We start from the raw sequence: 236,496 nt of genomic DNA, 5'->3' as shown, positions 1-236,496 counted from the left end.
ATATATGTAAGTATTGTAATCACGAAAACCAATAATATAATTATAATATGCTTATTATTATGAAGTACTCCTTAGTATTAATTTTACTCCCGATTTTGTGTTAAACGATACCGTTTTTACTTCTTAATTTAAACAGTAGTACGGTTACTAGTAATTAGTATAAGTATTAGTATCTATACTACTATAACAGTAATAGTATTAATAGCAATGGCGAATCTTAGAGGATATTTTTAATTCGTATACTGTTAAATAGCATATAAAAATTTATCGCTTTAATAATTACTTAAAATAAACAACATAAATGTTAACTATATAAAAATGTAACAAAAAAGCAATTAGAAAAATATTATTTTAAAGAAATGAAGCTTAAGGAGAGCGATTGCTCCTATCATCCTCCGTATCCGTCTCTTAATAGTAGTTAGTTAAACATATTCAGACTTAAATTTTCCCCCATATTTTTTAGACGATTTATTATATTTCAATGAAGTGCAGTAATTTCTCGCAGTAGAATAACCAATTAGCTATTTTTATTTCAAAATTCATATCATAAATTAAAAAATAAATAAATGTAGGTTAATTGTCTGTTAGAGATGCTTCCAAAACTAATAAAACGTGTTATTGATTTTTTCCGTGACAAATAATTCAAATAAATTAAGACCTTTTTCATCGCAGCAATAAATACCTTTTTGCGTCATTATTGATTTCGAAGTCAAGATTAAATTATTTTTAATTCTGAAACGACTTCATTCTTTTCCAAATAACCGAAGAAAGTCAAAATCCTAAGTAATAAAAAAGAACTTTTAAAAGATGAAATGAAACACATCGAACGATTATTCCGTACAAATGAATTTGATTATCACTGAGGAAATATATTTACAGTACTCGGTATATTCAGTAGAACTTCGTTATACCGAACGCGATGAGTTAATTCTAGGCCATACACGTCCAGTATGGGGATTTACATGTTAATTCGAATTCGTTAAGACGAAACCTCTACGTTATATATACAGTTTTCTTTTTTAATTTAACAGATCCTTTATACGAAAATGTCAAACAAAAAAAATCAGATAATCTATTAAAAAACAGCTTTTTATTATAACATTATAATGACCTGCATATCATTTTATTTACATACTGTATGTACAATATTTCAATTATCCGAAACAAAATTAATACAACAAAAAGGACAGCTATTAAAAATGCAATGGATATATTTTCAAATACAATCATATCACTAATTAACAGTATAATTAATAAACTGTGTTGATCACACATATTGTTCACAAAACAACGAGCTTTTGATTTACACATTTGAAAAACTGAAAGAAACTGTTTGAGTGAAAAATGAAATGCATAAAATTTATAAAATTTACATTAAACGTTAGCAATACAATTTCTTTAAATTCATTTGAAGATTAAAATTTATTTAATTTCTTTTTTTTCTATCCAGTTTCTTCTTTAGGGTTTCTGTGTCTACATGAAAGAAATCTTGAAGATATTTAATGGCTTTCCAAGATCCGACTGCCGATACAACTAAACAATTTCTTTCTCCATTTCTAACAGTTACATTCTTTAAATCAACTAGTGACCATAAAATATTCCCTAAAACTTCAGATTTTTTGTTTCTTGGGCCAGGAATTATTTTAGCCAAGATCTTAACAGGTTCTAATTCTATTAATTCATCAGGTTCATTACATTCTTTAGACTGACAGAGTACTGATGAATTACCAGTTGCAGCCAAAATATCGTAAGTATCTTTAGCGTAGGAAATGATCCAAGTTAAATTTTTGGGTAGAGAATAATTATTTCTAACAGATTTTAAAAAATCCAAGCATAAATTAACGATATTGCTCTTTTTTACATTTGAACCTGCATTATTTGCTTTTCTTAAATTATAATTATTCTGTAAGATAAGTGGAAAATATTCTGAAAGCCAAATTTCATTTTCTGGTTTGAATTCTTTCTTTTTGCTCATCCACTGACCAATTAATCTGTAAGCTGATGTTATTACATTTGGAGAAATTGAATAGTTAGACAGATCAAGTTTATCTTCGGTAGTAAATTTTGGAAATGTACTTATTGTGGATTGTAAATGATTATCTAAAATTGTAATTATCGAAGTATGAAATGTTGTTTCTTTAACTTGTTTTGCTTTTAAATTGATCAGATATTTTCCAACTATCCACGGAAAGCTGAGATATCGAGTAGAATTGCTATTATAAGTAGTAATATACCATGCAGAAGCCTTCTTCAATACATCTTCGAATATCGTTGGATCTATCTCATCTGCATATTCTGAAATTCCAAATTCATGATGAAATTCTTTTCTAAAACGTCTCTGTAACGTTTCCACAGAGAGAACAATAAGCTTCTCAACATCGGAAGCATCATTCCTCTCGGCGTGTAGTTCGTGAAGTTTTCTAAAAGCACCAGAAATGATTTCAGTTTCTGTTTGAATTCCATATTTCTGCATCAAAATTTGAAGAAAATGATTGTAGTTTCGTCGAGAGATTTTTGCAGATTCTTCATACTTTTCCCATCCAGGATAAATTAAATCAGGGTCAATCTAAAATATAGAATTTTATTGTTAGAATTTATCATATGATTATATTAGTTCCAAGAAATATTTTAAAAAGATTTTTAGATATATTTTGATGTAATAAATCTCATATAATTTAAACAGTTAAATACTTTTGTTTCAAGCATTTAATACATGAATAACTTAAATTAGTCACCTGCAATTTAATTATTTCCTGTTTAATAGATGTAGTTTTCTGTACATATGTTCTACAATATCTATATAAATCTCCTAGAGCACGTTCCGAACGGTAAGTGTATTTTTCTGTTCCTCTTTCCATAAAATCTGGATATCTATAAGGCTTCTCATCGCATGTTAGAGGTTCCAGATGGCCAGTCTTCACATAATCTAATGCCAGAGAGAATTTTCGAGCAATCTGTTTGCATATTGGAAAATTTATGCCACATCGATCTGAAATTGCCAAGTGAGCATTTCCAATTGTACCAATTTCATCATTTTTAATATATTCTTTCAAAATTTCGGCTGCTTTACGTACCTATGAAATAAGGAATTTTAATTTTGTCTAACTAATTAAATCGATTTAATTAAAAATTTTTTTTTCTATAACTTACATTGAATAAAGCATGTGATTGCTTATCTTCATCAGGAGAAGGAAAGTTTTCTGGTTCTCTGTTATGTGAAAAAAACAATTCTTTCTTCCAAATAACAGCATATTCATCTCCATCCAGATCAGAACCTGTTATAAAAGACAATATTGAAAAATATTGATCGATTATTAATAATTTATTATATAATAATAATAAATACTGTCTAAAGCTAAGAATTAAATACTGTGAAGTCTCATTGCTTCAAATTCCAAGAAACCCCAAAAAATTATCAGTGTCTAACAACGTAAAAAATTAAGAAGCAATGCAATTTATTGACTCTTAAAATTTAAACACAAACATTGTAAAATTTCACGTTTTTCACGAATTTCATATAATAGGTTTATTAAAACAGGTTGAAAGTATTATAAAAAATATTAGAATTCTGTGCAGTGACAGTTGGTATTTCATAAAAATTCTATTACCGATTAAAAAACAGGTAAATACACAATAACATAGTTAATACACCAAGACAGACTAGTTAATGTGTTTGAAGCCAGCTTTCTTATATTAATACAGTATAACAGGGATCTTAATCTGAAATCTTATTCGATTTATATGATTTTAGGAAAAACTGTCTAGCGACCCTGGAATAATTCTCACAATAAAAACGTTCGCTGTATCATATGCTGAATTCCTAATAGGGTTTCTCACATTTCCCGGTCTTTTGCTTGTCCCGGAATTCCGGGATAAAAGTGAACTGTTTCCCGGGATCCCGGGACAAAATTGATTATTTTTAAGATATACAAAATATCATGAAATCAAATGATATAATTATTTTTCGTTTTTTAAAGTAATTTAATACGTTCTGCAACCTCCAAAATCATATTAATAATGCTGTGTAATATATATATTAAAAATTACCTTTGAATTACGTAGAAATTTTCACAAATAGAAAAAATTTATTAAAGTTTGCTGGAAACTGCATACAACAACAAAAAATGACTTTGAATTGAGTTGAAAATTTAAAGAAAAATGAATTTAGATCAAACTTCTAACTTAGAAGGTAATTTTTAATTTTTTAAATAAAATATAATACAAAATATTGTAAATTTTTATAAGATCAAACTTCTAACTTAGAAGGTAATTTTTGATTTTTTAAATAAAATATAATACAAAATATTGTAAATGTTTATAAGATTTTAAAAAGCAAAGATGGTCGATACTCCGATCACTCAATCTAATTCTTATTTTAGTAATGAAAAGTCTTGCTACCGAGAATGCCTTTTCCGATTCATTTTGATGTGATTGGAATCGTGTTTAATGCATTTAAGAGAAGACAAATATTATGTGTTTTTCATCTGTATCCTGAAAGATTTCTAGTTCGTTTTTGAGATTGTAGTACTTCTTTTGTTCCCTAGTATTCTTGATTTGTCTACCTCGACTACTTTAATAGAAACATCATAGCCCAATAATTCGGCAGTTCGTTTGTCTTTAATAATCAGATTATGAAGAAAAACTTCATACTCGCTGACTTCGTACTCGTTTGATCCTTGCCCAATTCGCACAACTTGGCGTTACGCAGTCATTGAAGCTACTGGGCATGGTTAAAAATTAAGACAGCATAAGCACAATTATTCCAGATATTACTGGTAAAGAATTTTGAGAGTCCTGCCACAAATAAGCTACGTATTGATTATTGACCATTTGTGACTGCCATAACGAGCAAAAATTAAAAAAAAAAAAAAAACTAATAAGTAGGTTTAAAATTAATAAATACAAATGTATTCTGACAGTTTATGAGTTAATTATACTTTCTATTTGCAAAATTTCCTCAACCTTAACGTAAAATAAGAAAAAAGTGAATTTTTAAGAAATTTGCGGGATTTCCCGGGTTAAAAAAACAACCGGGATCCCGGAATCCCGTTTGAGAAACCCTAATTCCTAATAAGGTTGCACGATATCTAAAATTTTGACATTGATGGCAAACATCGCAAACAAGACATTATTAGTAGTAAATACAGTAGCTCCCAATAACGATAAAAAAGTCAGCTATTCTTTATAAAAATCCAGCAACGAGTTGCTTAACTTTCCCGGCAACATTTAAAACTGCTGTGTGGGTGCCATATGTTATGATATTTTATTATTAAAAACTTTTTATATTTTTAATTATTATAAAATGATAAAAAGCTTAATTTTGATGATCGAGATCCTACTCGAGATATGAAACACGACTCCCCTTTATCTTTCTACCCCTCGACCTTTAACCACCAAAATTTAATAGAATCAATCCCTCTAATACACAAACATACCTGCAAAATTTCGGAAATTTTCGTCAAACAGCACGGGAGTTATTAAGCATCAAAGAGGATGAACAAAATCGTACCACACACTAACATCCATACACAAAAGAATCTAGGAATTTTTTTGCATTTCGAGGTTTCAATGTCCAAAAATGTAAAAGTCTTGGGGGGGTCATTTTTTGACCGAACACTACACTTTCCTTCTGTTATATCTGTTACGGACAAAGTGATTAATCGGGCATTATGAATAATGACCAAAAAGGGCGCGCAGTGTGATAAATATTGATTCATTTATCAAATTGACCGGTCATTATGAATATTGACCGGTCACTTTGCCCGACTACCACCTAGTCGGGCAAAGTGATAATAATACGTTGAGGAGTGATCATCCGACATATGCTAGCCAATCGGCACTCAGTCGCGTGTGTGTATCGTGTTTAATACCGAATTTTAAATTTGATTAAAAAAACTCCACTTATTTCATTTAGAAATATTTATTTTTTGTGAATTAGTTTAAAGTACTATTAACTGACATTCTTCCGGTAAGTTAGAAGTAACTTCCATTTTTGACTCTCACTTTTTCTATCATTAACAAATATGCTGATTTTGTAAAAATTTAATTGTTTTCACCTTTTTCTGCTATTAACTCGTTTAATTGGTTGTTCATGTCACTTAATGATTCCTCCATAATCGTTACTTTTGTCAAAGAAAAAAGATTAACTACTGGTCACATAAATTTAAAATTCGGTACTAAATGCAATACGCATGCGCAACTAACATGTAAGTTCTGATTGGCTAGCGTATGTCGGATGATCACTTCTCAACTTGTGTTATCATCACTTTGCCCGACTAGGTGGTAGCAGTATTCATAATGACCGGTCAATTTGATAAACTATTGAAATTTATTACAATGCCCGATTTTGTTGGTCATTATTCATAATGCCCGTATTAATCACTTTGTCCATAACATATCAATATAAAACAGCCGGGAAAATAAAAATAAACATTATTTCAAACCGTAACAATGTTCGTTTACAAAATCTATAAAACAGTTAATGCGCGACATGGAATCCTAGAATTCAGAGCGCTAAAGGGGTCATTTTAATATTACATAAGGAGTATTTATAATTGTAAAAACATAATTTTTAGACACTTTTCATAAGGACGCTTTGCATGGGGAACCAAAAGGATAGCGTGTTTAAAACTATTACGAAAAATTGATATTTCTCGATGTTTCAAAAAAACTTGAAGTTAATAAATTAATATATTTACAAATCTATCTTATTTCACGCATCTGAAATCTATAGCTTGAAGTAAATATAAAAATGTGCATTAATTTTGTTTTGTCTCATAACATATTCAAAAAACATAATTTAACAACTAATTAATATATATGTGGTACGATCCAAAAGTTCTGGGAATGCAGTAATCTACGACAACAAAAGCATGTATTTGAAGTTACAGCGTATGAAATGGATTCTACCAAACCACCTCTACGTGTTCACCTATGTCATGTGATTAAACCGCGAGCGCTGCTGTTTTTTTCCGGAGATAGTTACCTTTGTCCTGCGACGTAATCAAAGTGGAGTTTTAAGAACAACCTCCAACATTAAATTTTGTCAGCGTTCAGATAAAACACCTACGGAGATTTTAAAATTGCTAAGAAAGGTGTACGGTGATTCTACGGTGAAAGGTCACGGTGAAGTCGAAATGTTGGAGGTTGTTCTTGAAACTCCACTTTGATTACGTCGCAGGACAAAGGTAACTATCTCCGGAAAAAAACAGCAGCGCTGGCGGTTTAATCACATGACATGGGTGAAATTAACCTGAACACGTAGAGGTGGTTTGGTAGAATCCATTTCATACGCTGTAACTTCAAATACATGCTTTTGTTGTCGTAGATTACTGCATTCCCCGAACTTTTGGATCGTACCACGTATATGTATTATACACACGAAGATCATGCAAAGCTTGTGTGATTTTCGTATGATCAGTTCCTTAAGATAATTGTTGAAATTTTCTTCATATAAGCCTACGGTATGTTTTATAATTGATAGATTATATATAAAAAGTATAAGCTGTAATAAATAATCATATATAGAATAAGCTCGTGGATTTAACTAATTTAACTATATACTTATTAAAAATCCATACAAATTTCAAATAAAAATACAAGTCTTTTATTATGATTCTCTAATTGCTCCGATTATAGATTTGGAAATTTAATAGCATGTTTTGATATACGAAACGAACATATTTATCTTAGATATTTGTTACCACGAAGATAAAAAATTATTTAATTAATAAATATGATTATCTATTATTTTTTAGTTTTTGTCTGATGTGTAAAATTTACTTTCAAAAAACTGAATATTTTGATCTATTCTTTTGTACTCTATTTTAGTACATAATTACCTTGAGTATTAGATTATTGTTACAGTAATTTAAAAATATTAAATATTAAAAATCATTATAAGCAATACGAATAATTATACCAGCCATCTCATCTGGATGAGGTCGGCTCCCTTTCTGTGGAAATACTATACAGTCTACAATGTGATGTAAAGAAGGAACATCAACAGCTTCTAACAACCGAATATCTCCAGGTTGAATGCAAGGATTTTTTGTAACTAATACTTGACCTGAAATATTATACATTAATTAAAATAACAAGTAACTTACTTTTAATTATATTTCAGTTTGTAAAGATACTCTACCAGTTTTAATTATGGTTTCTGTACTACTTTCTTGATCTAAAATATCTTTCGTATATTGTATGAATACTTGGCCATATTCAAGAGTGGCTGTTTCGTCTAGAACTCCAAACATAGTCCGTCCTTCATTGGGATTTATGGATAATCTAGCTTTCATCTTAATATCCTCTGAAATAATTAGTGATTGCTTACAGTATAATAAACAATATGCTAAAGAATATACATAAAATAAAGTGAATACTCACGAATCGCTTTTTCTCGAAAACATAGTAATAGTCCACGAAAGAATGGATCTCCTGTCAAACCAATTCCTACATTTACCATTTCTTTAAATTCTGTCATAGTTTTTAGAGTCAATTTAAAAGTAAGATATTCTGCAGCTTTTTCATCATCCGTTAAAATATCTGTTATCGTTGAAAGCATTTCTTCTTGTAATCTCATAAATACTTCATTAGGAACGCCTGCTTGATTCAGGATGTTAATCATTGGACGATTTAATTGAACAGGTACTAAATAAAATAAAATATAAATTTATTCAATTTAGTAAAGCAGTTGTTCGCTACTGTCATTAAATATTTTATATTAAAAATAACTATATAAGAATTTATTTAGGAATTGGAGCTATAATTTTCAAACTTTTCTAGTAATTAGCGCAATAAAAATTCACTAATCTGACAGTAGATAACCCGAAATTGTCCGATCCTGCTTGCCAGTATTTTGTGAATCGAAATTTGTTTAGGGCACTCAGTGCGCTAAAGATCCAGGGCGGAAATCGAGATGGGGTGATCCGCGCAAGTTGCTATATATCGAGAGGTCGAGAGCGATGTGATCAACAAATATTAAGAGAAAAAACGAACTTCGTCAAGACCGTCGTATGGAGCAGAAACACTGGCGATCCGATCCCGACAGATGAAACAGTCGTCGCAAGGATAACTACGACTCAGATGCCTAAGGAATGTAATTTGGTAAACTATACATAGTTTACATTGTATATATCACCCGGAATATACATTCATAAGCATTAATTTGGCCCATATCTCAGGAAGTAATTGTATTAAGTTTTACGCTGTTCTGATCAGCATGAAACTTAATACAAATGCAACAACAACTGAAAAGCAAATATTTTATTTAAATTACGTCAAACAAAAACACAAGAAAAGTATTGTGCATTGTCATAAATTTGGTTGCATAAAAAAATGATTAATATGGCTCATGGTTGTCATATGTACACGCTGCACAATGAATAATATGAAAAACCCGGTACAATAACTGGTCAAATGACAAAATTTAAAAAATGTGCTTTTTACAGTTTTTGTATCTTTTGATCTTGAAGTGACCATAAATCGCTTAATGCAATTACAGTCATAATACAGAGGAAATGTGCTAATGTTGCTAGAGAAAGATAATTCTTGTATTTTTCTTTAAAGTCTTGTATAAGAAGAGCAATGTTTGTTGCTAGGACATGCAAGACAACATCGTATAATTTTCAGTTTTATAAAAATCTGAAGATTGTAAATGTGAAATGAGTCAAAGTGAATAAAACACTTTTTAGCTGGTTTAAAATGCATTATATAATGCAAATTTTATTATTCCTATGCAACAGTATAAAGTTTTAAATACAGGGTGATCTAACTAAAGTTTACATTTCAAAAAGATATAACTTGGAAACAAATCAGCAGAATGACTGTAATTTAAAGAAGATTTCTGTAGTGATGGAATTTTATTTGAAAAAAAGCTAGTTACAAAAAAGTCCACTAGGGCGGTAAATGGCGCTGCAACACCATAGTGAATAACTCAAAATGTCTGAAAACATACGATACATACCGCATGCTGTGTTGTTACGCAACAGCATGCTCGATATGCTGGCCGCCAAAACTGAGTGCATTTAACGTGAGATTTGGCAATTTTAGCTGTTACCGATAATGGAAGCCAGTATATCGATCAAGTGGTTGCATGATCACACAGTGTCTCAGAATTTACGATACCGTGTGTATCGCAAGTTTTGACACATTTTGAGTTATTCGTTAGGTATACTAGCACCACTTACTGCCCTACAGGACATTTTTGTGACTAACTTTGTTTTGAAATAAAATTCCATCACCACAGAAGTCTTCGTGTAAAATATAGTCATTCTACTGATTAATTCCCGGGTTACATCTCTGAAATGTAACCTTTAATTATGAACACTCTGGATTTATTTTCAAAATAGATAAAAACTAAAAATTTTAAAAACATTTGATATTTTTGAGATTTCAGATTTTTCTAGAAACTTGCCCACTGACACTTTCGAATGCAGTGTCATTTTTCTGTGAGAAGTCTGATTCTACTCAAACATTTCATCTCAGTAGACTGGTTAGTAAGGCTTTATCATAACATAGCATTATCATACAGATATTCAGTTAACATTGTTTGTCCAAATTTATTTTAATCACTTACCAGCTTGGCTTTTCTTTATTATTTCAAGCTGATTAGATGGACTGTCAAATTTTTTCATACTTTTTCTAAACACAATCTTCAAACCTACGTCTCCCAACGTCGGATCCGTAACCAGCATTCCTTTATAACCTGCATATCTGATTTGAAAAGCAGACGGAACTTTTTTCAATTCCAACTTCTCACTAACCTACAAAAATATGATAAATGAAATTTTAAATGTATTACTTTATAACATTTGAATATGCAATAATATACTATATATAGTCTTTCAAAAGCAACTGGTGTTTTGAAACATCTATAATTTTCTTATATATATACTGTATATATAAAGAAATAATTGTCAAAACGCTTCTTGACAAATGTAACAATTACTCGGTTATTACTTTGTCAAGAAACAACTGACAATCATATTTCCGCTCAAGAGGGATTTTTGAATTGAAATTTGTATTTCAATTCAAAAATCAAAAAAATCAAGACTTTCGATGCAAACCGGAAGTCGTGTTATTTCAATTCAAAAATTTTCCCCTGAAAGGTGTTAGATAGATGACCGGAACGACTCTATTGTAAAAGGAAAAGTATAATGTACAGAGGCAAGTCGCTACTAATTTGAGGTAGAGAGCATATATTTTAAATTAAATTAATTAAAAATATGATTAAAGATTGCAGCTCGGCATTGTGACGATGTCACAATAAATAATTACTATTACATTTTTGTATGAATAACGAGAAAAGGTAGAGCCGAAGTGTTTTAATTAATATCTCGAACTGACGACTTGTAGTTTCCTGGCTGTTTTTCCTTCTTTGGCAGGCCTAGGAGTGCTATTTCCCCTTTGAAAAAGTGAGAAAAGTGAGTTGAAATACAGAAAAAAAGTGAATAAAAAGTGAGTGCAATAGTGACAAAACAAAGTGAAAACACAGAAGGAAAACTCAGCAAAATAGCGGTAAAAATTGTTATTTTCTTTTTATTCTGTTACGGTTAAACACATTTTAAAAATTTCTGTATATACTGTAATATAGTAGCCACTCGTTATATCGCGTTTTTTTGGTCCCCCAAATTTTAAAAGCATTTGAGTCAATTAATTTTAAATTACCAATTGCCACTGAATTTCTATTTGCAACGAAATACGAGAAAGAGCTAAATATGCAGAACAGGTGGATAGATCGATTGTCATTTGTTTCCTTTTGATATAAAAGTTGTTTATTTATTAGTTTTAAGTACAGTCTCCTCGTTTACAAGTTTCTGTGAATTCGAAATTTCATACCTTTATGTGAATTAACGGTATTGCGTCAATTCACATAAAGGTGTGAAATTTCGAATTCACCGCATAATGTGTAAGGAAAAGATCTCTTTAATTCTGAACGAAAACTTTAAAATTTTTATACAGTAGTAACTTTATTTTGCTTTTTAGAGAATTTTTACTCTAATTTTATAAGTTTTGATGTTCTATTATATATTCAATATTTATTTTTTTAAATTTTCAATTACAGTATTTATAATTTTTATTGAAAAATATAAACTACACGAATTTCTAATAAGCGATTTATATAGTACTGTATAATAAAATCGCAATTGATGTTTTGTTTTTATATCGACAGTATTTGTCTTTCAATGTCATTCTTAAAGAAACAATAATGCTAAATGGGCGTTCATGGTTTCGTATGGGCGTTCGATGTTTACGTAAACGTCAATTAATTCGATATAACCTACGAATAAAATTCAGGATTGAAAAACTAAGCTTATTTTATATCAGAAACACTTGCTGATGAAAGAATAGCGATTCCATAGCATGTATAATCTGTTCAGTAAAAGCCCAGAATTTTTATTACTCGGTTATATCGCGTTTTTTTTTCTGTCTCCCGATAACCAGTGGCTTCTGTATTTCAAGTAAACCATGAATACTTGAAAAGTCTTTGGCTTCTGTAAATAATCAGTCATGAAAGATGATGTTCTTTTATTAAGATTATTCTGCATGTTATCAGCTTCCTTCTTTTTCGCTTCCTCTTGCTTTTGAACACTTAACACTAATAAGCATCACAAGTGCTGCTTGTACTTCATTCATGTTCTTGCTGTTAATAGCCTTCTCCAGTTTTTTTGTTTGCTGCTTCTAACAAAACTTGGACTGTCGCATGTATTTCATTTTCTTCTACATTTTTCTGGTTTAAACTCAGTTGCAGTTCCATAATCTTCATGTTACGAACAGCTTTCTTTTGTTGTTCTTCAAAACATTTCTGTGCTCTTTTTTCCGTTTCTCTTATTCTTTTAACTTCTTTTCATTTTCCAATCGTTCTTGATAATTTCTATGCACCGAGGAAGCTAATTTCAGTCGTCCTTTGTAATAGGTACAAGGTGTGGGCTTTGGTCATACATGTTTAGTCTCTCCTTAACAATCAAAAGTGAATTAAGCATTCTTTCTAACACTGATGCTCTATCAGGAGAAAGTGCCCGGCATAAAATTGATCCTCTCTTTCATGGGAACGGGATTTTCGATGCTGATTTCACTAATTTGGCTATTCTCAGATATTTATCATTATCAGAAACTGTTTATTTTTTAATGCTTCGAGATGTGTAAATATTGATTTCCAAATAAAATAATAAATCTGAAATAAATATACTCCAAATAATATAAGTAAAATATTATTTTATTAATGATTTGGGAAGCGTGTGAAAATCTTTCTCACAAGCAATTACGTGTTGTACTTTTTACAACACTTCGAATATTTTAATTTATTTGGTAAATTTTATAAGTAAATATGAATTTACATTTTCGTTTACTTTTTTAGTCTCTCAATTAATGCACAATTATAATCGGCATAAGAGAAGATTAAAAAATGGATATTTCACAAGCAAAGTAATCACACATTTTATGAAAATAACACTTACTATATGGAATAATTATACTTGTAGTCAATTTAAACATACATTTATGGAAAGATGTAGATGTGATTTAACGTTAACAATATGCTATGAAATCATTAAAGTAATTTTATTAAACTCAAGTTTATGAATTATTTAAAGATAAATCAAGTAAAAAAATATTTTTGTAAACGAGAACTCCATAACCCGATTGTTAATTAAAACCAAATAATCTGCCAAATTATTGGGCTATAACCAGGATAACTAAATGGTCAGAAACGAAATCTTTTTTAGTGGTAGGAGGTTACGCTATCATCTCGTGTTAATTTTAATAATTATATATTTTGAATTTAAAAGCGGCAGCAGTGTTGTCAGCTTGAGAGATTAATCCCCCTGCGTAATGTGTTTTCCCCTGCAAAAAGACTTTAGTGATTTTCTTAGAAAACAGCCAAAACCGCGGGATGTTTAGAATACTTATTTTTAAACTCTGTAGAAGGAAATGCAATTCGGATAAGGTAGATTTTGGCAAATAATGAAAATATGGCATGAGTACATAACTTTACTCAACACTGGCTTCTGAATTTGTAATGAGAGGGATTTTTTAAGTGCATAAAAGATTTTTTTAAATACGTTAAATAAATTTTTGTTTCCTATAACCTAACGACACTGAGCCGGCAGTTGCAATTTTGAGTCTGCTCAGGGCTGCGTATTTTCTTCTAAAAAATTCTATTCCGATAGACCGATAATTCGGCAATTCGTTTGGCTTTAAAATTATTTTTGGTTTGTCCCACATCTTAATTAAGCACGTGAAAATGACCAAAAAAGTGAGAAAAGTGAGAAAATGACCTGAAAAGTGAGAAAAGTGAGTACAAGTGAGAAAAGTGAGCGACTCCGAAGCCTGTCTTTGGTGACATATTATCACAAATTTGGCTAACGCTGGTACACGACAATACCAGAAACTCGTGTTTCGCTTGGAAAACGGCAGGTTGAAGTCACGTCACAAAAAGACAAGGTTAACAAAACTGTGGTTGGTTAAAGCGTAACAGCTATCGATAGCATGGAACTCAGACGCATCTCAACCGATTAACCGTAGCGAAACCTACTTAACGTGGAGTAGAGAATAGCGATTTGTCTAAGGTTCGTTAACTGTCTTTCGCTAAAGAGACATCGAATGTCCGTGTATCGCTTTCGTTGAGTTATCGAAAGAGCTCAGAATAGGTCCCCAGGACTCGAACCATGGGTCCCCAGCACCAGGTTGTACCCCTCAGGAGAAGCAAGTTTATGTTTTTACCGTCTTGACACTACTAACCGTCATGAAAACGTTTATTGATAACACTGTTAACAAAACTTTTTAAAACTATTTAGAAAAATCCATAAAAAGACATGTTAATTAACATGGTCGAGTGGATAAAACCATACAATCCTTGAAAAATTTATAATACATGAACAGCCGACAGCTTTATTTTACTTTTTGAATATTAAAGTGAAGTTCAGAATTCTGAGACAACAGATATTTTTACAGAAGTGTAGAAGTCGAGATACTAATTTTTATTTTCGCAAATGAACCAAAAATTTATATGAAGACCTAATAGCATTTTTGAATTATAGTCATATTAAATAAACTTAAAACTGTTCAAAATAGATACAGATTTAGATATATTATTTATAATTATAATTATAATTATATACTCACGTTTTCTGCTAATTGTCTAGACATTTTGCCAACGCCATCTGAAAAGCAATAAGGTTTCCCTGTAACAGGATTGTTTCCGCCTTCAATATCGTCCTCTGTGATGACGTAACGGTCTTCTAAGGGAATCTTGACTGTGTCTTCTGTGTGAGAAAAACATTGTCCCAAACGAGCCATGTACTTGGAAATGCTCTTGGTTATCGAGAAATCTCCCATCCATGCTCGAATAGTATCTGTATTATTTCCTTTATCGTCTTCTGCATACATCCATATACCGTGATCTCTTATTTGAGAATTTGACCACGCCAAAAATTTGTAATGTCTTGTGCCTATTCTTATTCCCTCAATCACTGGAATAGTAACTGCAAAATCCAACAATCCATCTTCGCTATATTTTGCTGGTCCACTCAACTTTTTATTATCATCATCTCGAAAAGATACTCGGAGTACATAATCTGCGTTAAAATTTCTCAGAATTCTGTTACTGAACTGAAATTTAGGAGGATAAAACAAAGTTTTTGTTGGAGTCAAAACTACTCGTCGAATTGGTTTGGTATTGGGAGGAATTGTATATTCATTATCGTTTACATAAACCTGATCTCTCTTACAATACCAATGATACATTAATCTGATAGCATTTGGATAGTGACAAAGTATACCACGATCTGCAAATCTAATACATACTCCAGAGCTTTTGCCAAACAAATTGAATTTTCTTCGCATTGTTGTTCCAGCTGTTCGATGAAAGTTTTCCAACCTTCCCTGGTTTGTTCTAATAAGACAAAACTTCTAGTAAGTATAGCAAATAAATTATACGTGCAATCAAAATTACTCAGTTCAAAACTGGGCACATGCAAAACTTCTCTAGTAATTAATTCTATCGAACCATAGTGGATAGGCATTGCATTATTACATGAATGAAATCTACTAACTATTTCTTTCGCAAATTCTACATCTCGAATACGTAACGCCAAAACAGTTGATTTACCATGAATTTCTCTGTCCACAGAATAAAAAGTTAAAACTCTTTTTCCATTAGAATGAGCAACAGGCGGATATTTGATATCTAAGAAAAGTGAAGCAGAGTTTCTTTTTATACTTAAAATAATTCTTCGTATAGAACTATATTTTATTGCCAATAAAGTATTGTTCTTATCCAAAATGTTTACGCGGTATTTTATCTCCAATATTCGTATGTCATGATAGAAATTTGCTGAGAGCAATCCTTTTACATTTCTGTGAAATCTGTGAATTACATACTGTGTTTGAGAGATGAGAGTTCCATAATAAAAATTACTTAAGTCGACAGTTTTCGTGGTAAGCTACCTTAGTTTGATGAAAATATTCAGGTGTCACGAACGTTAACCAACAATTTGTGTTTACTCTACACCAATATGTTGTCAGCATATCAATTTCAGCAAACAGATCAGTAAATAAACGATCGCTAACGCATTCCACCTGGATAATATGCTCGTCAAATGAAGGTTTATCATCTTGCGTATCTGTCTTTTCCATTTCAACCCACTCCAGCACAGAGAATCCCCATTCCTGAAGACGATTCTCTAATGTCTGTCTAGAGATGACGGTAGTGGAATAACCTGATAATCTCGTAATTAGAAATTTCAGTCTCATATCTGGTTATCTGAAATATTAATAATAACAATATACAAAATATGTCTAAAACATACTGAAATAAACAGGCTACTTCAAGAAATGTTGTTATATTCACATTATTAAAGCAATATTAATTTAAATGAAACAGTAAATATTTGAGATAGTTAATTCACAACTTATTAGATACAGTGGAACCTCGCTTAACGAGCATAATTCGTTCCAGAGTCTTACTCGTAATGCGAAATACTCATTAAGCGAAACAATTTTCCAATAAAAATTAATGTAAAATACGATAATGCGTTCCACGCCGAAAAAATACTCAAATAATTTATGTATAACGTTTATTCAAAGAAAATTATACAATAAACATTGTTAAGGAGCGTGAATAATCTTTTCTTCTAGCGCCGAATGAACCAACCTGAAATGAGAATTCGATTCGCAGAAAACAAAAAATATCAGATAATAAACACACCAAACGATATGCCAAATTCTTGGATTACGTAAAGGCTATAATTAGAATATTAGAAATTAATTAATTTGACTAGAGGTAGGCAGTTATGCTTCCATCTCGTATTAAATTTAATAATTATAAATAATTAATTTTTAATTTAGACATTTCTGGAATTTAATTTGGAATCGGTCATTAAATTTAGTACGAGATGGAAGCATAACTGCCTACCTCTAGTCAAATTAATTAATTTCTAATATTTAATTATAGCCTTTACGTAGCTCAAGAATTTGGCATATCGTTTGGCATGTTTATTATATAACGGGCTATGGTTGTTGATGTTTATACGTAATACGTGTGATCACGAGTTTGGAAAAATGTGTGATCACAAGCGACACTAAGATGCTAGCTGAACGAGTGCTAAACACGGACTGATGGAGCATGCGCTCAATCCGGGACTTCCTTCTCCTGGCCACTCGTTATGCGAAATACTCGTTGTGCGAAGTTCCACTGTATAATTATTGTTACATCACATTATTTAATTACTAAGTAAACAATATTACACTACAATAATTTGTTAAATTAACTATCATATAATTATTAACTATATTCATTTATTACAAGTTTGTTATGAATTTATTACTACCTTTTCCCTCTGTATCTCGTAATGTCAACAATGAAATTCTTCCTTTTTCTTAGTTTAAAATTTTTAAAATAAATCTTTCGTTTACATAATCGTTTACAATGAATCTTTTAGCGAATAGAAAAAATCCAGCAACGAGTTGCTTAACATTCCCGACAACGTTTAAAACCATGTGGCGGCATCTGTTATGATATTTTATTTTAAAATACTTTCCATATTTTTAATTATTATAAAATAGCAAAAGGCTTAATTTTGAGAATAGGGATGGGTTTTAATAAAAAAAAAAAACAAAAAATGTAAATGCTAATAACGAGTAAAATCGTCATTAAGTCCGACTCTATCCGAGATAAGACACACGATCCCTCTCTATCTCCCCATCCCGTCGACCAAAACCATCAAAATTTAGTAACATCAATTCCCCTAATACACAAACCTCCCTGCAAAATTTCAGAAATTTTCGACAAAAAGCACAGTAGTTATTAAGCTTCAGAGAGTATGAACAAAATCGTGTTCATTTGTTGTGAAACTGTGTTGTACTAGATTTTCTTTAGAAGTGTTGAACACGAGATCGTGTTATTAATCAATCACAAATAAAGGTGGAAAAGAAGCCATGTGATTGGTTAATAACACGATCTCGTGTTCAACACTTCTAAAGAAAATCGTGTTTCCCACGCACACTGACATCCATACATACAGGGATGAATGTACGGATACATAAAAACACCGAGAAATGAAAAAAATCTGGGGTTTTTTCCCGATTTTTTTTTTTCATTTCTCGGTGTTTCAAGGTGCCCTGAGTCCAAAAACGTAAAAATCTTGGGAGGTCATTTTTGACTGATCGTCATACTTGCCCTTTGTTATATATAACAGAGCCGGGTAAGTAAAAATTATTAGAATAAAACTAAAACCAATAGAAAACTTACCAATTGTAAAAAAATATAAAATAATAAGAGTCAACTTACTGTATTCCTAATAAATCAATGTTATTTCAATGAACACGATTTTCATTTAACTGTCTTAGTTAAGTAAATAAAATTATTAAGGATGAGATGATTGCGAAGTTAGCCGATTAACGATAAACGAATAATTAAGATTATATAATGGTCTAATGCTCTAATCGTATAATTAATCGCTATATAATCGTTGTCGGGTTTTTTTAAATATCTTATAAAATTTCAATTTATTTTTACTTTTACCTTTTATACGGTAATAGGGAAAGTGCGGGTAGCCCAGCACATACTTATTAACAATGGCCTAAGCGTTTTTAGCCTTGCAAATGTCACAATAATAATTATTATTTGATGGATCAATGTCAACGTAAGCTTCGTGAGCCCAATTGAATCCAGTTTTTTTTCGAAAGCTTTTCTTGCAAATGATGCATTCTGTTTCTTGATTTTCGTGGAAAAGACTTTGAGCATTTAATTTTATTTTTTGTTTTGAAGCTTTCTTTTTCATTTTTATATGGAGATGATGTCAAAATCTCGCATTTCTATGTGTGTGTTTGGGTTTTTTTTTTTTTTTTTGCGAGAGCGTCACAAGTGTGAGATAAGCCGCTGGTAGGGGGGTCGGGTTGGTAAAACCCGCTCTCTTTGTCACTGGATGGCTTTAAATAGGAGGGCTAGTTGTCGAGTGGGAAATGCGGTGGTAAGTCGATAAGGTGTCGGCGATACATTTCATGTAAGCTGTAAATAAGATTGCTAGTTATCAATAAATAATTAGATAAACTTTTGCATGAGTTTCATAAAGTGTGTTCAAGCCGGTTACATAAATCCTTTTGTTAATACCCACAAAATAAAGTTAAATAATTTTAACAACCGAAGATTTTAGTTTGAATAGATAATAATTGTGTACTAACTTTATTTTTCACCTTTCAGTTTGTTTTCATAGTGTCTGCCTATAATAGATATGCAGTAGAGTTAATATTAAAGTGTTAAGCAAAGATAATAGCTTAGCAGATGAAGAATTAGAAAATGAATTTTGAACTAACTGTCCTTCCAGTATAATTTACATAAATAAAAGTGGGTATATTTTTAACGATATAAACCAATACTTTCGACTGATCACTTACAAATAGTTAAGTTAGGTTATTTTGGTAAGCAACATTAACATTTCTTTAAGATGCTATTTTTTACATTAGTAATAAATAATCAGTAACCTTCAACTTTGTTTCTGACAAATTCTTATTTATTATTTCCATATAATATACCATAATGATAAGTTCTTTTTGATATTAATAATTTTATATGTATTAATAACAATTATTTAATATTAAATTGCCATAATAATATATCATTAAAAAAGTGTTTTTACCGCAAAAGAAAACCTTCCTCATTGTATGAGTCATCACCAGACTGGGTGCCAACATTATACATTGAGTATGAGAGTAGCCACAACCCAACTGCATATAAGGAGCGTTATGAAAGAGCACGTAATCAGGAGAAATCCAACCACTTATAAGATAGTTATGAGCCTCTAAAGATTTGTAAGCTTTCATTTGTGAAAAAATGTAGTCATCAAAACCAAATAGTTTATGATGTCGCTAAATTCTACTTTAGGCTACAACTCTTTACCCACAACGAAGTTGCTAGCTTCGTATGGATCAACACTTTGACATAATGAAACTTTCTCTTCATATAAAACACCATCTCGTCCTGTCAGACTGCAAAAACAGCCCGCAAGAATAGCATCTTTTTTAACTTTGTTTAAATAAAAATATTGCAGTTCTATTAAGTTTAAATGGAGAAAAAGCACTGCCAACCTGTCAAATAATCTGCAGGCTAAGCAAGCGGAAGCTAGACCATAAACATGGCGAAAGGGCGGAGCAAACGTGCGTTTTATCACGTGACATGCGACCTTAAAACCTCTCTTGGTTTATTCAGTATATTAGCAGTTGCATGGCACGATCTCGCCCATACACAGCGGTTCGGGAATATAAAAAACGAGCAAAAGTATAAAACACGTCATTGGTCAATTTTTAATTAAATAAACGTTAAATTTAGTAGGCTATTAAACTCAAGTCTTTATAAATATATTTCACAATCTTTACATAAATAAGTCGTTGTGAGAAGAAAATAAAGGTGATGAAAAGTTAAAAAAACTAAAATTCTAATGAAAAAGAAGCAATTTTCAAAAACTGCCACTTTTACTCAATAAGATAAATAATTTTTAAGTTTCGCACTCTCCAATTTTTCACTTTCATTTGAAAATTTTGTTGATTTTTGTTGCAGAAGCGACATCATTTCCGAATATACGACATCCTCCTTCCCAATAAAAATATGCAAGCTTGTGATATATGGATTTGAAGTCACAAAGTCTGTGAAGATCTCTCTACGTTTTAAATCGAGATATTTCCTTAGTAAAATTTTAGAAAAATCTCGCGATATTTCTCAAATCTTTAGTTCTTGCTTCTTGGTTTGTTTGAAACTTAACCGATAGCAACCAACGTGTGATTCATAAATTTTCTTTGTCATATTTTTTTCAAAATCTTGAAATACTAGTACTTGACTATAAACAGCCTTAATAATTTTAGTTTGGTCTGATAACCAAATTTCAAAAATATCTTTGAAAGTTATTACAAGAACGGTTGCTTCTAAAAGCAAGACATGAAGAATGACAATAATAAACATAAAATGTTGAAAACAAAACGTTTGAATGAAATAATATGCAACAGAGGCATCGAAACGTTTTACTTAAGTTCAGATGATAAAAAAATTAATCAAGAATTGATTCATAAAACTTTTCAAAAATGCGCAAATTTGCGTAGCGTCTTCAATGTCTTAAAGTATACATACACATTTAGGGATAATCCTGAATAAAAATTACAGCAAACAAAACTGGACGATTTATTATGGTTCTACCTAAACTGCAAAGTCAACTTCTAATACTGCAAATTGTTATTCACTGCCTGTGGCATCTCTGTTTCCGAAAGAAAGTCTTTGAAGACTTTCTTTCGAAAAATCGATCCTGAAATGATATTGAGAGCATCTTCGTTCATGTAGAATTCCCAGGTTTACCTTTTTTAATAGCCGTGATATCGAAGACCGATTAGCCTAAATTCAACTGTGTGAAAAGCGGGCAAAGGCATCCAGTCTGTAGTTTATCAGTGGCAGAGAGACCCTGGATCACTAGAGATGCTTTTACTTCCCAATCGAAGTAAAGGCACCCCTAGTGGTTGAAAAACGACGTGTTAATCGATTTGCCAAGTGAGCGGCTCAATTATTAGGTACTAATACAGACAATCGTTTTCGTAAAAAAATATAGTTCTATTTTTATAAATAATATAATTTCATTTAACTGTTTTACTGGTACCTGATACTTGTTGAAAAAAAGCATTATATTTTTTATTGTCAAATAAATTTCTTTGAATTTTTCGCGACCCCTGCAGTGGTGACCATGGTTGGCGCACCACTGCTATAGAGGTTCCATGTCATTATACTCTATACTAATTTGTCTAGAGTATCCATATATACTAATATACTAGAGTATCCATGTCAGTCTATACTCTATACTAATTTATTTCTTACAATTAAAAATAATTTCAATTTCAATTGCCACTTACATTAGACGCTACGTAATCTTCCAGATCAAAATTGAAAATTAATACGTTAAATCTTGTATAAATCTCGTTTGCAAATATATCTGTAAAAATCAATGAATTATATAGGCTATATATATATATATTAATTCTACGTACAGTTGTAAAATGAAAATATTTAATTAATTTTATTGTTTGCTTGGGGTAACTACTCGGCAATTTTCTTTCTTAATCAGCGCAACTTTAAAATTCAGTACATACTTGAAATCGGAACACAATCTCTAAAATCGGTATTTCTGATCACTTTAGCAATTACTTTAGCCTTGAAGAAAGTCTAACATAAAAGCTAAAAACTTATATGCACATAAATTTTGGTAGTTTTTATGGAATATGAAATTTCTGAACGTTTATTATTTTCTAGACAATTTACAACATACTACATAATTGCAGTATAATTCCTTATATGCAGTATTTTTCAACATTAAATAGTAACGTATTTAACACTCTTCCATTCCATTAGAGCATATGACCGAATCTCAAGACGTAATTTTTATAATAAATAAAATGTCAGGTGGCTTGGACATTATCCCTATTGTTCCTATCCAGATCTGTCCCCGACAGAACAACATACTAATATTAGGAACGTCAATGTTGAAAAACTGGTACGATACTATATTACAACGCTATAGAGCGGTCAAACTCATCTAAACAACGGGCCATTTAATGCCACTGGCGAGCCACATCACATTTACAATTTTTCTTAAAATTATAATTTGAAGTGAGAATGCAGGAATATAGATAGGGCAATTAAAATACATCAGGTAGTTCAGTGAATTCAATTTAACATTATATAATTACTATAGTATTGATTTATTTAAACGTTTATTTTACTGGGTTGTTCGGAAAGTAATTTCGTTTTTTCCATAGAAAAATAAACGCAATATTCTTATGTGAGATAAGCAAAGGGTCAGGGGTTTATCCTCGCTGACCACTTACGGGTTGACTGCACGGGTTGGCAAAACCCGATCTCGTTGTCGTTTCGGATGGCTAGGAGGGCAAAAAAGTGAGTGGGGAGGTGCGTCGGTAAGTTGACAGGCGTCTTGGATTGACAGGAGACAGGTTAACAAATAAAACATTTATTGAATAACTAGAATAACATACAAGGCGATTACAAACTATTCTACGGTACTATGCGGTTATATGCAAGTATAACCGCATAGTACCATATAAAGCTCAACAAGTTCTAAACAAACAGGTGGCTATGAGCTAAGGCTATTGCTGTTGCGGGAGAGAGAGTTTACAAAGATACTAACAAAATACCTCTTGGTGTGAGATTGGACGATATAATTCGATGTATGGCGGTCGCCGACGATGTGGAAGAGTTGCTGTAGGTCTTCTCCGACGGGACTTCGTTCCTGGGCATGGAGACGGACACAAGTACAGTACAATAACAACTTCCTATGCGAGCGCGCTAAGTTTCCGGTGGCGCGAGCTTTTATAGTCTTAGTGTGGGAAGCGGCAAGGCCGTCTAGATGATACCTATCATCTAGACCAGTGATTCTCAAAGTGGGGGTAGCGACCCCCAAGGGGGTCGTGAAAAATATTTGGGAGGTCGCTGAAAAATTGATGCCAGATCAATTTTTTTCAAATATTTTATAAATTTACTATGGATTCATGTTTAGAAATAATAGAAATAAAAAATATATAAAATAATTTTTACTTAAATAAATTGCACATATAAACAATAAAAATAATATAAATATTTAAATACGAGCCTAACCCCCTCCCTCCAGGATGCTTTTTGACACATACTTATTCTTCGGGGGTCCTTTGAAATTTTTAAGTGCAGAAGGGGGGTCGCGGTCCAAAAAGTTTGAGAAACACTGATCTAGACGGCCTTGGAAGCGGTCGATTGTTGACGATGACTTGCGAATTCTTGACACCTAAGTGTCAACTTTCCCACCTAACTGTTGATAGTTACTGCAGACCTCTGCTCCGTTTCTCCGCCAAAAGTTTTTTTCTATCGGTGATTGTTTACAAAAGTCTTGAACAAAAAAATGGAAGTTTTCTTTCATTTACACAAATTTTCCCGCTAAAATCCGCGGTCTCACACCTATAATAAATAAATATTTTATTGAATTATATATTGACCATTTTGGTCAAATACCTGTCGTCATTGTTTCTGGTAGTAGCATGATTTCATATTCATAAAAATTTTCATCGTTGTTTACAAAAAACTGATCCAAGTGATTTTTGACATTGTCATTTCAAGTAAATGTCTTACAGTTAAAAAAAAAAATTGTATAGACCGGAACAAGTAATAATCTGAGTGTGCCCGATCTGGCGAATATGGTTGGTGTGATAACACATCCCATCTAAGCTATAACAGTTTCTGACGAGTTACCTAACTTGTGTGAAATTTGGCATTATCATGGTAAAACACTACACTTTGTTTGTTGATCAATTCTGGCCTTTTCTGTTTGATGATATTACTCAATTTGTTTACTCGATGGCAGTACACTTTCGAATCAATTGTTAAATTGTCTGGTAAAAGCTCAAAAACAAATTTCTTTGAAATCCCACCATAGAGACCATCTCTCTTTAATAACATGTGGAACCCATATATCGAGCTTTGAAACGAAACCAATTCGTTTTAAGTAATAATAAACGGTTCAATTTAACAGATTTGATCTATTAGTGATTTCACGTGTTGTTATACAGCAGATTGCTTCAATCAGTACCTTTATTTTGTTTTCATTGGCTTCAAATGGCCATCCAGAATGTGGTGTATCTTCGATATTAAAATTACCAAAACGCAATTTTGTAAACCAGTTTTGGCACTGTCTTTCTCTCACATCTTCTCTAAACATGTACAAACAATTTTTTTCTTGTTTGAACAGCATTTTGATTTTTTAGTTATAAAAAAGCAAAATATGCCGAAAATGATGCTTTCGATTTTCCAAATTTGATGGGACACCGAAAAAAACAATTATACAGAATCAAACAAAATTTTTTACAAATAATCCTTAAAATGTCAGCTGTCGAAGTATATAATGAAAATGTGGTTTAAAATAAAATTGGCTGGTAAAAATACATCTAATTTCTCTAGTAATAAAAAAACGAAATTACTTTCCGAACAACCCAATATTTAATGTACTGTACGTATTTATAAAACTAAAATTAATTGTTTTTGCCGGAAACTTGCCAGCGCTTTCTTCCTCCTCCTAGTTTTTTAGTATCTGGATTCAAAAACCGAGAACATACAATCTTCATTGTGGCAGATAGATGTGTATCAGTTAATCTTGATCTGTAAACCGTTTTATTTAATTTCGTGCATGAAAATAATTGCTCACATAAGTACAAACTTCCAAAGCATAAAATTTGTGCAGCAAACTTTTTAATTTCCTGGTATTTTTCACCTAAATAGGAATATATTTTGGGAGTTCCTACTTCTCAATCTGTCTTTTTAACTTGAACTTTGATACAACTGAAATTAACTAATTCCAGTTGTATCAAAGTCGGAGCCTTTTCAATTTCAGAGGAAAAAGGTCCGTTGAAAAAAGAAAAAACGGTTACTTGCTATTTTCTTCGTAACATATTATTCTGTATTTCATTTTGTTGAAGAGCAACACAATCGTGGGCCACAAAAAATCACATCGGGGGCCGCCAGTTTGACACCCCTGCTAAAGAAGTTCGATGTCATTTAGCCTCTATAATCACGATTTCATTTGCATTAATTTCCATCTAAGTAATATTTGAGATGGAAAATAAAATAATGTTAGCAGAAAACAAATTACTACAAAAAAATCTAATTAAATATACAAGAAAATACCAAATCGAATAATAAGTACAAATAATTAAATTTTAATACCATAAAATTCCAAGTATATAAATTAAAGAAGTTAACAATTCAAATATAACATCTCATTATTCATTAGCTTTCCAGGAAAAGTTTTTATATAAATATGTAACATCATGTATCTCGCCGAAGTGTGACAATATTTCTTTTTTTTTATGATATTTGCCCCAACCGAAACTACATTTAACTAATTTTATATCATTATCATTCCCGTTACACTCCTTTATTCGCTTGGCTTTAATATGTCTTTGCAATGCCGTAACTAGGATTTTGGACGCCTATGGCCAAGAATAAAAATGGCGCCTTTTTAATTTTTGTTATTAAATAAAAATAAAAATGGTGGTTTATTTCTGAAATATATGCTCGTAGAAATTACAGATAATAAATACTATATAAATATAATTATAGAAGATTTTTTTGTGTTATTAATTTCGAATTCATATTATTCCGAAACATTCTCCTTGGCGCCTTTATTAAATCGGCGCCTATGGCGGGAGCCACGTTGGCCATACCCTAGTTACGGCTTTGTGTCTTTGCTTATGATTATATTTCAAATTACACTCACCGCACTCCATTTTATACGACGGTCAATCCACCGTATATTAGCAATGTACTTCGTGACCGTCAACCCCAACACGAAAACGACAGAAATCCAGTTCCCGCCATTGGCTTCAATGGCGGGAACTGGATTTGGCAAACGGCCGAAGCGGGATGATTTAGAACTAATGCTGGCTCAGGGACTTAATTCCACACTATTATCCGAATTTATATTTTTAGACCCTTTCAATATCTTTATAAATTAAAAAATATAACAATATATTGCTTCTATTCATTCTAATTTCTGCGTTTATATTACTAATTTGTATCCATTATTTAAACTGTGAAGATTTCTTGGAAGAAAAGATCCGATTACATATTTATATCTTCATGCATCCATTAATTATTTCAATAACCTTGTATATTAAATGTGTTTAAACAGGATAATGATCAATTTATTTCTTACGATTAAAAATAATTTGAATTTTAATTGCTACTTACATTAGACGCTACGGAACCTTCCGGATCAAATTTGAAAATTGATACGTTAAATCTCGTATAAATCTCGTTTGAAAAATATATCTGTAAAAATTAATGAATTACATACCCTTATACATATATTAATTCTACATCTGTAAAATCAAATATTTAATTAATTTATACGGGTACGATTTTTGTATGTTAAAAAATTTGTAGAAAATATAACTTTAAATTTACTCACTAGAGGTAAATTTTACGCAACGGCCTCTATACTTCAAAATGCTGTACATATTTTATTAATGCAATCGATGAATTAAAAAGAGTTATATTAACTTTTTTTTATCTTCTGCTAACAATTATATTCGTATTAATTCTGTAAAAGATTAATTTAAAAATAACCGAAAATTTAAATTTACAATATGCAACAAATTATTTTCTCGTCATTATATGGGATTCGGGTTCGTATCCTGTATAATGATAGATAATTTGTATTATAATGTAGCCATGATAATCAATATCTGTAATCCGTGATAGTCAATATCTGATAATCCGTGATAGTCAATATCTGTGATACTTATCCATCTTCATCATCGTTTATTTGCAGTTATTATTTTATTTATTATTATTTTTGGAAATAAGAAAACAGTATGTGCGGATATATATACAGTCGACTCCGCATAAGTCGTCACCCGGATAACTCGACACCATCGGTTATGTAGTCAGTTTTCTGTGGTCCCGGCCAGCGTTGCCACAATGAAATTTCAAAACGTACTGTAGCTCCTTCAAAAAATGTACTATTTCTATGGTTGGTTGCTTTTGATATTAATATACCATCATACTCAATTTTTGTGCTTCAAATTCGTATTCATGAATACTTGTTAAAGCGAATACTGTACTTTAAAATTAAATATTTCATAAAAAGATTTTATGAAAATAGTTTGTATGGTTTTTTGTTAAAGTTGATTATTAGTTACAGCATTAAAAATTGATTTTTTAAAAATATAAGTGATAAATTTTAAAAAAATTATAAATAAAATATGTGTGGTCAGATTCAAATTAACAAAAGTTATTTCTTTTACCAAGATTACTAAAATTGTAGTTCATAATTTAAGAATTAAATTATAGTGGTAGAAAATAATATAAACGTATTTATATTATTTATACTCGTACAATTTCAAAACTATTTTCTGTAATAATTCGACTCTGACTTAAAGGATATTTTGATATTATTGACAACAATAGTTTAAAGTCATTGATTTCCTTACCTATCCATTATTTTTGTTTGACAGAGTTGAATTGTTTGGACCATGTGGCATGAAAAATTTTGTCAAGGTCATGAAAATGTGCAGACGACTGAAACGTTTGACATACGTGTGAAAGAGGACCACAGAGTCAAGACATTTGCACGTGCAACTATCTGTATGTTGTTGACGTCGACCGACATACACCATGTGTATGTTGTGATTGGGTAAATCAAATTAGCAAGCAGTAACACTAGTGAGACTTTATTAAACTAACTTTTTTCACATTTTCTCGTTAAGGCATAAAATATTATTTTGTACCATAAATGATACTAAAATATTAATTCAATAAATCTTTATTCACAAAAAGGGGATTATCCCTGTTGCAGGGAGTTGTACAAAATTGATTTATAAATTTTCGTATTATTAAAACATTAACTAGGTTATTAATATCTAACCGTTTTTATACATTGGTTTTATATTGTTACGTTATTAACATAAATAAAAACAATTATTTCAATAATAACAGTAATATAATTATACAATAATGGTCAAGTTATACAATGTTGATATATTTAGACATACTGACATAGATTTACAACATTTTTGTAATCTTAATGAAATAATTATACAGAGAATAGAGATCATTTTTAAGAAAAAATATAATTTCTTACAAGACTATACATTTACACGAGTCTTTATCCTTCCAGTCCCTTCACACGCTTTTCAGAGGCAATAACAAATTTAAAAAATGATCTCTTTAATGTAATTAAAGAGATCATTTTTATTTAGGTTTAGAGAATTTCTATAATCTTGGGATGAATCACTTTGGAGTATTCGAGGAATGTTGAAAGTCACGTACGTACATTAGAGAGATTTTGACATTTCTGAAGTAAGTGTTCAATTGAGAAGTTATCGAATTTGCACCATGGGTAATGATTGTTTGACAGGTCAATATAGATATTATTGATATAAAGGGAGTATTTATTTAGACGTAATTATAAAATTAGCCTTTTCACGTTAAAGTTAGTTGATTTTATCATATAAAGTTGTACAGAAGGTATTTGTAAAATATTTAAGTACCAGGGATGATAGGTATTATGATTTAGGCTATTTTGATCCATATTTATAGAATGAGCGATAGCTGATTCCATTAACACAGTATATCCAGTAAATTTCCAGTCTTGAATATTATCTTTGAATAAAAAGTCTGATACTCCAAAAGAATTTAGTATATTATTTAGTTTAGTTTGCCAGAGTTGTATTGCAGTTGATTTTTTACTGCCTTTGATTATTTCGTGGTGCAGAAAAATAATATTACTGTCAGATTTGAATTTTAAACGGTAGTAGAATTTAATAATACGTTTTAAGAACAATGGATAAGAGCAGATACGGTTAGTTTCGTGGCGAATTGCGTAGCCTGGGACAGTTCTTTCTAAGTGAAGAAGTTTGCGGAGAAAGTAGATGTGAAATTTTTCTAATTTATATATATAATCGAGACCCCATATTGGGGATGCGTAATATATGATTGGGTTAATGATTGAGTTATACAATTTCATATGAATAGATAAATCGGAGGTTTTTAAGTTAGAATATAGTTTATCAGGTTATCTATAGCAAGTTTTACTTTATTGTTTAAATACGAAATATGTGCTTTGAATGTATGATTCCAATCAAATATAACATCTAGGAAATTGACTTCATTTACCATTTGCAGAGGTTGCTTGTCTAGATATATCGTTGTTTCTTTTTTGGAGATTTTACTATTCTTACGGAATATAACGACTTTCGTTTTGGTAGGATTGATTGTTAGTTGGATTGAGTTGAGGTAAGAATTTAGGTGATTAATTTTTCTTTGTAGTGATATTTTTGTCGGAGCGAAGATTGCAAGGTCATCAGCAAATAACACATAATGAAAGATCCTGTCACCAAGTTCTATTCCATCTGAGCAATTCTGAAATATGTGATCAATTTCGAGTAAATAAAAATTGAATAAGTATGGCGAAAGAGGGTCACCTTGGAGTATTCCACGTGTTAATGTTAGCGATGGTGAGACGGCTTTGCCCTGTTTAATTTTTGCGTTATAAGTTGAGAATAGCTTAGATATAGTGTTTGCAAATTGATTACCTGCTCCGTTAATTTTTAATTTATATACCAGTAGCGGAACAAAAACAGAGTCGAATGCTTTTTGGATATCAATGAATGCAACATATATTTTTCTTTGTTTTTTTCTCAGATGAAGTTGTATTATGGATGATAGTAGGAAAATAGCAGATTCTGTTCCTTTATTTTTGAGGAAGGCGTATTGAAATTTTGCTTCGAGGTCAGTTATTTTAATCCAGTATTGGAATTCTGTAGCTAATAAAGATGTAAAACATTTTCTTAATGTTAACAGTAATGCTATTGGTCTATAATTAGTTGGAGAAATTTTATCACCTTTTTTATGTATCATTGATAAAATTACTGAATTCCAGGAGTCCGGGAAATTAGTTGTTTTGTACATAGAATTGAGGAGTTGTAGCAGTTTCACTCTTGCTTGATTTGACAATGTTTTTAAGAACTTAGTTGGAATGTGATCATTTCCTGGTGATGTATTAATGCGAGTTTTATTTATGATATCATCGAGTTCCTTGATTGTAAATTTAGAATTAAGACATTCGTTGTTGGAGTTGTAGTTAGACATTAAATTAGGTATAGTTTGGGTAACAGGAAAGCGTTGATAAAATTTTTTCCAGGCTTCAAAACTTATTATTGAGTTATAGTCATATAAGTCAAATTTAAGTCGAAATTTTTGTATTAGTGTTCAGAAAGTTTTGCTATCATTGCTGTTTTTTAGTAGTGTTGTTTCAAGTTTAGAAAGATAATTTTTCTTTTTTGCTTTAATTAGGTTGTTGTAGGTTTGCTTGAGCTTTCTGTAGTTATTGAAATTTAAATTATTTGAGTTTTCACGGAATATTTTTAAACTTGTTTGCTTCATCTTTTTCATCTTGTAGCAATCTTTGTCAAACCATGGTTTTTTAAATTTGTTCTGAATGGTTCTTTTATCGTTTTTAATTTGAATATAATCGTTCATTATCTGAATTATTTGGTTATATACTACAGTGGTACCTTGGTATTCGAACATAATCCGTTCCAGAAAGAGGTTCGAGTACCAATATGTTCGAACTCCAAATCATTTTTTCCCATTACAAATAATGTAAAATAGATTAATGCGTTCCAATCCCCAGTTGATTCGCTAGTATGTTTTTTATTGTTTCTTTATTCTTTAAAATAGTCGATATCGTCGACTTAGCCATAGAATATTTGACAGCGAGATCCGAAACACGCACTCCATTTTCGTGTTTAGCAATGATTTCTTTTTTCAGTTCGATTGTTGTTCTCACTGTTTTCCTTTTCACTTGACCACTTTCACTTTTATTCTTCTTGGGACCCATGTTTAAGGGCTAATAAATCAAAAGAAAAGGATGCTAATTCAAAAAATATAGCACAGCGTAAGTTAATGTGCATGCCAAACAATGACTGTCTCGTAAAGACCAACAACTGCCGTATTATCGGGCTAGCAAATGGCTATAGTAATATTAATAATTTAAGATAATTTGGTACTAGAGTAAGGCGTTAAGCGCCATCTCTTGCTAAATTTAATAAATGGAATTTTAATTAAATAATTTAAATAAATTTAGGCCTAACTGGACTGTCTCGTAACTGACGCCGACGCCACGGCGGCGGCGTCGGCGTCGACTTGGCGGGCTTTCCCGTTCGAGTACCAAAATTTTGTTCGGGAACAGGGGCATTTTTTTTTCGAAATTTTTGGTCGAGTACCGATTTGTTCGGGCTCCGAAACGTTCGAGTACCGAGGTATGACTGTATATCAGAATTTAAATCGGTTATTTCTGGAATATTGTTGAATCTATTTTCGATTTCATTGGAATATTTCGACATTTTGTAGCAGATTCTCGTTTATTTATTGCACTCCTTAGTTGATGAATTTTCTGAGAATAATAGGAATTTTGATATGGTTGGAAAATGGTCCGATGTGTAGTTATGGCGAAATCTAGACAACAATCTAACATGTATTCAGAACATATTGTTAAGTCTATGGTGGATTTGCCATTATATTCAATACAAGTAAATTCGGCTGGATAATCAGGTTTGAGACATCCGTTTAAAATGTCCAGTTTATGGTCTTTTATTATTTTTATTAGGTTTATTCCTAGTTTATTAGTAGTATTATCTTTGGATCGTCTGATATTTTGTATTTGATAATTAGGACCATTATAATATGAATCTGTCATTTCAGCGATTCTTGCATTAAAATCTCCCAGTAGAAGGATATATGGAGTTAAATGTTGCCAATGTTCAATTATTTTAAATATTTCATTGAGTTTTGTCAGACAGTTGGGTGGAATATAGGTGATCATTACTATTATTTGTTGATAATCTTTGTTGCCTAATATCGGTTTATTCATTGAAAGTAGGAGTAATATATAGTTGTCAGATTTTTTGGTTTGTTGTATTTTACAGAGGTGTTTTTTTAATAAGATACACAATCCACCACTTGGACGACCAGGGCCAGAAGGTTTATGTGCTGGGACTGTAATTGTTATATAGTTATTGAAGAAAGTTGAATTATAGAACATGAGTCCAGTATAATCCATGTTTCAGTTATTCCAATTATATCAGGGTCATATTTTGATTGGAGAAGATTTAGTGTTGTTATTTTATTCTTTAAGCCTTGACTATTCCAATTGACGACAGTAGTTGGGTGTATATTTTTGATAACTTTTTCCTGATGAGATTTATTTTGTAATGTATATCAACTTGCTGATTCTGGTAAGGTAGAAAAAGGTAAAAAAAGTATCCACATAAACCAGTTTTCCCGTATCGATATTAAAAATTATTCTATTTCGGTCTAATTCGGTAGAATATCGTTGCGTAGTTTAACTGAAAGATTTTGTTTTCTTAATTCGAAATATATCGGTAATAAGTTTTTTCTTCTTTTACGTGATTCCTTAGTGAGGTCTGATGCGATCTGGATGTTTCCCCAGTTTTCCAATAATTTTTGTTGTTTCTTTGATATGAAGGAATTAAAAATCTGATCACGGGTCTGTTTATTACTAAGTGATAATCTGATAACAGGATTCGTTGATTTGGTTATTTGAGTTATATCAAGGATATCTTCCTGGAGTACATTGTGCAGGTTTAATGAAGAGTTAATAAATTTAAGAATTTCTGATTTGGAGATACTATTTGACGTGGGATAATTGTATATTATTATAGTGATGGTCGTTGATCAGGGTATCCATTTTATACTGTATCAGTTCCTTTCCTGATTTTAGGTTGTCTATTTGTAGTTTTAGATTTTCAATTTGACTGTCCATTCTTTGGAATTGTATTTTATTCTCACGTATAGTTTCATGGATTAGATTCAGATCTTCTTTTATAGATTCCATTTGGGTAGATAGTTTATTATTAGAAGTATTAATAAGTTCCGAAATTTTGTACCACAGGTCTGTTGTTAGAGTGTCATTCGAATTTGTCGAAGATGATGGATAGACTACATTGGACTCACCTGGTGAATTCTGTAAACTTTGTGAAGTTGTATCCATATGTTGGTTGTTGATTTCTAAGGATGGTGCTTGTGATTCTTTATCCATTAATAGATTAAAATCCGTTATAAGTTTAGAGTTAGATGCACCTGGTTGAGACTTTTTACTTTCCGGTTTGGTTCTGTTAAGCGGAGGTCTACCTCGTTTAGCTGGTGAACGATGCATATTCATTAATTGTTAATATTTCTTCGAGAATGATGATTTCTATACAGTTTTAGTAATTTTGGGTTAATAAAATTAGAGAAATGCAGTATTTTCTTATTTCTTGTTGAAGCACAAAGCAAAAGTCATCAACAGCACCCACTGTCGAGCCACGCCCCCAATGGTACTAAAATATTATAATGTACTAAAAATCTAAGTGTACTTTCAATTTACTCGAAAAAGCAAAATGTACCCGAAAAGTACAAATGTACTAGAAACGGCAACACTGGTCCCGGCCCACTTACATAGGCATTAATGTGAAAAAACTCCGGTTTACTCGACACCGTTTAACTCGTCACTACTGGATAAGTCGACATACTTTTGCCGTCCCACACTCCGATAAGTCGTCACCCCTCCTGAAAAAATGAATTCACTCCGCACGTGTGTGCGAACTCATTTTTTTTCAGGAGGGGGAGTCTATTTATTTATTAATAATATAATTAATATATTAATATATATATATTAATATATATATATAAATAAAAATGCCTTAACATTTTATGTATTTTTATGTATAAAATAATAACAGATAAACAAAAAGAAAATATACAATCTACATCAGCGGTTCCCAACCTTTTTTTTTGACCAGGGACCACTTTGATTTCATTGTTGTTAGCAGGGACCACAAGGTTTAAGAAAAATAAACTGTCAATCTAAAAATAAACTTTAATCAAAACTTTTAACATAAGTAATCGTTAAACTCAAGAGTAACATGCTTTAACAGTACTATTATAATAGAAAACATAACATTTTTAGTAAAAACTAAATTCAGTTTGTATCAATGTGGGAATAATAATTTAAAATGAATAAAAGTTTTAAATCTTTCGCGGACCATATTTTAGCTCTTGCGGACCACTGGTTGGAAACCACTGATCGGAAACCACTGATCTACATCAACGTCACACCAGAAACCAGTTTTGCATTTTCTCACGCTAGAGGCATTAAGAATCCTTAGACGTTAATTGCCAACAATTGACAATTGCGAAGATGATGTTTTCTAGGCGTTCGTGATCGTTGAAAAGAAAGCCGAGACAGTTAAATGCTTAAAACAAACAACACTAAACGAATTTTTCAGTTTTTCATCTACAGAGTAATTGTAAATGGAGGACACAATGTATTGTAAGCCTATACTACTGTATAATGCACTACTGTATTTTCCTAATTGTAGTTTTGTGGTTTTTTTCCAACTTCGCTTTAGTCGTCACATCGACACATAGTCGCCTAACTCGACACATTTCCACTTCCCCTTGGGATGTCGACTTATGCAGAGTCGACTGTAATTCAATATTTAAGGCCTTCTAGGCAGGGGCGGATCCGGACTATAATTCTAGGGAAATACCAACTTAAAACAAATTGAAAAACAATTGAATAAAATGAAGTTTCTTATTGTATCTAAATGTTAAAAAAAAAAAAAAAAAAAACTTAAAAGTAGTAGTAATAGCCGTCATGTCCATGCAGTGGCGTAGATGACTTCTCTAAGTCTATATGAATAAATGCAAATACTATAACGCTAAATCCAAAAGAAATATCTTTTTTTTTTTTTATTTTTGTACTGTGTAAAAGTTCAAATGTCAAAACAAAATATGTCGGAAATGCATAAACGATCAGGATAAATATACAACTTATATAGCAGCTAAATTAATACTTATTTAGTCATTTTTATGTTAATTGTAATATTTAATTGATATACCAATACGATAGAGATCAAGGCAAGAATTCAAGCTGTATATAGGGTTAAAAACATTGCCTTTTACCAATACTGTAAAATAAAAAATTTGAATTTACCAACACTAATCATACCGAGAATGACGTATCGCTATCAAACCTGGACAATGACTTAAAAGAAAAAAAAAAGGTTGCAATAACAGAATGGAACATATTTGAACGCATAGTAAGACTTATCTATCAATAAGACACGAATATAAGATCCTTGAAGAACAAGAAAAACCTTCAAAGTTTACACTGTGTATATAAATCTGAAATAATTGGCTACGTTAAATCATTGAGAGTGAGACTTGGTCGTGTCATGAGAACGGCTGATGAAAGAGAAATAAAGCCTATTTTTAGCAGAATTAACCATAAGACAACAGAGAGTACCAAAGATGAACTTTAAAAGAAAAAAAAACAGAAGAGACTCGGATAGCATCAATGAATTAGATGGTTGGGAACAAAGTACTCAAGACAACAAAAAAAAAAAAAAAGAAAAGAAAAGAAAAGAAAAGAAAATAGCGCAAAGAACCTTTATCGTTCATAAAAACTAATAATATTACCTGTTATTATTTCATATTTTTAGATATTCCACTGTTTTATTATTTACATAACTTAATTAGTATTTATGTATCCTGCTATATTTACATTTGTTGATTATTTGTTACGAATATAAATATTCTTGGTTATTTTACCTTTTGACTTGGAGCAACACGACTCTCATGTGCCAAAAAACCATACCAACCAACCGATTGAGGTTCGAAATCAGAAGGAAACTTTCTGTCATCCGTTGTCTGTCCTTCCTTCCTTAATCTCGAGAATGGAGTTAGATGGATGAAAGCCGAAATCAGATATGGAAATATCAGGGGCAAGAGGCACCGATTAACTATATACGAACTTCCGATTTAAATTGGAAGTCATGTTATTTCAATTCAAACTTCCCCTGAAAGGAGTTAATAGATTACCTGCACGACTCCATTGCTAACAGGAAAAGTATGATGTACAGGGGCAAGCCACTTTAATTTGAGGTGGAGAGCATATATTTTAAATTAAAAAAATTTTTAAAAATATGATTTAAAATTGCAGCTGACATTGTGAAGATGTCATAATAAATAATTACAAGTTAAATGTAAGTTACTCTTACCTAGTAGGTGGCACTACAAACATTGAGACTTTAGTTTAGTTTTATTTGAATTTTTGTTTAAGGCAATGCGACACTTGGGCGATCTGCCGAGGAGGGCGCCTCCCGGGAGGAATTTCTATGGGGAAACTGGCCACTATTTAGTAATTACTAACGTGAAGAGAACACGGAAAACTCTACGTGGTCAGCCCGTTGACGAGGCCCGAACCCACGAGTAGTGTTCCGGTTTTATCCGCTCGACCACTTGTGGGCTACAAATATTAAATGTATAAAATTATGCATAGGTATATTTTGCATTATGCAATAAAATTGACATCTTTACATGCATACAAATACAAACAAGAATGAAAAAAGAAGGTTTGATACTGAACACGTACAATTTTACAGTGGCCAAGCGGTCTTCGTACCCTGAACACTGGGAGTGCTGTCGTGGGTTTACGCCTCGCTCGGACAGGCTGGCCACGTGGAGTTTTCCGGGTTTTCTCCATGAGTAAATAGGGCCAGTTTCCTTAAAAGACCTTCCAGAAGGCATCCTCCCTAGGCAGATCGCCCAAGTGTTGCGTTGCCATAACTTAACAAATATCAGCAGCATCGTCAAATATTAACATGTAAAAACGCCAACAACACAAATGTTTTTATAAAATTCAATATGACCTTAATTTAACATTCCTACTATTATTAAAACTTCCTATTATAAAACGCATCTATTTTTATAACTGTTAAATTTATCACTGTTGCAAGTTATGTGTTCGCAGATAGTGAGCAGGATACCTTACAAATAAGTTTAAAAAATCGTACACGACTACGTTGGTCCGTTGCAAAGTTATACCAAACCGAACAGTGGCGGGCTCCATAGAGGCGCCACATCATGGCCGTTTATTTATATAAGAAAAAATAATACAAAGGTTACATAATACAAATCATTGCTACACGCACAGGTAATGACAGGAAAGAAATTTAACACTCCCCCTCAATGATTTGTCCCATTTTGCTTACAGTCATCGAGTCCAAGTTGTCTAGCACATTTAACGTGTTTTCCAGTACACACTGGTTTTGTTAAAATGTCTGCTACCATTTCCTTGGTAGGGCAGTACATAATACATACATTCCCATTCTTCACTTCATTTCTTACAAAATGATATTTGACATCAATATGCTTCGTACGTTGACTCACACGATCATTCTCTGCCACTTTCATACAACTTTGGTTATCCTCGTACATAGTTACTTTCTTATCGACGGCTTCCCCAAGGTCCAGAAACACTCGCTTCAGCCAAGTAGCCTCCTGAGCGGCTTCACAAAGTGCAACATACTCAGCTTCAGTCGAGGACAGTGTCACATTACTTTGCTTTTTACTGTACCAGGATACAGGACTGTCTTGATATTTAAAGACATACCCTGTATGCGACTTTCGATCTGTGTTATCACCTGCCCAGTCTGAGTCGACGAAACATTCTAGTGTGGTTCTAGTGTTGCTCTTCTCACCCAATTTCAGTTTCCAATCAGCTGTTCCCTTCAAATATCGAAACACCCTCTTCACCTCATTCCAGTCAGCTGCTCTTGGTACCTTAGTACACTGGGCGAGGATGGAAACTGCTTCCAATATATCTGGGCGTGTGTTAGTTGCAAGGTACAGTAAACTACCTATACCCTTGAGGTACAGTTTGTTACTTTCCATCCTTGGTCACCTCTCTTTAATTTTGAAATATTCAGGATCAAGGGGAATCTTGCTGGTTTTTGCATCTTGGAGCCCAAATTCTACTAGTTTGTCAGTTATAAAATGTTTTTGATTTAGATGGAATATTCCATCACCATCTCGATCAAATTTGATTCCGAGGTAATGATCGACATTTCCGAGGTTTTTCATGTGGAAATATTTGTTAGTTTCCACTTCAAGCCAATCTAACGCTTCTTTGGAGGTTGATGCTGCAATTACATCATCAACATGTACAATGATGTACAGTACATTGTTGCATAGCATCTTTTTCCGGTGTACAGACAGGGGTCATTTATGCTCTGCGCAAAACCGCATTCAGTCAGTACTTCATGCAATTTTCTGTTCCACTCAGTAGCTCCCTGTTTCAATCCATAAAGGTTTTTCACAAGCTTGCAAACTTTGCTCGGTTCCTCTGTGTCATAGCCTTTAGGTTGCTGCATGTATACTGTATGGTGTAGGTCGCCATTCAAGAAAGCTGTCTCAATGTCATAGTGATTCACATGCATTTTACGTTTAGCTGCTAAAGTGAGCAAGATCCTAAGGGTTGTTGGCTTTGCCACTGGAGCAAATACCTGGTCATAATATAAGTACACGTACGCTAAATAAACCCGTTACGTAAAATAAAACTCTGTCTCACTATTCACTCATTAAATACCTGTGTCTGGGCCCATAACCTGTTAAATTTATCACTGTTGTAAGTTATGTGTTCGCAGATAGTGAGCAGGATACCTTACGAATAAGTTTAAAAAATCGTACACGACTACGTTGGTCCGTTGCAAAGTTATACCAAACCGAACAGTGGCGGGCTCCATAGAGGCGCCACATCATGGCCGTTTATTTATATAAGAAAAAATAATACAAAGGTTACATAATACAAATCATTGCTACACGCACAGGTAATGACAGGAAAGAAATTTAACAATAACAAAACAAAAATTGATCACCTATATGATTCCTGAGTTATACTTAATTACAATATCAATCAATATCTTGGTTCTAATATGTGACGACCACGGCTGCAGTTATTCACGAGTTTTTCTAAAATCTAAAACGATTTATTTTCGTTATAGAATATTGTAAAATGGTCTATTGCTTCATCATCAATACTTTTTAAATAGGCGGGAGGAATCAAAGGCCAAGTTATACAGAAAACAAATGAATACCTGCTATTCTGCATTTTTACCAAAATTAGGATATGTGGTAAACTTACCATGTTACATAAACTAACCAAACTTACCATCGCGCCGCGCTCGGACGAGCTTGCCACGTGTAGTTTTCTGGGTTTTCTCCACGTCTGTAACGCCTGAATAGAGGCCAGTTTCCCTTAAAATACCTCCCGGAAGGCATTATTTCCCTCAGGTAACACCACTATCCGGAACAGGCAACGGGGACCACTCTGGTACTAACTTCCCAAGACTCACCTTGGCGCAACACTAATCACTAATTAACCTGCCCCTGATGCTCGCCGACGTCAGGATGACCTGATATGGCATGAAGAAGAATATTAATTTAAAGCAACATGAAAGGAATTGTGATCTGTAATAAATGCACCGCCAACAGTGTATTTGAAAACCGAAATATTGTTTTATTAAAAATTATATTGGCACCGATGCCAAAACTGTATACAATGAAAATTCTTGATACCACTATTACAGCTTTTGACGTCTCACGACTTTCCACAGCCAAATAATTATGAATATTTGGCTGTGGAACATTAAAATGTAGTCGTTGAATGACGGTTTCATACTTTATTGTTTCTTTACATATAAGATAAAACGGTAATTTGAAAACGTATACTTAAATTCTGTGCCTGTAAGGTTTACGGGTATGTTTTGGAATTATTTATAAGGCAATATTATTAATGAAAACAAACGCTTTTATCGTTACTGTTAACGTCTCTTTCTGCCCTGTGGCACTAAGAGCCCATCTTTTAGCAAGCCCATTATGGGTTCCACCGGGACCAACATATCCGGACAGGACGAAAAATTCTTGGGGATTTTTCGACCCGTACGGATTCAATCCCGGGTCCCTTAGAGCAGTAGGCTGCCACCTTGACCGCTCGGCCATCCGGCCAATAGACGAAGGCTCGAAATTTTATCATCTTATTATTCAAGTAACAAAAATTCGAACTCATTTACGTATATCATTTCCAAACTTTTCCGCTATTTAAACCAGATTAAAACATGAAAATTGTGAAACTTTAAAAGTAGCCTTCGCTAATTATTAAACATTGTCCGCTAGAGGGCTATTATATTTAGTTTTCAAATGGTCTCGTAAGTTTCGCCAGATTTGCTATTTTACGTGCTTTAAATTAAAACGTAATATGTAAATGTAGAAGGTAATAATTATATTGTGTACAATTAATTATATTTTTCTAGATCATGAGTAAGTTGAGAAGGATAATATCGGAAGGCTTGCCCGTATTCGTTATGGTTCCTAGTATAATTCTCATACATTATTTATGGTGGAAACTTCAGCATGTCGAAACGTTTGTGCCGAAAGAGCAAAGAAAAGAATTTCCTTTGGTGAGAATATATCATGTACTCAGCGGAAAAACTGACGAAAAGAAGAGTGAAGACACTTGAATAGTTATTTACAAGATAGGAACATTTCAATAAAATTTCCTGGAGAAAAATTACTTCGATTTAAGACTGTTTCGGTATAGTCCTTATAATGAAATGTAAAATCGTAAATTAGACATTGTTTTGTTTTGAAAATCTTTATAATGGTTTCCCTATGCTAAATTTTCTAACAAATTGAAAATATGCTTTGGTTTTGATTGTTTAAAATAGTTTTAACACTATTTAGAGAAATAAAACACACTGAGGAGTGTATTAGTACATAAACCAGTATAAATAAGCAGTGTATTTATATATTGAATAATTATATGTAATAAACTAAGTTTTTGGATTTCATATGAAACCAAACAAAATATGCTAGCGTTAACACTGTCCTGATATTAAGGATAGCCTACACTGATTTTTTTAACTGCAAAATTTATTACAAAAAAATTGGGATTGTTTAAAAGTAGCCAGTAGATAGTGTAAGTAATAATATGGACTGGTGAAAATGACTAGATCCTAAAAAGATCAGGATTACAATAATCAGATTTAATTTTCAAATTAATTTCTTAATATATTCACAACTTGCTTAATTCACATGTATATTTTGAAGATATTGTGATATAAAATAGCAAAAACTAATCGACCTGATCATAATATTTTAGGATCTGTGTATGACATTCGTAAAGAACTTAATGTGGACATACTATTGTAAGTCAACCACCATATATTTTAAAGATCATAGAATGGCATATTATAGTTTATAAAATTTATCATGAAACTGTATAATAATTTACCATTACATAAAGTTTAAACAGTTTTTATTGTCTGATTATTAGTTTTACACAAATAACCCATTTTTCAGCAATGGAATAGAAGTTTTATTATATAGTACAGTGACCTCTCACTTATGCAACTTTGTCAGTTGTTTTTCACAGGTCCTGGCTAAAGCTTATGGGAGATAATGTCTAAAATCTCACTTGAACGACTCCTGGTTCTACACCCCCAACAAATGTTTTGGACTAATGTATTTTTCCCTTGCTTTACCATCGTGATTGTCAATCATGAGAACAGAGTGGGGTCACTTTGCCATAGGTCAAAAAGGTACCCAGGAAGATAAGAAAGCAGAGAGAATTATCATACTGGACATATCTGTTTTTAGGAAGAGAATGGCTGCTGGCTAAATGTTTAAATTTATATTTTTAATATTTTTCATTCAAGTTTGTCAATCTCTCTTTTGTACAACTCTCTCACTTATATGACTTTTATCATTGGTTCCTTTGGCCGTATAACTGAGAGGTCACTGTATACATAGTCAAATTAGCTGCGTGACGTCATTGTTCACATCAATGACGTCACGCAGCTAATTTGACCTGGAGATGCGTTTGATTAATGGAACATTTTAAAAAATTTAATATTTATGTTCAACCTGAAGAAGATCCAACCAAGGATCAAAAGTCATTATCAAAATAATAAGTTACTGGAGAATTGTTTAGAAGGTACTGTACTTCAAAGGTTTGGTGTTATAAACAAAGGATGGATCAAGGTTTGTATATTGTAAAGTACACTCAAACTGAAGGATATGCTAAAAATGTATCTCATTAAACTTTAAATTTCAGCAGACATAGAATACGTTAAATCAAATGTTTTTGACCTTTACAAGATCATCATCAGGTACTGTACTTTAATGAAACAGAACAATGCTTGTAATTTTTGAAAGGTCATTCCCTGTTTGGTACAAAAAGTTCAACTGAGTGTGTACTGAACTTTTTTGTTCTGGAATATTAATATTTGAATATATGTGTCAGAAATACATTTGCTGTTTGGAATGCCAGTTTCAAACATTGTAAAACAAAAATTTCAAGCATTGTTCTGTTTTATGAAAGATCAGGGCTGGTGCTACTGCCCTGGTCTTTGTACTGTATTTCTTTCAAAAGCAAAAAAATAAACATCAGAATTTTCAGTTATAACTGCTGAATTAAAAATATAACCAAAGATTGTTATTACTACTGTTTATTATTTATTAAAATATATAAATTCATTGTAGACTATTATAAAAAAAATAGTACGACTTATTTTCTATTTACATTTTATTTAAACATTGTAAATAGATTACATATTTAAATTATGCTGAAAATGATGCATATACATGTATAAAGAAGTTATACATAAAAAATGTGCATTATTGTAAACAAATACAACTGAGACTACAGTGTAAATTTTAAGTTTTAAATTCAAAATTCAATTACTAGAATTAAATCTAAAATTTACTACAGTAACTATTCTTATTTAATAATTAGATATACATTTTTCCTAACAATTATTAACGAATAATTACAGTATATAAGTTATAATTTATTACAAAAATTCATACATTCATACTATGGATAGTTTTTAAATATTAAATTATTTAAAAAATATTTTTTGATAAAAACAATTAACAAATGAGTTTTAATGACAAATTGTAGACCTCCTATTTATGTATGTATTCTTCCAAAAAATTTATCAATGTATTGACTCTAGATTTGTAAATCTGAAAATCACTTTTTCAAATAGAAATTCATAAAAATTATATTTAGAGACTAACCATATATTAATCTTTAAATATTAAAAAAAAAAATATATCAAAATCAATTTGTATAAAATGTTAAATTGAATTCTTAAGAGTAATATTATACAGCTAAAGTTTTGCAAATATAAATTAAAACATATTTATTCACAGCTATCTCATTCAATATCCATATCTATGGATAGAATTGTGTTTTATAACAAACATAACAACATCAACAGCATGTCATCTGTAGCAAAATATCAATACATACTTCATTGATAAAATTAATTCATCTGAAAAATTTATATATTTTACAACATCAGAAGAACATATCAAACATATAGTTGAATTAAGAATAATGCTGATTAATTCCATCTCTATTTACCTTACACAAAACTTTCTTTTTTCATCAGAATTAGATTACTACTAATACACCAACATACCTGTAAAACACACAATAAAGTTTTCATATATATTCCAATTATGATTGATAAAGCATATTTTATGATAATAAACTAATTAAAGTAGAATAAATAAGACGACAAAATACAGTCAAACCTGTTTTTATGCGGTCTTTTTTTGTGCGATTTTTTAATTTGTGCGGTTTTTTTTGTGCAATTTTTTATTTGTGCGGTATAGTTGGCGACTAGTCTCATGCGATTCGTCATGTCTCACGTTGACTTATTATAGCTAAATAAACTTATTATAGTAATATTATTGCATGAATATGTGAAAAATGAATTTATTTATTTTTTAAGTCAAAAAAACACCACCTGGACAAAAATATGTAAAACAGACGATAGACGAGATGATGCAGTCAAGTGCTGACATCTGTTGTCAATAAATTCTATTTCGTACGGTTTTGAGTTATTTTCTATGTGAGACTTTTTTTATGCGGTCCCTATTGACTGCATAAAAAAAAATTTTTTTTAATTGTGTTGCGAAAACTATTTTTTACAGCCATTCGTGAAGTTTCGTGCTATTTTTTTTAATGCGTCTTTTTTAATGCGGTCCCTATCCCCCGCATAAAAACAGGTTTGACTGTATTTAATTCATTATTTATTTTTATTTTCATTTAAAAGTATCAATACATTCACAAGTATAGGGCACATTATTAAAATTCTACATAATGTTTAATATCAACTAAACTTTTCCATACAACAGTTAAAAACATACTACTTTAGATTTAAATGTAAAATATTAATCATTAAAAAATATGTGTGGTATAATTTATAAATTTAACACTGTTAGAAATTTAATTACTTATTTCAAAAAAAATTACAAATTATAAAAACAATTTTACAGAAATTTACCTTTTGTACTTTTATTTAGCCTTTCTCATTCAAACTGCATTTTTGAATAAAATTTTCTTTTAAATAATTAAATTTGAATATTATTCCATGATATATCACAAATAAGATTACATAGTTCTGTGAATCCTAAATTTTCCAAAATATGCATTGATCGCTTTTTAATTGATTCAAACTGTTCAGATAGGCATTTCAAATTTGCATCAACTAATTCTTTAGCTTCTAAGTCTGAATCTGTTTTTTTTGTAACATCCTTTACTTCAGAACTACTTCCAGCTTGTTCAGGATTCTTTTTTGAATCCAATTCAGCTTCACCTAAAGCATTATCTTTATCTGGCAGAAGTAATTCATCATTTTGTTTGCTTTCATTTTTCTTTTTTGTTGCAATAGATGCTTTATTTAATTCTAAAATATCTTTTTCTAATCCAACAAGTTCTTTTGTGATGTGATTTATTTCTTGTGCATCAATTAAACTATTTTGAAATAAGTACTCTCTTAATGCTCTATATAAAAGATAAGAAATTATATAAATATAAGAAAATAAATTATATTAAAAATATCAAAAAATATTAACAACAGAAATATAAAATTTATAATAAAATTCTATTAAAAAATTTCAATATGTTCAATTTTATTTTAATATATAATATAAAATTAAATCTCAGAATTTTAAAATTGAACTCATTAAAAACTATTGACATTTCAAATTTGAATAAATTAACTTAATCATATAATATTTTATTTTCATTCTAATTAATATTTATTTAGAATATTTCAATAATATAACTTTATAAATGAAAAGATTTTTCCATAGTTAAAAATTCAATTTTATATGAATTATCAATGTACATTCATAATTTTCCAAAATAAATTTTTCATATTTTATATATCAATGACAGTCTTATATACCATATTTACTCGCATGTAACACAACCTCGCATATAGGACAAGGTGTGACTTTAAAGATCAAAATAAAAAAAATTAGATTTATTAATACGATTCTAATTTTATTTTGTTTAATCACAAGTAAAATATCAAATGAACATAAATGCACGCATTGTCCCGCAAAAATTACTGGCATTTTAAACTTTAAGGAAAAATCTTGTAAAATCGACAATATAATTTGTTCGTGTAAAGCTGGACAATCGGGAATCTTTTTTTTTGCCAATTCTTAACAGTGGAATCCACTCTCCGTCGATTACACTTATGAGTTTCTCCGAATTCTGATTTCCAAATAATCATCTGTTTTCACGTGGGAATGGATTAAAACTTATATCGGGCTCCTGTGTGATTTTGGAATTTCAATCTGAAATTCAATTCAAAAACTTTGCTTTTCCTATTGCTATTTATCTTTACTCCAGACAATATACAAGAATGATTCAAATGACCCAGATAAAATATTCATGCTTTTAAATACAAGAGGGTAAGCATCTGGTAAAAAATGTGAATACACAAAAATTATTTGCAAAAACACAAAGAATCTTTCGCTTGCACGTATAGCACAACCTAGGAGTTTGAAGCTGTGATAAATGAATAAAAACCTTGTCTTATATGCGAGTAAATACAGTATCTAGAGATGGTTGTATGCCAAGTGGTTAAGGTGCCAGCCAATCACTCTGGGAGATCCAGTTGGGTTCAAAACCTCAGTAATTTTTCTGTCCTGGACATATCCACCTACTCGTTGAAAAATCATAATGGGACTGAAAAAAAACCCTGTTAGTGTCCACAGGGCAGAAAGAAGGAATTATGAATTAAATTTTATAAAAATATTTACATTGTTTAAAAAAATAAAAATAAAAACACCAGAAAAATCTGAAATGGCCATACTACTGTACTATTATGTTATTGAAGTTTTCATACAAATTCAAAGTAATCTAGAACAATTGCAAACCTTTTTACAAAAGTGAGTCAAAATTGGATTTGAAACTTATTTACTCCAAATTGTAGACCAAATATTTAATTTGAATACAGTGGATGATCGGTTAACAAACAAATCGGATAACGAACACTTTCGCAGAAGATTTTTATGATTTGACAATGAACACCTCACATAACAAACATAAGAAGCGACGTAAAATAATGAATACCGATTGATCTTCCCTCATCTTCAGGCAAAAATTCGAAACTTTTCGGAGTGCGGGAGACGTCGACATAGACGCTCAACCCGGTATATACTCATCGGATAATATTCCTCCGAACTTTGAAACTCTCCCTTGTAATTCCAGCCTTTTATTTTTCTGACAGAAACAATTCTTTTATAGTATTCAGAGACTGTCAGGCAGGCACTTGTTAAGTTTTGCATCGGTTTTTATTTTCAAAAGGTGAGAGTATAATAGCAAAGGTAGAGAGTGGGCAGATGTTTGATGTTTCTGGGCAGTATGGCTCAAACAGGTCTACAGTAGGCTGCAGTTCAATCTTATTTAAGAAAAATACAGTATAATCAAGAAGACTCAATCAGCTAAACAAGTAACAAAAATCACATCTGAGAAATAAAGAACATTGAAGAGCTTATAATGGAATCTGAAACAAATCTGACGACAGAAGAACGCCAAGAACTCTTAAATGAAGAACACCAAGAAACTCGGTGAGATATGTTTTCTTTTGAAAAAAAGGATTAATGCCAATATTTGCTCTTAAACATCATTTGAAGTTGGAGGATGTCAGAACGATGGTCGTAGAATGGCATCCAAACCAGGTTGAGATTAATAGGCTGAGGGATCTCTACAATTATAATGCTATTAATTACTTCCGAAAAATCCTGAAGAAGAAAGAAAAGCAATCGACATTAGACAGATTCTTTAACCCCTACAAATGGAAAAAAACATGATTAATAAAAATGCAAGACTGTGTATATATGTACAGGTATTCCTCACTTTATGACCGAGTTCCGTTCCAACGACTACGTCGTTAAGCGAATTGGTCGATAAGTGAGGAGCATGCGCCGGGAATATAGGATCGTTATAAAATTATACAAATTATGCAATAAACTTCAAATTTATTCATAAAAAGACATACATATGTACATATTATCATTTGTCAGAATAAAACTGACTGAAAACGTGGATAGCAAGCTTATTATAGTACGCTTAGTGTGCATGTCACCATTTGCCACTGACCGACACTCAAGCTGAGAAAGGGGATTCCCCGAATTGCAGGTCGAAACTCGATTGGTCGTAAGTGCGAGTGGTCGTTAAGCAGATAGGTCGTAAAATGAGGAGTACCTGTATTTTGAAATTTTACATATAAATAAACGTAGTAAGAAACTATATATTTTTTTATTTCTTGAGGTCTCTGGAACGAATTAATCAAATTCTCATAAAAACCTATGGTAAACCGATAATCAGTTAACGAACAATTCGGATAGCGAACAAAGTGTTGGAACGAATTATGTTCGTTAACTGATCACCCACTGTACAGTACTTAAAAAATAAAATTGGAAGCACATTTTGTTAACTTTTAATTTGACATTTAGGACTTCATGACAGCTTTAAGATCCTGCTTTCACACTGCATGTGCAAAGTTTTTGAATTTATGAAATATTTTTGTTTTATAATTTATAAAAACCTAATTCCTTCTAAACATCCAATATGTAGGCCTATACCTTGAAATCATCATGTAAGTCACAGATTCGCCATCACTAATCAAGAATAACTGTTTAAAATAATTTCAACATTTAGGATAATTTCAGGAATGATTAAAGTAGGAAATATGAAATGTGATATTTATAACTGTTAAAATGCTAGATATTTGTCAGTTTTATTTTTCAAAGTTTAAAAAAAAAAAAGCAATCATTATACAAATGCAAAATATTTTATTATTCATGTTGTTTTGATATGTGTATTCTTAGTATTTTTACTATAAGAAAGATCTTCAATATTTTTTTATAAGATTTATATTCTACTATTACAGCGATCCAAGATTTATATTCCAATTAATTTTCTCTGAGGAGAATATTGTAAATATTACATACCTCATAACTCCTCTAATCATCGCAATAGGAAAACTTTGTTGATAACCTTTAGCATAACCCATATTAAAACCATTCTGCTGTTTTTCTTCTTGACCTTCTACAATACCATCTCTAAAGCCATCCTGAAAAAGTTTTAAGTTTTTAGTAAAAACAAAAATACAATTTAAAAAAAAAATATATATATATATATATATTTATTTATTTATTTATATATTTATTTATTTAAAATTGTATTAATATATAAATTGAATTGATTAATATGTATATATGTTACCAGCAAAACCCGATTTTACGCCAAACTAGTTTGGCATAAGCGTGTCAGGCCAAATTAGTTTAGAATTCAAGTATATTAATGGTTAAAATAAAATTAAAAGGCAATCAATTAGATGAACAATATTTATTTAAACATAGTCTACTTAATTATAAAAAATGGGGTTAATATTACCCTAGATATCGAAGGTGGCGGCTCGTCTCCGATTCCAGCAACGAGAAGACGAAACAGTGGGGACGCGCGTTCTAACCTAACCTAACCTAACCTATTCTAATAAATTACCATAATTATTAGCAACCAAATTATTAGAATAGGTTAGGTTAGGTTAGAACATGCGTCCCCACTGTTCCGTCTTCTGATCGCTGGAATCGGAGACGAGCCACCATCTTCGATACCTAGGGTAACATTAACCAAAAACGATATTGATTAGAAGTGACACAACACTTGTACAAAACTATAAAATAAAAATAAGCTAATCACTACTTATCAGTTTGTATTTTTTTTTTTTTTTATTAAGCCATGCACTTTTAAAGGTAATTAACTTTCAAAAATATTTTCAAAAATTCAAACAATATAATAAAAATAACTTTTAAAATCAAACTAAAATTAAAAATGAACTTATCTGTGTTTTATGATGAACTTAAATTAAACATTAATATACTTGAATAATAATTCTAAACTAGTTTTGCCTGACACGCTTATGCCAAACTAGTCTGGCATAAAATCGGGTTTTGCCGGTAACATATACATACAGTAATTAGTAATCCCTCCATTTATCATTTATGGAAGTAATTGGTTCCACGAAAACTGCATAAATGGAGCCATGGAATAATGTTGCAAATCCACACATAAAAGCAGGATATCTGAGCAATGCTGATTCGTATGTGGGAATGTTAGACACAGAGACAATTCTCCAGTTACAAACAATTAATCCAGTTTATTGCAACTAAAAAATAAGCTTACAGCTACAACAGTCAACAAACTATATTCCTATTTGCTTCTTCTCTCAAAGGATGAATGTCCTATGGTAACTATTCTGTCATGTTCTGTTTGGGAAGTCGAAGGCCCCGGGGAATTGGAGGGAGAAAGTCCATCACGAAGTTAAGGTGTAATCCTGATCAATGTCTGAATGCGGAGGCAATTTCCTTTTCAACGTATGGTGCTGCACAATAAGATGGGGAAAAGCTTTCCAAGTCCTTGGAATTGTCATTTTTATAATTTTTTCAAGCCCCAGATTGACCACTTCAACTGGTTGTTTTTACTCATCTCTGCCTTCTAATTGGTCATTGCTCGTTACTAAGTATAACGAGATCAGAATCTCGATGAGTCAAAACTGTCAGCCAATTCGATCCCAATCAAAAATGGTTGATCTTAGGACTGGACTACTACTATTGCACAGTAACAAGTATTTGACAACTAGCCAACTCAAAATAAATTCTTCCATCTGTAGAAAAAATAACACACTGTGTGGTAACCACACATCCACCATACCACAAAAATTCTGCTCATCTGAACTAGGCCATAGATATATAGATATTGTGTACAACATTCTTCTATTGTTTTAACACGAGAAGTACTATTTTTTCTTATAATTCCTTTTAAACATGTCCTTTTGTGGACATGAAATTTCTCCCTTTTTATTTGAACAATTTTATTTTTTAAAATCTTTCTTTTCTTTTTCTTTTACAAGAAAACAAAATTTTGTTTCATGTAATTCCAATCCACTTCCGGAGCCTCACATTTTATTCCTATTGATATAGATGTAAAAATATTTTGATCATAATAAAGGTTTGTATGCATTTTGACACAACAGAGATGTTAAACTGCTTACCTATAACAAACCACAAGAAGTGAAATTTCTGTAGAATGGCAGACACAGTTATCATATAGCAGTTACACAACTTGCTATGGTATATTAATTTAAATGTAATAATTCACACTTGACAAAGTTTATGGCTGTGGAATGTTGCCACTTGCCAGCTGCATTGCTCATAGTGTAATGTACACCATATGGTGGCCACAGATTAGCTATGGACTATTACAATGTACCAAATAGTTCACAAGTGGAAGCAGTAGTTGTGCAGTGTGTGTAGTTGTCATATCTGCGTAATGGTGAATTTGGAAATACTAGAAAAATTCTCAATCTGACATGGATAAAATTCATCAAAGTTCAAAAATGAGAGGATAAATCAAAATTTTTAAATTACTTCTTAAATAATTAAAAACTTTTATATGTTGTTTAACCACCTCTCAAAGGTGGTTAAACAACATACAAAAGTTTCTTGTAATATATGACTGTTCATTACTGGATGTACCCAATACCTCCTGTTTTAAGAATTGAAGTCCCAAGAACACTACTATTGCACAGTAACAAGTATTTATGATGACTAGCCAACTCAAAATAAATTCTTCCATCTGTAGAAAAAATAACACACTGTGTGGTAACCACACAGCCACCATACCATAAAAATTCTGCTCATCTGAACTAGGCCATAGATATATAGATATTTTGTACAAGATACTGTATCACATGATACATATGGTATAAAAGGAATATAATACATTGAAAAAATATAAGCTTCATAATCTATAAAAACACTTTATAGTCAATTCAAGCTAAACGTACAAATCTACAGTGGAACCTCGCTTAACGAGCACCCTGCATGAGTATTTTGCATAACGAGCAAAACAAATTGTAAAAATTTGCCTCGCTTAACGAGTGGCAAGGAGAGAGGAAGTCCCTAATTGTGCGCATGCGGCATGCTCCATCAGTCTGTGTTTAGCACTCGTTCTGCTAGCATCTTAGTATCGCTTGTGATCACATATTTTTCCAAACTTGTGTTCACACATGTTACTTATAAACATCAACAACCATAGCCCATTATATAATAAACACGCCAAACAATATGCCAAATTCTTGGGTCATTAAATTTAATGACCGATTCCAAATTAAATTTTAGAAATGTCTGAATTAAAAATTAACTATTTATAATTATTAAATTTAATATGAGATGAAAACATAACTATCTACCTCTAGTCAAATTAATTAATTTCTAACATTTAATTATAGATTTTACATAACCCAAGAATTTGGCATATCGTTTGGAGTGTTTATCAAACATATTAGCTGTGATTTTTTTTTTGTTTCTGCAAATCAAATTCTCATTCAATGAACAGGATGGCTCATTCCGTGCTAGAAGGAAAGATGATGATGATTCATACTCCTTAACAGTGTATATTGTACAATTTTTTTGGTGTAGAATGCATTATCGTATTTTACATTAATTTCTATGGAAAAAATTGTTTCGCTTAACGAGTGTTTCGCATTATGAGTAAGACTCTGGTACAAATTATGCTCGTTAAGCGAGGTTCCACTGTATTTATGTCAATGTTAATGTCTCAGAACTGTGGTTTCACTATTGTTTTACTATTTCAACTGTAGATAAAATCATGGAATAAATTAAACTGGGGAACTTCTAAATTAGTATAATTACAATATGTATACAATATGTGTATACTAGTATACATACAATATATAGTATATAAAGTTAATTTACTTTAATACATTTAGCCCTTAAAAATTTTAAATTAATGCATTGTGGTGACATAGTGTCTAGTGTGATGTTCATTGCGAAAGGGAGCACACAAAGATACATATATGTCACATGTGAGTGTCGGTTGGACAGGTGGCCTGACCACCAATAGATGGCATTGAGCCTGGTCTACTGCACGTGGAAGATATCCTTTGTCTACGTCCCCAATTTTGTGCAAGACCTCATGCTAGAGACTAGTGTAGTTATTTGGCTCTTTGTTACTGGCAATAAAGTTTACCCAGTCACTGTAGGTTTATTCTACTTATTTTTAAACTGTTCAATGTAACCAAACATTACAATATACAAAGAAAAATCTCTATTTTCTTGATGAACGAGGTTCTTTGGATTCCAACTCTTTTCAGTCTACAGATTTATGGAATTTGTACAGATTTTTGCTAACAAAACTTGATTAAACGAAATGAAAGAACCACAACCAATACTAGGTTTGTGAGAATTATTATCTATTGATGTCTTCAGGGCAGCAAAATAAAAAGGATTAGGCCTACTTCTAAGACCTTAATACTAATTAAATAAGAAGGAAATACTAAGACCTTAATACTAATTAAATAAGAAGGAAGGAAGAACCTCCCTAAATAAGAAAGGAAAAGACAAACATAGAAAGGATTAAGAGACGTTTATAGGAAAGTGGGTACCTGTTCTTCTACAAAGTCCTAGGTGTGGTGACACTATTGATCCAAGTTTCTTACACAAAAAACGATCTCTATCTTGTCTTTTCTGCAAGAATCTCTTTGTATTCTCTATTAGTCTCTATTTTCTCTCTTCGCCAGACCTGAACTCAGACTTGTGAGAGCTTCTCCTTGCTAGGGTTGCCACCTCATAACTTAGTCTTGCCCGGAGACGATTTAAGAAACCAAAAAAACCTGGGGACATTTCCACATAAGTCTCAGGAGGTGAAGGGTCTAAAGTAGGGTGAATACTAGCTGGCTGTATATTTCTAAATATTTTTCAAAAATTACATTTTTTATTGCGATTTCCAACCCCCCAACTTAATTAAACGTATATATAATAAAATCTATTAATTAAAAAAATTAAAAAACTATTGGATGTCATTTTTGACATCAGAAAGTAGCTTTAAATAACTTTACCAAAGTAAAATCCGTGCACTAGAACTTTAGAACGATGAATGATATTTGATTAAAAAATCCCATAAAAAAACAATTAAGTGTTAATTGTGCATCATTAAAGATTGATTAAAATCGCAATAAAATTTTTTCGCACGGGTAAAAAATTTGGAGACAAAAAACATCCGAGAATCAAAATATATATATATATATATATATACATATACATATATAAATATATTTTTTTTGAGGGTCAACAGAACCATTTGTTATGTAATGCTATTTAGCCTGCTCAAGACTGACTAGAGCGTGGGACAATAGGAGTAACTATATTCTATAATTTACCATTAATCATCAACCAACATGAACACTAATTATCAAACTGTCCCCTATGTAGGCTATGTCATGTCACTCTCAATAGACATCTCTTGACAGAACAGTCACAAGAGAGAGTACAACTACATAGCATGCAGCAGCATTGTGCCTATGCCAGTTATAGACGTTATGTATTTAAGCCAACGACCACCACACTAGTAATTCGGTACACGGGGGAAGAAATATACACCACAGTTTGTATATAATTTTGTACATATTCATTTCAACTTGCACAACCCGGAGAAATATTAATTAATCCCAGAGCCCAGAGATAACTCACTGAATCCTGGAGTCTCCAGGTCAAACCCGGATAGGTGGCAACCCTACTCCTTGCTTCCAGTTGCTGCAATTCACGACCTGGAGAGTGACCCATTCACATCCTCTTGCTTGGATGTCCAGCCAAAAAGTGTCTGTTGTTCTACAGCTTCACCCTCAGGGCTTCTTTTCTTTTGTTCTATGTATGAGTCACCAGCACCCAAGAAGAAAGAGTTAAGATAAAACATTCTAGAAAGGATAGACAGTGGAACAAAGACAGGAAACTATACTATATTAAAAATGAAAATATACAAAACATGGCATACTGCCACACTAGTTAATTATTTAAAATTAAAAAGTTTTTCAACTGTGTTAATGTGAATTCATTTAAATGGATGCATTACTGTATTAGGTATTTACAGGATATTACAAAGTGCAAAATGTTTTAATCAGAAATTTTCCCGTGTACATTCCTGATTAGGAAATTTTTTTAAAAAAAATAACTATTTCGTAATGAGTTTATAGATATAGAACAATGACAGCTGGTCGGCCGAGCAGTCAAAGTGGTAGCCTACAGCTCTGGGGACCTGAGTTTGAATCTAGACGGGTCAAAAAATCCCCAGGAATTTTTTGGGAGGTCCAACTGAATATGTCAAGCCCCCGTTTCTCACCATCCGGCTGCCCCATTGTGGGCCCAGCTGAACCCCATAATCAGCTTGCTAAATGAGGCCCTCTTGATGCCCACAGGGCAGAAAGAGTAAAAAAAAAAAAAAAAGCAGACAATGATGATAAAAATAGGCAAATGAATTTTAATTTTAAAAACTTGCTAATCAGAGCACTTTATTCCCTGTTAAGAAAATTATTAATCATCTGTTAGTGCAAAGACAACCAATTTTCTTGAAACTTACTTTTTAATAAATTCACTGATCAAAATCTCATACATTATTTCTGCTTTGATATTTCCTAGGCATATCAAAGATAATCTGCTTTAAAAGTTATTTCAGGTTATTATATATGTCCTTTTTGCTATTAACTCTATTTTATTGCATCAGTAATGATAATACAGTTTATATTATCATCATATGGGCTTATTTTAACAATAACTATGCTAAGTTCCACAGGAACAATATAAACAAATAAATAGCAGCTCACTGTATGTTTAATAACCTGGGCTTAATTAACATTAAGAAAATTGATTATTTATTACAAATAACTAATTAATGTTCATCAGTCTCTAAGTAATTTCTCAATAGTGTATGTTAAAGAAAGAGTCATTTATATTACTCGTATAATTAATTAATAAATACTCTATTGTTGATATCTTAAATTTTTCAATTAATTTTTTACAAAAATGCTTGAAAGTTTTGTGAAATTAGCTAAAAAAACAAAAAATATAACTTAACTGAAAAGTCACTAATCACAAAAAAGTTACTAAAAAAACAATATTTTAAAATTACACTAAATTTATTCTACAATGAGAAAGACTAAAGAAAATAGATCATAACCCATTTGAATTTTATCACTAAATAAAAACTGCTTAGTTGATCCTTTCAACTTATTAGCAATAGAAAAATGTTCAGTTTCAGTAATATTAATAAATTAACAATAATTCAATGTGATCAAAAAGATTTTTCAAGTTTCAAAATATTTAATTTTATATTCTCAATTAAGCACTTTTAATTAATGATTCTGCAGCAATGATCAATACTAATAATGTATCTACATAACTGAAAATAGTTACATGCAGTCAAAACTACAAAATCAATATTTTTGAAAGGTCTAATACTTTTGGCAGGGGGTTGTACAGAAACTTTTAGAGCATAAAATATTTAAAGAATGAAATTTTTACAAAAAATGTTTCAACAAATGTCCTGAGCAGACACCTAGCAGTTTAAATATAAAACTGTAGTTTGAATGTTCTATGTAATTCAAAAACAATTTATTTTCAGTATTATACTCAAATGACAAGTGATAAACTCAAAAGTGCCAAGTTAAATTTGAATCTGATTAAAAGGACTCAATTATGAGAGTTAGCTTATTTTAACAAAGAGCATTAGAGTTAATGGTTAATGTTACCTATTACTGTAGCGAACATGGCGGCTCGTCTCTGAAACAGTGGGGATGCACGTTCTAGCCTAACCTTAACCTATTCTAATAAATTACCCCTATTCTAATAATTTGGTTGGCAATAATTATAATTTATTAGAATAGGTTAGAACGTGCGTCCCCACTGTTTCAGAGATGAGCTGCCGTGTTCGCTACCATAGGTAACATTAACTGAGTTAATTTTGAATCTCATAAATTCATGTGTTGATCAAAGTATATTGAAAAAAATCAAATTTTAGAAAATCCGATCAGATTGAATTTGTGTACATGGGAAGTTTGATGATGCACTTATTACATTTGGGATATGTACAATTGAAGAACTGTATGAGAGTCAGTCAGCTGATACTATTCAGGATGAGCCACCTAGTGAACACACTGTTGCTGGTCCAAGCATAGTGCTGAAATTTAGCAAGATCATCGAGTATTTCCAAGTCATGAAGACTTTCCTGATGAGTTTCAGCATAAACAAACAGGCTGTACTGTACATGACATTTCTAATATCAAGCAGTTGTATTTAATAGATAGAAAAATGGCATCAAAAGAAATCAAAATAGACAAGTCTTTTTCACAAATCTTGAAGTCAAGCAAAGTACTGCTAATGAACATATGTAATTTGCCTCTTTTTTGTGCTTACAGTATTACAGTTTTTGTCAGCTTTGTTGTATACATGTAAGGCCTAACATACAATCATATATGGCATAATATACACATTGCTATTTTGGAAGAACACCAGCACAACTCAAAAAAGTGCGATTTTTTGATTATGTCATAATCAAAATGAAAATATAGTAAATTTTGATGTGTAAAAGTGTCATAAAAGTAACTTGCATATTTGGCCACTAGGAAGCAGTTATGTGAGTATTGAATAAGTGATAAGTGATATTCAGTTAAATCTTTGAATGGGATTTTCTCAAAACTAGTTGAGTTGTGCCAGTTTTCTTCCAAAGTAGTATATATAGTAGACATATGTTTGTAACATACATGTTTCTATAGGATAAAGAATAGAGATCTCAAGAGACTAAATAATTTCAAGTACTGGTTTTTCTTATATATATATATTAAAAATTTGTTTTTTAACCCCTATATATATATATATATAGGGGTTAAAAAAACAAATTTTTCCAAAAAAACCTAGGTATGCATGAAATCTGTTGTTGCAATATAACAGATTCTCAGAGCAATGGATGATTTTTTGGTGGCCTGAAGAATCCATTAAAACTAGATTCTTCTATATAATAAAAAACTTATGCTTCTCACGCTTTTTAATCATACAGTTTCTAAGAGAGGTTGAGTGCAACCAAATATCTATGTTCTTTTACATGAAGTGGTCAAAAATGTTAGTTTTCTCTTAGAAACTACCTGATGGAAAAGAGTGAGAACCATAAGTTATTTTATTTACCATTTCTTTTTCGTATCTACAATATAGCTTGTTTTAAACTCTGATTATGAATTATAACTTGAATCACTGAAAATTATAAATGCTCTTTTAGTTTTGTTAAGATTGTATAAAAACAGTACACATCTGAACCTTAAAAGAAATTTCAGGATATTTTTATGCAAACACGAACATTTTCAATCTGCTCAGGAGATCATCTTCAGGTTAAAAAGTTTTCAAATGAAATGCGGAACATTTTTAAGATCATTCGAAATGTATAAATAAGAATATTTTAAATTTTTAAAAATAATTTTAAATCAGCTGTTCTTGTTGGTATAAAGATTGCCAAGCATAAGATAATTGTCCTTCTTCCTTGAAATTAATGCAATGGCTCCTCTTTTCTGATTTGAATGTCTCGAGAGCTTCCAGTGTCCCGATTTGGTTGTTATGCTTAGATTGATGCATAACAGAAACTTTGGCTTGATAGGCTTGAACGTCGTCGTCTGTGGCACACCATCCTAGCCAGGTATGCCATGGACAACAACGTTCTCAAGATATTCAAATTGGAAAAGAGGGGCCGTTGCATTAATTTCAAGGAAGGAGGACAATTATCTCATGTCTGGCAATTTTTATACCAACAAGAACAGCATATTTAAAAAAATTTTTTTTTTTAATTTAAAATATTCTTATTTATACATTTTGTTTTTTAATGATCTTAAGAATGTTCCATTTCCGCATTCCATTTAAAAACTTTTTAACCCGAAGATAATCTCTCGTGCAGATCGAAAACATTTGTGTTTGCATAAAAATATCCTGGAATTTCTTTTAAGGTTCAGGTGTGCACTGTTTTTATGTTAATATATTCCAGGCTTATAGTATTGGAGCTATTCTTAAGATTGCTTTATTTAAATTGAAATTTTGTAAATTTTCAGATAGGTTTAATTAAAATCTTTTTCTGCTTCAGTATCTTTAATTATTAAATTTGTTGTTTACATGAAGTTTGATAGTTACACATTTAAAATTACCATTGTTTGCATAAGTAAAAAATATATATTTATGGTGCAGTTTTTTTACTTTTTTTAAAACACAATTTTTTAAAAAACTTCTTAAAAAATTAAAACTTTAAAGGTTAAGAAAACAACAGTTATCTAATTTGTCTTAACCTTTAAAGTTTTAATTTTGTAAGAAGTTTTTTTAACATTATTTCTTGAAATCATTTTCTGAAGATATAATTATTGGCTGAAAAATTTTGATACTGAAACAAATTTCAGTAAAATTATTATAATAAATGAATTAATGAAGAAATCTATCATTCAATCTTTGACCTTTCAATCAACCAGTAAGATAACAGTCTCGGTTAATTGAAAAATTATATATAAATTTCTTATTAATTTAATTTTCATTCGATTACCATTACAATAGTTACGACATCACCTGCCGAAAACATTAGCGGCACACCACAAGACTCCAAGTTATTTACAGTAAAACATAATTATTCCAACACAAAATCTTCAAGACAAGTTCAAATTTTTCTGCTTTAATGACATAACTAAACATAAAAAAATTACAAACTAATTTGAAAAGACAGGAAAAACTTTCCCACTAAAACACCTAGAAAGAAAAATTTCAATAATTAGATAACTCGGGTAAAACTGCAGTTCTGAATGACCCAAATTTTAGACCCTCCCTAGAGTCACATGTCAAAGGTCACGTGACCTTTGACTATTTTTACTCATAAGGCAGCTCTGATAAGGTCGCAACCGCCTCATTTATAGCTGTATTTGTACAAATAGTTGAGTAGGAATGAAAGATAAAAGTTTCCACAGAAATTATGAAATTATTGCGGAATTATGACACTGATGTTCTCAGCAGGCGACGAAGTTGTAGTTCTCCATACGAATTCCACGAATTCCGAAAGTACGATTATAGCAGCGATACCTTCATGCATGCGTCTGTTATCTTTCTCCAAGATACTTCATCAACTATTTTCATGTCTCCAAATTCGTCAAAAACATCATCTATATCGTTACTCATTTTATTGACGAGCGTACAATTTAATCCTTTTCAAATTTATCAGAGTAAATTGTCTACCAAATTCCGCACAAAAATTTTCCAAATATAGCCAAATTGCGCCGTAAAGAGAAAAATATGCTTGCTTAAGTTGTAAAAAATTACTTGTGATTCTGATTTATTTAAAAAATTAGATAATTTTTCCGATTCAACTATAAAATTTATATATAATTGAGTTCGTTTATGAATATATATAATTACTATTCAGAAATGTTTGTTTGTTTGTTTAGTTAAGTTGCGGCAACGCAACATTTGGGTAATGCCTTCCGGGAGGTCTTTTTAAGGATAACTGGCCCCTATTCTGGAGTTCAGGCTTTCAGGGAATGAAACCACTTGGCCACTGGTGGGTCTCGAGTTGTTCGATTTGGAAAACCAAATACTGTACTTATATAGCAGGCATGGGCAAATGCGGCTCCGAGAGCCGCATGCGGCCTTTTTGGGTTACATGCGGCTTTTGCTGAAAGTGCTATACTTCCCAGCCTTACCATACTATCCGCCACGAAAGTATAGAACTGCGGCTCCCATGCATTTTGCAAAACCTACATTTCGGCTCCCACTGAACTCTCGCTTGCCCACCTCTGTTATATAGTTTTCACAGTTTAAAGCGATATATACGAGAAGTAGGTGCGATCGGAGTAGCATTGAGAGGGATAACGACTTTGGAGAGATTATGGTAGCACCAACAGCAACAGAGAGAGTGGAATCAGGGCTGAGAAGTAAAAAGATTGTGGACTTTGGTTCTTGTTCACAGTTAACCATTAGAGAAAGAAAGGAATTAAAAAGCGTCTTAAAGGATTATAGATTATCTGAGGTTGTTCTGTTCATCACAGGGTACTGTATATTCACATATGGATATCATGAGGAAGGGTGGCTCCCGAAACGCCATATGCCGTATAGGATACTCCTACCCCTAAAGTCGAAGGTAGACGAAATACACCTTAGTCCATTCAATAAAATATTATACAGTATTTCTTTACCGAAAAAGTGAATTTCGTGGTATCGCGTCGGTCTCGTAAACCGAAAATTCGAGATTCGAATCCTTGCTCAGCCTTTTAAGTAATCCGTTTTTTTATTATTCGAAAGTTTTGATTATAATCAGTGTTTCGTAGAAATTGAGTCCTCGTCTTTCGTTGGAGTTTTTGTTTTTAACTCTTTCCGCCCTATGGGCACTAAGAGGACCTCTTTTTAGCAACCCCATTATGGGTTCGGCCAAGCCAGAATAGGGCGGTCGGGGCCACCATATCCGGTCGGACTACCCCCGAAAAATTCCTGGAAATTTTTAGACCCGTCCGAGTTCCCCAGAGCGATAGGCAGAGAGAATTCAACCTTGACCGTTCGGCCATCAAAATTTCGTTGGAGTTGAGTTACTTCAAAGTGCGATTAATTTAGACCATAATTTTGTTAATATAAATCCATTTTAAAACGAATTATTTAATATATTTTTAGTCTTTTTTTTACTTACTATAATTTTATTACAGAATTACTGTATATCCACATTTTGTTAAGTATCGCGATTTAGGTGCAAATTTGCACCTAAAATTTGAGAGGACTAATTTTTAATTCCTTAGTAAAATAAACTAAAAATAAACAATGTATAAAATCTTGATCGCTATGCGATTTTCTACCGTTTGATTTTCAATTTCTGTAAGAAATTGGCCCGTTTAGATGTTTAACAGGTGAGAAAACCCGTAAAACTTCACGGGGCAAGCCCATTCAATCAGTAAGATAACAGTCTCGGTTAATTGAAAAATTATATATAAATTTCTTATTAATTTAATTTTCATTCGATTACCATTACAATAGTTACGACATCACCTGCCGAAAACATTAGCGGCACACCACAAGACTCCAAGTTATTTACAGTAAAACATAATTATTCCAACACAAAATCAAGCAAATCTTATTAAATCAATTAAGAAAAATTCACGGTAAAGTTATTTGATCGTGTTTTATTGGTGAACCAATCGTAAAACAAAATCACCTGTATGCTATTTTTCTTCGTTGTTGCTTTTATTTGAACGATTATTTGTTTTCGATTATTCCAAAAAGTTTCGTCTAAAAATTTAGAAAGATTGATACATTTCGGATGACTGAGCAGATTAAGGAATGTGCCTGTCACTCTAAAGAGAGTATCATTCAAATCCGATCGGATCCTGGAAAATTCATAAGCGTAATCCGTTCAGTACGTTCAGTGTTAAAAGAATACACAAAAAGGTAATAAATAAAATGTGCTTGGCAACAACAGTTTTTAATTACAGTATTTCTCAATTAATTTTTAGGAATAATATTTTCTTTTATTTTTGATTCTTTCCCACGGTAATTAAGGCCTTTTTATTCATACCTTCATGGGTTCGACTGTGATCACAATAGGAGCGGCTAGGTAGTGAAGGACGAGGTCTGTCATATCCGGAACAGACCACCCTTGAAAAATTCCTGGGATTGGTCGCTCGAATTCGATCTCGGATCTCCGAGAGCGATAAGCTATGTAAACCGCCTCGGCCATTCGGCAGTCATGACTACTTCGGTTAAACAAAACCTAAAAAAATGCTTAGTGTTTAAATCATAACTTATTTATTTTACTATATAAATTAAAATTTCATTCGGTGGGTGGTTTGCTTGAAAATTTTGCATATAGAAGTTTATAAACTGAAATAGTTTAATTTATAGGCACCAGAAACCGGCACTTTGAATCTATAATAATGGTATTTCATAATTGAACCACTCGGGAATATAAAATGGTATGTTCTCAATACAATTTTAGGGCTTATTTATAGTTCAAAAATCGAGCAAGCGATTTACTCAATGCTTAATCAATGTAGTCGTTTAATGTACTGTACCTGTAGCGAAGAGTGTGCGACTAATTAATATTCACAAAGTCTATGCTTGATCACCGAATTCAAACCATCAATTCAGAGAATTCGGGGTATGTGTATGTCCATTTACTGCAATATACTGTATAACTGCATAATGATACATGATTACATGATCTCTTCATTCGCTTGCCTAAACACATTGAGCGATGTTTTGACACTGGCTTGCCAGTTTCATATTCGTTCGTTTGCTAGACATTGGAAGTATAAATAAGTCCTCTTCTATTTTTCTAATATTTAATAAAGATAACGCGTTGGGTTTTTTTTTTTTTTTTTTTTTTTTGCTTTAATTTTGTCCAGTATGGTTCCAAGTAATGTTTCAATACACTGAATACAAATTACATTTAAAATAAAATTAATCAGATTTATAGCTCAATTGTAATTTTATTTACTTTAAATCATAAATTTGGTGCTTACTATTTTGTTTCCAGAGAGGTTCAATTTAAAATGGAGTGTAAAGTGTCTTTCAATCAACGAAAAAGCTCTCTTGCAAAAGTTTATTTATTTATTAATAATCAACAGTTAAAATTAATATTTTAATTAGGTGAAAATAAAACTTGAATATTGAATATGTATAAAAAAAGTAACCAAAAAAATCGCTGCTCTATTGATATCACAATACAGCAGCATTTTTTTTTTTTTTGTTACTTTTTTTATTCACATACCAGTTACCAGAGGGTACTCTAATACTGTTTTCAAGATTTCTATTTCTGCTACAGAAGTACTGTCAGGAAATTATCTACTAAAAGTAGTTAATTTCCTACTTTCCTAATTGTTTTTACACAATACATTACAATAATGTGCTTCTTATATCACTAAAAATTAATTTTAAAAAACACATTATCATTAAACTGATACAAATTTTAAATTAGTATCATTTTTCCTTTATAAGCTTATAGTTTAACAAATAAGAAAAAATGATGAAAGTAATCAACAAATTTGTTTTTTTTAACGTTTATAGTGTTTATATTTTAAACTCTGTAACATATACACTAAGATATTTCTTTGTTTAATTATTTATGATAAATAAATAAATTAAAAGGCTTTATATATTTAAAATGACACAAAAATAGATATAAATTTAACAAAATTTTTATCTATTGAAAAAACAACAATACTTAAAATATTTAACTGTCAAATTCATATTTAAATAACTATAAAATTTTATCTCAGAATTTAATAATGTATTATTAATAAATTTTATATATGTAAATTAGTTCTTACATCTGTGGTTCATGTCTTGTTTGTAATAAAGAAATTCAAGAACTTTTTCTGATTAAAAGTAGCAAGAATAGAATCACCAAACGTTCAATATTTACCAATCAATATAAATAATATGGATATTTCTCTCCTTCCTTTTAGTAGAAAATTACTTCAATACAGTTAAAAAAAAAAACTATGAAAGCAAATACAAAATATTTAGCCTAAGAATTTTTCTACACTTATTCATACTTATTGTGTAATTTAAAATACATGAAATTTTAAAAATAATTATAAATTAATTTTTATTAACTTTAAAAGCGTGTACTAGATTTTTAAAAAAATAATGATAATCCTTCAAATATTATCAGTTAATTTGCGATACTTTTAAAATCTATTCAAATAAGACTGACAGAAGTGACTTATTTTGAAATTTAAAACATTTTAAACAAAAAAACAAGTTATACAGGATAACTGCAAACATTTTTGATCTTAAAATATATATTCCGTCATTTGGCTTTCGACGAAGATGACTATAATAAACATTTATAACGAAACAGAAACTTACATATAGACAAGAATTAATGCAACGCTGGAAATTTTACTGACTGTAAGATCTAATATTTAATCAAAGTAATTTAATAATTGCATATAACTTCATTATTTATGCGATTATATACAAATTACATCTATAACATATTATTAGATTTCAGAATCTTAATTAGTTTATGTTTTATTATATATCTTAAACATAATTCATCCTTAAAAATCTCATTAAACGTTTTCCTTATATATATCATGAATTAAATATAATGCATCTAAAGTAGGTCTAATTTTAAAGTGAGGAAGATTAAGAGGGAACAAAGGTTTTTATATAACAGAACAATGAATCTTACAAGTTAATCTAGCTACCAAATAGTTAGTTATTGTGTACAGTACATGGATTAAACGGGACAGTAATGACCTAGAGAATTTCTGTTATTAAAATTCTAATGGAAAATGGCATAACCTAAATTTTATTTTTAAATAAAAACAGTTTTATTTATAAAATAATATCCTATTTTAACAAAAGTTTATGTATGTATGTATATCACTGAATACCATCTAGTAACTTTTAATATACAACGGGGTGAAAAAGTGGGTATACAGTTGTTATTATGGGGGAAAAACATACAGGGAGAAAATAGGAAGAAAAAACATTTATTTTTATGTACAAATTAAATCACATATAAGGAATACGAACTAAAAAGATATAATAAAAATAAAAATAATATGAAACCAAACATTTGTATTTCTCAGATTCTCAACTGTATACCTATTTTTGCACCCCCGTATTCATTTTATTCACTTTTATATTTTCTGAATTTATTAACATACTGTACATAATTCAAGAAATTATAATACATTAAAATATTATTTATTTCAATAATTTTTAAAATTTTATCTAATTTTTTCCAAGAATTTTTCAAAGTATCTCATATTGCTATAGAAGATTAGTGTTAAAATAAGTGCACGAGTATATTTATCGAATTCCTTTAATTTATTTCAAGGATATTCTCTCCAGGATTAAATATATAAATAAAAATATTATTATATATTATATATAATAATATTTTTATTTTAACCAAGTTTTTTGTGTGATTCAAATAAAATTATTTATAATTATGTTTGCAAGAGGGGATAATTTTTATGATTTCCACATGCCAGTTTTTACTATTAAATACACGTTTGTGATACAACTACCCTGAAACGTGTTACACATATTAATAATACATTTCATAGATTATAATTTCTTTCCCCGATTTACAGGTAAAACTAACTTTGAACTTTAAAATATATATTTTTTTTATTTACGTTAAACGTTATAAGTTAAATAATTAAGCATAAAAAACATTTACAGAGAAAATTAAAACGTACGATAACCGTGAAATTAACGATTTATTTTTTATATAAAAAAAAAGATCGAGCAATTTCACTCTTCTTCCTCTAGATAATTCCTGTTAGTGAAAATTAAGTATAAAGAAATAAAATTCTTATCTCAAATTTTCGAGGGATTTCATTTTTGAGGGATAAAAAGATTATTTAATTTTGCTTAAATATAAATTATTATTCTAATTTAAAAAAAATAGTAAATGCTCATAGCTTTAAAAATATTACTATAAATATTCACTGTACTTTGTTACGTTTCAGAAAAAAACCAAAAATTATACATAGGAAGAAACATTTTAATAAATAAACAATATTCAAGAATGAATCCTAAATTTTAGGAATCAAAAATTTTGGGCCATCAGTATGTTCTCTTTTGTCTTTTTAAAAAAGTAATTCAACCAAGAATTACATGAACGAAACTTTTTTATGTAGTAAAAATGGATTTCTTTATAGTTTATTAATTAAAAGATGAAAGAATTATCTATCTAGTTTTATTATTTCATTTAGCTTAGATTTGATTTCAACTTTCGTCTAAACGTCCATTTAATTAATTTTTACTGTAACTGCATTAATCCCATTACAGAGTATTACCTTCACATAAAGTACAGCCAAATCTTTCTAACTTAATTCGTTCCTAAAAGTTGTTCGAAAACCGAAACAAATTTTCCCATAAGAAACAATATAAAGTGGATAAGTAGGTAGAGATATAACGAGTGATCGAACTTATCACAAAATAAACAACGTTTCAATTTCACTTTTAAAACATAAGATCCCATTTTGGCGAATTTTCCTAATTAATATCTGTAAGGACGAGTTGCTACTCCATTTTTTATATTTTTTTATTTTGCTGCTATTGCTGTAATATTTTTCGGTAGAAAAACTTCTACCAAAAATTTCTCCGTGACTGCTTTAATTTCCCTTAAACCTCGCTCTTACAATCAGACATATTCTGCACCCTGTATTAAAATACTTCCAATTGCAACTATTAATGATAAAATTTTATAAATACAGTAGAGTCCAATCAATTTTTTATCCAAATCAATTGGGGACTGAGGTTGTTCGGATAACTGCTTTTTCGGATAACCGATTATGTACGAAAAAATATAACCTGTCCGATGTTGAAATTTTTCTCCGTTGCGTGTCGCTTCGTGTTGAATTTTCGTCGATTTTAAGCCTAACGAAAATCTTTATAATAATAATCGAGGCTATTGTATCGTTAAAAATTATTTCTTTATTTTGTACAAAAATAAATATATTGAAAAATATAAAAACATAAAAATTATACTTTAGAAGTAAATCTAGTATCAAAAAAGTTCCATTCAGCACGACAGAGTCCGACTGAAAAGCGTTCGGATAACCGGTGTTCGGATAAACGACTCACTACTGTATATCAATATTAATCATAAAATTAATTTATAATTGTTTTTTATGGATCCACATGCACAAACAATTTTTGAAATTTGATATTTTAAAACGTTAATGAGCATACTTTATGTTTTAAATAATGATTTCATACTACATTGACTAATCAATTTTTCATTATAGAAATTTCTTAATAATATAAATTGTGTTGATTTGATAAGTTAAATTTGTAATAGTTTAACAATAGAATTCAATAATAAAACGGATCTCAATAATAAAAAAGAATTATATTATTCCCATTTGAAGAAAATTATATACAACTGAATTATCTAAGAAATAGCACAATAGAAAACTTATCGAATATGTCAAAAAATAAAAATAAACCTGAATCTCAAGAAGTATCAGAAAAAAGTGAAAAAGAGTCTGATTCACAAAATGTGAACAAGCTTTCTTCAGCTGAATCCGAAAAATGTTGTACAGTCTGTAAATCTGTAATAATAGGAAAAATGGTGTCAGCCTTAGGAAAATTGTATCACCCCCAGCATTTTGTCTGTTGTTACTGTAAAATGGAACTGTCAGATAAATTCATGGAAAAGGAAGGTAAAATATATTGTGAAAAAGATTATCACAATCTTTACACGCCTAGATGTGCCAGATGTGAAAATCCAATTCTTGAGAAATGTGTTACAGCTTTGGATAAATTATGGCATCCTGAACACTTCCAATGCGAAGAATGTGGACAACAGTTTGGTGAAAATACCGGATTTCATGAAAGAGAAGGTAAAGCATATTGCCGTAAAGATTATTTGAATATATTTTCAAAAAAATGCTTTGAATGTCACAAAGATATTGAAGAAATATATGTAACAGCTCTTAATCAAATTTGGCATCCTGCTTGTTTTCGATGCCAGAAATGTAAAGAAATTTTAGCTGATAAGTCTGGATTTCTTGAGAAAAAGGGGAAACCGTATTGTCGAAAAGATTATTTAAATTTATTTGCACCCAAATGTCATGCTTGTAAAAATCCAATTACTGAAAAGTTTGTACTTTCTGAAGAACGTCAATGGCATCTTGAATGTTATGAGAAACATTGAAAATTCCAATAAAAAATCATTCCATTTGCACATTCTTTCACTTATTCAAAATATTAATAAATGTACCAAATTTGTAATTCAATTTAATAATCGTCAAACTGTTTTTTTTTTTCTTTCTTTTTAGTTTTAATTGTTTCTGTTCTCTGTGCATTAAGAGGACTTAGTGGTAGACCTTCGGTGGTAACGACCGGTTGTGACTGAAGAAGTTCGACATATTCTGTACAACCTACCCATAAATTCTTTTAACCGATCCGGATTCGTGACTTGGTCATCAGAATAGCAGACAGGAGCTTTTACTATCTTAGCCATTTGACTAGTCATTGGCTAGAATTTTAATTTTTAATCAACAATTTGCATTCTAACTAATAAATTGAATATTTGCAATTACAATGTGGAAATATATTTAGATTGATTAATGGAATAAGACAATGTTACATGATAAGCCATCGGCCAAAGGAGGATGCCTTCCGGAAGGACATGTATGAGAAACTGGCCCTTATTTAGGTGTTGCACACGAAGAATACCCGAAAAATTCCAGTGACCAACCCGTTGATCAGGCATTAAACCGCGACACTGGTCGAGAAAAACCGAACTAATCTGTTTAAATTTGAAAATCGAATATGTTCTAACGTATTACTCTTTTTCTCTTTTTTTTTTCCAGCGCCCGTAAATCTTGCACGTCGCTTTCTCTTGTTTTCCATTGTTACTTAACACTTTGGTACTTAAATTTGGTACCCTAACTGTGTACCAAATTTCAACTTTCAACTCCTAACCGTTTTAGCGAGCGGCCGGATGGCCGAGCGGTCAAGGTTAGCAGCCTACCGCCCTGGGGGACCCGGGATCGAATCCGGTCGGGTCGAGAAATCCCCAGGAATTTTTCGGGGGGTGGTTCGTCCGGATATGTCGGTCCCTCACCACCCGGCCGCCCCATTGTGGGCCTGGCCGAACCCATAATGGGCTTGCTATAAGAGGCCCTCTTAGTGCCCACTGGGCGGAAAGAGTTACAAAAAAAAAACCGTTTTAGCGAAAATTAAGATTATTACGTTACAGTCAACCTTACCCGTTTTCACAGAATGCAAGAATTGGGTCCACCCTGTTTCCAGACTAATTACAGAATTTTTAGATGGGTCTAAAAATATGTTCGATTTCTCGCGAAAACGAAAGAAACTGCAACTTGCACGTCGCTTTCTCTTAACACTTCCATTGTTGATGGAAGTGTTAAGCCTTAATCCTGTCCCTCTCCCCCGTGGGGAGGAATTTCGAAAAATTCCTTTTTAGTGTGCGTTCTCGTGTACGTACCCTAACTGTGTACCAAATTTCAACTTTCAACTCCTAACCGTTTGGGCTCTGCGCTGATTATTATTATTATTATCAACTCATCTCGATTATATATACGGATTTCTAACTCTTTCCGTCATGTGGGCGCTAAGAGGGCATTTTTAACAAGCCCGTTATGGCTTTGGCCATACCCAAAAATGAGATCGGCCAGATGGTGAAAGACAGGACTTGACATATCCAGGATGTCAAGTTCCTCCGAAAATTTCTGGGATTTTCATTCAAAGGTAGTTTACCTCTAGTGCAGTAGGCTATCCTAACAGCTCGGCCATCCAGCCATCCGTTTGCAGTGGTGCTGAAGCAGAAAAGCATGGACTGTTATGGACTAGCAGCGTATCGTCTTTAGCGACGAATGATTGGGAATGGACGACCACCGTATTAAAGTGTAGAAGACTACTGAAGACTACTTTAATTCCGCTTTTACTTCTGAGCGGTACTGCTGGCGTGCTGGTCTGGGGAGCCATTTCGTACGAAATCGATGATCCTTAGTGATAAGAGATACATTGACAGCACAACGGTATGTTCAAAATATTCTGCACCCTCATATGCTTCTCACGAAAATACTTCAAGTAGCTAATTTTCCAGCAAGATAATGCTCTGTCTGTCGCACACAGCTGGGGTTTGCCAGAAGTGTCTCCATCACATAGTCACACTTCCATACTTCGGTGGCCTGTCCGGTTTCCAGATATATCGACTATCGAGCATTTATGTGACCAGAAAAGATGCCAGCTATAGCCATCTATGAGTACGAGGGATGTGGAGTGACAGTTGCAACATCTGTGGACAAATCTGTCGCAAGACCTATATGCTTCCATGTCCGACTGTATTGACATATGTACTGTACCTAGGAAAGAGGAAGATACTAAAGGTGTTTTTACATTGTACCGTTGTTCCACAAGAAAATGTCCCTTTGCTGTGATATCGCAATTACTTATTATCATTGTCATTAAGTTCTCACTAATAAAGCTTTATTTGATTCTAACGCCTCGTTTTTGATGCACAAATTTTTGTCATGAGTGTATATATAACATTCGACTTATAACTAAAATAAGGGAAATTAACAACTTTATGAATTAATGATTAACGATTTCAATAAAGAAAAAGTGATTCATTTAATATCGTATAACATTACTAAAAAACTCCAAGAAAGTGTTGCGTAACTTTCCCGGCCAAACTTTAAAATTATATGTAGCGCCATCTGTTATGATATTTTATTTAAAAACGTTTTTTTTAATAAGACGGATGGTTGGCCGAGCGGTCAAGATGGCAGCCTACCGCTCTGGGGAACCCGGGATCGAATCCGAACGGGTCGAATAATCCCCAGGAATTTTTCGGGGGTGGTCCGTTCGGATATGTCGGGCCTCGTCCCTCACCACCCGGTCGCCCCATTGTGGGCCTGGCCTAACCCATAATGGGCCTACTAAAAGAGGCCCTCTTAGTGCCCACAGGGCGGAAAGAGCTAAAAAAAACTTTTTATATTATTAATTCACACAAAATTGCAAAAAGATTAATTTTGAGGGTGAAGATGAGTTTTATTTATTTATTTTTTTAATTGTAAATGCTAATAACGAGTAAAATCATTAAGTCCGATCCCACTCCAGATACGGTAAATGACCCCTTTATATTCCCACTCCCTCCACCTTCAACCACCAAAATTTAATAGCATCAATCCCTTAAATACGCAAATCTCCCTGTAAAATTTCAAAAGTTTTCGACTAAAGGCACAGGAGTTATTAAGCTTTAAATTGAGTGAAAAAAACGTACCCCCTCCCCTACCCACTCACTATACGTACAGAAAAAAAACCCGAACTTTTTTGCATTTCTCGACGTTTCAAAGTCCCCTGAGTCCAAAAATGTAAAAATCTTGGTGGGGAGCATTTTTAACCGATTGCCATGTTTCCCCTCTGTTATATATAACAGCTGGAAAAGTAATAAATAAAGCTATATGATAATATATTAGCTCTAAGTCCAGGTCTTAGATAATCATATAATTTAACAAGGGTCATTTTAAATTTATTTTTAAGGATAAACTATATTTCCTGTAACCATTTCTGAATTTTTAAATAACTAAATAAGTGCGGTATATAAGAGAAGATCATTATCTAAGTTTTAAAAAATCTTGAACAATTTCTTTATATATACTGTAATTACAAATTATGTACTGTACAGTATATAAATAAAGAAATTATTCTTTTTAACACAGAACGAGAAACCTACTTCTCGAGATAAATAATCTCATTCTTTTCATAGTTTTATAAAATATAAAGTGAGTAATAATACACTTTTAACAATGCTATTATTATACTGTTTGCAATATATTATTTTATGCAATATTCATAACAATATAATATTATATTATTACAAAAAAATTATTTAAATAAAAATAAAATTCAATTTCGAAATATATAACTTAAATTTTTTTAACACTAAATTAAATACAATAAAAGAATATTGTATATTTATTTATTTATAATACTAATTCAAAGGAATTTTACAGAAAATTCATTTTTTAAAGTTCCGATTTTCTTGTTAAATAGGTTTTATTCGAGCAGAGGAATATGCAAATTATGCGGAATATTTTTAATAATTCAAATGATTTACAATTCAAAATATAAAATTTAATTAAATTTTAGAAATTTGTTGAAGCGAAAAATACAATTTGTTTAACGATTATCCTTTTATAAATTTATAAAAATAAAATAAATTATAATAAAGTTTACATTCAGAAAAGTTAGAAATTATAAATATTCATTTTCATGTTAACAATGATGCATTAATGCTAATTATTTAAGAAATGTTACTCATTTGAGAAACACGTGATTAGGAAATCCGCATCCTGATGACGTTAAACTTGATCAAGATGGATGACACGAATATAATTGCGCTTTCAAATTTAAAACAGTTTCTACTCAACAAAATTAATTATTTAACTAGAATAATTGAAAATGATGAATATTCAAACGAATTATTTTACGTAAGTTAAACGTTTATATATATATATATATACTAATTTGGAGAATTTTGCTAAACACGTGTTAAATGACACATTTAAACATTCACTTCCGTGCTTTAGTAATTAGTTAAATTATTGGAATGGTTGGAAGAGTACTGATGTTAAATATACAGTATATATACGTTACTGTAAATCTTTAAATAAATATTTTAAATAATATGATTCTAATATGAAGATTTAAATATTAAACACGTAGCAACACTTAGAATCGTAATAAATTAAATATTTCTGGTTATTATAGCAATATATATAAATTTCTTAAACCCTTGTTTATATTTAAGAATTTAATATTAAAATATAGGCTAATAGTTTAAACAAAGTTGGTTCATGGTCATTATTAAAGTGAAAGAACTAAAAGTCATAAATTCTATTATGTTTAGTTGTTAGCTGTATGAGTAAGACTCCTACTCATTATATTTAAGAGATTCTTGTAAACAAATATGGTTGAAATATTAATAATTGTATTATTTTGCCGAACAAAGAGCAGTTTTTGTAAAATCTAAACCAATAAGGAAGTAGCCTGGTTTAAATATTAATAATAGGATAGTTGTTTTGTTAACTAAGATCAGCTGACAGAAAACATCTTAAGTGGTTCGTTAATATTTTTAGATATCCGTTTATTAAGTATTATAACGATAGTACTTGATACTAATTTAAAGAATTATAGACAATGTAAATTAAATTTTAGTTTACTTTTAGGGGAAGATGCTTTTGATAAAACTATTTGGAGGAATTAATTAATTAATTCCTCCAAATAGGGGAAGATAAGAATGAGGGGAGGAGAATAGAAAGAAATTAATTAATTTCTTTTTATTATTAAATTATTTTTATATAACAAAAGTAAATTTTATATATATTAATATTAAGTTTTTATATTTATATAGTAATTAATAAGGAAAACATACTAAAGTCGAGATATTTATTTGAAATTTAAAATTATTGCTTAATTTATTAATAATATTACATTTCTTTAAACTAATTTTCAATTACTGTAAAGATAATTTTTTTATTGGAATGTCTGATACTAGTAACATGTCTGTGTTCAGCGGATAAAACCCCTGAACACTGACAATTGATAGGTGGTTTACGCTGTTCAGCAAGCTGGCTACGTGAAATTTTCCCGATTTTCTTCGTAAATAGGGGCCAGTTTTCCATAAAAGCCCTTCCAAGAGACATATTTACCAAATGTTGCTTTGCCTATTCCCAGGGATGGCGAACCTATGGCACGCGTGCCCAAAGTGGCACGTAAGAGAAATCATCTGGCACGTAATGTATCATATGATTTCTGTCTTTTTCAATCATCCTTTCTGTTTATCACCTGACCATCCTTTTTTCAATCAGATTTTTTACATTTATTCGAATTAAAGCGTATTCGTTTAATTTCTTTAAATATCATTATTCGAAGTCTAAGACTTTGGCACGCATTAACATCTTTAAAGCTAAGTATGCTTACAATATGGCACGCGGACTCAAAAAGGTTCGCCATCCCTGCCTTATCCCATCCAACTCAAGTCCGACACTTAAGTTTTTAACAATCCTTCCAGATGTGCTAATTTTATCGAGTTTATTTTTATTGTTTCTGTTCTATCAATAATTATTTGGATAAAATACAATAGTTAATAATAACAAGACGAATTTAGCATCAGGTCTATTTCAAATAATAATCATTTTATTTGTAGAGTCGATATATATAGATACTGAACATAACTCTACAATCTACTCTTAACAAGAACGTAAATTTAAATTATCACACATCCGGAATAAATGTTAAATGACGTAACTTGAAAAAACAAAATTAAATGACTCAGTGGTTGTTTAAACTGATTTGTTTTTAATTGAAATGTTCCTATTTGTATAGAAGCGTATAAAAATTATTTTAAATGAGCATTGCTAATATTAAAGTTATTTTACCAATGACTGAGCGTTAAAATAGAAAACATTTATCAGATAGAGAATCACAAAAGCCCATTCACTGACAGTTTATATGCAGTATGTTTGGTGCATTTATCTACAGTATTATTTGTAGGAGGGTTCATAATAAAGGAATTTCGTTGTTAATTTGCCTAAAGTAAGTACAATTGTTTATTTTTGAAATGCAATTTTATTTATATCTTATTTCATCGAGCGAATTTTCTAATATATTTTTCTGATGATAATTTTTTTATTAATAGATTTTATTTGATAATTAGTGGGTTTCGCCCCGCTCGCTTCGCTCACTCGTTGAAAGTTTTCATGACCATTCATCAATTTCTGATGCCGCCGTTTCTATTTATAATTTTCGTGACGGAAAAGAATTTCGTGACTATTTTAAGCAAAGTATTTTATATATATGTAAAAAAAGAACAATCGTTTTATAGTCTATTTCAAAGACGGCAGCCAAATTATTCTAGATTGCAAGGAATGCTTTTTGTTTTAGTAAGAGATCGCATCTAGAGGCACGCATTTACCATATTGTAAACCTACTTAAAATAATAATAATTTAAATATAAAGAGCTCATACCAAACTTTATTTCAATATCAGAATTCTAAAACAGAATTAGTGATGAGTAACGCTGCGGTAGGTTATTTTTATCCCTTCGAAAAACGTTTATGGAAACATCAGTGACAGAAAAAAAAAGAAATAATCTAATGTTTTTATTAAAAGTAGGTCTTGTCTTCAAATTGTCAATTTGGACATTACGATAATATTTAAAAAAAAAAATAAAATAATAATAATGCATTTAGAATTCTAAACAATCGTAATGCATCGACAAGTCATAGATTATTATTGTTTTTTTCGTACTTTGAGAATAAAGCAAACTGTATTTGTAAACTAGAAATACGATATAATTTAAATCAAAAATATTTATGAAACTATTGTAAAAGACATTATTTCTAAAACTTTATCACGAAAACATTGCTCTATTTTATAATATATTCTAGAAATGTTTCCTAATGTAAAGGTACTTAACCTCACTTTATAGTTATATTGTTGTATATCTCGAATCTTATCGCTGCAGACATGTAAAACAATATGCGATTCTCAACTTTAAACTCTTCGTGAAAAACAAAACATGTTTTATTATTTTAGTCTGTATTTATATTTAAAGAATAATACAAAAATATCCTGTTTTTAAATTATTTTGATTCGGTTACGGAGGAACCATTTTGTCTTTACAAAAAATAATAAATTATTCAACTAGACTGTAAAAAAAATATCTTTGATATACTTTAAGTTACAATGCATAAATTTTCATATTTAAAAATCTAGTTTATCCCCATTAGCACAGATAGAAAGAAGAATTTCATGTTAAAATTCTAAAAGAATTATGTGAACGCGAATCCATAGAGTACACATTTTTTTTAATGTATTTTTTTATTTACGTTAAACAAAAACACATTGTAGATCTGTATCAGTTGATATCAATTTGCAAAAATACTGATATAGATCTGAAAACTGTTACATTTATAAAAGGAAAAAAAAATTATGGGATAAATCTAGAAAAAGTTATTTTTTTATTTTCATTTTTTTGTTTGAATTGTTATTTTTTAGTTCGTGAAGGCAAATGTTTCAGCTTGCTTGTACCTTTTTTTTTCGTTTTTTTTTTCTGCATAAGACAGAGCAGAAGAGTCTACCAGTTGAAGTTTTGTTTTGAAGGTCAACAGTCTTCCCTTCATTAAGCCGCACGTGTGTATGAAAAGAAGAAAAGCTGCTTAAATTCTCTTTGGGAAACAGTAGGAATTTCAATACGAATAAATCTTCAATAGTCTCTAAGAAAATTTCAATTTTATTAATGAGATTTATGTGTTTTAAGATTGACTTTTGAGTATAGGATCGGTAATAGGTTGCAATTAATTGTCTTACTAATGCCATGGTTCTATATAAAGATTTTAACGGTCTAATAGCATTGTTCCGGTCACACTTCATGTATTATAACGATGATTTGTCCGTTTTCCGTCTGTTTGGATCGTTGCTAAAGACGTTACATTCGTCTTGATTTTGTAAAGGAAAATGATGGACCAACAAAATATCAAAAATCGAAATTTACCGTATTTACATTAAGTAAATACTGTATAAACATGCAAAATGTTAATTTCTTTAAATATCTTTCGAAATAATTTGTTAAAGTTTAATCTTGCATTTTGATATTTTTCAGTTAATCAAGGAATTTTTAAATCGACAAACTTCATGATTAATTCAGTTTAACATTATCCTGTTTTTGTTCTTTTTTTAATAGAAAATGTAAGGATAAACTGTATGCAAGCGCTTAGAATCATTAAGCTGTTGTAACGAATTTTATTAATGAAAAAGTGTGACAAATTTATTAATTTTGCTGACTTGTAAGTTGTTGATTTAAAAGGCTATCGGTTTTTTTTTCAATATAATGACACTGACATATTTGAATGAATTGTTGTTTTTATTATTATTATTTTCATTTACGTAGTTAAAATATACATATTTGGTAATTTAAATAGTAATAGAGTTAAAAATATAATTACCTGTAATAACATACAAATAAGTTATTGAGAAATTTAATATTTTACATAAGTTTTGTCTTAATTAACCGATAAAGGAAACATTTCTTTAAACAAAAGAAATCGGGTGCATATTTAGTTCACATTCACATTGTTACGAGTTGGAAATTTCTGTAAGTTGTCACTTTGTGCCATTATATAATCAATGAAGCTTCTGTTTCTTATGTAGATTTTTCTATGAATTACTTCATTTATTTTTAGTCCTATTGGACTTCATTTAACCTTATTTCAGATAAATTATTATTATTATTGAGTAGATCTTTTCATAACCAGAACAACTGTTTCGATTAAAGTGTTGATTACTTTTTAAGTTAAATCAATAGATTGTGTACAGGGACAATTCACACCACATCAGAAAAGCATTGTAATGCTGGCTGTATCTAGCTCATAATCATAAATCTATGCATAAGGGCGGGATACGATTTATTGTATCTAGAACCCTATTTTTTTTATATCTTGATTGAGGCCTCTATTGGTTCGGCCCAACCCTTCTTGATTTAATGTCATTCACCTTTAGAAATTTCCTGTTGATGAAAATCGTATCTTCATTGCTGATTATAGAATTCCAGTAGATCTTATAAAGTGAAATCTTTCAAAAATTTAATAGAAAATGAATTTATCATAGCAAAATAACGTGTTTTTTACGTTTAAGGACGTGGGAAAAATTTTGAAACCGATCGGAATTAACACTAAAAATATCAATAAATTTCAGGAAAAACGAAATTTTATATGTAAATATATTTCTGACCTAAATTTTTACATTTTTATCTGAAAGTATTCGATATATATACACTGTTAGTTCTATTTTTATGGGCGATATCGCATAATTAGAAGGCATTACTCCATTGTAAAGTGTTCTTTTATACACGCCACATTTCATTTCGATATTGGCATTTCTATAAAATAAAACATCAATGATGTCAAATCTTTTTAATAAATCCGATTTTGTATATTTTGCCTTCAAAAATGCCCAAGTTTGAATTAAAATATTTCTGTTAACGTATACCAGATGGCGATACTTTCAACGGCTTTTACAATGGGAATGAATGAATCAGGAGCGCCATTTATTTATGTGATAGCAGATACTGCCGGGTAGTAATCATGTTTCTTTGAAATTGATCAACGAAATCTCGTAAAATTCGGTAAGTTTATTGTTAAATAGATCAATTATATATCCGTCCGTTGATCTCTGCGGCAGAATTCGGTAAATTTAGGTCGGTAACGTATAAACTTTGAAGAGAAAATTTGAATGTATGAACAAGCTCTGCCTATTGAGTAAGAGACTGCGATGGTTGTTGAGTAATGTTGGGGAATTATTAATCGAACTAGTAACCTCCTAGCCTTATTATCGGTCTAGATGATAAATATATGAAGATTAATCTGAAAAATTGGGTGAAATGATTTTAGAACTGGTCCGTAAACCTTCAATTTATTAATCTATAATTCGAATTTAGATTAGAGGTCGCAGAAACCCATATATTTTTGAATAGAAGGGATGGGTTTTAGGGCAGTTCTAACACGAATAAACCACTTCCTGTCAATGTTTAATTATGTGGAGGGTGGATGATCATCATCTGGTCGTGAGATGTCCGTTGATTTTTGCTGTGAATTGGGTTGATCTGGATGACTATACGTCATTTTCTTATTTTTTCTTCAAAATCTAAAAAGTTTTATTGTGATTTTAAGCATTAGTTTGAAAAAAAACCCAAAAATTCAAGGTTTACGATTAATGATTTGTGAAAATATCAGTAATTTCGTATTACTGTACTAATTTCAGAAATATATAACCATAATCTAAACAATGTTATCATTAAGACTGTAAATCAATTGACACATCTTGTATATCTTTAATCTAGTGATATTTATTTATTATATCAATATAACAAAAAAGCAACAAGCTTAAAAAATTTTCATTTGACAACTATCTTAAGCCTGTATTTAATGTAAGTTTTACCATTAAAAATTTTTGGTAATGTTTTTTTTCTTTTCTTTTTAGAGCAACATCGTATTAAATCTAATTTTAATCAATTATTATAACTTCATACTTAAGTATCATTGAATGTATTTAGATATCTGTTCAATATCATTCTTATTTTGAAATTGTTGGGATGTAAACAGAAATCTTTTTATATAATGTATATAAAACAATTTTTTGAATATTTTACGTAGACTTCAGCCTGTGTGTTTAAACTTGAAATACTTGCATATATTTTTTAGAAGTAAAATGGTAATGGTAAATTATTTAATAAAAAAAACTTGGCAGTCTGTTATTATAGTGCTATAAACATTTGTGTGATTAATGAGAGAACTTTTATGCCAAGTTGTTAATAACTTTGTTCCTAGAATTTGCAAGTTCATTGTTTATAGATAAATTCCAATTTTTTGAATTTTTTTTTCCTCCTAGCTCCCTTATTTGGCATAGTAACCTGTTGAGATTTATTTACTTCCTAGAGCAGTCTGCCAAAAATTTACCATAATAATTTATCAAATTTTAAAATGGAGATGAATACATTCATTAATAAATATGATGATGATTTATGTCAATGCATTTATTTAGGTGATATTAAAATTACAAGGAAGTCCAACAAATAATATATATAAATACCTATAATTAACTAGACTTAAATATTTATTTTTTTTTATCAATATCAATACTTTTAAGGTAAGATCGATTATTTAAGCATTTATTGAATGGTAAAATTTTTTATATTTTGATGTCCTGCCCTCGACAAATTCAGGTGATAAGAAGATGGCTTTTGAATTAAGTACGGTAGTTTTGGAAAAATAAAAATAACTCATTCGGTTTTTTAAAATGTGAACTGATAAAAGACCATTGTTTTGGTATGTTCTCCAAACCATTGTTAAATAGGTAATGTTGTTAACTAAAAAGATTGAAAAAGCAAGCAAGCTTCCTGCTTAATGCTTGTTTTAAGTTTCTGAAATAGCACAAAAAATTGTTGACGGATATTTTTTCCCAAAGTGTTAAAATGAATACGAAAATGAAATCTAATTATGTCCAAGGATGAAAGGTTATTTAAGATCAACGAGGTACGAAAAACTTATGTTGTAAGGAGGTGAATGAACGTTATCATGCAACAAAAGCAGCTTTGGGTGAAAGTCAACACAGCACAGACATAGTCCAATATAGAATATGGATGAAGTTTTCATCATATGTATTTAAACGTTGCATTTGTTTATATTACGTGTATGCTCTCGCATTAATAAGTGTATAAACGGCGTCGAATTTTCAGCGGATCATAACTAAATTTTAGCTCAGCAATATAAATAAATTAAATCTAATTACATTTATATGAACGCTGGTCAAATATCCTTGCATTATTCAGCATTTTATTGAATTGTTCGTCAGTTTAAAGTCTCTTGGTCTGTTTTTCTCCCTTCCATCGCTAAAATAAATTAATTATAACAATTTTACGTAGTAATAAACAATTGTAATTAGGGATACGACGAAAATCAATTTTACAATAATTTGATTTTAGCAATAACCTACAAAATATGCCTGGGTTGATGCATTTTCGTCATTTTTGAACTTTTCTTTTTCTTTTCAAAATTTAAATATTGTTTTATGAAAATCTTTGATTATTAAATTCTTGAAATCATTGTTAATAATTTATCACTTTTCCGTGAATATTGTTAGCCTGCCTAATTTTAAAAAACCTGTTTTCATAAATTTTTGGCTTTCAAGGATGCACTACGTCACATTGTTTTGACTTTCGTATTCAAAATATTAAAAGATTCTACAGAAGAGAAAATATACGTCCTTGATTGTTGTGGCGCACCTCATCTTGTTTTACATACATAATAGTTTTGAATTTTTCGAGTTGATGGGTATTTTAACGAAAGCATAATTACAGTTTAGATATAATTTAAAGCGAAATAGACCGTTTATACATTACAAAGATTGATCGTGTTTAAAATTTCCACGATTTGTCCTTGTTTATTATGGCACACCTTATGTCATCCATCCCAACTGCAGATGTAACAAGGACATAACGGAAGGTCATACGTTGGAAAGTATTTGTTGATTGTAATTGTTTACGAAAGTTAAATAATAAAAATTATATATATATATATAAGCAATAAAAAATAGTTTTTACTTTGTTTTGCAATCAGTGAAACATTTTCTGCCTAGAATGTTACCAGAACGAAACTCGGATACCGAATCAAATTATGGCTATCAAGCATGGCAGGAAGTTTTTTTTTCTTATTCGTGAATGCTAGTAGTTTATCTGTGAACTTTGTTGTCATCTGTTCAACATTAGATAATTCTCAGCTGCATTATTTAAGTGCCATACAGCTTTATTAAAACATTAATATTTCTCATTTGTTCATGGTTTGTTGAAAGGTCATTTCACTTTTTTGGTAGAGCTTATTATAGTAAGCATATCGACTGCGTGTGGTCTATCCCCACGAGTCTGACTCATATCTCTGGTTTGTTTTGAAAGCTTTTTGTTACAATTTTTATTTTTTTTATTGATTTTTTTTTTTTAAGTTTCTTCACTTGTATTTGTTTTTGATACTGAAAATAACATTAATTTTCCTAATTAAATTAGTTGACGATGGTCAATAAAAGAAACTATTTATTTCCTGGTTTTTAGAGTAAAATTTTAGAATACTGAATTGAAAAAATTAGATTTTAACATATTGATTTTAACGAAGATTTAATACTTAAAAATTTGAAATCCGCTTTGTATTAATATATTTAAGTATTCAAAGTTTGTTATATAGTATTATAAAATTTGTATTCCAAATGGCGAAAATATATATCCTTCTAAAGTCGGTTATTTCCCTTGTCAGGCCCCTGATAATACAGAGTGACATCTATTAGTAGATGATGCTGAATCACGCTTGATGAAATTAGATACTCGCTCTTTCTCCCCCACATGGTTTCATGGCCATGGACCTATGATCCGAAGGTCAGTGGACTGTATGTGGGAGGAGTTTGAGGATACACGAAAAAGAAGACATACTTTCGATCGTTCCATTGCGTGGTTTTTGCAATGGGTGCTAGTTTTTACGACCTTACCCAAGCGGTCGATTTGACTGGTGAGTCAATGGTCAGAATATTTTAATAGGAGTATTTATTAATCCATTCACCCTTTCATTAAAGTTGTTGTATGCACCATATCATTATCATGATAGTCAACTCGTCTTTTATAAAAGCATCATGTGTTGCTCGATTAAAATTTTGATTACATTTTAGAGTTTTGCTTTGTAATAACAAAGAAAAAAGAACTAACGCATAAAATGCACAAAAAATATTTTCGTGCAGTTTTTATAAACATCGCACATTCAAAAATTATAGAAATAAAGATAACTGGATGGCATGCAGTGAGGAATTTTCCTGCAGCTCTGAAGGATTCGAATCTGATGTGGACTGATGATTTCAATTGGTAATTCAAGTTAACGGTTCTTTATTCTTCGTCCGTACTGACTAACTCATTGCGAATCAGTCCTATGAGGTAATGAGGAAAATTAAGATTAGTCATATATCTCATTGTAAACTAGTACCTTGCGTAACAAATCTGTATTCTAAAATAAAATAAATTTAATATATTTAAATGATTTTGGATTTTATGCATATTATTAATAGCTTATATAGATTCCACCCATCTGTCATCGTTGTTTCTTTAGATGGTACCAGTTTAAATTCTATTATAATAAAATGCCTCATTATTTCAGTGTGCTTTTTCAGGTTTTCCTTTTTAAACTGTGAAACTGATTTTGAGATCGCTCTGCAGGTGTTACACACCACCTGTTAAATATCTTTTTATTTCTGATAGATTTCTTGCAGCTGTTCTTTAAATCAAGATGATAAATTTAGTACTTAATTAATTTTTGAAAGTAAATTTTTTTTATTTCCTACCCAAAGCCATGATTCTAGTGCTCGCAAACACCAGTTCTCTCTATAGTAATGAAATTTTGATTCGACACATTTAATCGGAATAGGTAATATTAAATCTGAATATTCATTAGGACCAACCCAAAAGAAAGTAATACAACCTTGACCTGTAGTTACGACCTTGTGTTTAGAACCACCATTCGAAAAAGGCAGTCACATGACTGTTTCCGAGTAGGTCACCATCCGGTTTCCAGGTGATGGCTTGATTCGGGATGTAACTTCCCAGATGAGAAATGAAAGCGGGAACATGAAGATTCTAATGATAGAAGTTGAGTTTCAGGTAAGTAAACTATCGCGATCCAGATTAGTGCGCGCAGACATGTTTAAATTTAGTTCTTAATATTTGATCTAAAACATATTCCCTGTATATTCAGTTTAATTACTCGAGCAAAACTATTTAATATAATATAAGGAATTAGGTCAGTTGTTTTCGATCAAGGACGAAATAGAAGTGCTGCAGAATCGCATTTTGTCAAGGTTTCATCGATCCATTCGTGACTCATTTGTCTAGGGGAGAGAGCTCCAAAATAGATAACAGCTGGGTAGCATTCATTTTCCAGGGGCCAATGTTCTTTGATAAATAAGTACGTAAAAGTTTTACAATTTTATCAGGTAAAATGCATAATTCTTGTAACGTACAGCGAAAGTTTGCATGCGTTATTTATTAGTCATTGTTAGATCTCGTCGGAGAAATATAATTTATAGAAGTCACAGAAAGTAATGGTAAATTCTTGATCTTTCGGGGGGGAAACGTTTTAAATGACTGTTATTTTTTTCAGTAAATTGTAGAATTTTACGCTGAAAGATATCAAAAGTGATGATAGTTGTTAATAATAATCTATGTAACACGTATACGCTGAATGATCCTACTTTTACTATGCCGGATAAAAATTAATAATTTAAGGTAATGATGCGTTTGGATAAAATATAAGTGAATTAATGCGTGAAGAACATTTAATTTAGTGAATGAAGATGGATACAAAGAATCATTTTAATAATTTTTCAAAATGAATTAATATATAACAGCTGCAAATAACATGAAAGCATTTCAGTTTTGAAACAATAAGTAGGGGGTACTTAAAAAAAGCATCGTTGATATATTCATCTTCCCCTTTCAACAATTCCCTATTGTTATTACTCCAGTTGTTGTAATTGCATTAAAATGCCTTCCTGTTTATAGATACAGCCGGTAAAAATATATACTATCAAACTAGAATCTTTATATAGCTTCTTAGTTATTTTTATTAATATTGAGAATAGCGAACTTGTTTTCGGGTAACTGATCTGCTTTTTATTACATACGGTTACACATGAATAATCGCACTTTAAATATTTAATATTTTCTTTCTTTTTTTTATTATCAAATTAAATGATATAATAAAACTCATCATATAGTTTTTTTAATGTTCTAAATTTTAATGCGAATAATTTTTAATTTATATACATAAAATCAAAAAGAGAGTAATTTAATACAGTACTATCAATGGTTTAATTTCTTTGAGAAAAATTAAAGCGATGATTTGCTTGATTTCAAAAGGGAATATTTCCGGTTTTTCCTTGATTATTTCAGGTTTATTAATCAGATTGTACAATCTTGTTCTCTTAATAAAATTTTTAAAACAAACGGTCATGTTGGTAACCCTTTTTTTTAAACACGATAATTTAAAAGTACTGTACAGTACGTAGACTATTATTGTCCACCTTCATAATGCGGTTTAATCTTGTTTCGAAATTTTTAAATTTAGGTAAAAATAAAATAGAGATAAAGAAAAATAACTCGAAGAAGAAAGTATATCTTGGCCGAAAAGAGAAAAATGTCGCTTTTTTCAAGAAGACGCCCATAATGACACGTTGTGGTCAGAGGTCGAAACTGTCGTCACGCGTCATTCACTTTCTTCCAGTTGTTTTCCACGGGCCTCTTACTGTTATAAATGTTAAGTTATTAGTTTGGCCCAAACCAATCAAACCTTTCGTCTTATTCAATGTAGTCTTAAATCTCACGGAGTCTGGTAGACAGGATAACATTTAATAACATTATCTAAATTATTTATAGGGCATTAACCTAACTTGGATTTATTATCGGTTCCTTTGAGAAATTAATCACATATATATTTCCTTATTAATATGATCATTATTTTTGCTAACAACTTATTTTAAATGAAATTATATATTATCGTAATAAATATTACGTTTATAAATTTATCTATTTACAGTATATGATTCTTATCATAAATACGTAGTATATTTCTGAACTTTGTTAAAAGTTTTAGGTGATAACGTCACTTCTGATGTTGAAATTAAATTATATTAAAACGCTAAATCAGATTGTTATAAATTATTATTTTAAAAATATATTATATATTTGTTTCTTGAAAAGTTTTATTATTTTAATGTTATAAAAAGAAATTTTGATGAGGGACTGGAATATTTTCAGGCAGTTATTTAGAATTTTCTTATCTTCACTGCTGCCCACATATGGTCCTTGCCTCCGGTCTTAAATCTGGGAAAGAATTGTTAAATTGATGTTCAAGAATGTGTGGTAGTTCTTCAGAAAGACAATGCTTTCTTAAATCATTCTGAAATATATAATAGTTTCAGGAAGAAAGAGTTTGAATGCTTATAGGCTAAACTATTTTTAGTATTTCAAGTTTTATCATTTTTTCTTTCTTTCTTTTGAACGATCAGATTTAAGCTAAAATTTTATTCTTAGGAATTTATGTCATAGTAACTGTTTTTTAAGTTATGGAATTTTTTTATGGATATTGCTTATTCATAAAAAAGTAAAAAGCATATATACATAAAGAAGTAACGGATGGACGCATTGTATATTTATTCCGTCTTGACCCATTTTACTAAAACTCAAACAGGACAGTTAACCATGTCTGGGATAGCTTGACCCGACTTAAAAAGTAACTGCTGTCAGCAGGAAGGGGTTAGTCCGTGTGACGTCAAGTACAGACGTTTTCCTAATGTCTTCAGCCGAGCATAACCATTACTTTCATTTCGAATTTGGATGATAAAAGGTCATTAACATCTATTAGCAACAATTTATATCGGTTCGCCTAATATATCTTCGTAATAATTATTTTTATATGAAAAATCTGTTAATACAATCGTTACGTCAAAGTTTATAGGTCATAAAGTGACACCATAGCCTTCATGACATTATGTAAATCGGTGATAACTTATATATAATACGAAATTTGAATCAAGGATATTACCAAATTTGGATTTTGAATGAGGTAAAAAGTATTGAGGCTGAATTACACGAAACAAATCAAATCAATAGCACTAAGGATTTTGATGAACAAATGTTTATGATTCTAACTGCTATTACTAAATTAATCTTTTGTTTCTCAGATATTAATTTTGAAATCTTTTAAAAAGAATGAAATATAACATGAAACTTAACATTTACATAAACAGGAAGCAATGTCTTCACTAATCTTTAATTCATTAGTATACTATTTTTACATTTTTTAAGCAGAGTTTAGGTTTTTTTTCTCAATTTCTGAGTAGAAATTTTTCGAAATTGTTTTCCATAATGATGATGATTTTTTTATCTGAACTTTTGTTTCAATACATAGCTATTTTTTCTTCTTCTTTGCTTCGATTGATTTAAAGAATTCGTCTCGGTAATTGAATACTGTTACTTCTCTAAACAAATACGTACAGGAAAATTGGCGCTTATCGCCATTTTAAGTTATGCGAATTCAATTAAATACATTGATAAAGCATGTGGTTTAATGCGTAAGAAAAGATAGCAGTTCAAATGAATTACTGAACTGTGCTCGAGTTGAGTGAACGCTTCCCACGCCTACAATTAGGATGATACGAAACATTTATTATCTTCGTTATAACTATTTAAGAAACTAGACGATGGTTGAATAACCGACCTTGGCCTATTTCCAAAAATAAGGTGGTGTCTCAACAGTTTTAAATATTTACTGTGGAAAAGTAGTGTCAACTATCATTAGCGTGACAATCTACTCTGAAGATAACGAAAGCAATTTGAATAAAGCAAGAAAGATATATCTACGATTACATGACTTACAAACTGTTTTTCTAGTCCTGTTTTGAATATAATAGTCTACTTTTTTTTGAAAACTTTTAATGATATAGACAATTAGAATAAGGGAAAATAATTTCCTACATTTATACGTTTCTTGCGCTTATTGTACCGGAAGTGATAGCATGGGAAAACCATAGACGTTTAATTCGTCTTATCCTGTGTTAGATTAGAACCAGTTTTATATATTTCTTCCAGTCATTTACTTAAGGTCTTTCTATTGTATGCTTAAAGTAATTAAATTATTATTATTTTCAGTTATAAAATTTCTGATAAACAATTGCCAATGATTCTGATGATTGGTTATTGTCAATGATGTCATATTTATCATCATCAAATTGATTATTCGTTATAAAAAATATATGATAAAAAAAAGGAAAGTGTTAACGTGAAAAATGTACTATAGATTAATTAATGTTTGTTTTTTAAATAAATATTACAAAATTAAAAATAAATCGAATTTGTAAAAGTATTTTATGTGAAGGGATAAGTTTTAAAAATGCAAGTGGTTTATTCCAAGGTCAACTGTAATATGATACAGCATTGAAAGATAAAATTTACATTTTATTAGTGGTGCCAATCATATTCAGTAGTTGCTCTTTAACCAGTAACATGCTTATATTTAAAGAACTGATGTAAACTACAGATAAAATTACAAACTGCTAACGGAATTTTGTTGCTAGATAGTACCATACTGTACATGTAAGTTTGTTACATATTAATTCAAATTAATTTTATAAAAATTAAAAAATTCAAGTAACATTTTGAAATAAAACTGTCTAATTTTTAGATTCTAATGATTAAGTGAAATTAATAGTCTACTAATCTGGTATTATTTTTAAAAAAAATTAAAATACATTGGATTTCTTGCATAGCCTACTTGTTTATTGAATTATTGTATATTGATTAGTTTAATTTTTTTCAGTATAATATAAAAATAATCAATTTTACAGCATAGTTTGGGCAATAAAATCTTTCTTATAAAATTTGTGGCATTTTATTTTTGTAGTAAATAATTATTTAAAATTTTTCAAATAAAAAATTTTTCCTAAAAATGTTACCTTTCTATCTAATAATAGTTCAGTATTTGTTACGGTAGATGGTTTTAATTCAAATTATTTTTTTTAAAGCATAACATTATATATGTTCAGAACAACAAAATTAAGCATTGTTGTACAGTTGGAAGTTTAATCTGAAATCCAAAGGAATGTGATAAATTTAAAATTAAAAAGACTTATGCTATTAAATTATAAAACCGTTATAGGATTTTTAACAGCTTTTTAGATTGCTTCTGAAATTGAAATTATAAAAAATCTTTTATAGGTATAATAAATTTAAAAATTTTAAGAAATGTTTAATGGGTTTTAATAATTATCTTTTTTGTAGGAAATTCAATTTAAATGTTGACAAACTACTCATATACATATTATTAAAATACTTAGATAAAAGAATTATATTCAAATTTATATTTAAATAAATTAATTAATTATATGAAAATGTGTTTTCAATCAGGGAAAAAAAATGAAATTTTAATAATAGGAATTTAAATGTAGTATAAAATGAGAAATGAAGTTCATATTTTAATAGTGAAACCTAAAAGTAGTAATTAAAACATTGTTGGTATTTAAAATATAATTCAATCTTTAAAATATAGAATAATTTTTCAAAAATTATTTTAAAAACTACATTTTAAAAATGTCAGTACATTTTATACAATTTTTAATTCCAGAAAAAAAGACTTAAAGAGAGTGTTGAGTTAATCCTGTTTTGCAGCACTTTAAATTTACATTACATATTTAAAAATATGTCATTGGGATTTTTTTGTTTTTGTTTTGTTTGTTTGATATTAAAAATATAGACAGTATCAAGGAAGTAACCTTAATTAATATAAAATTTTAAATCAAACTCTTAATTCTGTTTTATTACTGTATTCATGCATTAGAAAGATATCTAAAATATAATGGAACACTAAATTTATAACTTAAAATAAGAACATGTTTTGAATAAGATCAAAATCCAGTTTAAAAAAAAAAAAAAGATTTTACATAAAATAGACTGACATGAAATTTTTCCATTTTAGCATTTATTTTACACAATTAATTTTCTGCTTATAATCAGCAACAATTAAGTACATATTATTTAGTTCATAATTAATAAGAAAAGCTTTTGAAGTTTAACCTGAAGTTAAAGAATGGACAAATGATATTTTTAGTTTGTGGGCAGAAAAATATTTAGGTATTAGAAGTAGTTATGAATTTGACAAATTTAAATGTTTCTAATGCACTTTATATGTTAATATTTAATTTGAATTGATTTTTTTTTTTTCAATTAATACTAATTTTGATCAAAGAGTAGGTTTTCATATTATGGTACTACAGAAGTTATTTTTATTGGTCTAAAGGTAATATTAGTTTTCCTTAATTACTAAGATTTAATTATATATAAAATAATAATCTTATATATGCTTATATTATTGTTGTTTTTATTGTTGAAGTCAAACATGAGTTATTCCAGCTATTAAAGTTGACATTCCACTTTCTAATTGAATCAAAAATATTTATACTGTTTATATTTGTATTTGCATTCCATCACATGAAATGCCAGAATTACTTAAAGAATAGAATTAATATAGAATAACCAAGAAGTGAATGGCTTTCAAAAAGATGTACAAATAACTATATAAATTATTAATTTTTTTTAAAGAAACATAATTAAAAGTAAACTATTCATATTAGAATGAAACTGATATTTTCATTAAAGACTTTTATTATGATAAATAGTAAATAAATAAAAAAGTAAAATAGAATAAGCAAAAAAATTTTAAAATTGACAAAATTCAGTTTTTTCTAAGTAATATACATTTTCAGCAAGTCAGATATCTAAATATTTTTAATATTTAATTTAGGAACTTTTAAAGATACACATTTTTGTTTTCACCTAAAAAAGTTTTTAGTTCAATTTATTAATGCTTAATTCTATTAGAATATTTAGATTAAAAATAAATAAGTGAATGTTCAGTATTAATTTTGTAATTTTTATTTGCTTTTAAAATTATTTACACTGAATTATTTTGATAACTTCATAAGAATTAGATTTGAAACATTTATTTTTAATTTACATTTAAACAGAAGATGAAAAAATAAGTGCATATTTTAACAAACACTTTTAATATCTTTTATTGTGCTCCATTTAGTCTTAATTATTACTGTACTAAAAAGCTAATACTTCGGATAATTTGAGATTTTTACAAATATTCCTGAATTTTAAAAAATCATTCAAAAACTTTCTAGTTTTTAAAAGACTTACAGATGACAAATAGTGTTAAGGGATTGGATTTAAGGGAAATTGAAATTCTTTAAATTACATTGTCATCACAGATTTAGCTCTACATGTTATAAGTCCAGCATTTGGAACATTTTATGACAAAAATGAGCCTGTGAAATGTTAATATCTGTTAGGGTTATTAATGATTTTTTTATAGCTTGATATAGGCATATAAAAGATTCACAATATGACTGAAAAAATAATTTTTAAACATTATTAAAAATATGTATATGTTCTAATGATTTTTATCCAATTTTAACTTATTCATAGAGTATTAAAGAAAATTTGTCTTTTCTTAATATTTTTTAAACTATTAAAAGTATAGACTTTAGTCATTTTTACTATAAACAGACCAAAAAAAATTCTTGATGCATCATTAACACTTTTTAATGAATAAATATAAAATCTATGCTGAACAGACTTATTTGTGTTGATAATTTATTAACATTAACTGTGTGACTAAGCTTCAGCATTCTAAGTTTACAACAATGGAAAACAAGTTTGTTAAAGATTCAAAGAAAATTATACATATACTAGCAGGTAGGCCCGGCATTGCTCGGGCAAAAGTAACGATAGCGAAGATTAAGATTATTACATTATAGTCACAAAAGAAAAAGAGTAATTTCATCAACAAACTAAGTATTTCTAAAGAAAGGTCGAATTTGAAAATTGAATGTTCTAATATTGTTCGATTTTCACGATGTGTTCTGATTATATTGTTCGATTTTCATCGAATGTTCTAAAGAAGAAAGGTCGAGAAAAATCGAACTAATCTGTTTAAATTTGAAAATCGAATATGTTCTAACATATTACTCTTTTTTTTCTTTCTTTCTTTCTTTTTTTTTCCCCCCCCTCCTCTCTCCAGCGCCCATAAATTTTGCACGTTGCTTTCTCTTGTTTTCTATTGTTACTTAACACTCTGGTACTTAAATTTGGTACCCTGTGTACCAAATTTCAACTTTCAACTCCTAACCGTTTTAGCGAAAATTAAGATTATTACGTTATAGTCAACCTTACCCATTTTCACAGAATGCAAGAATTGGGTCCCCCGTTTCCAGACTAATTGCAGAATTTTTAGATGGGTCTAAAAATATGTTTGATTTCCCACAAAAACGAAAAATGCTGCATTTGCCTCTTGCACGTCGCTTTCTCTTAACACTTCCATTGTTGATGGAAATGTTAAGCCTTAATCCTGTCCCTCTCCCCCATGGGGAGGAATTTTGAGAAATCCCTTCTTAGTGTGCATTTTCGTGACGTAATCTGTGTACCAAATTTCAACTTTCAACTCTTAATCGTTTGGGCTTTGCACTGATTTATTATTATCATCATCATCAACTCGTCTCGATTTATATATATATATCATCATACTCGTCTCGATTATATATATATCATATGGAATAAAATTCAAATAGAAGTTATATAATACGAAAATGAAAATGAGATTGCTATATAGCAAAAATATTTTCTTTTGTGTTTATAATGTTTTTTTAATACTAATATAAATACAAAAAGTGCTATTTAACATTGTAAAGCTAGTTCATTTGGTGCAAAAAACCACAATAACTCAATTTTTTGGCAGAACAATTAGGTCAGGATTTTAGTATCAAATCAGTAACTGCATTAAACAAAACTGCAATAACCAGTGTTTTTCTGTAATTGAAAGGCATCTTAAAGCAAGATATATTTAATTGAAAATTAGTAAAAATTTGAAATATCTCATTATAGGTAACCCTTGATGATATATGTGGGTAATTGGATTGATACATATATTGCATATATCAAAACCACACATCAAAGTTAACAGTCAATGGAAAATTAATTAATTTGCAAATCAGATCAGTAAGAAGTTGTCTGAAGTCATAATTTTTACATTTATATTCACTTGGGCAGAGCAAAGACATGGAAAATGACATAATTAACATTTCTCTAGATTTGATTATTAAAAATTCTATATAACAAAAATACAATATTAAACACAAAAATCAAAACAACAAAACAAATTGGAAAATAAAATTTAAAGATCAATTATAGAGAGTTTAGACTAACTACTAAAGCAGTCCAAAAAAAAAAAGAAACACATGAAGTAAAAGATTTTAAAAGTCAAGCAAAATGTTTATCAAGCATTACCAATATACTTACTGCCTTCTTTTTTCTTCTTCGTAGAAGTTTTGTAAAAGCTGAAGAATTAAAACTGAAACGTTTGCAGAAATTGCACTAGACTACATGTGAAAATAGAAATTAAATGATCTAAATAAGAGTACTATACTAGGAAAACTAAGGTTCACTTTTTTTCTGCTTACTAATGGTGAGCAGGAATAGGGAGAAGGAATTGGTTTAGCATTGCTGGCTCTGAGCTTTGTCAAGTTGGCAATATAAACTTTTCTCAGAAGTCAGAACAGACCCATATTAACTGAAATCCACATTGATCAAAAGTGCATGTATTGAGATTCTGTATTTATTTTTATTCTTTGACTAAATATGAATTAATAAATATTTCTGATTATTCTTCTTATCTTCAAGGTTTTAATGATGTTATCATAGATATATCAAAAAAATAACAATGATAATATTTCTATCAGGTAATCAATATCAATGAGATTTATCAGAATATTTTTATGATACTGTTACATTTTAAAACTTTTGAGAATGGATGAATAGTCAAACAATACTTAATTTGAATGAATGCTAAGCTTATAAAAGTGCAAAAAGATAAGTGCAAAGTTTGTAAGAGTAAATAAAAATTTTTGTCACTGACATTTTAATATTTAGATACTGCTGGAGTTTTCTCTTTGAGGAATATTAAGAATATAGTAATGAATAAAAGATGTACAGTATGTGAACTAATAGAAAAGTTTGAATTTTTATATTTTCTATTAAATGAGATGATATCACTCAAGTTTGTGTCTACTAAAGCAACTGTAAAATACAAATACAAAAAATTGTAATGTTCTTTATCATTTCTCATTACATAATACTTTGATGAATAAACTATAGTAATGATTATGACAATACAACATACTAGTAATATTGAATAATTAATTTTTAATGGATAAATCAATGATTAATAATAATAATAATAATTATCTCAGCTTTTTAAATAATTTTAGGCTAATGTAACAATTATCATCATATCATATATAAAATAATTTATTGTATCTGGATATTGTGACTTGAATTGTTAGTGAATTTAAAGAATTTCTTTTATCATCATTCTGAGTATTATTATAAAAAAGTGGGCTATTCTAATATGCTTGTTATAATGTAGCTATAAATTTGGCAGTTATTTCAAAATCAAATCAATATCATAGTACCATTATATTTCTTGTTTTGTAAATTGTGAAATGTTCTTAAGACTATATAGGCATATCCCACTTCAAGGTGCCTTCCTTTATTGTGCTTCACTAATATGGTACTTTTCAATTCTATTCATGTTTATTATTTTTGATTCTTACCTTTCTCTTAAGAGAGTTTTCAGGGTTCTTTCTTTTTTATTACTTTAGCATCTTTCTTTAAGCCTACTGCTTAATAAATTATACTATTAGTATGTTTTTTAGGCTTTTATATGCACTGGCAGGTGGAAAAGATTGTTTTGCTTTAAGGCAATATTTACTTTAAGATAATGGACTGAATCTAACTCATCATATTATAGTTAATAATGAAAAAAGTTAAATTTTATAATCATATCTGTCTAAATAATGTGAAATAACTAAATATTTTGTCATTGTTCAAAATTAATGATCAATTCTGCTAATATAAAATAATTTATCATTAAATTTCAAGAATCTCAGTAAAAGCTAAAATTATGATATCTAGGAATAATGCAAAAATATCAGAAAGGGAGATGATGATTTATTTGGTTGTCAACCTTTGATAGCGGTAAATGAAATTAATTACTTAAAGTAACATTTTCTTGAAATGGAAATTTTCATCATGTAAATAAACTAAGTGCTAAAGTTAAACTGTTTAATAAATAAATTAATATATTTATTTTTTATTGAAAATTTTTAATTTAAACTTATACTTGAAGTTATATAATTCCTTAATAAATTCATTAAAATATTGTGCCAAACCAAAACGGAGCCTAGATTTTTTTTTTTTTGTACAATTTAGAACAATTTCATATAATTTTTCTTTTGTAGATTGTTTATTGTCAAAAGAACAGGCTGAGAGACAAATAAAGGGTGTCCAAAAATTAATGCAGGATTTAAATTTCATGTCATTTTTCTCCCATTGGATTGGTAATGCCATATGAAGTGGCATCTTGTGGTAAACACATTGCAGTTAGTTAATATGGAGTGATGCATGATGGAGGAGCACGTAATGATTATCAAACCTTATTACAAGTACGAGGAAAGTTTTGCTGTGACTGCACAAATTACATGGCATTTTCAGTTGGAGAATATGCCAAATGGAATGACTGTGCAAAGAACAACTGATACATTCCCAATGAATGAGTTTGCTATGGATTTTGGACTGGTGGAGTGATTGGAAAATTTTTCAGGCATATTTTTTTTGAAAATGCAGTTACTGTGAATGCTGAGTATTACTGCAAGATGATATTGGAAATTTCATGGCCTCATGTGAACAGCATGGATTTTTGAGAGACATAGTTATAGCAGGATGGTGCCACCAGTCATATGGCACATGAAACATCTGAGTTGTTGCCACAGAAGTTTCTTGGGCAACTCATCTCACACAACAGTGATCAGAATTTGTTACCGAGATCATGCAATCTGACACCATTCAACTTTTTTCTCTGAAATTTGTAAAGTCCAAAGTTTATGTCACTAAAATAAGAACAATTCTTGAATTGAAAGCAGAAATTTGAAAAGTTATCAACAAAATTGAGCCACAAAATTGCTAAAATGTAATTGAAAATTGTATCAAAAGAATATGAGTCATGAGGGCATTTGTCAGATATTTTATTCCACTTTATTTTTTTTTACATAAAGTAATAGCTTTAATAAGAGTCATGATGGCATATGTTGTTAAATCCTAAAACTATACAATGGTGTTTGTATTCAATTATAAAAAAAGGAGACAAGTCTCTCCTGTAACAAGGTTTGCCTCTATTACAATAAACATTTATATAGGGTGGGGCAAAGAATGCCCTTTTGAAATTTAAAAAATTTTAAATTTTATTGAACAAAAATTACATAAATACAACAACAAAATTACAATGATTTTAATATTAACCCATAATGGTGCCCCATTCTGTTGAAAGTAAACATTTGCAGTAGAAACTAATAGAAATTAATCATTGTTTTCTTCATGAAAATTCATTCGTTAAAAATTATTGTGTAAAATAAATAGAACCTCTGGGTTCATAGTTTTTTCATCCTATGGCTTTTATTGTAGTTAAATATTTGAAGACAAAGTCTGCCCAAATAGGGACCACCACTTATTAATTTTGTGTTCCAGACTGTACGATCTTGGTGACAACCTTCCTTTTTAGGCTACTGGCCGCCAAAATGCTAAAAAGTCGTTTAAAAATAAAACCTGTTATAAAATTTTATATCTTAAACATTTCAAAGCAAGCTTAGTCAATTTAAATAAACAAGTAATCATAATTTTAAAGAATTAAAAGCTTACTTGGCCCTTTTTTTTTTTTTTAGTAACACATCACACAAGGAATATTTGTTGATATAGGTTTTATCGGAGGAATGCATTTTTGATCTTAATGACCCCTTTTCAGTCTTCCAGTCCTCCAATAAAAGCCAATAGTTATTAATTCTTTAAAATCCACAACAAAACCAGTAACAGAAAATTTAAAGTAATCATAATGTATTATAAACATTTCTTTAAATATTTTCTGGGTAATATATAATAGGATGTTGAAAATAATCAGTACTTATTTAATTAAATTATTATTTAATAGGATTTTTGTTTGCTACAGAAATATCACTACTAACTGTGATTGCTTCTGAAATGCTTTTAGAAAATAATTCTATTAGATATTTCATATTTGGAAAAATTATTACATTTAAAGTAATAATTCTTCCAAGACTGCATATAACTTAATAGATAAACACTCGAAAACCTTTAAATGTGCAGCCAAATTTATTAACTTCAAACGTTTTCGGTCTTGTTAAAAGACCTTTCTCAAGAAGAAAAATACATTGTAAAATACTTTAAACCAGTGGTTCTTAACCTTTTAGTGATGAGGGACCATTTATCAAAATTTTTCTCTTGCCATGGACCACGAGCTGTTTGGCAGTAATATAAGTTCTTATAAGGTTGTTCTATAAATTAAACATGTATAAAATTATTCAAAACCAAGAGTATTATATTATTTGCGAAAATGTTACATTAATTATATTATTTTAGCGCAATTTTTGTAACTGCATAGTGTTTACCAACTGCTGGATTCTTTGTTCAGTGCTACTCAAAGCCAAACGCATGTCGGCACTGGCATCCAACCGATTTCGATGTTTATTTTTAATTATCAAAAACACTGAGAATCCTTGCTTGCATAAATATGTGGTTGAAAATAAAATTAGGTACCGTAAAGCAATTTCTCGAATTTTAGAGAAAGCAATAGCTTTATGGCTCCAAAAATCTTCAAGTTTAATTCCTGTCTCGAAAGTATCCTTGCAGTTACTATCATGTTACATTTCAATTAACTCTTCTTGTATTTTATTCGGCACCTCAGAAATGTTGACTATGAAAGGATTGTGAATCAGTTTCCGAATAATGCCTTCCAGGAGGTCTTTTAAAGGAAACTGGCCTCTATTCAGGTGTTACAAACGTGGAGAAAACCCAGAAAACTCCACGTGGCCAGCCCGTCCAAACGCAGTGGGAACCCGCGACCAAACTCTGTGTTTAGCGACAGAACCGCTCGGCCACTGGTGGGCATCTCAGCACACTGTCTGTCAATAATTGGGTTCAATGTATCAAACGCAGAAAAATTCTCTTTCAACTTTGCTGATCAATAGGTCGATTTTAGCTGATAAACGTACTGATTTTATCTTCAAATGCAAATATATTGCTAGTGCCTTCCAATTTCATATTTCCTGACCGTTGCAGTTGAAGGTTCAATTTATTTAGTTTGTGCAAAAAAATCCACTAAATAAGCAAAATGTATTTGAAATTTGAACTGACAAAACTCGTCGTCATTTATTTAATAATTTTAGGATGACTTCACAGACCACTTCGGGTGCTTTCAGGGACCACCAGTGGTCCACGGACCACCGGTTAAGAACCACTGCTTTAAACTCTTCTATGACTGTGTTATTTACAACACAAACTCTTGGATACCTTTTCGACTGTAACGGTTCTTGAAAAAGGTTATTAAAAATAACTGAAAATGTTTGAATTATATCAAAAAACGGCTGTTACATTGTAAAATTCGAAGACTTACGAATACAAAAACGAAACGTAACAAGACTGAAAACGTTTGAAGTTAATAATTTTGGCTGCACGTTTAAAGGTTTTCGAGTAAGTGTTTATCCATTTAAAGTAATGAAATAATGTGTTGTTGCATATTTTGTTCACCTCAAGGAATTTAAATATATATCACTTAATCCTCTTGCAAACCTTGTATCCGGTGCCGTCAAAGTTTGTACGCAAACGTTTTCGGCCCATCACTAGGTCCTTCTTCAAGCTATACTCTCTTTTTTTTTTCGACTGTTATATCGAAGAATATCCACTTTCCGGATAAAAATTCGAATCATCGAATTCCAAATCTATCGAAACCGCGTGCCATCAACATTCAAAATTTTTTACGTAACACGATCACGTGCCTATCTTCGTGATGTATACTATCTAATCTCAATCTGATCGCATCTTTTATCCATGCAACTTCCCTGTAAGGGTCTCTTTAATCGTTTTGCCTCCATTACTTCGTATCGCTCTTTTGTATTAGGGCCTGCCGTGCTAATGATAACTTTATCTCATCCTTCGAATTGATTGGTTGGGTGTACTTGAAGGCTTTACAAATCTCTACTTGCTCTAACCATCTAAGGTGGTCCGTGTGCTGTGTGGTGATGAGGAGTTTAGTGCTCGTGAAGTCCGCTGTGATTTCCGGATCTGAGGCGTATACTGCCAGTGCAGTACTGCTCCTGTTATTTCTAATGTCTTGCTGATGTTCCTTCCACCTAACTTCTACCGATCGCTTCGTGGCGCCAATGTACATTAAATCTCTGTTAAATCTATGGTCCTTTAAAGGAACTGCGTACACCCCTGGAAGCTTTTTCCTGTCCGGCCTATCCTTATCATTACGCAGGATTTGAAATATCGACGGGCATCGTCTGTATGCGATACGTATTCCTTGTTTCTTCACAATTCTTTTATATAACGATGCCAACAGGGGGTTGTATGATACAGGTATTATTCGTTGTGTCGATTGTCCAATGGAGTCATTAGGGAGTGGTGCCTGATGGGTACAGTCTTCATGTTGCCTCTCTAGCTTCTGTATTAATCCATTTTATCCATGCCCCTTTGCTGCTACTCGCAGGTACTTCATTTCTTGTTCTAGCGCTTCCTGTGTCGAGCAGTGCGTGTGTGCCCTTTTGACTAGAGTCCTGAACGCCACCAGTTTTTATTGGTAAGGGTCACAAGAATCTGCTGGTATGTACGTCGAGAAATTAGAAGTCTTGCGGTATACGGAGGTATTCGTGCTGTTTTCTCCTAATTCAATGCTCAGGTCCAGGAAATGTACCGCGATCTCGCTATGTTGCTCAAGCTGGACATTGAGGCCATACGGGTTGTCGTTAAACTGCTCTAAGAATACCTTGAGGTCTATGTCTGTTCTCCATAGTACCATAATGTCATCCATGTATCTTGTATATAAGCCTATGTTATTGCCGTAAGGTGGAATTATCCTCTCTTCCAGTTGCCTGATTACAAGCCCGCAGATGTCGTGGATGACATCATGGTACTATGGAGAACAGACATAGACATCAAGGTATTCTTAGAGCAGTTTAACGACAACCCGTATGGCCTCAATGTCGAGCTTGAGCAACATAGCAAGACCACGGTACATTTCCTGGACCTGAGCATTGAATTAGGAGAAAACAGCACAAGTTGGCATCGTTATATAAAAGAATTGTGAAGAAACAAGGAATACGTATCGCATACAGACGATGCCCGTCGATATTTCAAATCCTGCGTAATGATAAGGATAGGCCGGACAGGAAAAAGCTTCCAGGGGTGTACGCAGTTCCTTTAAAGGACCATAGATTTAACAGAGATTTAATGTACATTGGCGCCACGAAGCGATCGGTAGAAGTTAGGTGGAAGGAACATCAGCAAGACATTAGAAATAACAGGAGCAGTACTGCACTGGCAGTATACGCCTCAGATCCGGAAATCACAGCGGACTTCACGAGCACTAAACTCCTCATCACCACACAGCACACGGACCACCTTAGATGGTTAGAGCAAGTAGAGATTTGTAAAGCCTTCAAGTACACCCAACCAATCAATTCGAAGGATGAGATAAAGTTATCATTAGCACGGCAGGCCCTAATACAAAAGAGCGATACGAAGTAATGGAGGCAAAACGATTAAAGAGACCCTTACAGGGAAGTTGCATGGATAAAAGATGCGATCAGATTGAGATTAGATAGTATACATCACGAAGATAGGCACGTGATCGTGTTACGTAAAAAATTTTGAATGTTGATGGCACGCGGTTTCGATAGATTTGGAATTCGATGATTCGAATTTTTATCCGGAAAGTGGATATTCTTCGATATAACAGTCGAAAAAAAAAAGAGAGTATAGCTTGAAGAAGGACCTAGTGATGGGCCGAAAACGTTTGCGTACAAACTTTGACGGCACCGGATACAAGGTTTGCAAGAGGATTAAGTGGTTTCACCCCGGTGTGTATAGGTGAATTGTTTTTAAATATATAGCACAATTATTATGAATTAGCATGGTCTGTACTTTAACTTAATAGTTAAGTTTTATTACTCTTATAATTGTAATCCATATAAGAAATAAGACATACACTCTCTCTCTCTGCATATCATATCTGAAATCCTGACGTCAGCAAACACCTAGCACAGGTTAATAAGTGGTTAGGAACAGGGCCGGATTTACATAAGGGCATTTGGGGCCTGTGCCCAGGGCCCCCACAAAACTAAAAAAATTATGTTTAAACATAATTTTTTTCTATTACCGCGACAGCCTAGTGTGGCCTAATCATGAGGGCAACAGGCAGAGAAAACCAAACCCGGGAAAAAACCGATGAAACATCGGAAAATTTCGGGAAAAAATTTCACATAGGTATTTTTCAGTTAAATTAAAATAATTAGTTTTACACAATAAAATATATGTATGTTTACAATAACCTTATTTTTAAATGAAATTTACAACTTCCTAGTTCAAATCTAATTGAAAGTACAGTATTTTGTGTAAATTTTCTAAATCATCAAATTTGTTTACTCTTAAAGGGGGGACCCCCACCGAATTTGTGCCCAGGGCCCCTGGATTGGTAAATCCGGCCCTTTTTAGGAAGGAGCCAAGGTGTATCCTGGGGGAAGTTACAGCCAGAGTGGTTCCCCATTAGCTTCTCTACTAAGACATACTATTAATCTATAATTATCTTAAACACATAGGCCTATATAAGTCATAAAATTTTTTTATTATTAGAAGCTTTATAATATGAATAGCAATATAAATTAGATTTGATCTAAAATATGGTTGAGTATAAATTTTTTCTCAACAAAAAATAGAAATATTAAAATAAATAAAATAATAAGGAAATTAATTTTTTTCAGAAATGTTTATAAGATTGATTATCTATTTTTAATGTTTATCAAACAGTTTTTTGAAGATTGTTAACAAGTTTATACTTTGTAATAAGTTATAATAAGGCTTTCTTTTTTTACATACAAAAGTTTTTATTTTATTTTAAAATAGTTTTGTAATTATCTTGCTCCACTTTTTTCTTTTTTTGTAAGTGTTGATAAGTGCTGTACATTCCAAATAATCTAAAATGCATTTTATGGAATCAAAGTAAAATCTAACTTAATGAATATAAAGATTTTTAATTTCCAAAGTAGCTCTGTACTGATTTTGGGAATCTAGTACAGAAAATTATTTTTTCACTGCTGTAATCTAATGAAAAAAATATAAATTAGCTTATATACATATTTTATTGTGACACTCATTTTATTACATTAAAGCTGTTAAAAAGTTCACTGAAACAAAATTATTATGTATTTCAGCTTGTGGTTGTTAATATTTTTGTTGTTGTCTTGTTATCACATTCTTCATTCTTGTTTTTGTTGTCGTCATTTTTTTTCTAAATTTTTGTATAAAAATAATAATTTACTGTGTTGTTTTTAAACTCTCATTTCACTTTCTTAGTTTGGGCACCATTGATGTAGGAAACTGTCCTATGTCCTTGATTGTGAACATATTTGACACATCACTTGTAAATGACAGAAATAGGCCTAATTTTGGTGTATATGGAATATACAAAATATTTGTTGTATGCTGATCTACAACTTAGGTCAATTTGGCATGCCAGTTGTAAAGTTTGGGCATCACTGTCCTAGATCATGAACTTTATGATTTCATTGGTCATGAGCTTAAGATCACAATGTTTGTTGTTAATTTATTTGAAATATCTTTATAGATAATCCAAAATTAAACTTTTTCTTTTAAACTATAGATTTATTATATGGCAAGATTTTCTCCTAGAAGTCAACATCCTGCAAAGATTGTAAACTAATCTATACAAGCATACACTCAAAAACTCAAGCTAGGAATCAAAAGTGTATGTGTGTATTGTTAAAAGTTTATCCTGGATTAGATAAATCTAAAAGGAAATAATGATTATGTTAAAGGTTTTTGTCATCTGTTCTTTACAAGGAACATTTCTATCTGTATATATTATGTATTTAGTATTTCATTCATGGACAATTTTTGGTTTTTTGGACAATGTGTCAACTGGTAGACATTGAACACTGGCAATATAGATCTACAGGTATTTCTTTTTCCTGAATAACAAATGAAAGCAAATTTACTTATTGAAGAAAGTTAAAGGACAAAACAGAGTGACTAGAAAGATGTTATAAAAATTTTAATTGATAATATGCTGATACTTAGGCCAAACATAAAGGTTTCAAACAAACCATACTTCAAACATGTATCAACAACCACCAATAATTTAATATCCAAACTTATAGGATTTATAAGTAATGTACTGAATAAATTTGCATTTTTTACTCGGTATATGCTTTATTCCAGTATAGATGCCTCAAAGAGCAGACCACAAAAATCTTGGAGTCCAGTTTGAACCCTTTGTGAACTCAAACCATCTTCTGCAGTAAACAACCACTCACCACACCGGGATATAGTTAATCACGTATTCTGAACCAATTACGGTGTGTAGATGAAGAAAGCAAATGTTTTTGAACTCCTTCTGATGGATCTCTGTTTTCGAATTTTATTTCAAAATAAAGATTCATCGAGAAAATGTTAAAAAACCTGATGGACTCAGAAGGAGTTCAAAAATGTTTGTTTGTTTTTGTTTGTTTTCATCATCTACACACTGTAATTGGTTCAGAATACATGATTATCTTCCTCAGGTTGTCAATTGTAGGGCATTATTTATTTGGGAAGCTCTCCTCACTTCCATTTTGTGCCTGTGTAATACATTCATGCTTTAGCTTCCTAACTTGTGGATCACTTTGAATTTTTCAACCATGATGCCACACTACCCTAGTCATCCCATATAACACGTCATAAACTCATGCCATAAAAATTGAGACTTTTGTTTTTGTTTGCATTATATTTCAAATTCTGTTCTTTCTTTTACTCATGAGCCTCAAATCCTGTTGTGAAGTTTAAATGTTTCTCAAAATTTTAAATATTCTAATGTCATGGGCCTACTTCACATAGTGACATTTCATTCTTCATTTGTTAGCCTGATGACAACAATTATGTAACATTGAAAGTACTTGGTGTTTAAAATCTTTTTTATAGTGCATTTGACAATGTATACTTCTAGTATTATACTTTATTCCTGTAGTCCCCAAGAATAAATCATTGAGGACTACAGGTTCATGCTGAAAAAATTCTAATTGGTATTGTTCTCTTTTCCAGACATCATTAATTAGGTCTATTGGCTATAGTTAAAGTGTAAAGAAACATAACAGTATAGCGTAAGTTTATGATTAAAAGCAAAAACACTGCATATGTATACTGCTGACTAAACTGAAGGAGTTTAGCCACCTCATAGACACTGTAGCTGTGGCTCTGAATTTATTACTTGATAAAAATTTTTTGAGATTATTCTATATCCTTGTATGATTCAAAACATTCCAAACATTGACCATTGGGTTTGAATTATTTTCACAATTAGAATGTTTATGAATTATTTTAAATTTCTAGTAGGTGTTCTGTTTTTACATTTTATTTTAAAGTTTAGAATTCATTATCAGATTTATTATCTTGGAAAAATAAAAATAAAAATTTTGTCAAGTAATAAACTGACTCCTTAAAAATTTCTAGCATTTTGTCTTATGGATGATATAAATAGCAAATGATATACATAGAAACTGAATGAGAATCACAGAAATAATGGAAATGCACCTCATTTGTATCCAGAAAATTGAATTTAATGGATTAAAGATGTTTTCAGTCTCTGTTTATAGTACCTCATTTACTGCCTAGTAGACATCAATTTTAATGATCTGAATGAGGTGGCAGCAGTTACATGCTGCCACCTCCTTGTTCTGTAGTGTTTGACAAGCTTTTTCTTTGATTTTTACCCAGTCATTCACTATTAAAGTTCCAACATTAAGTTCATCTGCTATCTTCTACATTAATTCACCCTTTTCTACTCTCTCAATCACCTTAATTTTTTTCCATTGATAATGATTACCATATGCTTCCTTTTTGCCAATATTCTAATGTGTAAAACACATCCAGTCTGAACTAGGAAGCAACAAACACTGAAAAAGCACCACAAGTCAGGAATGACGTATGTGCATGAGTGATAAGTGCTGGAATAAAGGAAAATGTATACATTTTGTGGGGATAAATGCAGGAGATTCTTTGTAAACTCATCAGATAGGTAGGTGGAGTTCCAAGAGCATGGCTCAGAAAATTTGGAGTAGTGTACAATATTTTCAAAAATTTTTGGTTGCCTTTGATCAGACTGTACAAGGGAGAATCTACCGTATATTACTTAAGAAGAACTTTTCAGAAGATCAGTAGAGGAATAAGATAGTCAAAGGGAGTTCCAATAGGTATTTGTTAGATTAAAGTCACCACACAATATGATGGTGAGTCTTTGGAATGCAAAGGGACAGGAGAAAACATTCAAAATGTGCAAAGCTATTAGGGCAGAGTGCATATATGGTAACAACAGTACAGCTAAACTTATTTATTCATATGGCAAGAATTGAATCTTGGTATTCATGTAGTATTATGATGCTAAGCTGATTGGGAAACATACTGTATATGATGCTACCTTTGGGAAGCTCAGTTGAGTTTATGATTTGAGTGATGTTGGATGAAATGAGTTTCTCAAGTTTCAGTAAAAATGCTTATTAATGTGGCACAATAAAGGCATGTGCAATCATTGTGAAATGAATGAATTTCTTGCTGAATGAATTATGAATGAATGAATGAATTATTGAATTTATATATTTCTTGCTATTGTTTTATGGAATACAATTAATGTCATACATCATATCTGAAGTTTCTTGCTAATGGAAATTTGTGTGTAGGTAATTCTAAATTGAGAACTTTTTATATTTTTGTTAAAATATGTTTTTTTCAATATTTGTTTATAATAATAATTGTTTAATAATTTTTATTTCAATATTTGTTTAATAATTTGTTTATCTTATCTTTCAGGAACTTGAAAAAGAGGAGTATTTATTAACAGAGATTTTTAAAAATATTGATGATAGAAGCTTATTATATGAATCAGTAAAATTATTATTTGAATGTCTTAAAACAAAAATAATTACTGCACAATGTTTATCAGAAAAATTAAGTGACAAAGGAAAAGATCTTAATGCTCAGACAGTAGATACGAAGAATTCTAAATATTTATGCCAAATAAAGTAAGTTTTTAATTTTTTTAAGAATTAATTATGATTGATTATAATGAGGGCAAATTTTAAAAATGAAATTATGGACAATGACAATGGCTGATATGTTATTTTTAAAAATGTTTTTAATTATATTATAATATTTAGGTTATGTTGTTATCCAGTCAAGCATTTAATTACAATATTTTTCTATGCAAATTAATTTTTGTTGTTAATTAATGAACGGGTTAATGTCATTTGTTTGTTTTCATTACATATTAGTTAAATGTTATATTTGAACTTTTAAAGATTTAGGCAGAACTAACATTTTAAATTGCAGAAGTAATTTAAGAAATGTTTGTAACAATGTTTATTTTACTTTTAGAATTAAAAACAATATTCTTTTTAGTTGTAATAATTTGTTTTCAATAGTTTATAAAATTAATTTATCATATTTTGTGTTTTTTTTTATGTATCTTACTTTTTTATTTTTATTTTAGGCTCAGAATAAACAGGAAAATTTCTCGATGTTCCCTTTTGTCTGAAAAAGGGCGTCACAGAATACCAAATCTAAGTATTCCATACAGAGCTTTCATTAAAACTAGATACAAACAATTTCCGCAAAGATTTTCAAATATTTTAGATTATTTTAAAGAAAAAAATTTTATCAATTGTAAAAACGATGATAAATTAGATTTTATTATTTATCAAAGACGTTCACTCATGCCAGTTTTACAATTAGGAGTTTTTAATAATGAAAATCAGTTGGATATAAATCTTAAAAAAGGAAAAGTTCCCATTTGTTACATGGATGATGTTGAGATGGATGTAACCAAAAATACATTCCACTTGTCACCATCTTTTCAAGGTATTAAAATAAGTAGGATTTAAAAATATTTTTTCACAAATAAAATATTACAATAGAATAAGATTATATTAAAAATTCTCATGATTTATCTTTTGTTTTAATTTAAAAATTCCTTAATGGCCTATATTTTAATTTTTTTTTTTTTTTTTTTTTTTTTTTTTTTTTTTAATATTGATGTGTACAAAATTTGAAATTAAATATATGAAACCTGACAATATTTATAATTTGAATATTTTTAGTATCATTATAAGTAAACTTATTTATTATTCTTTTTTTTTTTTTATTAAAAATGATTAAACTCTAATATTTTATACAAAAATGTGATATTTTGTTAAAAAGTTCTTAGATTAATGTATGCAATTAGCTCTACTTTAGTCAAAAAAGATCATTTTAGTTTAAAAAAATAATAAAAACATTGAGGACATTACATAATTACTAAACTGGTTCTAGGTAACTAAACTAAAATAACCTGGTACTAGATAGATCAGCCAATTAAATATAAATCTAACCATTGAAAATTGTTTTCTAATAGCAGTTACTTTTTATTTATGAATTAGGTAATGTTAACAGCAATTTAAAGAATTTTAGTGGTACATGGCCACGAAGCAAAGTAAAGGGAAACCTTTCTCTGCCCTCTCTTTGGGTGTCCGAAAACTCAAATCGAGAGAGGGAAATCAAATCAGAAGAAAGGTGCATTCCAAGGAGTCCAAAAACAATTGGAGCAGGATTGGGTACAGTACTTGAAATGCAGAAAGAACATGATAAAATGTCTCGGCATAGTCCAACTCAGAAGGACGAGTTTTGGGAAGCATTATGGTCACATTATGATTGTCTGATGGATGATGGTCTCATTGCATCATGTCGTGTATGTATATTATTTACCTGTTCTGATCATAAAGTTTTAAATCAAATTTTTAACTATTGTACTCTTAAATTTAAAATGTCTTCATTGGTAATTCTAGCATTTTTTTTTCATTTTAAAATGTTACGTCTACCATTTAAAGTTAAGTTTTACTTGAAGTGTAAATGTAAATATACTTCACTTTAATTTACAACTTATATTTGTTAATTACTATCTTATTATTATGTATTGAGTTTTTTAATAATCAAGTTGTTATTTAATTAATTGAAATAATAATAATTTTTTTTTCTTTTGGCAAATTGTTTAATCAACTTTTCTTCTTATAATAAATAATTTATTAAGGGAATCAGTATAATGCTTGTTCTTAATAAATTATTAATGCATATAATTTACATAATAAATATGAGATTAAATTTTTTTTAAATTGATCAACTAAGTAGAATGAACTTTTTCTTTTACTGTATTAATATTTTAATTTTATAGTTTAATTAATATATTTTTTGTCAAATTTTAAAACAATTGTGTTTTAATATCAATGTAAATTCAAATTTATGAACTCTCATAACTTGAAAAGTTCTGAAGATGAAGTGCTCGAAAACATGAGTTTTAACAAATTCAGTTATTTATTTTTTTTAAATGATAGTCATATGTCTTTTATTATTTGTTTTTGAGGAATATTAAAGGATGATTGTTTAGTTTTACATTACATAAAATGTTTGAAAAATATTTTTTACAAAAGTAATTAATTGCATGATTTGTATCATTGCATTTTTAACATCAGGGCTTGAAATGAAGCTATTTTTACTAAAATAGTTGTTTAAAAAATTTTTTATACTAAATTTTATTTGTTTATTTGAATTTTATTAAGCTGAAAAGGATTTGCTTTAGGACTAAATATGTATAATTATATGACAGTTTTATATTTTTTTAAATATTTCTTTCTATAAGGATTGGAATATCATCTAAAGATCAATCTTATGTGCAGCTAGTAATCTAGATTGGAAATATGACTTAAAGAAAAGTTTACTCATACATGGACTTTTTTTTTAATTTTCTATAAGGTAGCATAATTGTTCATTAATTTTGATGTATATTATGATTGTTCATTTCAGAATTTTGGAAAGATAATATGTGCTTTTTCTTCAAGAACCTTCAAATCTTTTTAGAATCTAATTGTTATGTTGTTATTTTTAATTTTTGTTTAGAAACATTTTTGTTTTTCAAATAATTTTGTTAGAAGTATGCAAAACTGCTGAAACCAGATATACTTTTGTTCCTGGTTTCTGATTATTAGATACATAAAAAAGAGCTATTTTTTGGTATCATTTTTAGAAATTTCTTACCTAGTATCCTTATTTGTTGTTTGATACAACAGATATAGAAAGTATAGTATTCACAAAAAATTTATTCATATTATAAAAGTTTTTTATTAACATTACTTTGACTTGTGGATTTTTAAAAGGAAAGACATTCCCATAGCCAGGAATAAACAATTGGAGGGCAAGATCAATAAATGAGGTACAAGCTGAAAATGTTTGTATAGGCCTTTAAATAGGCTTAATATTAACTGGTAGGACTGCCTACATGAACACTTTTACCATATTAATTTTTCCTCTTTTCTAAGATTGGTATGAGTAATTTATTATTAACTTAATTTGTTAAAAATAGTTTACATTATCTGATAATGCAAGATATAAGGATTGGACACAATACAAAATTAAGACATAACACAACACAAAGAGAACAAGAGTTTGATGGATGACTGGTAGCTTTTTCTTTTCCAGCCAGCACTATTAGCTACAGTCCACATCTAAAAAAATAACATGGACCTAAGTTAAAGCAATGAAAACAAAAGCATATTATATATTACATGTAGGCACTGGAGGCTAACATATTTTTGAGAGCCCCTCATAGCTCTCCATAGCTACAACACTGATTAAAGATAATTCAAGATCTTATATTGTGTATTCAAATAATTTGTAAGTTAAGTGTATATGCTAAAACTCTCTGCAGAAATTTCAATAGCACTTTGATAATTTTGAATAATTGCACACAGGCATGAGACAGCAACATATTCTTTCTAGAATGGTTTTGATTGCATTTATCAAAAAAGTGTACATAAATAATGTTCCATTATAAAAATGGAAGGATTAAATGAATTCAAAGAAATGTAATTGGCTGGTTTTATACTGAAAAATGAGAAATCTTATACAGTTAAACATTTCTATGCAAAGAGAATTCCATGGCATACAGTGTACAGCAACATTTCAAAGGTAGTTCAAGGGAAACAGAAGAAAGAAGAATAGGAAATGGTCAAAAGAGGAGGAAAATGACTGAAAGAACTGAAAGGAAGAACAATAAATTGGAGAGGAAGCCTTGGGAAAAGTTGGATAAACACTTAAAGATGGGAAGAAAGTTCAAATTTCACATGGACATATTCACTGGATTCAGAAGGAATGGCAAGTAATTCTCAAGAAGCAAAAGTCTGCTCCATAATACACAGCAAAGCAACTTGTCAAAAAAACCTTTCTGTAGAAGCTGCATTATGGAGTCTCAAAACTGTCAATCTTGATGTAGTTATGGATGACAAGTCATATTTCACATCTGATGGAAATGAATGGACTGATGATCACTTTTTCAACAAAGAAGGGCTAGATGTGGATCCTGAAGTCAACTGCAAATGACACTTTAAGTGTTCACTAAAGATTCTGGTTTGGCTGGCAGTCAGTCCAAGAGGATGTTCATAGCCCTTCATTGCCCCTTCACAGTTCTCTATCACCAAAGAAGTGTATAGCAATGAATGCATTCAGAAAAGACCAGTACCCTTTCTAAAGAAATACAGGATATGTCTTCTAGCAAACGGCCACTGCACATTGTGCTCAAGACATATTTGCCAAAATGGACCATTATGGAATTTGTACATCGTCTGTGAAGCCAATATTTCAAACATTTCACAACAGACTGACTGAGATTTTAGTATCAACTGAAGAAAAAAGTTTGTGAAAAGGGTTGGTTGGGAAGCAGGATCAAGACCAAACTTTGCCACTTTAAAACTGACCACTTTCAAAGGTTAATGGAATGGGTTAAGACTAAAGTTCAAATTGCAGCTGATTGTGGTTCTGATCATGTCATCTGAATGTTAAGCAACCTATTTGTACCCAAAAAAAACCTTATATTAAAATAAATTTAATTTTAAACAACTTTGAAATTTGTGCAGGTTTTAGGATAAGCACCCTTAGTAATAGTCATAATTCATTATGTACTTATTTCGTTACTGTTTATCTGTAAGTTTCAATTGCACTTTTAACTTTTTAACAAAATTTTAATGTTTACTTTTTATTCCATCCTTAGATGCTATATTATATGAATTGTCATTGTTTATACAATGACAATTCATATAATATAGCATCTCTAACATAACTGTATGAATGACAGTGTGAATAAACTTGTAAATGTGAGCAATTAAATTAGGTTGTTAGGAACAAGATTCTGTGACATTTATATGTGCTTTTTTACATGCATTAGTTAAATTATGTCCCAAGAACTAAGTTCATATTATAAGTATAATTGTTAAACTATTTAAACTTTCTTTATATTAGTTTATTTGAATTAATAAACAGCATTTCAAATCTTTTTATTTGAATTATTTAAAATTCTCCTTTTTATTAAGTATTTTTTTCTTTTTTGAGGATGCTAGAAATAGCCATAAATATTAGTTTCTCTGTGGATATTATTATTATTTAAAGAGAGCAGTTATATTGATGGCTTATTCACTGTTAAATCTTATTGTTTCCACTCTGATTAAACTGTAAAACATTTGGAAATAAGATTGTCTAATTTTTATTATTTTACAGCTAGCTATATATCTTTTTAGCAATCCAGTGATTTAATATCTAATTTTTTTTCATAGACACCAATGAGTTTAAAATTTGTAAGAAATACAAGATGTTTCAAAAATGACTACAGATTTTGCAAAACAATAATAAGAATTTTTATTAAAAAATATTTCAAAGATGGAAAAAATATATTTAAATAAAATAATATAGAATATGAGCCTGATTTAATTAGTTTCTACATGATCATCACAAATATTTTTATAGATTTCATAGCAACCTTTGAGCTCTGCAGAGCTAAAAACAAGCTTTGAGCAAACCAGTAATCTCTGCAGAGCTCAAAGCAAGAGCTGTGCAGAGATTAGTGTGTTTTTTATGGAACACACATTCTAGCATTTTAGATGTTATTTTAGTCATACAATTTTGAAGATCTATAGAAAAATTAAGAGATCTAGCTGAATTCCTCAGAATAGTAATGACTTTCCAGGCAAAATAAATCCAAAAGTGCTAAATTAGATAAATGTGCTGCCTTTGATTGAGGTCCTCCATGCTCATTCCAATCATTGGGAAAGCAGGTATTGTGATAATTTTGAAGTGTTGTTGCATAATGGGATGGTCGTGTTGAAGATTATCATGTTAAGAATACTGTCCTAAAGAAGCTGAGGTTTGAGGAATTGTTTGAGCATGTCATTGTGCACAGTTTCTTTAATTGTAGCCTCCAAAAAATATCCATAAACCTTTTTACTGGTACTTAGTCAAAACCATGATGCCAATCATAAACATTTTAAAAAGTTTTTATTTATCTAATTTCAACATAATAGTCACTTTTGAAACATCTTGTACAGCAAATTTAGAAAGTTCTTTTATGCTCTCTGATTTGAATATTTATTATTATTTTTTAATTGGATAATTAGATAGAAATAATTTTATAAAAATATATATTAAGTAATAATTTAAATTTAGTTTTATAAACATTTTTATTAAATTTTGATTTTTAGGAAGCTAGTGGTGAATTGTCTTTAGATGGTGAAGTTGTGTCACCAGATTATACATGGTCTTTTACTGAATTTATACAACAATTTAATCAGTTGCATGACTGGCTTCATAAACTTCAATCTACTGTAGTAGTTAATACCGAAGAAGATGATAAGACTGTAGTAAAAGTAAATATTTCAAATTATACTATATTTTTTATTTTAAGTGTTTTTTATTATAAGGGTGAATAAAAAATTATATGCAATGCAGTACAAGTTTTTTTTTCTACAGACTGTGCCATTATTAGTCATGCATAGGTGCAATGGCGGCCTTAACCATTGTGAGGCCCTTGTCCTCTGAGCAAAGTATGTATTTTTGACGATTGATGAGAAATGCAAAAGTTATAAATAAATAAATTTAGAGTTTTAAAATATTATATTAGAAGATTTATAAAAGTTAACAAACAGAAAGATGACAAATTATTAATTATGATAAACTAAGGTACATAAATGCCTTAAAGACACGCAGGGATTTAAAAATGATGTTTGCGGCTTTTCCTAAGACTAAAATCTTTAATTAAAGCACAATAATCTAACGAATGAGCTACGTCATTTTCAATTGAAAGAATAGCAAGAGCTGAAAGCCAATCTCGTGTCATCAAATTCCTCAAATATGTTTTAATAATTTTTAACCTCAAACCTCCTTTCTGCAGATGTAACTGTCACAGGTGTGGTGGCAATAATTCTCAGGACTACTTCGATAGTGGAGTACACTTTAGTTAAATTTTTTCTATTATATATTTCAGCACAGAGATAATGTCGTAGTTTCCTTCATATACACAGATAAACATATTCAGTTCTTCATATAATTCATGTCCATCAATATCAGATGTTTCTCCTACTGTTAGAGATATTTGCAAGTCATTGCATTGCTTCAAAAGTTCACAATCATTAATTTCCTTTAATCTTTTTGTTATACATGAAACCATATATGCTCTCGTGATGTTTAAGTGCCTCAAATCTAGGTTGGCAGCTTGCTCACACGTTGTCGACAATGACATAAAAATAGTTTATTTTGAAAATCGCTTCCACAGGCAATTCAAGAGCTTCATTTTCCCCGTCATAATCAAAATTTGTTCTTTTACATCTTCTTCTCATGACTTTGAACTTTTTGTCAATATCATTTTCCTCAGCTATTTCTCTCGCTGTTACCAAGGATGATTGGAAATCATTTTTCCGATAATTATCAAGCCAACGTGTAAGTGCATCTAGGTGTTGTATAGCCGCATCTAGGTACATTTTTTCACTCTGCCACATTTTACTTATAACATTTATGTTTGTAAGAATGTCATACCATATGACAAGAGCAACTACAAATTCTTAGGTAGTTATTTCCTTTTCTATAGAATGGCATTCATTAACCAACTGACAATCTGTTGTATTTTTTGCTAAATCCTTCAAAGCATCACATATATTGCTTAGTTGGTATTTACAGCCTTCACCAATTCTACCCTGCATTCCCATCTAGTTTCGGAAAGTGGTTTTAATGATAAGGATTTTACATGTGTTTTAAAAATAGCCCACCTCTGACTCAAGCCAGCAAACAGAGTGTACAGCCTTTGTAGCAAACCAAAAAAATATTTTACTTGAACACAAGATGATGCTGCATCTCCTAGGATGAGATTCCAGCTGTTACTCCCATAAGGTAAAAAATAAGCAAGTGAATTAATTTCAAGTATACTTGTTTTAGGTGAAGTTGCAACATTGGATCAAATTGGGCTATTAACTTTACTAAATCTGTAATGTTGCCACTAGTCTCACTTGAATCTGAGTCAGATATTAATTTCTCTTTACAACTTCTAAAGGCCAAATTGTGAGATGCTAAAAAATTTACAATTGCAAGTAGTCTTTCTAAAATCTAAAATATCTCTCCAACACTACACTGCCTTTCTTGTTCAATTTGAGTCTGGGCTAAAGAGTCAATAATGGTACAGCTTTTTAACCCGTTCTTTAAATTTAACCATTTCAACATACAATCTTTGTGCAGTTGGCTAGATTCATGAGACTAGATAATCACCCAAGTGTTTCCAATCACACACTCCTTCACTGGATCCAATTCTTGTATTTTCTAGTCCAAACATTTGACACAGAAAGCAGTAAACGGCATCCTTTGTTTGCAAATAAATCATCCAGCGCCTATCAAGTTTTTCACCATTAGCTAATACAGTAGAGCATCGATAAGTGGAACGTCGGTAAGTGGAATGGCCAGAAAGTGGAACGATTTTCAGTCGGACTGTGTCGTGCTGAATCGAATGTTTTTGATACTAAATTTACTTCTAAAGTATAATTTTCATGTTTTTTATATTCTTTAATATATTTATTTTGTTTGTACAAAATGCAGAAATAATTTTTAACGATACGATAGCCTCGATGATTATTATAAAAATTTTCGTTAGGCTTATAATCGACGAAAATTCAACACAAAGCGACACGCAACGGAGAAAAACTTGAACATCGGACAGGTTAATGTATTTTTTCGTACAAAGTCGGAAACTGGAACAAATCATTAACTGGAAGGACCCCAGTCCCCAATTGGTTCCACTTATCGACACTCTACTGTATTTTACTGTAATGATATTCGCTAAATTGCCGTCCATTATTATTTACGGGGAAAAAAATAAAATTTAATTCAGATTGGACCTTTTCCTTTTAATACAATCTCAGTTCAGTCTACATCATAATTGTTAATGGCCACAAACCTGGATCATTTTGAGGATTCAGATTTTCAATTCTGCTAGTCATGGATGTAGACACAGACTCAGGTATGTATTCTTGGCTGGATAATGTTGACGGTGGCAGCAGCGGTGTAAGAGACAATGATGGTGTTAACTCATTATCCTTTGCTATTGTTACTAGGTGGCAGCGGCACCCATGACGACATTGAAGGAATAATTTCAGCTGGGTTAGGGTTACAGTGCAAATAATGTGTCACTTTCAGTTAATGAAGGGTTTTTAGAGGTTTCTTGACCATCACTTTTTATATATTTATATAAAGAGCCACGTAGATTTTCTTCTACCCACTTTCTTTTGATAGCTCGTTTTCCTTTTTAACTACCTGACTCAAATTTTCTGCTGGCATCACGATCACGCAAACTCATTTCATAAATCTTGTTTTCACATAAAACTAATTCAGAAATAATTTACAAGCAGTTTTACAGTTTTTTAACAATTCACTCTTTATAATAAGTACTGTTAATAATGTAAAATTCACTAAAACTTAATATCATTTAATGTTTGTTTACCAGCTATCTAGAACAGCCTGATGATGGCTATTATAATTTTAAAAAACATTCAATCCTTGAATGTTTTTTAAAATTATAACAGAATGTATAGAAGTGAACAAATTTAAAAACCAAGCAATGCATTATGATAGGCTATATTAGTAATATAAGAACTTACAAATTAAATAGGATGCATGGGATGTGTTCTTATACTACTAATAAGAACAATCATAATCCATGTTTTGTTTTTAAATTTGTTTGCTTCCTATACATTTGATGTTCGAATTCCATTATAATCTTTAAAAAACATTTGATTTTCTAGAACAGTCTAATGGCCATTGAAGGCTGCTTAAAGTGTTAGCTGGTTTATTAAAATGTTGCTTTGCTGATTTAAGTAAGGTTGTATTTGTTTTGTATTTAAGGATTGAATCTGTTTAGATATATATTGTATCAAAAAAAGAGCAGTGGGTGTAATTTAGTCTTTCTGAGAGTATATGAGGAGTCAAATTCATTTGAAAAGGCTTTTAATGCAATATGAAGATATTTTGTCTCAGTAGTGTGTCTACTTGTGGACTGTTATAGAAAAAGGCAAAGATAAATAGAAGTGTTAACAATGATTTTCCATAGACTAAAAACTGAAGAAAACAATAAATGTGTGGCTTTTCTCTTGACTAAAAAACATTTTTCTAAGGAATAAGATTGCTGGGGCAAGAATGGTGCAACTGCTATGAAAAGTAGAGGTAGTAATGTAAAATAAATTCTTATAAGATTATTCTTGTTGAATAAATTTTATAATTATTGCATATAATTATTGATTCACTCTTTGAATTAATTTATATGATTAATGACTGAAATATATTTCATATATTAGTGTGACTATTACAAAATCATTATTGTTCTGAGATTAAATTTATAAATAAAATTCCAAACCACATATAATAAATTGATCGATTTGATTATTCTTTTTATGAATAGAAATTGAAAAATTCCTATTTTTAAAAAATTTAAAAAGTTTCAGATAAAATTAGGATCTTAATGAAAATTACAAGAAACAATAAAACTTAAAATTTCATTCCGTAAATTATTTATAATAAGTTAATGAACGAAACTTACAATAAAAATTTTTTTGGGCATAACTTTAAATCTTAAGATCCCACAAACATTTTTTAATGAAAGTTTTTAACTGCTGTCAATGATTTTTAGAATTCATGAACAATTTTATATACTAGCAGTGATACCTGGCATTATTTATAGAAATTTAATATTGCACTCTTGACAGTGTAGAAAACTTTAAAAAGAGAATTCTTATTTCTAAAGGTAAAAATATTATTATTGAGTAGATTGATATACAATGTTTTTTGTTTTTGTCTAAGGCAATAATATAATTTCATCAAACGTTGCTTGTTATTCCAAAGGGAATAATGACTGATGAATTTAGAACTACTTGAAAACTTTATATCTGTGGAGATATGTGCTCAAGCTGGAGCTAAAATCAACATGTGAATCATTTACAGACAGGATGGGCAACCCGTGGCCCACATTAATATTTTTTGCGGCCCGCATTTCATAAAATATGTATAAATATATCAATTTCCCAACTTAAGGAAGTATGCAGCAAACATTCAAATGTTATTTTCTACAACTTATGTATGTGAATAGTTTTTCCTGCAATGAATTTAGTAAAAATTAAAACAAGAAACTGGCTAACAGACTCACATCAAAACTAATTTAAAACTAGCAGTGACTAATATTTAACCAAATATTTCCAATATATTACATGTATACATCAGTTTCAGAAGCTAAATTAAGTATACCTATTCTAATTTATAATTATATATGAATAAATAAATGTGATTTACTGGCATTTTTTTCCCCTCTTTTATCTTGTATGCAGCCTGCATCAGTTCAAAAGTTTTGAAATGCAGCCCTTACATAAAAAAAAGGTTGCCCATCCCTGATTTACAGAATTATTTATCTACAGGCCATTTAACCATTTACATGCAAGATGTGTTTTGAGCTCTTTTGCTCCCCTTCAGTTGCCTTTAAATTACAAATTGATTTGACACTGTTTTACAAAAAAAATTTGTCATAAAAATTGCAAAACACATTTACCTTGTTAAACTCCAATAGATATTTCTTAAAATTATTTCTAGTTTAACTTTTAGTATTTAATGTAACAAAAGGATTTTGAATTTGTTTTCCTGTTATACTCTCATATCAAACTGAGGTTTACTACATGGGATATAAATCAAATTACTAAAGTATCTTTGAAAATATTTGTTTAATAACTCATCAAAAAAAGGTTTTTCATTTTGCAAAAAAATAGTTAAGAAATAAATTTTAAAATTTATAAAATGTTGCTTAACATAGTCTATCAAGATTTACTACATGAAATATATCAAAATATTAAAATATCTTATAAGAATTTCCAGAAAACATGATTTAATTAACTCACCAAAGGATTTTCCTTTTTGTAAAAATAAAAAATTTAGAAGATGTAATGTTACCTATTTCATCTTTAACAACAGCTTTTTGTCATAATATGATTGCATGACTTGTTCAATCTTTTATTGGCATTCTAGTTCCACAGCAAATCTTTTTAGAATTTTTACAGATATTACATAGTTTAAGACTAATTATCTTTTTCTATAATAACTGTACTTATTTAAGATGATGTCTTTAATGATTCTTTCCAGTTTTCATCTATATTTACACTATTATTTTATTGGGATTAGAGTTATAAACATATTCTATCACTTTCTTCTTAATTTGTAAACCAAGTGATTTTGGTACAGATCTATTCCAAATGTCAACTGTCCAGAACTGCAGCAAACCAAGTAACCTCTGTAGTATTGACACATTTTTTATTATTTTCTCTCTAATATAAATACATTTTGAATTACTTTGACTCAGTTGTTCCTCTTCAGTATTACATAAGAATGTGTTTGTTATGAGTAATTAAGTAATGTTTGAATGAGTTCACATTAACCTGTTAGTGAGATACATCTGATGACTACAGTATAGTTATACATGTAACTGACTTATCTAACAATATAAATTTAGATAAAGGAATGCAAATAGATTTATGCTGGTATGTCATACATAGTACACCACAGAGTTTATCAATGAACTAGTGATAATTTTTCATTTGACTTGATAGTGTTTTACTAGAAAGTTTTTCATACTGAAAGTCATTTATAAGAACAATAGGACATATATTAACATGTATATAGTAATGCAGCCATCACCAGCAGTTAAATGTTAACATTGTTGAAAATGTGGATACAATAGATAGATGTTTGATTATATAAGCACTGTAGTCATTGAAGTATTTCACCAGTAGTTAATTATCAAGGCATTCAAATATCACTTGATAGATGTCAGTTGGAAGTACAGTGGGTGATTGGTTAACAAACATAATCTGTTCAAAGACTTTGTTCGCTATCCCAATTGCTCATTAACTGATTATCAATTTACCATAGGTTTGTATAGGAATTTGATTAATTCATTCTGGAGACCCCAAAAAATAAAAAAATATATACTTTCTTACTATGTTTATTTATATGTAATAATAAAAATACATACATACACAGTCTTGCATTTTTATTAGTTATGTTTTTTTCCGTTTGTGGGGGTTAAAGAATCTATCCAATGTCAATTGCTTTTCTCTCTTCTTCAGGATTTTTCAGAAGCAATTAATAGCATTGTCATTGTAGAGATTCCCAAGCCTATTAACCTCAATCTGGTTTGTATGCCATTCTAAGACTGTTGATCTGACCTCCCCCACTTCTTTAAAAGATCTTTAATTAATAGCAGATATTGGCATTAATCCTCTTTTTTAGAAGAAAACATATCTTGCCGAGTTTCTTGGTGTTCTTCATTCAAGAGTTCTTGGCGTTCTTCTGTCGTCAGATCTGTTTCAGATTCCATCATGAGCTCTTCAATGTTCTTTATTTCTTAGATGTGATTTTTGTTACTCATTTAGCTGATTGAGTCTTCTTGATTATACTGTATCTTTCTTAAATAAGATTGAACTGCAGCCTACTGTAGACCTGTTTGAGCCATACTGCCCAGGAACATCAAACATCTTCTGCCCACTCTCTACCTTTGCTATTATACTCTCACCTTTTCGAAAATAAAAACTGATGCAAAACTTAACAAGTGCCCACCTGACAGTCTTGCAAATAATATAAAAGAATTGTTTCTGTGAGAAAAATAAAAGGTTAGAATTACAAGGGCGTATTTCAAACTTCAAGGAATACTATCTGATCAGTATATATCGGGTTGAGCATCGATGACGTCTCCTGCACTCTGAAAAGTTTTGAATTGTTACCTGAAGACAAGGGAAAATCAATCGGTATTTGCTATTTTCATCACTTCTTTTTATGTTTGTTCAGTAAAATGTTTGTTGTCCAATTGTAAAAATCTTTTGCAAAAGTGTTTGTTATTTGGTTAATGTGTTAACCGATCACCCACTGTATAACTATACTGTAGTCATCAGATTTATCCCACTAATAGATGAATGTGAATTCATTTGAACATTACTTGAGAATGCCATTTTGTTATGATATTTTATTTTAAAAACTTTTCATATTTTTAATTATTATAAAAAGCAAAAAGCTTAATTTCAAGTATAGGAATGAATTTATAAAAAATTGTAAATGCTAATAATGAGTAAAATCATCATTAAGTCCAACCCTACTAGAGATATGACACATGATTTCCCTCTATCTCCCCACTCCTTGACCTTCAACCACCAAAATTTAATAGCATCAAGCTTCCTAATAAACAAACCTCCTTGCAAAATTTCAGAAATTTTTGACAAAAAGTACAGGAGTTAAGCTTTAAAGAGGGTGAACAAAATCATGCCTCCATATACATACACACTCACACTAACATCTATATATACAGAAAAAAAACCCCAAACTTTTTCGCATTTTTGACATTTTAAGGTTCCCTGAGTCCAAAAACATAAAAATCTTGGAGTCATTTTTTGATTGATTGCCATACTTTCCCTCTGTTATATATAACAGAGCCAGGAAAGTAAATAGGGTAATTGGAGTTATATTTAATTTAATATAATATTTAATATGGATTGATAGGCAAATAGGTTTTTTGTAGTGATTTGATTTAATTTGGGGAAATTGGTTGGAATTGTTTGGATGGACTAGGAGAAAGTTAGACTTTTTTCCTATAAAAAATGATGGGGAAAAAATTTCCAATATCTCAATTGTTTCCAGGAACAGAGATGTTTGAATAATGAAATACAGCTATATTTAATTCCTTAATCAGGAAAAGCTATTTGTTGTTTAATCCCACACTAACTCTATCCTAGAAAAGAAGCAATAAATATTTAGCTAAAATTGTGTTCAAAATCTTTATGTAAGTAATATATATTTAATAAAAATTTTTTTTAAATGTTTAACCCTTTCCATTCTCAAGAATTTTTTTAATATAAGTGTCTCTCAACTCAAGAAATATTTTGAATTCAAGCACCCAAATTTGGATTCAGCATGTTTTTGATTGTTATTTGGACTCAATACTATATTTAAAATTACACTTCAGGGAAATTTTTTTTTTTTTATTAGTGACTGGCAACTATTAATATTTTGTGTCATCACCATGCCATTTATCTTATACAGAAGTGCTTCCGTTATCATCAATATTGTTCTCAATAGCTTGTATTTGTCATTTTTCTTGTACTATTACATTATCATTACTATTACTTTCAGTATCATATTTATTTTCATTTTTCTCTACTGAAGTATCACTCAAGTTGTCCCTCATACTATCGCTGTACTCCTCAGACTTAACACCTTGTGATTATTATCTTTTTTCCCCTTCCCATGTTTGAAGAGAATTCTGAAAGGAAAATGTTTTTGCATCTGACAAGAAAGATTGCATTGCCATGATGATGACACTTTGCATGCTATCAAAAGGAGGCTTTTGAGATGCTTTTAATGCATGGGTACAATGCTTACAAAAATGTGTGAGGTTCAAGAAAAAGTATTTTGAGAAGGACAAATGGCCAAAAGATTCCAAAGGTAAAATTTATGGTAAATTTTAACTCCTGTCCACAAATTAAATTAATACTTCTTGTACATGCACTTAAGCTGTACACTGTAGCGTCTACTGTAAACAATGTAATTGATTAGTTTTTATCCACTAAATCTGCTGAACTTTTCTGTGGCAACAATATACAATTGCACAATGAGATATTTTGAAATTATTAATGGCTGAATAATAATTTATTGAAATTATTGTACCAACCATTGCTACTTTCAAATTCAAAAGCACAGTCAACTTTGTTTTTCTTTAGACACAATAGATGACAAGAAATGTAATTCAATAATTTACACTATTACAATTTTGAACAGACAATTTACAGTAATCAGTAATTTAAAAAATTGTGATTCAACACATTCAACATGTGGATTTATTCAAGTACTACAGGTTTATTTTTTCAAATATGATTGCAGTGTGGGTTTATTCAGGCCTGTGGGTCTAATGGAGTGTTATAGTATTATTGATGTTACTATAGCAGTGCCTGTGGAGTTGTGATATACACTATGCTGTTTCAGTAGCAAAAATGAACTCATGACACACGTTCTTGTCTTAGTAGCAGCACCATTGGAATAGAAAAGGTTAGCATTCTCTTCTACAAAGTATGATTGCATGGGATTTGTTGCTTGTAATCATTTAATATTGTTTCCTATCCAATTTACATCAGTTCATATTATTTGAAATCATTTATTATTAACAAATCATTTCAAATAATACTTTTACTAGAAAAATTTCATAATGATTTATATAATCAATAACAGAAATCAATTGCATCAGTTCATAAACAAAATTTACAGAATTTTAGAATTTAAATAAAGACTATTTCAACCACATGACCTAGTGAGCCTACTAACACTAAGTCTGAAAGGTTAGCAATTGGATAGTTTTTAAAATTATGTATTATGAGATTTTTTATGATATATTTTGAGGGCTTTTTATGACTCATTTCATTTCATATTTTATATAGTGAAACATGGATTAGCAGAAACATTAATAATTGAAAAAAAATCAAACATTGGTCTTTTCTTTTATAAACAGGGGATTAATTAGATAACTTATCAGGAATGACAGACCTTTTTGAGTCTGTGTTCATGCATGTCAAAGTTTTAGACTTTGAATAATAATTTTTAAAGAAATGAAATAAATATGCTTTAATTAGAATAAATTAAAATAAACTACTTTGAAAAGATGATGACAATATACTGAACTGATTATAAAATCAAAATAAAAATAATTAAGATAAGCTAAAATTTCACAGTAAAAAATGAACGAAATCTTATGCCAGATAGTTTCTCCCATTATATCACTTTGGACATGGCATGTTTGGGCCTGGTTTGCCTTCTCTGACCTATATCATTCATTTTTGAATTTTAGTTATAATAAGTAACTGAACATATCATCTTTGTTATCTAATTGTAATTTAAAGCATATTTGATTTTTTGAAGAAGTCAGCAATGACTGAACTTTAAGTAATCATTATACAATAAAAATAACGTAATTATTGACTTACTCCTTTTTAGGAACATAACTAAAATTTTGACAAATGAACACTGTTTGTTACAGAATTGAACTTTCTCTTTATCTCTAACAAAAATGACCCTCCATTGCAAATGGCAGGCTGTTATTAACTTGAATTTCTAATGATAGATTTTTCAAATTTGAAATTATTGACAAAAATTATCACTACATTCTAAACATGAGTTTGTGTATATTTGGATAGATGTGTTCCCCATTTTCTACATGTAGTATTTGGATAATAAATTATAATTTATCAATTCTTTATTATCTTTAATCTTTTCTGAAAAATTTTTTTCTAGATCTTACATAGATGGAAAATTTTGTGAAATGATATTAAGCATCACTTCTGACTTTGGTGACAGAAGATATACTAATACAGTAGACCCCCCAATGCCATACAACACGGATTCATATAACATGGAACGTGTCTACTGTGTTATATAAATCCGTGTTGTAAGAGTCACTTAAATACATGAGCCAATTACAGCCCGGCACATGTGTAGTTTAGGGGCTATGGCTGTTTGAAAGGTTTTATTCCATAAAATTAATCGATTCTAGACTAATTTGACTCAACATTTCCAAATCACATATAATTTTTTGGGAATAATCCGTGTAAACTATGCTATAAACAAAAAATTGTAGGATTACTTACTGAGTGTGCACCATTCGATGACACCATTGCTTAAGCTTGTTCTCGTCGCAGAGCGACTCATTGAACAACGGACACGTGTTTCCTGATCAATGAATTTTTTGCAGAAAAACAACTTAACTTTGGAAACATCATTAATAAAAATATAATTTTTATAGCTGTTGAATAATAAATGTTTTTTAGCAGGTCCAGTGCTCGTTTAAACTCAACAGTTTGTACAATATCCACTATTGGTCCAGATTCGACCAATCCTGTCGTGACACGAGTTGGCAATGATGTTTTACCGTGTTATACAAATACAGTCGCAATTTTTTCACCATGTTATACGAATCCATGTTATATGAAGTTAACCCATCCATGTTAACCATGTTACAGGGCTCTACTGTATATTTTTTAATAGCCTAGTTCATAAGTTACACTGTTATCATAATTATTATCTTATATACCTTCTAACAAAATAGCTAATTCATCATCATTTTTATATATTACAAGCTCATTTTGATATGATATTATGAAGTCTGTATTTCAAATTGTATAGAACCTGAACTACAATGTTATAATGATGTATTTTAGCTGTGATGATACCACTTTCATCAAGACACTAACCTTTCAATATACGATATGTATATTTTATAGCTCATATGAATAGAGATGTAAATAAATAAGATCTATATATCAGGACACCAAGCAGTCACTAAAATTTTCCAGTAATTAAAAACACACAAATTTTCTTAGTACATCAGGTACCAGTACTTCTGTCAGTAAACACATCCAAGCCAAATCAATATATCCAATAAAATATTTAGTAATTTACACATCATAATATTTACTACGAGCAGTATATGACCCATACAGAATTAAACTGTTTTCTGTATTACGTTATGACATTCCTTATCACTATACAAATGCACCTGACAAAATATTATGTAAGTTCACCAACACAAGATTAATTTGAAAAATTTGTGGCAGTCTTTGGAGTTAAGCTAAGTGGTGTATAGCAATTATTAGGAGTACTATTCTTTTTGTTTGTTGCTTTGTGGTAAAGTCCATGTTTTTTAGCTGCTGTATAAGTCAATCCCTAGCCCAGCACTCATTATAATTGCATGTATTAAACAAAATTGAACAATATAATTTATGTAAAGTGAAAAATCATAATATTTATTTTTTATAAATTATTATTCAATTGTGTATAAATTGTTATTCAGTCTTATGATAAGATTAAATTAATGATGAAATATTGATATTTGATTGTATATCCTTGATAGATTAGGAATTCATGTTGTTGAAGATTTTTGAAACAGTTGATCAAAAATGAGAACAATTTGCTTTCTTACTTCTGATAAATTATATCTTAATTCTTAGATTGTTTCAATAAAAATTTTAAGATATTAAACAAATGAATTTATGAGGTTATTTTCTGGTTTTTTAAAATAATAATCTATATTAAAATTTATTTCTTTAGTATTAAACTTATTTAAATTAATCTTTATTATAAATTTTAAAACATTGTAAATATATATAAATTATGAAAGGTAAATTTTTATTATATTTATATAACCCCATATTTACCCCATTAATTTTAATGTTTTAAATCTTTTTTTCGTGAAATATATTAATTAAACACTTTTAATTTCGAAGGTTCTATATAGTAAAAATTTAATTGAAACGATAATAACCTTTATATTAAACTGAAGTATTATTGATGATCTTAAAATATTTAGGAAATTAACAAAAAGATTAAATAGTTTTAAGCAATGAATTTTTTGTTTTTAATATCTATATTTATCATTATTTTACATTTTATTGAAATTATTATTATACTATTATTTTTAGTCAACTGTTGAAGAACTTCAGAAAGTAGCCTTCCGATGCAAATTATTTAATGAACAAGCTCAGCATCTTGATAAGCGTTATCCTGATATGAAAGATGAAATTAATCGTAGATTGAATTTATTAAATAATAAATGGGAAGCAGTAGAACAAGCTGTTAATCCCCATAAACCCCAGCAAAATGAAGATGGCATTTCTCAAGGTTAGAAAAATTTATTTCTAGTGTAAAAGAAGTAAGAAAAAATAAAAACATGTTTTCTTTTAAATGAAAAAAATGAAGGATTGTTTTTAAATTCATAGATTTTCAATAAATTTTCAATGCAAGTAATACAATGACTAATTTCCTTTTGCAGATAAAAATCAATCAAATCTTAAATTTATGTTCTTCTTTAAGTAGCTAAATGTTGAATAAAACAGCACGACACAATCACAAACCATTTTTGTTAAAATTTTTCTGTAAACCATTTAAGAAGTTTAATAGAAACATAACTTGTGTTCTGTGTGAAATTGCCCTGATCCAAATCATACTTTTTTACAAAAAAAATTTCAAAATTCAAAAATAAAAAAATTTATTGAATGAACAAGGAAACAAAATAAAATGGATGCCTTTTTTTATTGCAGATATCATCATCATAGAGGGAAAAGAATAAACTACAAAATAAAGATTAGCTTAACAATTAGTTGAAACAATTACAGTAAGAGATAAAATTCTTAAATTTCTGTTTTAAAAAATAACAATAATAATTTTATTATGCACAAGAGTAAATTCAATATATAAATAGAAAAAAGAAATTCAAAGGAATTGTAATTTAATTATCAATTAGACTTCTAATTATAACGAGCAGATTGAAAGATCTTATCAGAAGAATCACGTGTTAAATACTGAAAGTTTCGCTCTAAGATTTCTTTTAATATATTAAAAATTTATAAAAATATTGTGTCCAGTTATATAATTGTGGCAATAATAATAGTTATTTTACAAATTTGATTGTAACATTTAGAACAATGCAAATTATACAATGAATAATTTCCCTCTGTAAATGGATTTTGATGATGATAGTAATAATAATAAACTACAAAATCCTATATCCTTTTTAAAAAACAGTTAATTTGTTGACTGATTTAATTGTATATTAATTACCTAGAGAATATAGCATATTTTTTTATAGTAATTTTATAGCAAATGAGCAATAAAAATTTCATTCTTTGGAAATAATTATTAGTGGAAAGTAATGCATTAATAATTGAAGTTTGTATTAGGTTATATTTAATACAAATTTAAGTTATGGAAATGAATGTTGTTTGTTAGATTATGTAATTATTGCACAAAAACTGATAAAGATGTAAAACTATACAGGAATGCTTATTAACCTAAGAAATTATATATATATATATATTTTATATACACATTATATCCCACATCTTTTCAGCTGTAAGAATCTCATTTTAATTGAATTCTAAATAGCAAACAGATTGGACAGAATACTTTAAATCAAACATAAAAATTATGACAAAACATAAATGTTGATTAATTATTAATTCATCAAAAATAATTTGGGTGGAAGTAATGAAAAAGAAAAATGAAACTATTGTTATGAACTGAAGGGTGGACGAAGGTCAGTTTAGGCTGCGAGAGTTTGAATGTTGAGTTACAAAGGTAATTTGCTTGCCACTTCGATGGGTAGTAAATATATTTAATATTCTTGCATTTATAACATCATTTACAATCTAAGCAGCTAATAAAAATTGATATAATGATTTGTCTGCTTTGTAGTTATCAAGTATGTGTAATTTTTCAAACATTTTTGCTTTTTTCAATAAATGATTTATTAAAGTGCCACAAAGCAGCTTAGATGTAAGTTTTACCAAATTTTTTCTTACACTTTAAAGTGGCTGCAAATTACCTTTGTAATATGACCTTTAAACTTCCACTGCACAAATGTTGTCGTCATAACCATTTTAAGTTTCTTTTCATTACTATCTTACTACAGTTCTTGTTGAATGAATGAGTAACTCAGGAAGAGTTTGTGGTTGGTACCATAATCTTAATTCCGAGAATAATGCAGAAATTAATCAGATTAGTCTTTAACAGACAGAGTATTATTCAGATTTTTACAACCTGCCTTCCTCCCCTATTCCTATTTTTAGCCAGTCTTTATTCAATGCATATGGTCAAAATGCATTGTCTGAAAGAGTATTTGAATAGATTCTTTGTTTTTGTTTTAAAATATTTTATACAAAATTAACTGTTTCAGAATATTGAAGATGGTACATTCTGTTTTTTGTAAGGTTGGTTACGGATGACAGCATCCACTATTTAGAGGTAAATACAGTATAATAGATGTCCTGTTTGAAGGGTCTGGGGATTGTAAAAATATTCATTAGATAGAGGTGTCTGTTAATGAAGGTTTCACTTAAATGTATTAAATATTTTTTGCACAGTACATTCTCCATTATAAAACATTTATGTTTTTTATTTATATGATTTTGCACTTATATATCATATTTTTCAGTACTTTACAATACATTTCCTCACCTATGTATTATTCACTTTGAAATGGAAAAATTTTAAGCAATTATTGTGCTGTGCTGTATTTTGTGAGACTATATTCATTCTGAATGCAATTCAAAAGTGGTTTTGCTTATATGCTTTTCTCACTTGTGTATTATTTTTCTTGGTTTCTCTTGAAAAATGTATAAATGAGGTCTGTATTTCATGATATAAAAAAATTGGAGTATATTCATGAGTAAATCAAGAACATAAAGAAATGTTCTTACGAAAATCATCAGAAGTTGTAATAATAATAAAAGACTAAGCATTACTTAATAGTTGAGTGGAGTATTAGAATCTTGGCTCATTAATATGGATTTTATAAAAGATGAATTGTAATTTATCAAAAAATTATCATAACAATTAATTTATTCAAGATATTAGTTCACATAATTAACATAGTTCACACTTTTTAATTCATTAAATTAAATTTTTTAAAACATACTGATGTAAAACAAATTTTTTTAATAAAAGAGAATATTTTAATCTTGGTAACATTTTAAGACATCTTCAATGATTTTCAAAAAATTGGAATATTTGAAAACTAGAATATTAAACATACTTTGAGCAGATTTAATTCTTAAGTTTGAAAAAAAAAAATTATTTAAAAGGAGTCCTTAATACGAATAAAATTACAAAAGAATTTTGAATTTGTTTAAAAAATAATGTAAAAGTACTGTAATTTCCTGCCTATTCAATAATGCAATTTATAAGGAAATTTAATAATTAAAAAATATCTGTAAATCTAAGGAAAAAACCATTAACAATTTTTTTAAAGTGGTACAATGATAATTTAAAATTCACAAAGATAAAATTCATTTGATTCATGACCTCTTGACTTATCACCATCCAAACTTAGTGACCAAAACTGATAGCCTATTAAATCAAAGTTTTGCTGTGTAATTCATGCAAGGGGAATGTCTGTTAAAGCCAAAAGTCTTATATGATAATGCAGGTTTTTCAAATGCACATGTTAAACTAATTTGTGAATCTTTTATCTGATTTTACTTAGGTAGGTAGATAATTTTAATTACACAAAAATATATATGAGAAGTTTTCTATATTTATTATTATTTATGTACTCACCATAGTTCTGAAACTATGATAAACAAACATTTTTGACTAATATACTTTATTTGTTTAGTTAAATGCATTAGTGTTCTTAAAAAGAAAACAAAATTTAAATATAACGAACACAAAAAGTTTTATCTATTTGTCTTCAAATGATGTATCAAAACACTACCCATTGCGGCATGAAGTTAAGAGTAGTGAATGCAGAGCAATGTTGTACAAGAGCCCTTGTCAGCTTTTCTTTTAAGTATATGGAGTCAGAGAGTAAAATATTTTTAAACAAAATATCATGTACCAGTAAATAATACATTACATGCCTAATTGGTTTATAAAATTGTCAAGATCTCAAATTCTTGAAATAAATTTAGGAAAATTATTTATTTCTGTTACAATTTGTAATAAAATATTTTTCATGTTGTAAAATTTCTTTACATATTTTAATATTTTTATAGATAAAAAAAATTTTTGAGTATTTTTAGTTTTGTAACTTTATGTTTCAATTGTAATTAACTAGATTGAAATTGACTCATATCTGTTCTAAAGCCATTATTTGAGTATTCTATATTCAATCTAATTTCCTTTTGAAAATAGAATGAAAAATTGAGGCAAATCAAATTAAGAATTCATTACTAACTTATTTCTAGAACAGCACAGTTTCTGATTACCTAGAATTAATTTGTGAAATATTTTTATGATGATGATGATGATTTAAAAAGTTGACTTTGTAGATACTTAGGATAAATATTTTATTTTCAATTAAAAAAAAAAATTAATTTGTTACAGAAGTTGGATATCAAATGAGATGTTTGAGAAAATGGTTACGTGAATTGGAAAATGATCTTAGTCCAATGACAATATCACCTGCTTGGACATTGCAAGATCTTGAAAACAAGTATAAAGAACAACTAGTGAGTACTTGCATTTTCTTTAATGAATTTAATTGAAAATTAATTATATCAGGCTGCCCATTCCAGTGGCGTAGCGAACATAACTGGCACCCGGGACACAACACAATTGGTGCCTCCTCTCCCTTCTCCAGAAACACACATAGTTTGTTTTGGAGATAATTTGGGCGCCCCTCTGCAAGTGGTGCTTGGGGCATGATACTCCCCCTTGCCCCGCTCACTACGCCACTGGCCCATTCATCTGATAAACCTGAAAAACTAGGAATTAAGCCTGGAATTTTTGGCACTGGGAAAAATCTGAAGTAGCCTGGAATTTCACTTTTTGACTGTGATTTTTATTTGTTAAGACAGTGTTTAAATATACTTATGAGATCTGTCCAGAAAATTCCCAAATCACCCGCAACTAAGTGGATAATGCTTATGTTGATTTTTAGCAGTAACTTTGGAAAATAACAGCAAAAACTGCAAGTTTGTATTTTGCTTAATTTTTAAAGTTTGTAGTTAGAAATTTTTCCTTCAAACTTGGAAAATATATGGGGACATTTAAAATGTTGAAAACATTTGAGAATGAGTCATTAGGCTAAACTCAAACTTACTAATGGTGGAAATGATCAGGGAAAAAACTTTGGAAATGTTTGGAGAGAAAGTTGCTAGATGCTTCACCATGCTTGCACAGACATAGCTATTAACTCATCCTTTTAGGCAACTTGGGACACAGGACAACTGTAATTCCACAGCCTGTTTACTTGATGGACTTTGTTCCAGCAGACTTGTTTTTTTATTTTCTAAATTAAAAATGACATTGAAAAACCATCATTATAAACAATGAAGCATTAAAAACAGTTAAAACAAATTCTATTACTTTTGTGCAATTTTTGTGTATACAGGTATCCCTCATATAACACAGTAGTTACATTCTGAAGTGCTGTGCTATGCGAATCCATTTTACAGGTATACCTCACCTTACGTCAGTAATTGGTTCCAGGAGAGTAATTGGTTACTTGTCTCTGAATTCACTTGTCACTATGCTAAACTACAAATAACCATTCCCAGTTCTGTATTTTATTTATAAATGCATTTTTAATAATATATGGTTAATAAGAATCTATTTTAAGCTTACAAAAAAATAAATTTTAGTTTTTAATTCAGTACAGAAAAAAAGTAATCTAAATTTGCAAATACATGTACAGTACCATGTTTACAATTTGGTGATGTTTACAGTACATCACGGACTCTATTTGTGAATGTAGTTTGCTCTAAGACATTATAAAATAAAATGATTTTGTAAGGTTAAATAACAAATACAGTTATTAAAATTATTTTGCAATAGTAGAAAACACTAATTTATGTTAAATTTACCAATATTTACATTCAATTTGTTTATTTACATTGCAGATGTAGATGGCTGTGGATCATCAGCATCAACAGCTGATTCTGATATTTTGATTCTGATTCTGAGAATTTTAATATGATTTTATATACTTTCATTCTTATTTATTGTACTGTACAGTAACATGATTTTATGTGCTTTTAATGCTTTTCTAGTGATATTACGACTTCAATATTTGTGACGGACAGAGTCAAATAAAATCACTTAAACTTGATTTTTATTTTTCCATATATGAGGGCTATTTTTTAAATAAGATCCGTTTGTGAGTGAGAGTGACGTGCGATTGCAGCATTGCATGTGTGTGTCTGCTCTGAGCATGCTTTGTGCACATTTAGACACCATTTGCAACCATATCCACTGTCTGTGTGCTGAGCTGTAATAGTTTATAGTGTTCAAGAAAATTGAGTCACCTGCCGACTATGGGATATGATCTGTTATTTGATTCTTGAGTGCAAGACACTTGGCAGCAGCAGAAATTAACCATCAGATTTGTGAAGTTTACGGTGATAATGCTATGAGTTACAGTAAAGTTCCAAAGTGGTGAGAATGTTCAAGGATGGGTGGGTTAATGTGCATGAGCCACGCCCTAGCTGACCTTCTCTGATTTCTGAAGATCTGGTTTGTGATGTGGGTAACAAAATTCGAGAGGACAGACGATTCATGATTTCAGTGTTACCAATTGAATTTCCACAGGTTTCAAGATCAGTTTTGTATACCGTTGTTTTGGAGAAACTGAATTATCAAAAATTGTGTTCTCAGTGGATTCCAAGACTGCTTTCTTACGATCACAAACGATAAAGCACTAATGGCAACACACATCTTCATCAACCAAAGTGAAAGCCAAACAGTCAATTTCAGCACAAAAAATCATGGCAACTGTCTTTTGGAACAGGAAAGGGATTTTGTTAGTGGATTTTATGCCAAGAGGCACAACAATCAATTCTGATGCATATTGTGTGGCCTTGAGAAAATTCCGGTGTGCCATACGAAACAAGCAGCGTGGTCTACTGTCTTCTGGTGTGATGTTGCTCCATGACAACAAAAGGTCACATGTTTCTGCACAAACACAAGGTCTAATCAATTCTTTTGGATCATCCACCTTCCAGTCCAGACCTTGCACCCAGTGATTTTCACTTGTTTAGATACTTAACGGAGTTTTTTGGTGGTCAACAGTTTCACGATGAAGAAGTGAAAACTGCAGTCATGGATTGGGCTTTTTGGCAGGCAGCAGATTTCTTTAAAGTCGGAATTCAAAAAATTATTGAGTGGTATGACAAATATTCAAAAAAAATGGAAATTATGTAGAAAAGTAGACAAAAGTATATAGAATATGGGAAAAATATATTTTAATGATATTTACAGTATTTTTCTTCTTATTAAAAAACGGACCTTATTTAAAAAATAGTCTTCGTATTTTTTTTTGACAAGTGACATATAATCGAGAACAACTTAACTCAAAGCGATGTAACCCAAGGTATACCTGTAAACGAAACAAAAGACTAATACAAAACATAGGGTTAGGTTCCAGAAATTAGCAAAAGTATACAATTCTTTTTTGTTACTAACAGAAATATGTTTATTAAAGTAGTCAATAATTTATTTCCAATCAATAATTAACAATCACAATTAAAAGTACTGTATTATGCATTAATATTAAATTTAGTTAAATGAGGGCATTTCCTTTTTTACAAAGCATCATTATCATAGCTTTTTGTTGATCTTGATCAGAAGTATTAGCAACATTTTCATATTTCTTACTTTTATCATAAAAAATTTTTTTATGGATGACAAAATAAAATATGTTATTAATCAAAAATTTGTTCTAGCAGGTCATGTTTGTTTAGTTTAGTACCAAGTGACTTTTTTTACAGAATTTGTGTTCGAATATCAAATTGTTAGAGTACCAAGATACCGTATTTCATTCATCATTTTATGAATGATTGCTTACTTACGGTTAAAAAAAAACAAGTTTAATAACACTTACCTAAAAATGTTTAAATAAACTTTTATAGATTAATCTTCATATATAGTAAAGAAAACATCGTGACAGTCTTAAGAACTAGAGTCTGAAAGCAATGATGACATCTGGTTGATAAGAAAGTTAGTGCAATTTTTTCTTTTTTGTCCTATCATTTTTCATTAAAGTAAACCTGATGAAAAGCACAAAATAATTTGAAAATTTCAATATTCTAAAATCTATAAGCAAATTTGAGACAATATGCATGATTAATTGAATAAAAAAATATCGAATAAGGAAGTTTACACTGAAAAATTGTGAAATTTTGTATAGAGGATTTCCAAAATCATGTTAAAGCAAAACCAGAAGTTGTTGTACAGGGGATCTCCCCAATTTTCATTTCACATTAGAGCAAAACCATGAATGAGTTGCATTTAGAAATATCATGTTGTATGAGGGATACCTGTATTATATACTTTCTAATTATGATGCTATTTTTATTGAGTGGAGCTTTTTATATGTCAGTGTTTCATCTGTGATTGAAGTACAAAGTAACCACATGACCATTAAATATGATTTTTTTCAAATATGTACAACTTGGCAAGGCCAATGTTGTGACAAAGTTGAAATTTTGAAATTCGATCTATGGGCTGAGATATTTGAGATCAAAATTTTCCGTGTAAAATGTATGGGCTGATTGCCAGTTGTAAGCTGGTCATGTGCTACATATCAATCGAGTGTCTGATTGCTGGAAATTTATACTGATCTCTAAGCCAAATTTTTATTTTGATCTTTACAATGTGCATTTAACATGCATGGCCTGCAGCCACATGTGTACTTGTTTTAAACATTTCTTGATGTTTTTGTCAGTTATAATGTTGGATATGCATGTCCTCTCTGGAACCTGCATGTTTTAAACTGCTTTAGACAGAATGTCAGAAGCATGTTACCATATTTGTGTTTTATGTGAAGCCAAAACAGAAAAACCTATGCTGTGGAGCTCAGTTTCATTTTCTTAGAAAATACCTAGTATTAATCATGTATTTTTTATTATTGCCTAAATTTATAAATAACTAGCTGTTACCCACAACTTCACCCGCATGGATTTTGCAAGAAAATGCCATTTATATTCAGTACTTCAACAACCATAGTAATTGTTATATAACACCTACCACTGAGAATGATGAGAATTGCTGAGAATCAAACAAACTGTTTTCAATTTGATCAATTTTCTGGAACATTTACAATTGTTCTATAATTGAACCAATATGCAATAACAAATTTGAATTTAAAACAGTTCAAACGTTTGGTTAAAAAATAGAAATATGTAAAAAATTTTATAACGTCTGAAATGTTATCAATTTAATACACCTAAGTACTCAATGAAGACTACATGTAGTTGAAAACAAAAAATCGCATCTAAAATAGTACAGTAGAAGCCATTCTTCAGGTTAATGCTCTCCCTCTCCCCTGCTAGGAAATTTCAAAAAATCCCTTCTTAGTGTGCATTCTCATTGCATACCCTACTAAAACACAGTTAAAAACAAAAAATTGCATCTAAAATAGTGCAGTAGAAGCCATTCTTCAGGTTAATGCTCTCCCTCTCCCCCGCTGGGGAATTTCAAAAAATCCCTTCTTAGTGTGCATTTTCATGACATACCCTAACTGTGTACCAAATTTCACCTCTTTAGGTTCAGCAGTTTATTCTGGGCAATGATGAATCAGTCACTCATTCAGGACAAGTAATTTTATATATTTATAAAAAATAGGAAATATGGTAGATCAGTTAATCTATCAAGTTCAAATAGTATGCCAACTTCATTGAACACAAATAATATGAAAATTATTTGTTTTTAGTGAAAACTGATAAAAATTTTTTTTTTCTTTTAGTGAAATTTTTTACTTCTACTCATAAATTTATTGAAGTTAGCTTTTTATTCCATCATGGTCAGTTGTACTTTATCCCTTCCAAATTGCATTCACTGAAGGTCACTCTATGTATTTTATTTTAAAAATTCATCAAAAATCAAATTTTTATCATAGAGATACAAAAAAATCACATATGTATTACTTTATGTAGTTTTTGGCACAATAGTGTATAATCGTTTGGAGTAAAAATTACTTACAAAAGAAATGTTAAATTATGATCTAAATTTGCATGTTATGAATTACTTTACTTTGACAAAAAATAAAATTTTTTGATTTTATTATTTGTCAAAGTACCAAGTCAGCACGAAAGAGAATATTGTTTTGTACATGTTGATATAAGATTTATGCATATTTATCTATTTTTTCATGAACAATATCACTTTATATGAAACAATCCATATATACTAGTTTTCTATCTCTCTCTGATAAACTTTCTTAGGTTAGTAGGATGTTTCATTTTAGGCAGTAAGCGGAAAATATCAAAACTATAGAACAATAAAACGCACTACACAAAGAAAATCAATTTAGTGAATGTGTTTTATTTGTTTGAGAAAGGTAAATAAAATAAAACAAACAAAAATAAGAAAAATAATAAATAACTAAATAATATACATAATATAAATATATATAGTGGTAAATACCAAAATTGTAAAACAGTAGAATGATTACAGAAAAAAATTGACTGATGCATGTGTTTCCTTTGCTTGAAAAAAAATAAATAAATAAAATTAAGATGAAAAATTAGAAAACAATAAATTAATAAAATATATATATACAACCAGGGCCAGATTAACCATTAGACAAATGTCTAGGGCCCATAATTTGGAGAGGCCCGGCTTCAGTGCAGAATCTTTCTCTGTTTTAAAACGAGTTAAAAATTATTTAAGAAATTCGATAGGACAGGAAAGGCTGTCAGGAATGACGAGCACGGGCTACATAACCATTTTGTTCAATATAGCATACTGAATACACACAAAATAAAGAAAATCAGCATATTTATTTACCAATACACAAACACAATTGCTGCAAGCAAGCTTGTAATTGCTTTTCTTAGAAACTTCATTGCAAGTACACAAAAAGTGCTCTGATATCCAAAGTTGCCGAATTTTTCATTTCACTAATTTTCCTAAAACTGGCAAATGCAAAAATCAGATTGGACTAATTTTGACATTTTTACTTACGATGTAGAAAAAATTAAAATAAGTGTAAGTTCATCTACAATCTATTATATTTCCATATAAATAATTATATTTTAGCTCATTTGTGGCACAATGCGGAGGCAGGCTGGATGAATTGACCTCACAGGCCAGATCTGGCCCACACACCATAGTTTGGTGACCCGAGTTAAACAAATGAAGTGATATTTGCTGGTAGTGTGCAATGAAGTGATGAGTTCAGTAAGCCAATGTAGATAAGTGGCCTGGTTTTAGTCTGATTGCACTGTCACTTAGGTTTAAAAATTGTTCCAATACTGTGTGATGTTTTATCAAAGTTTTTCTTGCTGATAAAATTAAATTCCAATGTTTTTACTTGAAATTTTTGAGTTACAGTATCATTTAACTGTAACTCTTTTTCTTGACACAATCTCTTAATTTTTGCAAATTCCAAGTGCATGTTGCATAGTTCCCGAGTACCAATTTTCACTTAGGATCCTTTAATTAAAAGCAATTTGTACCACACATTTGCAAGATCATGGAAAAATGCAAAAATCTCAAATTACTATCATTAGGTCATTTCTAGTTTTAAGTGATTTTGCAATCCAGAGTTACTAGAAAAATCCAGATATAGACTTTCCAAATTAGGGAATACTGAACTTAGAACTCTAAGTTAGGCTATAGGCACAATGCAATATTTTATCTTGGTGACATTTTCTTGCTTGCCTAGGCACATTGAGTGACAAAATGCTTTTTTGCTCTTCCTATGCACAATGGGACAAAATATTGCTGTTCATTTCTAAGACAGATTTCTTAGAGGTAGCAGCAATCTGTGTTTTGGAGAGATGTTTTAGAAAACTAAAAAGAAAAAAGGATCTATTGTTTACATCTGATATTAGTTATAGACTTGTCCATTGACTGTCCATTAAAAGGAAGAATTTTGGACTTTATACAAAGAGCTATGAACTTATAAAATGTTTTTTTGTATTTCCAAATGAAATGTCAATACTTTTTGTCAAATTATTACATTTAATGGGGTCCTTCTAAAAAAACACAAAATGATTTTTGTATTTTATAGAATGTTTTATAGAAGAAAAAAATGTCGTCATCAAAAAAATCTTTGTCATTCATGGCAACTTTTATTGCATGTTTCTTGGCATGTCTTGAATGTAGGCTGTGCTCCAACACTTAACACACTGACAAAAAAATTATCTGTATGTACTCTCATATAAACACACAGGACACAAGGCTGTTTCATTGCCAAACTGTTGCTGGCCACTAGAACTTTTATGGATAAAATAAATTCAAAGATTTATCACAACAAAACTGATTTATTAAATTTAATAATTATAATTAAATTAAGAGATGGTGTCTAATGCTTAACCTCCAGTGCCAAATTACTTTGTATTTAGTAATAATTAAATTGAGCTAAATTACCACTATAATCCTCTAATCATTTGGCTCTAATATGATCATCAGGCTTGAAGATATTTATATATATAAACAAAACTGACTTCTTTAATTAAAATTCAAATCCAAGCAAAATCAACAATTATTAAATTCACACTTTTGAACTGTACTTCTGCAATCTAGTATAACAAGAATAGCCTTACAAGATATCACTTTTTGAACTTTCATCACTTAAATTGGTTTGATGGAGATGACAGTTTATAATTTATTTGTTTGCCTATTTACACCTGTGACTGACATTAAAAAAGTTTCACTTGCCTATGCTCATTTTATATTTTAATTGCATACATAAAAGTTTAACATCTTAACAGGAAAATGATAGTAACAATAATAATTACTATTTATTGTTTCATTTTTATTCTTATTTCTTTATATTTAATTTTTCCATTGACAAACTTCAATCAGATAGTTTTTATCTGCATGTGCTGTGCAAATTTCCTCAATTCAGTAATATGATCTGAATGATGATGCATTTCAAAGTTTATTTCCAGCAAGTTAAATTTTACCTTAGGGGCCGTCCATAAATTATATAAGGTATTTTGGGGTGGGTGGGTGGGGGGGTCAAGGATTTCTTACGATTTCTTACTCAAGGGTAGGGGATAATAGATCTCATCTTACGTAATATTCTAATATTCTTATTTTTATTTTTTGATCTCGTTGAGTGGTGGAGTTTTGAATTTGGCTTCAATTTGGCGGTTTCTATTAAGAACACTTGTTGTACCAATGCTATCTCGTATGATGTGATAGAATAATAACGCTAGCAGACTCACGCTCTACACATTTTTTATCATGGGAGAAAGGCAGTGTGGTGGTTTCTCTCTCTTGTTTTGTTTTGTATGACATTTCTGTTTACACGTGCAGTAGCTAGTCGATCTGTCAAAGTTTTTTGCATCCTTTTGTGAAAATTAAAATTAATATAAAAATGAATATTATGACGTTGATTAATGATGATAATAACGAAAAGATTGTTGATAATTAAAAAATAAAGTTCTTAAAGTAAATTGTTCATTCAAATTCATTAAATTTTTATATTTTTAAATTTGTTCATGTAAAGTCTTTTATAAATAATAGTACATATTAATTAACTAATTAATAATTATATATTTTGGACCTAAGATTTTTAGGGTTTCATAAAAAAATTTTTGTTAAAATTTTTTTTTTAATCATGCCTAAATATTACGTAAGATAGGGAAGGGGGGATCAAAGAAAATATTACGGTTTCTTACACAGGTGGGTGGGGGTCTAGAATGGCCGAAATCGCCCTTACGTAATTTATGGACGGCCCCTTAGTTTGACAGGAGAGTAAACTTTTTCTCCTTAACTACACAAAATGCCCTGAAATGATTGCTTAAAAGTAAAGGAAATAATAAAAAATAGTTACATTCCATACCTTACTGGAATTGATTAAACTAGTTTTTAAATACCATGTAATTCTCAGTTTAATACTTTCATCACTCTGTACACTATATATAAAATTTAAATTAAAATTATTTTTATTTAAAATTTATTTATGATATGTAGTATATAGCGTGATCATAATTAAAGGTTCAGGAGTTCTCTGCAGAAAGAACTATTGGACAAATCTCAACAAAATTTTGTATAGATGTCCTGAATACATCGTTTTCATTTTTGGAATTTTGAGAATATATTTTATTTAAATCAGTTGCTAGGGTAAATCTGGTACTACTGTCCCCTTAATGTGCAAGTCTTACTGTAACATTTTTCTCATGAGAATGATCAGCCAATCATTTCCAACACAACATAAAAGTTTGAATTGTTGAGAAGGGAGAGCTGTGGTTTTTTTTTCCTGTAGCCCAGAGAAAACTTAGAGCTTGTAGTAGTCTCTATCTATATAAATTAATATTATTTTTACTAACAAAAAAATAAAATCTTTTAAAACTGCTTTTTATTAATAAAGAAACATTCTATATAACTTATTTCATTTATTCAAAAAAAAAAGGTACATAGAGCCTGCTCTACCCTGGGTTTCTTACAAGCTCTTGACAGCCCCTGATCACCAAATTTGAACTCTTGTGACTTTTCATTATGGGATTATCTAAAGAGCCTTGTTTATCAAGGCAATGTTCCCAACCTATCTGTCTTAAAAGACAGAATTTCACAATATGCAACAACCTCACATGGGTCAGTTGCATTCCATCATCAAATGTATGAAACAGCAAATGCAGTTTCTAGAGCATGGAGATAAAGGGCACTTAGAATTATCTTTGAGTCTTTATCTTATCAATTCCATATTCCACATCTATAATTCTATGTATAATTGAAATAAAATTATTGCGCTTTGTTTCTTATCTCTCAAAATCTGTTAGAAGATGTACATGATATGCACATTAATGAGACAGCAGTGCCAAATTTCATCCTTGCAGCTGAATTTTGAAGTAAAATTTTTTATCAAAAATTGAAACTTCATATTCAGGACAGTATGTGTATACCAAATTTGATTGAGATTTGTCCAATAAGTTTTTTCTTTGGAGAGATCAGAACAATTACTCTTTAATTATGATTAACCTGTAATATAAATTTTGAATCCATATAAATTCTAATTTTTTGTTGTAATGTGTTCTATGGGAATAAAGTTAAAGATGGCTGTATAAATAGCTGAAAACTTGTATTTTAACAAATTCTTTGCTTCTATATATATTTCAAAAAAATTAAATTCTATAAGAATATAATCCTATTAAATGAAATGTGTAAAGTAGTAAAAAGTTTTAGTGTTACCAAAATGATTATTGGGCATGATATTTTTTAAAAATAAATTGCAAAGAGTTGCTATTCTAGAAAGTGTAGCTTATGATATTTTACTGTATTTATTAAATTATAATCAGTCAAAGAATTTTTCTGTTTGAATCATGTTATCTGCAATTGGAAGTACTTTTATGAAATGTTTTTTACATATCATTCCATTGCTTGATATTTGTATTTCCATATGTTTCATTTTTTTAAATACATTTCACACACAATTGTTTTTGCATTCCTTTAAAGTAGGTTGGCAATCTTTTGGGATTTAGGGTCACAGTGTTGTTTTATTTTGAAGAAATGAGCTGCAAATATTTATTTTTATTATAAAAGAATACCTGGGCCTAGGGAAAGGAATCTACTGTAATAAAAAGAATCATGGGAGCTTTTCCGAGGAAAAAATTTAAAATTACTTTCTTTAAAAGTTTTAAAAAATCAAAAAATAAACATTTCTTTAAAGAATGCATTGTATGAAATTTACTTATTTTTAAATTACAAGCAAAAACTAGAGGAAATGTCAGAAAATAAATTCACACCTTAGAAATAAACTCTAGCAAAAGTTATGTTGAAAATGTTTTCATTTCATTAAAGTTGATAGGTCTTCATCAGTTGAACATTCCAAACCATGATTTAACAGGACACTAATATGTGTTGAGACTATAAAATGAAATCTACAAGTACAGTATATCATTGATAAGAAACTCTGCAACATGACATTAGCAGTAAATGCTAACCAACAGGAAGTACAGGTCAAATGGGAAGATGCTAGAATCATCAGAGAACTAAGGACCTCAACATAACTTATTTAGACAATTAGAGATCTTAGAAATACAAGGCATGTTTTTTAAATAAGTACTGTTTTAAAATAGGGCTACTGCAATGTTGCAGTTGGTGTCCTGTGAGTGCATGCTGAGTACCTACATCTGTTGGCTAGCCACAGATGCCATTACAGAAGCATTCGTTTGTTTTATGTTTGTTTGTGTGTGTTTAAAATGCTTCAGACAATTGAAAATCCTGCTGATTGTGAAGTACGTGCAGTGATTTGTTTTCTTAATGCGAAAGACGTGAAAGTGGCTGACATTCATCGGCAGATTAGTGAGGTGTGTGGAAAAACATTGAGTGATGGAATGGTAAAGAAATGGGTTAAAGCAGGGGTCAGCAACCTTTGAGCAGTGTTGTGTCGAACCTAAGTTATAGTGTTATTTCGGGTGCCAATATGATTTTACCAATTTTGTTATATATGGTATCAAAATTGGTCCAGTTATAAAGAAATTCAAAAATTAATAATTAAAATTGAATAGAAATGTAGTAAAAATTAAATCAGAGTGCCACTGAAAATCATCCCGCATGCAACTCCAGGTTAGAGCATTTAAAGATGGTCATACTAATGTCCATGACGAGGAGCATAATAGGCGACAGTCTGTTGTTACTTAAGACTTGGTGCAGAAAGTTGATGCAAAAGTTCAAGAAAACAGATGCTTTACTATTTCATCATCTTACAATAACTTTTCTCAAGTTCCAAGGAGTGTTCTTTATGAAATTGTGACAAAACACTTAAATTATCAGAAGTTGTGCTCACGATGGTATCCAAAATGCTGACAGGTGCACAAAACCAAATGTTTAGCCAGTGCTTTGATTTTCCTTGAGTGGTATAGTGATAAAGGTGATGAGTTTTTAAGCCAAATTGTCACTGGCAATGAAACATGGGTGGCTCATGTTACACCAGAATCCAAACAGCAATCCATGGAATGGAGGCATTCACCATCACCCAAGAAAGTCAAGTTGAAGGAAACAATTTCAGTCTGCAAAATCACATGCACTGTGTTTTGGGATAGGCAGAGGGTGTTGCTGGTGGATTTTTTGCCTCGGGGTGAAACAATAAATGCCGAGACACATTGTGAGACCTTAACTATACTGTGTTGTGCAATCCAAAACAAGGCATGCCATGCTTAGTAAGGGAATTGTTTTACTTCATGACAATGCCCGTTCACATGTGGCTCAATGACCTTATCACATCATATAGCTGGGAATAACTTGATCACCCTTTGTATAGCCCTGATCTAGTGCCTTGTGACTATCACTTGTTCCTCCACTTGAAAAAGCATATAGGTTGTCAGTGCTATGACAGTGATGTCAAAATGTCCATGCTGCAGTGATTGGCAAATCAGGTGCCAGGTTTCTATGAGGATGGAATTCAGAAGCTGGTTGTATGATATAAGTGGCTTAATATTGGAGGAAATTATGTTGAAAAGTAGATTAAGGTGTAGGCTTTTGTGAAAGAATAAAATTGTTTAAAAAATAGCACGTGTATTTTTTTAATATCAAAACAGTATTTATTTTAAAAACACACCTCATATATAAAGCCAACAGAACATTATATAAAACGTGCTCAGCAAAATATTAAATAATAATCTAACACCTTTATCGTTGCCGAGAAAGTTTAATTTAAAACAAACGTTTTCGACCTATTCCATAGGTCATCATCAGGTTAAATAAACCGACAAATGGAACCAACAGAACTTCCACTTGTATTAATTACAGGGACGTAGACTCGCTGTCTAATGTGTAGAAGAGTATATGAGTTCTGACTTGACTGTCCTTTAATGGGACACTTCTACATTATTATTTTATTGTTGTTATTTTATATTGTTAGTTATTTCATTTTGTTAAATATTTATTAATTTTTATGTTATACTATTTTTGTCAAATTATATTTATTTTACTTTCTGTTGTATTTAAAATTTTATATTTTGTTCTGTTATTCTGATATGTATTGAAATAGGTAGGTATGTATTGAACAATCCAAAAAAGTACCTATTTAAATAAATAGGTACTTTAGTGTTCAACTTAAAATGTTTTTCTTTCATTAAACTTTTGCTATAGTTGATTTATAAGATGTGAATTTATTTTTCTAATACTGTATATCATTTCTTTATTTTTTATGTAAACAAAGATTAAGAGAATTAAGATACTTTTATTTAGATAGATAAAACTTTGTTTTTGTACTATTGTATTGAATTGAATTTAATATGTAGCTCAAATAATTAGAGAAAATATTGCTTAACTTGTGGATTACCAGTTCACAACCTTACTGTGTCATCCTCAATTTTTGCAATTTAATCATTTATTCCTGTCATCCTTTTATATTAATAATAATGGATTCTATTCTGAACACAAATTGATTTTTATAAAAACATTTGTGTTCAGAATGTTCATTCATTCAAAGAATTTATTTTGGTTATCTGCAATCATATCTACATTAAATTTCTTTGTCATATTTAAATCATTTTATATAGCAAATTTAACGTAATATTTTAATCATGATTTTAAAAAATTATTTGAATAGCTAGAAAACATTTGACACAAATTATTTTAAATAAAACACATTTTTTAAAAAGTTCAGACAGTACTAAGATGAAATCTATTTAGTCCATGTGTAATGTCTTTTGAGATGTAGCAAAGTGAAACTTTTAAATACATTGTTATATTGATTGAAAACTTACTTTTATTAATTTTCATAATTTTATAAAGGATAAGGTAGTAAAAGATATATTGTGATTATTAGTACAATTAAAATAGTTTTTCTTATTTAGGTTTTTAAATTAATTATAAAAATTGTTTTTTTTTTTAATCTATTTTTTTTTTTTTTTTTTGTTAAATTAAAATTATTAACAAATTTTTGGATTCTCAACAATTGACTTAATTTTCTAAATTGATGAATTTTGAAATTTAGGAGTGGTAATGAGGATGACAACAATAATAATAATAATGAGAACTGTGTAATAAATGTAATTTAGTAAAAATTTATTTAAACAAAAACTAATCACGTGTATTTTCTATGAAAATTTATTTGTAATTAAACTTTCATATTGCATTTAGTTATTGGAGTTCAATGTAACAAGCTTATTGTGTTGAACTGTAAACTGAACCATTGTTGTTGTTATTTTTAATTTTGTTTTGTTTGACTTAAAAAGAATATTTCAATTACAAATTTTTTTTTTTTAAACTCTATATTTATAATTCTATTTTGTTTGAGTTGAATTTTGGCTTTTTAGTACTTGAAAATTGCAGGAATTTTTTTTTTCCATTTAAAAATATAAGTTAAGTAAAATAAATTTTTTTAGTGTTAAAGTTTTGATGTTATGAAATATTAGATTGGTTTCTTAATTACTAATTAAAATCTGTACAAGTTTTTAAATTATTTTTTTAAGAGTCCAGATAAGATTTACTTTAACGATTGCGTTATGAGTTTAGAGAGGAATGGCAGGTGGGTTATATTAACGAATATGCACCGCACCTGCTGCTAGAGACAGTTAAGCATGAATTATCGCAAATATCTCAAGGTTGTTTCATTTAAAAGTTGAGATAGATAAATGTTAAATTATATTTTAAAAAGAAAGACAACAAGGATTTAATATCCTAAAATTAAATTTCATACGTATATAAACTGGGATTTATCTTAAATAATTTTTATTATAATCATTAAGCGAAAAATAACTTTACGGTCTTCCATTGTATATGGAAGGCGTGTCTTTTGAGTATAATAGCTTCGTTTCCCGGACCTTTGGGGAGATAATGTTAATCGTTAGTTAACAAATGTCCCGATAGGAACGCTGCTATCGCACACTTCTCTAAAGGTTCTTTGTGGAGTACACATGATCGCGCCAAAGTCGATAGGGGACTAGAGCATACTGTGTTTATTTACTGTCTACCTTGTGCAGATAATATTGTAGGTAAGTAGGATTTCATGTAAATATCTGACAAAGTTACAATACTTTAGCTTCTTATCTTTTATCACTTAACAATAACAAACGCTGAATAACAACTTCAAATATATGTAATTGACAATCATCTATTATAAAGAAAAAAACACTGTTCAAAGTCTGTTAATATAATGTATCAGTAATTGTGAATAATAGAACGTGATACCATATAGCTACAACGATGAGGTCACAATCTTAAAAAAAAAAAACTGTTTGCGTGTAGATTTTTAGTACACTACTAGTCTCGTGGTTTCCAGGAAATGTGAGCACAACTTTTTTGATTATAGGGTAGAAGGTGACGTACGGTACCTGTAAAGTTGTCGATAGTGAAAGAGTTGAGCGTGAAAGAAGGAGGGAATGGAACTACACCTACACTGTTGCTCGATGACGTTTAACGTTGTGGAAACTAGCATTATTCTGAATAAATTGGTGTTCGCTATTTCATTCTGTTCAATTTATACGATACATAAAATACGATACGAATATAGATTCTGTTCAAAAAATGAATTACAACAAAAGTATACATGATTTTATATGTATATAATTTTATTACATGTATAAATAAACTTTTTAAAAGCTTTATTGTAGTTTACTAGTAACTAAATTGATGATTTACATATTCTCGGATTAATATATTATTTAATACCAATAATAACAATACTTTCATGTGTAAAATTCCAACTGGTTCATCACCGAAAAACTAGAAATGTATATGTAAAGGCCGTGACTCACTTTAACCTATTTACTATTCATAGATCTGACAAACTTGTAAGGCAGTAGGTTCGACACTTCAGAGCACTTAGATTTGGATTGGATCCTACAACTACATATTTGTTTATGTCGTCGATCCCATTTCTTAGCCTAGTTTAAAAATGGTCCATCCCAATTAAGAAGAATCAACGGTATGATTTTCCCTTACGATTTGAAAGTTTGCAAAGTGTTTTATTAAAGCGAATGAGCGAGCAAACTTGATTTTCAGAACGATAAAGAATGCAGTCTCTGAAATAAATTTATCATTTCCTCCTGCGATTATGCGATTGAGTAGGTTCGTTGCGAAAGAAGAAAAAAGTTATTTTAGAAAATTTATAGTTGCTGAGGATTGGTAGATCAATTGTATAATACATTCTTTAACTCTTCATCAGTTCAAAAAAGTTTTTGATTAAGGTTACGATAGAAAGCTTTGATGTCTTTGTCTAGAGATTTCATGCAGATATCTTATAATCAATATAATGAATTACATAATGTAAAGAATATTTACTAATTGTTTTACGAAACAATCACCTGCTATAAACAGTTTCGTAAACTACAGGTAGGCAAAGGTCGCGTGTAAAGTTTCTTGAATGATTTTCCCGCCCTGGGAAGGAAGCCAGGTAAAAGAAGTTCATTGCATTGTACTTTATACTAGTTACATTTGAAAGATAAAATGGCAGGTAGAGGTAGTGCGTATTTATTCATAAATACTAAATTGAAATATAATCTTATTTAACTAGTTGCGTTTTTGAATTTATTGCACATATTAATTTAATAAACTCAATTTGTATATAGCTGTTTAGGTGTCGATTTTCTAAATTACGATAACAATAATTTTATAACCTATTTGAAGCTGACTCATAGACTTGGTGACTCATTGGAATTCTTTTGAAAGTTGCTATAAAACTTAAGAATGCGAACTTAGCGATGGTGTTTGAATGACATGAATGAAATATAAATTTTTTAAACAACGATTTCCCACTTCGAACTCTTTTTATAATATAAATAAAGTGAATTAGATTATTTTTATTTTATTAAATAAACTTTTTCTATATTTTTGAATCCAGAATTGTTTTTAGAACAGTCGATAATTATAATTATTATTATTATTATAGAAAAATCTAATTAAAAGTTTTGTAATATGCAAACGCAAAGCTTGATTGAACGCAAATACGTATTAGATGCTTTATTATTAAAAACGTTAAAGAAACAATACCGCCAGATAGACTTACGGAAGACATTTTTCAGAATTAATTTAAATAAATTTGAATTATTTTTCCTTTGTAAGATATAAATAAAAATTATTTTTCCTTTTGTTATATATATATATAAGTAAAAATATGGTAAAATCATTTTCATTGTGCTTTTCTTAAGATTTTATGTGAAATTTTTTTCCATTCTCCTCCTTATTCTGTACGATAATTATGATTCATTATCCATATTCATATATATTTTAAAGTGACCCAATTAATATGATTGTATCTCTCTTTTTCTGGTAATAAATAAATGCGCTTAGATAAAAAGATTGAATTCTCAACAATAAACTAGGTAAATAATCTTAATCCATTATTTGGTTTCTTTCGTACGGTGGAAAAAGTTTTTCCTTAAGATATGTTTGATTTTTAAGTTTTTAGAATAAACTAAGACAATGGAATATTTAATTCACTAGAAAAAATTATCCGGTTTTGTAAGAAGTCAAATATCGAACGTCATTATATATTCAGCTGTTCAAAGTTGTTTGCAGATCGGAGACAATCAAAATAAGTTATTGTGAAATAATAGAAGCAGAATTTAGTTAATTGAAATGTGTTCTACAGTATTTAACTGTGTAAATAGCATATACGTATAGAAATTTTCAGTTAGTCAAGGTGATATTATTTTGTTAAAAATTTAATTTTAATGACGATGAAAAAATTAATGAGCATTCCAGTTGATTCTTTTTAATAACAAGTGGTTTTAGAAAAGAAATTTAAAAAAATTTCTACTCTATATGTATAATTTATTTTATCTATAATATAATTGTCATATTTAGAAACTTAAATCTTAGAGTGAAGCCATATCAAATAAAAATTTTAGCCTTGGCGAGCATAAAACATTATCCTAGAGGAGCAGATGCGATTCCTGTCACCAGCTGTACAATGAATGTTTGTTGTGTTCTGTAAAGAACGATGTTTAAAAGTGGTCGTTTGTTTGTTATATTTTTATTGCTATTAATTATCATTGAATTCAGAAAAACGTTTTTTATTTTGGTTTCGTTAAGTATCATTTGATATACGACAGGTAAGACTTATCAAAGATTTAAATATATATAAATATTTTACATACGTAAATAATACATAGTAATAGTATAATTATTATGAAGTAATAATTATTTTAAAACGTGATTATTTTTTTAACATTCATTATTAAATGAACAACCTCTATCTCATCTTGACATCTAAAGAGGAGTCACAAAAAATGTGTGCATATTTTGAGTCCATAATATAGTAACATCTTTTCTTTTTCAGGTAAAAATTGACCTTAAAAATGTATAATCTAATTTTTATTTTTAACATTCACTCTAGATTATAAAATTTATTAAATTAAAATTTAGGAAATAAACAGAAGTTATTAACAATCAGTGTGTTGTATTTCTTTGAGACACTGCATTCAGTTTTCTGTTCATGAAGTCTTTTATAGTGTTCCATTTATTAATGGACGATTGTTCTGGGAATATAAATATGCTGTAACTTTTAGGTCTGTTTTCTGTGTCTTTCGGCTGATGAATGTAGATCATGGCCGGAAATGGAAGAAAACTACTGTAATTCAAAAATTATCTAAATTTGTTAAGTAGGACTGAACTTATAACACCCCCTTAGCACTTCTATGTGAGTGGTCCTGAGTTGTATACTATGCAGGAGGTCTTATATATTCGCATCTTCACCACTCTACTAAAAGATGAATTTATTTAAATTTTATTTAGCATATGTTTGTTTATTATACGATTCCTTTACAGTATTTTTTGCGATTTACTTCAATTTTAAAATGTTAGTAGATTCTCCATTAGAATAAATAGTGAAAATAGTTATAGATAATATTGACGTGTTTGATAGTTTTGGTCATTGATACTTGTATATATTTTTAAACAAAGGAATCGTAAACAAACATTAAGAATACAGTATATAAAACATTGATTTTCAACATGATTTATAGTGTAATTATATATATACTGTATCTATTTTCAATTTTTGTGTGAAAACTCAATAACACGAGCAAATTGAAATCTTTTCCATATTTTAATATGGAAAGGATTTCGCTGTATTTGGCTTTACTCTAAGATGTAATGGTTTATTTTTAAGCTTAGAAATGAACTTTTAACTTTTAAACAAATGACTTCATTTGAGAGAATTTCGGTTATTTCATGTTTTCCTTTGATAGGTTTGTGAACTATTAAATACGATCCGTAACGACGATCTGGAGCAAGTCTTGACAGACTCAAAAATAGATTGAAGGTCAAATTTTAAATTTTACTGCTCAATTTGTTTTCATAAATCAATTAGGAAAAGAATTTTTTGATACCGTTATATCCTTCAAACAAGGATTCAATTTTTTTACAATTAGGCTTATACACTAAAGGAATAGAATATTCGACGAACAAATACAAGTATTGCTAGTATCTTTACTGAATTTATTAATAACGTAAACATAAAGTTTACTAAAAAACATTTGTTTTTCCATTATATTATATAAAAGTTATGAATAACAGATTTTTGTGTTTAACTTCATGTTATTTAATTAAATGAATTACCTGTGTTTTATATATTCAGTGAAGTTTTTAACTGGAATATAATTTGATATTAAAAATTTGTTTTCTTGCGAATAAATAAGTGCCATAGTTTAAAACATATTAATTGGTATAATTCAATTCTGAAGTAAAAATTTTTTTTAAAGCTGCTAATAGAGAGATTCACGGAAAAGATCAAATGGTTCCAAATTTAGCCATTCCTTTTAGATCAGTGATTAGAACAATTACAAAATTAAAAAATATTATGTTGATTACTTTGCTTATATTGTATATAATTATTTGAGTATTTAAATTACAGAAAAAGGCTATTTTTCGTTGTTAGTTACATGGATTTTCGATTTTAGGAACAAAATATCAGTCTGAAAACTGTAATACTTTAAATTGTTTGTTTGACATCTTCCAGTGACAATAATTTTATGTACTAAACTGCAAGTGACAATTTTCCTTTCTATTTTCATTTATAGTAAATATGTAGTCAATTTCCACGTTGCTTCAAGTTTAAATTAAGCAATTCCTTATTTTTTAACAATAAATTTCAGACAGAGACACTCAAAATTTGGATCTCATTAGAAACTTCAAAATGGTTTGAATCCAACTTAAAATATATCGAAATGATAAAATTTCGACTTTGAATGTTTGAAATTTAATTAATCTTTTCGTGTATAATATAAATTTGTTTACCAATGCTCCATCATATTATATATATATAAAATTTTGATTCATGGTTCGTCGTCGATTAACATCTTTAAATATATCCAATAAAATTGAAGAATATAGAACGATATGTACGATAAAACTGTAACAAATCAATTGTATATCATAACAAATGTTTAATAAAATTTTTAACACACTAATAAAGCAAAAATAAGAAAATCTATATCTTTTTAACAGACTGAGAGAAAATAGGTATAAAAACTCTGAATGACATCTTTTAAATGAAAATCGAAATTTCACTGTTCGGTAATCGTTCTGAAACATTGACTTGTGGAATGTAGAAACAGTTCTTTTGCTTCGTGAACTTCGACCGACAGATGTTAATTAAAAGTGTAATAAATGTTTTATCGACGAATTGTTGTCCACAGTGGACTAGTCCTTTTGTGCGTAATGATATGAAAAATTGTTGCGTTCAATATTCGGTCGTTTTGATTGGCAAAAATGTTTAAAAAAAGTTTCACGCCCTACCGTTTATCAAAAAATTGACCTTCATTCCGGCCATCGGCTCTAAGCATTCACATAAAACACTTTGCTTTACATTTCCCTTTTGTATTGAAACAATAACTTATTTTGCCCTTCGCTGCACTTTAAAATTATATTTATTTTCCCACAGGAATAACTTCGGGGAAAAAATTGGTCATAAATTTTACTTCGGTCTGAATTTGATATTTTTAGTGACTACCAGAAGTACGTTTTTGAGCAGGTGTAAAAAATCGAGAGACCAGACAATAAAGATGGGCCTCCTACATATATTTCTATAGAGTGGGCGGATATTTCGTATCTCCTTTGTAAGTTTCATCGAGGGAGGGCTTTTTTTTCTTTTTTGGTACGTCTCTATGACTACCCCATTGACAGCGTTCGGTTCCTGGAGGTCTGTAAACTCCCCTATTGAGTCAGGATGTTGTTTCTTTAAAACTTTTTTTTTGTTTTGTTTTGTTTTTTGACGTGCAGCCTTAGTGATACATAATAAATCTAAGCAATAAATATTTATCTTCATAAATTTTTGTTTAATAAAGTATGCATTGTACCCTATGAAATGTTCGCAATAAAAATAAATAGGCATTGCGAATTTTATCATATCAATCATATATATAACGTCTTATAACTATTATTATAGCATTAATACGTAAAAAAATTACTTAACAGATTAAATCAAATTCTGCATTAGTCTCAACTTTACGATAGACTTAATATTCTCCAGAAGTTTTATTCAGTCGCAGTGGAACCGTGAAATATTTAGAAGTAATAACTTTTTTCGGTTAGGAGGTAACTCTTTTAAGACAACGAATTGAGATACATGAAACTAGAAAAATGCGTTCGGGTGAACGAACGTATCCGTTCCGGACGGTGGATCCTTCGGTCATTATCTACTTGGTGCAAATCATTCGGGTGAGAAGTGTTGTTTATCCCACACGTTAAATTTTACAATCTGCTTCGCATATGCCTATTTAACGAATATTAAGTTTTATATCTCCGATTTTGATTTTTCTTATTAGTTCTCGTACAGACGGTAAGCAACTCTGTATGAACGAAATTCTGTGAATATCGAAGTATTTAGAACAGTTTCATTAACGAAAATAATGTTCAAAATGTAGATTATATCCTTATAATATATGTATATGTGTAGAGAATTATATGAATAGTCTAAATTCAATGAAATGCTTTGTGGCAACTAAAATATTAAAATATCGATTGTTCTCATTTCGATCGCGGTTTTTCCTAGTAACACGCTATTTTATTTAATAGTGTATTGTGAATAGTAATAGCCAGAACCAAGTTTATGGCCATATTTCATTTTCCTGCATGAAACTTTTCAAATATAAAAATGTACATTATCATCGTAGTTAATTAGTAAATATCAATAAAATCGGCAGATAACTTGTACAGATGATGAAACTTCGAACTTTCCAATTGAGAATGTTATTTTACGTTTAAATTCGTAAATTTAGGGCAAATTCGTTTCAAATAATAAAGGGGAAATGTAACTATTTAAACAGGTTTATTTTCCACTTTAATTATATACTATTTTAAAACGGTAGTAGTATGTAAAATATATACATAATTTTCCAGATGGCACGACTGCTTTCCTGTCATCCATACATGGCGGCAGTTTGTATCGTAAATTATTTTTTAATTATATCAGAAATACAAAATCATATTTTTTAGTCATTTTAACAACTTTAACATAAATAAAAACTTGTTTCATCGAAAATTTTAGCGTTGCCTATCATACACTTTTATCCTCCGATGATTAATGTTGACAATGCATCTATTATCAATTATTCGATGTTCAAAATATAAACTTGATGAGGTAATACACGTATATTATTATAATTACATAGTAAATGATTAAGCTTTGTTATAATAGAGCTTTCACATGCCCGAAATTATATTTTCACGAACATATTATTAAATTTTAATCGTTTTCGTTCGTTCCGTTCGATTGCAATTAGTAATAGAGTGAATTATTGTTACTTTTTTCTTCTATAATTATAGGTGATTAGATCATTTATTTAGTTATATTTCTTTGTTAATATCGTAATTATAAAATGATTTTAAAATGTAATCTGCATTCATATTATCGCGTCGTAAACACGTGCTAAAACTGGTCATGAAACTAAAATCATGACGAAGTTAAGGTCAAGTTTCTTTGAAGAGAACAATGTTATCAACGATCTTTATTTGCCATATAATTACAATTTTTATTTTTGGGTAGGCACTGCAAAAGAAAATCGAATCGAGAGGAAAATACGTATCTGCTCTATTGAAATCTTGCGATCGCCTTGTAAGTTGTCGTGTGGATGACACAGGGCCCCCTCTGAGTTGGGATGCTCATCACATTAGAAAAGTTGCAGCCAACTTGGAAAAGAGATGGCATGCTTTGTGGCTAAAATCCCTGGAAAGACAATGCTTGCTTGAGGAATTTCTTAAAAAATATAGAGCTGTGAGTATATTTTCTGTTTGTATTTACTTTATTTTAATAATATGATGATGATAATATCTATTATTTTTAGTTTTTTAACTGATTATGTTAAGTATATTATTAAATTTTTTGTTTATTTCTCTCTGAGAAGTCAAAAATAGTATGCTTTGTTTCTAAATAAAATCAATACTTATTTTGTAGTTTTTCATCCTTTATTTGATGTAAACTGAATGATAGTTTAATACTTTTTAAAAAAAACTTTAATTTATTAATTTTCAATTATGCTAGTTTTTGATGTATTTCATATATAAACTAACATAAAATTTTAAATAATGTCTTTAAATTTTATTATATTTTTTCTTAAAATACCTAATATAATCTTTAATTTTATGAATAAATTAAATAAAAAAAGAAACTATTGTTCAGTTAGTTACTATGAAAGATATTTGTTAATCTTACTGTTTTTCTTCATAAAGATTTGTAAATCTTTTTACATAATTATTTTTAATTGTATGTAAATTAAATACAGCAAATGAATAAAATTAAAAATTTCTTTATTGTATAATAGATACATTTACCTAATTTGAATAAGATATATGATTGCTTTTACTGTATTTTCTATGCTTAAATCAAATTTTAATTTTTTTATTCATACAGTTATTTTAAGATTTCCATATTAGCATATGAAAAAAAGCAAATGTTAATTTTAAAATGATTTAAAAATTTGAAGAAGAAAAAAATAAAGTTAATAATATAAATTTTAATCTACATTTTTATAAATATATATTTATTAATAATCATTTCAAAATAGCAATAGAGACTTAAATATTTTAACATGATACGAAATATATTGTGTTAGATAAGTTTCTTGACCTGCTTGCACCTGGAGTGCATTTTTGCTTTAGGCTGTTGAGTCAATTTAATGATCACATTAGTGAGGTAAATTTGTAAGAGTTCAGATGTTGCCTATCCCTTGAGGGTTTGGAACAAAGCCAGTCATGAAAAGCCAATTTCTCCTTTTGAGCATAATGTAATATATAGTCATGATGGATAGTATCAAAATTTCAGCTTAAAATGTTAATTGAGTAGAAGTCAAATTATCTATTTAAAAAATGATTATGTAACATTTATTGACATAGTTAAGTTGTATGTAAATAAAAAAAAGTAGGAAATGTTTTTAATAGTCGTGATTGGTCATGTTTGTTTAAAAATAAATATGACTGTTCAAATGATATTTCTGTAGATGAATAATTTATAAAATTTCAAAAAAATGCAATAAAACTATTATTATTATTATTCCTGTTGCACACAAATACATATCACTTTCCATTATATCATTAATATTTAAAAAATGCACACACAAATACATATCTATATTATTTATTTTGAAACTAAAAGAAAATTATGATTTTAACATATTTTGGTAAGTGTATCCTAAATAATACATTATTTGTATAGTTTGTCTAGAAAAATGAAATTCCTTTATATAAATGTTATTTATATATATGAAAATTTTAAGTTCCTGAAACTTATTTTTTTAAAATAGTTTTTATCCTTCTTTTTTTAAATTCATATAATTCCTCATGTAGAAATGAGACCAGTTATGCTCCATTCCATTCTTATTATGCCTTTAGCTATACAAAGAATAAATTATCTCATCAAGAAATAAGATTTTCTACTGTAAATGATAGAAATCAATGGAACTTTACAATTACTATTAAATATCAGATACGAGTATTATACTAGTATTTAACACTTAATCATTTATATAAATCAAAACAGCAATTACTGTGAAATGTGAATGTAAAAATATTGATCTATTTGTTTTCTACATAATAGATTGGTTTATAATTTTAAACATTTTCATTATTTTTGAAAGCTTTTAAAATTTCAAAATACTTAATAAGATAAATAGCTTAATTTGTGTAATTTTATAAACATTATTCCATTAAAGTTTAGTTTCTTAAACAATCATGTTTTAAAAGAATTATCTCCAATATCTTACTTGAAACTCTTTTATCTTAACCATGTTGTTTAATTAAAACTTTATCTTGTCACCAAATTTATCAGCAGATAGATAAATTTAGTCTGACAGATAATTTACCAGTAATTGTTTATTAACTAGTAAAATTTATTTGCCAAATCATCCTGTAATCAAGTATATTGTGAAAATTATTTTAAATTTAATATCTTATAAAACTCATAGTAGTAAGAAATCAATGTGTTATTGTAAGGAAAATATTCTATAATAATCAACAAACTGTAAATTACTTTATGGATAACCTAAAAGTTATTGTTAGTTTAGTTTACAAAATTGACAAAATAAAATCAATCTTATATAAATAAATTAATCCTAAAAATGTTTAAATATAATAAAATTTACAAAATAAACAATTTAAAATAATTTTTTTTTCCATTCAAAATTTAATATGCTAACACGCTACAAAGTTTTACATGAAATTATCTTTTTTAAATTTCAAATGTATATGCAACACAGCAATTTAAAAATAAATGCTTGTTCTGTTTAAAAATATCTAAAGAAGAATTATTGTATGGTTTCTCTGTACTTGTTAATTTATACACTAGTAGCCAAAAATATTGTAAGACATGAAAATTTGCCTTATTTGTAACTTGGCTTTGCATTAGATGCTAGAATCATAGTATTATATGATTTTATTCTCATATCAAAAGGGCATTAATTGAACAGAAAATAAATCATGTTATTTTTTAATATTCATCAAGGAACATAGCTTTTAGAATTATTGTATATTGTACTGTAACATTAAACAAATTTCATATTAGCAGGAATGTTACACAAGCCCGTTTTGTAGATTTAAAATGAGTCCTTAATCAATTGGCTCACCTTTTAATCTTAATAATTGCTGCATCTTAGTAAAGTTTGATGTTTGAACAGAAATTCTTAATAACTATTTATCACAAACCTATGCTGTTTAACAATGTTAATTTATTGCATATTATTCCTACTTAATAAGAAACTAAGTTGAAGGTCACAATTTCATTTTATTGCTAATTAATATTAAAGGAGTTTTACAGAAACTTAACATTTCAGATATTCTTTTTGCCATAATTTTTTCATTGGCCATGAATTTGTAATTTTTCTTATTGAGTAGCACCAAAGTTGGCATTGACATTTATAAATTATAAAAAAAAAACAGGAATATTAATTACATAGTTGAATTTGACACAGGGTTTTACTAATAATTTAAATTTTGATTTTTGAATTATTTAAACATTCCTCAGTTGTCATTGTTAATGATAGAAATAATTTAGGTTTTTAATATTTTTTTTTAATGTATGAAATTCAACAAAATAAGGCGTTTAAAGCTAGGCCAAATATATTTCACCTAACTTTAAAATCTCTTGTAAACAACCAGTTGGCCTAAATACTTTATCTATGCAAAATTCTAGCATGAAAAATGGTTGGAAAAAAATACTTTATTTTTTACAGTTAAACATATTATTACTCTTAAGTTAAATAATTAACTGGAAAGTGAATGTTATATTAAAATCTTCATATTTATTTATTAGTTACTTTTGTATCTAATAAATAAATATGAAGATTCTAATTATCTAATTTTTGCTACTAGATACAAAAGTAATTTTTGCATTTAATACAAAAATCTGTTTTCATCATGCTAATGAAAATTAGCAGAGTGGAAGATTAAATTGATTCTATTTTTGCAAAATTAGTTAAATATATTCATAGTTGGTGTTGTATTGTGTCTTAACAAACTTCTGGATAGGATTTTTATATAAAAAATCAAATGTGCAAGCTGTTTTGTACATAAAAATAAAGTTTGATTTAGAGTTTGAGAAGAGTGATTTAGCATGGTTTTAGTATCTTATTTAATTACTGTTTGTCTTTTTATGTTTAGTAAAAGTTAATTTGATTGCATAAAAATCTAAAATTTACTTAATTTCTTGATATTAATTTTTGAATTAAATAACATGAGAATAAATGTTTTAGACTTCAGAGTTTGAAAATTGTTTACAAGAATCTTCATTTAAAATATTTAAGATTATTCATTATTGTATTAAATTCAGAAATATGTTAAATATAAGTTTAGAGAATGCTGAATGTTTCAAATTGAACCAAAATAAAATACCATAAAAACTATATTAATAAAAATATACAGTACCGTATTTTACGGACTATAAGACGCACTTTTTTCTTCGAAAAATTGCCTCCAAAATTCAGGTGAGTCTTATAGTCCGTAGCATCTTATAGGTATTTTTTTTAAAAATTGCTTAAAAATTAAGGTGCGTCTTATAGTCTGTAAAATACAGTATATATTTTATACTGTAAAATTATATATTGAATTGCTAATTGTCTATATAAATATTTAGTAATTTTGGCAATAATTGAATATAATTTAAAATTTTATGTATGTATAGATATATAAACTTTAATTATTAATGCAAATATATTGTTTTTAGGGATGTATGTCAGGAGATTCATCTTTTGAATTAAGTTTTAGTGAAGAACCACTCACTAAATATCCAAAATTAAGCAGTGATTGGGAAGATAGTTTCCTTTTACGACATGCTGATGGTACAAATCCAATGGATTCTGAATTAACAGATTATGAAGGTATGAAAGTTGATGATAACATGGAAGAATGTATGAAATCAGTTCAGCAAGATAATTGTGAAATATCTGAAGACAATACTAATACAAATGATAAAGGTGTCATGGTAGGCATGACAGGAATTGCAGATTTAAAAGCAGAATGTGGAGGTAATATTGGGCGTTTTGAAATAATACAGGATGTAGGATATTCTAGTGAGAGTTCAGCTCATTTATCTAATGATGAAAAACAAGAATTTATTAGAGTTTACAGCTATAGTCCTGTATGCAGTGGTCCATCATTAATTTCAGAGTATGCAGTAACCAATCCAACACCTAAAACTCTTGACAATAAGCCATCTTCTTCAAATCCATTAAATTTATATCTTCCACCAGATAAATATCCTTCTATATCTCTTAAAGATTGGCAGTTTGTAACTGGAGAAGAACCATTTTATAAATTAAAAAATAAAACTGAATCTTTAACAACACCTTCTTCTACTTTTTATAAAATGACTTCAATTGATCCCGATGCTGTAGAAGAATCAGCAATAATTGAAAATGCATTTGAAGATAAACATACTTCAGATAAAACTTTTAAGCAAGATGATAATGAATTAATGGATGATAGTGTTAACAGTATTTCATTCTGTCCTGCTCCAAAAGAAGATTCAAAATTATCTACAAATGATCTCTCCACTTCAGTAACACAGGTACAATCATCATCAGATGCTATTAAGATGAAACAATTGCTTGCTTGGGCTGAAGTACCAAATAAGAATTCTTCTGTTCATTTAAGAAATATTTCTTCTGGTAAAAAGTTAACAAAAAATGCACATATTCGAGAATGGTTAGAAAATTGTCAAGAAGGTAAAATATATAGTAAAATTGAAAATAACATAGAAAATAAAGTGATGAATAACCATCTGTTGGTAGATAGTTCCTGTGATGCAAGTGGTGAATACACTACAAATGAATCAGATAGTGAGCAGTCAAGTAGTTCTGCAGATGTCAATAACAGTTTGATAATGAGTAGATCAAATACAGGTTCTGTTGAAACCGTAATACCAGTAGTAGAAGAAAGTTCTGGTAATGTGTGGTCTGGTTCTTCATCAGTCACTATGAGAAATAAACGTAAAAGTTTTAAAGATAGACCATGGAGTGTAACTGAAATTGGACATGTAACTAGTGGCTTAAGATTTTCTCCACTTTCAACTTCAGAAGGTTCTCTCAATATTCTGTGTTCTTCCCAGTTTAATAAGACCATAGATTCAAAGTAAGTAAGTTTATTTTTATTTAAGAAATTGTCATTTTATAAAAACTGTTATTTTTTTAATTAGATGTCGTAGTTCGAAATGGTCAATAGGAACACAAAAACATCTTTCTGATGATAAAAGTCGTTCGTTGGGAAATAAACCAAGACGAAATCGAAGTCGCAGTAGTCTCCAAAATACTTCACATCGTTCAGATTCTGGTTCAGATAATCTCTCACCAAATACAACTTGTAGCACTTTATGTCAATCAAATTGTTCTGATCTTCAAATTTCAACACCAACACGCCGAAGAAAATCAAATTCAATCTTATCAGACAAATTTTCTATTCATTTATCACCAGTTCATCGTTCTCCAGCACGGCGTTTTTCGAATTCTCGTTCATCATCATCCAATAGTAGTGGAAAAAAACGAAACACTCAGTCTTCATCTGATAATTATCAAGTAAGATTTTTTCATTTATATTTTTAAATTTTATCTTTTATTATTAAGAAAAAAAAATGTTTTTTCAAGAATACTGCAACTTGGCCAGTGTCTCATAGTGAGCCAGAAAATCTCTCAGCTACACAACTTCCTTCATCATCAGTTGCTGACAGTGATCAAGCGCTTACACAGACAGAAGATCAAAGTTCTGTTTCTGATCAAGTTTGGGATGGCTACCAGGTACAGTTTTAAAAAATAAAAGTTCCTTTACTTTCTATTACGTGATATAAAAAAAACTCTAAAGAGTTGAAAATAACACCTAAATTCAAACTTTCCAGCAAATAAAAATATAATTTCAAAGTTCGAACATTTTCAGCCACTAATTTTATCAGCCCTCTTCAGGAAATACAAAATGGAAAAAAATCATTCTATAAATAAAATGTAGCTGTCTTGCAAAATTTTAAAAGATCAAAAACAGCTGTGATGTATCGTGCATGACGTATATTATGAGTCTAGTTTGTAATTCCATGCATTTGATACATGAATGACATTCGTGTTGATGCAGGTTCCACTCCTGCTCACCCTGTCGATCTCAACCGCTTCTAAAATTCTAATATTTTGCCGGTTGAAGACCTTGTGCAATTAATAGCTTGGCCTGGTCCCAATGGGGAAACCCCTGGATCGCTGGCATAACGTGCTAAAGCAGTATTGATGTTTCCTTTTAGTATGTCATATTTGTGATTCTTTAGTCTGGCTTACAGTGATCCGATGTTGATCCTATGTATGATGATATTCTGTCAAACTTCTCATCATATAGTGGGATGTGGTAAATCCCAGGAGCCATTGTGTCCTCAGCGCCATCCTTCGCGTTAGATAGAAGGCGGAAAATGCTGGTACGTAAACATACTTCAGTACTTCTGTATGTAACGAGTACGTTTAAATTATTTGCAATCCTTCTATATATGCAAAGCAGTGACAGTTTAGGACCACCCAATTTGCTTCTGCTTTGTTAACATTGCTAGACGACTGAGCCAGAAATTTGGATGCTAGATTGTCGATAAAAGTGCGGCCATATCCATGGTTGGACGCTACCTGTTTGAGATGCTCCAGTTCCTTGTTGGTATCTGACAATTCTGTAAAATGGGAGTAGGCTCTGGCTACTAATGCACGGAATGTGAAAGCCTTATATGACCATGGGTCTGCTGAATTGGCAGGTATGAATAGGGGGGCGTAAGTAGCTTTGCAGTAAATTGTGGTGTTAAACTTGTTATCAGCAACTTGAATCTTGATGTCTAGGAAATTAATGATGATATAGCTTTCCTGATCAATTTTTGCATTAACCCGTCACTGTTATTAAACACCTTTGACACCTCCCCAATATCTGGTCGTCTTCTCCATACAATTAAAATGTCGTTCACATAAAAACTCTTTATACAGTGTATTAGAATCTAGATTTGTAAGACATTTTCATATCTGATCTATATCTATTAAGGATGAATTTTTTTCAATTTTAAATATTTCTTATATTTATAAGAATATCTAGCCTAACAGGACCAATAAAACAAGATTAGTGCTATCTGAAATAATGAAAATATCTAACCAAAAAATTCATAATAAATTTAAGTATAACAACAAATGCTTTGTCAGAACTTTAAAAAATTGTTGAAATTTTTTTTATAAGGGCTAACTTGGTAGATTATTAGCATTATTATTGTAATTTGTGTTTATGAAGATTTTTGGAATTCTTTAGCAGCTTGGTTATTCATCATTCATCACAACAGCCATCAGATCTTTCAAATTGGTTTTTATTTATCTTTTTAGATGCTAGTTTTTGTCACAGTTTTATTAATTTGTATCAATTAAGGTTTAACTTTCTTCTACGTACCAAGGCCTGTTACTGGTGTGAAACTCAGCTAAAAAACGAAAAGAACTGTTCACCTGAGGAAAAACCATTTCTGGTTTGAAAACGTTTGTGAAGTACTGTTTTTTTTTTGTTCTTTTCATTTTTGGAGTTTTGCTTTGGTACGTAGATGACTTCACCCTGGTGTTGTTTAGTGTAGATGTTTAACTTTCTTTTTATAGCTCTCTGTGTATACAGTTAATGACAAGAAGTAAATCATTGCCTCTCGTTGATCAGCATGAGGATGATATCAGGTCAAATTTGATGTATTGCATAACCAATTCTGTCATCTTCAGACATTCAAAATTTGGATATTGCTGCTCAAATTTTGGATATCTGAAGATGACAAATTGATTACTTGATTACTGTTGAAAGTTCTTGCATATTTTTGTGATTTACAAAAAGATGTTTAGTCACTATACTTTAGAAACAATTTTTTGTAAAATTGTTTCTAAAGTATAGTGACTAAAATCTGAAGAGCAATTAGTTTTTTATTTTAATAAATTTCTTGAACCAATTTGCATTAATTTGAACTAAAATTTAAATTGGCAACTATATACTAGTATTGAGGATCAAGAAAGTAAGTGTGAAGTTAATCACTAAAGGTGGGATGTCAAAAGATTGTTGCTTCTTTGACTGTCTTATCATCATTCAAACACTATTTATTTTCTTATACTGATAACTTAAATGAATACATTTGACAAAACTGTATTTAAGGAAAAATATAATTTATATATATAACAGATTTTTTTTTTAAGACTTTTAATGCCTGGAGTCTTTTTGTATATGCATTTGATAATTAATTTGTCATTTTCCTATGGATTTTTTGAAAATAAATTTTATCTGAAAACAGAAACTAATCTAGTATATTACACTATATACTTCATTATATCTATATTGTATAACTTTCTTTGAAAACAACAAATATTTTTATTTATACAATTTTAAGTTAAATTATCAGTTAACATCAATGCTTACAGATAGTCCCACATATATTGATATTAATAAGAACTACTGTATTAATAATTATTAAATGATTTAGAAGATTCTGGAAGAATGATCCAGAGTGGAACAAAACCTGTAATGTTTGTTTAACATGCAGATACATTACCAGTCACATTTCCTGGATTTCTGTCTGATCTTTGCTTTTATTATATGATTCAAATTAATATTGTTCTGAAAATGAAGATTAGGTGGAGATTCAGATAATGTAACTGATAATGCATCTGCATGGTGAGCAAAAGTTGTAGATTAGTTCCATTTTGAGTCATTTTTCTTCCAGAATATTTTACATTATTTAATTCAAAATGAACTTATAATTATTAATATTTAGGTGCTTAGACCACTATCTTGTGCTATCTTTAAGGCCAAATTATGGAGTATAATTATTAGACTACAGTTAAAATCTGTGAATTTTTAAGAAGTGATTCAGAGTATTTTTTTTTTAATCTAAAATTCTGAATATTAATAGTCAACAGTGATTAACTCATTTATTGTTTTGTAGAAAAATGAATGTCTTTACTTTTAGCAATTATTACTACTGACCAATAAATAAGAGTATACTTTATACAAATTCAGTATATCAAAGAAATTGATGCTTTCATAATGCATTTTCATTATTTGCTTGAAGTTTTAATTAAATTTTCCAAAAAAAAATTCAGTAACAAAGTTAGAGAATACTGTAGTTTGTTTCCTACTATTGAGTAGCAAACAAATAATTTTTGAGACTAATAGTTTATCTCATAGATTAAGAAAATTATCAGATACTTTTTTGGGCTACAGTTTTCAAATTGCAGACCTATAGATTCTCACTGTTGTTCAGCTGGTCATCTATTTGTTATTTGTTAACCTTGAACAGAGTTAGATGCATGAAAATCAAGACCAGATATAGAAAGCTGACATGGGCCAGAGGCCCCAATTAACTATATATAAACTTCTGGTCTGGACCAGAAGTCATGCGATTTTTTTAAATTAAAATATGATTGTCACAATGCTGGGCTGCAATTTTTAATGTTACAATAATTTGATTTTTCCCCAATATTTTATTTTTACAGATAAAATAAGATAAAATTTTTTCTGAGATATCTCAAGGTTTGTGTGAAAATAGTGTTGTACAATAAGATATATAAAAATTTTCTGAATTTAATATTTCTGCATTAATTTATTAGAATCTTTCAGGTAAAACATAGATAAAGCAATTAATTTATTTCTACAATATTAATAAATTTCTACATGGGAAAATGCTGCAGTGTGAGAGATTTATAGTATGAATGAACTTCGTTTAAGTTGAAGTTTCTCCAAAAAACTGTAATAATCTATAGTTTTAAAACATTAAAAAATGAAAATTTCTTTTAAATACAAAAGAATTACATAAGGTAGGGGAAGCAAAAGCTTCTTTTGTTTTGTGTGTGTGTGTGAAGAATAATAATAATTATATTAAGTTTGATTTTCATAGAATGATTGCGAAAATAATAGAAGATAAAATGAAATTTAAATGTTTTACATCAAATTTTTTAATTTTGCAGTTTGAATTTTTCTTTTCTAATGTTGTTTTACTTTAGTCATAAGAGCATTTGAGGCATTGTCTTTAAATTAAAAGTAATCAAATATTGATATATTATTTAATATTTGATTTTAATAAAATTTGTGACACCATAACTAGTTTCTTTACCTAAAAGTTGAAAATTGCATTGTAAATTTTGAAAATAAAGTTCCCATTTGCTACATTTAGCTAATAAAATAATTTCTCTTTATATCCTTATTATAAAATATATTTATTATTTTTTTTGCAATTAAATTAATAAAAATACTAAATTTTTAATATATAAACTTAATATTTTGTTCAGTTGTTGGAATGCATTTGTAATTTGAAAGGTGATAAACAATGATTATTTTTTTATATTCATTCTAATCATTTAATTGAGTAACAATTTTTAAAATTTAAACTTTAAACATGATTTTCTTAATTTAATTTGAATTAAAGAACTTTCTATGACAATTCAATTATTACAAATATACTTGCTGCAAATGTTTTAATATATTGTAAATCATAATACTGAAAATTTCTCAATTCATAAACAATATTAATAATATTACACAACTTTATAAGTGCAAAGTAAATATTGACTCAATATAAAGCTTATTGCATGATAGCATACATTGCAAGTAATTTATTATCTCACTTATTATAAAATGAAAATAAAAATAAGAAAATGCATTTGAAAATATTTTAAAATTGTTTATTGTAATTTTTATTTATTTATTTATTTTAATCTTATATGTACAAATATAGATTTGAAATTCTCATAACAGGCATTTAAAAGTAGTATAATTTTATTAATTTGAAATACTATGTTAAAAGTTAGAAGTATTATCTTAATTATTTTTATATTACTTTCAATAAAAAATTAAAGAAAAACTAAATTTATTTGAAGAATTAAATCTTGTTTATGCTTAATAGTAAAATTTTTATAGTTTTGGAGATGGCTATTATAGTTCAAATATATTACATTATAATTAAAACTATTTTGCAATCTATTCATTATTCAAAAATTTTTGCTAATAAAAATAAATTAGATGAATCATTAAAGAAATGCTCAAATAATATCCACCAAAATAGAAACACTAAAATAGTTCACTTATAAAACAGAAATTATCATCTTTTCTAAACTAAAACTGTTGAAAAGAAGAATGTTGAACATGTATGATACAATTTTCTGTTATAAGTAACAGCTTTGATTTTAGAAAGTTTACAATACTGTTGTAATCTTTATGTATTTTAATAATTTACCAAAAATAAAGATTTATAATTAATTTATGGTCATATGAAATTTAAGAGCTTACAATGAAGGTTTGATGAAATAATTTTTTTAAACAGATGTTGTAAAATATAGATTTATATATTGATGATGATGATTTTCTCAATATTATTTTATAATAATTTAACATACAAGAGTCATTTAAAAAGTTCTCAGAATTAAGTATAGTAAGTATAGCAATGGTAGTATAACTGAAAGTTTTAGTGCAATAGAATGTTTCATCTGTCACATGATCATGTGTAAAATTTGAAGTCATTCTGTTAACATCTGTTTAAATCCTTCATTTTCAATAGTCTTCAAGTTGACTATTGAATTTAAGCAAGGTAGTGGAAGTCTGAAAGATGATTCTTGCATTAAAAGCAACAACTAACACCTGTAATCCAGTTAAAATAAATCAATTTATTATAAGAACAAACATTTTTAATTGTCTTCAGGTTATGGAATGTTACATAGAGCAAAATTTAAATAAAATAGAATTTGTTAAATTCGTGCTGGTGGATCTTTTTGATGATCCTTGCAGTGGAGTCACAAATCTATGATGTGATTTTGCAAGATTGGCAATTAAAGATATTTGACATCACTAAAACTGTAAACATCTCAGATGCATCAGCATTTCATATTTTGACTGAAGAATTAAAATATAAAACATACAAAAAAAATAACCACAAGATGAGTGTCACATTTCTTAACAATTGAAGAAAATACATTCATGCTTCAATTTCTCAAGAGTGTGAACCATTTTCAAGAAAAAGAAAACTAATTTTGTGCATAGATTTGTTACCACAGATGAGAATTGGGTCCATCACTATATACCAGAAACAAGAGCAATCAAATATAGAACCTGGAGAGCTTAGCACCAAAGAAGGCAAAGATGCATTTGCAGGCAATGATTTTCTAAGATGCTAAAGGAGTTACACTAATAGACTATCATCAAAAGGGTAAAACAACAATGGGAGAATACTAATGGTCACCTTTTAGATTGATTAGACAAAAATATTTAGAAAAGAGAGCAGGCAAAGAACATCATTCATCAAGACAATGCACTTGCTCACAGAAGTGTCTTTGTGATAAAAAAAAAATCAATGAATTGAAGTACAAGTTGCTACCACATGTGCTGTATTTGTCTGATTTAGCTTCATTCTATTTCTGTTTGTTTCCAAACCTGAAAAAATTTATTGTTGAAAAAAAAATTTTATCAAATGAAGAGTGATATCAGTAGTAGACAGTTACTTTGTTGAGCTTTCAGAATCACAATTCAGGGATGACATAATGGCTTGGAGTATTGTTGGAAAAATCTATTGATATTAGGGAAAGAATATATTGAAAAATAAAAATTTCAGAAACACATAAATCACTTTTCTATTTTAATCTAAACTTTTTGAATTCTTTTTAAGAAAGAAAGATAACATTTACCTTTACCTTTAATTTTACTTTTTACCTTTTAATCTAAATTAAAAGGTAAATATTCTAAAATATTTAAAAAATAAATTGTCATTAAAACATATGTAACTATATATGCAGTATATAATAACGATAAAATACATAATTACTGACAACCAGCATGAATTAGATTTAATTAAACAAAAAACGAACATTTTCCTCCATTTTTAATGGTCATCTTCAGGTTTAAAACTTATAGAATGTGTGTTTTAAAAAAAACAAAAATTAAAAAGTTTTTAATGTCATAAAAATATGCTCATATTCAATGTTGCATTTAACAAGGTTCTTCAAACTGGATAACAATTTTTAAAAAGTACCCAGTTTATACAAAATATAAAATCCAAACTTAATTCAAGACCTATTGTAAGCCAAAGCACACCTCCACGCAGTTGCTAGTGAGTCCATTTCCTTAAAATTAATCACTGTCTCTCTTTTTAATGCTTTGAATATTTCTAGTCTTTCAAGATATTTCAGGTTGCCTGGGTCATCACTGCATTGTAGTAACTGGGCATCCTCAAATTTAACTTACACATCATTATCAATAGCAAAAGAAACTAATGTGATACATACATACAAGAAAGATTTCAGCCGTACACGAGGTGTTTAGCTGGCTGAAAAGAGGGTAAGGGAAAGGAGATAGATAGTAGAGAAAGGTAGGATCCCTCTGAACAGCGTATGTATGGCTAGAGTACCCTCTACATTTGATGCGTGCAGTTTTTAGGCTGCAAGGCTGTAGTCCCTCAAAGGGTCTAAAAGAAAACCTGAGTGTAGTGAACACCAATGATTCAGTGCCACCACAAATAGCTAAGTGTAGAAGTTAGTGCCAAGTGGCTGTTAGTCGGAAGACTTATAACTACTTAACACTAATGAAACTGAATGTGAGCACAAATCTTAATACTACTTAACAGCTAGACTGACAGTGTGAAAAACAAACGAACACAACGCCAAACTAGACGAGATGAACAGACTGACAAGACAAACAAGCAAGTCCCCAAATTTTTTTTTTTTAACATTAACACAACTAACTAATCTAACCTACCATAACCTAGGACAAACCTAATCAGATGACTAAAGCTTACAAACCCTAATCTATTTTAACTTAACCTAGCATAACCTAACCAGAAAACAAGCTAAGAGTCCCTAATCTAACTTGCAACTGAGACCAACTTAAACTAACTGAATTTAGACTGAGAAAGAATTAAATACAAAGTTGAAAGGCAGCTATATACTGAAAGCTAATGTGATAGTGGAAAGACCCTTTTGAATTGTGTATTTATGCTCCTTGATCCTCATTTTTAGACCATAAGCAATAGCTCCAATATATTCAATGGCCAGTTCACCCTATGATCAGGTACACACCTACATGGATAGTATAGACCAGCGGTTGGCAACCAGTGGTCCATGGACCATTGATGGTCCATTTTGTATAAACTGGATATTTAAAAAAAATTGTTTATCCAGTTTGAAGAACTTTGTTAAATGCAACATTGAGCATGTGCATATTTATGACGTTCTAAACCTGATGATAACCATTAAAAAAATGGAGGAAAACATTTGTTTTTCATTTAATTAAATCTAATTCATGCTGGTTGTCAGTAATTACATATTTTATTCTTCATGCCAGTAGTTTCATGGAGATTGTATATAATAGCAAAACATAATATTCAAGAAGTTCCAACATTTATAAATTATATATAGTGGTGCCTCATATAACGTACTTAATCCGTTCCAGGTGCACGTCCGTTAAGTGAAACGTCCGTTATACGAAACGCATTTTCCCATAGAAATACATGTTAAAACATCTAATTCGTTCCGCAGCATAAAATAACCGTACTGTATCATAAAAAAATGAACATGGGGTGCGTTCTTTTATTCCTCCGTGTAACTCTGCGCGAGCGACATCCGTTTAAAAATTGTGCACTCCCGTAGTACCACAAACAACAGTGCACTCCCGTAGTAGCGGCGACACAGAGCGACTGCTATTAAAGAACGCACCCATGGAGCAGTCGCCAATTATGTCAGAAAGTCTGTTTCTCGAGTCACGTAACGGCCAAACAGAAAGTCCGTTGTTCGCAGTGTCCGTTATTCGAGGCATACGTTATACGAGGCACCACTGTACTATAGTTCACATCACTGGATCTAAAAACTTTTTGCTGCTCATGCTCCTTGAATTTTAAAATGTGCTTTCAGATCTCCCAAGTAAAATTTAAAATTTTATTTAAAGGATGTTGCATTTTTTCATGTGTAATTTTAACCTCATTTTAGATACAGTTTAAGAGATTATGAAAGAAAATTTATGTCAATATATATATTCATCAATATAAAAGCATTTATGTCTAGATTAGCAATTCTCAATAGAAATAACATGTAATTGGGCTGCAATTTGAAAAAAATTGTAGACCTATATATTCCCACTGTCTTTCTGTAATTTCTAGAATGGTGTTAGATAGACGAAATCTGAGACCAGATATGAAAACCTTAGGGTCAGGATCCTTCATTAACTATATACAAACTTCTGATGCAAACCGGAAGTCAAGTTATTTCGATTTAAAATGCTTTTCCCCTGAAAGCAGTTAATAAATGACCAGCACCACTCTATTGTTAAAGAAAAGTATGATGTACAGTACTAATTTGAGGTGGAGAGCATATATTTTAAATTAAATTGAGAAAAAAATTGCAGCCCGGCATTGTGAAAATAGCGAGGTTGCAACAACGTGAACGTCAGACGTTCAGCACTGCCTTCCTGTAAGTCTAGAAGTTTGACAATAGCATTTGGAATGTCAGTGGAATCATGCTTGACGTTCCAAATGCTATTGTCAAACTTCTAGGCTTACAGGAAGGCGGCACTGAACGTCCGAAGTTCATGTTTTTGCATTGAAAGCTTTGGCTGCAACCTCGCTATTGTCACAATAAATAATTGCTTGTTATACATTTAGCTTAGATATTGGTATATTTTTATTAAGATTAGATTTTAAAGAAATGTTGATTCTTACCAGAAAAATTGAGGGAGAAAAATTATAAGGTTTTTTTTATTTAAACCATTTTAAGTATTTATAAATAAAATTATTTAATATAAAATAGCTTCATCAAAACAGAAAATCTATCAATGTTTTATTTTAATACTGTAATAAAGTCACAATCAAACCACCAAACTATATTCTTGACAGGTTAAAATTAATATAATTATAAAAATTTGCTGTTTTGTGAAAATCTGTTGTTGTAATAAGTTGTAAAGAGAAGTTTAGAAATTAAGATTTTAAAATGCTTTACATTGAAGTTAAAATATGTTGTTTATATTCCACATTTATTTATTAATAGAAATTAAAATTATTACAATATTTTAACAGAATTTAATTTTTTTTTTAACAGGATCCCCCTTATTTTAGTGAGCCTTATTCAGAACAAGCATTGAATGATGAGGAAGTGAGAAAGCTGATTGAGTTTGGTGATGACTATGGAGCTTATCTTGGATGTCATTCTGATGCATCATCTTTTAGTGATGGCCGTAACTTAACTAGAATGCATATCTCACATTCTCGTTCACAAGTAAGTAAAACCTAGTCTAAATTATTTTTATGTTCATATTTAGTAAATAGTTTCTAAAACAATATATTTGAAACTGTTATAATTTTTATCAATGAAAATTAAAGAATACATTCCAATAAAGCTTATAATGATTTAAATCAGACAGATATTAGGTTTCAGGTCATTTCCACTTAAATTTTATCTTTTAATCTTATTGAATCAATTCACAGAATTGATAGCACAGAATAGAATGCAGGATTCTTTTTAAATAGCGACTATATCTGTGCAACTGTGGACATACAATTTTTACTTTTAATAATATAAGTGTAATTAGACAAGAATTTTACTAATAATATTTTTTATTTAGTTAATTTTGGCACAATTAGAAAAGAAATCCCTCAATTAGCAATTCTTGCAAAACATACTGTCAATTTTTAAAACTGGAAAAGTCCCATTTTAAAGTTTTTTTTCCATAAATGTAAATATACATGCATTTACATACAACCTAATTTTACATTCTGTGTAAAATTGAAATCATGTAGATTATGACTAATATTAATGAGAAATGGGGGATTGAGTTCCAAGGTTCCATTTTTTTTATTAAAATTAACAAAAATATAATTTTATTCTGTATCTTCTTCACTTGTTAATAAAGAAATAATTTTCCTTGTCCTTTTTAACTGAAATTCTTACATCATATATGTTACAAGCTTCTTTAATCCCATTTTTTTTTTTTTTTTTAGTTTACTGATGTTGTTGATAGCCTTAATAAAATCTGTTATCAAAGTTATATTTTGTTTAATTTTTGTAAGTTTCTTAATTCAATATCAGGTTTTTTATATATATAGTGTGAAGTCATGATACAGTACAAAATGGGGAATTTTTCTTTAAATGTGTTAGTTGTAAGTAGAAAGCAGTGGTGACAAAATTTCAATGTCATAATAGCACAGGTCTAAAAATTAATTTTATTGATGAAAATACTTAATTTGAAAATAAAATACTGGATTAAATGAAAAATATTTTAAAACGATATGTTAAATCAAAATTGTGAAATTCCAACTACTATGTAAATCAAGGGTTAAGTATAGTTTTTGTTTGTTCACACTTATTGGATATAACTATTTAAATTTTCATAAGTAGATGGTATCTGTTTTATTAGAATAATAATTGCTTATTAATAGTAATTTCATGTGGTCTTTAAAGCTTGAAATAAAAACTGTCTTTGAATAGCAGTAGTGTATGCTATTTGAGGATTTCTGAAAACAAGGGAAACAGTAAAATTAACAAGTACTGTAAACTACTGTAGGTAGTGTAATGTCCAACTTCAAAGTACTACACAAAGTTTTCAGGATGAAAACATGCTTTATATTTACAAAACAAAACAGTTACAAAAGAAATACATTAAACTAACAGAAGAACTAAAAAAACAACAGTGTTTCATCCAAAAAAAACTCACTCTTGTGTTGCAAATAACAAGCAGATGGACTCATCTTCATATTACTCTTGTCAAAAAAGAGTTCATTATATTTAGTTTTATTTATGGTTGAAAAAACTAATTACTATTTAATTTGAACATTAAGAGAGTTCTTTACAGTAGGTACTGTATTTATGTATTTATTGATTAAACAGACTTAAATAGAAAATGTAATATATACAGTAGGTGTATTTTTTAATTATTTTTCTTATTACTGATATATGGAAAGCAACAGTCACTGTAAAAAAAGATACCATTTGCTATTTCAAGTATACTTTGTTTTAAAAATCAAAATTTTAATAAATATTTAAATACTTTGTTAATATAAACATTAAATGTGTATGTGCAAAAGAAATAACAACTATCCTCTAATAGTAACTGTAGAGAAAATATGCAGTTTAAAATAGTAGACATGACTATTTTAAGGTTTAATGTTTCTAGACTTTTGTGTAGTGTATATGGTATAGCATCAGTAGAAAAGAGGATAGCAGGTACAATAAATACCTTATCCATCCACCACATCTGGATCTTGAGTGAGTGGAGTGTACTTGTTGATTTTTTTTTCAGTGTGAACATCTTTTATGTTATGAGTGTTTGGAACAGAACTTCTATTATATAAGCAATCTTACTGCATTTGTCAATGAGAGTGATGTCAGGTCTATTGAGATGAATTGTTTTATCTGTGATTATGGCTCTGCCATAGTATAGTTTGTGTGTGTCATTTTCTAATACTGCCTGTGGAGTATATATGTAGTATTGTACCTGGGTGTTTAATAATCTGTTTGTGTGCAAGCTCTTGGTGTATTGTATTTGCTATTTGATTATTCCTATGTAAATAGTCTGTTTATCTACTTTCTGCTTGTAATTTCATGATAATACTTTCCTTCTCCTTAGTTTTTTCAAAAATGATTTGGTGGGTGATGACAGGACTTTACCTAATCATTAAAAATAGAAACTTCTATCTTGGTTCATTGTTTGTACTTAACTCTGTCAATTAGGAGAGCAATGAGTAGATTTTTATAAAGCTGTGAGAGTGGACATGACACTTTTTTCTTCATCTGACTCATATTTTTGTATCTTCTCTATTTTATATATAATATTTATTTACTTGTTCAGACTTTAGTCTAATGAAATTAATAGGAAAAAAACAAAATACAAACAGTAACAAACTTCTCCATATTTTATAACTACATTTAGTTATAAAAACCAATATCTTATCAAATTTTATTAGTTAATTGTTGTAATTTGTGAATTTGAAAGTTCGAAAATTTTACACTGGTTAATGAAGATTAATATAAGGTGTGACAATTTAATTTCCAGAATGGCCATGTAATGTCACCCATGACATAATTATATCGAAATGACGTGCATGTTCATGTTTGAACTAATACGTGTATAAATTTCAAGCTGATAGAGCTAGTCGTTAATTAGCTATTGGGAAGGTAATTATTATCTGCATGTACTCTTTGGCATAAAGAGTACATGCAGATAATTTTGGCCACCATGGCCAAAATTTAGAGCAATATATTAATTTTAAATTTTGTGTGAAAATCAGCAAGTGCACTATTGAAATGTTACAGTATGACCCAGAAACAAAAATATCAGAGCATTCAATGGAAATTCCAGAGTTCACTGCCCCTAAAAAGGCAAACCTGTTGCACTCATAGTTTCAGACCATGCTGATGTGTTTCTTTGATCACAAAGGAAAAGTCCACCGAGAATTTATTGAACAGGGACAATCATCCAACAACACTATTTAGAAGTATTGCAGAGATTGAGATTCTGTTTGAAGAAAAAGATCTGAACTGTGGCCTGACAGATGGATTATTCTTCATGCCAAGCCACAGTGCACTCACTTCTCACTGTGAAACATTTTCTGGCCAAAAAGGTGATTACCCAATTTAGATCATCCTGCTTATTCACCTGACTTAAATTTCTATGATTTCTGGCTATTTCTAAAATTAAAAGCAGTGCTGGAAGGACGAAGATTTTCTAATATAACTGATATCCAACAGAACGTGAGACAGCTGCTCAACAGTATTCTGGAAAATGAGTTCCAGGCCTGCTTTCAGAAATGGGAACATCATTTAAGTCAGTGTATAGATGCACAAGGAGAGTACTTTGAACAGTAGCCATTAGTGTACAGTTCAGAATGTATAATTTTTAAAGGTGCATTCTGGAAATTAAGTTGTCACACCTTGTATTTAAATTATTTGTGTGATTAATAATGGATTCATATCTTGGTTTGAATATTCTGTATAAGGAAATTAGTGTGTTTATGTAAGTGATTTTAAATAATTGGTTTATACAGCATTTGCTCTATGTATTTGACATTGTTTAAATATAAACTATAATTAATAAATTCCAATTTAATAAAATAAAATTTTCTGTTACAATTATAGTCATTTGTGAGCACATCTACTACAGAAGTAATAGATTCTGATTCAGATATGGAAGATTTACAAGATATTTTTGCTCAAAGTACTCGACATTTACAGAAAGCAAAAAACAGCTTTAATCGAAATCAAATGCAAAATGATATTTCAAGCTTGGATTGTGTAAGTAAAATTTAAAAAACTACATTTATTATATTATATAAATTATTTTTTTTATATAACAGTGGGAATTCATAAATATAAAACTTTTACTCCTGTAAATTTTTATATGAATAAATTTTACTATTACTCATGATTTTATATTTTTTTACCAAGAGAAAAAAAATCTATGATGATTACATTTAGTATTTATTTTTAGATATCCTAAATGTATTATTTATTACTAAACATATATTCATTAGAATCATTATTTTTAACTTGGTTATAATATGGAAATGAAATCAAGTCATGGCAGTGATTCCATGCTAAGTAAAAAGTCACTGACTAACTATATATGTCAGTGACTTTTCACTTAGTGTGACTATACAGGAATCAGAGTTGTTGATTTTTGGGGTTGATATCTCTGCCCCAAACACCTATAATAATTCTGAATGTCTTGTTCAAATGATAATTGTTTTCTTAGATAATGTGCAGAATTTTAAATTTTTTATAAAGAGGTTGCTGAACTGTAAACAGTTGAAATGAGCAAAAATTGCCAAAAACGTTGTATTTTCTTCAACTGGCACTGCAGGCATTCCTAGAGAAAAAACTTTTGGTTCTAGAAAGTTCAAATGTTAATCTTAGTTTCGCAAGCACCTCACTGATAACATCAGATCAGGTCAAAGTTTACAGGGTTTCCCATGGAGCTATTTTACTTTTATTGCTTAATTTCATACTTGTAAGGATAAAATTTCATTAAAACAAATTTTTATTCAAAATGTTATCTGGAATAACAAAGCTCAAATTCATGTGAATTAAAAAAAACATAAAACTTCAAAGTGGTACCCACAAGATTTTTATTATTGTTTCTTAGGTTTGGTGCTTTAAAGCATAACATATCTTTACCAAAGAAAAACTCCCAAGAAAAAAAATTTGACTGTCATTTAAATTACCATAACTTTTACTTGGTACAATTTTTTTTACATTACAGATGTTTCTGTTTGAATTGAATAATTCTAAGATGAAAGTTTAAAATAAAGAAAGAAAAATTATAAAGAAATTCTATTTTTGTTCTTATTGTGAAAGAGGAATTTTTAGTATGTCATATTGGGATGAATGAAAAATAATAATGTAATGAGAAAAGTAGTACTGTATAATGTGTTGCCATTGAAAACTTTATAAAATTACTTATTTAAAATTTTAGCTGTACAAACAAAATTTTTGTATAATTAACTTTTAATTTTATAATCTAGAAGTTTTATTTTAAATTTGAATTTCTAATTTAAATTTGTTTGCATTTTTTATTTAAAATTATTTAATTTTTCATAACTCACCAACAACTGCCATAAATCCCTGGGCTATAATTTAGAATTAATAATTATAAATTACAAATGAATTTGGCACTAGAGGGAGGCGTTAGGCACCATCTCATAATTATTAATTAAATAATTTAGATTAAACAGGAAGAAAAGAATCGGCCTGGCACAGGACTGAAACCCACAACTCCCACTTACCATGTGGATGTGTTGCCAGTTACGCTATTTGGACTTCCAATTTGATCTCCTCTTCCAGTAACATTAAGCTATAACTATCGTTGGTTACTACAGTGCCAACTGGGGATGCATTCAGTGTCCACGTCCAGTAAATATCCACACAAGGCACTCGGTCGACCATCGCATACCCAGTAAGGTATAAATATACATATAAACATCCCTACAAACCTGTCCTCTAGTGCCAAATTCATTTGTAATTCATAATTATTAATTCCAAATTATAGCCCAGCAGTTGTTGGTGAGTTATTGCATTGCATTGGGTTTATAGGGATGTTTATATTAGGCATGTTTATATTAATTTTTCATAAGAATCCAACAGTTAGATTCAACAAATTTTTTACTGTTTAAAGATATAAACAATATTTAGGAGAAAAAACTAGAAAATTATTTTACATGCTTAAACACACTTTCAAATTTTGACATGTTTTAAAAATAACATTTTTCATGAGTTCATCTGTGAAAGAAAATGAATAATATAATTGTTTTGAAAAATAATAATGATTTTTGTTTCTATAAATTAGTGTTTTGACACTTGAAAATATTTCAGCTTCTGTGATTTTTGTTCTTTGTATAAAAATAAAATTTGATTATTTTGAATTAGGAATTAGTAATAATTTTTATGAATTTGTAAAGTAAAATACTATATAAATTATATACCATACTTCATTTAAGACATGCTTTTTTTAAATTTTTTTTTGCTTGTGCAAAAAAGAGATTTGTCTGATGTTTGCAGTTCAAAAGAACAATCAACAATTTTGCAAGCAGTATGTGTTATCTATGCTTGGTGCATAATACATTTTTGATATTACTTAATGGTCACATCAGTTCAAATGAGTTTTGCTGGTAATGAACATTTATTTTTATCATTTAGTTTCTTCCTAACAACATTATGATGCAACGTTATAAGAAAAGTTATTGTATATGCAAAAGAGCATGCAAATACAGTTGCTGAACATTGCCTATTTCATGGAATTTGCATTGTTTTTCTAGACAAAAATACTGGCGCACACAAACTGGAACAATATTAAACAAACAACTTGATATCTAAATGCTAATTTCAGCAATAAAATGAACAAATAAACTTTAATGCTCAAGAAAGTGCCAGGAGTGTGTTGCATTTCATTGCAGGATGAGTGTTTCAATAGATGTATAACATACATCGGATCCATGTACAGATAACTTGAGGCCAAAATACATGACCACAAATATGATGTGTCCAAGGGGAAATAAAATACTGCACTAGCCCAGTATGCTACTGAACCCGGGGTTTCTCCATGTTGGGATGAAGCTACTTCTTTACACAGGGCCTTTGACTGACACAACTTAAGTTTGTTGGAGACTCTTGAGATTTATATAGAGGGCATGAAGGGAGGTTGCATTAACTCTGACTGTATTCCAGTTCCACAATCATGGAAGTATTATTTACAATGCCACAAAGCACAACAATAATCTTTTTGTATGTGTAATTATGTATTTATCTTTCTGCAATGTAAAGGAAACAATTTCCGTATCGAACATCGTTTATAGGTTAAAACATCGGATTAACTTTTACAATGCCATATAATATATAATAATAATAATGAATTTATTTATAGCTTTATTTAAAATAATTAATTTATATGTTGTAAGCGTAACGATTTTTGTATCGGACATCATTTAAAAATTGGAACACAGCTATATTCAACAGATAGAAATTTTCAAAAGATAGAACTGTTTCTTTTGTTTTTCATACATTCCTGATGAGGGCCTCTGAAAGATAGCTGAAAAAGTTCAAGCATTAAAGTTTATTTGTTCATTTTATTGCTGTAATTAGCATTTAGATGTCAAGTTGTTTGTTTGTTTTTCTAAGTGATGTTTATCAAAATGTAATAAAATTGACTAGTCCACTATGGGATAAGACATTGGAAGCTCAAAACATATTCTCTTCCAATACCAACTACTGTATAAAAAATATATTACAAAATTTCTTTGTATACCATATTTAAGATAGTAAATGCAATATAACTGAAGTCCTGGTAAGTTGGCTCTTGATGAATATCCATAAGCAATCAAAGAACTATGAATGACTCATAACAAAGTAAAGCTGTCTGTGAGCAAAGATAGGAGAGGAAAGTTACTATAAAATGATCAGTGGACACAGTGCAAAAAATTATCAGGCAGAGTTTTTTATCGGGGTCATACATTCTTTCATAAAGTACCTTTCTGCTGTGTGATGCCCAGATTTGTTCCAGATTTCCATTTCCTCCAGAACAGTAGGGATGACACCCTTAACCTTAGTGTTTTTCAACTTTTGTCTAATAGTGGTACTCCATCTTGGTAAATTTTTTTTTTTTTGTTGTCCCTACTACTTTACCAATTAGAATTATTGTGCTGTTCATACTTTTATTAATACACACAAAAGTGTTATGGTGTGCTGTTAAGCACTATGTTTTGCAGCATCCTAGTGTGCCACAGTACTCCAGTTGAAAATTACTGCCTTGACCTTTTAACCATTCAACCATTAAACTTTCAATATTGCAAAAAGTTTCTTATTGACTATATAAAATGGTAGGAAAATTTCTGAATTTTGGAATTTGATATGTTTTTGTATTTGATGATCCTTTCAGAAGATAACTTATTGCACATCTGCAGCCCAAATTTTATCTAGTGATGCCTAATTTATTTAAATCTACTGGAAATCTAGAAAGTGTTCAGCTAACAAAAATCTTTAGCATAATATATAATTTTTCCTCCAGAACAGTCAATTTCAAAAATCAGTGTCTTAGAATCAAGGAAATACAGTATATCAAATCTGCAGATTTTCAAATGAATACTTTATTATAAATGTTTTTTCAATAGATAACCTATATCAAAATTAATAGGTTTTTCTTTTATATTATTTTCTCTGAATTGTAATTAGTATAAAATTGTTAAGATACTACTAAACTTAGTAATGGTAATTTATTCATTCATGCTATACCATTATGAATAAATTAATAAAAAATTGAAAAAGTTTTGATTAGTTTGAATATTAGGATAAATTAACATGTTGATAGTTACAATTATATACAAATTACAGGCTGAACTTTATGCAACTTGTGAAACACACTTGAATTGCCTACAAGTAATATCAGATCACTTGACTAAAAGTGACAAAACAATAGGAAATGAAGATTTTAATCAATTAACAAGTAAGTAAATATTTTAATATGAAATTTCTCTGTTTTATAGAAATAGAAATATTGTTACTTCCAGTAGGAATTAAAAAATTTTGTTTTTATTTTTAAAAAAAATTATTAATATAAGCATATATATTAAATGAAAAAATTCAGCAGTTTTTAAAATTAATTTTATTGAGTTAGTCTTATATTTATTTCATTAGATACCTAAAATTATCTGGAAAAATATTTAGAAAAATGTTCTTTAAATTATAAAATTTAATGTAGTGTTAAATAGTGCTTGCTTCATGAATGAATTTCTCTTTTAGAAGAATATTTTCATTTTTATAATTAATATTAAACACAATTTGATTTTTTGTGAATTTACAATGATATTTACACACACACACAAACTGAACTTGATATATTGTATAGGAGTGCCTTGATTATCTAAGGTTTGCATTATCTGAAATAAACCTGTAAATAAATACACTATGTCTCATAATTTATAAAAGTTCTGTTATTTATGCATATAAATACTTTAGTACTTGTGACTATGCTGAGGTGACTTTTTTGACCTTTTGTCTTATGGCTACTAAAAGTCCTTTTATGTAAATATGCTCTTCATAACGTTATTTATAAGGTTCTTTTATTCATGCTCATTGTGAGGTCAGCCAGGTGATGAGGTATATATCCTGACACATCCAAGACAGATCACCTGTGAAAAATGATGCTAAAGTGATTGCAGAACATTGCATCAAAGAAGGGAGGAACTGCTATAAAACAAGCTATAAAAACTTTTTTAATGAAAGTTTAAAATGCTAACATATATTACAAACTGTTCTGTTTTTGGGTTGCAATTTGAAAAAATTGTAGACCTATAAATTCCCACTATCGTCTTTCCTTAATCTTGAGAACAGAGTTAGATAGATGAAAAATGAGACCAGATATGAAAACCTTAGGGGGAGGAGGTCCTGATTAACTTAACTATATACAAACTTTTGGTTTGAACCAGAAGTCACATTATTTCAATTCAGAAATTTTTCCCTGAAAGGAATTAGATAATGACTAGCATGACTCTCTTGCTAACAGGAAAAGTATGATGTACAGAGGCAAGGCACTACTAATTTGAGGTAAATTAAATTAAATTAGTTAAAAATTTCAGCCTGACATTGTGACAATGTCACAATAAATAATTGTTTGTATCATTTAACTTCAATTTTAGATAAACCATTTATATTAAAATTAATTATAATAATACACATTTTTATTCTTAAAACTATTGTATGTATTAACTGTACTGTACATATCATTTCATATATCTTGGTCAGACAATAAATATGCAGTATTCAGTTGAGTTCTGGAAGTTTTATAAAATTCAAGAGTCTCTTTTTGGTAATGTACCTTGTGGCACATTTAACAAACAATCTGTTCTCTTCTATAAGTAAATAGACTGGACCCTGCTACTATTCATTTTTATAGCCACATAAGATTCTTGAAATGAGCTGTATAATAAATAAATGTAAAAATATTTTTATACATGATTAAATTCACTAAGGTATAAAAAGAATCTTAAAACATGATATTAGGTAAATCTGTTGAATTCGTAATTTTTTAATTATTCGAAATGGCCATGGCCAACCATTTTATTCTAGTCTTCAGTTATCTGAAATAGCATCAATCTGCATTACCTTGGATGATAATAATTCTGTTGTATTTGACTTTTTAATTCAATTGATTGAATTTAGAGAAGCACAAATAATCTTTTTCATATTCATGCTTTTTGACATGTTGACTGCTAAACATGCATTGAATTATACTTGGAAATCTGTTACCAGAAGTATTTATCTTGTTTTTAGTGTCAGAGACAAACATATTTGTAGCAAACAGATGTAAATAATAGGTAGTTTGTATTTGAAATATGATTGAAAAAAAGAAGCTATGATACCAGAGAATAGAATATTTATTTGGAGAAAAATAATACAAAATAATTGAAACAATGTCATTAAAACTCTTGCAAATAATGTTCATTGGTGATCAAAATAATTAACTTACGTGAACCTTTAACTGCTGTGTAATACGAATTCTCACTTAGAAATCAAACATTTTCTTAACCCCTTCCGGGTTCTTCCTCAGGAAAAAATGAGCTGGATCTTATAAACGAATACATACATAAAAATTTTCTGAAGCTAGTTGAATGATGTAAAATTTGAATGTCCAGAAGAACCTGGAAGGGATTAAGAAAATGTTTGATTTCTAAGTGAGAATTTGTATTATGCAGCGGTTAAAGGTTCATGTAAGTTAATTATTTTGGTTATACACCTCACTGTGCAGATTGGCTTTATTGGTGATATTTTGTTGAAACACTTTCACAGAAAAGCCTGCATAAACTTTGTGTACTTGATGATGATAATGTGTTTTGCAGTGTTTATCTTGTGTACATACTTGACACAACTTGATGAGGCATGTTTTTTCAATGGTAAGATTAAAGACGAATTATTTAGAGATTAATCTCTAAATAATGAAATTCGTCTTTAATCTTAAAATGCCAAATACTGCAAAGATAATTATCTCCAATTAAATATCCAGTGATTTTTTTTTTTTTTTTTTAATTCCTCTTCAGAATTTCAGTTTTTATGGTTGAAACAGTTATTTAATGGAAAAGGATGTAATGTACTGGCACATATTATATATAATCATTTCTAAAATATACAACTCCTAGACAAAAAATTAGAATATTCACCTAACTGAAAGTTTAGTGTACATTTTCTTATGAACAACACAGAGTACAAAACTTTTTTCAACACTACATAAACAATGTATATGTATATTTATTATACCCATTAATCAGACAAATTAACTCAAAAGTTTTTTTCATGAATGGAAATGAAATGACAAAAAAAATAGAACACATTGACCGTGACAAAAAATTAGAATATTAGCAAAAACAGCCAGACAAACAGCCATAAAAAAAACTAAATTGCAATTCAAATTTGCATATTGCTGAGGAGACAGGTATAACAGTACAACATGGGGCATAAATGCGACATTAGTGACAGAACTAAAGATACTATCACAGCCTTGCACAAAGCAGGAAGAAATTTCGAATTATGTAAAGTGCTCTCAGTCAACAATCTCTAGAATACTGAAACAACAAAACCGTATTCAAGTTTTAACTAACAAATGCCAGAAATATGGACATAAATGAGCAACGACTGTGAGGGATGAGAGAAACTTGAGAAGTATTGTCATGCAAAACCTCTTTAAGAGCATTAAACTCTTGCATGCACAATGGAGAACAACTGGAGTGAACATTAGTAGCCAAACCACATGACAAAGGTTGCGCAACTTGCACTTCAACTGCCGTGTTCCCAAGACAAAGCCATCTCTAACGAAAAAATAACAAAAAGCACATGTCAGATGGTGCAGAGAGAGGCTCATGGGGGGGAACAAGATGACTGGAATAATTCGGTCGTCTTGTTACCCACATTCTCTTCAGTGACAATTCCCTGTTTTGTCTCTCCTGTGGTGACCAAGTCCCACGTGTATGGAGAACAACCTAAGAGGCCTTCAAAAAGGACTGTATGAAGAGATCCATAAAGTTTGCATCGTCTGTCATGATCTGGGGATGCACAAGTTTGAATGGCATGGGACAACTGTGCATTCTTCGGGAATGTGTCAATGCACAGACATATCAAGACATCTTAGAGACATTTATGATACCATCGGCAGAAGGTTTAGTTGAGGAAACATTTCTATTTCAACAAGACAGGGCATCCTCTCATACTGCGAAGTCAACGATATGTTGGTTACAAGAACAACAGATTGCAATCCTGCCTTGGCCAAGCAATTCCCCAGACTTAAACCCTATTGAAAATTTGTGAGGAGTCATGAAACAGCAACTTAATGAACAGTACCCAGCTTCTACAGAGGAACTAATGATGTGCATTCAACACATTTGGAATTGCATCACCAGAAATGAATGTGAAGCATTAAACCACACCATCCATGCCCAACAGATTGCAAACAATAATTACGAAAAATGACAACACCACAAAATATTAAGTTTATTTTATTGTATTTCCTATATTTAACCCACATTTAGCTAATAATCTAATTTTTTGTCACAGTCAAAATGTTCTATTTTTTTGTCATTTCATTTCCATTCATAAAAAAAACTTTTGAGTTAATTTATCTAATTAATGAGTATAATAAATATACATATACATTGTTTATGTAGTGTTGAAAAAAGTTTTGTACTCTGTGTTGTTCATAAGAAAATGTACACTAAACTTTCAGTTAGGTGAATATTCTAATTTTTTGTCTAGGAGTTGTATATATTGCAATTGTTTCAGCTATTTAATGGTTTTTTTTTATTGCTGAATGATGATAAAACTTTTGATCTGATTGATTCATGCCAGACATTATCAGCATCTGTTTAAATAGTTCAACAAGATAAAAACAGAGTTGTTTCATATACCAACTAAGAGATAACTCTTGTAGATTTATTTTTTCAAAAGTAAGTTTTTATTATGAAACTGGCTGAAGAATAAATATTATAACTTGACTATTGCATACAATAACTTGCCTAATTGAGAATGAAATTGGAGAACATTTTACCTATTGACACAATGACAGTCACAAACATGTTAAGTCTTACTAATATTTTGTTCTGTTAGGAGCTGAAAATTTAGACATAATATGTACTATATTTTATTTTTTTTTAATTATTTCTAATTTTATTTATGACAATCTCTAAGTAATAGAAAAGTTTGGTTTTAAATAACAGACACAGATTCATTAATATTTAAATAAATTTATTGACCTTTTATATAAAAATGGCATGTGATATGACACTTTTTACCGACTTATATTGTGACATTTTTTAACATCAGAACCATATTATATTAATTGATTACATGATTATTGATTTTGGATCATATTCAAATAAATTTTCTCCCTGTTTGACTTCTTGGATTAAAATTTTGTTTGAAACTGGCTTGATGTAACTTCATATACATTTTATCAATTCTTCATAGCATCTTTTTGATATTAGTTTTAAAGAATTTAATTGCAGTGCAATGTTCTAGTTTGGAAATATTCATCTTATTTGAACCTTTCTTTAAAGAAAACATTAATACAATAACAATATTTGTTCAACATATATTAAGATGTTCCAAAATTATATATTTATTTTTAAATAAGTTAGCTTATTATTCTGAATGTAGATCTTTTTTGGTTTTATTTATTAAAACTTTCCAGTCTACAGACAAGCCTTGCTCATCAAGCCAGTCTTCTAAAAGACAGGATGAGTCTCACTTGTTCATTTTTCATGTTATTCTATGGAGCTGGATAGCTTAGATTCATCTATAGTTGATGTAGGAAGTGTTTTAATGAAGAAAATTATCATATTTACTGCTAAGTACTGTTCATTATTTAATGTTTTGTAAAATGGCTACATACAAAAAGTTATCAATGAAGTTTTACATTTAATAAATGATAATTTTGGATTAGAAATATATAGTTATGATGCTGAAACAAATCTGAATTCATTTTCTTTTGAAGTGCCTGCAATATAAACACTATTTTGGACTTTTTTTAAAATTTAAATAAAAGACGTTTTATTCTAATTTTTTTTTTTTTAAACATTCTATTTCTTTTAATTTAATGATTATTCTGTTAATTGTTTCATGTTAACAAAAGTACAGAAACAAATCTCAAAATATCATGACAAATATTATTGGTTTTTTTTTCCTCTTTCAAAACTTGATGCTATAATTAATAATCTGGAGACAGTCTGACAGTCTTTAGAAGTTAAATTTCTCTACTGACTACATAGATAAAATTATCAATGTTTTCTGACTTATCTAAAATTTACTGAAAGCAGATAAATGTAATGAGTTTTTGTTTTGTTTTTTTTTTTATGATAAGATTTTCAATTTGTGTAGTGTGTCATTCAGAAATAATTTTGAAATGCCATGTTATAGAACTGGTCACAAAGACAAGAAAAAGTTTAGTGAAATATTGTATTTATTGCGTCATGATTTCATTGTGTATTTGTGTATTTGCTTGCATATATTCATGTGAGAATACGAGGGCACAGGGTCAATACCCTAATTGCCACTTACACGTCGAGTTGGTAAAACTCGCCCACGTTGTCATTTTGGATGGCTGTTTATAGGTCAGCCAGTCAACAGGTGGTTGGGAATGACAAGAGACAGGTTAAATAAAATAATTAAGCATTTATTAATTTCTAAAGTTAACATACAAAAAGTCTACAAAGCTAACGCGGTTAAATGCACTTAAATATTAAATATATACAAAAAGCCCGCTCTAGGCTAAGCCTATTCCCGTTGCTGAGAGAGTTCACAATTGGATAACAAAATACCTCTGTGAGGAAACGAATGGAATGCATCGATCAGTTTGTAGGAATTGAAGTCCTAGACCAGGGGTGGCGAACCTATGGCACACGTGCCCAAAGTGGCATATAAGAGAAATCATCTGGCACATAATGTATCATATGATTTCTGTCTTTTACAATCATCCTATCTGAATTAAAGCATATTTGTTTAATTTCTTTAACTATCATTATTCGAAGTCTAATACATTGGCACGCATTAACATCTTTAAAGCTAAGTATGCTTATAATATGGCACGCAGACTCAAAAAGGTTTGCCATCCCTGTCCTAGATGATATGGCAAGCTGTATGGAAGTTGAAAGCCGTCATCTGTCTTTTATCGGAGTCTTCTCCTTTCGTTGAGTCGTGAGACGAATGTATCACTTTGACAAGTATAACTTCCTTTGGATCACCCTGAGCTTCTGGGGGCTCAAGCTTTTGTTTGATTGTCGTGGGAAAGGGGTCACGTGATCATCCGTGTTGACGAATACAACACATTTTCTGACACCTTATGTGTCAACTTTCCCATCAGATTGCTGACAATTGGGGTGACATCAGACCCAAAACTATTCAATAGTTTTTCTATCAGTGGATGTTTACAATCTCTCGGAAAAAAGTTGCGCTACATTTTTTCGCATATTTGCGGATTTCACATTCATACATTTGTTAACATATTGTTGTATACTATTGAATATGTCATTAATTGAATCTTTTTCCAAATGTGAAATTCTTACAATAATACATTGTGTGTGTGTGTGTGTGTGTGTGTGTGTGTGTGTGTGTGTGTGTAAATAAATATATATGTGTGTATATATATATATAAAAAAAAAAAGAATCAAAGAATCAGTTATTTTCCCAAATGTTTTGTAGAATAAAAATTTTGAATTGTTCATTATTATTTCTATTTCTGAACAGTTTGTACCAGATGATTCATCTCCAACATAGTTACAAACATTTGAATAAAGAAATAGATATTCCTGTAGTTTCTCATGAATACCAATAGGAAGGATGCAAGTTTATAGAGTGCATTGTCATTGGAGATATGATGTGTAGTTCATATGGTAGCATACTAGAAAACAAACGAGCTTTTATGTGATAGAAAACTGCACCTCTATTGCTTAAAAAATTGAAACAACTCTTATCCACAAATAAGTTCATAAATTGGTTTGTTTTATGATAGATGAGGATTTTTGGATGTTTGTGATTGTCTGAAAGAGTTTTATAAAACAAAATGAGGATTTGTTGTCTCAATGAATGATTTCCTTGCAGGATAAAAGCCATATCTCATGTCACTTTAACAAAAATTACTGGAATAATACAGATAGGATGTCTCTGATCACCATCCATATTTAGCACTTGGTGACTTTTATTTCTTTTTGTGCTTTGGGAGTTTTGAATAGGAAAAAATTTAATAATAGCATAGTAAAAGAAAACATGTTCAATTGATTCCATGGATAAATACTTCAGTAAGCAGAAATTACATAGAAAAATGTTTTTGTATATTTCAAAACAAACAAGTTTTGTATAAACAAAAACAAACAAGAACTCTTTCATTAGAAATATTTAATAAAATATTTCTAATGAAACAGTTCTTGTTTGTTTTTGTTTTTACCTAATTTCTGTGAATGACCCTTGTATTACATTCTTGTTCATAATATTAATTATAATTTTCTATACTTTTAAGCAATTTAAGTGTTTTGTTTTGATAAATTTTATTATATTTGCAAGAAATTGAAACAAATTAGGGGCATTGATAAAAGTTTTATAATATAGATGAGCATTACAGTATGTAAAGATTATAATGTAATTAGTAAAGGCTATTTGCACATTAATTAGTTATTACCTAGTTAAATGATTTTCAAAAATCCACAGAATGTTTATTTTGGAGAAACTCCTAAACTCATCGTACTGACTTCTGAAAACACGTAAAGTGTACTAAACATCATCAGTTTCAACCTTTAAGCTTGAAAAATATGATATAACAAATATATTCCCAATGAATTATATTTCTAGGATTTGAGCAGTAATAGCTTTTAAGTATTAGCAACAAACTAAATAAAAATTTTCCTAATTGATTTTTGCAGTCTTAACTTTTTTTTAAACATCTTCCTGTAGAAGATAGAAAGTGATATTGTAAATATTACATTATAGTATTAATGAAAGCTTATAATTTATATATAAAATAATTCGAAATATTGGAAAAGTTTTAGTCATTTCTGGTTGTTAGTTCATTCCCATATTTTGAAAAATTTTGCTCTTACAAATTAATCTCTAAATTCAAAATTTAATAACAACAATAATGCAAACTCAGAAAATTATAATAATTTTGCTGTTGGTTTTAAATTAAAAGTCAAATAAAAATGTAATGGATTGAATTGAAGCTTTATTGTGAGGCTCCATGTATAATAGGCATTAATAGCACTATGTATGACAGGTTCAATAAATAAGGTCAGCAGCACTATTAAAGAAAAATAAGTGTTCAAGGTTGAGACTGATAATATTGAACAAATACAGATGTATGCAGCCATGTATCATTATCCATCCCTGCCAGGTGGATTTGTGTCCACTTTGTGGTTTACAAAATGGTGTGTCTCATATCAAACTGCACCAGAATCAAATATTGATCTGTTTAATTTTTGACAGCCAAAAGAATTAGACTTAGTGAGATCCATTGCAGGATGTATGCACAGTATAAAGTTGTGCATATCACTACAAAAAACATGCAAGTGGATTCAAAAGTTTATACAGCTCATCCTCTGTTCAGTTTTCCTTGAACCTCTAAACTTATATTATTACAGTAGAAGTATTAATGTAGTGATTATTAAAGTTACTCTTTCTTTTGTAAAAACATGCTAAATGACTTATACTCCCTACTTATAGTTCTTTTGGAATGTATTTTATTACAATATAACTAAGATTTTATCATTATTTCTTGATAGTAAACAATTATATTTCAAACTAAAATAAAATAGCACATAGATACTTATCCCTAAATGAAATCAAATTTTATTGATGTATGACTACAGTGCAGCATACCACAATGATAACTTAATGTAACATTGTTAATGAAGTAAACATATTGAGTGTTTTTAAAGCTATATTGTATTGGAACTAGTAGATACAGTATTGAGTTCATATGGAATTTGTATTTGATAGCAAAAAGTACAATGAATATTTCTTCTGAATCTACTAGAGCAGTGGTATTCAATCTATGGGTCGCGACCCCAACTGGGTTTGTGGAAAATTACCTTGGGGTCGCACTGTTAAAATGTTTGAATACCATTGCACTAGAGGCATCTCCCCATTGTTTGAGAAACACTGTATTATCTATGTAAAGAAGCTTTAGAGCCACAGTATCTGTTAACTTTGTAAAATTCTAAATTAAAATGTTTTGAATATAATAAAATTAATTAAAAATTAAAGCATTAATTTTATTGATATTGATTTATATTAAATAGTTCTAACTATAAATGTTTCAATTTACTGAATTTTTGAAATATTTAAAATTTTGTAGATGATGATGATTTTTCTCATAAATTCATTCTGAAGTTATATGTATTTGACTAAGTGCAAAATGATTTGCAAAAAAGTAGTGGGATTACTTGATTGATTCCAAACATGATATAATTTAGTTTTTAGAATTTGTTTAATTAATGTAAAAGTAATTAATGTAATGAGAAAATTTATAATGATTTTACTCAATATTTCTAATTAATTAAAAATATTAACAATAAATATGGCTACAGGCTACTTATGTAAAATTATTAATATATTCTTGTATGTAATGTAATTCTGTATACAGTATATAAAATTTATTTTACTGTACTTTTTATTCATTTGTAATGTGCTGCCACCTATCGCTTAAATATTGAACTAAAATTTTTCCATTAAATGTATAACATACCAATGTTGTAATTAATTTAATAATAATAATAATAATATGGACAATTCATTGGAAATATCAAATAATAATTTTTTCATATCTAAATAATTGATTAGAATTATGTCTTAAAACATTTGACTTTACAGAACATTGTAAAAAAGTAAATTTCAAATATTTATATAATGAGCAGTGATTACTCTGTTCTGGAACCATCAGGAAGAACTAAATTTTAGGTGAATTTATTAAATGAATAATAATCTATTTCCAGATTTAATTATGATTTGGCACATTATATTTTTAATAAATATTTTTATGTAATAAATTTATTAAAAAGTTGTGTATATATTATATTTATATTTCTAATAGAAGAAATTAATTTGTTAGTAAATAAAATAGTGGAAAGTTATGCTGCAATATTTTTTAAATCATTGAAAGTTGCACAACCTGAGGAAACATGCCTTGATTGCAAAACTGTTTGTTTGATTTTTCTAAGAAGTATAATATTAGAACATAATTGGTTACTCCCCTTTGTTTTTAACGTAAACTTGATTTTGATATTCTTTTATGTATTTATTTATTTATTTTTAAATTGCTTACAGCTTGCTTTATTGAATAATTTGATAATAAAGTACCTATTCACCTTGATGATGTAATGAAATATTACATCATTATTTTATCTTCCATTCTTCTTCTTAATTTAAATACAAATAAAATTAATATAGTAACTATTTTAATCATAACCATGATATATACGATTTCTAAACAGTTTATCCTAATTTGTTATAATATAAAATGATTGTAAAGAAATTTTCATATAAAAATATTTAAAATAAGCATTTTTAAATAAATATATTATTATTTTTATTGGGTTGCAATTTGAAAAAACTGTAGACATAAATTCCCACTGTCGTCCATCCGTTCGTCCGTCTGTCTCTCCTTAATCTCGAGAAAGGAGTTAGATAGATGGAAGACGAGACCAGATATGGGAACCTTAGAGGCAAGAGGTCCTGATTAAGTATATAAGAACTTCCAATGCAAACTGGAAGTCACGTTATTTCAATTCAAAAAATTTCCCCTGAAAGGTGTTAGATAAATGATCGGCACGACTATTGTTAAAGGAAAAGTATGATGTACAGGGGAAGCCACTACTAATTTGAGGTGGAGAGCGTATATTTTAAATTAACTACAATAAATTAAAAATTGCAGCCCGGCGTTGTGACGCTGTCACAATAAATAAATGTTCGTTTATTGTAAATATGCTACTTTGAACTATAAATTAATAACCCAGAAATATTTTATCATTTAGTAAATATATATTCGATATAAAATATACATTTTATCATGGTTAATAATTGAACTAATAGATTTATCGTTATATATTAAAGATAATGAAACCCGACTTTTTGATTACATTCTTTAGTTTTGAACTTTCTAAATCAATAGAAAAGATTATAATAAATCAAAAAAGAGTAATATATCATTTTTCACTATTTAATTCGTGTTGTATTTATTTAAATTTTTTGTTTTAAAGATTAGATATGTAAATGGATTAAGGGAAAGTCCAAAGCAGACTTTATTAATGTTGTTTTTGTGCTTTTATTTATAAGTGTATTTTGTAATGATTATATAGAATAGTTCAGGAAAAAATTATCTTTGTTTTCTCTCGTTAAAATTTAAGAAAGTGCATTAAATAGTATGTTTTTAAAAACATATATTAATAATGAACTTGAAATCTGCAAGATAGGTCAAAATGTTATGATGTATAAGTATGAATAAAATAATATAATTAAAGTTGGAAATTTAATACAAATATACTTTATTACTCATATGTAGAATATTATTACAATGAAAGGCAATATCTGTGAAACTACACCCCTTTTAGATATTCCACCGTGTTGTACAATATGTTGTCAAGATGTTCACAGTTCTTTTGTAAAGCTGTCGATAGCTAAGTGTACTGTTTTAAACATTTTGATTGTTAATAATTTATAATTTTAACGTTTTGTAAGTGTGAGTCTTGTAATAAATTCTTTAGGATAATGTTCGCCTCATATTAAATGTTCATCTAACTGAAGAGGGCCATTTACATCAGGGCCGAAATGCATTTTAGGGCTATATAAGACATTAATAGTTTCATGTGTGTGATAACCCTTTCATTGTAATAATATTTTACGTATTTAATACACATACCTTAAAGGGATTAAAGGCTTGTTGGAAAGTTGAAAAATTGTACAATAATTTAAAATTTCCTAACAATAGAAAAATTATAACGAAATTATAATTAACGAGTGTTTTTGGTATCCGAAAGTCTGCGATACCGTGCGCTATATTACTGTAGGTGGTAAGTTACTAAAGACTGTACATTGCTGTACAGTATACTGTACTGTCATGAAATTTTTTGAGCTCATTTCCTCTATTAATAAGTTCAGCAGTACAACTTATTGAAGCTGTAAAATTTCTATGTAGAGCTAATGGTAATAAATTACTATATTGTATAACCTTATCGTTTTCCACGTCATCGAAGAAAACATAGGCTAACTCCGGCGACCTTTACCCTCTATTTTCCGAGTTAGCGGGGATTACTGTAATATGAAATAAATACATTATTTAATAATAATAATAGAAAATGAAGATTATTACTATTAAATCCAAGAAGAACCATTTAAATTGGCGATTTTGTTTTAAAAAAAAATTGATACTCTACATACTGTAAGAAACATTTCAGTTCGTGTGTTCATTCAATATACGATGCGATAGCCTTCTCTGCAAAAAATGCACTTTGCCAGAAATTGTTTTTTTAATATAAAAATACATTTCTGGAGTCAGCTATTCTTTTTTAATAACTTGACTTTTAAGGTAAAATGTCAATATAGTTAGACTGTATAACGTGAAAGTTAGTTTGGATAGTTTTATCCATGTCACTGTATGAAAAAAGTGTTTTAATTTTTTTTTTAAGAGTTCAAAACTGTGTGTATGAGGGTGTGTGTGTGTAATGTGTGTGTATACATATATTATATTAAATTGCACAGATATTTATGGATTATCCCTAATTTAAATAAAAGTTTGTAAATCATAAAACCATATTCCATTTCTACATAGATTTTTATTATTTATTCGGAGAATTTTCTGTTAGATATTCCATTTAAACTTATTGTTTTGTAGACGGATAAAATAAAATTTAGGAATTATATATCTGAGTATTCTCGAAAAGTTCGTTAATAATTCCTAAATTAATAAGACTAAATTACATTTTAATTGATTACTTAGATGTATAATTTTTATTTAATGTATTTATTAGAGTAGCATACATCTATTTCATCAGTATATATTTGTATAAAGTCACTTATGAAGAAAACATTAATTAGGACTCTTCATTTCTTTATTAATGATTTATTAATCTATTGTAAATTATAATTGAATTATCCGAGCATCTATTTACGAATATTTTATTTTTATATTACACAATATTGGTTTTATATATATGCTATTCTAAATTTACATTTAAATAAAAGAAATTCATTTCTACATTGTCATCGTTAATTAGGGGAGACCGGGGCAACTTCGGCATACGGGGCAAGTTTGTCAATCGCATTTTTTTAGAAACAAAATAAAAGGAGACTCTCTTTATAGGTTAGGCAGTTGAGTTTTATTGGTGGCTTGTTGAGTGGGGTGTTTGTATTTTTCTCCAACAAGCGCAGTTGAATTAACAAGTAAATTGTCATTTTCATTCAATTTCATGTAATATTTTGCTTCCATTTATATGGAATTGGCATGTTTTGTTATAATTCCATAATAACGAAAGTTGCTTTTCCTGTTAGAAGGATAAAACATTAACTTATTTACGTGACCAGATCATGGCTTAGTACCCTATTCTCAGGGTTCCACTTAATGTTTCTAAATCGTCACTATTGGGGCATCTTCGGCAGCGTTGCCTATCTTAAACAATTTGCTGTTAAGCATATTTCATTTCTACTGTTTATTTGAGTTCACTAATTCATTTTACTTTATATTGCTTTTAACTTGTATTATAATGTTTTCATTTTTTATCTGTTTCATTTTTTTCGTAATTAATTTTGTTTTTACATTTTCTTTACTTAAATATGCCTTTGATCTTGTATTTCGTTGTTATAATATTAAATAGGTCTTTGGAAGAGTATTTCTTTGTTTTAATAGTGATTTCCAACGTATACATCGTTAATAACACAAATTTATATACCTCCCTGTCTTGCTCCATTACTGTTGCCGAAGTTGCCCCTGGTATAAGGGGCAACTTCGGCAATCGCTATCTCTCTATAAAGTTGTTATTATTATAATTATTTTTATTTCCAAACTGATTTTAACCAGTTGTATGGTAAGGTTACATTCTGGTAGACAATAAACAATGCTTTTATTTCAGTTTACAGCAGTATTTATTGCACAAAATTTAACTTATTCTTAATATGCCGAAGTTGCCCCGGTCTCCCCTAAATTTTCATTTTTTTGGTAGAGATGTTCAGCTTGAAAGACAGGGTTTTGGTTTGATTATGACATTAAGTTTTCGCAATATTTATTGAAATTCTATTTTAATTTTGTTTTAAAATTGTTTATTTATTGATTTACTTATTTATTTTTAAATTGTGGATTAATGAAAGCCTTTTTATACATATATCCATTTTTAATACAACAATATTTTACTTTCAAAGATGCAAGCCATTTAAATAAAATAAAAATATCTTTAAAATTTTCATTATAATTAACATGTAGATTATAATTTCATGAAATTGTGGAAAGCGTTAATTAGAAAAAAAATGAAGTAAAGTTAGCGCCCTGTTTGATATTGAACAGAATCTTAGTTTTACAAAAGAATTCTTTTGATACTGTAGTATAGGAAAAATTTAACCTAGGGTATACTGTAATTCAATATAAATTGGAAAGTAATTGTCTTTATCTAAACTGATTATCGTAAATAATTATCTTAATTATTTAATTGAATTCTCTAGTCGAAATTTCATTATACTCTTCTGGTTTTAATCATTATTAGAATTTATTTGCATTTTTAATGTTAATTTCATGCAGTGGTTAAAAATATCGAGAAAACTACTACTCGTAATAAATTTTATAAGACGTTCAGAATACTACATATTATATTATAATTAACAGTTCTAACGAATTTTATAGTATTTCTGTATTGCTTACGATATCTAATAAGTGCCGTATTATGTTGTAGACGTACTGTTTAGAACAACATTATTGAAATAATCCAGCAATACGAAGAATTTTATTTGTGCAGAAAATTTTTAAAGCCTATTTTTATTTTAAAATGTCAATAATTTATAAATGGCAATTACATTCCCAAAATAGTTCGAGCTACTTGGGGATTTTTCCGAAATTTTCTACTTAGTAAATTTCAATTAAAAATTAGTTATTATATAATTAATTTCATTGTTTATTCTTGTGTACTGTACACTACATCTTAAAATCGCTTCTGACTCTTAGAGTGAGATCTTTTGGGTGGGACTACAATATTGAAATTAGTTGATCTATTATGGTTTTCGTTTAAAGCAACTTTAAAAGGTAATTAAATTCGGAATGAAAAATGTTTAAATGCATATTATTGCATTGAAAACATTGCAGTAATTTTCTGTTTTTTTAATTGCTAATTTCTCATTAAAACGCAAAATTAACTGAATTTTTTTAATACTATAAAGATAAAGAAAACGTATCTGTTCCGAATAGCTGTAAATAATGGTTTAAAACCCGTTGGTATTTTAATTATATTTATTTAGCATATTATTAACGAACTTTAATAGAGTTCATCAATAACGCTATTGTTTAGTTCATTATCTGCACCTATCTCCAAATGCTAGTGAAAACGTGTAGTAATGCAAATTCGCTTGCTCGTGATGTTATGCAAATAATCGGAGAAAATATATAAATAGCTATGCAATTTCTCACTGGTTCTGTTTGATGTAAATTATCACGTACAGAAGATTCGAACCAATTGTGTTGTCCGTGTAGAACTCCAAGAGTACAAGTTCTATAATTTGGTTATGCAACGCGTGATGTTTCTTCCATCAATGGTGTAGTTAGGAAATAAGTCCTTTAAAAAATAAACTTGTCTTAATCGGAAATCGCAGAAAAATGATATATTACATCCAGGGCCGTCGAGAGGGAGCTGAGAATTATTTTTCCTGGGCCTGGGGAAAAGTTAGGAGCTCATAGTGATTCCTATCCAGTTATTTTTACTAACAGAAAATAGTCTTTGTTTCTTCACTAATAAAAAAATGTCTTATTCTACGTATTTCATTTGTTCAAAAAGGCCCTGGGTTCCATACAAGCTGTCGATGGCCCTGATTACATTAAATTATAAAGCATGAAACTTTACATAAAACCAAAATTTCAAACTCTAAATCTTAAAATTGGTTGCATTAGTTTAAAACAAATTTGAGGTTTTTTTAAAAATATATATATAAATTTGACTTTTTTCGAATTTTATTTATATTTTGAATGCCAAGAAAAATTTGTTGTATGTAATTTGCTTTCACACCAATTACTATGCTTCTGTAATTTTGATGAATCTTTAAAATAAGAATTGGGAGGTAAAGTAAAATGAAAAAGTATTTAGGCTGGATAGATATAGTGTATTGGATAGTATAATGCTGCTTTTTTAATTACTGCTTATGGTATAATGTACTAATTTTTCAATGTGAATCAATCTTCTTAATATAAAAATTTAATAATTTATTATATTTTATAGCCAAAATGATTGCATTAAGACTTATTTTATTTTACCAGAAAATTATAACTTTATTCTTTAAAAAAAAAATCTGCTACTATGTCATTTTCAGTCAATCACAGCGAATCGCGAATCTCCTTTCAATCTGCCATTAATTTTAATGAAGAGCGCACACCCTCTTGATCACAAGTGAATAGTGATATTTATGCATGTTACGTTGTTTTTCATGTATAAACTTATTTCTAAGATTGTTTTATTACTTTTATTTCTTGAATTGTTTCTTCGTTTCATTGTTCTTGCCAGGTTAATCTAATTAGTCAATAGAAAATTATTCGTTAGATCCATTAGGAAAATTATTCATGCCATTAGCACTATCAAGCTACGAATGCTTTGCTTCATTCGTACATATTTAACTATTCGCAACGTATATGAATTATTTTTTGTTCAAGTTTAGAGTTAATGATTTTTTCCACCTGTAATATTTTCTTTAATTAAATATATAACAAAATAATACATAAAGAAATCTTGAAAAATGAAAGTAATTGTTGTGAATATAGTTTTAATTAATAAAAGCAACCGTAGAACTATGCTTAAATTCTATTGAATATTTAGACTTTGATTCTTAGATAGTGATTTTCAATCTATTGTTGCGCAGCTGTAAAAGCTTATCTATTAAGTTTTGATTTATTTTAGTAGATTGCAAGAAATAAAATCTAGCTATTGAACATTAGTCAGGAATTGAGATAAATGAATTCATAATTGTAACTAAAACTTTATAGAGTCTACAGAAAGTTAACCTAACCGAATTAATACTTTCAGATTTCACTCTGCAGTCTTCGATTTATTCATATAGTAAATTTATCTTTCAGACTTAATCGAAGAATGGAAATCTCTGCAACAGTCGGTGGCTTTGAAACAGAAAAGTAATTGTGATCGACAGTTGTCTGCTGAATATGTGGCCATTCAAAAATCATTAAACGAATTAGCCGAGAAGATATCCCAGTTAACTACTACCCCTTTTCAGCGTAATACTACCCTCGATATATTACAAGAGCGAATAGCTGCACTACAGGTGAGATTCTTGCTCAATATTTTTCCCCATCATCTCACTACGATGTAAATTCTAGTCTGGCTGCCATGCCAACCCAAAAGTAAATATTTGTATAGAGTTTTCGTTAGATTTTGGTATTCCGACCGGTCCACGCGAGGTAATTGTAGAATCGAGCCGGACCGTAGTGTGTCCAAAGCACCCCGAAGCGAGATAAGGCTGGAAAAGAGGCCAGTGACAAATTCACTTAGGGAATCTCCCCTCTCTTCTACCGTCCGATGTTTGACCTGTCATCACATCCCTGAGGCAACGCATGAATTTTCCATGGCGATTCTGTGGACAACTCAGGTGCGAAGTCTACGATCATGTCCGGTTATTTTAAGTCATATTTTTATGATTTGCTTCCTCTGTCTGTCTGTCTCTGTTTTTTGCACGATTTTGGAATGTTGAAGAGGCATTTAATAAATATTAATTTCGGAAAATTAAAATGGATCGTGCAACAAAAGTTTTGCAGGCAGAAAAAATCGAAAACATCCCTCTTATTGCCCTCGGCTTGCTTACAGAAAATTGGCATTAATACCCGGGTTAATATACGAAGTGTTTGTAATTATTATTATTTATTAAGTGGGGCGTCGATAAATTTAAATAGCTCTTCCAAGATTTGGGCGGAGAATCATCGATCACAATATACAGGATTAAGTTGGACAACTATCTGGGATATATGGGTTAGGGTTCTAAATATGTATGAGTTCTTATTGACCAGTTCTGAAAAGCGCATCCTGCTAATTTTTCCCCCTTCTCTTCCGCCGTTTAGGATGTTTTGGGCGGAGCGGTTTGTTGCGAAATCCTGCTTATTATTGAAAACATAATGCCGTAGTTTAAATAAGCTTTGACATTATGCAAGTAACACCTTGTTATTTTGCATTACTATAGTATTAAGTGTCTTTGGTAACGGACGAAATGACTAACATCACAAATGAAAGAATTTTTTTTTCTTAACAGATGTCACGTTCGACACTTCAGGAGACTAAAGACTCTCTGTTAGAGGTTAGCAAACGCATCGTTCGATTAATGTCTGAGGCGGACCTTATGACTTGTCCACTTAAGGAACATTTCAACAAACTGTACCAAAGATGGGAAGATATCTACGAAGAGTAAGTTTTTGTTTTTTCTAATCTGAATATCCTGAAAACTTTCTTCATCTGTTGGCATTGGTAGGAGGTAATTGTCTAGAGGGAAGGTTTGCCTTTTTTTCGATAAAGGGTAAGGGGTCCGGTGCGTTATTTAATGAGAATTTTCTTTACGGCAGGTGAGATGCGGGCCTCCCCTCCCCTCACTCTTGCGGCTTATTGTACTGTCCCCTGTTTCTCCCTCTTGTCTGTGTTCGGTCATAAATCGTCGCTCGCCGTTAAAGTCATCGGTCCCATCAAGAATTGATGACTTGGACAGATTAGGGGAAAAGATCCCGTGCGGAGAGGGGTGAACAGTACCAGTAGGTGGCTTTACTTTTTATGTGTAGGACGTTGAACCCGCACTCTCCACTGTGTACGCGTGTTTTTATAGGATTAAATTCAGTTTCGTATCCGAAAAAATTCATTTTAATCCTCTGTTTAGGTCGTAATCCTTTAAATCATTTTAGAAAAGTAAAAAGTTAGGTTTTTGTTAGAAAAGACGATAAAAATGAAAGTAATGCCATCTCCGACGTCCGCGAGATAGCCTCTGAAAGTTAAATGATTTGGGTTGTTTTATTATTATTACTATTATTATATAATTGTAATTATCTACGATTCGACAACATACATATATACACACATTTTTTATTCCTAGTTGGATGGGATGGTTATTGGTTTTTCCTCACTTCTTTCCCTAGCATGTTTGAGATCAGCAGGGACACATCTGGACCCCTGCCAGGTCCGTCGACATTCGTCATTCATCAAATGACGTCAGACGGCCTTTATAATGAAGCTATTAATATTCACACCAGTTGGATATTCATCCGTCCGACTCTCCATAAGTCATCGATGTCGATTTAAGCGAGATTGATTAAAATACTTCGCCGTCAAAATTTTACCGGAATAGTTTAAGAGTTTATCACTAGATGGCGTATTTTGCTCACCCTGGTCTTTTTGTTGCAGGAATGGAACACACTTGACCGACCTGCAACAGTTGTATCAGAAATGGAATAATTGCGATGTATTGTGTCAACAATTACAGAAAACCTTGGAAGCCACACGATCTTCTGAGGTATAAACTTCTGAATAAATTTAAGTTGCGGTCCGATGTCAAATCGTGACCTTTCCGAGTTAATAAATTAAACGAATAAATGTAGATAAATGTGGGTCACGGGCTTTTGTTATTCCCTAGGTGAATAAGGAGATAGTAGAATCGGCAGAGAAACAGTTGGATAAATTGAGGACGATGCTGGCAGAAGTTAAAGATTTATTGGGTACCGGTGAACCGTGGAAGAAATTAGCAGAACGTGTGGCTGATCTTCAATCTAAAATATACGTCAGAGATGTCAGGTAAGGAAACGGTTCGACCAGTTCCCGGTGTTGTCGCCTCCAACGGGTCGAAGGATCGCATCCAACATGACAATTGTCAGCGATTAGCATGATGTGGCCATTTGAAAGCTCGACGGCAAGTTCGATGCCAATGGGTCGTGCACCGAGGGATTTTCGGGTCCCCCGTTCCTTTATCAGTCGCGTAAACGCGCTATAAGTCAAGTGGGGGAGTCTGGCCCACGAATCGAAATTGCCTCATTGCTTCTATCGTCTCGCGATCTTAATGGATGCCGACGCCTACTCATCCCAGAAACTGGTGACGGAATCTGTACATTTTGTTGCTTTTCGGCTAATTGCTAATGAATGAATGTAGTCGTAAAACCCTTATGTTATTTCCCTCGGCGGATTAAATGTTATCTCTTACCTCCGAGCTTATCTTACTCTCTCACCTTTTGTGTAATTTCTCTTTTCAGTTGTGCACCGGTTCACACGGAGCAGCCCGGACCCACTAAGAGATTTTGGAGGATTATACGATTTGCAATTCCCATCCAGTTGGCCCTGGTGTTGTTGTATTGTCTAGCCTGTCTACTGGAGCCACGATGTTGCGATTTGGTCAACAATCTCAACTTCTCCCTGACTCCTCATTTGCGTTACGTTCGTGGACCTCCACCCGTATGAAAGAGCCCGATGCCGACTAGAAAGTCGGCTTACCGAACCCGTTCGTGCGTCTTGCAATGCGTGCGTGCGTTGGCATTGCGAGGAACCTGCGCAGCAAGAAGTATTAATCCAAAAACTCCCGTTCCCGTGTCGGTGCGTGCGTGCCTGTATGCGTTCGTTGCGTTGTTATCGGACCAGTTTCCCCTATGATTTTCTCATCGCTTAATTTTCATAATCATTCCTTAATTTTAGGGAACATAACCTTTTTTTATATAACTTTTTTAATCGTATATTTCTTTATCCGAGAAGAGGACCCTTTGGCCGTCTCGTCCGATTATTTGCGTTTTGTTGCGAGATATACGCAGTATTTAAACGGGACCCATGGACGAGTATTATTTCTTTGATTGTCTTCAGTTAATCGTATATCGTTAGTCAGTCCTGTGGTCAAAGCGTTTAGATGTACGTTATGCGCACGATAATATATTTTGGGGTAAGGTGTGATCACCGAGATCAGGAGGAAATTTGAACACGTATTGGCTGTCTTACCATTACCACTTCGTGTGTCACGTTTTACGTATCACGTCAGCACGTTAGACGTTAGTTTTGGATTTTAATAATCCTGTGACACTGCCTTCCATCATATATGTAGTGGTCGAATGGAAGTAGCCCTTTCTTGACAATTACGTCAAGTTTTAATTCATCAATTAGTTGATTATGATTATTAATTAAAACAATTAATCAATAAAAGTCAAATTTAAATTTTACCAGTTGTTCTGTTTTTTATTTATTTAAAAATAAGATTTTATGGCTTAAAACTTGTGCTATTGGTCATGTATGAGTTTGCATACTGCAGTCGACTTCACTCTTCGGTGTCTGGATATATGCAAATAATTACTTTTCTTTATCGTAGCGCTACGAGTTTCGATTTTCCGAAACAATTGAGTTTTATCTTTTGAAGGAAATCATGAACTTGATACTCAATCTCCCAAGTAACTCTAGATTGACTCAATTACATCAATCGTTTGTCAGGAAATTGGTAGAGAACCTGTTTGATTTGAAACACGAAAGAAAGAGATTGGATCTGATCTCTCTCTCTCTCTCCCTTTTTTCCTTCGCGTCCGTTTTTTGAAGCGTGTGACAAAATGGCTTCCAGGCGGTCAGACCAGTAGCGCCTCCCGCCACCAGAGCTCGATGCACTCGAATCGGACCAGGTGGTGTGTTTGAAACAATTAGGGAGTGGCCAAAGGGAAGCGACTAGGCAGGTGACTGCACCTAAATGCACTGCTTCGCATGCCACTCATGTGCACAGATGCATGGCCACGGGTGACGCCTTCTCCCTAAATGATTTCCCGGTTATCGGACGAAATGTATTGACGGACCAGCTGGCCATTCTTACCCTCCCACGGGGTCTATCCCCTCTGGCCACTATCCAGTCTAGCATTGTCGCCATAACACCAATAAATCCATTACGCTTTTACCATTATAAAAAAAAATCTCACTTAAGAATCGATCTGTTCGATAAATCTATTGGTCTCTGGTATCGATGATAATCTATTCTCGGGCGGAGTTGATCCCACTCGTGATTTTTTTAATTTGTTTATCCGGTGGCACTCGGAAGGTACGTAAATTTAACTTCATTAGGATTATCCTTTTTGAATTTAAATCTTACATTAGTTGTGCGTCTTTTAAATTTGCGATTTATCACAAAACTAAAAAAAAAGCATTATAGATTCGTGTATTTCTACGTTTAAAATAAGAAAATTTATTTTAAGTCATTTTTTTTGAAAGAGATTCGAATGAGCGAGTGTGTATATCTTCAAGTTGCATAGAACATCAAAAAAAATAGGAGATTTGGATGGAGTTTATCGTTTATACATTGGAAAAGTTTCCATTAACTTTATGAACGTGAAAGGAATTTTATTATTGCAAATGATTTATTAGAATTATCTTACTCGCATATTTTGGATGTTTTGTTATGAATAGTTAAAAAATTTTTCTAATGGATTCAATATCGTAAAACGTGAGTAAGTTAAAAACTTGCCGTGACGCCTTGTGCGGTAGCACCTCGTAATTTTCAGGAATCCAAACAAAAGCGAGTGTATAGCGAGCTAATATCGGAAATGTTTGGATTTTTTCGCTTTTCGAGAAGCACTCCTAAAATTTCTATAGTGTTTCTGTCGGTTTTAAAATTTAAGTCGGACCAGACTTGTTGCCTAAATTACGAGCAGACATAAGGCCGACAAAAAGGCCATTCTTCTATCATAAAAAGTACATATCAGTTTCCAAACAACACAAAATCCTCTCTAACGATTTTGTTGACGGCATATTCCGAGACAGTACACCAATGTAATTTTTAAAGTCGCTTCGGAAGTTCGTAGCTGGAGGGGGGACGAAACTAGAAATTCCAGTGGTATATAGAGAGCCATTAGACCGACTCTACATTGGTAGGGGGGTGGAAACAACAACGACTTTAAGGCCACTTCAAAAGAAGAACCACTGTGAATTGGTTGTCAGTGGGGCGAAGTAACTACAGTCTACCCAAGAAGTAATGTTACATCCAATTCGATACAGGACCACTCAGATACTTACTGCTCCCAGGGTTGGGAAACCTACGTGACGGAAATATCAGGCGGAAAAGGTCGGAAATCGTGATCGGAAAACCGTTCCCGATATTCCGATCACGTGGTAGGGCTTCAGTTTCCAACGAATCTCCCGTTCTTAAAATTGGTATCGGCTGTAAAAACGGTCTTCTCTTATATACTTCTCCACCCCCTTCCGATCTCCGGGTAGACGTAATCGACTCCTTTGCAAATGGCGCTCGAACCCAAAGAGATAAAAATGGCACTCTTGTAGTAAATGCAGTTTATCAGAGTTTCGAGTATCGTATGTCTCGTCCGTGATTTTTTTTCTTTCTTTTAGCATTTTTCTGCGAATATTTTTTCATTAAAATTACTCTCCGTGAGTACAGATTTCATTAATCTCTGGCGGTGGTAATCGCTTGACCGCGGTACCTTACTGCATTTGACGAATGGATACTGCCCGACTTATGTTATTAGTGTTCAAATTAAGCTCAATAATCCATCATATTCAAACATTTTTTTTAATGTAGACAATTAATTATGTTTTTCAATAGCGTATCGACTTCGTTATCAAAAACCTGTTTCTGTACACGATATCGAACATAAATCACGTGATTCTCTTTTGTTGACTCCTCTTGCTCTTTAAAATAAAAAAAAAATTAGGAGTTTAGCTTCCTCCATATTGCCAGTCACTTTAAATCTCGAACCAATTATATATATAAGGAGAGCTAAAACGTGTTTTAACGAATGTTTTCATTCGTCTTTTAGATTCCGTAACATTGGAAATTCATATAATTACCTAACGCCGTATAGAGTTTTTATGGCCGGTGTTATAAGGCCGGACGTACCCTTCAGTGGCGGTAGCTGCGAGTTATTAATTTGTTAAGCGTCTTTATAAAAGATTGTATCCGGTCAACGACATTTAAGAGGCGGAGATGAAGACGGAAAGATCTAAATCAATGTTGACTGCAGAAACATATCGACGTTAATTAAAGATTGCACGTCTAGCGGGCTTGAACCGAGCATAAATCATATCCATCCTAGTCTTTCCTAATACGGAAATTGATCTTTTGAATTCTTGTTTCTGAATCACTAGATAATCTCGACAGAGAGATTTATTAAAGTCTATTGACAGCAAATTTTAATTTCGAGAAACCGGAATCGCTTTGCTGATCTAGAATCCATTCTATAATCGAAACTACCTGAATTCGTTTCGTGGCAATATTATTTTGTATTTACTGTATTCTCCATACCTTAAAGAGGATAAACTTAAGCGGTAGTCGTTACACCGTCAACTTTATCTACTAAGATTATGAAGAGTCGCGATGTCGAGAATCTGAACTTGTAAAAACGTAACAGAAGTGTGATTTGAAATTAAAATTTTATTGTTACTTTTATACAGTTTTAAAGATTTTAATCTCTTAACAATAGCGGAGAAAAAATTGTTGAGGCTCCCCCGCACAAACGTTACGTAGCATGATGATGATTCCATATATAGATAGGTCACAAGAAGAGTAGTAAAAATGGAGGTGGGAGCGCCCGTAAGATTAGCCTAAAGCCTTTTTTTAACTCGGATGTTCTCATGGGAATTTAATAATTCTTTTCCGGATGAATACAACCCAGAACGCCTTGCGACTCATCCGAAGATTTTTGTAATTATCTGAAGATTAAGCGATGTAAGGAATTCCACTTAAAATCTTAATTTATTAAAAGATAAATTATAGATAGATCTCCCTGTTGTTGTGTTAAGTATTACTTAGAAGAAATCTCCAGCTTAATTTTAATACTATTTTCGTCGTCGTCCCAGCTTTTGTGGGGTTTCGAACAAAAGATTAATTTTTGAAAGATGGCATTGGATAAACAACTTAATTAAGTTTACTCATTGTGTGCTAAAGTATAAGAAAAGATTTCAACACTTCTGAAGTAAAAGGAAATAGAATTTTATAGTCAACAGACCAGTCAGTGGGAGATAGAAGGAAAAAAAATGCAGAAAATTTGGGAGGAGAATATGATGGACGAGTGTTACTTCAGAGTTCAGCCATTCACCTTTCTTATGTCTGGAGGGCATAAGCTTGATGTTGGCCTCACATGTCCACCCTTTGTTCACATATAATTACATTAGAACAAGCAAAGCCGAGCCTGGAACATAACACAAACTTAACTAAACATTCTTTTTTAGATGCTGGCAGAAGGGTATAATACTCTCGGCCGAGTAATTTAAAGCAGGGTGAGGCTCGATTTATAATTAAGTAGGTTGTGGTAACAAGGAAGATCAAAAATACTTCTGATGTTTTCTAAGAAGTCTCGATTTCTGGGCTTTATTGTTACATATAGAGCAATTTGAACCCTCATAAAATTAAGGTCGGCCAATGGTATTTGGAATAGCAACGCCTCTAATTGGACAGGATCGTAATTTCGTAGCTTTTTACGTTCTCTTCGTGCTCGTTTAAGCGGTGATAGAATTTACCAAAATATTCTCAATTGATGGTAATGAGGAGGAAGTCGCAATTTTTGGATAATGGTTTTGATAAATGGTAACGTAGATGACACAAAATTGTTTGCCAGTTATCCTAGTCCGAGTTAAAGGGTTTAATGGGCGTGATGATAAGGTTTTGAACAGAGGAGAGGTTTGATTAATCGTCCCTCAGATAAGCTTATATATTAAAAAAGAATTTTGGAGAATTTCATAATGCCTGCTCTATCATTTTCGTAAAAATGTTTATGATGTCATATTGCTGCCAAAATATTTTGCATTGGGGAGCTACCCTTCACTCTGGATAATCGACAGATAAAGGTATGTCATAAGGTAGACTCTCCCTCGTGCGGTCTGTACCCTCCGTTCTACCACCCTCCTTCGACCCCACCTATCTCCACTCAAAAACGTCTTCATCAACAGGTGATTACATTTTAATTAAATTTACGTAAAATCCGTTTCCATGCCAGCGAGGATTTTACACCACTGTAGTTTTTTAACCTTTATTGAACTCATGCAATTCCGTATTAGTCGAAGGTATCAATATTCTAAACGTATAAAAATTTTAGAAACAACTCCGATTCAATTACTTTCTCCTTACAGACGAGGCGTTGGAACTTTCATTAATCCGAGAAAATTGCTATTTGACTATTTCCTCCCGCTTTTCGGCTCCATTTTCTGATTCAAACTTTCTAAATTCAATTTAAAAGACTATTAAAAAGGAAGAAGAAGAGATTGACTAACTACAGAAATTAATAACTGGTTAGACACCGGCCGAGGAGCGGGAGGAACTTCACACTTTTATATTTAATTTGGACGGTGTTCCCGCTAGCCCTTGTAAAAATCAGCCACGAAACCAATATCGATTTTACAACCCACTTACAAAACGTGCAAAAGTGTCGGACGTTTTCTTTATCCAACGTTTCATTCTTTTCACGCTCCATCAGCAAGAGCTTGTAATCTTTGCCTAGATATGTTATCCTCATTCTCGTCACATAAAAATTGAATTACTGTAGTTATTGGATAAAGATGACAATTTCCTCTGACTTTACTAAATCTTGAGAATATCACGATTTCTTCCAAACTCCGAATGTTGCATAACAAATAAAGAATAGCTATTATCTTGCCCGACTGCCATAACGATCTTTTAAATGTTTGCAAAGTAAATATACGCGAATGGAATAATTTTAAACTGTTTTACTCTTTCTAACAGTTGATAAAGTAGAAGAAAGAGAAGCGTGTTTAGGATATACTTGCAAACTCGGCATTTCTTTCATTTAACGATCCGAACCGAGCAGAACAATAAGCCAGTTTTTTTCTGTCGGTTAGGCCTAATCGAGTTAAACGAATTTCTAACTTGTTGAAAACGGTAATTTGATGTTATCTGATAGTCGAAATGATTATTTTAGGTTTTTTCTTTTAAACGTCTGAGAGCAATGTCAGAACGAATGCGAAGGGTCTTTCAGTTTTACTTTTCTCTAAGGAAGTGATCGCAGATGTCTCGAAGGATAACACAATATGTGATGTGAATGCTTAATGATTGTGCCCAAGATTTGCTGATTGATTCTTTTTTATGACGATTATTTATTTATAATTCATGCTTTTAGATAAATGCGAATGTATCCTTTGACCCTGCAGTTACAATCGAATACGGGCATAAAAATAACCAGTTACAATTTTAAAAAAAAAACGTTTTTTTTTAATTTTACGAAGTTAAGCTCGAATCCAGTCTTAAATAAAAATTTTCATTTGAAGATTAAAGATAAAATAAAATTCTTGTACAAGTTGGTGAACTCAATTAGGATATCTTCAAGTGTCATTTTACTTGTCATTTATATCCCCGTTACCACGTCACCAGTCTGAAAGGAATAATTCAATTAGATTCGAGATCATTTAATAAATGTCAGGTTGGGATAGATATGATTAATATAAAAGTTGAATATAATGAATTGCCATGTAAAACTTTTGGAAAAAAAAAGTTTTCTATAGTGATGTTTTGAAAGGTCAATACGATAGATTTATTTATTGCAGTTAATCTTCTGTCCCTTTTGGCATATGTTCGGTCCAATTCTTTTTCTCTAATTATAAAAGCGTCTTAATAGGATTTTCGATTAAAATTTGATTTTTAAATCGGTTAAGGTTAAATACAGTTTTTGTGCCCGCGACTAATCGTATTCGGTTAGAATAATATTTATTAAAGCCCTAATTAATTTAAATAGAAAATAATAAGTATAATATTTACCAACAGCATAAAATATACAAAAGGATGCTTCGAGTATGAAATATTAATTCAGATCCGGTTGCTTTACGAGGACGAAAAGAAGAAGAAGAAAAATTCTATGCTGACATATGTTTGTTTATTGAATATATTTATTCCGATCACAAAAACGGGGTTTAACTATACGTCGACCATTATTACTTATAAATAATTCATTATTTAAAAATTCTATCTTTAAAGTAATTCGTATTCTTTTAACGCCATCATAAATGATTAAAAAATATCGCATTAACTTTTAATTATCTCGGATTAAAACTTCAATTAAATCGCAAAATAAGAAATAAACTTGTCAAAACTTTCGACGTTCTAAATTAAAGTATGCATTCGGAATTAGATAAAAAATATCGTGTTTGAGCATTTATCACCGTAATGTTTCCATAGTTTAAAATTCTAGATACATTTAAGAATACGTTTAGCCATATTTTGTATATATTAATGCGGAATGCATGGATAAAAATGTAACCCTATACACCCACTCGAAACCGGAGAAATTTAAATATAATTCTGGATTGGAAATAATTTGAAAAGTGTATTTTATTCCGGTTGGGGTATTTATAACAATAGAAGGTCAAGAGAATTTGCCAAAGACTTCCGCCCCTACTAAAGCATTAGAAGAATCAACAATACGTACGGTGCCAACCATTTTTATGAGGGTTTCCAGTTAATGAAGGAATGGAGATAAGGTTTATATACTTCAACCGGAACTAGAGGCCACAGTTCTGGGTTTGAAGATAGGTGATCAATATAATAATTAATTAGCGAGTCAGTTCTTGTCGATACTTCTCTGATGTTTTAATGAGTTTCTTTACGAGAAATTCGGTAAAAGAAAATCGAATTTTAACACCATATAAAATTTTTTTGTTCGCCTTTATAACGGCTACTCCCGGTTCAGACATTATTGATGATTTATTTCGTCAATATCTCATCTACGTAGACCATATAAATCTTTATCAAGCTGATATTGAATTAGATTTCGCATTCGATTGATTCGTATTCGATTTTCTAACTGATAGCTACCGTAAAAAAAGGGATAATTATAATGTAAGTTATAAATCAAAGAGCATTCGTCTCCTCCCCGAACACTTAAATCATGGTTTTTTAATATATACTTCTTAAAAAGTTTGATATTCTTGATGATAAATGTAGATAACGGGTTCCGAAAACCGTATAATTATATAATAAACAGAGAATACAAAGCACGAGTTCAATTTGATATTCGGTATTTTGACAAGTTCTAATTACCTGTCTCTAACAGAGGGAAAGACCAAAAGACAATAATTACATTTCTGGAGTGACATTTATATTAAGGAAGGAGAAAAGTCGGTAATCAACAGGTGGTCTCTCGCGAACAGGTGCTGCGCTGTTTGTTACAAAAAATAAATGAATAAAAAAGCCATTGCTACGAGTAACGGAATACGTGTAATTAGTCGGGATTATCGTAAGATACGGCTTAAATGCTTAAATATTGTAATGTAAAGGTGGGCATAACTGAAAATGTAGTCGCTTGTTTTATAATAGTCCGACTAGTTATGGACGTTGGCAGATAGCCACTCTGTCGTCTCATCTATCAATGGAGATACACGAATTCGTGATGTTTACCAAAATGCCTAACTGAATTGCCTTATTTACAATATCTTTTTTTTCTCCCATAAATACTTTTCGATAGAGGAGGAAAAAAAAGATAAAGATGCAACAAAAATGTAACTCAATTAAAAATACAATTTGTTTCTGAAAGAAATCGGCTCGGAGCGACTATAGGCCTCTTATAATTATAGGTTCTATACATTATAATTGGCTGCTTTTCATTTCGGAAGAGATGGAAGTTAAGAAGAAATCGGTGTTTGAGTTCCGTCGGCGGTATATTTTTATTGATCGCAGACTCAAAAGTGGCCAATTCTAGTAATCATAGGATTTAATAAAAATAATAGATTCTCTTGGTAGTGTAGGTCAAAGGTCGATTTCTCCGTTTCGGCGTGTAAATTGCCATAGTCTTCGCACAATAATATGCACGAACGTACTCTAGTAACCCCCTTTTTTTATGTATACAATATTTGCTTTTAAGAAATTCAAGCTTTGGAAGAATACTACGCTGTCCTTCCTGTCTTAATAAACCAGTTTATATACATCTATTGTGTCTTTAGAAAGTAGAACCAGATTAAAATATAATTGCAATAACTACACAGCTGTTCTCTGTTTCTAACCCTACGGTCGGAACTCTATCGCTAGAAAACAAACTTCTTTGGGTCTAGAAAACTAACGAAATTTACGACTGTAATCAAACTTTCAAGGAATGCAGAGATTGGGTCTCTATTTTTTTATTAGAACGTTGACTTATGTAAATTATTTGTACTATTATCGTCGGTTTCCAACGTAAAAATTTATGGACGAACTCGACCGTTTATATAACGTAAGGTAATGGGCAGTGGTCATTTCTCTTTCGTCCTTGCAACTTTTTGTTTTTCTGACGCTTAGAAGAAAGGCGTATGAATGTGGCTGTTGCACTTAGCGTGAGATTTCTGACAGCATAAACGACGAACAATTGTTAGGCTATATAATGCCAAATATATAGAGACCTAATAATGATAGATTTGAAATATAAATGATTGACAAGTCCTCCATTTTCTATCCACTCAGAAGTATATCCATACTTCACTTGTCATTTGTGAAGAATAATTGTCATCAACAATAAAAACTTACCTTTAAAGAATTCAATCTAGAACAACATTTGGAATCAGACAAAACCGTCCGATCCTATAGATTCACCTTTTCATTTGTCAGAGCAGCAGACAAAAGAAGAAAAACAAAGACAAGCGTTGGACACCTGACAATTGTTGGAATAACCTTCAGCCTTCCCTCATTAATTACATCGTCGGTTGAAGTGACAGCTCCGAGTTAGTTCTTGCTTGGAATCCGGAGTAGCCCCAGGGCTAACGTTATTGGGCTAAACTCTAAATTCGGCCTGAAAAACTTGAAAAATATAGGTAGTCTGATTTGTCGCCAACCTTTCCCTTTTGTTTATCTATTCGGTATGCATTTTTTACGCCCGTTTCTCGAGCGTTCTCTATATCTACCGTTGCCGTTCGTGTGAAGTTCAATCGAAAAGCAATTTCCGTACCGACTAAATGTAATAAGTTATCCTAATCGTTTACTTTTCAGTGCCCACATACGTATAGACCATACAAATATCTTAACCCTGGAAACACAAGGTCATCTTAGGATAATCCAATCATTCGAACATTTACTCCCGCTCCTTTAATATTAGGAGGAGCATGTATTCAACAATAACTTGGAGTAGAATTTTTTCTATTTTTATTTTTAAACAATAAATACCTAATCCATCATAAATAAATATCGAGCCACCTGCTCGCAAACACTAACTTGTCTCTTTTCTTGTTGGAAATCTACTTTGCGCAGTTGTGCGGTTTACACTAGCGATATCTTCTGAATTTAAAGTATCAACAATGCAAATGTTATTTATTGTTGAAAGTATCTTTTACAATCCATTTTCGTTCGGTTGCAGTTTTCCATTTTTGAATTTTGATGGTAAATTCGGCAACAGATCTTTTATCTTTTTCCTTCTTTCTTCTTTTAGTTCGACATTAAAATTGATAACCTTAAAGAAATTGTAATTTATATCTATTTGTTAATAACAAGTAGAAAAACTGAAGACATATTTTAAGGCCAATCGACGTTTTCTCACAGTAAATCATGACACAAGCGGATTAAAAATAGTGCTGCTCACGTTTAACATGTATTTGAAATCAAGGAGAAGGTGGTGATCGATATAAGAAAGGGCGGGTAAAAATAAAATACTTTTAAAAACTTCCACCTTATTTTGCAAGAAATTGATAATACAGTAACTGTAATTGCTCGTGGTATTTCATTGGTGTAAACTTTAATCGGCTTTATATTAGGCTAATCTTTATTGTAAAAGAATAGCTTTAAAATTAATATGTATTTTGTCTTCTATTAGAAAATTCTTTTACTTTTTTGTATGCTGTGTATTTCTTTGTTTGAATGGCTCTTACATTAGGTTCTTTGCATTTTTATTCTCGAGATGTCCTCTACTTTCCTTGTCTTAGGACGCAGCTGGTTCCATTTCTGATTTATAACTAGCTACGTTAAAATATTTTAATATTATTTTGACACAATAAATCAGCCAGAAAATGTTTTCAGCTAAAGTTAGTTTTTATTTTATATATATATATATGTATTTATAATTTAAACAGTTCTGATCATTTACATTTTTAAGCTGATTGTAAGCTCGTGTCAAGGATGTCAAGACTCCGATGATTGAGTACAAACATATTTCAAATAAAATGTTTTATATTGGATCATCTCATCACTATAAAAACATGTTCATCCAATGTGGGCGCATCGTTACAGCTTGAGATATTTATAAGAGTAATCCTGGTATTTATGGCTTTGTGTCGACCCTGATGGTACACAAGGATGATGTCAAGCATCTCAGAAGCGAAGGACGAGACGCAATCCTTATCTTCTCTGACCCTACTAGCTCTAAGGCATTTACACTCTCTACGTTTTTCGTTGACAAAAATTTACCCGGACGATAATCTATTCTCCATTTACTGGGATACGAAGAAATTCGGATAAGATATTCTCCGGTTTCTTTACAAAGATTGAAGATGTCAATTTCTATTATCGATATAAAAATTGCTTAACCTTTCACGTATTTCTAATCGACTTGTAACAAAGTTTCGTCGAAAGAAAAAATAAATAATCCTGCATCTAGTATAAACTAATTAATGTTTTTATGAGCAAGCTGCATGTGCAAAACTTACCATGACTCTTACAGCTTAAGGCTATTTAAAAAAGATTTAAAATTTAAATCGCCGTGGTTTGAAAATTGTCGAGGTTGTTAATTTTAAAGAAGCAGCTGCGGTTAATATTTTCCTTAATTAATTAAGGTTAACAGCGATATTAAAGAAAAACTAAACAAACGAGACATTCATCCACTAGAAAAAAGTTTTATGGGTAATGAATTACTAACACTATTAATAACTTCCAATATTATTATTTGAAAATAATTTATCTCGATCCATCATAAATAATAAAAGTCTGTTGAATTTATTCCATCCATCTGCCTCCATACTAGAAATGAATTAAACATTTCAAACCATCTTTAAAAAAATTCTTAAAAGCTCTTCCTTTAGACTTAAAAGGTCGTAGTTTACGTAATTTTATTTGGGTTTAAATTAATAATAATTGTACAAAATATAGAATTACGCTTATATTTTCATAATTATAATAAAGAATCATTCTTCAAAGACCTGTTGTCGGGGGAGGAAAAAAAAAATAGTAAAATAAGATCAGAGTATGAATAATCTGCATTTATTGTGTAAGATCTAGAGTATGTTATCGCAGTTATAGTTTTTGACGATAACATAATCGTGACGCAAATGTTCAATTTGTATATCTGCGATTTCAATAAAAATATAAAATATTAGTTAAAAGAAAGTTAAGTGCAGAGAGCTTTATTATGGTTATTTTTCTTTTAAGAAAAAAACTCGTCTTACTAGCTTCGATAGGATTTTAGAGAAGATTCGATTGGATGCGAATTTATAAGTTTCTCAGATTATTCGAAAAACTAGGTTTGTCGACTCGCCCATTTCAGCTAGGTCTTTTAAGTAGGGCCTACGTGATCGCCGTGCCAGCGTAGCACGCGTGCTTACCGATTGTTAAAGAGATAAGTGATCCTCCTTGATCTTTCTGAGATTTGAAAGACTAGCTGCAGACCATTTTGCTCGAATTTCTATCAGCTTGATGAATTCCACGGTTAATTTTTTGTACGAGTTTCTCGTTTGATTTGTTTTTGAATACAGTTTGGTGTTTAAGTACGCTCCAGATACCGACTATATTCATGACAACAAGAAAAAGAATAGATAGATTCTTAAAAGTGCCGAAACGGATGAGATGTTAGAATAGAAGATTGCCGACCAGTCCTAAAATGCCGAGAACAAAGCTAGACAAGATGATTGATCTAAAAATTAAAACGAAGATAGTAGACTGACGTCCTTCTTGTCGGTGGTGTGCAATCTGTCAATGGAACTTGGCCTAATAAAATTGGTGGAATTCGAGACAATTTCGAAGACCACCCAGACGAATTTGACATTTTACATGAAGTTATTTCATGAATCTTTCCGAGATTTTCCTGAACTTTCGACATATCGCGGGATTTAATGAGATTTCCCTCCTGAGTATTCCATAAAAGTGTATTTACAATAAAAGATTTGATCACGGAATCCGTCAATAATTATCATAACTATAATTAGAATGAATTGATTTTAATATTGCTGAATTCATTAGAACAATATTAACTTGACAAATATTTTTGTTCAATAAGTGAAAACGGAATACTTTCACTTTTTTATCATTAGAAAAAACTATAATTTTTTCATCCCTTTCTTCGTCAGTTTGAAGATTGATGAAGAGTTATAAAGCGAAATTAAAATAATAATAATTATTTTGTAGAACCTAATTATTAATTAATAATTATAATTGACATAATTGTGAAAAAAGTTGTGAGTATAATATGCCATTCATTCAGACTGAATGCATTCTTTCAACGTATTCAGGATGAATGAATGAATGTATGACACATTATACATAAACTTCCAGTTTTTTTCTTAAGGTTTAAAATAATTATATTTAATATTTTAAAATAATCGTGCCGATCATTTGAACTACAAATACTTCCTAGAATTATACACGACTCGTTTCATTTTATTATGTTTTATATTAAGAATATTTAAATTTCATACGTTATTAATTTTATAAACTCTATCAAGTACAGTTTATTTCATTATTCATATCCTCCTCCAACTTATAAAAGGCAACAGAAATAACATTTCTTTCATAATTAAATATATGCACTTAATTTATTTATTATGTATTAAAAAATAATATCCAAGAAAAATACCTAAATAAGTTACGACGTTACCATGTTGAAAGAAGAAGAAACTTGCTTTCAGGATCAAAATATTTTTGCTAATTACTCTAATGTATATTTTATTCGTGTCTAATTAAATTCATTAGAAGCAAGGTATCTACTAATGTATGACTTAAAAATAATTACTGTAATAGACGAATATAATCTGCAGAATAATCGAATATAACCTATATATTTTATCACAGATTTCGAAATTCAGTTTCGTTTCTCTCTCGGTTATAATTTTCCACAATCTTTTGACTTTATAAATACAATTACATTCAAAAAAAATTAATTCATATTACCGATTATAAATAAATATATTACAAAATAGTTTTAAAAATTCTCTTATGTATATATTACTTTCGTGTTTTAAGAGGGATTTTTTTTTTACCCGTTGTTAAAGACCAAGTAGCTTACAAGGAAAGGTTAATGTCATCGTAGTGTCATCCGGAATATGAAAGTGAATAAAATGCTGACTATTTCTAAATAGACTTAGTCTTTAATTTAATTATTTTGAAAATGATATTAATTGTTCAGAAATTTGGAGTTTTATATTTCGTGTGCCATTTTGAAGTGGCCTTTATCAATACATAACTGGTGTAAAGCTTTTCGTATACTATTCCGATACTGATTTTGTTCATATTGTGTAAATTTTCAACCGTATTTTACATGAATTATCTGAAATTATAATGTATTGAATTATTGAGAATTGTATTATCTAAGCTCCGAATCTTCGAGAAGTATTCGTATATGAAAAGATGTGTGTTTTATATATACAGAATTTGCAGTTTATTTTGTTTAAAATATTATTTATTGGTTATTCGAATAAACTGAAAAAAAAAAATAGAAATAAAGCTATGAGAATTGTTAAATATTACTAAAAATATTGACGAAAATTCGAAATTTTCCTCGCATTTATTTCATTATGATGATTCCTAGTATCTTCTATCTCCTACAAGTCTATAGCCAGAGGGATAGGGGAAGGGGGCTTAAAATCTCTCTGACAAGGACATGATGCCCCCAATAATTTCTTGAGTCTCTTCGAAATTTTGATTTGTTTAATTGATATACATTTTCTGATTGAAAATAAAAACTATAACACATACAAACACGAAACTTGCCTCACAAGAAACGATTTATTTCTTTAAGTTTTGACGTACGAGTACATATACAGTATGTAGCCTATATATAAAATCTTTTTACTTTGTTCTGTTGTTTTTGTCTGAAAAATTGCTTATTTATATATTTATCTCTCTTTAAACTTCGATCCTAATGACTAATGCATCCTATTATTAAAAACAGGTTTATATGAATCATGTATTTTGAATGTCTATAAATTAGAGCATAGAACCAGTCTAGATCCGAATACACTCTTGTTTTTCGTTGATTATAGATAGACCTTTATATATGTATGTAGCCTATATATAAACGTGTATATAAACAATAAAAATATTTTTAAAATTATGATTGACGATTGCTAAGAAACCACTTAGTCTTAAAAGTGTTTGTATTGTTTAAGGTAATGAAAACGTGTGTATTTCTTAGAAGCAAAATTTTTCTCCCATATTTAAAAACAGAAACAAAGAAATATAATTACAAAGTGATCTAAAAATTTAATAAATATTGTTATGAAATTGCCCCTTCGACTAATGTTAGCTATTTCAAAGAAGCAATACGAAATTAAATGAAATAGACATTCAATTATATACATATACGTTTTATTAAGATCTTATGAATCCTTTATACATACACGTATATACTGTATTTATTATTACTTATATATACAGTAGGTTCTCATTAACTCCATTCCCTAGGGGACCGCCTGTAAGGATTGACGTTAATTGATTGTTGATCTTAACGAGTAACTTATTATGTAATTTTGGCCCCAAGGAAAGTTATATTGCTTAGACGTGGCAATATTTCACTATGAATTTCATTGTAAGATTGCAATTTCTATTTTCAGATAAATTTTTGCAATTTTATATTTTTCGACCAAATGAGAATATGAAATTATCTTTTCCTTGCAATCGAAAGGAATAATTGTTTAGATTTTGGCATTTAAAGAAATCCTTAATACAACTGTACAATATAAGAACATACGATATTTTCATATAGTATACACGTTTCCAGACGAAACTATTTAAACTTCCTTAAAAAAAAAAATCCTGAAATTTTGAATGCCGGAATCAATGAAATTTACTTACACTTTGTTGAAACTTTATGAAAATAATATGAATTCTGGTAGGTAAGCGAAAAGTACGTGATGTCAGTCAATGTTGTTTAGTACAGTGTATATATTTCGGACTAGGAAAGATTCACGTAGCCTAACTTCGCTTGGGGGTTACGAGTACACTAAAATACAGTTTCTGCCGGTACTAACCGATAATTGATGCTAACGGAGTTGACAGTAACGACAGTTCACTGTATAAATAAAATCAAAGTTCCATTGCTTTCGGCTATTTCCGTATTATTATTTTATTTTTAATAATTTTTATTGATTTTTCATCAATAATATAACAAAAGTTATTGTGTGAAAATAAACAGCGGAATTTACACTTTTTTTCCTCGTTTCCTGTCTCTCCAGTGTAGTAAAATTTATCTGATCTTGTATAATTAAATTTATAATATCGCTTGAACGTGTTAGAGACCTCCCTTCTATGCCATTATTCACAATATTTTTTTATTTTAACATATTACTTAATTTACTATCAAAATATCGACAATATTTTAAAAGGCTATATTAGTTTTTTAATTCTTACATATATTTTTTTAAATATAAGGCTAATTACAAACTTAGACGCTATTAGCCTATTTCTAAAATTGCAGATTCTATCATAAGATTTGATTGAAATGTTATGATATAATCTGTAATTTTAGAAGTAATAGCGTTACATCCAAAGCCATATTTATGTAACATAAGCTAAATAAGCTCTAGCTTGGGGCATCTTTCTACTCTAACACTGTTTATGTATATTGCCTATGAAGGAGGAAGGGCCTATTGTATGTTGTAGCGTAGGGCATCAACTCTACACACGGTTCTGGTTATATCTAAGTAGTTAATATGGTTACTATATTTTATTTTAAATTCAAAAATGGCTCGAATTCGACTATTTATTTATATTTAATGTATTATTTATTTGTACTATTTATGGAATTATCGAAAAAGTAAAAAAATGTATATAAATTTCCTTACTAACAGAATGAATATAAATTGTATAAACATTAATAACTTATGCATAAATGTATTAGGTATGTAAATGGAAGAGAAACCCATACAATTTGTGCTTTACATATAACAGCCTTAGGGTATTGTAATGCGCCAAAGTTTTTATACAGAAGGTCATGGATAAAGTTTCACGCAATTGTAGATAGCGCTGACGGATACAGTTAATTGATTTTTATAAAATTTATGTAATATTTTTATTATATATTTTTATATTTTGTCAACAATATACAGTAAGTTTTCATTAAAATTATTTTCAGTAATGGCGAACTCGCGATCCCCGCAACAATTTCATGGCACCCACTTTAGAAAGAATTAAGTTTTTATAAGTTATAAAAAGAATATTTGACAGATTTGGAAACTTTGTATGTATAGTGTGAAGCAAAACATTGTAAGCCTTTGTAGGGTAGTTAATGAGAAATCGACGTCACTGTGTTTCCTATAGGCTATATCTAAATAAGATCTTAAAACTACCATCTTATATAACGATTTTAAATAATATGAGACTAGACTAATAATTTTCAAATTGATAAAATATGCTAAATTAAGCTTAAATTATATAAAAATATAAAAGCATTATAACGTTAGTTATCGAAGGTAGACAAAATTATCTTTAAAGCAATGAGTTATGGTCAAATATGTTGTTTACTTTTGTGTTTGAAATGAATTAATTGAAGCGTTTTTTTTAATAATTATATTACCTAACTCGAATGTTCAATACGCGCTCACAACTGGAGTATAATAACACGTGTATACTTTTATATGATTATATTTTAATACATAAATAATTAAGTAGCAAACATCAAATACGATGTAAACATGTTTAAACATTAAAATATACACAACTCTATGAAAACTTTATGCTATACCTAAATTTAAAGAAAAGTAAATAAAAATTAGAATAACAAATTATTCTTTCAGTTGATGTTTCTAGTTTTCGCTTCTTCTTTTTTAAATTCTTTTTCTTTTTGCCCGAATTGTTTACATATATTTAAATGGAATATTTTTTTTCTAAAATTTCTCTTTGTTTTAAGGTTTAGACAACACGTTTATATTTAACCTATTTTTATTTTCGTTGAATTAATCAATAATTACATCTAGGCCTAAATCTAAATTTTTTCTCACCTCCAATCGGTAATTTTAAAACAAATTTATCTACAGATTTCGAACCAATAACGTTGCGTATTAAATTACAATATTTCAGAATATTTAATATAAATTCCTAATTTCTAGAAAAAGTCATGTTATCATTTCTTCACTGAACTATATTAGCATCTATATTGCCCATATAATTACTGCACTTCGGAAATTTTAAGTGAGCATTTTTCTACTGTAAAATATGTAAAAATTAAGTGTTATAACAGTATAATTATGCAAAAATTATATGTGTATTTAAATAGATTTAATAAATTTTAATAACGATAAAAATTATAGTTCTAAGAGTTGTGTATCTTTATTATTAGGATAGGAAAATATTCGAGTATTTGTGAGAGATGAGGATTCGAATCCTATGCAAATATGGATTATTTTTCCGTTTTTATACAAATTTTGCAGTAGCTGAACGTTCGTTTAAAATGCCCGAAATGCAATAATCACGTCTGATGCCTATGGGGCAATTTGATGATCGTTCACGAGTTCAAGAAGCCATCCCTGATAACTCGTATAGTAACGGTCTAAGTGGCGCATTGCGAATTGGGCCTATCCGTAATGAACAAAATTGGGGTCGATATTGTAAGTTAATGTCTCGCGTGATAAATCTAATTCGATTCGAAGAGCCTATATAATACTATCCGCCCTACGGGGATCATGCCTTTACCGTTTGTTGTTTTATGATTCTTTTACTGTTAAATTTTATCTATTGATCTTTTGACATTAATGAATCTGCTCAAGATCGTTTTTTTTTTTTTCTTAACAAGTTTTTATTGCCTATTGTAGTCTGTTATAAGCACAATGAATTTCCTCTATGTTAATTTAAAAATCGAATATTATCTTGTCCGTTATTCGCATAATCGCAATTACTTTTAATTAAGAAGATTAAGTCTGAAAACGACCATCTTGAAGAGTGATTAGCGTGTTCAAGCTTCGAGTTAACGGAAAAAATCCTGAAAGTTTCAACATCTTATGTGTAATTAAACTAAATGTAACCATAATTATAATCAAACCAAATATTATTAGTTATGACATTACAATTTTAGACGCTCTAATATTAAATGGAAACTCATTTTTTCATGTGTAAAATTGAATATTATGTAATACACATTAAATATTATATTGTGTATTCGTATATACGAGATGTCTAAGAAGTCGAGAGGCCCGGGACACTTACCTTATTGAGACTCAAACATAATAAAAAACGAAAAAAAGAGTCTAAAAATTGTAATACATTTTTAAAATAATAAAATTTGATTTAAAAAACTAATAAATTTTTTCCTTAATATAGGCCTACGAGAAACAGAATGAATAATTCGTAACTAATTGTGAATAGGGTTCGAGTCAAACGGGCCTTTCTGGTCCTTTGTAATAGGGCCTATAAATAGGCCTAAATATTTATAGTAAAATGTATTTCTTCATTTTGTTGGAAATAAAAACAAATTTTTTCGAACTTCGATTTAAATATCATGGAATTATTTCTTTACATTCCCCCCTCTTAGAATATTCTAGGATGCAAGACTGTAAAATACGAAAGTAAGTTAACATCAGAAAAATGTCAAAAAAATAAACAAACCATTTATACTTTCGTAACTCAAAAGAGTTTTATTCTATATAAATTAATGAAAAATATTCTATAATGACTTAGAATGCAAAGTATGAAGAATTCATTGCAATCTGAATGTAGTGGTTCTTCGAATTAAAATTTTACTAAATTAACTTATTACCCGAAAAAATATAGGATATATATATCATAAATATTGTGAATTAACAATCCACGATATGAATATAATGTCTATCGAAATGGATAGACAAGGAAGTAAGAATCGAGCTAACGTTTAAAGTAACTTTTATTGTTAAAACACAATAGAAAATAAAACCGTAAGATGGTTGAGATAATCAGTTTAATCTCTTTGGGAAGGAACAAATACTATTTCATATGAGATATTATCATAGATAGAAATCTTTATATAAAAATGATAATTTTCTAAGGAAAGTATTAATGATAATAATTCACGCGTGACTATAGCAGAGAATATTTACTTGATTTTGCAGCATGACAATGTGTTTCGACTAGCGCAATTTACGTAAACAGATTGCTAAGAATTTTATGTAAATAATATAGAGGCCCCATTACGTCCCAGCAAGTTTGGACTATTATTTTGATCAACTCCGATTTTTTCTATTACTAAAGTGATAGCGTGGAAAAAAAAACGGAATTTGTCAAAATAATAGTCCAAACTAGATGAGCCATAATGGGGCCCCTACCTTACTTCGATTCGGTTTAAATTGATTTAATTTATAGCCTCTATTTTACAGTAATTTTAAACATTTACGTGTATAAAATTCATGTTTCAAATGGGCCTACATTAAATTGACGTCGCGTATAGCCATCATTGCTACCTATTGATAACTTTTCCCTTACTTAGAGATTCGAAAACATCTTTTATTGTTTATAGGCAATTTTTACATTATCTACAGAAAGAAACGAGAAACGACTTTCTAGATGTTCGTGTAATTAAATAAATGTCAAAGGAATTTTAATGTTATCTATCAAACTTCTGTTACGGTGCTTCAAAGAAGACGGAGATACGAGAATGGATTTTGAACTTTTGAAATGCTTCGAAATCGATTCTTGTTCGACTTGAAGCGAGTAACGAGTCAGAAGGAAGTAAATAAATATTTATCGATAGTATGGCCAAAGTTACTACGTGAATCGGAGAATTTTTCTTCAGTAACCAAAATCACGGTCAAAGAAAACATAATGATGCTTTATACAATATCATTACAGTCTATTCAACTCGGATTACAATTCTTAAATCGAATGTTTAAAAAGATTTATATGAATATTTACCATTTCAACAAGGCCCGAGTGGCTATTTTATTTCTATAAAATAAAATTATAAATAAAATGTAAGAAATCAATTTATATCAATCTTTAGATCAAATGAACAAAAGAAATGGAACTTATCTCGTTCAATTTAAAAGAAAGATTTGTTTTTTTCCCCTTTGATATGATGTTTAACGAACTGGTGATATTCTCTAGATTCATCCTGAGTGCATGTTGATAGTTAGGAAAGTGATTGAAAACCATCCATCAATTCTTCGATCGAATTCACTTGATATGCGAACTCGTAAAGAGTCGACAACCACTCAAAATCATAAGAATGACATTTCATTGGGCTAATCAATACTAATTATGTAAATTTAAATACATTTTTAATATTTTAAAATTCATTCTTGAAAATGATAATCAAGTCCAGTTAAGTTATTAGGTTTCACTAACTTTAATTCTTTTAATAAAATATATAATAATATAGATGCATAGTCAAACCTCTAATAACAACTGCGACTACCTTTTCTAGGAACTTTTCTTTTTGAAATGCGTACAAAATAACCTGTAAATAACGGACATTTTTATGTTTCCATCAGTTGTTCGCACGTTTCACTGTATATAATGCTTGTATATACAGTATATTCATACGCTTAAATAACAGTACACTTACTTGTATTTTCATGCAAGCCTAACTTATCTCTTATTATTATTATTATTATTTGAGTTATTACCCGTGATTTGCTACGGACGAGTAAATAATAATCTTATATTTTCCATTACATATTCAATTGAGGCTATTTTGATAGATAAAGGAATAATTGAGGAATAGTTTCAGCATAATATTTGACAATAAAGTACGTTTCCAGATAATTTAATATCGATTTATATCAATTAATTCTTCGAATTTCTACCAACGGAAAAAGCTTGAGTTGTTAAAGTACATGGTATTCGTGTTAAGAAAATATGAAAATGTTGTCCGACTCGAAAATTCACTCCATAAAATTGTTTTGGCGGACATAAAATACTTGAGACGAACATTGTATCGTCATGTTAAATCTTTATAGACAGATTGTTCCTATAGATAAATACTTGTACATAATTAGGTAGATAACATGAACGATTTTATTCGACCACCTTACAATGGAGCCTATCGTAGGTAGACATGCGATCTATCGTGAGAATAAAGAAAATCTATATTTAAAACTTTGTTTATATATATATTATGAGATCGTTTTTACTCATAAATAATAAAAGGTTATTTATAGAAAATTGTATAGAGTTGTAAAAATAGCAATTTATGCAAAATCATATAACTTTTTAAGAGCAAAATTCTGATACTTTAATGAGTTTTATTGATTTTATCTTTAGTTACTCTAGAGTTTTTTTTTTTTTAAATAAATCATAAAATTGAACAGCGAAAGACAATTTAAAATATGATAGGTTTTTAATTAAGTCTATAATAAACCTATCATTAAGATTAGTTCTATGTTCCTAAGGCAAATTATCGTCGCATTAACCACTCAATATTAATACATTTCAATTTTAAATCACATGTATTTTAGTACGTTAAAACTTTTTTTCCTTTAAAGTTAATTGATTAAATTAAATGTTTATATGTGTATAATCTATATAGGCTTATATTTATAAATTACGTAAATATTTTCCTTTTTTTAGAATAAGACATTGCTAGATTAAATTATTTTATAATTTATTAATTAATTTAAATTACTTTGCATTATTTTTATTATAGTAATTCGTGTTTTTAGTTTTGAATAGTTTCCAATCTAAAAAGGAAAAATCACTAGAAAACACACTTAATTGTTTCCAGTCGTATTTATACAAATGTAAACAGTGATAACCATCTAGGAAATGATGCTGGGATGCATCAATTCTCTTAGAGAAATCATATAGAGAATAATTATCGATATATGACATGAACATAAAAACGTGAACCTCTTAAAAATATTCATTTTACATACTTATAAATATTTTAAATTTATTCGCTTTTTTCTGACAGTTTAAGTATTAAAATTATATTATAACATTTCAAACTTTTGAAGATTTTTATACGTATAAAAAGAAGCTTTAAAATAAATGCTATTTGTTATATTTAATGAATAAAAAATACATCTTACAAATGTATCTTTGGGTCGGTTGATTATTTATATATATATATTCAATGCTAATATTTAAAAGCTATTAATTCTGCTCACTTTTTTGAAGCTTCAATATGTAAGTTTAATAACTTTGTAACCAAACAAACTATACCCCATATAAAAAATTGAGATTTATCTAGAGTTTAATCGCTTATACTTAAGTATAACCTTACGATAAAATTGTAGACAAGTTATGACAAATATTCTAAATTGTATTAAGTAAAACCTGTAATTTGTTTTTAATCAAGAAAAGTTTCGGTTATTAACATAAGACTCATTTAAATATTTTAACTGGACAAAATTCAAAGTAAGAAAAATACGTCGGAACAAAAGACGATTCGTACATCATCCGTAAGTTAAAGTCTATCTAATTCTTGACGTAGATAGATGACTTCGACTATCCCGCATAATCAGCTAATTATAGCTCAACGCAAATTATTTCCTTTTTTATTTCTTTAAATGATACCGAACCGATCACTTGCAGCATTCAAATCGATCAAAGATCATATATACACCAGACATAGAAGATTAATCATACTTTACCATCATCTATTTCCATTAAGAAACGAATTATTACTACTTACAAGTAAGCTATATGGCCCGAAAACATTTTTGTTTATCCTTCTATATTTAACGGCTAGTGATTGTTCCTGGAAGTTTCTACTGTACATTGATTAATAAGATATGTTCATCTCACAAAGAATGTTTTCTTTTTTTCTACTATTCAAGAGTTAATGTATTGTTTTATTCAAAGTTTCTAGTTAGCTAATCGGTGCTTACAACTTGAATATAATATTTATAAGGTCTAAAGATTATTTTATGTATCATTAATGATAAATCAAACCACTATTAATAAATGTCAATTCTTCAAAATGGAAGACTTCCCAAGAATTTATTCATTTTTCTTTCGTAAATTTTATATAAAATATTATAACAACACAATCAAATATTTCGAAATTCCTTGGAAAAATATTGAAAATATATTCGGTAAAGTAAACACGAACGGATCACGTTATGTAAATATTTCTAGATTACAAAGAGGAGTCGCGTGAATGTAATCTCGGAATGTGAATTATCTACCAGCGTTAAATGATGCCATCGATACATTAATAATAACGTTTGGAATTTTGCGAGAAAATCTATTAACGAAAATATAATTAAAAATTAAACAGTAATAAACTATTTATTATTATTATTTTTTAAATTATGTAAATTTTGAAGTGAAAAGTTATATTTGTGTTGTAAACATATATCAAGAGATCATTTATTATGAAAAAAGCGCTAAAACGAGATGTAATTTGATTACATAGAAGAAAAAATAGTGTAATTAAATAGAAAAAAAAATTTAGAAAAAAGCAAAATATAGATAAACTTCAGAATGAGGCCTTCCATCTCAATTTTCGACACGATATCCTTCCACTTCAATCACTATTGCATTTATAAGATGGTATAATCTTTAATTTTCTCTCTCTCTCTCTCTTAATGGTTTTTTCTTAATGGACTATTTTACAAACCAGATTCAAAACCTGCTTTTTTATTTATATTAATGAATGTTTGATTGATTAATGATTTAACGTAATTTTTTAATACATATAATGTGTTCAAACAACCGCGTGTAGCATCCATTAATATCAATATAATTTATTCATAAATGGAATTTTTAATAGAACTAATTTATCAATTCGATAAAACAATACTTTTCGGATGCCTACTATCCATCACCTGGACTACAACAATGCTTTCATCTAGCATGACAAATATCGCCATATCAAAAATAAATGTTCAGGCTGCACGTATGCTCCTTGCTTTATATATATAGTGTTTGAGTATTAAAAAATAATAAGTAAAAAAGAGCAAATTAAGAAAAGCCACGAAGTGTTGTTAATATTTATTTTAATATATTCAAGTATGTGAACAACACAAACTAGTTAAACACGTTCCTCGAACATGTACTTTTTGAATTATTTTAAAACTAATTATTAAGGTTATAAATATGCAAATAGTGGATTCTTACGTAAAAGTAAATAAAAAATTTAATTTTAGATAATATTTTGAATACGCCACGCCTTATTTCTATTGAAATAACGTCAAGTTGTGTACTTGGAGCTAGTTGATATGCTACAGTCGACAAGATTAATTGATTCGATGACTCCTAAAATATAAATTGGTTTTGTTTATGGGATTAAGGAAGATTTATGGAGCGACAGAACAAGCCGGATTATCCGGAAGATTAGTAGTCGAAAATAAAACATATAATGCTGGAGCATCTGTTAAGGTGTCGAGTTGCGTAAATCTCTATCCTTTTGCGTGTAGCATTTTTTTTCTGTCGAATTAATTAAGAAGAATTAATTATAATTAATTCGTCCGTACTCAGAAGAGATGAAGTTATCGTAACGTACCGATTAAATATGCATCTATGGTAAATGCTCGGATGATTGAATCCAGGACAGATGTCAACTCACCCAAACGATCAGATAGATAATTTACAAAAGAAGACAGTTGACAAATCTAGTTGACAACCGGATGGATGTGACACCAGAAGGGCAACAAGCTGTTCCCTGCAGGCTTCTTATCACAACCGAAGAAGCTGTCCGAAAAAAGTGATGGATATTCTGCGCCTCAAGTGTTCATCCACTAAACTTAGCCTTCTTTATCCATCACTTGTAATTGGAAAGAAACAAGAGAATTTATAACCGATTGTCTTCTTTTAATTTATACTAAAAACTTTATCACTGTCCCAAAACGGAATTTATTATTCCAGTTTTAAAATATGAACTACTTAATTAAGTCATCAATGGACCAAAAGTCTCAACTCGACTTGAATCCGACTGTGGAATAAATAATGAACTATACACATCGTTGGAGGCCTATGCAGCATATAATTAAAATCATATATAATCTGGAAGCAGCCTGTAATCTGTCATTGATTATTGATTATTATACATCATTTACGATAGGCCTCGTTCATAATAAGGCGGTAAAAGTTATTTTTTTCCCCTCTTTTCAGATCTTTAATGATGATCGTAATTGAATGTTTCTTCGTTTTATTGAATTACAGGAAGATCTGTTTGAGAAGTAGTAAAGCACGTTTACGACTTATTTACATGTTTTCTGTACATTTAAAATTCACTGTTAATCGACAGTCGTGTTATAATATATATAAATCTGTATCCAGTTTTCTTTGGGGAGATAATTTTTGCCACGATAAAAAACAATGTTCTGTTTCGACAGACTAATGTACTCATTATTTCTGTTCGTCGGTTAGTTACGGAAGTGCATATATATATATAATATTGGCAATTTTTATTATCTGTCAAAATAAGTCAAGCGGAACAGAAATGTGAGTAATGACGTAACCTTTTACATTGATTTATTGATTTCAAAATAAAGGGTTGCTTTGTATAATCGTTTGTATAATAAGAAATCTATTTCTATGCATGAATTGTTAACTGAGCGTGTTTGGAATCGTACAATTAAATTAAATAATATATATGTCTTGTTCGCTAAGTTTCAATATCGTTTATGTTAGATCCCTCGGGACACTCCAGAGTGAAGATTAAAAAATTAATATTTAAAAGTTGCGAGTTTGGTCAATTGATTTCTCCCCCCTTCACTCATTAAGTACTAGGCCCACTAATATGACAAAACTCATCAGTGTTAAGAAGTTAAAAAAACATGAGCATTTTTGTTAGAATTTTTTTATATCTAAGTAAATAGTTGGTGTCTATAATAACTTCTACAAAAAAAAAATGATGGAACTTTCTGATTTGCTCACTTTTCTCGGGGTCAGCGATGAAGAAAGATAAAAGAAGATTGAAAACTCGATAAAAGATTTGAAATCTTCCTCTCGTTAATTATCGTTCGATATAATCAACAGAATATGACAGAAGTTAAATGAACCTCCTGGAATACAAGCAGTTGACATGAATATACAATAATAGCTTTGGACCGATTATCCATTAAGTATACATCAGGATAGAAAATTGATTAATTAACATTTTCAAGAAAATTATCGTGGATAGTTATCACATAATGGATTTTGATTTTAGCATATTTAAGGTCTACTCGTACGCTTGTACTACATTTGGGAAATATAAATCGATTGTATATTTAATATATAAATTGAGGTTTTATATTATTAAAAAGCATTTCAATTTTTCATTTTGTTTAATTAAAATATTTAAATTAATCATAAAAAATTAAGTGATATCGATGAAAACTCGTTCGTATTTCAAAGACGTCGTACATTTGTTTACTATATTTTTACTCATTTCACCGTGTACCGTTCTTTTAATTTTGACAACATCCGTTAAATGATTAATTAAACAAGTACGAAAACATAAATAAAAAATAAACATACGAAACGATAATCATCTCTCTCACATTTTTTCCAATTTAAATACAAAGATATTAAGTAATAGCAGATTAAATGTTAACAAAATTACTATAGGGTTAATTTTAATAAAGTCATTAAATTTACTTCTTTTTTAAACAAACAAAAAATGAAAACAAGAGCAAACCAGTTTAAATGGCGATTCGAATCTGATCTGTATTTATGAATTTAACTTGTTTTAAATTATATTTATATAAGTTCAGATGGACCGTGAGAATAAAACTCGTTATCTGATAAAAATTAAATAGTTGACTGGTCTTTGTCAAAAAAGATGAATGTTAATTATATTTTAAACCATGAAACGAAGAAAAAAAATAGAAAACGAACTTATTTACATCGGTATTTTCGTGAGAAAATGAGCTCGAATGGCATTTCCTTTATTGGAATTTTAAGGAAATGAAAGTTTTTCTTGCAGCTTCATATTTTATAATGTAAATCAACCGACCTATCTCGTTTCAACATATTCTGCATTATGATGCCATACAATTAATCAAATATTTAATCAATCAAATCTCATTTGTTACGAGGATATTTTAAATGCAAAATGCATTCTATTTTTATTTAATGTGTCATCACATAACATCATTTTCGAAGCGATTTAGATCTTCACATACTGAAAATATATTTACTAAAAAAAGTTTTTTTTTCTAATAAAAAAAAGCTATTGTTTAAATAAATTTAATTGACTTTAAAACGAAAGACTGTCGTAATCAGAATTTTTATCTCTGGAAATTCAAAAGGATAATCTTGATCAAGTTCGTACTGTTAAATAAATGGCAGTCTTACCTTCAAAGTGACAAGAATCGACTTTTAGAAAAAACAGATAAATATATTCTTTGTGTATGGTTGGAAAAAAACGAGTTGATATCTAAATAAATTATAGAGTTGTTCTGATTTTATATATCTTCCATATAAACAACTGTTTTGCATATATATCATGAGAATAATATTTCACAGTACATTGTATCCACTTTAATTTTACTTAAAAATCATTAAATAATCATTAAAGCGGTGCATTAAATAATTATATACTTGTACAGATTAATAGCAATATATAATGTACTATTTATAATATAATATTTCCATATCTTAATTATCATTTTACTTTTTAAATTTTATTATTAAAATATCTAGTATGCTATAATGGGGAACGATTAGATCGAATCCTTTAGTTAATTTGTTCATATTTAATTTACATCTTATTCGACAATAATCCAAATCGTATTCTTATTTAAATATTTACCATAAAATTTACGAATAAGTAGTTTATAAAGTCGAATCTACCTCGTAAAAGTATACGTAGGTGTGAGATATTCTTAAAGCAATTTTGCAATTAATTCATTTGTATATTATAAAATAGAAACGAATAAAAATTATTAAATAATAATTTTATTAAATCTATTTTATTTACAAATTATAATAATTGAATACACTTATTAAAGTACATTCTTTCATTATCCGTTTCAGTCCTTCTTCGTTTGGAAATATTATTCGATAATATGTTAATATTATAAATATTAAATGGTGGATAAATTTTTAATCAAGATATTAATATTAAAAAATTATAAACAAAATAATTATACGTTTTAAAACACTACTATTTTTCCTCTATTGACTATTTTAGTACAGGAAAAATTTAAAATTGTCTTGGTTTCCGCATGCATAACTAAAACATCATTTCTTTTATTATGTAAATCACTATATTCATTCCCTGTAAATAAATAAGTAAATATTCAAAAATTATATAAGATATTTACAAGGTAATACTGTATTATATTATTCAATAATTCATTACTGCGTTGTACAAAAGTTTATTTTTAGTGTAATAATTGTAGTAATAGTGTTTGGTGTAAATATTGACAGTAAAAATCCCTTCAATGCAATTTATTTGAAAATTATTGAGTTTTTTAGTAGGTTTGGAATATAAATGTTTGCTTAAAAAGAAATAAATCCTAATGAAAATTACATGCAAAAAATAAGATTCTTTGGTTACAAAAAAAATGGCTGAACAACCAAGTAAGAGTTATTGTAACGTAATGATATTTATTTTATTTTATATGACGAGAATAGAAGTGATTTTATATCAAGATGACTTGTAATTTCATAAAAATCATTTATCATTGCTTAAAATTCCAACTATGTATATTTTATTTAGGCCTTTATCTTAGACCTATATATAGCCTATATGTGTACTGTACTGTACTGTACATATCAATTCATGTATAAGTTGATTTATATTCTACATTGCGGTCCTTATAAAACAAAGTCTCTATAAAACATAATTAATTATATGTAAATTTTATACTTGCACTATTAAAAATTTTAAGATCATTTTTAATAGGTTAAAATAAAAATTTGTTTCTTATATTACAATATTCAACAAACGTAAAGACTTAAATAATAAAATTTTATAGATTATAGAATTAATTCATTTCACTCTATTAACCAAGTAGGTGATAATTTTATGTTTTATATTTTTGATTTTATCAATATACAACTAATAGCCTCAGTACAAAGATTTATATGAGTTTTCTTCTTAAGCCTTTATATAGGCCTATTTATTTTTGGTCGATTCAGTGTATAAACCATTCATTTTAAAAATATAAATAATTTTTATATTTACATAAAAAAATCACGAGACCCAGTAACCTTCAAGAGTACAAACAATTCTCGGTTGGCCTTATTTAGGACATCATATTTCAATCTTGACTCGAAAATTTATAAGTTATTTTGGTCAAAACGTGATCAGTTAAAATAAGAATATATTAATAATATTATTATTTTAATAGATAAAAATAATACATCTTTTATATTAATAAGTTTAGATTCAATTTTAAGAATATATTTATTCCTTAGATAATAACTAATATTAAACAGTGCGAAATATAATCGTATAGAAGTCAAAATTTAAAGAACGGATTCATCTCTTTAATATTCAATTATATAATTATATAAACTTCTATTCTAAAAATATTAAAAATTGATTTTATAATGGAAGTCGAGGAGTGAAATGAAAGGAAAATTCCTTATTTTTCTCTTTTTTTATGAAGTCAATGCGTGTTATTAGTATTTCACGTGTACTGTACTGTCCATTTAACTTCTATAACAAATATAAGAATACGATGATTAAGAATTACAACTTTAATTTCAGAAATTATCAACAAAATTCTGGTTAATCTTGTTAATTTTGTTCGATTCTAGAATCTAATGTTAGTCGTGTCTCTCTTAATAATTTACTTAGTTCAATATTTAATTCTGTAATTCAAAATTATTGCATAAGCGATAGCAAGATTTGCTTTATGAATTCGTTTTATTCAATTTTTTGTGTAATAAACGTCATGTTTAGTATTAGATGACATGGTATGACGGAACTTAATCCTTTATCTTACTCAATTTTCCATTATTTTTATTAATTTGGTTTATTATTATATATTGACGTACAATACTTTATAAGTAATTAAAATAAATACACTTCGAGTGAAGATGAAATTAAGATAATGTGTATAAACTAAATATTTTATACGTTAATCAATATATAAATCTAATTGTGTTATTTGCTTATATCAATATTAAGTAGTAATTTTTAATAAAAAGCAATTAAATTTTATTACAGGATATCAAAAGTCTGGGAATTATAATATAACTTGTATGCGTAGGAGTTGGAATAAAAACAAGATGATAGTTGTCATTCATGCTGTAAAACAACCGATTATTTCGTGTAATAATGCTGCTACCATGTACGATATTGTTTTAAAGGATGTTAAGAATAAAAGTAATGGGAGTATTTTAACAATTTGGTAATATAAAACAACATTTGGAATTACAATAATTTAGCAAAAGAAAAATTAATATATTAAATGTATTATGTGGCACATTGAAAAAATTCTGTTTGTATTACTCTATGCGAATTTTTTTGCGACTTTTGCCTACAATAAATAAATAAATAACTTATCTTCAATTCTAAAATCGTTCATCTTACTTCATTAATTTCTCATTTTATTCTAATCTTGGGATAAGACGATAAACATCTTTTAGTCTATTTATTTATTGCTGTTTTCATTTTTAGATATTAATAATTATATTAATATTAATTTAACAATAGAGTTATCATCGTCATCTTCCTTATTTTCCTCTGAATATCAGTCTTATATATATCTTAAAAATACATAAAATTTTAAGCAATGGATTAGTTTTTAATAAACTTACAAGAATATGTGAAAGTTTTTCTTAGATTTTCATTTGTATACATGAATTACATTTTAAACACTCAACGATGTATTATAATGTTAAATGAAAATGTCATAAGGAATGTGTCAATGATAAGATAAAAATTAACTTTCATAATTCTTTATCGATCATGATAGCTTGAATACATCAGGATTGATAAATAGGTAAGAGTTTGTGATTACTATAGATATTAATATAATAACTACAGAAATTTTAAAAAGATGACATTACTATTGTAAGAATAAACTTTACCTTCTTTATTTTATATTAAAGACATTATTTCGGTAAATTGTCGTGGTTGATCTATAAAGATATATTTTACACAATTAAAGCATTCGAACTTCTGCCTTGGAGTCTATTTATCATGCTTAAATCATTTGCTTTGGACCAGTATTGTACATTACTTCAAACAGAAACAGGGGATTCCCTAATAATTTTAAGGCTGTTTTATAAAGCGACTTAACTGATTCACTTATGGTGAAGATAACGCCTAATAGAACTTAATATTGTTATTTAAATTCAATTCACATCTTATCGTAAGAAACAATCTTTTTTATTGCATATTCATTTTGGAGAAGCGTTAAAAAAGATGACTCCCTACACCAACTATAAACGATATGTCAAAAGTAGGCGTGAACTGTAACCATAAAATTTATGGTTCTTTTCAGCATTAGGTTACGTACCATCTTTGACCCCCAACAATTCAACAACTGCAATAGACAGAGGAACTCATATTACCTGTCACTTCAACTCCCAACATCCAGTATAGTCACTTGACCCGTTAGTAATGGGGTTATGGGCAATGTACTACAATTGTCGTTTGTCATCTCGGAGCTTCATCTCTCTACTAGATACGATTCTGTCATTATGTCTAGGCAATTTCTCAGTACAATTCTTCAACATAATGCTCCTAGTGTTCAGATGGGACTACATATTGTATAGATGAATGGATTTGAACTTCGATGCTGATCTACTAAGTAGGCCTGCAATTTCTTGGTGGAATTTTGAAATTCTTTTCTAATAGCCTGTAACAAGTATTTTTAATGATTTTTATATTACTTAAAAGTAGATTTTCAATATTATATCTTTATATTTATATCATTTTAATATAAAACTATATAAACATACTTATTTTTAAAAACCATTTCGAGATTCTGACCTGAAGCTTATTTTTATTTTTTTATATATTTCAATTAAGAATAAACATTTTGCCTTAATATAAAATATGACTGCTACCAAGTTAAGGTTTTACATAATTAATTAAGAAATATTTATTCAGCTGATTACAAATCTAAAATTTTAAACAATAAAAAATAATTTATTTATTGGCTACAGGAGTTATTTAGTTTTTACACATTTCTTGTGAGATGCCTTCTAATCTGCAAGTTATGCAAAGAGATCCGGCTAATTAAACTGACAGATTATGTGATCCATTCGAAATAAGTTTAAGATTCCAAGGGTGGCATCCGTTTAGACATCAACGAGTAATAACTCACCTGTCTGGAGATACGAGTTTCAATAGTTCAATCCTATCTGACAGGACGTATGTCTCCGAAGACGATAGTCTTCACATAAAAATCTTAAGGAGACAACTTTCAGTTTCTATCTTACACTTAACTTATCACGTGATTTATCGCAACCAGACGGCCAGCCAATTAGATTTGTAGACACTTAAGAAATACCTTATCTGAACTTTTCACCCGGACATGGAAAGCAAGGGGGAAGATGTGTATGTCTCGTTAGAAGTCAATTCTTTGGGCGTGGTCAAGTCACTAATGGACAGAGGAGAAACTAGAAGAAACCCAAACTCGGTTGTCGATTTTTTTTTTACTTTCTTAATCATTCTTCGACTTTCCCTCTTAAAACAAGGCTCCAATTTTAAGCTTTCGCGAAGGAAACGATTTGATGTTATCGTGAATCTCGCTTATAACGACACCTCTCTATTAGTAATGTACTGTACCTTATAACACTTTAAAGGATATATACATATAGCTTATATTAAACAGAGAAATTAATAATGGATCAAGTTGTTCTAACTCTGCATATTTTTCCCCTATGTCATCATTACAAAGTTGTCTTTGTGTCTCATTAAACCCACAATTTGCTGGTTCATTATATATCGTGGATAATGACTAATAAAATAACAATCATTTATTATTAATCCTGTGTTATATTTTTTATTCAAAATGCCTAGTATTATTATTTTTTAATGTAAAATAATCATTTCAATTAACACAGACGGAAAAACTTAAATTTCAAACCCAAATTTTAAAAGACTCGTTAATTTTTAATTTTATATAGGCCCATCTAATGCAACAATATATCCTTATTTTTCTTTACCTACGCCTATACTTGTATGTCTAAAGATGATAAATCTTCGAAGAACAGTTAAATTACGGTAGTATAAATAGACAAAAATAATGTCTTTTGAAGTCTAATTTACTTTGGATATATTAATGGGCTACAATAAATTAAAACAAGAAAGATGGTCGCAGAATTAGGAAAGATAAGAATTATAAAGCGTTAAAAAAAAAAGACAGTTTTGGTCCCTTTTTTTCCTATACAAGGGTCTCACGGGTCTTAGTAATTTTAAATTTAACGAGACACGAACTGGGTTTAGACTGTTTCGGTTTTTTTTTAATACCTCGCAAACTAATTATACTTTCTACAATTATTTTTCCTTTAAACGATATATGAAATAACTGTCCATGTAAATTTATGAGTTAGTCCCTCTTAAAAGACCAATAAGAAAGCCTCTTGAACCATGCCTGCTTCTCCTTCTTAGAGGTCACATCGTGTTAATAATTATTGTGATTTATAGAATGCACTCAAGCCCCTTCGATATTACGCATCAACTTCGACCCACAAAGACCTGTTTTTGTATACAAATCGCCGCTTTGATTTAGATATTAAAAATTTAAATTTATATCCCACCTATAGAGTTTTAATAGAGTCCGCACTTGTCTCAATATATATATATATTTAAAAAGTTATTTAGGTCCAGTGACTTTTTGTTGCCTTCTATCCGATCAATTAAACGGCTATTATCGCGTCAATATAATATAATAAATATCATAATTTACATGTTAATCTGTATTTTAATGATTGCAATTTATCAACTTAATTAATCTAAATTATTACCTTTAAGAATAAATCCCGACACTAAATTAAACCCCGTAAAATTGTTTTTAGTCATTCCTGTGAAACGTCTAATTTTTACTGTTCTAAACTTATTTAGAATAGATTAAATCAAGTTTAAAATATTATTTTTGTTCATAGAAACGTTCATTAATACAAGGAAAGCAAAATAAATTTCAATTATAAAAAAAAAATACTACGATTAATTATTTTAATATTATAATATCGATAATTAT

General features: G+C 29.7%; 4 protein-coding genes and 1 long non-coding RNA gene across 5 annotated transcripts; 2 read left to right on the top strand and 3 right to left on the bottom strand.

The window, feature by feature from the left end:
- Window positions 1-1,802: 1,802 nt before the first annotated feature.
- On the bottom strand, window positions 1,803-15,950 carry LOC136969670 (uncharacterized). Its single transcript, XM_067263954.1, has 9 exons — window positions 15,124-15,950; window positions 10,577-10,763; window positions 8,386-8,649; window positions 8,144-8,308; window positions 7,922-8,068; window positions 3,151-3,275; window positions 2,736-3,074; window positions 1,844-2,566; window positions 1,803-1,808 (listed from the first exon to the last, which is right to left on the bottom strand). The coding sequence occupies exons 1-9, from the start codon at window positions 15,841-15,843 to the stop codon at window positions 1,803-1,805; spliced, it is 2,676 nt and encodes an 891-aa protein (XP_067120055.1). The 5' UTR covers window positions 15,844-15,950.
- A 27,823-nt stretch (window positions 15,951-43,773) lies between these two features.
- LOC136969656 (uncharacterized) lies at window positions 43,774-60,388 on the bottom strand. The gene is made up of 4 exons (XM_067263945.1): window positions 60,236-60,388; window positions 49,241-49,362; window positions 45,274-45,773; window positions 43,774-44,403 (listed from the first exon to the last, which is right to left on the bottom strand). Exons 1-3 carry the CDS (start codon window positions 60,329-60,331, stop codon window positions 45,341-45,343), a joined length of 651 nt encoding a protein of 216 aa, XP_067120046.1. The 5' UTR covers window positions 60,332-60,388; the 3' UTR covers window positions 43,774-44,403; window positions 45,274-45,340.
- A 7,613-nt stretch (window positions 60,389-68,001) lies between these two features.
- Window positions 68,002-69,386, top strand: LOC136969736 (paxillin-like). The gene is made up of 2 exons (XM_067264014.1): window positions 68,002-68,508; window positions 68,947-69,386. The coding sequence occupies exons 1-2, from the start codon at window positions 68,091-68,093 to the stop codon at window positions 69,021-69,023; spliced, it is 495 nt and encodes a 164-aa protein (XP_067120115.1). The 5' UTR covers window positions 68,002-68,090; the 3' UTR covers window positions 69,024-69,386.
- A 3,596-nt stretch (window positions 69,387-72,982) lies between these two features.
- On the top strand, window positions 72,983-201,620 carry LOC136969648 (uncharacterized). Its single transcript, XM_067263919.1, has 19 exons — window positions 72,983-73,131; window positions 105,819-106,030; window positions 106,498-106,865; window positions 107,423-107,730; window positions 112,559-112,723; window positions 125,879-126,077; window positions 130,281-130,405; window positions 153,784-154,011; window positions 158,449-159,854; window positions 159,919-160,294; window positions 160,364-160,513; window positions 170,801-170,977; window positions 174,833-174,988; window positions 179,576-179,687; window positions 197,520-197,722; window positions 198,701-198,852; window positions 199,834-199,942; window positions 200,063-200,220; window positions 200,673-201,620. Exons 1-19 carry the CDS (start codon window positions 72,997-72,999, stop codon window positions 200,875-200,877), a joined length of 4,944 nt encoding a protein of 1,647 aa, XP_067120020.1. The 5' UTR covers window positions 72,983-72,996; the 3' UTR covers window positions 200,878-201,620.
- Window positions 201,621-230,429: 28,809 nt separating this feature from the next.
- On the bottom strand, window positions 230,430-235,001 carry LOC136969735 (uncharacterized). The gene is made up of 3 exons (XR_010879863.1): window positions 234,619-235,001; window positions 233,861-234,147; window positions 230,430-230,606 (listed from the first exon to the last, which is right to left on the bottom strand). It is a non-coding gene; the product is annotated as an uncharacterized lncRNA (long non-coding RNA).
- Window positions 235,002-236,496: the final 1,495 nt, after the last annotated feature.

Source organism: Centruroides vittatus, unplaced genomic scaffold (assembly GCF_030686945.1).
Source record: "Centruroides vittatus isolate TY-2023 unplaced genomic scaffold, ASM3068694v2 contig_18, whole genome shotgun sequence".
NCBI lineage: Eukaryota > Metazoa > Arthropoda > Arachnida > Scorpiones > Buthidae > Centruroides > Centruroides vittatus.
Note: the sequence above shows the minus strand (reverse complement) of the source record. Positions and strands in the feature narration are given on the sequence as shown.

Coding starts and splice junctions, on each gene's coding strand:
- LOC136969736 (XM_067264014.1), top strand. CDS start 68,091: ATGTCAAAAAATAAAAATAAACCTGAATCTCAAGAAGTATCAGAAAAA. Junction 68,509..68,946: donor CGGATTTCATGAAAGAGAAG/GTAAAGCATATT, acceptor CTTTCTTTTTAG/TTTTAATTGTTTCTGTTCTC.
- LOC136969670 (XM_067263954.1), bottom strand. CDS start 15,843: ATGCGAAGAAAATTCAATTTGTTTGGCAAAAGCTCTGGAGTATGTATT. Junction 10,764..15,123: donor CTAGACAATTAGCAGAAAAC/GTGAGTATATAA, acceptor ATATTTTTGTAG/GTTAGTGAGAAGTTGGAATT. Junction 8,069..8,143: donor AGAAACCATAATTAAAACTG/GTAGAGTATCTT, acceptor ATAATATTTCAG/GTCAAGTATTAGTTACAAAA.
- LOC136969648 (XM_067263919.1), top strand. CDS start 72,997: ATGACGTTAAACTTGATCAAGATGGATGACACGAATATAATTGCGCTT. Junction 107,731..112,558: donor GTCTCATTGCATCATGTCGT/GTATGTATATTA, acceptor TTTGATTTTTAG/GAAGCTAGTGGTGAATTGTC. Junction 160,514..170,800: donor AAGTTTGGGATGGCTACCAG/GTACAGTTTTAA, acceptor TTTTTTTAACAG/GATCCCCCTTATTTTAGTGA.
- LOC136969656 (XM_067263945.1), bottom strand. CDS start 60,331: ATGAGTAACGATATAGATGATGTTTTTGACGAATTTGGAGACATGAAA. Junction 49,363..60,235: donor TAACAGACGCATGCATGAAG/GTATCGCTGCTA, acceptor AAACTTTTTCAG/GATGGCTTTAGAGATGGTAT. Junction 45,774..49,240: donor ATGATTAGAGGAGTTATGAG/GTATGTAATATT, acceptor TCTTTTATATAG/AGCATTAAGAGAGTACTTAT.